Here is a 288,358-nt window from a genome sequence, read left to right as displayed (position 1 = left end):
ACTTCATCTCAGAATAATTGGAAAGTTTATGGAAACCATATGTAAAAGAGAAAAAATAAAGAGAGATGAGACCCTAAAATGTTGTTTGCCAAAATCCTTACAAGAATTTGGTTTCTCTTAAGATTTAGATACCACTTATTTCAGTGTCTCTACTATGAAATTCCCCAGCCTCTCTTCTCTCTCCTTGGTGTCACTTGGGAATCTATATGAAAACATCACCTCCAAAAGAACATGTTACACCCTGATTATTTCCTACCGATGCACTTCTAAACACTGCACAGCACCTGTTTTGTCTTGTATACTGTTCATTTCATCCTGAAACGGATTGATTATAGGGTGTTGCACAAAGAGCAAAAAGGATAAATGGATCTTGAATTTGCCAGTCTTTTGGGTATCCATCAGTTTGACTGGCTTCAGAATTAGACACTGAAGGTTCATTTCAGTCTGATTTACAGTCAAGAGTTTGTGGTGCCTCATAGTGTATTTTGATTATTTGTCATTATCTTAATTTTTGACATGAAAAGGGTTCTTTAGTCCCACCTGCTATTCTGAGATGTGAAAATTTGTTCTCTTTATGAAAGAAAACACTAAACTGTTCTTTTTTTGGTTTTGAGGGGGTGTGGGGAAGGGGGTGTTTGGATTTGGGCTTTTTTTCTGTCAAGAACATTAAGGCTACTCTGTGTATGTTCAGGCTACTCAGAATCTAAATCCATGCTTATTCTCTTTGAATAACTACTAATTCAGAAGAACATAAATAATTTTTATTACTCTGTCTGCCACAGCTCATCACCTTCAACAAAACTATTCTGAGGTATTTTCAATAAAGTAAAAATTTTATCGTAGGATCTAGTTTAGACTACGGAACTGCAGAAGGAACCCTAAAATTAAGTCTTCAAGACCTGTTAAGATGTATATAAAAAACAAAATCACATTTGCATGCATGGTATTTCTAAAGAAATTTGTTCTCCCACTACAAATTTTTGAGGGGATCCCCAAATCTCAAAACACTAGTACTCTAGCATCTGTGGCTTGTATTTTGAAATTATTCACTGCTAAATTAAATTCCTTTCTGCTAGAGAGAATCCCACTTTGGCTTTGTCATTGACTTTACCAGGAACAGAACCAGGCCCAAATGTCTTAACAATTATATTCTAATATACATAGGCGGCAGTCATCTTCCTACAAGTGTTTTAACTTTTTTATCCCAATGACTAAGAACTTGCTAATTTAACTGAAAGCATCTCATAGAATATTTTGGGTTTACCCTGAGAGAAACAAGGGCATTAAAAGAAAGATCACTCAACAAGACAGATTTGTTTGATGAGCAGTAAGTAGTTTCTCATTGACTGGCACAGGAGGCAAGAAAGATATTGGAAATGTTTGTACAGGCAGAGAGCTGCTCTATGGGACCTGGCAATCTAGAGTGTATTGCTTTGAACATTATAAGGACTTAAGATTCACTAGAAATTCAAAATGCGGCAGCATCCAAAAAAAAAAAAAAACAAAAAAACAAACAGAAAAACAGTGGAAAGAAAGTAAGGCTTTCTATCTGATTGGAATATGTCATTAGCATCAGTCTAAAAAAATCAGCAGACAAAATTGAAATTGTTGATTTTAGGGAACTATTGGCACTAAACTACTTAGGAAACAACAAAAGAAAAGGAATTATTTCACAAAAAAAACCTCTTACTGTGTAGCCATTGCCTTTATGCTGTTATATGACCTCAGGAATAGGTTATTCCTTTTTCATGTATTTTAATACTTATTTCATTTACCAGAAAAGGCAAAGTTACAAAAAGGAATTTTAATTCATTTCGCCTTAAAATAAAAATAGGATACCTGGCATCTAATTTATAGCTCTTCCTTTGTTTATATTTTATAATTTTTCTTTTGATTCATTTAAAATCCTGTTGAAATGTTGAATATTAGACAGGCAGCACAGATGCTGATTCTGTTTGCAGTGGCCTAAAAAAGTGCAAGCTTTAATCTGATGTCTAGGCTGCATTAAAAAAATTGGATTGAAAAGGATTAGATTAGATTAGACCTTCTGGATTTAAAAATGTTAAAACTCCATTTATGCTTTAACATAATCTCCTTCCACTCTTGGAAGCCATCAAGCTGAGCTCTGTCCCTTGCAAGTATTTTTTATTATTATTATTATTATTAAATTTGCTTCTTTTTCATTTTAACATCCTAGCTTCATATTTGTAATAGCAAGAAATCCTCTGAGACAGATCTAAAAGTTCTTCCTGACCTGGTGAATGGAAGGGCAGGCACTTAAACCCCTGGCTTTTATGATGATTTTATGTATTTGTGCACAGTCACAAATGTAAATATTAATAGCTAGTTTTTAAAAGCCAAATAAGAGTGAGTGCTTTTAAGAACTTTAGAGGCTTGTGAAAGAGTGGCAATGTTTTACAGTACAACAACTTATTTACAATGCATTATTATGAAGAAATGCACAGTTTAAAAAGCAATCATGCACTTAAGTAAATCTGAAGCACCTATTACCTACAGCATCTGTAAAAAAAAAAAAAAACAACCAAGCAATAATATTGCAAAGCTGCTTGTGGTACTTCAGAATTCAGATTGGCTTTTATTTTTCATATAAATAAAACCAAGACATTGTTTGGAGGTTAAGGGATAACATGTCTCAGAAGCAAAACAGAGGAATGAATAATAATCTTGGGATCCATGCAACCTTTACAGTGATCAAGATGATGATGATAATGCTGAATTTCTGAGCATTCCATACTAAGGGTGGGGCTATCAGATTTTCCAACATCACTTACTCCGTACAGAAAATACTTCAGGCAAACCAAAGACATTTAAAAATATTAGATAATATTATCTGATATGTGTGGAAGATTATAGAATACTAACTCATATGTGATTATATTAAATCACTGGCACCATTTCTGTTCAATTGTGGTGGAGCAGCCCTTTCTTTTTGCCCACAGAGCTCTGCTAAGTCATGTGATAGATCATACCACCACATATGCCTTAATTTCTGCCTCTAGACACAGGCTCTGGTCAACATACAGAAGATCCATTATCATGATTTGGTATGACCTAGCAAAACAAGTAGATGAGTGCTGCTATCAGAAGAGAGGTGCTTGCTGAGCTGGTCTGGAGATTCCTAGATTAATTCAGGATGTCTGGAGGAACTAGCAAGGAACTGTATTTGCTCTAACTGATGAGTCCCACTGACTGATGAATCTGGTTCAGGATATTAGAAGTGAATTGTCCAATCCAGATTGTTGTGACACCAGCATAAAATGAACAAATAATCTGATCAATAATGCCAATTCTCAATGTAGACACCTCTAATTTCATCCAATAACTAAAAAGATGCTTATCACATCCATATTAAAGAATAAGGGTAACTAGGTAAAATTTTTTGTTATCCAATCTTCTACAATCTTTCTGAGGCTCAAAGCTGTCAAGAAGGTATAACTAGCCAAACACCATTTTCCCATAGCACCATCACAGAAACAGAAATATTTTATTACTTTGGTAGGTGTTTTTTATCTTAATCTTTTTGTTTTCCTATACTTTTCTGACAGCCACATTTAAGAAGAGAGATAGTTTACGATAGCACACATTTGAGCCAGATTTCCTCTAATAAAGACTGGTTTGATTTCAAGTGCTCATTTTCATCATCCCTCAGACATGCCTCATTACACACTGCCCACATTTTCTCAGTTTCTTCAGCTAAGAAAGAGCATTGTTTGCTATGTTGGTTAGTACAGAAATCCTGTACTTCTGGCTAGACCATCAAAATATGAGCAAAACTACAGTGGCCCATGAGGTGTTATCTCCTATATAAAAACCAGCTATCAATTAAAAGTTGTTAGGATTAAGGGTCATAGTTCCCATTAAGAGAGTTGCACTTAGTCCCTCATAAAATGTACAAAAAATATGGCAAGAGCTACAGGAAAGCTGTATCACTGTTCATCCAAACATGAGACAAAAAAACTATATGAATTGAAGACTGTAAGTTATCATTAACTTATTAAACTCATTAACGTTAATTCAGCTCTGATAACTGGTAAATTGGTACAATCTGAGATGCATTAGTTATAGGAAATTTATTTCTTGGTAGTTATCATAAAATCTGAAAAACAGTCAATATCTGCTACCAAAAAGACCACAAAAAGCAGTTTAAAAGTCCTCTATTTAGGGGCTGAAGCTATTAAAATCTGGATTTTTTCACCTTCTCTTCAACCCTGCAGTCACGGTTACGACAGAAATGAACTGTCATTAAAGGGTGAACCAAAACACCTGTCTGTAATTAACCATTGGTCCTAACAGCAAAGACTGAGGCACTGGAGAGACCTGGACTTCAGGAAACCGAATCATAGTCCTTGTAGTCCTCGTAGTGAGAAAAGTGGATTATGGATGAAATGCAAGTACACTTTTGTAAAGATGGTCGAGAAGACTGCTGCTTTAAGGAAGAGTACCAAGCCTACGGTACTTTGCACGCTATAGAAGTAGATAACCACACTTTTTTTTTGATTAATTGTCTCTAGTTTCATGCTTATAGGGGTTGTGTTGGGTCCATTTTGATTGCTCTTGACTGTAGCAATTTCAGTACTGATTTTCATCAGTTTAAATTGTAATTGTTTAAAATTCTCACTTAAAAGATAATTTATCAACCATAACGATATTCTATGAGACAATTCCAATTTTATATTTCAATTAAATTCTGACTAGATATTAAATTCAATACACTGAAATTTCCATTGTAATATAAAGGTTAGAAAAACAAACAAACACCACAAGTTAATAGCACAATACTGGCTATTGATGGTTTTGATCATATTTTTTAAATTTTTACAATTGAAATTGCAATGTTCCAATTTTGTCCTTTTTTCTGAAAAAATTTCCCCTTTCATAGTAATTGAGCAGGGTCTCTTTCACTGACAGAAACACCAGAATAGTATACCATGTTCTCCCAAGAATCTGGGTACCAAAGCCTTTAGCATTAGCTGTTCCTGAAAAGATTTGCAAATGATACAGTACTACTGACATAGAGTACAAATCACTAGCCCAGACTTTTCTTATTAAATTTCTTCAATTCAATTTCCATGAGAAAAAATTGTCAAGGTTTTGTACCAGGCACATGCAGTGTGGAAGATGTGACAAGTTTTATAATTTTTCTACACTAGTAAATAGTTTTGAAAGTCCTTTAGATAATTGCACAAGTGTACCTCATGGGATTTTGTGAGTGAAAAATACTTTATATAATCTTTTTTTTTTCTCTCATATGCTGTTATTTCTGATTAATTGCACAATATTTACTATCAAATATTTAAAGTAAACTGATCTATACTGATTGTCTACATGCTGAGTAAGAAATAGGATACAAGGAGTATAAGTAATTTTGTGGAATTTCTGTAACATACTATTGCCAATACCAGCTCAGTATTAAGCCCTAAACTGGCATGGTTATTTGACTGGATAGCCTTAAATCTATTAAGTAGATAGAAAGGCAATATACCAATATACACTCATACCAGTATGAAGCACTGCTATTCTGATTTGCGAGAAAAAAACTATTTTCAAAAAATTTATGGAAAAATTCTAACTCCTTTACATGATTTCTGCAGGCCAAGTCAATCGGTTGTCATGAGTTAGCAAGCATAGCTCCAGATTTTCCTGCAGAGGTACTTACAGCCTCCTCTATGACCTCACAGAACCTATCAACTGGCTAGTTTGAATATTGACAATTTTTTAAGCCACTTAGAATTTTGACCACCTCTGTGGTCCACATTTAAGAATGGACAAACCCTGGGAAGTGCTGTCTCTTGCTTCCAGCTGGAGGACAGGTAACTGGATTGGGCCCGTACAGGGCCCAGCGGGCCCAGGCCGGGCCCTGACAGATCCGGGCCGGGACCTGCTCAGCCGCGCGCGGCCCGGCTCCCCCTCTGCAGTGCGGCCGAAGATCCAGCTGAAGCTGCCCCACTGCCCGGCACAGATCATGTGACCAACAGCGATAAGTGAAATTCCAGCTGCAAGGCCTGGGTGAGATTAACCCTTTTAGTGCTGTAAGTTTCCTCCAGAACAGATGGAGCCTGCAGACATAAAGAAAGAAGAGCTGAAACCCTGAGGGAGGAGAAAGAGGAGATGCTTAAAGCTGAAATTCTGTTGTAAAGCTATGGTGGTGATAGACTATGATATATCAGAGTACCCGTTGTAATTTCATGAAGGCATGGGGGGTGGAGCGTTCAAACTGCAATTGTGAGCAAAAGCACCTGTGCTGGAATAAGCAAATGCTGAAGCAGCTGTAATTTCATGAGAAGTTTGAACAGGGAGAGATGGAAGTGATGAGGACTCTTGCTCCAAATCAGAAAGGGAAGACCTCTGTTCCTAGAGATACTCCCAGAGATAGTCCTAGAGATGAAGATGATGAAGATCCTTTTCTCCCAGGAAAGGAGAATGGCCTCTGTTCCTGGAGCTGAAGATGCTCCCAGAGATAAGTGAAGAGAACCTTTGTTTTTGAACAGCTCAACCTTAAAATGGTACCCCAGTAGCTCAAGGTTGGACCCTCGAAAGCAGTTGTGGGGAAAGCTGTAAGCCAGGGGAAGGGACTCTCACATGCAAGCAGAGAACCAACCCAGGCAGCTGTCTCGTGATACTGAAGCCATGAGAGAACCTCTTGTGGAGATGTCTCCATAGTATGAGCAAGAGAGACTCCTCTCCCTAAATGAACTGAACAAGGTTATTATGGAAGTAGTAAACAGACTGAACATATCAAGAGTTCTCTTTTTACAGCAGGAGAAGGGGGAAAGGTAGGGGAAGGAGAAGTGTTCTGAAGGTGTGGTATGATTTTATTTTTTTCTTTTTTCCCTTCTTTTAGGTCTGTTAATAAACTTTATATTCTTTTAAGTTTTGTGCCTGCTTTGCTTTCTCCTAATTCTTATCTCACAGAAGGTAAATAGTAATGAGTATTTTGGACCAAACCACTACGTCGGTGTAGACCATAACCTTATATTTCAGTAGTTCCCTACAGACTGTATAGAGCAACACTTTTACTTGTATATAACCTTGAGGCTATGCCCTAAGGCAGACTGTCAGAGACTGTGAATAACTCTTCTTTTCACACATCCTTACAGCAGAACAGCTAGCTTGTTGAGGACTGCAAAGTTCAACAGGTTAAAAGGCTGAGTAGGTCTTTTCTGAGAAGGAAGACAAAGAGAAAGAAAGGCTTACAGAAGGAGTCTTAGGAAATGCCAGCACCTGAGAATGTTGTGCATCAAGTCTGAAAAAGCCACATAAACAACTTTCTCTCAGGAGTCTCTATTGACTCTTTCATGAAATCTCAACCTTTGTTGCAGAAGTGGGGAAAAAAACTGACTTCTCTTTGTAAGTGGGTCAGTCTAGCACAGAAGGCACCTAACCCCCAGGGAGATATTTTCCATCTCAGGGGACTCTAGGCTGTCATGGCAGGTTTAACATCATCTCTCTGCAGTAACAAGTCCAACTCCTTCCCTTGGGCTCCCACCAGTTACCCTGACAAGAAGCTGAGTCCAGTCAGCTCGCAGACAGACACCATTCAATGAGGAGCCTGGGAACCACAGCCGAGGAGCAGTGTATGGAGGCTGCAGGTGAGCAAGACTTCCACCTTTCAGCCATGGAGAGCCATAGGATCAGCAGACCCCACAGTGAAAACAAAGCGTTTGTACCACCACTCTGCTCAGTTAAAATGTTGGAATAACACAGAGAAAGGAACAAATTTTAGTGACAGCTTGGGTGTTCACAAAAAAATTTAGAAATGTCCATGAGCTACATAGTTTATTAGGGAAACAATGTCCCCAGCATGAGCAGCCCTAGGTATAATATAGCAGCCTATTAGTCAATTGCATGTCCAATGGAAATGGAGAAGACAAAGTTTTTTCTGCTTCTGTCTCACAAAAGTAGATAAAACAAAATATTTTTATAATTTTTCAGTGATGTTTCCTGGTTTTAATGTTATTTTTTTTTTTTCTTTTGTCTTAAATGAAACAAAAAGTTATTTGGAGAATTTAAAAACCAGAGGCCTGTGATCCTTCAGCAAACATCCAGACAATTCAATGTATGACAGACAAAAGTAGATAAAACAAAAGTAGATAAAACAAAATATTTTTATAATTTTCCAGTGATGTTTACTGGTTTTAATGTTATTTTTTTTTTTTCTTTTGTCTTAAATGAAACAAAAAGTTATTTGGAGAATTTAAAAACCAGAGGCCTGTGATCCTTCAGCAAACATCCAGACAATTCAATGTATGACAGACATATTAGAGGGTCTTCCCATTTCAGCTTTCTGAGGCTTATTGGAGAGCTATTATCGCAGAAATCAATAGAGGAAGAAGTACCTTCAGTCAATGCTGATCACCATGATGGATCTCTGGAATAAAGCAGATTTTGAGGAGAACTCTTGAGTGCTCAGGGTAGTTATTGACATACCACATTTTTTGCATTTACACTTTTACTAAGCTAACTTTTTTTTCTTCATTCACATTATTTCAATTAAATAGAAGTCCTAATCCCAGTTCAACATGGGATTTTTTCCATTATAAAATGGCAACAAAGTAAGCCTAGCAGTTTTCCCTAAATCTTTGGAAAGGGGAGTTCACAATGGCTTCACAGAGTCAGACTTATTTTAAGTGGGTTTAATAAGGAAGAACAACTAAATTGCAAAACATAAGCTCAGCGACATAAACAGCTGCTGTGTTTTTCTCATAGTGAAAATTTGTAGTCATATCTGCTACTTCCTTCTCTAGACAAGTCTTTCATTGTCTGTTTCCAAAAGAACCTTCTTTCTCTGTATTAGCTCTACTGTTAATTTATAATTACATTTTATTGTCTTCCTGTCTTTTATGCATATGTATATGTATTTATGGATGTAGTTATATGTGTCTATAAATATTCTGCTGAATTGTCTTTAACAAATACCACTATGATCTGTGGATATGTAATATTCTCTAAGACAGATCCCATGCTTTGGACCTAAGTGTGTTAAATTAACACACAATAAATCAAAAATACATTAATCAGTTTAAAAAATCTTGTAAATGAGGACAGTGAAAAATGCATCTTATATTTTGTCCTGTGACTCATTCTTTGACAATAATTCTTTGGTGAAAAGAACTAATGTACTGGAGAATCAATAAGCTTTCAGACATACTGCATGAGTGTGTTTCCTTTGTTGATCCATATTTTCATTATTAACAGTTTATGTCAAGAGTGGCCTCTGTGTGGCTGGGGTAGTTTTAATTTACTTCATCACTGTGGCATTCTTGACTGTTTGAGGGATCTCAGGTAGGACAACAGTGTCAGAAACCAAAATTAAGACTAACGTATCGCAATAAAGATTGCCCAACTAAATCACTTGGGTGCTGGATTTAATTGTTCTTTTTGTTTGCAAAGAATTTTTTGGGTTTTTTTCTTTTGTGTTAATAAACTTGATTGAATTTCTGATTCCCATTTCATTCTAGTTGAATGTTTTCATTCTAGTTGTAGGTTTTTTTATGTTTTGTCAAGTGAATGTTATTGATTTGTCATAAGTCATAAAGCCAGAGGGAGTTTTGTTTGCTAGAGAAACTCCTCAAAATCATTGTTCTTTAATAATTACATTGGAATGGAATCACAATTACCAAGAAATTATGTTGTTTGTAATTTAGCAATATTGCACTTACAGACCAAAGAAGCACACACTGTAGCAGAACTAATAAGCAAATTTTACAGATAAGTAGAACCCGATTTAGATGTGTGGATCAGCCTTTTCATTTCAGTATAGGCTGGGATTATAGTCTCTGAAAAATAGTCACAGTGTTCGTATCGTTTAGCATTTTGCCAAAGCAAACCACAGCACTAGACCCTTCTGTTTCATGTCAGTCCCTAGTTTGACTGTACTATGCACATCTTGCAGCTGAGGAATCTGTTATAGAATCACAGAATTGTAGAAAAATTTTATTTGGAACAGACTTTTAAATGGCTATTTAATCCAAATGCCTGCAATGACCAGGGAGTTCTTTGACTAGATGTTCGCGTGCTCTACACAACTACTGAGACAGGACTGCCTTTTACCCATAGCACAGAACTGCAGCCACCTCTTGCCGCTGATGATGTCTTGTCTTCTGCTGTGGTGCAGCTGAAATGCACACTGCTGGGATGGGCTATGCAGGCTGCACTTGCCTGTGTTTATGGTCACTTTATGTGTAGGATTTGGTAGGATAAAATACAGTTGGTAACTTCTCATTCAAGGGAAGAATTTAGTTTATTTATAGGGAAGAGAAGGCAGTGGGTGACTTACATTCTGCTGCAAAATGAGGTGTTTCCAACTCACTAGTATAAAAATAGCCTTTACTTGTCGGTGTCAGGCTCATATCTAGTGCAAGAAATTATCATCATCCTGTGTGATAACTTTTACTCAATACTCAATAAGGACTAAACCCTGCAGTTTACTCTTACACCAACTCTTTGGTGATTGCTCAACCTTGCCTACCATCATCAAGTGCAGAGAAAGCTCGGTTTCTCTCTTTCACTGGCCGAGCAAAGGTGCTCTGAGCTGTTCTCCCAAAAAGGCTCAGGGATAACTGTCACAACAGTAGAAGAAGGACTGGATTTTTGTCTAGGACCAAGTTACTCCCTGGTGGGTTGTTGCAATAGTTCAGATATTTACTGCTCCCTATCAAAATCATTTGCAAGATGCTAATCTCTTACTCTTCAAGAGATGGATCCTGAAATACTCCTGGTTGCAAGCTCTGAGATCAAATGACTACCCATACAAAAGTTCTGAAAGGTATTTTTTTGTGCGATTTTTAGATTGGTTATTCTGCTACATCAGAACTCTGATATTTGATGCTGTGCATTCCTTGTTTGGTGGGAATTTTATTTTTTTTGTGTCCTTGAGCTTACTCTTCCAAATTTCCCAGAAGTCAAAAATCAGTGAAACTTGCTAATGCATGCAGATATTCATGAAATAATAACCTATTTCACTTTGTGCCTGTCTGCACTTATGCTAGTTTTCATTCCACAAACTCTAGAAAGAGATCAGTGGATTGAAGCACCAGTACTGTAAGCCTGCCTATCATTTCGTATTTTGCAAAGATTTAGAAAGAAAGAAATAAAATCCTTTCTTAACTCAAGATGAGCTATTTAGCTGCTTCTGTTAATTCCAAACAGATTTGTGGGTTGTAAACAATTCACTTATCAGGTCTAGTCTGACTATGCATAAGGCCAGGACTTCCATGGTTCTAACTGCTAGAGTAATAATGTTATTTTCAGAACACCACACTCCCATAAGCAACACCCCTGGCCTTCATTTTCCAGTCTTGGAATTTAAATGAAACGTAAACAGGCTGGACGGAAAAAGGAAGGATTAAGATAGATGTGAAGGTAGAAGAAAGTGACAGACCAATTGGGGAAAGAGTGGGAAGAAAACATAGTGGTTCACATTCCAGTGGCATTTTTGAGAGAATAGAAATGAATTCTATTCTCACACAGTCCTTTGATGTAAGCACTTTATATAAGCACTTCTTCCTTAGTGATAGTCATATTGTGAAGGTTAGAAATACATTTAAGCTTCTATTTCACAAAGCTTGTAATCCATCATTTCTTCTCCCTGCATCCTTTCTCCTTTCATTAGCCCCTAGTAACTAAATCATCCTTAAATAACTAAATAGCACCCTAATTAGATGACATAAAATCTCTGAGTTGCCCCCTAATCCTGAAGGCAAATAAAGTTTGGAGGTGACAGGATTTTGAGCATAGAACTACAATTTCAGCACTTCTACTCTTTGGAACGTTTTAGCCTTGCTAGAATGAGATGCCTCTGTGACTAGCAGAATTAAATACCTCAAGCCACAGTAAGATTCTAATATGAACAATCCTCTGTGCTCTCACAGGCCTTCCTCTGAGTGCTGTGCTCAGAGTATAGAGTATATTTCAGCCAAAAATTTACTTCAGCCATGGCCGTAGCAGTGCCTAGCATGAGTCAGAGGTTTAATTGCTCACCTCAGGTAGAAGCAGGTTCAATTTCTTTTTCTGCATGAGGGTTCAAAATTCTAGAAGTAAATACTGACTAACAGGAAACTGGCTTTCATTTCAAACATTGACAGCTGTCTCAATAGCATGGCAAAAAATACAAATTAGGGAAGTAGAACTGACCACATGTTTTAGATGGCCTAGTTAAAAGGACTCTAATCCTTAAAGTAAATTTGATGTTATTTTACATGGACTATTATTTAGGCATATGAACACTGACTTGAGTAGAAAAATGATTTAAATTATGCAGGAAATAAGATTTAAATAAGATGAAATCAATAAGAAGTAGTTTATTAAATAATGCCAGAAAATAGTTCATAAAATTTGTGTCCCTTCTTTACCAGTTTTCTTACTAAATTTTTAATGTGTCTTCATCTTTTTTTTTCAAAGTATTTACTACTACTTTGACAGACATCTATATTGTTGTGTAAATGCAATATACAAGTTCATCATATTAAATTAGTAGAACATGGGGTTTTTTGTAACTCCCACAGGATTTAACTTTTTATACAGAGAGTGATATACTGCAATACAATTTGTGTAAATTTATGAAATTTCCCAACATTCTTCAATGAGTCTGTGAAAAGGACAGATTGTAGAGTCATCACTACCTGTCCTAATGAGCTTAGCTGAAACACATTGATATAATGGAACAGTTCCTTTCCTGCCAAAATTATCAGTTTTCTATTGACGTCAAAATGGTTGCAGAACTTGTTTTCTTGTCTCTGTACAAAAATATTTCCCATTCAGAATATTTTCCAGGTAACTCAGCTTCCCATTTGGTCCTTTTCATCTGCTATTCTGATGATACTTGATTGGAAGTTTTGCTAAAATGAAAAAACAGAAAACATTATGCTGAACCTTGCAAGGCAAACTGTGTTAGCAGGCATATGAGGAGGATATAACGCAGAAATCTTACCTTTTTCTAAACAAATCTAAATTCATGGAAAATCAGACACTTAGAAAATACCTTTAAGCAATAATCTCTCTCTAATGCAAGGTACTGGAAGACCTTAAAAGTAGGGTTTTTGTTCAGTCCTAGATTCTCCATATCAGTAAAATATCTATAGACTTTAGAAAAAGATATATCAAATAAAGGATTTTCTATTTTTTTCATAATCTTCTTTATATTTATACATATCATGAAAGAAATAAAATTTATTGAATCGCCTAAGATTTATCAAAATAATATACTTTATCCTCACTACAAAAGAAGAAAAACATGGTTTTTAAACTTAGGCTTAAACAAGAGGAGTTAGAGACATGCATGTGCCTGCAGAGCTATGATCTTCCTGGCATAGTGGAGATGTGGTGGAATGTTTTCTGTGGCTGGAATGCTGAAATGGGAGGATACAGGCTCTTTAGGAAGGACAGGCAGAGGAGATGAGGAGATGGTGTCACCTTCTATGTCAGTGCCCAGCTGGAGAGCACGGAGCTCTGCGTGGGGGTGGATGAGGAGCTGACAGACAGGTGATGGGTTAGGATTAAAGGGAGGGCAGGGACAGGGGATATTACAGTGGGGGTCTGCTACAGGCCACCTGACCAGGAAGACAAAGCAGATGTGACTCTCTACAGACAGATATGAGCAGCCTCATGTTCATAAGCCCTGGTGTTCATGGGGGTCTTCAACCTCCCCAGTAGCTGTTGTAGGTACAACACAGCAAGGCATAAACAATCCAGCAGGTTGCTGGAATACATTGATGATAACTTCCTTCTCCAATGAGGAGTATAGGAGAATAAATGCTCTGCTAGATCTTGTTCACACCAAAAAGAAGGGATTGATGGGGAATGTGAAGTGTAGGGCAGCCTAGTCTGCAATGATGATGAAATAGTGGAGGAAGCCAAATCCTTAGAGCAGCAAAGAGAGTACACAGCAAGCTCACTCTCCAGAACTTCAGGGGAGCAGCCTTTGGCCTCTTCAGGGATCTTCCTGGTAGAGTACCATGGGATAAAGCCCTGGAGGGAAGAGGGGCCCAGGAACACTGGTTGATATTCAAGGATCACTTCCTTCAAGCTCAGGAGAAATGCATGCCTACAAAGAGCAAGTCAGGCAAAAAAATCCAGGAGACCTGTGTGGATGAACAATTAAAACTAAAAAGGAAGCCTGCGGAGAATGGAAGCAAGGAAAAATAGCTTGTGAGAAATACAAAGAAATTGTCCAAGCAACCAAGGATCAGGTTAGGAAAGCTGAGACACTGATAGAATTAAATCTGGCCAGGGATGTCAAGGTCAACAAAGAAAGCTTCTTTAGGTAGGTCAGTGATAAAAGGAAGACAAGGGAAAGTGTGGGCATTCTCCAGAAGAACTCAGAAGATCTGCTTCCCCAGGACATGGAGAAGTCTATGCTACTTGACTTTTTCGCCTGTGTTCACTGACAAGTGCTTCAGCTGCACTACCCAAGTAACAGAAGGAAGAGGCAGGGTCTAGGAGAATGAAGAACCAGCTGCTGGAAGGGATGCCATCCAGAGGGACCTGGACAGGCTTGAGAGTTGGGCCCATGCAAACCTCAGGAAGTTCAACAACACCAAGTGAAAAGTCTTGTACCTGGACTGGGGCAATCCCAAGCACAAAAAAAGGATGGGCAGAAAATGGATCAAGAGCAGCTCTGAGAAGGACTTGGGGCTGTTGATGGATGGTAACAACCTCTTGCAGCCCAGAAAACCAATTTTATCTTGGGCCACATCCAAAGCAGTGTGTCTAGCAGGATGAGGAAGGGGATTCTGCTCCTGTACTCCATTCTGCTGAGATTCCACCTGGAGCACTGCAGCTCTGGGATCCTCAACATAAGCAGGACACACACCTATTAGAATGGGTCCAGAAGAGGGCCATGAAGATGATCAGAGGATTGGAGCACTTCCCAATGGAAATAGGCTGAGAGAGTTGGGGTGCTCAACCTGAAGAGCAGAAGTCTCCAGGTAGATCTAGAAGATGCCAACAGAAGATCTGAAGAAGGACTTTTCATTAAAGCATGTAGTGACTGGAAACAGGGGAATGGACTGGAAGAGAGCAGGTTTATATTAGATATTAGGAACAAATTCTTTACGGTGAGGGTGGTGAGGCACTGGAACAGATTCTCAAGAGAAATTGTGGATGCCTCATCCCTGGAAGACCTCAAGGCCAAGCTGAGTGGGCTTTGAGCCACCTGGTCTAGTGGAAGGTTCCCTGCCCATGGCAGAAGGTTTGGAACTAGATGATATTTAAAGTGCCTTCCAACCCAAATAATTCTATGATTTTATGGTTCTCTGATTCTAATATTGAAAATTGTTTGCCAAAATGATGAAATTTCTTTTTTTATTTTTTTTTTCTTTGAATATAATAAAAACAGGGATATCTATTTAAGAGTCCCTGTATGTCTTTCTGTCATGTGAAACAGGCATATGAACTGCATGTGTCATCTTGGATTTACATCATCTGTACACATTGCCTGCATACAAGGAATGACCACATTTTTGAGAGGTGTATATGCCAAATATTTGGAAATCTCAGGCGTTTGCCTGGAACTGGGCAGTATCAAGAGCAGTTGTCAAAGTCCTTCAAGCTTTAACTTCATCATGGAGTTATTAATGCGAGACAGTGTTCCTGAATCACAAGTAGCCAAATTAAAATGTTCATTCAGACAAAAAGTCACAGATGAAATTAGAATCACAGACTTATAAAATTTTTTGGTTTTCAAGAAACCTTAAAGATCACATAGTTCCATTGCCTGCCATGAGCAGGGATAAAGCTGGTTATCAATATTCTGATGATGTGAAAGTTCATGTGACACTGAGGGGGTGACATCAAACATGAGTAATGGAACTCTTACAGAGTTATCTCATACAGAGCCATCTGCCATCATCCTCTCATCCAGCACTTGGAAAAGAAAATGCTTGAAATGCTTTGCTAATATACATATCACAATTGGAATAACAATTTTTTCTTATTTGCTCAAGTCATGTTAATTTATTGCATTTGTTTATTTTAAGTCACTCTTGCTCTTGGTTGAATACAGTGTTTACCAGAATACATTGTCGTCAACGGCATCTTGCAACTGGACTGGTATAAACATAACATATTTAAGCAGTATTAGAAAATACATTTCTACTCAATTCCAATCTACTCATTAGGACTTAACAACCTTGATTGCAAGTACTACTTTTCACTTAATCAATGATACAGGAGTTTGTTTTTCTTTAAAAAGAAAAGAAGTGTACTCAGTTCTAGTGAAAACTTACAGGACTACAGGGATTAAATTGTATGAATCCATGTCTTAAAGAGAGATTTTTAAAATCTATGCAAAACACCACTAACAATAATTCAGATAGGAACATCAAGAAGGGATTTGTTTACACCTACCTTGTATATAAAAAAAAAAGTGTGGCAGTTGTCTCCTTAAAATTAACACTTGGGAACAGCAACAACTTTAATTCAGATTGCCATTTATAGTAGGAAACACAGCGCATCAGAATAAAATTGCTGATGTTGCATCTCTGAAAGGATTATTGAACAGGAAGGATTTTTTTCATAAAGTGTTTTAACTGCTTTTTTTCTATGTCCATAAAAGGAGAAAAAAATTATAGCCAGATATATTGCTTAAAAATAATTTTAAGTATTGATGGGAAATATAGAAATTCCATGTAGATTTCATTCCAGAATTATAGGAAATAAAAACTGAGAAAGAGTGTTGGGATTTCCTTTATTTATATTTATATAATAATTTATAAAGGAAAATTTATATTTTCCTTTCCATAAACCCTGGGAAAACCTGTATCTTCCACATCTTTTTGTGGTCACTTTTCTTTTTATGCGCCATGAATAACTCTGCAAAGATGGCCCTATGGGGAGGAGCACATTGAGGTGCAAGATGCTGCTGCATTTTTGTGCACACCTCTGAGGAATTCCAGGTAATCACTGAATCTCTGCTCCAGTTCCCTTTGTATGAAGCACTGACTGCTTCTACCTGTCTTTTTTCCCTCTAGTAATTTTTTATTCCTAAATGATCACCTACTGCATCTTTGTGCAAAATGTGATGAAACCTGGACTTTAACTGGACAGTTTGCCTTCACTGACCAAAGATCACACTGATGCCATGATGATTTTTTGCCTTTTCTTTTATACCCCTTTTTTATACCTTTTTACAGCTTCTGTATTCTTAGTGCTTTTTGCTTACATTCTTAGATTCGTTTGTTCAGCTAAGAGACTAAACATTTTAGAAGCTTCGTAGCTAGGGATCAGTGTGCCCCAGACCCCAAGGTCCTCTCCAGAACACATTCTGTAAACTAAGATAGAACCAGCCAGGGGAAGGTTCCTTGGGGAGGGGGGCTCATTCGAGCCTCTCATTGGGGAATTTTTTATGGATATGCTAATTAGTAAAACCTATAATGTTATACCAGATCTTTTGGGGGTGCATTGTGGTGTGCATTTCAGTGCATTCGACCTGGACGTGCTGCAGCTAAGGATCCTTAAAATAAATACCAAAGTAAAATCCCTTTTTCCCATCCAACCATGTTTGACTCTTGATTTTAAGACCAGGTGTAGGAACCCAGAGTGCCAAAAATATTTCTATGCCTGTTTTTAATGGTTCTTACTCCCCTGAACAGCACGGTTTTAACCTCCAACCTTGGAAAACATTACCAACGATCAGACAGGAACTAGAAAATACAGAGGTGTGACTTAGGTGATAGACTGCTATGTAAGATTGTCACAGGGTGAAAATTTTTAGAGGTTTTGGGCTTCTCATTGTAGTAAATAGATAAGAGTAAAAAATATCAAAATGGAGGATTGTCTTTGTTCTCTAAACCTTCTTCTCCTTCTTCTACTACTCCATGTTCTGCAGTAAAAGTAGTTTGGAATGACTGGATAGAGAATTCTGCAGTTCCTGCCCGTGTTACTGAATAATTGGTAGGAAAGTGAAAATAATATATGTTTTTAGTAACTATTGGTTAAATTACCTTTAAAAGGCTGTGTAAATCTTGATAATTAGACTTCACTCCTGCTTTCTGTGCTCTGTGCTGTACCTGGGTCATGCTAGTGGCTCTGTTCCTCTGATAAGACATAATAAACAACTATCCGGCAGCGTTGGAACTCAAGGAAAAGTCTCAGTTTATCTTTGAAACTCCTTGCAAGGACTTTTAGAAAATTCTCTCCAGTCAGGAGGGATTTGATTTATGGTACGGTTCAGTGTCAACCAGGAAAGGTGTCAGTTGCTGGTGACCACGAAGGGACCCTGAAGACCTTGAAACTCGCAGTCTTGGGTTGGAACACATCTTGCTTTGCCCCTTTCTCTGCCGGCAAATTACAGAGGGGCCAGAGCAATGATCCAGGACTGTGACCAGGACTTTAGGACCCAGCAGGAAAAGGCATCAGTTGCTGGCAACCACAAAGGGACACAAACCCTCAATCTTCTGATACTTACCTGGCAGGGGAGATACCATGATCAGGCAGGTGGTTTTCCCAGGGCAAGGCTTATCCCTTGCACTACAGGTGTGCTGACCCCTGCGATTTCCCCAAATATGGGAAACTTGACTGCATGATTTGTGATAGTGGGGGACTGCGTTCACACTCTCCCCTGATTTTAGCAACTGATGCCTTTTCCTGGTCTTAAAATCAAGAGTCAAACATGGTTGGATGGGAAAAAGGGATTTTACTTTGGTATTTATTTTAAGGATCCTTAGCTGCAGCACGTCCAGGTCGAATGCACTGAAATGCACACCACAATGCACCCCCAAAAGATCTGGTATAACATTATAGGTTTTACTAATTAGCATATCCATAAAAAATTCCCCAATGAGAGGCTCGAATGAGCCCCCCTCCCCAAGGAACCTTCCCCTGGCTGGTTCTATCTTAGTTTACAGAATGTGTTCTGGAGAGGACCTTGGGGTCTGGGGCACACTGATCCCTAGCTACGAAGCTTCTAAAATGTTTAGTCTCTTAGCTGAACAAACGAATCTAAGAATGTAAGCAAAAAGCACTAAGAATACAGAAGCTGTAAAAAGGTATAAAAAAGGGGTATAAAAGAAAAGGCAAAAAATCATCATGGCATCAACACAGCTGTCCAGATTTGCCAATTTTAATTCAGTAATTTAGAGTTTTGTCAATAATAAAGATTAAAAAAAAGAAACAGAATTTAAGCTCAGATTATTTGTCAATAATTTTACAATAAGTAATGTGGTTCTCTGATTGTTATACCTTAATCTAGTAAATTGCCAACAATTGAAAATACTGTTATGAAACAAATAGATTTATGTTTTCCACTATTTAAAGGTTATTAATCTTTCGTCAGTCCTCTCTCATTTATGAAGTGAAACCATCAATACTTTCAGCAGTGATAACAATATTTGAAATGTCCATGCTCTAATTTGTCACCTAGATCACAGGAAACTGAAATTTGGAAGACTCGGAACAAAAACGTCAATTTTCTCCCATCTTCCTTGGAGAACACTGTTTCGAAAAAAAAAAAAAAATTAAGATGGTTCCAAAAATCAAATAGTAAAGAGTCTATTTTTCATGCACTAATCATCTGTACAAGACCACTGTCAATCCTAGTTCTGTGAAAGAGGGAAAAAGGCAGAGGAAGAGAAGAAAAGATAGCCTAGTAAAAACTCCGTGCACATAGGTTGCCAGTTTTCCAGGACACTTACCTCTCAAGTGCATGCTACACTCTTTCACCATCCTTCTAGCTTTTAAACTCTCACTCTTTGTGATGATAATGAAGAAGGCAGGCAGCAGATGCTTCATCTTAACCATGAAAGAGAGGGTAAAGTGTGACTCTGGATATTCTTCAGAAAATGAAGATCACGATCAACAGACACTTGGGAGATTAGCTGTGTTCAAAGCACATTCGAAAACGTGGAGAAACTCATTAATGTTATATCATATGGCTACTCTCCAGTGTTAAAGAAACAAGGTAAAGTTTATGTTAGTGTAGATACAAGTGGACTACTAAATAAATAATTTCATTAGTTCAATATGTCTCTCTCTCTCGTACTGTAAAGAACTCCTCCTTTTTTCCTAATGCATGTCTCTCTTTTTTTTTTTCTTGCTGCAGCAAAACAAATATCTGAGTTTGCTGAGCAGGTTTATTTGTTGCCAGCACCTGTTATCTGCAAGCTAGGATACAGGCTCTGTGAAGCCGAAGAACATTAAAAGTGAGCAAGCTCTTCAACTCTCATGATAATTAGAAACAAGATAGAAGAAGTGCAAGGGGGAAATAGAGAATGGCAGGATATATTTTGAAAGATGAAAGGAACCTAGAAGAGCAGCAGTCTAATTAAACCAGAAGTGGATATGCTACAACCAGAGCACTCTTCTGTAAATGACACATCATTAAAAGGCATTAAAGCTTCGTTCCTGAAGAAAATTTGTTACTACTAAAATAAGAGGAGAAAAACATGAGAGAGAGACTAAATTGATGTTATAAACTCCAACCGTCTAAGAATAAAGAAAAAGGGTTGAAAGAAAAATACCACTTAAATAATCTAATTCTGGAAGACATCAGAGAAAACAAGATATAGATTATTAGAATAAAAAAAATAGCTAGCCATAAGAGCTAAAATGTTGATAATAATTATTTTCATATCTGGTATTATACTGTTCATATGATCAAAACATTCCTCATTAATTTTACCAAGGTGTCAGAGCACCCACAGTTTATTACTACTAAACACAATAATAATTTATTGATGTATAGGGGCAAGAGAGGTTTACTTTTCAAAAGCAATCATTGTGTTTGGTACTGTAACTTTTAGTCACCCAGCATTTGACTTATAACAGGCCTGCTTTCCAGAGGAGCTAAGTACTCCCTATTCCACCTGAATTCTGAAATATTTCCTGTGCCATTTTTTAAGCCTGTGTCATTACTCTCTGGTCAGAAAAAAATAGATGCATCCACCAGCAGTAACCAGTTCTTTAGCAGGGGCTCTAAGCTGTGATACACACACACCCATGGAAAGGTCTGAAGTAGAAAGATTTATACCTAACTACCTATTTTTGTTTTTCACATCTTGATCAAGCTACTAGGCTGTGTTATGGACAGCTGCATCAAAAAATTAGGAAATGGGTTCAGTGAAACTTTGCTATGAATATACTCCAGTAGTGACATGATGCTTTTGCTTTCTTTTAACAAGCATGTATTAAAATACAAATTCTCAAGTGTGACTGAACAATATGAGATACAAACATGTATTAGCAATGTGCAAAAGACTAGTAGTTTGCCTTAAAATCCACAATAGAAATAGTAGCTATTATCTAACAATATAATAGTAGCTAAGGTCATTAGTAATTTGGGCTGGTGCCTTGAACAACCCAGACTAAATAGTGATTCATCAAAAGTCCATTCCAGAAAGACAGAAATAAATTTTCTTCCAAATTTGGTTAGTTGGTTGGTTGGGGTTTTTTCATTAAAGTAGCTGTTTTTGCAATTGGATTCCATTTGCTTGGATGAGGGCTTGCATTGCAGAGCAATATACACAGTTAAATATGCTGAATGGTAAAACAATGGTGTAAAAAATTGTGAAAACATACTAGATTTTTAAAAATAAATTTCAGCATGCTTAATTGATATATGTTCAACATTCAAAGCAATCAAAATATTCTGGTCCTTAAGTTAGTACAGGAAAAAGTGTAAACAAAGGACAGAAGACCCTAGTCTTCCCCAATTTGATCTGTTGCAACCTTACACATCTCAAGTAGTCCTTTCACAGTTTCCGCTAGGAAAAAAAATTAAATTTTTAAGAAATGACTGCATTCTTCTTGTTTATGGCAGCCCAATTAATGAAAGGGTTTCTTGTGCTATGTTGGTGTAACTGATAAATAAAGAGTTGCATTTCATTATTTAAGTTAATGTAAAAATAAAGAATATTGACTAGTAGAAGAAGTAACTGTGAAGTTGACGTTAAAAGAGAAAACTTAAATCTCCACAGATTACTGCTATGGTAGATGGTGTTTGAAGACAGACTAAACCCAAACTGAGTTTAGACTTTTTGGAAGGGCAATATTCTTGCTGGGAGCCAAGTGTCAGGAGAGGTGGACATGAAACAGCTAGTTCAGAAATCCTTTGTAAGATCATAAGCATAAAGTTAATCCGTAAGCTGAAATAACATTATTTAGATAGTGTGATGATCTATTCCATGTTCAGATCTTCAGAGGGTTTGAAGGAAGCAAACCCCCTAATTTTGTCATATTACAGGATAAAGTGCAAAAAAAAGAAGGGATGTAGGAATAAGCAGAAAAAAAGAGATCATTACCCTCCAGAGGAACTGGAAGAAGTCATATACATACCTTTTCTGTGCAGTCATTATTGGAAATTTAATCTCTTTTGTTAATTACAATGTAAATTCACTGTTCTGACAATTTCCAAATAAACTTACTTTCAATTGTTATTTCATATTCAGTTTTAGCAATTCTTATGAAAGTACCAAAACTTTGCAAAATACAAGCTTGGTCAGCTCTCAAGTATTATTCATTATTTTAGGATTAGTTTCAAGACACTGATTTGGTAATTCACCCTGTGTTAAACAAAAAAAAAGCTCTAATACTTACCCAGGTATGAATGGATACATTTTTATGAGTTTGAGTACTGATATACTCCTTTGAGAAGTTTCCTTTTGCTTTTCCTAATAGTAGTTATCTGCATAACTGTCACAAGAGAGTTTATTGTTAAACTGTCAGATAAGACACAGGTAAAAATCTGGGTCACAGCTGATATACATTTGAAAAGCACAGAAGCATTGTCCAGCCCTTTTGAATTTTGGTGAAGTGGCAGCAGAACACATAACGCAATTTTTAGGCCTCTAAAATTTGACTCTACCAGCCCTCGAAGGAGGACTACTCACCACCTACCAGGAGGCCCAGCATAACAAAGGTAGGAGAATGGAAACTGTCAGGCAGAGCCTTGGAGAGGAAAGGGTGCAAAGGAGAGAGGAAAATTTTAGCAAAAACACAGGTGGGCAAGAAAGAATAGATTTTAGGCAGCACTTCCATCACTAAACAACACCAGGAGGAAAAAAACCCTTTCTTCAAGACCAAATGGACTTATGAGAAACCCTGACAAAAACAATGGAGACAGCAAATCCAATAGCAATGAAGAAATGTAGCTGGGGTCAGTTTATATTGTGCAACAAAGGTGAAACAGGCCATGGCACAGACTGAAATTGCAGTCAATTGTGGGAGGAATCAATTCCTTCAGTGCTGCACTTATTGATATTAGTTCATAAAAGTAAAAGGAATTTGTTCTCAGATAATCCATGCCTCTGTTTTTTTAATGTAAATACTGAGTGCAAATGTTACTATTTAATACTTTAAACTGGATGCAGAACCTTTGCCCAAAGTAAGCCTCTTCCTTGCACTATGGTGTAAGGAATCAAGCAGTTTTCAGTGAAGCAGTTCTGTGTACATACAGGTGGAAGTGAAAATAGCATTTGGCCCAAGAGTGTATTTTCCTGGGGATTCATAAGGATTTTCAACAATTATGATATTTTCCCCAGATCAGTAGTTTTAGTACAGCAGAACACTCTACTTTACTCTTGTGTAAAATGAATGCTTAGTGAAGATTAAAAAATATTATTAAAGGTCAAAAAAGGTTCCAAATATTTAGCTTTCAGAAATGCTTTCAGAGGACTTATATTGAATTAAAAATAGATGGCTTGATTAATTTTTTAACTATTTTTAAAACTATTTTTCTCCAAAGGAAAAAAATACTTTCCTGCAGGATTTATTTATAAGGTAGTGGAAGTTATGAAAAATGAAATAAAATTTAAAGAAAAACCCAAAATCAGACAGAAGGTTAAGTCAAATTTATGTGGCCTTCGGTCTCCTCAGAATGTGCATCTTCTGTAAATGAAGATCTTTCTTATAAGAGTGGCATTTTATTAGATAGAAGACTATATTATAAAATATCATTTTCAAAAATGTTATATTTCAAATTCTATCCCTTTTTCTTATTCTTGAATGCAGGGGGAGGTGTTGATAGGAAAGGTGAGCTGGAATACATTTCACGGAAGTGTATCATAATCTAAAGGGCATTACCAACTTGGGGAAATCTAAAGGATTTGCACCTTAAAATGACACCCTAGTAAGTTTTTCAGTCTAAAGTTCTTCATGAAGCTTACATTTCTGGTATTAAAATCTAAAGTTTTTCCTGGTGTCCTGTTACACTCCAATATAAAATAATACACAATTGGAGTGGCAAAGGTGGTTAGTGTTATAAGTGACTCGCGCTGTAGTTATAGGGCAATCACTACATAGTATATCTTATCACACACTCATCAATTGGCCTGGCTGGACTTTAAAGATCACCCCTCTGCCATGGGCAGGGACACCTTCCACTAGACCAGGTTGCTCAGAGCTCCATCCAAGCTGGCCTTGAACACTTCCAGGAATGGGACATCAACAACTTCTCTGGGTAATCTGTTCCAGTGCCTGCTGTCAGGCATTGTCACTACCTGTTCTTGTAATCAGTCTCTCTCCATCTTTATTGTAGGCTCCCTTTAGGTACGGGAAGGCTACAATTAGATCAACCCATAACCTTCTCCTTTTCAGGCTGAACACTCCCAACTCTCTCAGCCTTTCCTCATAGGAAAGGTGTTCCATCTCTCTGATCATCTTGGTGGCCTCCTCTGGACTGGCTCCAGCAGGTCCCTGTCCTTCTTGTGCTGGGACCCCAGAGCTGGATGCAGTGCTCCAGGTGGGTCTCACCAGAGCAGAGGGGGAGAATCCCCTCCCTCCTCTGCTGCCCACACTGCTCTGGATGCAGCCCAGGACACATTTGGCTCTCTGGGCTGTGAGTACCCATGGCTGAGTCATGTCCAGCCTCTCACCCACCAGCACCCCCAAGTCCTTCTCAGCAGGGCTGCTCTCAGTCTGTTCATCCCTGGCCTGTGTTGATACCGGGTACCAGGTGCAGCATGTTATACTTGGTCTTGTTAAATCACAAGAGATTTCCATGGGCCCCCTTCCTGAGCTTCTCCAGGTCCCTCTGGATGGTATTCTCTAAGCACTTTATGAAACTGTACTTTAGATTTGATTTTTATAATCAAGTAAAAAAGAAACATAACCATCAGCAAAATCTATTGTTCAACCTAATTAATGTTGCCATGAGGAATGCAATGCTACAGATCTGTGTACAGTGATTCTGATTTCTTATTTCTTTGTGGATTTGCATTTGGCCAGTGCTGGTATAAATTTGGGTCATGCTGACAATTAATATTCACTTTCAGCTGTTGGCTGCTTTTTCAGTCATCACAGTTAACTCCTGGTTTAATCTAATTTATGGAATGTTATAGTCTCATATATATGTATATGATAAGAGATAGATAGATAGATAGATAGATAGATAGATAGATAGATCAGCTGCTCTAATAACAGCACTTCTGATTAATACTATGTACATTATGTTTCTATGCCTGCTATGCCTGGTCAAAAATCAACTACTTTGGGGTATAGTGCTGGAGACTGTGGCTCCTGTCTTACTCTTCTTGGCATGTTCTGTAAAGGAATAAACATAATTGGCCCTTCAGTTGTGCTTGCGTTCTTACCCTTTGGGGATGCAGCCTCCAAGGAAGCAAAGAAAAGATCACACTCAGCTGGTGAGACTTTCCACTTTGCTGGATGAAAGCAGGATATTTGTCAGTCATCAAGCGAAAAAGGAGCTAAGATCATGAAATGGGCCCAGCTAAGTTCTTTCATTAACTCTGTTCCAAAAAAGGACACAGAGCATGAGCAACATACTGTTTTCCTGATGGATAGGTGAAAGCTTGGCATATGCATTAAGAGGGAAGAAATGAAATGGAGAGGAGAGGTACTTACAATGCCTTATTACCCTGCATTTTTTCAATAAATTGTATTGTTTCTTTGCGCAGCTAGTAAATGTTATCTCATCTACATTTCTTAATTATGAATCCAGTGCTGATGTTCATAGCATGTCTTCTGCAACCATAAGGCTGGACAATTTGTCATCACATTAAGCCCTTTGGACAGTTATGCCTCAGGGGGCTCAGTCAATCAACAGCAGCAGAAAAGAGTTGCATTTCAAATTTTCTTATTTATAGGACTTGAATAAGCAATGAAAGTGGGTACAAAACACTTTAGAACTAAATGTACTATTATCATCATAACTTGCAATCTGAACATATGACATTCAAAGTTGAGAAAATTGCTTATGTTTCAGGAGACTCAACAGAGTTAACCGGCAATCAGAGATCGCTCCGCTGATATGCAAAACAGGAATGGGGAAGAAGCGCAGCAAAATGCCTAGGAAAATGGTGGAGATGAACAACAGAAAGAGCTCGTTCAATCAGTAATATCAGCAGCAAAAGGTGCATTAATGCACTTATCATCAATTTTCTCGTGTACATCAGCAGGGGAATGCCCACAGAGACCATGGCTGGGCCATGGTTATACCCAGAGGTATCCAAGTACTGCATCTAATGTTCTGTGTTGCAAAAGGCAAGACAAAGCACACGGTGATTTAAATTACTAACATACATGTGTGATACTGGGATGACAACCAGAAGGCTAAAGAACATCTGTATATGGGATAATTGACCTGATAATTATGAAATTGTGATCTCAGCTTCTACTGACAGATTTAACTATGTCTGTGTGAGCTTCAAGGCCACAGCACTAAAAAGACATTGAGGCCCTGGGTTTCTGGCTCCTGCAAGACCATTTTACTCTGTATTTTCAGTGTGTGTTGTATGAGAACATGCTTAATATTATAAGATATAAAATTTGTCTTTTTGTACACATTGTCTCCCCTGTGCTTGGCAAAACATATATCTAGAGCAAATATATATATATGTATAGGTAAATATATATCCAGAGCATAACATGCTGTGAAAAGGACAGTGATCAATGTAAAGCCTTTGCTGCTGCTGACACTTCAGTGCTGCCAAGCACTTCCACCCCGTTTCATAGATCAGTTTTTTATTTTGTATTATTGTGACCACATAAAAATGGAATGGTTCATTTTTATTCATTCGCAGTTCTGCTGCACATGGTTTGCAGAGCTGAGGTGGTGAAGTCAGGAAGTGGGTCACATTTTCAAACAATATACATCAATATAGCTCTAGGGAAGTCATTAGGCAAAACTTTTTTTACCAGACAGAGAGCAGCAGTCCTTATCCGAAACCTGTAGCATGTAGATTGTGATTTCTGAATTGACAGCAATAACTTTTCTACTCAGCTTTTTTTCCTTTAAAACTTAGCCCATCTTAATAAAACTTAACACATCGTAAATCACATATGTATGTGTATTCTTATAATTTTAAATGCTGACATCTGCCATTTCTGCTATTGATTTGATCCTCCCTATATACTGCCTCAGTAAATTATTCTTGTGGAAATTATGTTTTATGACATATCTTAAGAGCACACAGGATAATCTGGGAATATTAGTGTAGCTTCTCCTAATTTGCAAAAAATCAGGCACACATCAAAGGGATTAAATGTTCAAAGCCCAAAGCAAGGGGTTTTTTTCTCTATTTCATTTGTTGTTTAGGTTTCAGTGTCAGAAATTATGTCTGAATTACATCTGTAAAAATTAATTCTTTCAGTAATATGCCTGCAGATCACCTCAATAGAAAATCTTAAAATTCCACAATTAATCAGACCTCCCATAAAAATCAAAATTTCGATCCTCAAAATGAGAAATGTAGGAAGAAGTGCTATTGTCAGCATTGTAATATATATTTCCAAATTAAATAATTTAAGATCAATTGTTTTGGTTTGTTTGGTTTTGGGAAAGAAAGAAAAGAAAGAAAAGGAAAGGAAAGAAAAGAAAAGAAAAAGAAAAAAAGAAGTTAAAGAAAAGAAAGAGAAGAGAGAGAAAGAAAGAGAAAGAGAAAGAGAGAAAGAGAAAAAGAGAGAGAAAGAGAAAGAGAAAGAGAAAGAGAAAGAGAAAGAGAAAGAGAAAGAGAAAGAGAAAGAGAAAGAGAAAGAAAGAGAAAGAGAAAGAGAAAGAGAAAGAGAAAGAGAAAGAGAAAGAGAAAGAGAAAGAGAAAGAGAAAGAGAAAGAGAAAGAGAGAGAGAGAGAAAGAAACAGAAAGAAACAGAAAGAGGAAAGAAGTGGAGTAACAGACACATAAGGTCTCACATTCTTTTGTCTTACAGGAACCAATATCAAGCCTAAGTTAATGTTTTAGAGGAGTCATGTAAGTATTAAACAGTTGTGATAAAACAATCAGCCCATTGGTTAAGTCAAAATAGTTGTATTAAAAAAGTTAAGACTACATACATTGAAATTGAAATTAATTAAATTACCCCGTTGTAAGATTGGAATTTAATCAGTTGTGAAAAAACCTGACTAAATATATTACAACTTCAGCATCTAATCACAGCTTTTTATGTACATTAAAATAATTTTCACAGTTATTTACAGAGGTACTACTGCTAGGATATATGCTGCTCTATGTCAGTATAGCTTCAGGTATTAGTAGATAAAAATTATTGTCTTTGGGAAGATGGCCTCTATATTACTGCAGGACAATTCTTAGTTTAGAAATAAGAAAATTGCATTGAATAATTTAGAAAATATTATGAAAAAATGCATTTGAGCAATAGTGAACATGTCTTATATATGCTTTTCTCCATAGAAATTACAAAGGACACGTCTGCTGATCTCACCTATAGTGCACAAACATTCAGCTCAAGACTTCTTCCCCAAATGTGTCTTTTGGTCATGCATTCAACACCTGTGTCAACTGCTATGATAACAATTATCTAAATTAACACTATTGTCCTCTTATTTCTGAGGGAAAAATTATTTTCCTTGGATAAAACACCGAAGCACAGGAAGCTGGGAGAGAAAGCACAGAACGTATAGACATAGATCATACCAAACCAAACACAAAAGACAATTTTCTGATGCCTAAACTCTTTCTAGAGGCTGACTTCTGTCTATCAATATTTTCCAGCTTACAAACTGTACTCAAACAGATCTGATAGCAATTGACAGGGATTTGCAGGTGTGTCTTTTTTTTTTCCTTTTATTATTTCAATTTGCATAAGGTAATACTCCCATATGGAAATCAGTTGTTACCACTTATTTTTTGCAGTTTTAAAAAGTAAGTTTCATAGATCCCACATGCAGATCACATAAAGAAAGTAATGAACACCTAACACCAGGCATGCTCTTTTTCCCCAACTCTTTCACCTGCACAAACATGCACAGAGCCCAGAATTGTGTTTCAGATATCAGACTTAAATTAATTCCCAACAGTACTTGTATGCCCATAAGTAATCTTAAGATTTTACTAAAACAGCAGCAATAGATTCAATGCTGCACTAAAAATTGTAGCCAAAGCCGTGTTGCGACATACCCCAATTAATGTAATACACCATATAATCTCTTGAAATAATATTTCAGTCCCAGACATGGAATAATATATTGTCTAATGGTCTCACTGTCAGAAAAGGAATCCAAGTTTCTTGTCAAGATATCTGAGGTAACACCATAGCATGAAAATATGGCCTTCCATTTATTTTTCTCCTCTGCGTGCAATGAACATCTTTCATTCTTATTTAGTAGGGAGGTATTCCCCAGGCATTCAAACCTCGTAGCCTAATTCCAGTTTGAGATTTGATTATCCACCTTAATCCCATTAGACACTGATCTTTTAAACAGCGGGAAAATTGCTGACAAAATGCCACGAAGAACATTAAAATTCCATTCACAGGGGGAATTTAATATTACAATTAGTTGCAGTAGCAACATAAGCATTGTAATTGTTTACATTTATTTAGTTACTGAGTGAGAATTAAAAAATGCTGAATGAAATGAGCAATTGTTCCATAAGTGAAAAAAAAATTAAGAAGGAAAACAAGAAAAAATTTCAAATTTCCATTCTTCAAATTCTAACCAAGCAGACTAATTTCCATTTGCTTAGGTGGTATAGATAATTTTGGTCTAGTTTTAAAAAATGGATTTTTTTTCTTCTCTGAAAAAATTAAATACATGCATTTCTTTTAGAGTTATATTTATAAGAAAGAAACATTTCCTTGTGGAAATGTGTGGTATAAGGAAATCTGAAGTTTTCCATCACTTGGGAAATCAAACTGATGGCTCACTTAAAAAAACAGCTGTTCTGGAGGGGATCTCATTTGTGTTTCCCTTTACTGAACCCCTGGTCTTCTAAGGGACCAGATTTGGTGTCTCACTCTCTTTAATACTTATCTATATAGCAACCTATGACTGTAGAGCAACCTGGGCCTCTCTTGCTACAATTTAGGCCATGACCTCTTTTTCTGTCCATCATAGTTATGGACAGTACATTTCTCCTTCTTCTGTGCATATTTGAAGGTCATTACGCTCAAATGATGGAAGGGGCAGACAATAACCTCATGAAGCTTAAGAAAGGGAAATGCAGTGTCCTGCCCCTGAGGGAGAGTACCTTCCTACATCTGCGCAGTCTGCTGCCCAGCTGGCTTGGTCGCAACTATACAGAGTGGTACCCAGTGGATAATGTCTTAAAAATAAGTTCATCTTCTGTTTTTCTGGTCAAGTCTTTCCATGGGTGTGTTTGTGTATGAAAGGGAGTTACTGAGAAGACACAGATCCCTCTTCTGGGGCATGCAGAGTGGAACACAAAGGTTCAACAGATACAAAGTCAAACATGGGAAATTCCAGCTGGATGTACAGCCAATTCTTCCCCATAAAAGTGAACAGGAACACCTGGAACAGGTTACTTACTCAGAGACCCTGTGAAATCTCCATTATTCCTGCGAAATCTCCATTATTCCTGCAAGTTTTGGAAGCTCAGCTGGACAAAGTCCTAGGGAAGCTGATTTAAGTCCAAATTTAGCCCTGCTCTGAGCATTTCTGAAAGGTAAATGAACTCTTAATCATAAACTTCAGCAACTAGTATCAAGTGAATTAAGAGACAGAAAATCCAAATGCTTTTAAAGGAGAGATAAATAATATTAATACACTGAAAAACAGCCTAAAAATGGACAGGGTGAAATCCTTCTTACATACTGAACAAATGCATAGAATTCAAATACTACAACACTACAGGAATTTATCAACGTATTTCAAGGTATTTTATTCTTAATGCACCATGTGTCTTTTCACATTAGCTTATAACTGCACCTTCTATCCTTGCTAGCCCTTCCTACACACTTTTCAATAAAATGTATTCCAAATCTGGAAAAGACAGCATATTGTATCATTATATTTAAGATTCTGTGTTTTTTTAAAGAGTCCATCTAGCTTCGGAAAAAAATCAGAGATATCCTAGAGCTGTTAAAAACTCCAATTTTATTCTCCTTATTAAAAAGAGAGATTTAATTATTTCTATAGTCTTATGTGGTAGTATATATTTTTTCCTTTTTTATTCTACTGTGTTTAAAGACTAGCTACTTTGGTAATGAGCATCAATGCAAACAAGTGGAAAATGTAGTAGTTGAAAGGAAATTCACAAAAGCATGCATAAGCATGTGCAATTGTGAATGTAACAATACACATTCACAATGATAAGAGTTAGTAAGCCATCTCTAGGTGGAGTAGCAATGTGAACAGTAAAATATTCAATAGGTTATATATGTCTCTGTTATTTTTCAGATTTTTCTCTGAGAAGAAACATTTTAGACTCAAAGTATTAAATTATAATAGGGAAGTTTTCATTTCCTCCCTGCTTTTTCTAGTCAGCCTTTCTGAAAATGCATACCAGTTCTACAAGCCCCTTACTGTACTGTAAATCCAATTCTATATTGCAAATTATATTTTTGTTTGTTTGATTTCTGCATGTATCTTTGTGTTGGAGAGGACTGGCTATTTATATTTATATAATGTTTTCACTATTAGAGGAGAGAGCAAAAGGGGAAATAGCATATTGTAAAAGAAATTATGAGAGTTTTTATTCTGAACTGCAAAGATTATTTTGTTGTGTCTGCTCTGAATTGTATTTCACCAGACCTGGATTAAGATAAAGAAAACATCTAACATGCAGTGACTTTCTCTTGTTAACATTTTGAAGGATTGTGCAGATGAGCCAATCAGGCTTTCATTCCTTCCCCGAAAAATCCTTCCTGTTCATAACAAGTGCTTTAAGACGTGAATATAGGAAAGGTTTGCATCAGCCTGCCATCAGTGACCACTGCTGACCAGAAGTGGAAAGCACCAGATAGGCAGACATTTGCTGCCCTCTTTTGGAATATATAAGTGAAGATTCAGTGGACGATTCAATGTGGTTTTGTTTTTATCAGATGTTTTTCTTTGCCACGTTCCTCATAATCAATGGATTTTTAGTCAGCTTCTTGTCTTACTGAATTAAAAATTCATTGCTTGGTTAGGTACTTAAAATTCCACCAAAACAAAAAAAGGATTATTGAGATGGATTTTTTAGGTATACGGGTCATTTGTACACTGAACACATTCTTTAATAACCGAGTAATTGAGCATTTATTCCAATGGATAACTCTCATATTTTTTCTTTTAATTTTAGTAAAATGGTTTTATGCAAATGTGTGACGTGTGTGAAGTGTCCTTGAAAAAATTGGTCTTTCTGTTGTAACAGAAAAAATAATTCATAAAGAGTGGAAATGTCTCCTTATGTGTAATAACTCTTTATTCATTATTTATTCTTTATTGATTCTGCCTTCCCTTTGACCTGACATTTCACTAAATATTAGAACTAATAAACTAAGAATCAAATGAGATGCCACATAAAATTTTAATCTGAAATACTACAGAAGTCTAAGTACCTTATCAAAATTGTCATCACCTACAAACACAGCAAGGAAATTATCAGCAACCCATCAGAGACCTTAAGTGGGGCATTAGGACAATAGAAACAGGATATAATACCCATCAAGGTCATCAGAACTGTACCAGAAAAAAAATGGCTGTTTGAAAAGAAAGCAATGAGGAGTGTTTTGAAGCAGTTATGATAGTAAATTAAGGAGCTTCTACTAAGCAACATAGGTTGCTAAAGACAACATCACTGTATGCACAAAGGAAAGTCCATTTACACTACAATCACTGTACACACAGGTTAATCTGTAGCAACACTTTTTCCTGGCCTTATTTTTTTTTTTCATCTTTGATCTTTTCTGTATATGACAGAAAATATTTTGTCTTTGAAATTTTTGGGCAGGAAAACCTCAATCAAATTAAATGAACCTTTCTTATTCTTAGAAAATACTATCCTATACCAATTTTATACATAATTGTTTCATTGTTGTGCTTTAATGAACAAGCTATATTGTAAAAACAGAATAGGATAATTCCTTTGTTATCAAAATCTCTATAAAAGCACTTTATAATAGACATCACTAAAATAAATTCCCTGTGTTTCATGACAATCAATCAATCTTAGAGCAAGATCCTGAGACCACTATTTCCTGTGTTTAGGTGGTAGCACTTGGACTACCATGCAATGTCTGTTTTACATCTAGACCCAAGCTGTATGAAGCTCCAAATTCTGATTCTACTTGGGGCTTAAAATATGTAAGACATTTGTGAACTCTCTGGTCCTGAGTCAGAGAATACAGTTACTAAGCTGTGTGAATCTAGAATTAATTACATTGCTTGGTGTGATTTCTAGCATTGAGACTACTAAAGTAACTTTAATTTTGACAGTGATTTATCATCATCAAATTTGAGGAATGGGATAGTAAGGAAATGTAAATCTTTTAGAAGTTAACTATATATTGACAAATTTGGCACATTCAGTGCAATGGCTCTACAGCCCCTATTCAGTGAAATATCATTAAGCAAAGCTCTTACATAGTACCTTTTCAAAACAGGGCTTACTTTCTAGAGAAGAATTTAAAAAGATACACAGAACTCTAAAGCTTTCTTGAATTATTTACAGTGCTGAAATATTTCTTTTCCATTACTTACCAGTTTGTTAAACTTTCAACTTTAGAAGTGTTTTGGCCTTAAAATAAAAAACTACAGCTATACGTTATATGGTTTTTTGCTGTATAAATATTTTTCTCATTGCTCAGAGGGGCCCAGGAGCCAAATCAACCCTTACAATTACCCTGTAGTTTTCCTTGTTGATTCTGAACATAATAGGAATAACAGTGTTCTTTTCTGTTCACCTTAAAATTTTTGGATCATTTAATCTCTTCCATATTTTGTTTTTGCCATAGTCTTTTTTGCAGTTCTCAGCTAACAGGCTTAATTAAACTAGAACAATCAAATCCACATTGAGGATATCCCTAAAATGTTGTTTTGGAAAACCTGAAATATATTTCTATTGCCCACTACATCCCCATAAACTGTACTTCTGTATTATTTACTTAATTCCTAGTATATCATGCATACTATGTGTGCATATATACCATAGTAGAAGCAATTCTGACCAAACTATTTAAGTCCATTAATAGTACAGGCATTTAAAAATCAGTGTGGTTTTTTACATCTTCAACAGAAACTCGGTGAATAATGTTAGTCTAAGCCTACCAAGCAAAAAAAAAAGGAGGATTTAATCTACCACAAACACAGTTCACTCTGATTCTGTTCTAGTTCTTGAAGTCAAGAGAAAATTTCCCTACAGTTAGAGAAATCTAACTGGTTTTAAGTGGAGTCTGCAATGATTTATTAGTTTTTCAGCCATCAATATCTACAGAATCTACTGAAGAAGATTTATCACCTGCTATCATAGAAAATTATTTTTATTTATTTTTTATTTCCATTTCACCATCAGTCAGGAATTTGAAAACTTTCTCAGCCATAACTAGGGCATAATTTCTGTCAGTGGCACTTCCAAATATACAATCAGTCATTCTCATCAATAAACTATGATGACTTTAGAAAGTAGTATATGGGGAAGAGAGTATAGAAGCCACAGCACCGACAATCTCAGACAATAGATCATTACAATGTCCTCCAAGGCCATCAGTGGAATGGCTCATCTACTGTCTTTACAATTCCCCATGTAGCTATTCAGCAGAACTGATTGTGATAAAGAATTTGTATAGGTGGCATTAGAGTTTCCATGAAAGATCTTAATAGCTTATGTTGTAGTAGGTGTTATAACCCTATTTTGGACATATCTTTCCAGCTGTAATGGCAAAAATCACAGTTACATTGGTAAAAAGCATACATTTGTGTTTGCACATAAAATCTGAGTGTCTATATATCTACAGCTAGAGATTTTGGCTTTTTCCTAAAGTGATGATGCATGTCATAATTAAAGCAACAGCATCTATAGCCAGAATAGCTTACTATTAACCTGACATGTTCAGATTTTATCTGTTTTCTTTCATTCAGTAACCATAACACAAAACTTTTAAAACATGTAATAACTATTGTATCACAAAATTATATTTTTTATTTATGTAGTGTGTAAGACTTCCCTGTTCCTATCAAAAGCTTTCTTTTTTTTCCATGAAGTAGTTAATTGGCTTCGCAGTTTAATTTACTAATACCATAAATTGCACGCTGCCTGAATACTATACTAAAGCAACAAGATGTCAATATTCATGAAGGGACAAGGATACTATATACACTATAAACTTGCACAACCTTAGTGCTTTCAGCAATGTGTTCATATCTTTAGGGTCATACCTTTTAGTAGTCTCAATAACCTGAGAGAAGTAAAAAAGACATATATAGTGCACTTCCAGGGGGCACATGATGAGTGCTGTTTCATCATATGTGCAGTATGAGCTGTGTCTCTCTCCAGAGATCTTAAAGGGTTTAGGATAATAGGAAGGCAAAGAGAGAGAGAGAGGTGAACCACAGCTGTCAGCTTTTTTATTCCTAGTTCTGGTTTGCTTAAGGGTTTTAAAACTGTCACTAAGATCAAAAGCCGAGCACTTAAGACAGCCCTCAGGCAGTCAAAGAACAATACTTTCATGTTTAGTGCCTCCCACCAGAATTCATAATATAGAGGCTGCCTATCCTTCCTACAATTGCAGCATTTCCTAATTGGGTATAAAGGATACTAGCAAATGTGTATGCCATCAGATTTCCTACAAATCTTCTGTCTCTGAACATTAAAAATATGTGAAAATATATGCCAATATACTGTGGAATATCATATACATGTACTTAACTTCCAAATGTCTAGTTCTGTCCAGCTACCCTCTGCAAAGGAAACTTCGCAGGGCTGCAGGTTCCTCTAATCCAGGAAAAAGTCATGCCCACAGTATGACTTTGCTATTTCTGTATTTGAATTTTTTCTGTATTTGCAACCTGTCTTAGAAATTAGCTGCTGGCCATCCCACTTTGAAACATAACTATCAATCTCCATAGGAAGATGAATCTGGATATAAACCATAGATACAATCCAGACAGATTACTTAATAAAATCTTTGAGACATTAGCAAATGCTATTTGTAAGAACTCTTCCTAACTCTCTTTGATTTTCTAGTTTTATATTGAGTGCTACTTACTCTGACAGGCTTCAAGACAAAACTCACATTTAAATAGTGGTAAATCATATATGTGTTCTCTTACTGTAACCAAACATAAAGTAAGATGGATAAATAGAGAAGGTTGATCATTCCTTGGAGGCTTTTTTTGGCTTGTATTTCTGACCCATTGTCAGAAAAAAAATGAATTTAGAACAATATTCCCAGAAGGAAAATATTTTAATTTGCTTCTGAAGTAAATGCAAATCACTAATGTCAGGAACTTCATCTGCACAAAATTATTCCAAACAAGATTATTCCAATACCTAAAATTCTTAGCAGTGCGTAATATTTTCATAATATCATAATTATTTTGGAGACCCTTACTTGAAAAAAAAAATTTAAAAGAAGAAAATTACAGGCAGCAAGCTTTAACATGTGACATTTGAGTACATGTTGACTATGTTCCCAGGAACATAATTCCTAGGAAAGTGTCTTCATCAGAAGCCATAGAAAGTGCACCCCACAGAGCAGACGAAGTAGTATTTATTCAGCCCTATGATGATATTACCATTGGTCTAGCCTTGGCTGTTCATCTCCTGGGTGATTCTGAACAAATTAATCCATTTTTGTCCTTTTCAATAAAACAGAGACAATGACATTACCTCCTTTGGGAAGCTCTCCAGCATCTTCTGATAGAAAAGGTTGTTAGGCTGTAACTTACAGACTCATCAGGATGAAAAAAATTTTTTATTGATTGTCAGTAAAAGCAGCTTTTTCAGGACTTCCAGCTTTCTTTTTAACACTTTCAAATTTCAAGTCATTTATGCTGATTCATATTATATGTCTTCCTGTATATCTGTACAGCACCCAGTACTGAGATATATGCAATCTGATGGGAGTGCAACAGAGAGCATAATAACAGTAAAGTGTAAGTTTAGAGAGGTTTTTGAAGTCCAGTACTAGGGAGAATATTTTTTTCAGGATTCTGACTTTCAGAGTAATCGTTTCTTAAACAGAGCAGGTTTCCCCATTTCAGAGAGATGCTTAACCTCTGTCTGGAACCACAGTTTGGATCACGACAGCCTTTTGTCAGTGCAAAATTCTAGTCATTGCATGAAAACTGTTGGTGAAAACGAATCTACTCTAATTGAGACACAACATCTATTTCAGTGTCATTTCATTTTGAGTTTTGTATGCATTTGCCAGCCCTAAGTGTTGTGGTAGCTTGCATCCTTATTGACTTATTTCTGTCATGAGATATTAGTTGCAATGCAGTATAACGAGCTGTGGCACAGTAACCCAGTACAATCCAGTGAAAAACGTTATGTAGGGAACTTCACTGAAGTGCTCTTTTTCCCTTCTACAAAGATCAGACCATCTGACACCTACAGTCATCTCAATTTGTGTGAGTAGATGACTCAGGGCAAATGGAACTATGATGTTATTACCGGATTTGAAATGTGAGAAGTACATTTTTCTAATTCTACACAGACAAACAGAAAGCAATAAACTATTCTAGTAATATGTGAAACAGCCAAACTGTAAAATTTTCACAGAAGTTATGTAAGAGAACTTTCTTTTAAATTGTGATCTTAGATTGATTTTATACAACCGTCAAACTAACCAAAATCATGAGAGAAAAGCTCTGAGACTGTCTTTTTTGTGCTCCATCATAGTAAACCACAAACCATTATTCCTGTAATAAAATATCTCTAAAATAATCAATCAAATTATATAGTTTCCAATTAAAAACACCCCACAAATATGTAGTTTTAAGATAACTGTGTGAGAAAATATTTGTAATAAGTGCCGTAACCTTTGAATCAAACTTATGAGAGTTTATCGTACTTCTGATAATATTAATAAAGTACCAAGAGGCTTATGCATTTTCACTTGATTAAAAATAAATCCATGGCTTTGTAGATCTGGGTGCAGTTTCCTGCCCTGCTCTAAATTCCAGACATGTAGTCTCTTAGTGCTTCTAATGTCTACTGCTAAAATGGAAGAAAAAGTCTATAGTGCTGCTGTCAGAAGAAGTGGGTTCTGAAGGACCAAAGTTTCTCACCCCTCCTGCTTGGTACGGCCTCAATTGCTCTGAACAGTGTGCCCTCTGAGTCAGATGACAAGAAATGGACTAGAGCATAGCAATGCTCAGCCTCACCCTCGCAGAATCTTTCTGCCATACTGCATGACTGAGAGAGTTACATAAAGCCAGAGCCTGGCCTAGTTAAAAATCAAAGGCACGGAGATGCCCTTATTAAGGTCTAGAATTTGCAAGCCAGCTGGCATGGGAGTCTTGCAAAGTATGCTGTCTCTCGCCCCTGAAAACGACATGAAGCTGTTCTCTACCTTTCCCAAGTCCTAAGTGACTGATCCTAGCAAAACAAGACTCTCTATCGCAAGTCCCTTTCCCGCTTATGCTGAGTCGTTTGGATATTGATTAATTTGAGTCTGATATTTGCATTTGGTAAGGAAAAACTCCTTTCTTAATGAAGGGTGTCAACCCTTTATACTTCAAACCTTCCTCATGGCATTTCCTAGTTTTTCAAGACATTTGGATCTCACTATTGAGTGCACTATCAACAGTCTGCAGTTATTTTATTTGTGCATGTACAATAACAAGGCATATAAAGAAGGAATCTGTTTTTAAGCTATTCAAAGTACTCATTAAAAACACCTACTGTAAATCTCTGAGAAAGTATTGCTTCTTTCAATTCTCAGAGCCAGAAAATTCTGGACATACATGAAGTGAGTGAAGAAGTGTCCATCTTAACATTCTAGACAAGAAGTCTATATGCATTATTTTACATGTAAGTTGAAAGCAATGTCAGGTGCATTAGCCTATAAACTCTAATAGAATTGTGAAGTTTAAAGCTATTATATCTGGAAAATACCCAGGCTATCTATTGATGCCTTTTATCCCTACTCATTAATATTACTGCAGCACTCTGTGTTCTAAAAGTTCTGCCTGATGGTTCAGAGCCTTGTCATGGAAGGCACTGTACATGCAGTGCTGTAAAAGCTTCCAGTGGAGACATGTGAGAGGCTACTGGCAGTGCTAAAGACTACAAAGAAAGACAAAATGGGAGAACTGGAGTGGGAGCTCTGAAGAAAGAACATTGTGTCATGTGGCCCAACTGTAAAATAGAAAAATTGCATGCAATTATTTTCCAAGCTGAGTGTGATGATGTGAAAGGGACGAACTAATGATGATGCACTCTGCTTGTTAGAGGTATTTCCTTCCTACAGCTCAAGGTTACAAGTGCTCTTCACTTGGCTTTTTTTTCTTCCTTCCACTAGAAATGTGATGGTTACAAATAAATTCTGTAAACAGGGAGTTAATAACACTCCAAAGATATTATGAAATAATTTTAGTTCCTAATACCAGACATACAGTCTTGACAATATTTTTTTCTTGACTTTGAGCATCCTGTATTGATTGATTAATTATTCTACCAATGAACTAACAAATATTGACCTTATAGAGTTGAGCATCATTTAGCCAAAAGTCAGTAATCCACATCGATCACTTAATGGAACATCAAAGCTCAGCATCTCTGACAGTTTTATGTCATTCAGCAAAAATCTCTCTATGTTTCGATGATACCTCGACCTTTCTTATTAGACATCCTTGGAAGAAAACTAAGAGCAATAATAAAATTAAACCTGTGGATAATACTTTGTTATCTAGAGTGAAACAGTCACTCAGAATGCTCCCTGCAGATTTACCCACAATCAGAGTCAGCCTGTCTTTTAAAAACTAAAAATACCCTTTTCTAGTTCTACAATCAGGCATCACGATATACAAATGTGATTTTATGACATCAAAGTATTAGAAAAAATAAGGGGACAGTGCTGGTGCATGTATTTTTTTAAAAAATAATAAAACTCAAACCTACAATTTTAGAGTAGGACTGTGAAACCCTCTTAATAGCTAGGGATCTGTCTGCACAGCTGTCACGGCAGCAATTCAGTTCACCCTGCCTATGCACAAGAGCTATTACTAACATCCCTGATCGGGTACACAGAACAGGGTTACTGCTACAAGCCCTGAGCAAATGCAGAGAACACCCTTGCTAAGCTTATTTACTCTGCTTCTGGGGTATGTTTTCAATCTCTAAACCTAGCTAATGTGCATTTTCACACACAGCAAACATTGCAGTCACATATGACTGAAAGCATAGATGTACCCTGAGGGGATTAGTGAGAGGCAGTAGCAGCTGATGGGGAAGGTTTCTCACACAGCTTCCCTCTGCAGAGAAGTAAAGTGTCCAGTGTTTGCATCAGCGGCTAGCACCTCAAGCCAGCTCACCTCACTTCTCCAAGCTAATGCCAATCATTAGGATAGTGAAATAACCCAATAAGTAGCTATGCCAGTATTACTATAGTCAGAAGTAAGCTTCAGTTTATACAAAGTAAATCCCAGATCCCTGGGTGACAGGACCAGTGGAACAATGACAAAACAAGCATCAAAATTAAACTGGGATAGAAGGAGAAGGTAGAGGATTATCACTTCAGTTTCTTAACCCCAGCAGCTGAAGTAGTTCCTCCCATTGCAAGAAACAAGTCTAGGAAATCTCCTCCTTCTAGTTTTAGGGAGGGCTTACTCTAATCTTCTTGTCTTTATTATTCAAGTATCACTTGCCTAGAACAAGGTGCTGTAGAAAGCACATTCTGCTGGTATGTACTTATCTAAATAGCTCATGGGACTCAGGCAAGAAGAGTTTCCATGCTCTGAACCCATTGCGTCATTAGACTGGTTTACAGACAAAGTTAGTCCAGCCATCCCTTTCCCTAACTTTCAAAATTGTTCTTTTTATCCCAGCCTAAAATGGAAAAATATACATCACTGTGATGTCTCCTACTCAATACTGCTACATAAAGAAGTATGTGAGTAGGGTCCATCTGAGAAATGGTAGAGTCCTACTGGAAGCCAAAAGAGACAATGAAAAGAATTTCAGTCCCAAACCTTCAGAAGGCTTTGATAACAACAATCTGGGTATAGAGAGCTCTGATTCAGCCCCCTGAAGGTGTTGCTACTGTAAGTGAAGACTGCTACCATAGAGGTGTCTTAACAATGGTTATTTCTTAATCACTGACTTAGTAATTTATCATTTCAATTCTCCAAGTCATTTCACTGGGATCTCATGAGAAAGTCCCTGGGTGTGTTGAAACCTTTCTTTTTCTGATAATGTTATGCCACATCCAGGTTGTTTTTTTCTTTGGGTGGCTGATTTTTACTGAAAACAAAATTTTTCAAGCTGTATTGGTGAGCATTTCAAATATTTTGCCAAGAGAACCTTTTTAACTGGTTGCCAGCTAAACTGCATGCATGAATTATGATGAGAAAATGGTGCAGCTCAATATTAAAATAGACTATGCTTGTGGTTCAACAGAACTCTGAGCATTTAACTGTTATATCTGCTAATGATATAGCCCAAGTAAGAAACCAGATTTTGAAAACTGTCCAGTAACCATCAAGGTTTAAAAAATTAACCTTAAGGGAGCTTGAGATTTTTGAAAATGATGGCATTCAGTGTCTAAAACCCATGACACATACTTAGAAAATCTACCTCAAATTCCTTAGTGAAAGTTATTTGATATAATATTTCTTTGCAGCCAGTAAGTGTTGCAAGGTAATTAACAGTTTATAAAAAACTACTGTAGAAATCCACCTTTTGCACTAATCAAGTGTTAAACAATCTCACCATTTCCTACATTCTGACTTAGGGTATAATTGTGTCTTACAAAACCTTTTCTAGCGGAAGGAAATTATAGATAAATGAGCTGTAAGTTCATAACACGTGTACCTCCTAACCTTAAAGCACAATCAACTCTAACTTGTATTATTATACATAAATTCTAGGGGCTAAGGATACTGGTTTCTTTACAGAAATTCAGAAGTATTCTCTGTTAGTTGTTCAAAACCATAAATCTATCTCTTATGATATTCGAATTCATTGTGTGTGGAGACATACAACTCCCCATTTGTTTGTTTCTATTATACTAAATAACACACCTTATTTAAGAGTTTCATCTGAAATTACGGCATGGAGCAGAACTCTGGAAACAGACAACCTGACTTCCTAAATTGTCTATAATCTAGAATAATAACTAAGCATTTTACCACACACAGTATAGATGAAATTGTATGCTATTATCAGTATCTGGAATAAAGGACACTATTTGTCTGCTGCCCTACAACAGATATTCACGTCTGCACATTCACGCAGACACACACACACATGCACTTCCATCTGCAGGACTGAAGAGATACATTATTTAAAACCACTTCCAAATGATGGAGGGGGTTTTTTTTATTGCCCTGCCACATATAATATATGCTTTGTGGACAAAACTGTATCAAGTAGGGAACTCAGTTGAAAATAAATTGCGCTGTTGTTCTTTACTTGAGTGTTAATTTGCTTCTAAATTTTCTATATGTACCCTCTTTAAAATGGTACATTCTGTTTCTATTTTACTGTATTCAGCAATCAGTGTCAATTACTCTTGGTAACCATGGCAACAAGGCAACTAACTGTTCTTAAATCTTCATTTGTCCACTATTTTTACAAAATACTATACAGTTAAGAATATTTTCTTAATAAATACAGAGGGAAAAGCTGGAAGGGAGAAACGCATAACCTCTTTTAACAAATAATATGTTGACAATATATTCTGCAATACAAATGTATTTTGTCTTCTAGATTTAAAAATTCTTTAGGAATGAACCCTATAGTAACAGTAATTTCACAGTTTTCAGGATCTTCAAGACTATACTCTACAATTTTTCATTTCTTGTCTGTATCTAGTATCTTCCCAGAGGACCTGTGGAATCTTTTCTGATATTAGGAGTTTACCTTCTGCAATAGTCTGCTTCTGGACTACTACTAATATCATAAGAAAATAGCTAAAGACCCTAGCACAAGCATAGCTCTCCAACTTATTTTGGCAGCCTCAAAGGTTAGTAAAGTATGTAATGATACAGAATGATTTCAGCTGCTTCTGTGATTCTCATGAGCTCCAGTCCAGACATAAAAAAGACTGTGATATTTGTGTAAAGAATCAGGGACTTGATATGGGCAGATCAAGGCAGATCAACATGCAGCAAAACTAAAAACTGTCATGCCACGAAGTGAGAAGACTAGAGAAAAGGTTCTGTTTTCCTGTAACCACGGAAATCTGTACTGAGCTATCAATGCAGCAAACTATGTGGAAGGAAAAAAGAAATGAATGATTGTGTGCATCTCTTCTGTTTGGAGACTAGAGAAACCCCCTTTCTTTTTCAATAAAAAACACTGAAAAATGTGACATATTAAAAGGATTTCATGACCAGTTTTTGGGGGGTGAACTCCTAGGAATACACTGGTTTTTATCACTAATGATACAATAAAGTAAGCAAACCTTGTTGCAATGCGTGAAAATATATTTCCTTATCACAACATTCTATAAAATTACAAGACTGTACGCATTTATCCTGTTTAATACAGGACAGTTTGCATTTAATGCTGAAAAGTGTGCAGCCCAGTTTTACTTTTCTGTTCTTCCGACAGCTGCTTCCAGATTGTCTCCTTCTCCTAGCCACACACTTCATACCACTGTGAAATTCTCTTAAAAATATTTGGTTTCTTCTCATATAGTGAGAACTATATGCACGCACACACACACACACACACGTCCTACCTGCATTACTTGGAGCAAAATTGTTGCTTTCTGCACATGAATCTAAAAATATCAGTTTGCCAGATAAAGGACTGACAAAAACTACAGGGAATCGAAGTTGGCCTTTCAGAACGGAACTTTTTTAGCTCTAAGCGGATATTTCTATACTCTGTCCCTAGTAAATCACACAGAAGTTTGGATTTTGTTAGCAAAAAATGCACTTGTTGTTGCAGTGTCTCATGATACCCTCAAGTACATCTCTATAGACAGTGTCATAACTGTGCAGCACTCTTATCTACAGTCTCATTTTACCCATACAATATAAGCAAATGGAGAGCTCTACACAGAAATGGGACGCTCTGCGTATGTTAGACATGAAGATTTAGTTCCAGTTATTCTCTCTGCTCCTTCAGATTTGTGTAAATCTTTTTTTGTGATTATTGAAAGCAGTGCTTAAGTCGATGAATAAATGCTTTCTACAACAAATTCCCATCTTATACATTCTTTTACATAAATTTGGGCATGAAATAAGATGTGTTAAGTTTCACAATTGCTTTTGATAAATATGCAGTCTAAGTACAATCCAACTCGTAATGAGCACCCAATTTTTGCAGAACAGACACTGCTTTCCTACTTCAACAGTCTTACCAATTGCATTGTACTAACCATTTCCCAAATCTAGATGTGACCATGTCTCTCATAAGACTTTCTTGAATTTACCCTCATCAAAATTTCTTTCTCTCTGACACAAGGGTTAAATAAAAATGTATTCTGACAATATATAACTTCTACTTTATGAAGATAAGTTTTGTTTTCCCTATTTTTTTTCTTTTTTTCCCCTTTTTTTTTCCTTTTCCCAAAGGGAAGTGAGCATCTATGATGTTGCGAGGCTGGTTACCAAGATTACTATTCTACATTTGGTGAAATGAAAGCATGTATTGGGTTGACCCTGAGTTGATGGACAGTCTCTAAGACCAATTACGCTTCTCAAAATTTACATATTTAAACCGCACAGAAAGGCGGGACTTCCCCTTTTTGTCGGAGCTCGCTTGCTGGGAGGTGGGGGGGGGCTCCGAGCCTCCCGGCCCCGCCGGGCCGGGCCGGGGCCACTGCCCCTTTCCCCCTTTCCCAACACTGTGGCACGGACCCTGGGTGGCTGGGGGGGACTGCCTCAGAGCCACAGGCAGCTAAACCCAGCCATGGACTGCTCACAGCTAAACCCATCCAGCGCGGCTTCTGGGGACCGGCGGGTCCCTCTCCTCTCCATGCGGAGCCGGCGGAGTCAACGGGAGCCGGCAGAGCCTCCTGTCTGCAGCCAGCACACTTCGTGCTGAACTGAAGAAGACACCACGCAGCCAGCAGCACAAAGGGAGCGAGGCTTTCCCCACCGTAAAGCCTGAACAAGAACACCCTTCAGCATGGCGGCTTCAGAGTCAGAGAGAAAGAGAAGTGAGTCCCGTGGGACGGAGCTGGAAATGGCGACGGGAGAAAAGAGGGCGGTGCCACGATTCTGGCGGGCAGCTTAAAAGAAACCTTCTTGCATGCCGTGGTAAGAAACTGTAATACCACAAACTGTTTGTCTCTTTAATCCATTTGAAGAACATGGGGGGATGGAGAATCCTCGTGTGCCTGTGAAGATTGTGAAGAATGCCTATGCCAGGCTATATAGTAGTAAGAGGCTGCTAGAGACTTGTGGCGAAGAAGAGCCTTTGTGTGCAGGCCAAAAGAACTTATCCTTAAAAAGATGAATAACCCCATGTGATGGCCCATGTTTTGCAGTGTGAAGGAACTGTGAGATTTTTCATGGGAGAGATGTTCTACACACAGCAGATTGTTTGTTTCCGGGCGGATCTGCTGTTAGTGGCAGTTTGGGAACCACGTGCAACTGAAGGAAAAACCCTTTTTTCCTTAAGCATAAGAGAGAGACTTTTCAAGAACTGGAACACTGACTAACATCCCATGTTCTGTTATCCCTTGTGTGAGCTGGGTAAAAGGAGAGAAGTGCTGGAGGGGGGGGATTTGCTTTAATTTTGTTTTGTTATTTTCTCTTTACTTTTAATTCTATTAGTAATAAAGCTTTTTCATTGTGATGCAACTGTTTAAGGTTTGTGCCTGCTTTGCTTTTCTCCTAATTCTTATCTCACAGAAGGAAAATAAGTAAGTAATGAATATTTTGAACCAAAACCACTACATTTAATTGGTGTTTCTGCCCGGTTTCGAACTCAACCCACTACAAAGCAATATCAGTATTTTCCATCTATCAAGTGTTCCCTTATGTAACGTTTCAAGGAAAATTTTACAGCTCCTGCTGGGGTATACCTGAATCTCTTTCTATCACTGCATCTGAGCCAAAGGAATGAAATTTAATGGTAAAATGTACATTGGAACCAAGAAAAAGACCACTATAATACTGTCATTGTCATACCATTACAAGCATTTTATAATGTACAGCTACTGCTTTTCTCAATTGACATCATATAGGGCTCAGCTAATGAAATGAGACATGGAACATAATGCACCAAGTAGATGCTGGACAGGAAACAGTAAATGGATCAGGAATCTAGCCCCCCTAGCTAAAGCAGTCAAAACTCTGAATAGCAAATAGACTAATGTTTTTAGCCATTTTGCCTTCCAGAAATAAGCCATAAAAAACCAGCCCTGAAGTGTTTGTGTTATCTGGCTGCCCACCCTATGGGAAAGCCATGCCCAAAAGCCAGGCATGCTCAAAAGCACTTTTTTTAAAATGAATCATGGCAATACAATAGAGATGCAATATGCATATTAAGTTCAAATCCCTTGCATAAGCTGTGGCTCACATCACTGTATTCCAAAGTACAAGAATTGCTCACAGTCAGGGAAAGTTCATCCTCTCAGAAGAGAAGAGACACAGGGAACTACAGGTCAGTGTCACCTCAGATCCAAGCAAGATCATGAAGCAGACACTTCTGGAAATGACGCTAAGGCCCAGGGAATACAAGGAGGTGATTGGTGACAGCCAGCATGGCTTCACTAAAAGGTAAATCATGCCTGATATACTGGTGGCCTTCTATGATGGGGTTACAGCATTGGTGGACAAGGGAAAAGACATCATCTACCTGCACTTGTGTATTTGTCACTGTCCCACACAACACCCTTGGCTCTAAACTGGAGGGAATTGATTTGATGCATGGACATCATGGAAATGGAACTGGATGGATGGCTGAGTACTGCATCCAATTCCGGGCCCCTCAATTTAGGAAGGACGTTGAGAGGCTTGAACACATCCAGAGGAGGGCAACAAGGCTGGTGGAGGGCTTGGAGCACAAGCCCTATGAAGAACAGCTGAGGGGAGCTGGGGCTGTTTAGCCTGAAAAAAAAGAGGCTCAGGGGAGACCTTATCACTCTCTACAACTGCCTGAAAGGTGGTTGTAGCCAGGTGGGGGTTGGTCTTTTCTCCCAGGCAACCACTGACAGAACAAGAGGACACAGTCTTAAGCTGCACCAAGGGAAGTTTAAGTTAGACATCTGGAAAAAATTCTTCACTGAAAGAGTGATTGGGCAATGGTATCATCTGCCCAGGGAGGTGATGGAGTCACTGTCCCTAGGTATGTTTAAAAAGAGACTGGACATGGCACGCAGTGCCATAGTTTAGTTGATAAGAAGGTATTAGGTCATAGGTTGGACTTGATGATCTCGAAGGTCTTTTCCAACCTAGTTCACTCTGTGATTCTGTCATGGTTTAGGCCCAGCTGGAGATGAAACACCACACAGTCCCTCACTCAACCCCTTTCCTCTCTTCTCCCCCACCCTGATGGAATGAGGAGGAGAATCAAAGAAAAACTTGTAAGTGAGATAAGAACAGTTTAATAATTGACTGATACTAAAGTAAAATGTGATAATAATGGTGAATAATAATCATGATGATAATAAAAAGGAAACAAACAGGTGATGCACAGTGCAGTTGCTCACCACTCACTGACCGATGCCAGACCCCCCTTCCCAAAGCCAGATCTGCTGTGCTTCCGGGTAACTGCCCCCAGTTTATATCCTGGGCGTGACTTCTGTGGTGCAGAATATTCCTTTGGTCAGTTCCAGTCACCTGTCTTGGCTATGCTACTTCAGAGTTAGTTTTGGGATTTTGGGGGTTTTATTTGCATACCTCCTCACTGGCAGAGCATGAGTCAAAGGATTAAAGTCCTTGACTTAGGATAAACACACCTTAGCAAAACCCCAAACATCAGTGTGTTATCAACACCATTCTTGTTCTGAATCTGAACCACAGCTTTTTAACACCTACTGAGAAGAAATTAGCTCTACCTTAGCTGAAACCTAGACAAGTTTAAACTCATTAAAATGCTTGATTTTTCAGTGGTGGTGAGAATATAAAAACTCTAAAAAATTATTTGGGCAATACCCAGTTCTAACCAAAATGCTTTCAAACTTTGAATCTAAACTAGAAAGAAGTAATGATTTATGTAGAAATAGTAATGGCACCACTGGATCATCCTGACTTACATATACACTGCACTTTACTGAAGGCTATAAACTTTAATTTGTCCCTAGAGCTAATTAGGGGAGAGAAAATACCATTCCTCTGTTAATAAATCTCTCTCTGAATAGTGTTTTAATACTAAGATAAATCAAAGACAAGCAACACCCTCATACTTCTTTAGAATAAATGTTTTATTTTGCAACAGAAAAATGTGTCTTTGTAAAACAAGGGAAGGTTTTTCTTTAGAGAACTACTATTTGTTCTGAGTTTACGCATCTACATTGGCTTTTACCCTTCCAAAACGTCAACAGAGTTAGCTGTGTATTTTCCATAGTATAGGTAGGATTTTTCATTGCTTGTGTTAGTAAATATTACTTCTGCTGAAAAGTAATTGACTTTTGCAATTTGCATTTACATTTTCTAAGTTATATTTATGACACATTTGCAGTCACTTCACTGCAGTCTAAACAGAAAAAATATTCCCAGGGTTTGCAGGGTTTTTACATTTACCTATATTAAAAAATTTCCACAATGCACAATTTCGTACTGCTTTGAAGAATGCAGGATAATCGAATTTCCCTAATAGTGTATTTTTCTTTTTCTTTCTACTCCTTTATATATTGTTATTAGGCTGAAATATAATGTCATTTTGTAGTTATCAATATAAAGAGCAAACCCAAATTGTGTTTCAAAGCACGGAGTTCCAATGGTTCTTTTAAAATTAAACTGTACCACATATACAAACATTATATAAAAAACACTGGATGAACACTGGCTGTGGGAAGGGTGAGTCACATGGGAAAAGTGATTCTCTTTTTCTTAGAATAGTGGTTCTCTTTTTCGTAGACAGGCTGCTAAAAGGCACCAGTGTCTGATCACAACTCTATGTAACATTAAAACCTGGTAAAAAATCTCACATTGACTCCAATGTCAATGCCTTTTGTGGTTTATGATTTCATAAATATAAAGCAAATATGAAATTATAAAATGCTTGGAATATTCATTCTTCAAATTTAGATTATAAGAAATAATGGATGACTTACAGTTTATGACATACTGCTTACAAATAAGGTCTGTGAGATTTGGAAACCTCTAATCTACAAATAAAAGTAGGGTTTTTTAAAAATGAGGGAAATCTGTATAAAATGTTTATAAACAGAGGAATGCAAGTAAGTGGCATGGAACAATAATTCTCTTTTTTTTCCAGATTGTATTTTAGAATATACCAATTTGTTTCTTAGTTGGTTATGCTCATGCATAAAAATAAACCTATTAAGATTTGTAAAAGGGATCAATTTGCAGAATTCTCTGTTTATGGCATGTTTTTTGTCTTCTCATGTTAGCAAGAGTACCTAATATCTTGATGTTAATTAGCTCTTAGAAAACTGTAACCGCTTCATGAAGATTTTCTTTATTTTCTCAAAATTGCCTGTATTGTGTAGATGTCCTTTTGGGATTTAATGATCATTATGAAGAGTCAGGACATATGGCACTTAATTTTTTTCTGTGAGTACTGACCTAATTTCCCCTTATTAAGAACTCCTTATCAGATTGAGATGGAGTCTAACCCCACCACTGAAAAACACCTGTAAGATGATTTGGAGTCATATTACTAATAAAACAGCAGACAAAGATTTCCTCCCTAGAAAATTAGCATTTCCATCCATCTCTGAATGAAATGACAGGAGGTAACTCCTCTGCATATCAGATATGCCAAACAGAAAAATCCTATTGCAGTAAAACTGGGGAGTCACCACTGAGCTAATTGAATCAGGGTTGATATGATCATAAGAGATAAAAACACATTAAACAAATTAGGATATTTTACAATACACTATATGATTTAAAATTCACGTTTTCCAACAGAAGGTGATCCATGATGCCTAAATATGGATAGCAAAGTTTTAGATTTCAAAGTGTAATTAAACTAAGAGGAAACTGCTTTTGAACAAATTATGAAAAAAAAAAAAACTTTAAAACCTTATGCATCTTTCATGTTCCTTTTCTTTCCACTTTTAAAAATTTTTATTATTAAATCAATCTAAAGGATTAAAAAAAAATTAGCCTACACTTCTGGAAAATTACAATTTTTCTGATGATTGAAGGCTGAAATTTCCATCCCATTTTCCCTTATTCTTGCACTAACCAATTTCAATTAATCCTATTTTTTTTTCTCACATTTGCCTCAGAATGTATTCATATTTTACAGATTATATCCCTCTTAGTTTTTTCTCCAGTACTATCACACCTTCTGTTGTTTGGCTTTTGGTGTTCTGGTCCAGACTGGCCTCTAATAATACTCATATCATGCAGTTTAAGGACCCCAGCCATCTGCTTCACTGAGTCTTCTGAGTAAACCCACAATACATGGAAAATGCAAGCACGCAGAAGATGGCTCTTTCTGGTGATAGAGAGGAACACCTGAAAAAAATTTAAAAAAAACAAGATTCCTTTCCCATCATTCAAGAAGCCCAGTACTCCTTTGGATCATCATAGTTTTGACTGTTTCATTTCAAAGTGAGAACCATCACTGGAAGACAGACAATGTGTTAGCAGGAGCCTAATTATAGGGAATTGTAGGAAATATCTTGAAACATCTACAATATTCACACAGGCTGTCCTCAGTTTCATTGTCTCAGCCCACTGAGTATTTCCTTTTGGTAGTTAGCCCTGCACAGATTATGAGGACAAAATGGGAAACTATTCGGCTCATAATTGTGTTTCTCTGAAAGCATCAGATTAGAGATCTCTGGTTCCTTTTCAGAGGTTAAGTTTTAGGTGCTCCTTCTCTTCTGCTTGGGGTTTGACTGTATGGTAGGATCGTTGGTTTTTTTCTTGTAAGCAAACGCATTTCATACTACATATACACTAATTGCTGAAGAATTAGGATGCAAAAACTAAAGGGAATTAGACTTATTTATAGTTCCAGATAGTTGATGCATCCTGTTTTAATATGCATCCATGTTAAATCCAGAAATAGACTACAGTTTCACAAATATCTTCATGTTTCATTCTGCACTTAAGAGTCAGCAAAAACTAAGGCAGAATTGTGACTTATTTCTTATGTTGCAGGTTGCTTATATGTTAGCAGGCTGAGGTAGCTACAGAACAAATAAACTTATATTCCTAAAAAGCAAACTCAAGGACAAAAAGTTATGATAAAATAACAATAAAATGTTGTGTTTCTTGGACATAAAAAGCATAATAGAGTTTATTTTCAGAGTTAAGAACACCAGTTGATGAAATAATAAAGAAATACAGCCACCAAAGTGAGCAATTACCTTCACTTTTGGCTACGTCTATCAGGAATAGTAAAATTAGAAAAATCAGGAAAGAAATAGAAATAATATCTTGATGATAAGGTACCATAATGTTAGGTGGCAAGAGTAATTGCAGTTAGCATTCGTTTTGTGCTTATCTTTATATGAATTAAGGATAATGAAAAAATTAAAAAACAATAACAGAACCATTCTGAAATGGGAAATTGCATGATAATGGGCATCAAGGGAACATAATCATCCTTCTGGTACTTTTTCCCAAGTTCTATTCTCATGATATTACAGTTTCCAGTTCTGTGCCTGCTGATGCAGTTTTAGTCTAGTTAATAGAAGAATTCAGTTCATTCTATGATGTATGGCACAATTCATATACATTTTATTTGCTCTGTGTTTGCTCAACTATGCAAAGGAGTAGAGTGATGATCCAAGAGAGAAAGCAATCAAAAGGCTGATATCACTAATATCTCCAGTATGGCCTAGATCAGAGCTGAAAACTTCTCAGGAAACAAATTTTTGGAAGTTAATGATACATCACATAAGTTCTTTTGGCAAGCTGCCTGAGGCACTCAGCTTGTAAGCTGAGAAGCCCTGTTTCAAAGAGCAGCCCATTTCCTAAAAAAAAAGTACATTCATAGAGCCTAAAGCTTTGCATCATCTCCAAACTTGATGACTCTCAGCTGTCATATCTGACGATCCACTTACGGCTTGGTCACACACAGTGGAGTTTATCCACGCTTACAAATTTTTGTGCTGAGAAGTATAGGTATCAGGACTGTGTCATGACTGTGTGTCAGTCTGCCATGTCTCTCTTTAATTTTGCTCATGTTTGAACGAAGTTCAGACTGTCCTGGAGCATGTGACAAATAGGTATGTAGCAGCAGAAGAAAAGGAAGATGTTCAGAACTAATTATGCAGGAGATTAAATCCTACTATTTCCCTCTAGTTAGATGGTGTAGTTTCTATAGTGATCATCCAAGAAGCAGAAAACTAAATAAAAATGTAATCCATATATAATTCTTTTTTCTCTTTTGCATTTTATTCTGGCATTAGCATCTCAGTTTATATAGTCAGAGTACTTTTGCAATCTCTTTATCTGAGTAGATTGGTCAAAAAGTACTTTAATGCAACTATGTATGCATTTTGAAGAAAATGGTACATTGAGAACACACTGTAATATTTTCTATGCACTTTAAATAAAAAGCAGTACAAGCAAAAAGAGGCATATATGTGTTTCCTTGATGCTACAAACTTCTGAAAACACACCCTCCCAGAGGACACAGGCACCTGAGAAATAGGAAGGAAACTGAGTGCCAAGGGAAAGGGAAAACATCAGTTGAGGTTTATTTCCAGGCAAAACAACACATAGAAGGATAAAACCCAACCAAACCAACAAACAAAAAACTCCAGCTAAGATAGACGACAAGAAAAACAGATTTCCCCACATCCTTACCTCCCCCAATTCTTTCTAAGGACCTTGAGTACAGGACAGAAGTGATTATGTGCAAATTGCTGAATATTGGTGATCTGACCCACCTGAACCCAAGCATATGGTCTTTTTACTCTTCATTCATATTTTAGCATTGCAATGAAGACTAAACTGTATTATAAATAAAAATGGACTAATATAGATTTAGAAACACAGAAAAGAAAATAATTTTGGAGCACACTGCCTCCTCTATCATGATATATACCAGCTAGCTGCCTTGATGGTCCTGAAGGTGATACAGAAAAATATTTCAGAAATGGTAATGAGTCATGTACAGTTAGTCTAAGCTATAATGTTATATAATTTTCTTCACAAATTTAAAGTCAACTACTATGTTTAAACTTTGGAATATACCTTCTATGGTATTCAAATTCAGGATATAAATATGGACCTGTGATTTAAAACCTTTACTGACGGTCCTTTCTTATGTACTCGGGTGAAATTATCATTCTTTCCAGCAGGATAGGGAAAGGACTAAAACATTTTTCTCTCTTATTGACTTCCACTTTCTGTTCTGTGCCAAAGGCTTCAGGACTGGTCTACTAATGTGCAGGAATGTGTTAGGAGCTCAGCACAAGAATTACTGTGTGAAATTATAAGGCTTATGTTATACAAGAGGTCAGACTAAATTATCATAATGGTCCCTTCTGGGTCTTAAAACCTGTGAATAATCGGTGTCTCCATCCTAGCGTAGACTGCTACTTCATCTAATCTAGTCACCATCATATTTCCTACAAAGGCTAGCACCTGAGATTTCAGTGGATATCAAACCCCCTTTCACCCTCTTAATGTAACTAGATAATTACATAAGGGAAGAAAAATTTCTTCCCAACTCTTGTAAGCTATCATACTATAAATGAAAGTAAGGTACTTTTTTCCTTTCTGCTGTAAGAATGTTTTATCCCATTAAAAATGTAACATTCTTGAACTTCATATGTAATTAACACATACAGCTGCACCCAGTACCATTTAGTTGATACTATAGGGCATTTATGAACCAAAACTTAATTGGGGGTTTTGTGATGAAGGAAATTTTCAGCAGCAAAGCAGCCAAGAGAAGTTCAGCCATAGTTCATGCAATCTTTTCAAAAATTCCTATTAGAGTATAGCTGCAGAGAAATGGCAGCCTGAATCTGGAGAAAGGTGTCTTCCCTGGTGTGTCACAGGGTTAAAAAATCCTGTACCAAATAAGAATGCAGAGCTTTGCTCTAAATATTTGTGGTTTTCCTTTTCATACAATCTTTTTACCCAGTGCTGGAATGCTGCCATATCACACCCTCAAGATGAAGTATATAAAAAGCCATGTGTTGAAGTAAATTTTAGCATTTAGAGAAATGCAAAGATAGGAGATACTGTGAGACCTATGACCATACAAGAGGCTAGGAAGAGGTATAAGAGGCTAGGAAGATTTATAAGGTGAGCTACCAAATCAGTCAATGAAACAGGGAGAGAATTAGTCAGCCAAATGAAGCAAGATCCCAAGACAAATTCAGGATGAGTGATTAGTTCTGTAAAGTCCTTAGTTCATTCCTTCCGTGTGTCTTAACCCCAGGGATTAAAAAGTGTAATGAACCTAGCAAGCTTGTTCAAGCTGCACAACCCCAAACATCAGAGCTGCAGTGGAGCAGTTATATTTTTTCCAGGAGCCTTCTTACAACAGCCTGATCTGATCAAACTGCTGCTGTTGCATGATGGAAGGTCCATTCTCTATGGTACAGAAAGACTGAACCCATGCCACATGTTCAGTATTAGAAACTCTGTTTTCATTATTCTTTGCTTTCCTGTTTCTCATAACACAGCACTATTCAGAGCAACGGTGTTTTCTTTACATCTAGAATGCAAACTTTTAATATAAAAGAAGTTGCTGCTTGCACTTCCCTACCATTTTCACTGTAACCACTGAAAAATCTGTGATCTGGAAACCACAGCTAAACACAGCTATCAGGTGTCAGGAGATGTAATTGGACTGACACCTGCACACAAAAGGGACTGGAAGGTAGGGATGAGATGGGGGCAGCCATCTGGACAGGGAGAACCATTTCAATCTTTGTATGAAAGCCTGTGACACTAAGTCATAATAACAATTCTTCAATTCATAGAGTGTAGTGACTTCTCCTTCCTAAAGCACATGTTTATAATTACCACCAAGAAAGCATTTCATTTCCATAGAATCTGCAGAACCACACCAGGAACCAGGTCTGAGAATTCAGAGGGTGACAGGTTCCTGTAACACATTTCTATTGCTCTCTGAGCACCTCCGAATGCGGGGTAACCTCTCCCATTTCCTTTGTAGGAACATGGTGATTATAAAAAAAATAAAGAGACTGTCAAGGGAAAACATAAATCTAAAATTGCTTTCATTAACCTTCAATAATATATACATTTTTTCTAACTCCAGTGTGGGCTTGTATTTTCCAACTAATTTTTTTTTTTCCAAAATGTTTCTGAAGCTAAACACTTATATTGGTAAAATGTCTCATTTTCTCCAAAAATCTACTAAGAGGTATGGAATCGCTGCAATGTGAATAGACAGATTTAACCTCTCTTTTTTCCCCTTTACAATACAAATAAAATTTGGATTACCCATCTTCAAAATACGCATTGTATGTGAGTGTGTGTGTACTATTTGTCTATCTGATACACATTAAAATAGCAATTTAAGGTCTTTCTTGGAATTTATACTGCAACAGTTGATTGTGAGTTATCATCTTTATGTATTTTGAAAAACTGTAATTTAAAGCATAAGTGTTTTCTCTGTATACACATGTATGGAAATATATAGATTCATACACATATACTGTCACAGAGATGAAATCCATATTTCCATAATCTCCTTAACAGATCCCTGAAGGAAGTGAACATATTTAAAGGTAGTTATTGGTCATTAATACAGTTTGGATATTGATGAATTTGTGTATTTTAGTGTGAAAAGCTGCCTACCAATATGCCAGGAGACATAAGATAAAAGCATCTATTCTGTCTAATGTCAAGACTAGTGATTCTGTGTTCCAAAACACCCAAACTGAACCAGACCACTTCCCTGCAAAGCACCTTCAAAATTATCCCCTTTAACAAGTGTGTACAATGAGTCATTGACCTGATCATCTTAGAAAACCATATGTGCTAATGGAGAAAAAAAGACTGGTATTTAACTGGGGAAGTGAGAGAGATGGCCAAGAAAGCACAGCTGCATGAAATATGTAATAAGGAGCCTTGGTCTCTTCTAGAAACCACAGAATCAGTGTGGTTTCTTTCTGCCTTCAGCCCAGAGTTCTGGGAGAGCTGCCAAAAGCAAAAAGAACTGTAGGATGCTAGTGAGGCTGACTGGAAAGGACGAAGATATTTTATTAAAATAAAATGTTTGGGTTTTTCTCTGACAGGGGAAGCTGCAGAACACATAACCTGCTGGTAGGGTCATCAGATGATGAAGGAAATTTCTTGGGCCTAAAGCACCTCTCCTCCCAGATGGAAACTGGGGAAAGATCCCGCTTCCTCCTAAGTAAACAATGGTCATAATTGTTGATTTTCTGTTCCCTGTCCTGGAACCAGGATTTGGCAAAAAATAACTTTGGAGAGGAAAAGCTTTGGATAAGGGTCTGGAATGAAGATAATTAGTGGAGGAAGTCCTTTTGGAAAATGAATTTGTGGTGAACTGCTTCATCACAACTGACCATGAGGACTCTGATGTGGTGTGTGACCTCTTGAGTGCTGAGTGAGGAGGCCACTGCTCAGAATATACCACCCATGCTGGAGGTAGCAAACTTCCGCATGCAAAAGGAATTATGAGCAATGGATTTGATGATTAAAAGCTCAGGGAGGCTGAGGCTCCAAAAACAAGCAGAAAAAAAATCTGCATAACTAAATTAATCACCAGAAGACAGGTGATTATTTCAAGTAGAGGAAAGCAAGCCATGGTTTCATTCAGCAGGAGGAAGGGCAGATTGCTTGAAACAAACTGAGCAAGATGAAGACTGTAAGACTACTGCAGCTTCTACTTCACTTGTATTCCCAAATAGCAAACTATGTGAATAAACCACACTTCCACTCCCAGTAGAGATATTTGTGCACTCCTGGAATGAGGATTTGGCAAAAAGTATGACACTAAAGCAACAATGGAAAATAAAAGCTATTAAGCAGTCATGCTGTTATGACTATTAAAGATGTTATTAGATTCTAGAAGATGATTTAGAGAACGGGGTAAATGTTAATTTACTTCATATCTTTTGAATATAGGAGGAGAGAAGGGTCTCCTTTTTTTGTATTTTTTATTTAATTCCTTACTCCCAAACTGGTGCCTGGATCACAGCTCTGTAAGAAATTGTGCAGCACTGTAAGACTGAATCTGCAAACTCTATTCCAGAAGCATTTAGTAGGTGCATAAATCATTTTTTTTCTCTTACAAACAACCTTCTATGCTTCACCTGCAGGAGTTACATTTAAAAAAATTCTTCAGAGAGGAATTTGAAGAAGAATTCAGCTGCTAATAAATACAAGTATTTTTAAATAAAAAGTAAGAAAAGTACATTCTTTGTATGTATGTACATTCTTTGTATGTATGTATGTACAAAGTATTGACTAATACTGTATAAACCACAGGTACTCTTCAAAGGAAAAAAAAATTTAAATAATAATTTTTAAATAAGCATACCCAAAATAAGCAGATTTTTTAAGTGTAGATACTGCATGTGTGTAGTAGGCAAAAAACATCTATTAAATGTAAAGAAATAACTCTGATTTAAAATAATAGAAAAGGAAAGTAGTAGCTGTCCAATTACATCTGATATCAAAAATGCCCATAAGAAGTTTTCTTCATTCATAATTTCTAGGAGTTGCACCACAATGCAAGCACCACTTTAAGCAGAAGTGCAGGCAGGGAGACTGAAGGGGAAAGGGAACTGCAGGTGACCTTGGAGATGGAGGCTTTTGTCAACCATTTACTGCCACAATCCTTTTTCAATATGGAACGCTTCTAAAAGCACAGAGGTTTTTTTGCTGTGTGTTTGACAGAGGAAATTCTGAACATATGTTTTTTGATAGTTATATTGGCTAAATTAATAGTTTTAAAGTATTCTTTAAAAAATTAAAAACTTTCTTAGTCTCAACCCAATACTCCAGCAATTTCTCCCACTAACCTCATTTGTTTCCCACTGTATAACAAGTGGCAGTGCTCTTATCTTTACTTAATTAGCTTCGGTTTCTAAAGTTAAACTCCTGCTTAAGATTAAAAAGGCCATGGTAAGCCACATGCTATCTGTAAATAAGATGAGTCTGTTGTGAAAGCTTCATATGTAAATGCATATTGTTGATGACTAAAACAACTATGAGTAACTATGTAAATATGTCATTGTGGCATACAAGAAATGGTTAGCTCCACACTTAGTACAAGGGTAAATATGAAAGTGGAAAATTTGTAGGTTAGTATTATGAAGAAAATAATCAAATATTTCCACACATTAGTTAGAGAGCTCTGTTTAGTTTAGGGAAGTTAAATCCTGCACCTAAAAATTACCAACACCCATTCATTGAAGATATTAAAAAATTCTGTGATAAATCATTTGTCTGTTGAGAATCACTGTCAAAATTGCTACTGCTAGACAACCAGCTCTTCAGAAAAAGCAAGCATTTCAGTTGCAGAGATTGGACAGACACTGAAAGTTATTTTGTATCTGAAAATCTCTGCAAATTAAAGGAGTGAATTTCATATGATGATGTTCCTAAAACCTTTTTCTTTATGATATATGTATGCCTTGGCTGGGAGAATTTTGCTGTGCACTCCACTTTTGTGCTTGAGGTAATGGCTGTCTACTTCTGTCAATCCTACTGGATTCATTTGACTTTTATTAGAGTTTCTGCAATATAGATAGAGCTAAGTAGGGGTAACAGGAAAGGCCAGCTCAGGCCTTGTACATGTCACAGAGCTGCATCTATACAATTATATAAAGTCATGTTCAGTGGCTGGGTGAACCGCACAGTGTATCCTCTGTTAAAGGAAGTAGAGAAAGTTGAGATTTCTGCAGAATGAAAATCTTGCTCTCCAGCAAGCTGCTGTATTTTACTGCACAGCTTCTAAAAAAAAAAGTTATCATTTTATTTATCATGATAGCAGTAAAAATCATAGCACTATTAGCCACTGAATCAAAGAGTTAAAGCTGAAGTTTTATGACACCAAAAGAATTACCTGTAGTAAGGTAAATCACCAAGAAAGGCAGGATTACTGGGATCAAATAAAATGTTTTAATGTGAACCTACCTCTGGTCCCCATGTCTTTTGAGGGTATTCTTCAGTCTTCTTTTTTTGCCCAGCATCTTTCAGTTTCTTCCCAAATTCACATGGGACTTTTTGCTGCCCATCCAGAGGCAATACAAGTATCAAACAGAGGTAATAAAAATATCTACAAAATAAAAAATGAGCAAAATTATTTATTAAAACAATCCATTCCCCTATTTGATGCACATGGTCTACACACATACAAGAAGAAACAACTACGGAGTAAATACTAAAATCTACATGACGAAGACTGTCTCACAGCTCAAATAATTTTACTGATCTCAGTGTGACCGAAGGTCCCAGTCTCAAACCAGTTTTTACTGCTGCTATCTCACATAGTCAGTTCTATCAAAAACTTTCATGATAGTGTGCTCATACTGTCCTTTGTTCTAAATTATTGGATCACTTCATAATTCTTCAGGCAAAATATATGAAGCAGCTATTAATCATTTTGCATTTGCAGTTTTGTTGAGGCGGGGGAGAAGCAAGCATTCACAAGCATTCCAGCTTTTGATTTATATGAGAAGAGAAACGGATATATCTGATCTTTCAATTAAAACTACAACCTGATTTGAATACCACAGGTCACTCATGTTGTTGTCTAAAATTTCAGGATTGGTATTCACATTGAGGAGTGTACACAGAAAAACTTGCCATTGACATATAATGAATAAGTACTTCTGCAGTGACCCAGTTTTGACTGTCTCTGATGATTCAGTACATTCATGTGTTTGTAGGGAAAAAGAAATAGGTCAAAGTCAGAGGAGGTTTGTTCCCAGGAAAGACTCCTGCATGGATAGGGGAGCATGAATTTCTTCAGATCAAGCAGGCATATGAGATTTTCACCATACTGACAATCTAACCTAATCAGATTATAATTTTTCTGCCTTTTTCTAAAAGCAGTGGCATTGTAGGCTGATCTCTTAGGAAAATCATACCAAATTATCTCAGATCTGACAGTTCAACAAATAGGTCTTCCTGCCTCTGCACATCTGTCTGAGAAAGATACTTCATTCTCACCAAATGTTATCTTAGCCTGTCCTGAGACTCTGAGTGTACTTAAGTGATACCAGTGTTTACAGTGCAGTTGCATCCCTAAGACAGCTGCAAAGTGATACGACAGATCAAAGCTCTGTGGAAGTTTTCAGGTAATCCTAATCAGAGCCTTTTATAAGAAACACTGTCCTGTCTGACACATGGAGCAAATGACCTGTAAATGAAGCTGCCTCACGAACTATACAGACATTTCTCTGTTTTCCACACAACTTTTGCTTCAGAAAATTTAGGTCAAATAGCATTTCAATTTTTTTTTTCTAGCAGATTAAATTGGGTCATGTTCCTAGAGAAATGGGTCATTTTTCCTTGTAAATAAACAGTTTCATGCCTGCATATCTTTAGTTCAAAGGCTCTATTGTTTGTACTCAAAACTGCACAATTCTTTTGCTTAGCCAAGAGGCAGTGATTTTTTTTTTTTTTTTCCAAAGGGCAGTCTTTAGCCTAACCCAGTAAGACACATGATTTTTCTCAGTGCATGACAGTGAAGAGTCTTTTTTCTGCCTTCCCATCAAAACACTGACTGGGGACAAAATTCTTAGCCAGTATTGATTGATTTGCTCCAGTGACTTCAACAGCGCTGTTCTGGTTTATATCAAGTGGGAATCCATGTTAAAAAAATCAGTGTCCGCTGCATAAATATAGAAAAGTTATTGCCAATTTTCTAACACATCTCAAAAGATTATTTTCACATCTGTTCAGGTGAGAATAAGGACCTTTATGAAGAGAACATGGTGCAATTCCCCAGCTTGAACCTGTAAAGTCCAAGACAGATGATCCAGCAGCTCAGTGAATTTACACAGGATGGTTCCGTCAAATGTTATAGAAAGAACAAAAAAAGCTCAACAATAATATAACCTTCTCTCCCTTTTTTTTTTAATTTAGCCTTATCAGTGTTGTTGTTATTTATGTCATCATGAATGAAAACATGGAGAACCCTCATACTGCTTAGATGAGTTTTCAAAGGATTGCATACTGATACAATTTCCATAAATACAGACATACATTTAAAGTTCACATATGTGAGTATGATGTAAGGTCATTCTTATGCCAGCCATTCCCCAATCCTTTGTGGGCTGTTTCACAATTTTTTTCCAATGTTTAATGTCTACAGCAATTTTTTCTCACTGTCCTTAACCTTTCATTGCATGTCTTACAGAAAACCCAAGGATTTAAACATTCTTCCTTTTTAAATTCACACCTCTCTTGTTCTCAAATTGACATTGCATACATATGCCTAACAAACCTAGAACACCTACTGTCTTTGCAAGTTTAATTCCTCTTCACTATTATTTCCATCTTCACTATCAAAAGAGGAATGAGTATACTGGTATGCCAATTTCAACAAACCTAGGTAAAATAAGAACTGTGAAATTATTGAACAAGGAGTAATGTTTACTAACTTTTCTGGAAAATCTAGTCCCTTTTTATTGATATTGTTTACTCCTTTATAGTGCTCTGTATTACTCTACATGCTTCAGGAAAGACTATATTTGAAGTCCAACAGCAACAGACATAAAAGTTATTCTTTAGTCACAAATTTAGTCTAATATATGATATAACTTCTGTATATGTAACACAGAGTTCCAGTCTGGTCTTCTACGGTATTTGGAATCAAACCTTTGAATAGAGGCATACCAACACTTGTTGATTTGAAAAATCTTTTCAATATGATCTAGAGATTCCCTACTTCAGAAGTACTCCAGAGATAATTCACCATTTTTTCAAGAGATTTGAAAGCTACATACAGATTTGACACCATTTCTTGACATGCTAAGATTTTGCCATAGGAATCTTGATATCCGTGGTTGTATGAATAACGAAGAAACTTTTTCTGGCAGCAATATTTTCTAAAATAATTTGAATAAAACTTCCAGCAGCTGTGTCTTTTCATCAATTTTACTCTTAAGACATCTGTTCAGTTATATAATGAAGACAATAACACCAGTGAAAGCTGTTTTGTTCATATCAGGAGTGAGCTTCTGAAATGCTTCTGAAAAAAAACCAAAACTAAAATTATTGTCAAAAGAAGATTGTAGAAGAATAGCAGAATACAAAGTCTAATATTAAAAGAGTAAGTGAATATGTTTCATATTGCTTTTATGATACTGATACTATTCTAGGGATTTTTACTTAATTTACTTATATATGAAAAGAAAAGATCACAACATAAACATAAATAGTTTGTGTAGATTAGATTGAAGGGGAATTGTTGTTCAAGAGGAACACAGCATATCCTGCAGAGATCTGTATCATGCCTCACAAATAGAGATTACCCACAAATAGATACCAGGGCAGCTGTGTTCTCAGGTGAGGTCCTTGAAAATTGTTTTTCATTACACACATTTGTTTACTTTGAAAAATGATTCTACAGTATAAAACAGATTTTGCAGGTTTTTCTTAGTAACACTGGACCTTCTCATATTATGGCTAGGTTGAGATGTGTAGATCAGATATGTGAGAAATAAAGCAGCCAAAAAGCAGAGATCTCATTCCAAAAGGATGCAAAACAATATTTTTATCTGAAAAACGTCGGCCAGCACCAATGCGAGAAAAATAAAGAAACAAAATTCTGCACATTAAAAAGACAGAGAGGGAAGCTGAGCAGCCCTAATGGAGAGCGCTGGATTGTTTTTTGAACTTTGGGGTTCTCTGCATATCTTAAATAACAACTAGTAAATTGAAAAGACATTGGTATGAACATACCAGCTCTTCAACAGGATGCAGTGAAAGAGAGTGTGAATAAATTAGAGGAAGGAGATGTAAAAAGTAAAACGTATGAAAATGAGAACAAACAAATTGGTCAAAATTTTTTGCTGGCTTGTTTGTTGGGGTTTTTTTGGGGGGGGGGTTGGTTTTTATTGTATTGGGTGAAGTTGTTTGTTTTTTTGGGGGGTTGGAGATTTTTCAGTAAGAGAATTGTAAATTCTGACAGTCTCTTCAGAATGCAAGTAGCTAGAAATGGAAATAAAAGCATTGTAATGGGAGAGAAAAAAGCTGAAAAGAGCAACTTAATTAGAGATACTGATAGAGATTTAAAAATAAGTTCTTGAAATTCTTTTTAAATTGTGGGCAATATGTAATAGGAATTAACAGGTATGGGGCTACATGTGCAAAAAGGAAAATTATGACTTTACTCTCCCTTGTACTTTCAAAACTGGAAAAAGCAAGACCACAATCAAAGTAATCTCAGAATATGAGAAAAGCAAAAGAAAGAAATATGAGAATTGTATTGAAAAAAAAACTTATTGACAAAGCAAGAGAAGTTACTGAAAGAGCAGACTGAAGTTACTGAAAGAGCAGGGATGAAGTCATGGGCATGGAACAAAAATTTCAAAAAGTTATTAGTGTAAGAGATGAATACTGCTGAGAACATAAGAAATTAAAGGGCTGGTGTAGGAGAGATTTGGTAACTATGTAACTACTTTTCCAATCCTGAAAACACAGTGACAGTATGGTAACAATTGTGAGGTTTATGTGCATATCAACACAATACAGCCCAGTGTTGACCATGACCACTATTAACCAAAATCAAGTTATTTAAATAATACTAGATCTCTATTTAACAGACTATCATGAAATTTATTATAATAGTACTTTTCGTCAACAGTCTTATCATGCTTTTACTAACAGTGTGATCAATATAAGCATTATATCTAGCCTACAATTTCACCCACCACTTCAAAAGCTTCATAAATCATCAACTTTTATAACTTCTTGATTACCTCCTAACGTTCATACAAAACAAGGATAAAAACAAAAATCACCCTCTGATGAAAGCATGCTGAGCACTTGAAAAACTTTTATTAAATGATATCCAGTTAGCAACACCCTGTTGGGCCATTGCTGTGTAGTGATGATTATGGAGTGCTCTTTCGCATAAACTGAATAAATCTCATAAATTGTTGATGGAGGTGCTTTAAAATATCATCTATTGACCAACTTTACCCCAGCAACAGAGCAGAATTGATTTACTTTGCCTCTCTTCTAAGAAATTTTATCCATAGCCTGGGGCTTGGGGACTGTACAGCAAACAGATCAATCCAATGTACTTTCAAGGGCTGGAGAAAGCTGTTCACTTCATGTCTGGGTTCCCTGAAAGGTCTGTGTCTTGCTACCCAATTTACTGAGGCTTGCTCACAATATGACAAGAAAAGCGGATGAGGGTAACCCATCCTTAACATCAAAGAGAGTTCACAGAGGTACGATTAAAGGTAAAATTGTCAGGCCAATTTTTACAATGAGGTTCAGTCTACAGGAGACATGTAATTGAATTTCAGTTCCACTGGAGCCCCAGTTCCACAACTCGCCTTTTCCCTTCCTTGTTCTGCCTTGGCTGTTACAGGGAGTGTGGAAAGGCAACAGGCCATGCTTCACATGGCCCATGTGATCTCTATCTATCAGACAGACTCCTTGGGCAGTACAGCTCCACACAGATTGCAACCTGATGACAGAACAAAAACAAAATAGAGGAGATACTAAGACCAGCAATGCCTTATGTTTCTGTTCCACCTCTGAAAGATTTGCAATATAGACCTCTTCCACAACACTTTCTTAACTTGTACAAGGTATGGGAAATATTTTTGTTTGTCTACAGCCTTCAGTGAACTAAAAATGCCCATTAGCATTTTAACCCACTTGCCTTTAGACCTTTAGAGAAAATTCTTTTTCGCTACTTTTTAGTCACACTGGTAATGAAGAAGTGAATTACTCTAGAGCTCTTCGCACTATTATGCCTCTCTCTTTCATACTTTTGTGATGCTGCTTTGCTAACATACTCCTCACCATACTGAAAAAAACCATGAACAAACACTACTTGAAGTTCATTATGGAAAGATAACTAAACAAAACCAAGTGAATCTAACTGCAGTAAAGAGTCATATATCTCATCAATATTGCCCTTGCAATAGCATGATATCTTACATTTGGGTGACATCTCAGGAAAACAGAATACCCTTTTGGACTCTATATTTAACAAGGACCATTGGCTCCTTTGGGACTGCCAGTGCATTTGAAATTAATGGATTCGTATATGAGATAAAAGATGGAAGTCATTTAATACCTTACCAAACTGTCTCATAAGCTCTGAGGCAGGCATGGAATTGTTTTCCTTATAATAAAATCCACAAAAGATCAGTAGAAAATCCCCTCTGTGAGGCAGTTAGAAACACCTTATTAAATCCCCCCAAAATGAGGTGCTCGTTGAAGCCTCTCACGCTTCCCAGACATGGCATTGCCTATCAACTTGTATCTCCTGTCTCACCTAGCTTGTAATTCTCCTTTGGGTCTGATCTTTCACAGAGTGTGGAACTAAGACTTGAATTCAGCCTTCCACACCTGGGGACACATATGAACATGATTTTCGTAATTACCTTCAATCTTACTGTATGTAGAAACCACTAATCCCACTTGAAGTCATTACAGAGGTAACACAGCCTGGTGCTATAACGTGGTTCCTTCACTCAGATAACATTTTTAAATAAAGTGGCATCTCCAATATTATATTTTCTGGTTAAGTGTTTTTACATTTACTTCCAAAGTGTTCTCATTTAAGGAAAACTATTCATATTTTTCTGGAGGTGTTCCCAAGATGCAGCCAAACTAACAATGAGTTTTAAATATTCTGTACTCCTTGTGCAATGTCTGCTTCTCACCTGGGAATTAGTCCCTCTCCTGCATAAATATGCACCAGATGGCTGAGGAGGGCCTTTGGAAGGCCTGAAAGGGCACTCTACTGAAGAGCTGTAGTGTCACACTCAGGAGGCACTGAACTAGTCTTTTGTGAAGCATACTGTCAGCCATTTATCATAGTACTATATATTCAAGGAAAAAACAGACAACTAGAGAAGGAGGGCAGAAAGTATACTCTTCCAAGGTCACTTCTGCCAAACAGACATCATGCTATTTGCCATGAAAATGCCACACTTCTTTTCCTCCTCTCTTAGTGAGACTTCCTTTTTATTTCCTTAAATGGGGGTCTAAGTCTGAGGTATATTTCCTCAGCTATTTGTGTATGTCTGTGAAAAGTTTATTTTATCCTTGTAGAGGCCAAAATATCAAGTTTCTAACATAATCACAGTGAGGGAAGACAAGGCTTCAGATTTAGCAGGAGGCCCAGGCATGTGGGGAGAGTATGAATATATCTGCTGCAGTTTTGTAATTGCTTGCCACAAGTCAGCTCAGTCTTTGTTTTTGTTATTGTATACACATAAGGAACATTAGCACAAAATATCTCAGTGTGTCTACAATATAGGAGCAAGAAGATTCAAGTTGTCATCTTGTTAAAATGCAGACCCAAGCTGGCTAATTATTTGTAGCTAGGTACAGATGTCAAACCCTAAAAAGGTGGCATTTACCGAGGCAAAGTGTAATGGCTAAACTGTTTTTTACTCGCATCATCTATACAAAGAAAAAACTTAACCAAATAAACAAGGTGTCTTCTTTCCTACTATTAATAAACTAGTTTAAAACCAGCATAATTTTTAAGAGTTTTAATGGAAAAGAACAAAGCAGAAAGAAACATTAACATGCTACTTAAAAAAATAAACAAACTAACAAAACACCAAGCACTACAGTCTGATTTAAAATTTCTCTGTGGCTTCTGAAAAAAACCCTACTTTTTCTTTTAATGATTTCAATAGGAGTCAAGTTCTTTGGAAAATATATTAGGATATTACTTGTTCATATCACACATCTAATTATCAAAACTGGAAATTATATTTTGTCTGATTACTTTTAATACCTGCACCCAGCATGCAATGGTGAAGTCATTTTCTCTTTTCTTTGTAGCAGGTGGATCACCATAAGGACAATTTTTAAAGCTTCACATTTTTTCAAGGCTGTTCACAGAGTTCTGAATACATATACAAACTCCTCTAACAGGTAACAAGGTATCCAAGTACCTCCTACACACTGCTTTTTAAAATACTTCCCTCTTTAACTGAAGGACAAGGGGAGGACTGGTGTGACAATGAAAAATTGAAAAAAAAATAAAAGGCATCTTAGATGATGATGTGTTTCAGAGGTAAGAGGGGTATGGGTCACACTCTGTGCAGATAAAGTTTTGAATGCTTTGAGCACAGAACAAGGATGTTCATATCTAAACTTCCTCAATGCTCAGAAAATTTTGAACTGGTCCATTTTCCTTTAGTGTCCTCATAGGCTCTGTAGGCCATATGACAAATAAGAGGACATCTCTGCATGCTCAAACCTTCCAGAAATAAGCCTAAAGGCAGAAAAAGTAGATGTCCAATTGCCCATATAATAACATTTAACTGGAATTTTCTTGTTCTTAATGTTTTCTTAACATAAGCTCTCATTCCCCAAATTACTCAGAGTTGGTCGTTTTATCACATAAGCTGTGTTCTTTCAGACTTGCAGACCTTGCACGTGTAAATGCAGCAAAAGTGTTTTGATCTGTTGCTCCACTTATCCTTACAGCCTTGTGAGAGTACTATAGGGAACCCATTATCTGAAAAGGTGGCAGATCAGTGCAGAAGTGAAAAAGAACCACTCTGAAACTTGAACCAGAGAAATGTGATGCTTAGTCTCAAGAAACTCTTTTAATGTACACACAACATTTGCCTCCTGGATTCATGTTGGGAATAAGGCTGACTAACACTCTCTAAACTTCCCAGAAATTCTCTCCAGTTTAGTTCATTTCAGCGATCTTGTTCAGGAAGGAACAAAACATTCTCTAAGTCTCTGCCTGGCAGAGCACAACAGTAAAAAAGAAAAACCAAAGAACAGAACAAGAGCTTGAAGGATCAATACTCCCATCTTGTGGCTGCTGAAGAAAATGCATATGTCTAAGTAAAGATGGAAAAACTGTTTCATGTAGATAGTTTATAAATATTAATTTACTTGAAAAGACATTTTCTTTTATGTTGTAATCAAATTTGGATCTTAAAATTACCAGTGTTATATTCAGAGAAGGAAGTATGTGGAAAAATTTTCATTCAGCCACAACAAATTAATAATTGTAGCAAATTTCTAATTGCAGGAAGCTGAAAGGATGAAATCCACTTTTGTGATACTCTGAATTCAAAGTATCCTGAATGAAGGCAGGGATGTTATGGAACTCCACAGGCTGGGGGCAGTAGGTCATGCTGAAATTTAAGGATACATGATGGAGGAGTAACAAGCACTTAATTCACAACATCTGGATGCAATAGATACAACTCTCCTTTCTGTAATTCTGTGAACCTCAGAAGAAGGAGCAAGTCTCACTTTTCCTGGGTCTTCCAACAGATTTTTCTTCTTGATTTATTAGTTACCTACATAAAGCTGAAATGAAGAGCATGTGGCTAATATGCCTCATTAGAGGCCCTATATGGCTCCTGTGTTAGGTACCTACTTGCTTACACAAATCAGTGCTGAATGAACTTGTTTCCTCTATCATTTCCCTGCATCTGCACAAATTCTAAGATAGTATGCATCCTGACCCTTGATTGGGATCTCAAAGTACACTTAACTTATGATGTGTGCTAATACCAACACCACCATGTGAGTACTCCTGTGCTGTTTGGAAGACACTGACTGTGAGAAATTTGCTCTAATATTTGGCCATAAAAAATTCCTGGAAAACACCAAACACGCAGTTTCAGAACATAAAGCTCTCAGTGGAAACTCATCTGGAAACGTGGTTGTAAAGTTGAAATGAATGACAGTTACAGAGATTATAAATCAGATATTATCACCTTAATAAGAATCAAATACGGAAGGAGAAAACTTTTCCCAGAAGCTTGAACACATTTTAAATATTCTGATTCACATAAAAACCCCTAAATATATAGACTGAGAAGATTTAAGGAATGTTGAGGCTCAGGCTCATAGAAACTATGTGTTTTTCTCACCTGGTAGATCCATGTGACTGAAATGAGACCAAGGCCCAGCCAACTGAACTGGAAGTGGGATTTCTAGGAAATACATGATCTGTGCATGTAGAAAGGGGCTGTGTCTTACCAAAGTAGAAAGGACAAAACATAGTGAACCCTCCTGCAGGTCAACAGCCTTTACACCAGGTAAAATTGGCCTTGAGAGCAAGCTGATTCATTATCAGACATTTCAAAGCAGAAGATACACAAAGTGCATTTCAAAGACAGAAACAACCAGTCAGGAGGACTCTGTTCGCTAACAAGCCTACTGGAAAAATGTGTCAACAGAAGTTCTCACCTGAGGTTCCTAACAGAGGACCTGCTACTCCACAGGTGAATGCAAGTTTGCTCATAAATCAGACCCCCAAAGCAGTGTTAAATTATGAGGGAGCACAAGACTGAAGTCAGAGCCTGTGAGCTTCAGGTTAATAAATGCAGTAATCATGGGATATAGACTGTCAAAAGGGAGACAAGACACAAGAAGAGCAGCAGCAATAGCATCTTCAAATCTACACTACCCTATAAGTACACAGGTCAAAACACCTAGCAGTGTTAGGTTAGTGCTTCAATTTGGTTTTTTTGCTGTAGTTTGAGGGGGAAAAAATAAAGAGGATTCTCCCTTTGAGAAAGAAGCTGTTCATTGCTTATTAAAAACTGCCTCATAATAATTAAACTGTGAATGAGGGATGTTCACCACAGTCAAACATGAGTGAGGAGTCTACCTCTGCAGTATGAAAATGAAATATATGTTGGGCTGTATTAATAACAGTGTGACCAACAAACTGATGCAAATGATGACACTACAGTACTAGAAACCTGTTATGCTGCCTGTGGAATATGGGGTTTAGTTTTAGACAGCTAACCTTTAGTGGCTTCAAACTGAAAGAATTTGGTTTAGATATTAGAAAAAAAAAAATTTACAGTGAAGGTGGTGATGCAGTGGAACAAGTTTCCCAGAGAAGTTGTGTATGCCCCATCCCTGGAAGGGTTTAAGGCCAATTGGATGGGGCTCTGAGCAACCAAGTCTATATCCCAAACACACAGCAGGGGAGTTGGAACTAGATGATCTTTAAGGTCCCTTCCAACCCAAATCATTCCATGATTCTATGATTTTTAAAAAGTGGTAGTGATAAACCTGAGAGAATCTAGAAGAGGACGAGCTGCTAAGATGATCAGGGGCTGGAGAACCTGCTGTTAAGAGTATCTGAAGTGACTCTGTGCATGTGTCCCTGAAGAAGAGAGGACCTGACTGCAGATTCCCCTACCGCAAGTTGCATTCTAGCCTTTTCATCTGAGAGATGCATGAGGGGAAAAGATAGGGGTCAGAAGGTGCAACAAAGGAAATTGTAACTGTATATTTAAAAAGTGGTTCTCCATGACAGCACTGAAGGACTGGAAGAGGTTGCTTGGAGAGGGTGTGGAATTTCCATTCTTAGGGATTGCAAAACTCAGTTGAACATTGAATCGTACACTGAGGCTTGATGTGAGATGTGCACTAAGAGGCCACAGCAGAAGACCCACAGAGGTCCCTTTCACCTGAATTTTTCTACAACTGTATATTTTAAGAGATGAGGCACAGTGTGGTAAGAAATGCTGGAAACAGAATAGAGCTTAAGTCATAGCAGGGAAATTTGGCTACAATATAAATACAGCATCCTCGAATGCAGTTTGCACAGCTACCAGCCTGGTCTAGTCACATTAAGATCAGCAGAAATTATATCAACTGCGTCACAATCCAACACTATAACATTTGTCCAATGTGACAGATGTAAAAGATAAACTGTAGCTAATTATTTACTTGCTGACTATAGGTTAAGAATGGAACCTTAATTAAAATGGTTTTGTGGTAAACAGAATCAGTGAAGCTTTGCTTCAGAAGAATCTGTATTTCTTTTCTCACTTGTATAATTCAACACACATCTTTCCTATCCTCACCAGGAAAACAATCAGCAGTACTGTGGCTCTCTTCAGGACTAGCCAGCAGCCATCTGCTGTCAGATAAAATGTGTAGAAAATGAGTTCTGCTTCCACTTTGTTCTGGGGATAAAATACCTGGGTTCCACCCCCTCACCCACCTGGTGTATGTGTAAATTCCAGAGAAACATTCTTCTTGGTAAGATTTCCTTCAGCTTCCAAACGTGGTTGAAATTCGGTAACAATTTAAAATCCTAAGGTGTATGAGCAAACATCTGGCCTTGTTTTCTAGGCTTAATGCAAATATTTATAATAAAATATATTTAATAATTTTGATCATGGCGTTCACACTGTGGAAGCAGGTAAGAGGGAGCTGACAAGATATTCTGACCATGATTTTTTCCCCATTAGAAATCAGAACAAAAACCAGTTCTTGCATGAAAGATAATTTTTTTAAAATTTACTGTCCATCAGACATGCTGTATTTATAGGCTGTAATTTATTTCAAGTGACAAATAATTTAAACTGAAGAAGACTGTGCTTATTTTTCATATAGCTGGGAAGTACAGAAAGAAATACAGAAAAAGTCACTGTTTTAACTCCCTTCAAGCAATTTTTTAAAAAGTTTTTGTCAGGATAAAATATCCCTACAGATTTTCAAGAACAGCTTTTCCTATAGAAAACTTACATGAGATAAATATTGTGCAACTGTAATATGCATCAGATAAATAGATATTTTAGGATGTAAATGTTGTTAGAGGTAGTAAGCATGCTGCTTCTCTAGTAGTGCAATAGATATAATGGTCTTCAGCTTGATGCAGCTCCTGAGATCATGTCACCAAAATTTATTACATGACTTTTTACTCCAGCTATTGTTGAATCATAGGTACCAAATGTGAATATATATAATCACCATATTAGAACACACGTGTTTCCTACAGAATTCCAAAAGGCTCCTACTTACTGAATTACATCACTAACTTCTCATGCTAAGAATAGAAATTGAATTTAATCATTAAGTAATACCATAAGATTTAAGATCTTTGAGTGCACCATGCATTCTACATTACTAGATACTAAACCATAGTATTGATACGGACACAGTGTTAAAATAAATGTATTACAGAAGGTTACATTGATCATACAGAGACAGATGGTGCTTGAATGGAAAACATGGAAGCAAGCCTGATCCAGTTACTAGATCACCTGCCATTTGCTTATCAGTTATGAAATCAGGGTCTTAATAATTCAAAGAAAAAATTGGAGTTTGATAAAATCTTAATGGATTTTGGTTCTGGTGAGAAGAGTGGGAAATTTTAGTAGCAGTTGTGCTTTTTACCTTGCTGAAGAAAGAGAACAAACTGGAGAAGTCAATGACTTATAGAGTAAGAATTTTGAAATGAATGTGCCCTTTGCATCAAAATATAATTACAATCAAAACACCTCCATTTGGAAAACTTCTGATCTAAGCTGACTTTAGCTTAAACTGATGAATATAACAAAAACCTAAGAGAATTTTCCAATCACCAGACAGTCACAAAGATGTTATAATAAATAGGCACAATTTTCATGGCAGACTACATGTGTAATTAAAATAATGGGGCATAAAAAGAAAATAGCTTTCACTTAGCCATGCAAAGATGATTCTATATATGAAGAAACAGCTGAATGTAATTTCTGTTCAGCTGCTTAAAAGATGACATATGGGAAAGTCTAGATGAGAGTATTCTCTAGTTCTCTCTTTCACGGTGGTAATATTTTAATCTATGATTTGAGATATGCATCCAAAAAAAAGCTGTTCAGTCTGCTTTTTTGGAATACATAGGTCTCATATCTAATTCACAAACTTAAGCTTTGTAGTATTTTCATCCAATACCATCCACACAAAAATAATAGTCTGTTTCCCTGCTAAGGAACTCTTGCTCTAGACTGGACAAAGAAAAGTTAAAATGCTGTCAAAAATCAATGAGATTCATAAGTTTCTGTACTAATATATCTCATCAATCAGAATGGGACTAATACACATAATTAGCAAACTTAAATCCAGTATACAGCAGTCATGCTTTAAGAAAGACATTTATTTTGAAAGTTTGGAAAAAGCAGTTGCAGATTATTTCTGTTACCCTGCTATTATGGATAAAGTTATCCTAAATAATGCACATGTCCCTCATCTCTAAGATTTCTTTTCTACATTACAGAACTATCTTGCCACCAAAAGTCAGCAGTGAGATATATTCTGAATGGGATTCCACAGAAAGGTAAAATATATACTGTGTGCTTCCTACCAGAAGATAAAACAATAATTTGTAGGCCAGACGAATATCTCCTATGTATAATGATATAAAACAATGTTTACAAATGTATATTCTTGTACAAATATGGTGCTCAGTGTCTCCCCATACAAATCTACAATTATTTGTCTTCTGTTTTACATGATAGTGTCATTCCATACCTAAATGCCTTATTTGTAACATGAATGGAAATTTCTCCCTTTTCTATCAGCAGCTTCCCCAGATAAAAACACTTTCTTAAACAACTTCTGGTGCAAAATGTTTCTTTAATTTCTTGCTGTATGACACTGATCTGTACTTACATCTGTAAGATGTTCTTTTGTTGGTAAAGAATGGGGCTTTGGCCTTCAGCTTCAAAACCAAAAATTTTTAAAATGTTTAAAGTACAAAATAGTACTAAAATTAGTATTTAGAACCTCTAATGAAATTTTGAATCAATAAATCAAAAATTGAGGCTTTTCTCTTCTCTTATGTTAAACAGCTCTGTCTCTAGTGGACTCTATCCAGCAGGATGCTGAATATCTCTAAATATAATTTAAAACCCTTGCAGGACAACAATGTTCTGTTGAGAAGTTTTGTTAAAGGATTTTTACATAAAGTACAAGATGAAAACAGTTCGTCCAGCAAATCTAATTCAATGCAACACAATTTGAAGATTATGATGGAATGACTGCTCTGCATATATGGAATATCATAAGCAATAATGATTCATTGCGCTAATTTATTATCATCACTGATATCACCACAAATAAATTATTGCTATAAAATGTGGCTTGAAATATAATGCAATTAGGATGCTACTCTGTCACTACTTTACACTGTTGTAAAAACTAATGATGTTACTCAAACAGTTCCTGCTACAAGTAGCTACAAATAGGACAGATCTAAAGTTGGTTTCAATGTGAGTAGATGTTTTGAGGTCATCTGAAGATAGAGTAACACATAGAGTTATATAAAGTATTTTTTCAAAATACCTAGAGCAGAATGGGACCCTGAATTATCTTACTGTTATTGTTATGGCTGTGAGGCTCATCTCACTCTTTCTACACTATTTAAATATTATGTCAGCAATACTTTAATGTTAGCACAACCACAGTTGGGCACCACAAGTGGGGCATTCTGAACACTTAGAAATTCAAATAACATTTGCATAGTCTGTTCAGAATTAGCTAATTAGAAAGGTCTAGAGACTCAAAGTCTCAACACAGCAATTTTTATGATAAGAAATTTAAAATAATTTTAATGAATTTTTTTTAATGAAAAATAATTTTAAGGAAAATTTTCAGTTAAAATTGGGTTATACAGTCTTGTTTTACTCCCAGAAAAATGTTTATCTGGGCATAGGATGGATATCACATTAAAAAGCCCTCAGGACAAGGGACAAGAAAGTAATGGACGAGTTCAGGTTTCCAAAATCACATCTCTCTCGCATCTAAAGTAGCACATAAAGAACTTTCCAGAAGTGTCTTGAAGAGCTCTATGGATCAATTATTCACTCAGACTGGACAAATGCTTTAAACTGTGTATTGTCCACTGTTAATAAAGAAATATAACAGACATGGTCACTGCAAGTGCCTAGCAGATGATTCCTCTGAACTAAATGGTTTTTTTTATTTCAAGAAGAGTAAAAAATATTCAAAAGAAGGATAGGCATATAGAGTTTTAAAAGGGTGTCTTAGGCAGGATCTCTGCAACACTATGGTGCATAAAGTTCTGATCCTGAAATAATGCTGTTCTTTCTTATTTAAATATTACAGCTGTCACAGATTGAAGTTCTCCAGGATTATGTATGACACTCTCGATTGACCTTGGACTGCTCTCATCAAGTTTGAGATATGTTCAGGCAAAAGAATTGCTGTAGTGTGCAAACTTTCCCTCCATGCTCTGTTTCTATGCTATGTGAGATTGAAGAAGGGTAAGGAAAAAGGAGAAGTTACCATCTCTGACACTCAGTCTTTAGTAGAAGAAAGTTGTCTCTTGTTCTTGGGAAGGGTCTAAATTCCAGTACAGTGTTCTGGATGCAGTTTAACAAATGGTATGAGTATCATTATAATGGATGATTTTACAAATTAAACCACTGAACACATGATATTTCAAGCTACAGCCACAAGGTAGCAGAATGACTTTAATTTGAGCCACTTTTATGATGTAATGGTTGTCCAAACAGATAAGAAAATCACATATTAAAAAAAAGAAACCACCACACATACCTCTGTCCTCCCACTCTTAAAAAACAGCCCCCAGACATTCCTTAATGACTTATATGGTAGCATTCAGCTGTGTCTTGAAGTTCAGTGAAAGGAAAATTGGGGTAATGTGTAACGCAACCTCATTAAAGATAAAGACTTAAAATTTATTTCACAACCCAGGAACTACAGTTCTTTTTCTCTCTTTAAACTCTTATGAGAGAAAGAAAGTTTTTGGAGCAGAATATCATTATCAAGCAATTTTGTCGCAGAGTTCTAAGGGATGATAGCTACCTTACTGTCTGTACTTGTGCAATATATTGCAGAGTGAAGAAATACTTTCATTTAAGTCATTTTTTCTCAGTTTTATTTTATGGTTTACTTTATGTTACCACTGAACTTCAAGAGTAGGCTTCCTCAAGGTTTTAAGCTCTGAGGCAATTAAGATCTTAAGTATTTAGAGACAGATTTTAGCCCCCATATAGAACATTTTTAAATCCTTCACTTATATGGACAGAAGACAGTTCTGTGACATATTAAAATTATAATATTTGATACAGGATTCTGAACTTTTAACTTGCAACCTTGTTAAACATTTTTTCCATATTCCACTAATTTCTTGGCATCTTCCCCAGCTCCCATGACTTGCACTGAACAGGCCATTAGTTTCATTGTGTTATCAATCTCCACAGGGTCTCATGAACCTCTCACCTACAGGAAAGAAAAATTGCTGAGATTTTTTTACTGATTATTTCTCAAGTGCAGTTTCAGGCATAGTCAAATGGGCCAATTCAACCTGATCCTTGTGGTAATGATGTTTTATATGTATTACACATAGGATAAAAATCCTTCTATAGTATTTGGGCATGATGGCAAGTAGAGACATGGGGAGCAGAAGGGAAACAAGATATAATTACAGAACTCATGTGAGACTAGTTCTAAAGAAAGTAATAGGGAATTAAATTTTAATTTATTATCATTGCCAAATGCTAATTATTCCCGCAAGAGATCATTTCAAAAGATATATTGCTGTTTCTTTGTGTGATTTCCCATGGATATATGTATTTAGTTTTGATCCACATCTTACATGGAGGATGAGATTAAGCGCTTTTGTCTCAGGTAGGGAGGAGGACATTCAAGGCTGAGAATCCCTTAAGGCAAATTCGTAAGTTTTGATACACAGTAATGTCATTGTTATGCCAAAATGCATGAAAACACCATTCTTTTGTAATTATAATTTCAGTAAACTTAAATTAATACCTGAACTTAGAATTAAATTTATATAATTATTAAACATTTTCAACCTACTCTGTGTTGCTGAGTCACTACTGCACCATGCTTCACAAAACTTCCAGAAAGAGTTGAAAAGTTTTGTTTAGTCATTTACCTTACTTATGTTATCACTTTTTTACAGAAAATCAGATACTTAAATTTTATCAAGGCTGGCCACAAAAATAGAGGAGAAAGCTAGAAAACCTCCTTTTATTGACTGGTTGGCAGAGAAGAGAGATAAAGTGGTGAAGGGTTATACTAACCAGTCTAGGAAATGGGGAAATAACTGCTGATTAAATACAGATGCTGAACAAAAAGTCACTGCTAATCACACCCGCTGGATACTGCTTTAGCAAAGGAAAGAGTAAAGACGTGATCTCCACTCACTCATCATTTACTTTACTGCCACATAATTCCTCATGCATAAATACTACAGTGAAACTACTTCGGTATTCCACAAATGTTTATACACATAAACAGGGTATTACAAGGAAAAAACAGAATTGACTATTTATAAGAAAGGTATAAATTGTAAATAGAGGCATTAAGGTCATGAAACATCAGAACCCTAGTAGGTATTAGAAATTAATAATTAAAAAGACAATAGAAGAAATCAATTTAAACACACAGAATGCAGAATAAGCATTAAAATAAAATTTATGTTAAAAGAGATCAACATAATACTAAAATACAGAGTTAAATATAAAGTCTTGAGGTAATGTGGCCTGATTATATTTATTTTATGATTACTAAAAGGCTGATCCAAGACCAACCAAGACCAAATCAAAGTTCTGATTGATTTCAAGATGTTTGGACCAGGTTTCAGAAAACAATTAAAGCTGACATATGTTTACTTGTAAGTTTCAAATATTAAAACTCAATTTTTCAATGTTTCTGGAAAAAAAAAGAAATGCAAAAGATGCATGAGCTTTTCTAGAATTTGTTCTTGCATATACCAAATGAACACATTGGTCCTCTGAAATGCTCATAAATCAATGAGTTGTCGCCATAATGCATGGTGCTGTTTTTCATACCAAGACAGAAAAGTTGCTAAAGGGTTCATGGGATGCCATCAGAAAGGTATCCAAAATGATATACCACAGACCACATTTTGTGTTTGGAAAACCTTCGGTGTGTTCGTGGAGGTGGCAGGGAATATTTGGAATATATTTGGAGATAGAGAGATAGAGAGATAGAGAGATAGAGAGATAGACAGACAAACAATATCTTACTGCCAAATATATTTGGAATGCAGCCCCGCAGTTTAATCTGTATGGGTAGATCCTTCTGTCTGCACTGATTTTCACTGTAAAGGAACTTATCCATATGTATTTCTCTTTAGGCTGGAAAAATGTTTTCCTTTAAAAAAAGCATTCATAACACCACCAAAATTCTCTAGTGCTTTATTTTAGATATGCCAGTGAAGACATCTTGTATTCAGAGAAGTTTAATTTTTCACTCTGGACAAATGAAGGCACTACAAAGCATACAGATTCATATATGAAAATCTAAGCACCTTCAGTTTAAGCTTTCCTAGTCATTTAATTATTGTTCATGTGGAGATACCCAGTGATACAATGAGATCAATATTTTTAAATGGAGTATTACATTAAAAAAAAAATGAGGGTCTATACATGTTTATGGTGTACATCTATTTTTCAGCTATGGGATACTTTATATATACATATATAACATATGGTACATGAAAATTATTTACTGTATTAGTAAATATTAAACTGCAATTCCTAAAACATAGGAACATTATCCACTGGATAACAGCAGAAGTCTGTTGAGCCCACAATCTAATCTCCAGTAGGGCTGACAGGCAAATATCTGAGTATGGGTAAGAGCACAGTAAGGATATACAATGTCTCTGCCTAAAACCTCAGAGTCTTTTCAGCTCTTCATGAGTTAGAAGTGGTTTCTACATTATTTAATCTTCAGTGAATTTCTATTTCATCAAGTTTTCCATTTGCCTCTTGAATCCATGTAAATTTTTATTGTTCACAATATCAGTTGGCAGGGAGTTGCTCTAATCAGCTGTCTTTTGGATGAAGAACTCTCTGTTTTACTTGTTTGAGTCAAATTTATTTTCTCTCTCTCCTTCCACTGCCTGCCCTAAATCCTGCAGTGTTACCTACATCATCATCTACATTCTACAGCATTATCAAAACTGAACTAACAATCCATAACATCGCTGTACCACAATATTTTATTATATATAATCTAAGGACTCATTGCTCTCATCCTTCAGAGGTAGAAAACAAGATAACATTACGCCAGCGTACATAGCTGAACATTCTAACTACCCCTAAAACTGGCTACATTTTAATCTATTAATATATACCATTTTGTAATATCTGTAAAAAAGGAATGGCACATCGCCTTTGTCAGGAAAACTTCTGACTCTTTTTCACTTATTTCAACAGAAATGTAAATTAAAATACTAGATGAGAATTCATTCTGCAAAAGCATAGCAATTCAGTGAATGATGACCTTATTCTTCTACCTTAATCATTTATAGGAACAGCACTGTATGGAACAGAAGCTTGAGAGAAATTAATTCATGTGATAAAGTAGGAAAATCTCCAAACCTGAAATTACAGAGCCTGATAGACCCTGAAAAAGTTGGATCCTGCCAACAGTAGGACACTAAGCCAAAGGCCTTATTCTTCAAGCTGATAACTTCAGCCAAAAATCTATGATCATTTGGTTTGTTTCCCCAGAACTTAATGTTTCTATTTGCATCAAGATTTTTGTGCTATTGTTGCATAAGAAATAAATGTTCTAAGGCCATTTCAGATCCAAAATGTGTTTAGCATACAATTTTCCTAATGTCTGGAAATATTGTCCATTGTTTTTCAGGCCAAAAAAAAGGGATATATTCTTCTATTCCAGAAAACAGCATTAACAATGTAAGTTGGGAAAGGATAGCATTATACACAAGGACTGAAGGAAGTGGGGGTGGGGGAAGCACAAAAAGAAATAGTTTGCTGTGCCGCAAGAGTAAAATGCTCTTCCCTGTTCGACCATATTGAAATTGCTTACCTATGCAAATAGAAATCTACTTTGACTAGTACCTGATGAAGCGATACTTTCAATAATAGCATTGGATTTGAGGGTAATTTTATTTTTTGCTTATTTTACTTTGTTTGTACAGTTTTGTTTCCATTTTACAAAATCCATAGATTTTGCCTTGGCTATCTAAACCAAGTTGCCTTGTGCTAGCACACCTGGCTTAGAAATCTTGTGGTCTGATAACTTGATAAGCAACTGAAATGGCTTGATCTGGCAGTGATGGAAAAATTAATTTAAAAAGCAGCAAAGATGAATTAGTCTGCTAGAGAGATCAGCAACTACCTTCTCCCACATAGCCTCTTCCAACTCCTGTTTGGAGCCAATGGGAAACACAAATTGCTTCAGCAGCAGAGAGATAAATTTTTCTGTCAAGTAAATCAACAGCTTTTGAATTTGTGCCTAAATATGGACTTCATGATGTGAAGAATGTCTCTGATGCTGAAATCTGACCAAATTCTCCCCACAGATAGAAGCAGAAAATTCTCAACAGTCTTTAAAAGACCTACATTCTAAGACAGGATTACTGTCATTAAAAACCTTTTGTATTTCTATCAATTGCTTATGCTATTTTTTCATTAGCTCATAGTTGCCTTCACATGAAGATTTTTGTCTTGATCAACCCCAAACCTACTAAAGCCAATGAAAAAAACAGCAGTTATCTCCAAAATTTCCATATCACTTTTTAGCATCTTTTGCATTACAAAATATTACTGTATTCTGAATTATTCAGATGTATAAATGGTACACTCTGTCATCTTGTGGAAGAATTTCAGTTTATCACATTATTTTACGGTTGTGCAACTTTTAAACCTGTACCTTTAAAAATTATTAAGGTGAAGCCCCTGAACCAGCGGTACACATTTTCACAATGCACCAATTTGTTTTATAAATAGAAGTAAACCCTCCATTTGTTGGCAGAAATTGTAACTTTTATCCGAAAACCCTGAATTCCAAAATGAATTCAAAGCACTTTTTAATAAATCATCTTATTATTCATATTCACCTTTTGTGTTTGTTTATTGCCAGCATGCTCTTTTTTATGTCATTATTTTTCTTTCCTACTGACAGTAGTAGTTCCGATTTGCTCTTCAGAAAACTAATCATAAGCTACTGTTACAGCGGGGATACTGCAACACGCATATATCAAACCAGGAGTCCCGTGGAAAGGAAATATATATGGACAGACAGATTCTTGGTAGCTGTTTCAGAGATGTTTATTTCCCCAGCCGCATGGCCGGGGCTCTGCCGAGGAACTGCTCAGTCATGGGACCCGAGGGTCCTTCTGCCCGCGCAGGGAACACAAACCAACCCATGGGAACGAGGCTGAGCAGGGGCAGGGAAACCCCGTGTCTGTGCCCTCAGGGCCCCTCTGCCAGGGCTACACGGCGGGGGAGGGCCCCAACAAGCTACCATGTGTCACCTCAGTAGTACTTACTAATTGTAATGTCTGTCTTTACTATCTGTCTTTTACTATTTCACCCAGGATTTTCTGTTTTCTTCGATCTTTCATCCCACTCAGAGTCCCCACTTTTATTAGCCTGAAATATTAGATTATTAACCTCTGCTTTAAGACTAGCTTACTGCTACTCCTCAAAATAATAGGTTATTCAAAAAAGAAGGGGTCAACTCAGACTAAGGCCTTGGGTAATGTTATTTCAGACAAGAATGTTGTGTCTTCACTCTAACGGAGAGCAGAACACATCCCTGTGCAAATGTACAAATTACTCTGAGATTTACATATGATGTTTACACATGCAATCCTCTGGAACTTCAATAATGTAAAGCGAAAGATCCTGCACCTGGGTCAGGGCAATCCCAAGCACAAATACAGGCTGGGTGGAGACCGGATTGTGAGAAGCCCTGAGGAGAAGGACTTGGGGGTATTGGTGGGCAAGGAGATCAACATGACCCAGTCATGGGCACTCACAGCCCAGAAAGACAAACACATCCTGGGCTGCATCCAGAGCAGCGTGGCCAGCAGGGCAAGGGAGGGGATCCTGCCCCTCTGCCCTGCTCTGGTGAGATCCCACCTGCAGTGCTGCATCCATCTCTGGGGCGCCCAATGCAAGAAAGAATTTGACCTATTAGCACGGGTCTGGAGGAGGCCATGAAAATGATCACAGTGCGAGAGCAAGCCCCCTGTGAAGGGAGGCTGAAGGGAGGAGGCTCTGGAGAGACCTCACACTGCCTTGCATTACCTAAAGGGGGCCTACAAGGGAGCTGAAGAGGGACATTTTACAAGGGTATGCAGTGATAGGACAGGAGGAATGGCTTCAAACTGAAAGATGGCAGGTTTAGGTGGTGTTTCAGTTGAATTTATAGTTGCAAAACTAAAATTAAGGGAGAAAACTTTTTGAAATTTCACCCCCAGTTTTTTCATCAAGAAAGCAAGGATAAGGTACTACATGGTAGACTACATGGATAGTTCACAAACTATATACTTCTTGTCGTGCTCTCAGCATGGTGACTATTAAGATCTGATTAGAGAGAGATGCCTCTGCCCAAATTAAGGTGTAAAGGAGATGATATGCCAAATTCAATAGTACAGATTTTGTTTAACAATAAAATAAGAGGTAGAGAAATAGAAAGAAATAGAAAAGAAAGGGGGAAGAGAGACTGTTGGTGGCCCATAAATTGGGTGTTCTTTGTGTTCATTATCACCGATATATACTTCTCCCCCTGTTTTGCTAACCTCCCCCTAGGCCTGAGATTACACTCAGACAATAATACCACCTTTACCTTATCTCAAGTTCCCACTGTGGGGGCTTATCTTACAGTCCAGGTTCCAGGTGCTCACAGAGGCATATTTGAGAGGTCTTCAGTGGTCGTTGGTGGTTGCACAAAGTGTCTGTCCCAAAATGTGGGGTGATCTTTGTTTGACCAGTGATATACATACCAGCAGTTGCTTCTTTACAATTTGCCAACTTTGAGTCCGCTCTTACTGGTGAGAAAAAAGAACCAACAGTTTAAATTCTCTGAAAAATGTCTAGTCAATGATTGGCTGACACATGAAGTACTTTTTTTTTTTTAAAGAAACAAAGAAACATAAACAACATAAACACACACAAATAAAAACAAAGTTAGAAAATAAATGGAAACTAGAGGTATCTTAGTGAATAAATTAATACTGTAACCATATAAAATGTTTCAATGTTTTCCTTTAGTTCTAATATCCCTGAAGTAAATGTCCTAGATGGACCATGGGCCTGATGCAGATTATCTCTCTGTTGTTTCCATCCTCTTACATACTAAGGTCCCCCACAGAAATTATGAAACAACAATTGAAAAAATTTATCCAAAGGGTATTAGAATAACTGCATCTTAACATGTGTGCCTTCAAATCAGGCAAAATCTGTCATCTGTGTAACAAAGTTAATACCCCTGTAGCGGGCTTCAGCTCTCATCAATAGTTTACCGTCTTTTTATCTTTCACATTTAGATGTGGAACATGGTTTTCTAGATTACAAGGATGTAAAACATGATCTGTTTGTTTCCTTTGTTTTTAGTATCAAACTACACTAATTATGATTTAAATTTTTGGTTCTTTCAATTTTTTTTTGCAAACTCCTTTGATTGTTTTGTTTAAAAAAAAAACCAACTCTATTATTAATTTTTTTATTCTGCTTTTGAATTGACTGCTGAAATAGTCCATACTCAATTTATTCAATTTCCCACATTTTCTTCAGAAAGACAGTCATCTTAAATGTTTTCAAATACTGATACTCTTAACTCTACAATACCCATTTCTACTTTGTGATCATTCTTCCCTCAAAACTCCTCTTTCTATTTTTTCTTGTTTCCTACATCTGTTTCACTACTTAATATAATTTTCTGTCAACCATTTTCTTACTTTAGACAATGCTTCCTTCCCGTTTTCTCTCACTGTATATATTACCCCTTTGTATCTTCACTTCCTTTCCCATTTATTAAAGACTACCTGCATAGATTCCAGCTACTGTTTAATTCACTAAAACCCCCATGATTTCATTTAGCTGTTTCTCTCAAAAAAAGTCAAACTTCTAAACCACATGTTGGCGATAAATCCCTTCAGTGCAGCACTTTCAGCTTATTCATGCTGGCAACACCTTCCACTTAATTACCAAAAAAAAAAAAAATTACAAAAAAAATTAGGAAAAATATTTACTATCTTCTCCTTTAAAGATAGAGTCATCTACAAAAGTATTTCTACTGCATGCATTATTTTGTTGTTGCTTGGTGCTGTTGGTGTTTACCAGCTCTTAAGAGCCCTGCTGGAATCCCAGCTCTATGTTGTTTACAAACACAGAAGAAAATTACGACCCTGGCTGAAAATGTCTTGCAGTCTACGGGAATCAACAGATGGAAAGAGCCAGATGAAGCAGTACAGGCAACAAAGATACTGTCTTCTCATCTTAATACTCTACATATCAGTAACATAACTCTTGCAGAAGATTTTGGAAGCATCACAGATGAAAAAAAATGCATTTGGCTGGAGAGAGAGGAATTCTTATCTTGGGAATCTGCTTCCAAATGCAGGATGGAAAAAGATCTAACAGTGTTTGAAAAGTCAGCAGTAGGATAATGGCAGCCCATGGAGCATACAAAGGTGGGGAGAAATACCTCAACTATAGAAGATATAAAATAAATTATAAACTGATGTAAGGTGGTGCAGGTGTACCAGTCTGCCTTTCTAGCAGCTGAAACTCAAATGCCTGATGAACAACTGTCATGGGTTAGCATAGCTACGGAAGTGATTCTCTTGCAAAGAGGTGCTTACAGCTTCCTCTATGACTTGACAGAACCTATCATCTGGCTAGTTTGAATGCTGGCAACTTTTTAAGCCACTTAAGGAGCTTGACACGCCTCTGTGATCCACATTTAAGAATGAACAAACCCCGGGAAAGCTCTCTTGCTTCCAGCCTTGGGACAGATAACTGGGGGTGGGGCCGGGTGGGTGGGGCCATGCTGGGCCGTGCTCAGCCCGGGCCGGGACACAGCCATCCTGAAGCCATGCGGCCCTGTTCCATCCATGACCTCTCCCACATCCTTGATTACTTGCAGACAGAGTGGCCTGGCTCGACACCGCCCACCCCCTGCCCCAGTGTGGCTGAAAATTCATCTGAAGCTGCCCCGCTGCCCAGCAAAGATCATGGGACCAACAGCCATAGGAGAACTCCAGCTGCGGGGCCTGGGTAGGATTAACCCTTTAGTGCTCTAAGTTTCCTCCAGAGCAGATGGAGCCTGCAGACATTAATCCTCTTCCGAGTCTGAGGAAGAGAGAAGGTGAAGAAAACACCATAGAGACACCAAAGTCAGTGAAGAAAGAAGAGCTGAAACCCTGAGGGAGGAGAAAGAGGAGATGCTTAGAAGCTGAAATTCTGTTGTTAAACTATGGTGGTGATGGACTATGATACATCAGAGTACCCGTTGTAATTTCATGAAAGATTGGGGGGGTGGAGTGTTCAAGCTGTACTTGTGAGCAAAAGTACCTGTGCTGAAAGAAGCTGTAATTTGATGAGAAGTTTGAACAAGGAGAGGTGGAAGTGATGAGGACTCTTGCTCCAAATCAGAAGAAGAAGACCTCTGTTCCTAGAGATGAAGATGCTCCCAGAGATAGTCCTAGAGATGAAGATGCTCCCAGAGATAGGTGAAGAGGACCTTTGCTTCTGAACAGCTCATCCTTAAAATGGTACCCCAGTAGCTCAAGATTGAACCCTTGAAAGCAGTTGTGGGGAAAGCTGAAAGTCAGGGGAAGGGACTCTCACATGTGAGCAGAGAACCAACCCAGGCAGCTGTCTCACTGTGACATTGAAGCCATGAGAGAACTGTTTCTTGTGGAGATGTCTCCATAGCATGAGCAAGAGACTCCTCTCCCTAAGTGAACTGAACAAGGTTGTTATAGAAGTGGTAAAATGGCTGAAAATCTCAAGGGTTTTCTTTTTATGTTGTTAGTGGGAGAAGGGAGAAAGGTGGGGGGAGGAGAAGTGTTCTGAAGGTTTAGTCTGACTTTTTTTTCTTTCTTTTAGGTCTGTTAATAAACTTCTTTATATTCTTTTAAGTTTTGTGCCTGCTTTGCTTTCTCCTAATTCTTATCTCACAGACGGTAAATAAGCAAGTAATAAGTATTTTGAACCAAAAGCACTACACTAATTTGGTGTTTCTGCCTGCTTCAAACTGATCCCACTACAACAACTTATATCATTCTGCTTTTCTTCTAGAGGTTGTAAGGTTGTTCTTCTAGTGCTAGTTTTATAAGCAAGGTAATAATTAGATATGCTATTGACACTTCACATGTTCCAGATGCAGTTGTGGCTTATCAGTTCTTGAAGAATTCAGTTGTACATAAATTTAATATATATACATTATAAAGGCAGAAACAACACTAGCAATTAACATTGGGCTCACTGCAGCCCAGTGCTGCATGTTATGAAAGAACAAGTCTTCACACTGCAGCCAGTGTTTTCTTTCAGAATGAATTTGCTCTCATGTGTTTCACACAATATTTACATATTTTTATTGTCCACCCTGTTCCAGTAAATATTTTTATGTTTCTTCTTTCTTTATGCATTGTTTGTCACACTGCAGCATTTTTTTATTTCAGTTTAAACAAAGACATACAATTTCACCCTGCTTGAGACACACAGTGGTGGGTTGACCTCTCCTGGACACCAGGTGCCCACTACAGCCATTATATCTTTTCACTCCTCAGCAAGACAGAGAAAATATAACTAAACTCCATGGGTTAAGATAAGGACAGGGAGAGATCACTCAACAACTACCAAAAGAGGGAAAACAGGTTCCATTTGAGGAAAATTAATTTAACTTATTACAAATAAACTCAGAGTAGCAGAATGAAAAAGTAAAAACTAAATCTTAAAACACCTTTCCTTCCCTCTTCCAGGGCTCAACTTTGCTCTGACTTTCTTAACTCCTCCCTCCACAGCAGCACAGGGCTATAGCGAGTGGGAACTGCAGCCAGTTCATCACTGGCTCTGCTGCTCCTTCCTCCTCAGAGGGAGAACTCCTCACCCCCTTACTCTGCTCCAACTTGGGATTCCTCCCACAGGAGACAGCTCTCTATGAGCTTCTCTAATGTGAGTCCTTCCCATGGGATGCAGTTCTTCATTAACTACCCCAGTATGGGTCCCTTCAACAGACTGCAGTCCTTCAGGAACAGGTTGCTCCAGCATCAGCCCCCTATGGAGTTATAAGTAATGCTAAAAAGCCTGCTCCACAAAATTCCTCTCTCCAAGGCTCCACAGGTTCTGCCAGGAGCCTGCCCCAGCATGGCCTTCCCACGGGATCTTCATGGGTTGCGATGGGATCTCTGCTCTATGAACCCCCCTGGGCTTCAGGGACACAGCTCCCTCACCATGGTCTTCCCTATGAGCTGAAGAGGAATCTCTGCACCTGGAGCACCTTCTCCCCCTCCCTCTGCACTGACCTTGTCTGCAGAGTTGTTCCACTTATTGTCATGCATTACTTCTGACTGCTACTGCTGGTATCGCAGCGTCACCCTTCCCCCTTCTTAAATACCCCAGAGGTGCTACCACCATCACTGATGGCTCAGCCTTGACTCGTGACCAAGTTTTGGAGCCAGTTAGAATTGGCTTTATCAGACACAGGGGAAGCTTCTAGCAGCTTCTCACAGAAGCCACACCTCTAGCCCTCCTGCTGTCGAATACAATATGCACATCAAACCATGACTGGGTAGGATTATAATGACAACTCTTCATGCTCAGTAAACTGTAAAGTATTCTCCATGCAGAGACTTCATATGTACCTGAAACTCTAAGAGGTTTTAGGAATACATACCTCTTCTACTCTGTGATTCAGAAAAGAAATTTTCTTTTTGTGAATCACATTTCCACAAGATTTAAGTTCATTTTCTGAACTTTCTGCTTGCAATGCTGTGGTCACTCTATTTATTCATAGAAACTTTTTTTTCCCCTCCTCATGACCCCAGTATTAAGAACTAGACAGGAGCTTGCTGTGTATGCAGGTCATTGTCCAATAAATTGTGTCATACGGTTTCTCAGATAAATGTCCTTTAGAGTGTTTGAACTGGTAACACTTTTCTGATATTCTAACAATCAGAAACACTTTCCCTGATGATCTGTTTTGGGGTTTTTTTGGGAGGGCCTTGATGTCATTTAACCTTAAAAACCTACAAGGAACTTTTTTCATAACAGGAACGTGTGTGATGACTCCTGAGGGTTCCCCCCAGGGATAATCTTTTCTGCAAATTTGTTAGATATTTCCATGTCTGAATGGTTTGTTCTGCAACTGATTGCCTGGGATCACTTTGACATCACTCTGCAGCTGGTATCCACATGAATTTGCTGTGACCCTGTACAGGAAAGTAAATCTTACCTCCTCCTCTCCCCATTTGGAGTCACTGAGAAGAGCCCTCTAACAGAGTTTTGCAGAGATTTCCTTACTCATTATGCTGCTCTGCAGGTTTTCCTGTAGGAGAGGTCTTCAGACTCTCTTCTTTCTGGTTTTAGTCAAGCCATCTGTAACAATAGCAGAAAGCCGATGAAATAGCTGAGAGTGGGGAATGACTGCTGTTTGTTTAGTTTTCTGCTCTGTTACGGTATTTCCTGCACAACATAAATCGTATGTTTCCAAGATATGTAACACAGAGCAGCATGGTCATGTAAGCACAGAGATTTTTCCCACAAGATGTTCAGCTGGTATCGGTGTCTTCAAAAGGTCCAGTCTGCATGCTTTCAACTTCTGCTGTGTTTGGTTGGAGACACTAAAATCAATACTGCGGTAGAAGAGGTCTTGAACAAAAATAATTTTGAACCTCACACTAGTGGCTGTCAGAACTTAGAAATGGATATGAGATGGCCATATAGCAGCTGCAAAATAGAACATATTCATCTGACCAGTAACTGTAAAAGGAAGATATTCCACACCCCAGCCTCAAGAGGCTCCAGTTCATTTAACTCCCAGCACTTTTATCTAAAGTCCACCCATACCATCCCAGGCAAATGTAAATAGATCTCACAAGCCTCTCTTCACTTTTCATGGACTGGGATCTAAAATATAGCCTACCACTACGCCAATCCTGGGAACGTGTTTGCCACCATTTTCCACACTTTGATATCCATCTACAAATTTAGGTGCTTTACATGGCCATAGAACATTGTTTTCTTGTTGCTACCTAAATATTAAGTCTTCAATATCATTCAAAGAGGAATTGCAAATAATATTTTTTTCCTCAATATTCACTCTCATTTTTCCTTGAGGTCTTTATATAGCCTAAAAAGTAACACATTTTGGAGTATGAAGTAATTTTATTTTGAAGCTGATTTAATTTTTGTCATGCTTTTTCCCTTCTTCTTTCTATGATACAGCCTTATTAAACTTTATCCCAGCCCCTAAAAAAGTGACTGATGCACTATTACAGAGAAGAGTGTTTTTAGATAGACATACTATCATGACAAAAATCAATCTTAGTTTTTAAGCCATATTCATTTTCATATTTCTGAAGTTGAAAGGAAATGGCTAGACCAGTTGCAGCTAAAATCTTGGTCATAAAATCTATAGCACAGGCCATGAGGAAGAGTCTCTCTGTACTTTCATATTTTGAAGTAATCATTTTGTAGTGTTTATAGAGTTATCTGAAGAGCCGTCTTAAGGCATCATCTCTTGATGAACTACAACAATAAAGGATATGTTTAGTTCATGAAGTAATGCTATTTGTTAGGTTTGGCAGTGTCACACAATTTAAACACAGTGAACTCACAATTCTTAATTTGCCAGGTGCAGTTTGGAGGGAATCTTCTCATGAAAATGAAAGCTGCTTCCTGATTACTAAGAAGTGCCTAAGGCTTTCTTCAGTAACGTGGAGTATGTGCAGCACACTGACATCTCTACTGAGAAAATATCTGAGCCAGTTGGAGGCCTGTCCTCACTCACAGAGGTCAGCCAATGTGAAGTGTAACAGCTATTATTTTGGGCTTTCAAAGACTGGGAAGTCTGTACTCTGTTTTTTCCCTTCTCTCCCTAGAGAAAGGATAAATACCAAATGGGCCCAGCTGAGATCTGTAAACTTAACAGCTAGAGATGGGGAATAAAGCATCTCAGATCAGTAGTCACCGCAGATTTTTTTGCTTTAAGATTAATATAGGGGCACCCTTCATGTCAGTCTGTTTTTCTTTCTCTTTTTCCCCTCAGAAATATTCAGCTATGGGATTGTATGCGGCCTCTTGCCCTGCATTTCATATCATCTTTCTGTCTTTTTTTAATTAACAGAAAAGCAACCTTAATTTCAGCCTTGTTTTTAGAAGCTTTCTAGCCACTACACTGAACTAACACATCTCATAACACAGTCAAAACCAGAGTCTACCCTCAGTCTTCATCTGTGGTAGCTGTGACTACTCTCAAGATTCTGTGTACATCAGAACACAAGATGTGTCTTCTTACATTCACGGCATTAGGCAAATCTTGAAGGGTGAGTGAGTTTCATTACCCTCTTACTACTCAAGAAAAATGCTGCAGTAGGTGGTCCTGAGTCTCCTTTTTGGCATGCCTTGGGGCTGATATTCTCATAATGCTTGCAGGAGTAATTTGTTATGGAGACACTATTTTAGCTGTACCTTTGCATGTAAACTCAGGTATATGTGTATAACACAAAACCAGGTTTGCAAGCAAGGTGGATAGTTTTTGTGCTTTTCCAAATGGGTACACAAGTCATGCACAGAACATTCACTTCTGTGTCATAATTTAGACACAGCTTCCAACAAAATTAATTAGAAATTAAGATTTAGTTGTAAACTACGCCTCCAAGACCCAGTAAAGTGCCGTAAAGCAGAAATCAAGCTATTATACTAGGTAAGCAAGGTATATTCAGTCTAAAGGAATAAGCACAACCATGATTTTAAGCTGTTGTTAATAATCCCATTTAGCTGTGTCTGCAATGCTCCAAATTTGACTTGCAGAACAGTTTTGTTTTATTCTATATCTTTGCAAGTATTGATGTAAAGGAACTTCTTAAGGTCTGACCTTCAAACTCATCCCTTCACCACCGCTGAGATGGAGCTGAAGAAAATGTGTTTCAAGGAAGGCATTTACTGAACAGAAAGAAAATTTATGATTCAGTCTACAATGGAAAAGTTTGTCCTGATTTAGTGACCTAAAACTATGTTTTTCATTCAATTTTCCCACATTCTGTCTGTATAGCACCATCTACTTGAGACTTTTAACTATAAAATTCTTGTATGATGTGAAGATTATTGTTGTCTGAGTAAAATAATGAATATACATCGTATTATACCTATTTATCAATGTTCTGTTGGGCAGGGACCTACCTAAGTACCCTAGCACTCAAAGATAAGTTTTCAACCAGAATTCCACAAGTAAGCAACTGCTATTTGCTTGTGACGTGGGATTCTACCCAATGTCACTGGCATTCTGTTCCATTTCTTTAGGCTTTGCCACATATACCACTCAGTGACTTTCATCTGGAAGACGTTGCATAAAAGACATTTCTTCTGGGGATGTCATCATGTGAAGAAGCAGAGGTTATTGCTGTTAGCAGAGATAGCTTCCAATGGAATAGGAAAGAAACAGAGCTATGGATTTCCAAATATCTCTTTCCAAAACCATCCCTGAAACTGTGTGACATGCTGAGGGAAAAGGCATACTCTTTTCAAAGGCACAAAGGCTCTCATCCTGCAACAGAGAAAAAATTTCTGTCTTCTTAGTGCACAGGTAGTCATTATGAAGCTAAATACCCATAATAGCTTCATAAAACAATTACAACTGTGTTATTGCTACCAAGTGACTTCAAGGATTGCAAAGAAGAAGAATGAAAAAACTTACTCAAATGCAAGCTCAATCACTTTTTATAACAAAAAGCACCATGCAATTTATATTCATATGTATTTTTTACCTGTCATTCCTTCAGCTTGATGGATGTCAGAATACTACATTTTTAGTAGACTTGCAATTGCTGTAGAACTTAAATACACCCTGTGATTATATGCAGCAGGGCCGACAGCTGAAATGTCAAATGGTCATTGCAAAGCTCCTGGCAACACTCTTCTCCCTTTGTGGCAGAAATTCAGGTGCTTTTCTTTAGCTGCAATTAGCATTTGATGTTTGGAATAGGCTTTGGATTCTCTTTCCCTCCCTCTCCTCTTTTTTCTTTCTCTTTTCAGGCCTACTGAGACAGTCAGAAGACTGCATAAAATATCTTTTCAGCCAGGTCAGAAAGGAGGTTTCCTACTACATTATTTAGTGTTATGAAATTGCTGATCCTTTTTCTATTGAGAAAGAGTATGGCAAACTTTTCAAAGTCACAACATTATAAAGATATCTAGGAAGTACAGGCAGTGTATAAATATGAAAGAGTGACATTAATATTTGATCAGTTGTCAGAGCACCATTAAAATTACCAATAATGGCATGACTAAAAATAAAATTTTGCAGAATCTTAATACCCAGATTAAACATACATTATATCTGTAGATTAGAAATACAATGAAAATAACTGTTTTCTACTTACAACTTCTGCGAGTTACTACATAGAATATCACAGGAAAAAAAAATTTTTTGTTCTTTATAAATAAAAAGAGGACCAGTAGTTGGCAAAATAAGCATCTGTGGTGTCTGTATCTTTGTATGTAAAGATAATACCTGGACCCTTTTATCTGAAGAAATAAACAATCTTCATTTGATTTTTAGCTTAATTCCTTGGAGATGCATGAATTGCCTTCTGGTGTAAGAGGAGTGGACATGGCACTTCAGGGTGATCAGAAATGTCAACGACAATTCCGGAGGAGCTATTTTGTACTGCAGTGATATACAGAACTAGGCGTACCACGCCCAGAGATGTTAGAGCAGTTCTGCTGCCATTTGGACAGACACTAATGAACTCTACAAGTCCCACTCAATCTTGTGCACATTCTTGGAATTTCTGTATCCCATATCAACTGACTAAAATCTGAACGATATCAATTACATATCTAATACTGTAAGAGTCACCTAATCAGATTAGACAAGCATGTCTAATCAGAACTCAGCAGTGTTTTACTGTTTGCTGGTCTGACAGCAGGTCTAGAATATTTTAGTGCTCTAAGAGCACCAGCATGTGGTAACTAATCATTTCTAAGTCTAGGAAAAACACAATAAACTTAATACTATTTTGATTTCTTTGCCACATGCATTCTCACTTTATTTTTAATGGAAAAGCTAAAATAAGGAAACAATGCTGTATAGAGAGTGAGTGTTTAAAATACAGCTGTCAGCTGTAAAGCAGAAACTACAAACATTAAAAATGAGTTTTAAGATGTGATCAGACACAAATAGTCAAGAAGATGTGGACATTAAACACAGTCTTCTGTAGTTTTATGTATCCCAGTTTGAACCAGTTGGTTTTAATTAGAGATTGGACAGTAACATGGATTCAGTGGAGCACTGGTCTGATTTAGCTTGATGGTTCCCACATTCATTTTTCTGGCTTACTGAAAGGCTGGGAATAAATATTGTAATAGTTCCTGGGGTTCTGTATAAAAACAAACACAACTATGAATGACATAAAAAATCAGGGCCTCTTCTAACATTTCAAAAATAATTGCTTTAAAGTAAGTTTTCTTACGAATTTTTCTTTTCTAGGATTCTTGTGCAGAATAAAAGAGATAGGCTTATTTAAAAAAAAAAGAACTTAGAAAGAAAAAAAAGAAATACAAAAATCAATAAAGTAATGGCAGTGGTATAGAATGGGCACTGGATTAGCAAGAGTAATTTTTGTTTAAAATCCCTGTTGAAGCTGATGTCAGTTTGAATAAGGACTACTGCAGAGTCAGTAATAATAGTGCCACTATATTAAGTCTTTTAGACATACCGTGTGCACCTGTATGAAGCCTAGATGTAATACAGTTGCCCAAAGCACTCCTATTCCAGGTACTTTTTATTCTAGTCCATATTCAAAGCTGCAAGTAACTAGTGAATCAAGTAAAGTTGAAGGACCAGTAAGGATTTGTGTCCTATCTGTCATCTCCTGCATTGACATTTTCATGGAATGATTAACAGAATTCCTGAATAAACTCTTTCTGTGAACAAAGCACAAATTAAGATCAAACAAAATCTTACCAGTGGTTAAAACTGTACCTGAATATCCTACAACAATTTGATTCCTGCACTTTTGCACAGAAAGGTCTGCTGCTGCCCATGGCTTGTATCAGCAGCTTGGTGTATAACAACAGGTTTGGGAGGGAAATATCTAAGTCATATTTTCTACAAAAGCCAAGGCTGTCAGTTCACGGCCACTGAGGAAATCCTTATCAATATCAAGACATTTAAAGGCAAAAGAAGAATCCACCATACTATTCCTTTATGTAGTTTCATGCCTGTATTTTCTTGGCAAACCCCAGAAATGAAACTCAAATTCATATCCAAGTACTTTCCTGTTTCCAGGCACAGGATGTGGCTGCACTTGTTGTACTGTGGGGTTTTAAAAATAAGGGCAGAATACTGAGTAAAAAACTGACACACATTCTGAAACACACTCATCTGCAGTTTTAGGGCACCTCAGTGCCCTCACTGCCATTCCAGGATAGTAACAGTGCTATTGAAGTGCCATTACACCTTTTTGTTTGATTTGGATTTTATGTCTACATCTCAGGAATTTTCTTGCAACAGGTAAAGAGGAAGGACAAACTATTGTAACTGCAGCTTCTCTGACGTAAAGTGTGGAAGAAAGCAGTTAAGAGTAAGCATACTTCTGAACTCTCTTTTCTGATATAATTTGCAGAGGAATTCAAATTTAAATTAATAACTGGGTCTTGCTTTATCTTTATGTTACACTTTAACTCATTTCTGAATGAGACAAATTTTCATGCAGCTGCTCTGAGAAAACATTCTAAAAATCCCACAAATTTCCAGTTATTTTAATACAGGTTTAAAACAGGTACTAAGAACATGAAAGTGTGAACAGGCCATTTTGTAAAAACAAATGCACAATACACCAGACAAATACTTTATATGTTGCTCTTGCTTAGCATTGTGATGTCTCAGCACAGTGAAAATAATTGGCCTTATCACAGAGCAAGACAGTTTGAAAAATAACTGGGTATTAACTTCTGTTCCTCAGAGTGATGCTGACTATGAACCTTTAAGTAAGGAGTCTCTTCTGATGCAGAGAAATATATATATGTTCCATTGAACAGTAAAAAAAATTTCCATTTTCTAGTTTTGTGGTATGGCAATAGCTATTGTAACTCCCAGTAGAATTACCTTGTCATATGCTTTCCAATTAATAAAAGCCAGGAAGCACTTGTAAAAAGTTGAGCACTTCCTGCAATCTGCAGACTGTTATTCAATCCAAGTTTATACATTCCATTATATTGCTGTTTAAACTTTGATACCTGAACAGATCTGCTCTCCTGCTCAGCAGCGCAGTATTTTTGTACAAGTAGCTGGGAGGTGTCCAGGAAGTTCTGGAGGTGGGCAGGAGTCTGGGAAATGTCGGTGAGAGTTTTAGCAGGTTGGAATAGTTCAGTGGAAGTCAGGGTAAAGAAAAGAGCTGGGAAAGCTTGAGGAAGACTCTGGGTAATAAGATAGGGATAAGGGACAGCACAATTTCAGAATGTCTCCAGGATGGGTAAGAACAGAAATTATTGCATTAGAATTTCAGAAAGAGGTGGGCTTTGTAAGGAGTCTCAGAGAATGCTACACACATTACTCAGTGTTCAGCATCACTCACCTGTGCCTAAGCCTGTCCCTAGGTAATACACGAGTAAATGTAACTGGGCAATACATTAGTATGAGCAATAATGCAGAAAACTAATGTTGGTGTAAATTTCCAAATTTGTTTTCCTAACATATTTGTTGTTCATACTGGAAGTGAACATCATCTGGCAAGTGAGCATAGAAACTCCTAGATTTTATAACTGAGGCTAAGGAAAATGAAGCTGTATGCGAAAATGCAGACAATGAAGTAATGAAAAATATCTTTGTTTATAAAAGCCAACTCTCCTGCTAGCAACCAAAACAAGAGTTAGTACAACTCAGCAGGCATTCACAGTTACATTAGGTCCCTCTCTTAAGTTACTGGCTTGATCCAAAAGACAGGTTTTAATAATAGGAAAGGAGTGGAACAGATTGCCTAGATATTAGCAATATTGGTTTCAGGCCTACTGTATTGTGTTATTTTTCTGGGAATTCACTGTCAACAGAGAGTGAAGAAAAAATAATAATAAATAATTTTTGTTACTCTCTTGGGTTACCTGGAGATGTATTTAGATTTTCATAGCAGAACTGGAAAGAAACAAACCAACAGAGTTCATCAATCAATATAGTCCCCACTAATGTCACTGATTATTAAAGTTGTCCAAGAAACTGGCTTGAGACCACCTAGAAGTGACAAAAAATTTGACTTGCTAAAAACACTGTTGATATTCTAATGATAATAGAGTCTTCCTCAATTTAGTGGATTTTTGTTCCCTCTCTGCTTCATTGGCATCTATATTTTAAATCCCATTATGTATTATTGTATCTCAAGTATTATACCTATGTTTTAAAACAGCTAAAAATAAATTATACTTTTATCTAAAAGAGAAAACCAAAGAACGACTGACTGACATTCACTACTAAGTCTTGCAATCCAGCCCGCATGAGCTGTTATTACTTTTACTAGCAGCAATGTTCCTGCTCAGGTTGAAAGCTGTTGTCCTCCAAACAGTTTAAAGCACCCCTGCTGCACAGTCCAGATCCTGGGCTTTTTTTGGTCGGTTGATCTCATTTGTTTGGTTGATTTTTTTTTCTGGTTTACAGGTTGTCTGGGCTCTGAAGCTTCCCTGGGCCCAGAAAGAAGGTATTACTGTTTCTCCCAGCAGACTTGCACGTGTGCCTTCACAGAGCAAGGACTCCACAGCCCTTAGTGAGTGCCTCCTCACTGGAACATGCCCTTTTTCATACAGTCCACATTGTCAGCAGTTTGCACTTAGAATTTATTAAACAAGGGCATTAGGCAGCTATATAGTATATTTTGTTTAAGCTTCTAAAACAAATTTAATTTCTTATCAATTTACATTTTAAAAAACCCTTGTGGTAACCCACGCTTTCTTTCCCTACCATGCTAAAAGGCAATTTGGGGGCAAAAAAAAGCATAAAAAACCCAGATGAGTGATTTGTGGTGGTCAGGATGGCACCACGCATATGGCATCTCCCCAAAATTCTGTGTCTCTCTTCTGTCTCCCCCTCTCTCTCTCTGCGCCTCCCTCCTGACTCCCCACACACCCCACACACACCCCAATGTGTTATTCCTTAAGTCTCCATCTGTCAGTGGAGGAACTTCTGCAGAGTTACATCACATAACATTCTCATCTTTTTCTGATTATAAGGCTTTATGATTGATATTTGTAGGAACAAATAACAGCCTTGTCAGTTCATAGTAGATTTAGATATTGAAGCACTTCGTAATATCTCTGTCATAATATCAATTAGAAACTCCTAACAGAGTTCCTGAACTGTAACAGGTTCCTTCAAGCTGAAGGATGGAACCACTATTCATCTCTGAGCTGAGGGAGAGACAAAGAGAGGGCACAGCCTTTCTAACACCCACAGCCAGAAATAAAGCAAAAATTTTGCAACAGACTAAATCTGAAGGAATGGACCTGGGCCCCATTGCTGTTGGCACAATGGCTGTCCTCAGGTTTGGTAACTGCACAGTTTCTTCTCATGGGACTCAAAACACTCTCTTCTTTATTCAAAACACTGTCCTTTATTCAGAATGGTATTTTCTTGACAAAGATATCTGGCAAAGGACAGAGTGTTTTGTATTCTTATTTTCTATTAAATCTAGCTAAACTAGAAACAGCCTGGCTGTCCTTTAGCTTCTGATCTGTTTTCTTAGGAGTTAAATCCTAGATTTATGATTTCTTCTCATTAAAATTGCCCTCTGGTTTTTATCAGCAATATCTAGAGCTATGTATCAAGGACTGAAAAGTTTTACAATTTTATGGGGGGTTGGGAAAACTGGGATTTCTTCTTTGTTTCAAGTTACTCCACAACCTAGGGAGGCAAATATAAATGGTACTTCGCATATTTCTTCATTTAATACTTGTATTCTTCTCCAAGATGATGCTGCCTGCCCTTACAGTTAATTTCAAAACCACATTTAATTACAGCTTCCATCATTCCAGCTGTGTTATTTCTGTCAGTGTCCTGCTAGAAATAAAATTGAGTGTTGAAGCAGCAACACAAAGAAACCTAGCAAGTATATTACTCTCAGAAAAACAAAGAGGAATCAGAATCCTGCATTACAAGGTTATTGGATATAGAGAACTCCAGTGAGCTTACTTTCTCTGTTCTTCTTCCAGCAGCAAATTTTTAAATGCAAATGAGAGATTTGTAGTACATTTCTCTCAGTTGGGTCATAGTGAATATCGGTTCAGGGAAAACCTCAGGGAATTGTTGTATCAGTTCTGTCCCTTACCAGATGACATACCAATACAAATTTGGTCAGAATTGAACAGATAACAAAATCAATCAGTCCTGTCTCTTGGAGGAGTTGCCTTCTCTCCTGGTACTCAGACTGCTTCTTACTGACAGTGCCTACAGCAAGAAGTGAAGCTGGAAGTTCAGGATTGAAGACAACCCCAAATAAAAATTCCTCTTCCATTACCTTTCTCCTCACTCTCTACCTTCTCAGTGCACCTGCATCAGAAGTAATATAGCCTTGTTTAAGTATTGTACCTGCAGGAAGCAGGGTCTTGGTGGAACTGGGGCAGTCTGTTACAGTGGAAGGCCCAGTATTCCTCTATGTCCACAAGTTCCATCCTGATCCCTTCGTGTCTGACAAAGGGTTCTCCACATGACTGGCTCTGGTATTTCTTGGTTCTTTCAGGTTCTAGGCTGATGGGATGAGAAACCACATTTTGGGAGCGTCTGCACATCAAGTCTCTGGAAAGAAGGTGATTGGTCTCGATAGTTCTCAAGGCCCTATATATGTTCATATGCTGTATTTTTGGCCATAGCTATCGACTCTAATCTTAAGACCAAAGCTGAGTGAAGCAATCAGAAAAGCAAAGGCTACAAAAGTGGTGAGACCACCAGAGTGGGAAAAACTGAGGGAGAGGAGATGTGTCAATTGAAGACTGTCCCTAAGCACTCTCTTTACCTGGAGGGGCATGAAAGCAACATGTCTATGGGTGTTAAAATGGTGATTTATCACTCAGGATCTGGCAACTCAAATTAATCTCACTTCATTACGAGCTCATTTGGGGTCAAATTGTTGACAGTGATCATCACAGTTAAAAAATAACCTCTGCTATTTGGATAGTTCTTAATTCAGGACAACTGTGGCTGATGGTGCTTTCCTCACAGAGAAATTCTGCTTTTTGTCATCCAAAAGCATTTCTGGTTCCACTTGCTCCTTTTAACTTGCTATTCTGTGACCTTGACATTATAGCAGAGGTGACTAGGGGGCTCCAGGAAGCATAAAGCAAACAATGACTGAAAAAGTTCAGCTTCCAAGATTTTCCGAGGCTAAAAGCACACTCCCAATTAAAAAAAAAAAAAAAAAAAAAAAAAAAAAACAAAAAAAAAAAACAGTACTACAAATCTAAGATGAAGATGAAAAAAGAAAAGAAGTAGCTAACACAAAATGGAGAGAGAGAAGAACGTGTTGTTAGATCATACATTCTAGACATCTGTTATCTGTTTTAAGATTCCTGGCTCCCAGAAGTCCTTTTCATGCCTCTTCCCTCAATTTCACTCCTTTTGACTCTTCTACTAGAGATACTTCTTATTCTAGTTTTCCTCAGTACTTCCAGCAGATGAATACTGGTCTCAGAGATCACTCAACAATCTTCCTCACACAAGCACCGGTGTACTCCACTCTCACAGATATGATTGTAGATGGGCTCCCTTTTGACTTCTGACTGTTCATTGTTGCCTTCAATTTTCCTATCAATATAGGGCCTGAAATGAATCAGATAACTAATAACTTCAAAAGACACTATTTTGCTTAGAACACAAAATTACACATGTTCCAAAAAATTACTTTGCATCCAGATATTCCTGCCCACATTGAAAAATATCTATAGTTCCCAGCTGGGATGAGAAAAATACTTGGAGGAATGCAACTTATGATTTTGATGTGTCAGACTTCAGCTCAAAATAAGCAGAAATATCTTTTTGCCAGCATCATGAATCCAAGTGTTCCAATGTGAGAGACTGGAAGGATTGTTGGCTCAAAACATTTCAGGTGTGAGGGCAGGGGCCGGTCAGGCCTTGCTCTGGTGAGGCGATGAACAGCCCCATACACTCTGCCCCAGCCCAGGAGTGCATCCCAGCCCCGCCAACCACTGGCACACTGGAGGCAATGCTCCATACCCCACCTCTGAAGCCTTTCATCCAGCTCCTAAGTGGTCACCAGACCAGAAATCCCACCCGGGCAAAGGACCCAAAAAGCCAAAGGGTATTTAACCTGAGACGTGAGGCAAGCATGTGTCTTGACCTTACTTCCTCTTGGAATTTCTATCAGCTGAACACTACTGGAACCAGAAGTGGTAGTTATGTTTGTTCTTTTCTATGTCTCTTGTGTCTTTCTCTCTTTCTCCTTCTAATTCCCTTGTCTCAGGATTTTGCATAATTTAAAATCAGACAGTCTTAGAGTTTGCTAAGCTGAATGGGATAAGTTAATGTTCTGAGAAGTGTCTTGTGTTGACTGAATGTTGCTCTAACCATTTGCCAAAGTTCTTTGATTTTCTAAAATTGCCAGTAATTTTTGTTGTTGTTGTTTTGACCTCTTTAGGATATCTTGCTGGTATTTCTCCCATGCATCTCACTCAGAGTACGTGAAAAAACATAAGCCCTTTTAAGAGTCTCATCAAGTGAGGGTTTTGGGGCCTTACATCCAGCTGTTTGTTAGTGGGACAGAGAACAGCCAGAATCAAACAAATGGAAGGCTATTCTATATGCATGCCCTAGTGAAGATGTAGGACAAAGTACTCAGAACAGAAGTGGTGCTTTGTAGTAACAGATCACAGAAATTGTCATGGAGCTAGGAAAAGTCATATATACTCAAACCATGAAACAGGAAATTAATCTAAGCCATCTATAAAAGCGTGACACCCTAAAAAGAGATTTATTAGAGTACTTGGGTAGAGCTTTGCTCTGTCATCCTTCATAAGCTCCAAGATGGAATTTATAGACAAAGAAATTAATTTTGTGCTAATACCTAACCACCACATAAATTTAGTTTTCACTGATCACAAGAGAATTTCATAGTCTTTAAAGCCACCTAAAGAAAAGGTTTAAGATGTATCCCATCACCTATAATTTTGGCTGTAAGTATGGATATAGCCTTGTTAATTATATATATATATAACTTCGGGTTGAAGTTAATAGGAACCAATTCACATTGTAAATTGTTTGGATTCTTTTGAATGAAAATAACAATACATAAAATCCATCATAGGAAACACAAAAATCAACGTGCAGATCTGAGAAAATCTGGCTTAAAATATGGAAATTTTAAAATGTTAGGTTGTTTCAATAGTCATAAAATAATCATTGATTTATGTCCTATATAGATCCAAACTAAGAAAAACATTTGCTGTTTGGAGTTCAGTCATGTAGTATTTGATTACTAAGATAATATTAATTTAAGTGAATAAATTCAACTGGTCTCAAAAAACTACTTCCATAAGCAAGAAGTAATTCTCCCAAGTCTAAATGCTGTGAGAACAAATATTTGTTAATTACACAACAGAAAAGACAAGGAAGTATATTGTTGTTGCAAGCTTGAAGGCCAAAGGGTCTTTTCCACAGTAACATTGCAAAATTAGGTTCATCTCTTATGAACTTTCTTGTAAAAGGAAACTAGAGGTCATTATTTGACTCAGCAAAGAGAAGTCCCATGCTGCAGTCAGCAGTCATCTAAAATGGTCTTGTTGCTTTTAAAGTTCATATGCTATTTCAAATTATTGTTTTTTAAGAATGTCAGTATTTTCAACTATGTAGAAAGATAATATTGAATTATTATTACAATTCTCTAGAATAAAAGTCTGTTTAGGACTGAAACAAATATTTTCTTATTAGCCTGCCCATATTTCTAATGATTTAAGAGAAAGACTGAAGGCTAGTGGTTCCATTATTTAATGCCTGAAGTTGTAGCAATTGGCAAAAATATCAGGACTAACTCTTGGTGGTTTTGGGGGGTTGTATGGGTTTGGGGTTTTTTTCAGTCACAAATAAAAAAATGTACCAAAAAAAGGGAGTCAAAACAACAATTAAAAAATTGCTATTATTTTGCATTGCAGAGGTCCTTAAAACCACTAGAATTTTCTATGAAGCACCAAAAGAAATTGTTAGGAAATCATCAGCCAAGCTGTAACAGATCCAGTTAATCTTTAAAGAAATCCACCTAAAGTTGTAGCAGCCAAAGCAAACTATGGCAATAAAACTTAAAGCACGAATTCGCAGCAGTATCACAACAGAAACTGACACAGCTTCTGAAGATGAGGCACAGACCACACTAGGTTTTCATAGTAGGAGCAAATAATGATTTGCTGAAAGAAACAGCCTCTGTGATGTCAGTTGTGAATGCCTACTTATATTAAGATGGAGACAGATGTTTCTCTGAAACTGGCCTTCAGGGACAATAGTTTTCTGCCTTATTGGGTGAGAACCCTCACAGATGGGTATTTCATCTCTGAAAAGTGCATTTTTTCTGAACATTCACAAAAGTAACTAGAGGTTTTTCAGATACTCTAAAGATACATGAGCTGGCAATGAATCACTGTGCTCCAGCCAGAGTGATGTAATGCACACATGAACAGGAAATTTTTACTATTAAGTTCTCTATGGAACTATTAACAGAGAGAGTAAGAAAGGATTTATCAATATAAAAATAATATTGTAGCAAAGTTATTGACAGTTTCCAAGGAAGAGAAAGGACATGGCTGTCTCTGGTAGGAGTCCAGCAGCTCTGAGTACAATTCCTCTGAAGTGGCTGGATTCGTCTGGGGACAATGTTTACATGTGAAACAGACTTGTTTTCTGAAGGCAGGAGGAAGATTCTCACTGTCAAGTTATAGTAGCACCTAGAACTTTGGGGTGCAAGTAATCTTACCATGTGCAGCCATCTATGTGTCAGATGACTTCTAAAATTCACTATTTTACCTCCTTCTGCATTCACTAGCAAGAGAGAACTACTTGACAACGCAGGTTCCCATAACCACTGCTGTAAGGTGGGTAGAATCGGTTCCTAAAGAAACCCTCTTTCTTTTTAACAACAGGGGAAGCCTAAAAAATAGCTTTCAGCACATTCCAGAAGTCAAAAATTGGATACATTCAAGCCCATTTTTGGCAAATATACATAGAATCATAGAATCACAGAATCATTTGAGTTGAAAAACACTTTCTGAGATCATTGAGTGTAACCATTAACCTAGTGCTGTCAAGTGTACCGCTTAAACCATGTCCCTAATATAACATAGAACACTGACCCAGTTTGAGGACAGAGAAACCTGGGGATTAAGGAATGTAGTATTTTACCATATCAATGTCAGAAAATATTCTTCACATCTCTGCAAGCATTGAAACAGAAAAGCCAACATTGCAAATTCTTCATCTTAAATGAGGAAATTCCTTTAATTTCAGTTCAGATTTCCTGCTTAGCTGCTTGAAAACCTCTCAAGCTCTCCTACAGCACATCCTTCCAGGGCAGTCCAGACTCTAACCACCCACAGATTAAATTATAGTTCCAGGCAAAACCTCAGTAGATATACTTTTTATCTCATTTCATCTTCCATATATTTTCCCAGCTAGAAACATAGCAAGTAAGACCTCTGTTTTTATTTAATAAATCATTGCACCTCTCCTACTGAAGGAAAAGCAATGAAATGTCTTTTTGTATCCCTGACAGATGAAGCACCTAGGTGCAAAACATTTTTAACCTGAATGTTCAAATGTGGAGTTATTCATACAGAGCTTTTTTAATGATTAACAGAATATGTTGTATCATTTCAAGAAATTACCACATTGTTTATTTTGGATGGGAGTTTTTTTCACACTGAGTTAAAATCATGTTGGTTTATTCAAGGTCTGGTATTGTTTAGCTACTTTCACTTCCAAGTTAATTAACTAGAACAAAAAGAAACACACCCAAACCATTGAAAAATTTCCAATAAGACATTGGTCAAATTTTTATACTGAAAAAAGGATTTGATGGGAAAAAAAAGGGGCTCAAAATCTATGAACTAGAGATGCAGGAAACAAGCAATAAATAAAAATGCCCATCCATATCAAATTATGATCTAGCTGATACTAAATGATATCTTCTCATTAATAACAATGGTAATACTTCCACATAATTCAAAAACATAGAAAGGTAACAGAAGGCAAATTTCACTGCCCCTACTTTTAACCATTTAAACGTTATACTCTTAGCTTAATTTGGCAGTTAGGTTCCCTCTAGGGTTGGTGGAAAAAAAGAAGGTACAAGAGAGCTACTGTAGCTGATCTAAGAAAAGTAGATAGGGTATGGCTATGGGGGAACTTCATTTTACTGACTGTACAATGAGCCTTGAGAAATGGCTTAGATTAGACAGATACATTTAAATGCAGAAGATGTATCTTAGCAAAAAAATGTTATTGAATGATTTATTAAGGAATCCTCTCCACTACTGAATTTGAGGGTCTGGACTGCTTAGAAATGTGAGAGAAATGAAGATTGAAAATTCTGTATCTAATATATAAATATTCATATCTAATATGAAATGCATTGGCACTAGATTTCATCCAAGGATGAATCTAATTTATTTGTGTCTGCCTTTCAGATTTTATATCCCTTTTCAGCCTTCAAAGGAATATATTTTTATTTCACTTGGTTGCATATGAGAAACCTGTTGTCAGATAATTTTATGATGCCAGATAAAAATTAATCTAAATGAGCTTTTATAACAATCAAATTATGCGCATTTTAGACATATTTTTTCTTAAAAGATAAAGAACTACCTAAACTCTTTACTACAACAAGGGCTTTAAAAAGCTAAACATCTTTTGTCGTACTGGGGAAATAAGAAAAAAAATTTATCTGTCTCAATAAAAAACAAAGCCAGGGAAATTTCATTGGACTGATTTTATCTCTTATGGGAGATATTCTATGAACTTAATTCAGGAAAAACACTTTTATATTCCAAGAAGTTCGAAAAACTTGCACAGTCCAGTACATAAGGAGCATGAGGTGCAAATATGAGTGCTCAGTGGTCTGTTTGAGAAAGCAAATTCCACCACACTTCAAGGCACACTCTGAGCCAACTCCTACACTTTGTGCTGACTTCTACACACAGTTTTAAATCCAACCGTCTTACATGTAATACTCCTCAGCGATTTTTATTTGAACAAAAAAGACTAAACCTTGGCCTTCCATTTGTCTAAGATAGCTATAATCCTTGTAAGTGTTAGAGCTGGGATAAAGAACTGTGGTTTCAGAGATATCATACAATGCATTGTCAGGAAAAGGCGTGGATAGCTTGCATACGAAATTTCCTGAAAACTATGTTTACAAGGAATTTGCTTTGTTATAAAGTGTTTAAAGCCTTTCCACCACTTACTAAACGCTATTATTTACGAATATACATCTCCCAATATTTTTACTTACTACAGAAAAATATAGTATTTGGTTTTCCCTCAAGTATTTCTGTTCTAGATAGAAGTTAAGCTGGTATGAAAATTTCCATGGCCTTTCATAGGTGGGAAAACACAATCTATTAATTATTATAGCATCTGCTTTAATACTGACCTCTGTAACAGGAAATAGAGCACAAATGACCCAATAAAGCTGGTGATAAAAAATATAAATAACATCTTGCCTTCTTGCTATTGTGTTGGCTTTTCTGCTTTCCTGAATGTCCTGTATCACAATATAACTCACTAAGTCATGCTGCAGAGAGACATGGGAGAAAATCTGTGTGATTTTGGGCAAGTTGCTGGAAAAAGAAGCTGCTAAGTTGCATATGAAAATTACTTTTAGAAAACTACTTCATTAGTTTATTCTTATAATAAGCAAATAGTACACAAATATTAAATATTATCTAGAAATAAAATCGGTACATATAACTATGTATTTGACTCATTAAAAATACCTATTAGATTTGTAAGCCTGATTATGTGTTGTATTCCAATAATAAAAGTACTTTGAATTCAAATTGTGTATCTATTTTAAAAAATCATATTATGATCATACTGTTAAAGTTACCATAGATACTCTCTTGTGTTACTTGACTTCACAGTGTTTTACTCCTTATCTCAAAAAAAAATCAACAGAAACAAAATCATGTATTATTCTTCAATTAATAACTGTCATTTAAAAATTGCATCATAGAAATCTTTTTAGATATAATCAAGTATTCAAAGTATCTGATTTTTTTCAATATGGCATGTCTAAGCAGGAGGTATATGTCTCTTGAAAACAGTAGAATTTATCCTTGTTTCCTACAACGGTGGCTAGAAAGTTACACCACCTTTTTTTCATAAGTCTACCAAAAAGTTTGGTAACCTTGAACTGCTGTGTTGTCAGTTGGCAAAGAATACCATTACATTTAGTTTCTGTCTTTTAACTGGGTTTCTTATAAAGGGAACAAATTTTTCCCCTTTCAATATCTAACTGGAAGTCAATTTTAGACCAAAAAAAATTTTAATTGTATTTTTAATTAGAAATTAAGTGAATGATTTGTAATCTGAAAAAAAAATACTGTGAATAAGAAAAAAATAAAGTAAAAGAAAAGAAAAATGGCTATTTTTCTGTGAGTTTGCCTTAGAAAGAAAGCTCATTACCTACTATGACTTCTTTTTCCCCTTCACCCACATCTCTTATCAAAAACCTTTCCCCATGCTGTTGCTATGCTGAACTTCTAAGCATGATAATTAGCTGTCTGGTATTATGTGTGCAGCCTGACTGAGGCTCTAACATCATCCCACATGGGAACTGGTGGAAAAGATGAATATCTAATTTAACACGATTTGACCACACTTCCCAGACATGAGAGACCATAGTCTGTGCCCTGCTTCTCCCTCAAATGGAATCATCTGAAACTGACTGCTAGGTTCAAAGATTACTTGGGACAATGGCACATATGCAATAGAACTGATAAGCTGACAGCATAATTGCACAATCTTCAACTCCAGAAGGGTGATTAAAATCAGCAAATTAAAAGCTGAATAGGGAATATGTTTGTTATCTTTTGAAAACACCATTTCCTTGACCAAACGGGGTCACCACAGTTACTCAAAATTATTCTCTAGCATTTTAGCAGGGCCCTTGCAAGGACAAAAGAATAGAATGGAAAAATATCTCCTTTAAGGGATATAACAAAAGATTAGGCACTGTGACTGTGAATTCTCCGTGTGTCATGTGTTCCAGTCTATCAATATAGAAAATAAACATGTGAGAGAAGTTGAAAGGAAAATCTATTTAGTGGATTTCCAGTGCCTTTTCCACATCATGACACCCTTTATTCCTCTTAATTATTCGTCCATTTTCTTTTTCTCTTTCTGAGACAGGAGAGCTCACTTAAAAACAACATTTGACCAATACCCATGCGATCCAAACAATGAACTGATACTATCAATCATCACAAAGATATGTGAAAAGAGTGTGGGGTTTGTAGTCTGTCTTAGAGAAAGCAGAGGTTTTTCTCCCTTCCTAATTATGCTGACAAATCTTCCTTTGTCATCAATAGATGCAGAAGAGATTGGTGACTACTACAGACACACATTGAGCACATTTATCTCTCTGAAAACGCCCACTGACATTCTTTGAATAAATCAGGTCAAAAGTGGTTTTCTTTTTTCATGATTCTTTGAACAAGGAAATCTCCACTTTTTATTTTCGTATGGGCCTTGATGCAATGTAAAGGTGTTCTCCCTACCAATGAATCCATAATTAGCAGTTACATCAATCATGTAGGTGGAAAATTGGAAAAACAGTCTTTGCAGTCCTAGCTACCTTCTGTATAATGTGCGTGTTCCCTTCAGAATATGTGTCAACATTCTGTACCTAATGAAGCTATCATTAAATTAGCACAGATTTTTCTAAATTAATGATTTAATTTCCAGGACGGATCCAACTCTTTAGTTCATACATCTATGGTGTAGACATCTACCTCTCAGTTATCCACCAGAATGCCTTATAGACAATAGAGAAGAAAAGGCTGTTTCAGGACAAGAGTTATCTAATCTTTTCCAGACCTCTTATCATATGATACCTTTCACACACTGGAAAAACTTGATTCTCTTCAGTGGTTATTAGAAAAGCGTAAACTAACCAGCTCAGGAAATATCACCAATTATTTCAATAAATTTTACCACCAAGACTTAGTACAGCTGGAGGTAAAGACAGCCAGCACTGAGTCCATTGTGAAATACAAGTAGCATCTTTCCATGTAAAGTGCATACTTTGCAGCTGGCATTCCCTTCTTCAGGAAAAATGGTCACAGTTTTCTGCTTGTAAAACCATTTTAACTATCATTCCCAAGAAAAATTTGTCATTCAAACAAACCAATAAAACAAAAAATAAATAGAATTCTAGTTCACAGGTACTAAGAAAAATCTTTTCTGTTGGTTGCTATGACTCTGTAAAGGCTCAGATTCCAATTTTTAGGAACTCATTTTATGAGGCCAAGACAGGAAAAAAAGTTATAGACTGTCTGTTCTATGCAGCTCTGCTACCCTATGTCCTCAGCTGCTTTAATAAGACTCATTTACATGTGGAATTCTGATAAACATTAACAAAGCTTAAGTTAATGTTTACAGATATAGTAGGTGTTTTTTGGTTTGGCTTGGGATTTTTTAATATACTGGAGAGTGGATAGAAAATAGTTTGTTAACAGGAAACTAGCTTGAGTTTATAATTGACAGATTCATGTTGTTACTATTTATAGTTCAACCCTTTACCTCCTGCTATGCAAGGTTGCACTACTTTCTCCTTTTCTTCACAATATCCCTCATATTCTGAAGATTTTGCAAAACTTATCCTTTAAGCTCCTCTCATTTTCCCTCTTGAAATTCCCAAGACCTACTCAAATCCAATCAACTTGCACTTGTAAGCCAAAACAGAGTGTCAGCATTTTATCTGTAAATAAATATATGTACATACATATTTATATATATATATATATATGTAAAATCTGGTTTTGCATCACACCTCCCGAACTTGGTCAAAATACATCCATGGCTGAACTCAGTTTTTAATAGCATGAAAAATGCTGAGCCAGCTTAAGGGCTGGTTGCAATATTTTCTTGTAAGGAGCCGCATTTCATTAATGACATACTATGCTTCGTTATACCTTTAAGCACATATTCACTCTCATAAACTGGCTGATGCTTGTCTAATGAAATCTATTAAAAAGTTGAAAAAATAGACCTAAGTTAAGCCTAACCACTGCCCACTTACACAAAAGTTATTGGCAATGTTCAAAGCAAGGGAAATCCTTGTTTTACTGTAAATGGGTATGAGTTCTAATGCCGTTCCTTTTCTTTGTTTTTCTAACTTCTCTCTCAACCTTACTGACTTGAAGACCCATATGAAGACTCTAAACACGTTAGAAAAAAGCAATAATTGATAGCTTAGGTAGATCTAAGACAACAGAATTAAAATTTATTTCTTAAACTGGTGAAATGGTATTTTGTCTAGTACTATATAAATGTATATTTTTATCTGACCTAAAGAGAATACTTTCCTTTCTACAGGTTGGACTACACAACCATAACAACCATAATAATTCCCTTGGCCTTAAGGCCTCTTCACTCTAAAGTAAATTTACGGCCATACCACTAGAAATTCCTTCACTCTGACAGGTCATCTTATATATTTTGCAGGCCTAAAGATTTGGAGAAAGTCAGTAAAACGTGCCCTGAAACACATGTAGTAACTGACCTTTTTTGTAATAGAAAATCTCGGAACTGAGGACAACATGATATGCAAAGTATTGAATCAAACTGATTGATTTAATGGCTTAGGTTATTTTAAAATTATTTTTTTTTTTATTTTGAATTGATTAAAGAAAGCACAAAACTGAGCAGTTATCTGAATTTTAAAGTTTCTTTTCCCCTCCAAAATAGTCCAAAGAATACTAAAATAATGTAAAACAATTATTTTAATATAATTTATCAAGAAGGGTTAAATAAAATTATAAGAAGCCAGTTTTATTTTTAAGACTTTCATCACAATGCTTTTATCATTATCTGCCTTACATCAGTAAACTGATTACTCTAATTTTATTTCTACAAAATGTATGAATTTGCTATCAATCTGATTCACAAAAAAATCCCTTGCAAATTTGTCAATCAAGTGCTCTGCACAGCCAAATTTAGAAAAGACAATAAAAATAATCAAGCTAAGAGTATTCTTGACAAACATTCATGGATTTATTGGTTTACAAAATACCACGTGCTGATATCATGTGCAAAATTCCAAATAGTAAATTGGGTTTCACTATCTTGGATGCTCACACTTTGTAGAAAACCTTACTATGTACCTACACTGCTACATAATTTCCTGCATAAATTCATTTTGCATTGTACATATGACTAAAAACAGTAAAAAGTTTGATCTCAAAGTTTATTTCTCTTGTAGCTTGAGTGGCTGTTTTGAACAGCAGAAATCCTGTGACTTTTCAAAGCCCACTTCTCCCCAGCCTTGCTATTTCCCATGTGAAATACTCAATTCTGATTCAGCATTGCAATCACTACTGGAAATCTTTTTGCCATTGTTGCAGCCGAGATGGCTTTCTTACCTTAAATTAGATATTATGACTACAGGACACTTATGAGTGCGGTCTAAACTTCCCTATTTCTATACTTCTTCCTTTATCTTGCTAGTTAGAAAGATCTTCATGCTGCTCTATATACTAGCTGGCTACATGACCCAAACACATTAATAGAGCTAGTTGAAATGTAAGTATAAAAACTAGCTAGAAAATAATTCCAAAATTTCTGCATGAGTTATTGGAATGGCTATTAATTGAACTCATATAATCTACATATGTTCCTTTTCCAGGTTAAGTACAGATGGCCCATCCACCCTGGTCAAAATCAGTAGAATTTTGTTCCAGACTGATGGTAAGTGACATATCATGATACAAGTCCGTTGTTGTTCCTGTGTACTATCCAGGCCTGATGTTAGCTGCCCTGTACTGAGCACATTCACTGAAAATTCATTTTTAATTAAGACGATACAACAGTAAATACTTTACTCGCAAACATATGTACAACATCTACAGAAGCAAGGATCTTCCTGAAGGCCTGGGCTGTCTTCTCTTGCTTTGATCTAGAGAGACCCAGGGCCCTCAAAGTTCATAATTTCTATGGTACCTCTTCCCCCACGTTCCAAGGGGAAAGCCCATAAATACAATGCCTACTATATTTGTTAGTTCCTGAATTAGTTTGTGAAGATGTTGGTACTTCTTCACTTTTTCCATCAAGGCCTCTTCTAAAGATGTGTCAGAATACTCGTGTCACACAGTCACAGCCACCACGAATGCTTGGTTCTCCTTCACAAAAATTTTGTCTGGTTGTTGTCAGCTCTTATACAGGGTTCCTGAAACACTGTCCAATCTGCCTTTTTAGTTTCCTTTGATAACATTTCACAGATGTAATCATGCCTTTTAATTCCTGCATCCCGTATGATTGAGCAGTTCCCAATGATATGGAAGCATGTTTCATTCTCAGCCTGGAAGCGCCTGAAGGATTTGATGTACATTTCTTATCTACCTCTTGCCAGGAACTCTCTTGTGGGGTAAATGTTGACAGTGGAATCTTCTCAGATGAATGTGAAGTACCGGTTCTTCGTGTTCCAGTTTGCTACCCAGTTCTTATTCTCTCCAAAGCAAAAGAAACACTTCAGGGAAACCAGCTCATATCATCACACCACTGCAGGCCTCTCTTTCCTAACTGGCACTGCATCTAGAAACCTGCATGCATCCATGTACACCAGCATTCATATCATTCAGGTAATTATAAACCTGGAAACTAGTATTGAAATCTTTAGCTCCTTGCCAGACCATGAATCCAGGGGCCTAGGAAACACATTTGATAAGGTGCTCTGAATCTACAAAATACTGTTCCTGGAGGTTTGCGATTACTGTCCCCAAATCAGCTTATAAAATGGGCTAGAAATGTCAGATAGACAAGCTGGTGAGATACCAACTTTGGACCATTCCTGAAAAAAAACATCATCTGAAGAATACTTCAAATTCTCAGCAAAGACCTTCCAAAATATTATTTGGGAAAAAAAAAATCTATTTTTTTCAAGCAGCTTTAAAGCAGTGATAATGACTTAGCTGAGTACTGAGGAAAGAAATTACTAGAATAAATATCTTTTTGATATCTGAGATATGTATTCCTCCCTGGCCGAGAAAAATACTTATAGAAAAGGCCGTAAGAAAAGACTGTTCAGAAAAAACTGAAAAGCAGATGAAATAGGACTGAGAACAAACATGGTCAGTGATACAACCATTCATTTTATTTGAACAAGAGCACTCAAAGAGCACTCTTGAAAGCAAACAAATATGGTTCTTCCAGCCAAACTCAACTCTCTTCTGGTGACACAAGACCTTCCATTAGAGCCTGGAAAACTTCTGAAGAGGTTCAAGATGTCAGGCAGATAAATGTATGTTAGGTGCACAGGTATTTGATAATGGTGCCACACTGAATTAATCAAGACGCTACAATCTATGAGTTCTGGACAAGGTCAAAAAGGCTAGTTTGGCTGCAGAGTTTGGGGAAAATATTGTCCTGAATTGCTCCAGAGGGAGTTATTTGGATTGCTGAGCTAACTTTAAAGCCTCTGCAAAATGTGCTGACCCGAACCAAGGTCTTGGCTCTGAGCCCAGCCCTATTGTAGAAATAAGATTTCCATAGACAGTAAACAAAAAATTAATCCAAGTATAACACTCACATCCAGTGCCTCATCAATAAGCACACTATTAATAAAATTAACTCTGTCTCTGGCATATATGTTGGTTATTTTAATAACCCCCAGCATGGTCACTGGATACTTGGACACTGATATACTGTAACAAACCAACTTTGATGAAGGTAACACAATTTCTTTAGAGAGAAAACATAACAGTTACATCAACTGCAGAAATACATTGAATTGTTTGTGCTTATTACACTGATTAATATCTTGAAGAAAAATTGTTTCCTTAGATGCTATGAAATAAGATTTTTTTTTTTTTTTTTTTTTTTTAACTTCTGTCTGTGTACAAATCCACCCCCAGGTCACTCTGAAACTGCCACTATTAAAGTTACATCATCTGAATAAATGCTACTCCACAGTAGAACCCACAGTAAAACACTGCATATCCATCTTTGGGATTCCTGGTTTGTACAGCGTTAGCCATGAATTCTGAAAATTTCTCTGTAACAAACAACTTGCCTCTTGAATTTTGAGTTCATTCTGGTCCCTAGAACCAGAATTTCCTATGAGCTGAGGAGGAAACATCTGCATCTTTATTTTTTCAAATTATACTTTTACAACATATAGAAAGTCTTTAGATATGTAAATATTTAGGCATATTTAGACATGCCAAATGGCATAGCAATGACACATGTATCACTTCTTTTGATTTCTAACTCAGTAGCTGAGCAGCTGAAAAGGAGAATAATACAGCATGAGCAACTTTTTTGTTTTTCACAGAGAATAAATTTTCAAACTAACAAAATCTACTAATCATTAACTCCTTATATCACAGCAGAACTTCCTCTTTTATTATGCCTGTATAATTCAAACAATTTCTGTGAATTGCTAAAGTTATATTTGTTACACTCAAGGATCATTTTGCAGAATCATTTTTACAGATTTTTACATTTTCTTGGTTGGGGTTTTTAATCTGCAAATATTGCCACCATTTGATTAAAATACTGTAAGAAATCTCTTTTTAAATTATAAAATAAACCCAAAGCTATGCTTGCCCCATGATCTAGAATCCACTGATGCTGTAAAGTAATTCCTAATTTTAACTGCACATTTAAATTCAGAATTTTGATCTAAAAATTCTGTTTTCACCTCTTCTCTGAACTTAGAGTCACTCTGTTTTGGTGTTGGTCTAGTCATGAGATTCTCCAGACATTTAGCATTTTGCTTTTTGCATGGCTAGAGCTGTGCTTCCAAAGCATTTTGGTGTCTGGATCAAACCTCCAGAACAGACACTCCTCAGTTTCACTAAAGAGCCTGATCCTGTAGATGCACTCAGAGTATGCTTAGCACTAATTGATCCACAGTGATTTACACTGCAAGGAAAATGTCCTTTTGAGTCCTTTGACAAGAAGGCTAAGCTATCATTCTGGTGATGAGTCCTGGTCTCTGGTTCCCTCTTCTAGGACAACACACATCCCATATGATGCCCAGGGCATTCCCATCTAAGTGAATTAACCTAGAACAGCTGGGTGTATCCAGGTCACCAGAACAATTCAGTCACATTAAAGACTCTCCTCCTGGCTACCTGAAGGCTTACTGCGTATGGTGATGAAGCAGGCAGAGTAGTCCTGGTATGGATCATCTTGGGAGCCTTACCTTTTGTCACTCCTTATCATGCGTTCCTGGAAGCACCTTTTTCATACACAATCATATTCATGCCTATCATATCTAAAAGGGCTGATGTGCAAAAGTACAATGTCATGGAATATCCACATAGTACTCATCTGACAAGGCTTCTACACAAGTGTTCAGTCGTGTGACAGACGTGTTAATATATTGGTCACTCGAGGAGAGCATATCTCATGATATCAAGAGCTGCATTACTCTCCCTGCATGGGGAAAAAAGGTGCATTGCAGCAGTATCCAGAGTCACAGTTCTGCAGATTGCTTTTGGCCTGAAGAAATCTTAGTTCTCCAGTACACACTATTAGTTTCAACAGAACATTACAGTTAGGCAAAAGTCTTCTAGTTTTGACATGACTCTGGAAAATTGGAGATGCTTTTTAAAAAGGCTTTCAATGTGAAAAAGAATAGCTATTTATAATTCTGTCTTTGAAGCTGAGTGCATTATTAATCTTCTAACAAAATTATGGATATTACCTTCTCTGTCAGCTGTCCCCTATCAATACGATCCACATTCAGAAAGATCCAGACTTCCAGACCACAAAAACCATTTATATAGACAGGTAGATGGAGCAGTGGGATCTGAATTACAGGTCTCTGTAGGTAAAACTTATTGTAGCATCCCTGAAACAGTTACCACAATCTACAGGAGTTCAAATCCCAGCAGGAGCCTGGTTTACAACTCCCACTAAAAAAGTAGGAATGTGTTCCTCATTGTACAAAGACCATTGCAAACTTTCAATTTGGCTGAAAATCACATAGTTAAAAAATATGAGGTAATTACTGCAAAAGCTGAAGTTTTTCCACTATCAGGATTTTTTCTTTCTTGTGTGTGTGCTGTTTTGCTGGGGGGGAATTTTTTGTTCGGTTTTAGCGTGGGTTTTGTGTGTTTCTTTGTGCTGGGCTTTCTTCTGAGTTTTTAGTGGGTTTGTTTTGTTGGTTTTTCAGGGGTTTTGTTTGGTTGGTTGAATTTTGCTGTTTGGTTTTGTTTTGTTTTGTTTAATGTAGGCCATAAAACATAGGCTGTCATCATGACCAGGTTTGTGTTGCTTCAAAAAAAGCAAGTTTTTTTTCTCCTTGATTAGGAAGATTAAAGGAAAGCTTCAACAGTGATCTATATTTAAACATTGCTTTTGCATTCACAGCAATACAATCAACATGGAGGAAGAATGTGTGCATCAAGGAAAAAGGAGAGAGACAATGTTTTTATCTATTAGGAAAGGAAAAAAAAACAGAATAAAAAGAGTTTTCACAGGGTTATTACAATCAAAGCTACCTTTTTTCTGTAACCAAACAGTAATAAGTAATTATATTATGCAGACCAGCTGTGAAGGTAATGAATGCAGTGCAATGCAATACAATGTAAGATTCTGCAGACTATGTAATTATTTTGAGAAATTAGTGTCATCAATTAGCCTCCCTTCACAGCATGTTCTCAGTAACTTATTCTTTTATACAGCTTCATAATTGAAATCTATACTGGACAATAAATAATATTGGTTACACAACACACCACAAGCAGCATGTTAAAAAACAAAAGAAAAGAAAAATAAAAAAAAAAAAAAAGACAGAAGAAGCAGTAATAAAAAGAAATGTGTGTGGACTGAAGAAAGCCCAAGGTATTAACGAGAATAATTAACCTTCTACACATAAATTCTGGCCTCATTGCAAATCTTCTTTGTATAATGCAGTGGAGCTAATGCACTGGTGGACCAACATTACCTGAGTTGCAATTTCTAGGTCCTTGATTTTGTATAATACAATATTAATTTATTTTTTTCATCTCCCCACACTTGAAGTCACCAGTTTCATTTCCGTCAGACTCAATGCCATAGCTACAGTGACTTCAGTGCCACAGAAACAATGTCCCAGCACATAAAAAGTTGTTACACTCAGGCCAGAGAAATCAGTACTTCTTTCATGTTCAATAGATTGTCTTCTGTAGTGTATAGTTTGAAGAAGTATATATATATACATGTTAAAGTTTGGTATATACTACAGAGCTCAAAGATAATTTACAAATAGGTACATAGAGAAGTTAATAAGCAAGCAAAAAATCTCCCTCTTGCAGGAAAAAAACCACTTAATCAGGACTAAATTTGTAAGAAACTGACTCAAAGGAAATAGAAATAGTATAAGGAATTATGAAAAGCATAAGCATATAATCTGCAAGAATCTTAAAATCTGTTTTAATATAAAAGTCTTTCTACATGAGTATAAAGAAACAATCAAAAATTAAAGAGATTGGTGGAAGATGTTTAGCAGTAAATGATTCTGTACAAACTCATCTCTTTCTGGTCTTCCGGTACTTTTGTGGTACACCTAATTTTGGTCTCTAAAAATTTGGAATGAATATTTAAAAACTTGCACCTAGAGGAAATGCATAAAGAAAAGCAGCATGGCTGAGGAAGTGAGACACTTGATATCTGTTAAGGATGAAAATCAGAAATCTTATTTCAGTAAAAACATGGGCTGTATGTTCATTCGGTTCACAATTACACTATGATATTTGATACATAATCCAAAAAAAAAAAAAAAACCCAAGAAGAAATAAACGATATTGTGGAGAATAGATTTAACACAGAAAACAAAGGGCATTTTCCATAACATTTCTTACCAACATTAATTAAACTAACAAAATCTGCAAAACAAAACTTTTATGAAGATGCTATTGTATAGCAAAAAGGATTTTTGGCACATTTGTACCACTGGTTAATACAGATGGAGCAGAAACATGGGCATTCTCCAAGAATATCAAGTATCAGTTAAAAGCTGAGCTGTAAAACATGAAAAAGATTTATGCATAGAGTACTTCTGGAACCATACCAAATCCTGCAAGGTCTTAGTTCTGGTACTTGAAGAAGAAGCCCTCGAGTATTTCAGACATAATAAAAATAAGACTACAGACCCACAAGTTGTGCCAAGTGAATTCTAGTATGGTCTAGAATCAGATAGGAAAAAATGAAGACTATGAAAATGGACAACAAAATCATCAAGGTGAAAGACATGTAGGAGACTGTGAATAAGCAAGTGTAAGAAAGAAACATAAATGTAAATTACTACTAATCTACAGTGCAATGTAAACTATCCAAGATTATAATAAGCGCTGTCAATGATAAATATTCACTTAGAAGCTATATGAACACATTCTGTAGTATTTTCCATGCAGGGTATAATGCAGTGTAATAACAACAGTGAACACTGCAGAAACATGTTATATCTCTCTTACAATATTGATGCTGTCATACTATTCCTTTAATGGAAGAAAGTTAGATGTGCTTCTGGCTATTTGAAGTCAGTCTTGCATTATGCATTGCTCTCTTGTATTACAGATCAGAGATCCAGAGATCCTTTTTACATAACAAACAAAATAAATTGAAATTCCTCATATCCTCCTTAGGAGTGGGAGAAAAACATCCATGAAAAATGAGTTCTATGTAAATTATAGTCACACTTCTTAGAAGACTGCCTCCTTTTGAAACTATTTGAAAAACTTTGGTTCCTGTTTCTTCAACCCTGACCTTTGGGACAGAATGTGTTTCCACCAGTTGGGGGTTTTTTGCAGGAATAACACCCCCTAGAAGGGAGAATTGTGTCTCTCTGATAATTTTAATTGTTGTCTTTTCAAAGTCTAGTTTTTCAAAGTCTTTAAACTAATCTTTAATCACAAATACTTCTGTCATATTCCATGGAACTGCTAGTGTACTTATTCTATATCATGCATTCTAAAACAAGTTGCTGAAACTGAGTTGGGAGGCACAGTTCAAAATGACAAATCATGTTTAATTTATAGCACTAGGAAAAAATCCTTCCTCTGCATTCTGTGACACCTTAGAAAGACATAAAATATGCAAGCCAACTATATTCTTTAAACTAATTTGACCTTTTTCTTTTATTTGTCACTATGGATAATGGTTTCAATATACTATTACAATCCACTGAAACTAACAATATTTGTTTTTCTCACATTAAAATAACCTAGTATCTTAACTACTTCTGGGCCTGAGTGAGCATCATCTAGAGATTCCTGCTTAAAATAGATATACTCCTTACTACTAATGTATGAAACTTTAAACTCCAAGAATAGAATTTAGCAACATCAATCACTTGAATTAATGCAAATGAAGTGACATGAACTGTGAAAAAGAGGGTTTGTGGTTTTTTCCAGTTTGACATCTCAAAACAGATAGTTGTCTGTAAGTCTATAGTGTATTTTTTACTTTCTTTGTGTTCAAATAAATAAGAAATGCTAGCTCAGTCCAGCAATTCATCTTTTCTAAGATTTTCCTTTTGACATTGCCTGATGCAAGACACGTAGGACACCATCACAAAAAGAAATTAATAAATCATAAATAAAGAAAAATTTGGTAAAAATTAGGAATAACTCTTCATCAGAAATGTTTCTTTTTATTCTCAAGAAGTGCTACTCTCCAACATGATGTTCAACCCCCACATGTATACCAAGTGCTACCTAAATTTCAAATAGGTTTGAATTTATTTTACTCCAAGAGTCCTTCATTCCCCTGCTTCTTCCTCTGATGCAATACATTTAATCCCAAAAAAAATCCTTCACTATGATTTGAAAGCAAGTTCAACTCCTTCATGCGCCTTTAGTTGAAGTATAGTGACACAGGGAATACAAAGATTAGGTTGTTTGGTCTGGTTGTTTGGTTTTTTTGGTTTTTTTGAAGAAAATACAGCAGTCCATCTGTATTAGGTAGGTGGAATACATTACTAAAAAGGGTAAAAAAAAAAACCCCAGCTTTGTGACCCAGAGGGTGCTGACTTTTGTGAATTACCACCCAGCACCCAGACTTTTAAGTCTGTAATAAACTACGACATCAACTCTGTGTGCAATTGGCCCTAGCACACTGGGTTACGAACCCTGTTTCGGAATAACAGTAGCAGTAACACAACTGACTTGCAAAAATGAAATGACAGCTTTTTCCATAATCTCAGTCTTCTTTTAGTTTGGATGCCATTTTCATTTCCTTTAATTTTATGCATAAAACCTTTGAGTGGAAAAAATGTGTCTTGTCTTTTAAATTGGCACCAATGAAGCTAAAATTTTCATTCAGCAAAAGTTACACATGTGCTTAATTTCATCAGCTTTGAGTAGTCCTACTGAGGACCTTTGCCCTTAAAACCAGCTTTAAAATTGTGCAGTTTTCTAAAATTTCCACAGATCTACAAGTAAAGGTGCACCCTAAATGGTCTCATGAAATTAAGACAGAAGTTTGAAGATGCAATAAGCTATTATAGCACTTATTAAAAGCTGCAGTTTATTAGTCTCAAAGGAACTTGCCAAAATTCCACTAACTTCCACTTACTCACCAAATCCATTGCTCCAAGTCAAGGAAACTATAGAGGATCTTTCTAGAAGCACCAAAATTTCCAAATCCTTATGGATTTGGTTTTCCTTTTTCTTGCTTGAGGGACTATGGGTTCCCTTTTAAAATAAATAATAAAATGATTTTTCACCAGGTCCAGTGTGGGAACTCATACACTGCTGAAGGGGTGCCACTCCACTTGACATCACTAAGTCCTGCAAAACTGCTCTTTTCCTGAGTGTGCAACAAACCCTAAAAATCCCCGCTCACAGGCTTGAATCTGGCTGATTATTACCCGTGCTATTTATTTAGTTATTTACTAGTGAAGTCTCTTTGGGGGCAGGGAGAGTGGGAAGGGATGCCACAGTTCGATAGATGAGGGCAAAGGCAGCTGTCTGGTATTTCCTCTACGCAGCAAAGCACTGGAAGACTCAAAGACTCGAGAAAATCGCCCACTGTCTGAAGAGTTACTGCGTCTTCAGAGCCGAGAATGGGGAGGGGGTGGCTGGCTTCCTCTTGCGGGCAAGCGACCGGCCGTAGAGTGCGTTTTTAAGGGGTGATGTCAGAGAAATTAAAACTGAACAGTCAAACACTCCCCCCTACTTCAAGGACGCGTTTCTCCTGTTGGTAAGGCGAGAGAGGTGGCTGTTTAGCACACCCAGCTCACTCTTGCCCTACTGGGACAGGGGCTGGCCGGCGGGAGACACTTATTAATTATGAACGGGGAGATGTCCCTTTAAGGTCTGCTGTGCTCTCTGAGAACTGCAGCCGGAGTGTTTAGTGGGGGAGATTTGGCTTTATTTGTACATCCTAACGCTGGGCTAATTCAACGGGGAGGTTTCCAAGGCTCTGAGATCTTTAGGGGGGTGAGTCGGGGGAAAACTGTGTGCGGTGGGAGGAAGCTAAATTCTCCTTAATGCGAAGAAGCAACGTAAAGACTGGATAACAAACAGGAAATGCCTAACTCGGCTGAGAGGCGGACGGGCGGTGCAGAGCGCTGAGCTCCACCGGCAGCGCAGCTCTGCCGGGCGCGCCGGCGGCAGGACCGCTCCCGCCACCCCTGCCCTCCGCCCGGGCTCCTCGCCCCCGGCTCGCAGGAGCCCAGGCATGGCTGCCTCCTACTGGATGCTGACAGGTGAGGAAAGTCCTGTTTCTGCCTTGCTTTGAAGACTCAGGTCCCTAAAGCAGCCCTGCTCCTGGCGGGAAGCGGGTGAAGCCGCTAGGGTCTGGCACCCAAGGCACGGCGTCCTCCCGCCCCGATCCCTGCCTCGGGAGTGCCCTTCCCGGAGCTGCCCTCCAGCCGCAGCCCGTGAGGGACCTCCTCGGTTTGCCTCTCTCTGGGAACTTTAATCCCTAAACCAATCTTAGAATCTGGGGGGCAAGGGGTGGTTGCTAGATGAGGATGAATGGCTGAGTAGGCATACCGTAATTGAATCTGGCTTGGAAGAAACAAGTTTGTTTGGTTTTGTGGGTTTGGTTTTTGGTTGGTTTTGATCGTTTTTTAAATTAGGATAGCTTTTTTGCTTTCCTCTGTTTGGCTTTCAGACTTCTGACTGGTAAAAGGGAAGTGAGGAAGCACTCACTCCACAGAAAGATGAGTTTATCCGGAGATGGAATATGTAATACTCTCTTTTAGGGGTTCATTGATTGTAAGTGACTTACTTGTTTTTCTAGAAAAAAAGAATACTGCAAGTAACAATCTCCCTAGCTAGTCAGTCTGTAGTAACATTTTGGATCTGAAATCAGGGAAATCCAAGAAGTGGGAAAGAAGCTCAGGCAACACTGGGATTCATGTGCTTGGAAACTTGGACATTGAACTCCCCAGCAGCTCTTGCGCAGGCAAGTAGCACATAGTGAACCTGAAGCAGTTCCCCCTGAAAGAGGCAAAGAAATCAATTTCTAAGAATTGTCCAAATGCAGACAGCAGCAAGTGGGGAAAAGGCAAAACTAGAGTTTTCCCCTCTTCCCTCTGTGCTTATTGTGCAAGACAGAGCAAATTCAGGAAAATGTGAAAATCTGAATATAGCATTTTGGCATGCCATATATAGTTGTTGTTCTTAACTGTCTTTACTACTATTACACAGGGACATACTCCAAAACATGCTTTTGTTTGTGTTGCTTCAAAGAAGGATGCTTTGTAAAGCAGCAACAATTTAGTGTGTCACAACTTCCCTTCACAGTTGCAAAGTTGCCACAGTACTGCTGAAAGATAATTCACCAGTAATGGCAAAAAGGTTTACTGTCAGATAGGAAAACATTCCAAGAGCAAGTCTCATCCAGATTTGCCAGGTGATTACTTTTTTGGTGGTGGTGGCAGGGGGGTTTCTCTTTTAAAAGGTTGGTGGGAAAGAGAATAGACTTAGAAATAAGAGGAGGCATTAGAGATACCAAGAAAAGGATTCAAATTGTCCCTGATAAATAAGAGAAGTAGTCCTACATAAGCAAGTCAAAATGTCATAAAGATATGGACAAGGGGTTTTCTTCGCAAGGAGAACTATAGTGGCATTAAAAATTAATTGAAAAATAAATTACATGCTGCTCTTCCTGAAAAAGAAGAAAAAAGGCAAATAATCTGGCAGATCCTAGGAGACAGAAAGAAACTAGAAGGAAGGAGGTACATAGAGATGTTATGTACTTTTGTGTATTTACATAGATCTTTGTTCTTTTTCAATTCAGCTTGGTTTGATGAGATCTCTGAGAATCTTGACCACAGAAAGTCTGACATGCAAACAGACAGAAGTGCACAGAGAATTGAGAAACTCGATAAGGGCTGAGGAAGATGATCTATGACAAAAGACTGAATGAGTTAGGCTTGTTTATCTAGTAGAAAGAAAACTAAGGTCAAAATGTTGAACATTTCAAATACAACTATTTAATCGAAGTATTATTACTGAGGATATTATTCCAGATGTCAATATTTCTTTGTTTTGTGAGAGCGCTCAGTCATGATTTTCCATATCGCATATGTTGGTTTCCAAAGATATTGATGAATACTTAGTTCTCCATGTCCAACAAAGGACAAAAGAAAATCAGTGTAACTGACTATGCAAAAATTTTAGGGAATATTCAGAAGAATTTTCTCACTCTCAGGTAAAAAATTGCTAGGCTATCAAAAAAACCCCATCCCTGTATAATTTCCTTCACCAGGACTTTTGATGAAGTTGGATGAACAGCTATAAGGGATGGCTGAGTTTACCTCAGCTGTCCTCTGTGTAAGTGGTTTGACTAAGGATCTGCTGAAGTTTTCTCCAGCCCATTTCAACAGATGAGGAAGGAAGAAGTCAGTCTAAAGGGTTCCATTACCTCTAAATGCTTCTTCACTTAACAGTGTTATGCAAAGCCTGTTCCATCCTGGACTTCTCTCCTTATTGGTGATGGTTTTGTTGTACTTATCTTTATTATAGAAAAGATAAAGATAAACAGATAAAGACAGAACTGTATGCAGAAAACGAAGTGGTCTTTGTACAGAGCCTTACAGGCAGGACAGCCACAGACCAAAGTCAAAGCATGCAAAGAGATGTTTTCCCAAGTTTCCCTCTTCATCTTTCTCTTTCATCTTCCTTTGCTCTTGCACAATAATGTCCAACATTTCTCAGCAGACTTCGCCCTATATTAGAGATTCTTTCCCATTAGTTTTTCTTTTCCAGGATGTGAGTATGTTTGCATGAATTCTAGCTGAAGTGGCTATAATATGGAGGAGAGAGGATTTCCTAAAAACATGACCTCTCCTCTCTAAAATCTGTAGATAACCCATCTCCATAAAATAGATGACCAAGAATTGAAGATGTATGGCAGTGTGTCTCAAACATTTTCAGAATAATAAACTTAGATAACCAGCATGGCTCCAAAATCCCTGTGAATATACACTATCACCATTTTCATCTTATCTTGAATTGTACTTAAAAAGATCAAAAAACGGATGACAAATTACTGCAATTATTAGTACCTAGTGATTTATTGCAAGAGCGGTTAGGTCCTACACATAGTCTCTCAATCTTTTACCAAGACAGGAGCAGGCTATGCAATTTTGTACTTTTATGTTAACACTGTATGTAGAGTTAAAACTACCCACTTGTTTTGGCTCTACTATGGTCAAATTCATCTCTCTCCCTGCCATGAGCAAAATTAGAATGAACTTAGAAACTTATATGGTTCTTATTTTTTTTGAGATGTTTTTCTTCTACTGCTCATACTTTTGACATACTCAAATAATAATACCCACTATTTACATTTTACCAGAGAAGGCAAAGCATCATCACTAGTAAATATTTTCCTTCGTAAGCTGACAACAGTCTTGCTGATAGTGGATACATCATTGAAGTTTACAGTTGCCAATAAATATTTGTGGATCAGTGTTCATAACTCTATAAATCTTACAACTTGCTGTTTGAGAAGAGGCCCATATCAAAATGTCTCTACCACGTAAAATTTTGAGTGGAAATTTTGTTACAAAGTTTTTTTTCTTTGGTTGTGGTTTTGTTTGTTGTGAGATTTTTACTTTTGGGGTGGGTGTGGGTGGATGGGTGTGCATGTGTGTTATTGTGGGGGTTTTTTAATGCAGCGAGCCACCTATTTTTCTGAATTGAACATTTATTTTCTACTGGATAGTACTGGATGGCAACTTGCAACCTTTATCTAAAATATATTGCATCTCCAGGGATGTGAGGCTGCTTGTAAAAATTCGATTGGAGCGAATAAGCACAGAAAAGTTTGTAAATACACAGCAGTAAAAGAATAAAAAGTAAAATACATTTTAATGTGGAAAGTAAACATGCACAACTATTTTTTCTTGAAAGAACAGCATGAGGTCAACCCTTGCAATTTTATAGTTGCAAAGAACATAAAGAACATGTGCCATAAATTCACCATTAAGCATTTATAAAGATAAGTGAAAGGAACTCCTAAAGTAAAGTTGAATGCACGCTCTCTCCTGAAGGAAAGCTGAATGCAGAAGCTCTCTGCCTCTGTTTTTGCACTAAAATATTAATGCAAAATTATTAGTATGTACAAGTTCCAGTTAAACAAACAGTTACTTACACATGTGGTTATGTTATATTCCCTTGGGTGGTCCTGCTTGGACTATTCATGCTAACAGAGTTATGCATGTGTACTCACAGGAAGAGAGTCTGAGGTCTGATAAATAAATCCTATTATGTAATATCTGATAAAGTTGTTTTTACACAAGTATCAAGCTTAGGGAAAAGGAACGCACATTACTGGGCCAGATCTGAGTTCACTGTCCTGTCACAACTGTCTAGAGCTAGATACTTCAGAGAAATTTATAGGTACACCATAATGGGAGAAATGGATTATTTTTGCTCACAGTAGCCTTGTATCTCAAAAAATTCTTGACTCCAAAGCCTTTCCAAGTCAGCAAATTCCATAATCCACAGTGGGTTGTTTTTTCATTTAAAAAAATAGCTAATAGAAACCAGAAACTTCCTTACAGCCACCTTCTCATCTGTAAGAAGATACCCTCATGCTTTTCTGTTACCAGACTGTGTAGTCGTTCCAAACTTAACGTATCTGTTGCAACTGCCCTGACACACTTAGCATGGCACATTAGTGTGCCTACTTTGTCAACCCTTTTTTATTTAATCATTTCTCATGCAAGCATTTTTTTTATATTCTCCATTCATTTCCTTGTTCTACATTCATTCTGCAATGGAGTTTTAGTGACATATTCTGTTTCAAAAATAAGCCACAGAACTTTGAATCACAGAATTATAGATTTTTAAGGGGTTGGAATGGACATTAAAGATCATCTAGTCCCAACACACTAGATCAGCTTGCTCAAGGTCTTATCCAGCCAGTGCTAGGGTTGGGGCAACGAGAACCTCTCTGGGCAACCAGGGTTTAGACATTATTCTAGTGTCTAACCACCCTCAAAGAAAAATTTCCTATTACATAACTTAAATTTCCCTTCTTCTAGTTTGTACCCATTACTCATTGTCCTGTCACTACAGTTCCTGATGAAGAATCCCTCTCCATCTTCCCTCTTCCCCTTCAGAGACTGGAAGGTTGCTATGAGGTCTCACATAACCTTCCCTTCTTCTCCAATATTCCTCTCTTCTTGTATAGTAATACAACTTTTTATTATTTCTGGTTTGTTACACTTGTCTAGAGTGCAAATTGAGCTGGGTAGTGATGGTTCAGGTCTGTTTTCTTTGCAAATATCACTTATGTGTGTTTTAGCAAGGCATGTTACTTCTCTACGCGAATATCAAGCTTCATCTGAAATGTGCTTATCTGCCTCTCTAGGGTGTCAGAACTCGAAGGAAGCCAGTCAAGGTTCAGTACTGGCTGCAGCGTAGCTTGCAAATTTAACAAAAACATTTTAAACCGGAATTCGGTTTAAGAGCAGGGTCCAAGTTCAGGTTCTGGTGTTGTTTGCGTCTGGTTTTCATTTCCACGGGTGACGGCTGCCTCGGTCCGCCTCAGCCAGGCGGCGGCGGCTGCTGCCGGGTGGAACTGCAGTCTCCTGGCTCCTTGGCACTCGCTGAACCACGGAACTGTAACTCTCGCCTCTTTCGCCATCTGCACCTGTAACTTTCCACAGCTGCTTGGCTTTGGCAGTTTGGTTTTCGTTTGCTTTTTTTTTTCTCTCCTGTTTTCAAACACGGTGCGGCACGGTGTTAGGAGCCTTTAGGAGTTTGGACCGCCGCTGTAAAGCGCTGGAGAGGAAGGACAAACGCGGGGGAGATCCCCTCCCGGCGAGGCAGTAGCCGACTTCCATTGCTCGCAGCACTCGGCAGCAGCGCGGCTGCTTCCCAGTCCCCCGCCCTCACACCGCCCCGGCACTTTTCCTTCCGCAGGATGAAGCCTCGCGACGCGCCGGCAGCTTACCGCACACAGCGCGCGCCCCCGGCGCCACTCCCGCGCGGCGCCCCGCGCATGCGCCGGGCCTGCGGTGACGGGGCGGGGCCTCCCGGCGGCGCCTTAGAGGCGAGCGGGCTCTGTGCTCATGCGCCGGCTGTGGACGCCGCGCGTGCGCGTAGGGGCCGGCGGCGGGCGCCGGAGGGCCGTGGGTGCTGAGGGAGGGCCGCTTGGGTGTCCGTCCGTCCGAGAGTCTGTTCGTCCGGGAGTGTGCGGCCCGCCGGCTCTAGCCCTCAGCGTGTCCTCCCGGGGCAGGCCTGCTGCCCGCTGCTGCTGTGACACAGGAGAAGCCGGAGAGCGAAGCGGGGAACCGCCAGGATGAAGCTGGTGAGGAAGGACCTGGAGAAGGATAATGCGGGGCAGGTGACGCTGATCCCCGAGGAGCCCGAGGACATGTGGCACACTTACAACCTGCTGCAGGTGGGTGACAGCCTCCGCGCCTCCACCATCCGCAAGGTGCAGACCGAGTCGTCCACGGGCAGCGTGGGCAGCAACCGCATCCGCACCACCCTCACCCTCTGCGTGGAGACCATCGACTTCGACTCGCAGGCCTGCCAGCTGCGGGTTAAGGGCACGAATATCCAAGAGAATGAGTATGTGAAGATGGGCGCCTACCACACCATCGAACTGGAGCCCAACCGGCAGTTCACCCTGGCAAAGAAGCAGTGGGACAGCGTGGTGCTGGAGCGCATCGAGCAGGCCTGCGACCCGGCCTGGAGCGCCGATGTGGCAGCCGTGGTCATGCAGGAAGGGTTGGCTCACGTCTGCCTGGTCACCCCGAGCATGACGCTTACTCGTGCCAAGGTGGAGGTGAACATCCCCCGCAAGCGGAAGGGGAACTGCAGTCAGCACGACCGGGCTCTGGAGAGGTTTTACGAGCAGGTGGTGCAAGCCATCCAGAGGCATATCAACTTTGAGGTGGTGAAGTGTGTACTGGTGGCTAGCCCAGGCTTCGTGCGGGAGCAGTTTTGTGACTACATGTTCCAGCAGGCAGTCAAGACTGACAACAAACTTCTGCTGGAGAACAGGTCCAAGTTCCTACAGGTAAGGAGCTAAGCAGTCACCAGAGTGGGTAAAAAGAGGTTTGAGAGTTGTGTGTGATAGTAAAAGGTAGTTACATGGGAAATAAGTCAGTAAAGAAAATAAATTTCTGAGTGAGCATCATGAGGAAATTATTCTCGTGCCTCCCAAACTATAAGGGAGTTGTGTGTGGTACCAGGGATGGTTTCTGTCTAGGATACCTTAATGTGGTGTAGAGAAAGTAATAGATATTTCAAACTCCCTGTAAAGATATATATACTCCTCAACTAAGTGTGAAGTGCAAGTTGGAAAATACTTTGCACTGTTACTCTGTCACACTGTATAGCATGCTTGTTTAATAACAGTTTTCTTGAGATTTTTTTTAAAGTACCTGGATGTGGTATAGGTTAGTGAATTTTGTTGTTAGTTTTGTACTACATAGTTAAAGGCTGTGCATTTTGCCTTGTTTCTTAGTCATCTCACTGATTGAGTGGGTGGGGGTGTTAGCCTTATACTGAAATAGGCATAGTCAGAGCCTAAAATAAGTTTTCATAAGGATACTTGTATAATTTTTAGGTTGGAGTACCCCTGTAATCTGGGGGCAGGGGGAGTGAAGTTGGTCCCAGTGCTTAATGGTCCCAGTATTTAGGAGACCCAGTGCACCATGTTTAGCAAAGTGATAACAGTGAGAAGTTTTAATGTACTTCACAGCTTTGCAAGCCTAGTAATTATGCAGCTAGAGCTGATGCTTTTACGTTATATACCTGCAGTCTTAAGGGGCCTTCCTTTTCTTGAATGCTTTAAAAAAGAGACAGCCCTAGATCTTAGTTTCTTAGTAATTTCAAGTAGCCTTACCTTGGGAACTGTTGAGAGCAGCTTGCATATTTAACCCAGCCTTTGAATAAGAGAGACAGTTGTCTTGTGCTTCTTAAAAGACAGTTCATGGGATTTCGTATAGGCTTCAGGTTGCAGGAGAGATTCTTTAAGTTTTGTGTTTCAAGAAGGAGCTAAGTTCCCCAAATAACTATCAAGATTATTATTACATATCATAGAGGATGTTTGTGATTGGTTAATCAAGAAAATGGTCCTTTTACTTTAAAAACACCAAACTTTTGACTTTGTTTTCACTCTAGGTCCACTCTTCCTCAGGACATAAATACGCACTGAAGGAAGCACTCTGCGACCCAGCTGTAACTAGCCGTCTTTCTGACACTAAGGCAGCTGGTGAGGTCAAAGCCTTAGATGACTTCTATAAAATGCTGCAGCACGAGCCTGACCGGGCTTTTTATGGGCTGAAACATGTGGAGAAGGCCAATGAAGCCATGGCCATTGATACCCTGCTGATCAGTGATGAGCTTTTTCGGCACCAGGATGTGGCTACACGTGCCCGATACGTTAAATTGGTAGATAGCGTACGGGAGAACATGGGCACAGTACGCATTTTCTCCAGCCTCCATGTGTCTGGAGAGCAGCTGGGCCAGCTGACAGGGGTGGCAGCCATCCTGCGCTTTCCTGTTGCTGAACTCTCTGACCAGGAAGATGAATCTAGCTCTGAAGAGGATTGATAACATTGCTTTCGTCCCACAGTTTCTTTTCCATGTCATGTTGCAGTGACGTTAAAGGCCCTCCCAACCTGAGTACTGTGTGCAGATGTACTGTGATGTGTAATTAGAAGGTTTTAATAGTAAACATATGCATACATTTATATAGCTTTACTCGGCACACTACTTGATACTGATCTATGGTAATAATTACTGGTATGCCATGCAAAGCTGACTGTTCTTGCAGATCTGGATCACCAGCAGTACAAGAAACTAATTTGACTCCCCCAATGCTGCTTAGTCTGCATGTTAAGGCAGACTGCTAACTTAGTGAAATGTGTAGGAAAAAATAGTAAACTAACAAGGACAGATTCATGTTATTTCTGTTCAAATGCTTGAAAAGAGTATTGCAAAACAAATGTAAACTTCTTCATGGAAGACCTGTCAAAAATGTGCTTGATCTTCATAGGAACTCCCTCTTCTTCGTAAGATGTGTCAAAGGAATGGGGTCAACATTATCTCTTAGAGCTTTGTGTGGTGGTGTTGTAAGTCTAACCACTTAAATACTTCTGTGAAACACTTGACACAATCTTTTAGGAACTAGACCCTTTAAGTTAACCATTTCTTCGCTAACATGATAGTAGCATCTGCAGGACAAATAGTAGATCTCAGTGCACCAGTTAAATTATCTTTTTGAATGTTGTTACCTGGGGAAATTGTCCTGAAGACTAACAAGGTGTCTTGACTGTATTCTGCTGAATTGGCATTATTTAGCACCCAGTTCTGAGAAAGTATGGGAAAAAGCTTAGAAAATCAGGACTTTAATTTCCACTAGGAATCTTTTGATAGCAAGTAGTTTAGGTAGGTTTCTAACCTGGTATTCTATTTGCCTATCTCTTTCAAAACATACATAAGCTGGGATACAGAAATAAAGATGACACAATTATAAATCAAACTTCAGCTTAAGATTGTGGTAGCTGTAAAAGTGCAAATTGCCTTTTCAATTATTTGATCTGCTCAAAGTACTGAGAGCCACAAAGAGTTTTGTGTCTTCACCAGGCAGTAAATCTTAGGCTGAGGAAGCAAACTGTTTTCAAATTCAGACATAACCTGTGGTTGTATTTTTCAAGCCAATATTTGATGATGTGGCTTGTGTGTGTAAATAGGCATTCCTTTTTTAAAACGTGGTGGAAGACGAGAACAGGAACCACAGAAGAATTCTGTAATATGGAAAGTGTCAAAGGAGTGGAGCATTAAAAAATAAAACCACCAAAACTCCTACTCTAGGCACAATATTTTAGGAAAATCATTTTTAAGGGTAGTCCCCTATGTTCATGGTGCCAATCCTTTGAATTTAATATCATCTATTGGTAGCTGAAACATTAGTCTAAACTTCTTGAATAGAGAAGTATTTTTGAATTAAAGCCATCTCCCCTTTTCTACATTATCCACACAGTCTAAGGAATTCTTGAACAGAACTTACATTAGAGCTGTAACACTTTGATTCTTCTTCCACTGAAGACAAGGAAGCCCATTGAGACACTTGTTTACAGTCAGCTTGCACACATAAATTTTATTATTTGAGCTTTGCATTTTTGTCTTGAATGATGTTGGGTGCCGCAAATCAAAGAAGGCTCAGGTAGGCTTTCTTTACCAGTTAAGACTGCTTAAATTAATTAATTTTTTTTTTAACTTGCCTAAGTTGATCATACACTTTTCCAGCTAGAAAGCACCTTGATTCCGGCTGTATCTAATTTAATGTAAAAAATATAGGAAACAGGAGAAAGTGACCAGGAAATAGTAATTATATGCAGCAAATTATGGCCTTAAACTCATGTCTGAACAAGTCATTAATTCCTCCAGGCTGTTATAGGATGGTATAGTAGTATATTCCCTTTTTCTAAGTAATGTCAGTTTGTTGCGGTTGTACACAAATGACACATTCAAATTTGTAGTACACCAGAAATTCTTAATTTATTTCTCAGCAAACTCTCTGAAAGACAAATCAAACTGTTCTTTGGTTGTGGGATGGATGACTATTTTGTCAAGACCAAGTTGGTTCCAATTATTCCATTTTAAACCAGAAATTATGAAGAGTTTTTGCTGTGTACTGCGTGATTACAGTGGCGATTTTGTGTTTTGTTCCTGTAGTTACTACCAAGGAAAGAAGTGGCCTTTTTTTGTGTGTGTTTGGTTTTTCTTTCATCTGTTAAGAAAATGTGAAAATAGTGATTCTTTGAATTATTTACACTTAGAATTAAAAATCTGCCATGACTTTATATTGGTGTATTTTTATTTTCGTTTGGCTATTGCTATCATGTTGTTAAGTCTCTGAAGGAAATACACATGGAATTGCCCGAACTATGGAAGGATGGGATTTTTTTTTTTTTTTTTGGTAAGCATTTTTGTAGTAAAATAAATATACAATCACTATATATACAAATGCATCCTGTTTCAGGAAACAGCTTAAGGGCTTGGTATTGAAAGTGGGCTGTGTTCAGTAGTTGCAGATGCTTGACCTGGCCAGGTTCCAGGGTTGCTAGTGTCTTCCACATGTCAAGGAATTTTGATTAGTTGAAAAGTCCATATTGACAAAGTTGCTTGTGTGTGTTGGTGTGTGTAGATAACACTTGCACAGAAGATGCATGCTGTCGGTAGATCAAAGGAGTGAGTGCTGTAGCCATGGGAAAACATCTGTTGTGTCTGTTGTTTGGAACTAAACATACATGAACTAAAAAATATATTTTGAAGTGTTTCCATTTAGTTTAGGATTAAATTCGGCCATAATTCTGTGAATTAATAGTGTGATTTAGCTTCCAGTTTTTCAGTTCCCGAAATGAATAAAGACACATTGTCGGACTTCTTAAAGCTTGTTACATTTGGTAGGAAGAAAGCTTTAAAAAGTATCATGAAATCATATTGATCTTGAACCCTGCTGTGCTGTACAAGTCAAATAAATTTATTCATTTATTCATTTGCCTCTGGCAAACTTATATTTTGGAACAGGCCCCAGTTTCTTGGTTCTGTCACCTTTAGCATTTAAATCCACTTATCATACACATTTTTGTGGTTATTTATCAGCTAGTTTGGTACAAAATGCAAGGTCACCACCAGCTAGAAACCAAAACAATCCTACTAATTACAAGGCAAAACAAAAGATAACTCTTTCAGTAAAATTGTACAGCATTTAACTGTGCTTGACTAGAGAATTCCTCATCTCCCTCCTCCTGTCTTCACCCCTCTATAAGTACAAGGCCAGTAATAAATGGTCTTGGGACCATCAGTGTAACAAGAGTCCATAGCTCTGCAGTTTAATTTGTGATGGGACTAGGCATAATGTTTATAAAGCCATGTAAATGTCTAAAGTAATTTCCATTTGCTACTGTTCTCTCATAGGTTAAATAGCCCTGAACTTTAAAACTAACTTACCCTTTGAAAATTTCTTATAACTTCTGAGCTGCTGACCTTGGTTTGCTTTCTTTGGTGAAGGTACATTATAGCTCGCTTCTCGTTGGACTAATATATCTCTTAAGCCTCTCAAATTTCTTTCTGGAAGCTAGATTATACATCCAGAAAACTGTACTCATATGCATTTGTCTCTTAGATCACCGAGTCCATTCACTTCTCTTTTTCAAGAAAAGAAGCCTGTTTTATAAAGGAATAGACACTGAGTTTTGCAGGAAAAACCCCCATATTCTCAGAATGTGTTTTTATTTTAAGCCATATTTCTACAGTGTGTGGTCTTTTGCTTCTACAAAAGGTCTAAGAAAGCAATTTTTAAAGTGTGAAGCAGTAATTAAAAGGTTTGCATTTAGGAATCTTTGTAACTAAAATGGGAATCACTACAGGAGACATAGTAACAAAAAAAGGAAGGAATTACTTCAGAAAAGTACTTAATTATGCCTTTTTTAGATATGGCAAAACTTCAGACTTGATTTTTTTCTTGCATCAGTTGCTTTAATCTGAAGATTTATCAGTTCTGATTTGATTTAGCAGATAGTGAGGAGAGGGTGGTGACAGGGCATTGCAGTAGATAATTTTCCAGTATCTGTGTTGCTCCTGTAATGGCCACAACTTGCTTTTAGGGACTGCTTCATTCAGATTTTGCATGGAAAAGAAGTATTTTGAAATGTCATTATTCTGCAAATATAGGATTAAGAAAATGCCTAACCATTTGGGTCTTGTGATAATTATGATTCTTAATTCAGGCTCCGACAGGCATTGAGCCTGGGCTGTTTCAGCAGTGGAAAGAGTAAACACAGGCTGTGAAGCTTCTTGTGTGACAGTTGCCCAAAGACTTGCTGAATAAGTGTAATGTTTAGTCCTGCCACATTTTTTATGCTTGACTCAAGTAGGGCATTGACTTGGATTTGAGGATAACTGCTCTTATGATACAGAATATAAAGGAAAGAAATATCTTCAGTCTAGCAACCAAACTGTGCAGTTGACTGTTTTAGAAATGCTCTATAGCTTTTCTGTGAAAAAATTGACTCCTTAGGTGTCTTACCCTAAAATAAAGTGTGAGGAAAAGGTTCCTGAAATCATAGTTGGTTTTTTGTTGTCTGAAAATAATTCTTCCTTTTGTCCCACTTGAGGGCTATATAAGAAACAGAGAAGGGAGTGGTATCAGAGCAGCCCTTTCTTCCAAATCAGTGTCTTCTGGGACACGCAACATGAAGCAGCAACTTTCAAGCCCTGCCAGCTCTTGTCAGTTTTTGCTATATCAATCTTTAATTTATTGCCGTCTTTTTGGGAAATGCTACATTCACAGCTAATGTAATTGCTGTCATGCTGCTCTAATAATTACTTAGAAGTCAAATTAGAGCTGATCATGAATCCTCTGGCAAAGTAGCTGTTCCATTAGAGAATGTTAATTAGTTGAAACCAGTCCTCTTTTTTAGGAATGTTCATACCAGACATGATGGGAAGTGTTTTCTCTGGTCCAAAATGGAATTCCTAGTCAAAGCCAAGCCTGGAATAGCAAAGAAAGAGTGTGGGTAGGGGTTTAAGAAGTCATATGGAGCAGAAGATACAAACCTTAAGACCATTTTCTCCTTCATAGTTAACACTAGGCTAAAGGTGCTCCCTTTTCTGTTAGTGTCATTGGTAAGTACAACTTCCACATTGAGCAAATAAATGTTTTTATATCTTGTCTGAGATATCTAAATCACAATTGGCTCAGACATGATATCTATCTCATGGGATGAAGGAGGCAATTTTCAGAGTTCTGGTTTGAATGTGAAAGGAAAATAATTGAAAGCTAGGACTGTTCCTGCCAAACACATGTCAGCTGTAGTCTTTTCAGAAAAAAGCCCTGAATAGTGTTCCCTGGTTCAAAAAGATTTTGGACCTGATGGCAAATCTGCTTTTAAAGATGGGCAGATTCTTTCCCATTCAGTACTTTTTGTTTGATTAGAACAAATACTTTAGCACACTTTTTGCTGAAAGGGTTTGTATGCAAAGGGGTGTGTGTGTAGTAAGAAAAAAGCTAACTTGACTCTTGGGTTGTAGTTGCTTTGGTAGCTGAAGGATTGGCTCAGGATGCAGGATTGATAATTATCTTCAGGACTCAAAGATTTGTTTACTGTAGGAGGAACTTGGTAGCAAATGATATATTTGGGAAGTCTGACAGTTGTATGCTCATGGATGTTTGCTTCAATGGTTTCTGAAGCTCTGAAACCTACAGCAGGTTTTGCTGAAGAAAATTGACTTTTCTTTGACCTGCAGTGTTCAGTCTGGTGACTTCAAGCATTTTAGGTAAATAGTTTAGTTTAAGTGTGAGAGAAATTAATTAATTGCATTTGTTTATCTTGCCCAAACAGATACCATAAGACCACTTCCATTTGGTAAAGAGAGCTGGTGTATCCCATATGATTTATTCCTCTTCTGGGTGGAAATTGCCATTCTGAGATAGGCTGTCTTAAGAGAAGCTGAAATGGATTTTGCAGAAACAGTGCTGGGTGAACATTGGCTGTCTGCCAGGACAGTCAAGTCTCCTGGGGCAGTGGCTGCAAGGCTGTGTGTAGGAGCTACTGGGACAGCAGTGGTGAGAGGCAGAAAAAGAGCAGCTGTCTCCTGAGGGACCTTTTCCAAGTTCCAGAGCTGTGAGGAAAGATAAAAAGCTATGGTTTAATGGAAAACATGAGATGCTGTTTTGGGTATGCGACTTCTTCCCCAAAGGGAGACACAGTGGATGTTTGAAATATCTGTACTTAGTTCTAACAACTCATGCTCAGTTGAGGGTAAGATGCCAGCTGATGTGATTAAGCTCTGTGTGTGTGTCTGTGGGAGAGGAGCTTTGAGCCTGAGATGGAGACTAGAGATATTGAGACCTTGCTAATCCTCTTACTATGGAGCAATTTCTGGCCACCCGGCTATTGCTGTATCTGAGGCTTATGAAAGACTGTCTTTGTTCTCCTTTCATACCTGTCTGAAAGCCACCTTCTTTTTCAAAAATACTGCTTTGTGAAACAAACACCTCAGCTGTGTTGTGTTGTCAGTCTGTGTGATAGGCAAAGGGAAAATTTCTAGACAGACATTTAAAAAAAACCCAAACCAATTGAAGCTGATTGAAATAAACCTTACAGACTTTTTGAGGGGGTACCTAGTAAGAAGAAAAAGAGAAAGACAGATGAAACAGTATGTAAAAAGGTTTGTTGGTGGCTTTTTAAGAGTTTTTCAGGTCACTTCAACTAAGATATAAAGACTAGTAAGTCAAATGACAAGTTTTTAGACCTTTTCTCTAGAAATCCCCAGAAATCAGTTATTAAAACTCCATTAATACATAGTCAAGCATTGTGATCTTGATAAATGATCATGGCCTAAACTGTTTCAAGCTGTCTGCATTTATCCAAGTGTAGATTTGCATGGTCCTGTGTATTGTTCTTACAAGACAAAGTGTTTTGTTATGAACAAAGATAAGTGTACAGAAAAAACAAAATCTTGATAGTGCTGACAACTGTGCGTCCAGCCTTTCCTAATTTTGAATACTTGTCTAAATAGATTATACAAATTTATAATTGACTATTTTTTTTTTTTTTGAAAGAGTATGGAAATTGTCACTGAAAAAATGCTTAGGGCTTTAGGCAATAGTAATTTGAATTTGAGCTTTTTGCTTATTTCTAGAACATTTTCAAAACTGCTTTGTTCCCTACTTAAAGCACTTTTATTTTGACATAAGAACTGGCAAGAAATGTATGTTAGAGAGCAGAAAGTTCCTACTACTGAAAAAATTAGAAATTGGAACAGCCTTCCAGTCAGAAAAAATCAGAGCAAAAGGTCACTTTTATATGGAATTTGTTTACCCTGAAAAATGTGATGTAGTTGCCAGCAACAGATAGCAATCAGTTTAGCAGTCGTGTACCCATGCTTGGAACAGAAGCAGAGCACTTGCTCTTTCTATTTCAGCGGAGCATTGTGTTGCCCTGTTTATATCTGTTCAATTCTTAGCACATATGTTCACACCACATCTCGACAATCACACCAGATTGCACCACAGCATTGACCTCCTGTCAGACAGGGGTTAGCTGTCTGAGCTAATGATGCAAAAATGCTTAGATTAGGTATCTGATAAGGGTTTAATGAGTATTTTCCATCTCTGCTAGATAGATGTCCTCCAGCAGCTCTAAAGGTTATTAAAAAATAATTTTTGAGTGTTTTATTTGTAAACAGGCATTACACTGAAGTCACTGATCATTAAATGTGTTTCCTTTAGAAAGCATATTTTCTCCAGTAATTCTGAAGTGAGCAGCTGTGAGTTGGTCCTCTGTATCTATCAGCACAGCTTGGAAAAGTCTGTTCCATACAAAGACAACTGTGATATCCAAAGAGCTGTAGACCAAAGATGAGTAAAAAGAGCTCAGCATCAGTACTGTTGTGCTGCCTCATAGCTGGGCAGGAAGGAAAAGCTGGAAGTTATCTGCCAATCTTTGCTGCTATAACTGTAGTTGAGGTGCTACTTGCAATTGACTGATGTTAAATCTGTGGTAAGGTAGCACATATTTGCAAGAGGAGTGTTGTGGGATATAAGCTGGTGGCACAAGGTTCGTTTGTACCTTTTTAAGAGGTCCTTTTTTTAACACTTGCAGCTCCTCTTCACTTTAGAAGACTGAGTCACTCTTAAATGACCCCAAAACTGCCCTTAGTTTTGCAAACTTCAGTTTAGATTGGACAATTTCCTCACTTTTAAACTTCTATGGTACTTGTGTGAGGGTGATGCAGATGTTTGAAAGAAAGAGTAACAGATTCTTTATGGAACTCCTGGTGTCATAAGGAGACTTTCAGAATAGGCCTGGTCCAGATAGATATCTTTAAAATCATGGGTGTACTTCAGTGCTGTGGGTGGGAAATGAAAGTTATTAGTGCCAGTAATTCATGTTGAAAACTCTATCTTAAACTGCATCTAAAAAACAGGATGTTTTTCTACCTCTAGAATCCAGTTCTAATTTTTGGGGGGGAAACAAACCTTCCTTTTATAATGCCTTCATGGCTGGTTCCAAATTTCCCTGAATTGTTTATTGACCAATAAAAAAGAACATTTGCAGTAAAAAGACCTAGGATTAATTTTGCAGTACTTTCAACTAGTTTACCAGAAAAGTCCCTGCAGCAACGTTACAACAAAAGAGATGTTAATGCTCTTACTGATACTTGAGTGCCAGAGTCTTTAAAAATTAGTAGATATGATTGGTGATGCATAATATGCTAAAGTTTTCAGTAAGTTGCCAATCAGAATTGGTAATTCATGATAAAGTGGCTTTTGGAGAATTTTATTAACTTTTTGCTTAAAAAAAAGTATCTTGACTAAAAAAATATACCACATAAAAGAAGAAGATTTAAAGTCCGTAAATTTTTACTGCAATTTTTAAAATTGCTTTATATTCCAACTGCACTGTGAAATGACAATGAAATAGTCACCAATCTCAACCATATCCTATTTCAAACATGTCACAAACATATCACATAATTATTTCAAGGAATAAGTTTCTTGCTAGAGGTGCGTCTTTTATTTCAGCTGAGTGATACTGATGGAAAGCTGGCATTTTGATTTTGTCTTTTTTTCTCGTGATCTCAGATGAACACTGTATGCCAATTCTTGGTTTACTGCTACCGGAATCCATTTACGGAAAGTTCAGTTTTATCTGTTTCCTCTAAATTATGCTCACCTCACAGGTAGACTGGAGATGAGCTACTATCATATGACATATCAAGCTTGTGAAAGTCCTTGTGATTGTCTTAGACCATAAAATGAGCTAAGCTGCAAACTACCTTTTGCAGCAGTCTTATGAATTGACTAGTGCAATAGCAGGTGTTTCTTTGGCCAAATTAATAAACCTTTTTTTCTTAGGGTGCAGTGTCTTTCATGATGTGTGTGTGGTTTTTTGTAGCCCTTGCTAGATTAGGCAGTTATTTTTATGGTTAAATCCACAGAAGATTGGATTTAATGATCACTGTGGTAATTTGAAGTCCCACGTTCTTATCTGCTTGGATTTCTCAGAAGTGTAAACTTTATGTTATCACAGAGCCATGCTCTTTAAATTGTCCAGTGCAAGAAAAGATTTCTTATCATAGTTAATTCATAGGTAGAGAAGAGTAAGGAAACAGACTGGCTGAGGATTATCTTCTCTTTTAGCAGTGTACAGTCATAAATTTCAAACCAGGACAGCTCTGTATGTCTTAATAGAGAGTCGCTACTGTGATTACCCGTGCTGGCGCATGCTTGAGACAGGCTCAGGATTTTGCTGTGAGCAGGTAAGACCTGATCTGTGCAAACAGGCAATGCCTGCTCCCTCATGCTCTTGCAGGACAGGCTGGTTTTCCCGGCAGGCATTTCAGTTCTATGCAGTTGGAGATGAAGAGGCATTTCCATCTGACCTTGTGTGAGAGTGCTAACATCTGGGGACCATTCATGGTGAAATTCCAGCATTTCAACAAATACGTGACTTCTTTTCCATTATTGCCTGTAGCAATCTCTTATCAACTATATTCTCACTGTAGTAATTTTCTGGTTACCAATAGGAGAAAAAATTTTAAAAAAAATTGAATATTATTGACAATACATTTGATGCATTGCAAAGAATTAACATATGCAATAGCAAAAGGGAATTATTTGGATGGTGGTTCCTATTTTCAGTCCAAGCTCCATGTCTAGCATTTTGCCTTTGGCAGCAGTCTGTTTTATCCCTTACTCTCCAGTTCTGCTCTCAGAAAGCTGCACATACAATTACTGAAATTTTTTTTAAATGGTTTAAACTTTACTAGTATGCTTAACATTAGTAAAAGTGTTTTCTGTGTTAGACTGTTGTAGTATTTCTCTGTGTTGTTTAAATGGAGTTCAGTTTTGTGAATATTCTTCTGATTTACATTTTTTTCTGGAACCTGTTAGCTTTATATAACAAGTTTGTCTGAAGAGTAAACTAAGTCTTAGTGCAAAGAAGCACTTCAAAGTTTGAGTTTTCAGTTCTCTGCCATATTATGGGAATACATATTGTAAACAGGGAAACAGAACTCAATGTAGCCATGACATGAGAAGCTGCAGAAACATAGTGGTTTCCTCTTACTGTACTAGAACATGTTCAGGTAAAAATGAATTTTATGTTGTGTTACAGTGAAAGATATCATAGGTGCTTTATTATGAGAAATAATAGGTAAGTTGTCCCTAAACATCTGGACTATAGTTTGCAAGTTGATTTTTTCTTTTAATACATGTTTCTGGGATTTTATTCTGAAGTGTGTCTATGCCCCACTTGTCTCTGTCATTTTTGTTTGGTCAAGCTTTCTGCTTGCTTTTGGGTTTTTTTCACCCCCAAATTTCTGCATAGCAAAATTGTATAAGACCAAAGGAAAAACTAGATATTTGTAAACTTCCATCTTTTCCCTTCCATTGCACTCTAAAAGAAGTTGGATCACAGCTGAATTGATATTGATGCATTTTATAGAGACAATCTATGTTTTTGTCATACTATGTAAATACTGGCTTAGATTTAAGTTCTGTGGTGCTCTAGCTAGCTGGGTGTGAGTGGGTCATATCAGGATATTTTCACTCCCTTTTGAAGGATTTCTTCAGTTACTGGAGCCTTGAGTGATTTGGTTGAGAGCAAGCCAATGATTATGCTCAGCCCAAGGGGATGAAAGACAGGAGTTTGTAGTCATTGTGAAGTAAAGAAATTGAAAAAGTTGTATTAGCCTTAAGACTTTGAGAAAAATTACCTGTCTCTGAAAAAAACTGCAGGAGGAAATGAAAGAGTAAAGGAACCAAGCCAGCTAGGCAAAAAAAAAATAATTGTCCTTCATCCATGTCACAAATGGAGTGATGTACTTCACTCGTATATGTGATACACCTATAGATATTATTGACATAAAACAGTAAGTTGACAAAATTCAGTGGTAAATGTGATGGTAGTTTAACAAGATTTGATGACAAAGTGCATGACTATTGACAGCGTAGAGGGCAGAGCTGTCAGGGAGACCCTTCTGTTGTGTCATCAGGTTCAGAAAGGACTCCCTTGCTTTCTAAACTCCTCTCAGAGAGTAATCAATCTAGGTGCAGCTAGGTCCTCTTCTGGTTCTAGACTTAGTCAATGTTTATGTCTAGAGGATTGTATGTGCACAGTCAATCCTTTGTATCACTTAGGTAAGATGTCAGAGTTTAGCATGCTATTAATCACTTACTGAGAATGTGCTGCTGCAGGGAGTCATTCAATTCCTCAAGGAGTAACCACGAGAGGTCCCTTCTCCAGGAGAGAAAGGAGCACTCTTGCCATCCTGGCAGGGAGATGGTAGCATGAGTTTTCAGTTAGGCTTTATTTTTTACGTCAGTTCTCAGATTATCACATTTCCCACAATGTTTGAAAGGAATTTCTGTCCTGGGGCATTTTATAGACAGCTGGTTTTAAATTTGATGGAGTAGACTGGTGAAGTGTAGGCTTATCAGAGTGATTTGTTTGGGGGCCTTTTCTGGTGCAAAGGTTCATATTGTCTGAAAATCTATTTAGATTTTTTTACATGTAAATAACAGCACAGTGGCAATATATCTACCCTCAAAAGTGCATTAATTTGCCTGCAGTGTTTAGCAATTTTTTCTGAGTTTTGACAGATTTTTTTGTCAAAGATAGCTTGCAAGTTGCTAAGGAAAGAAATAAGTACAAAGCATGGATTCAAAAGAAACTGAAAAATACGCAGACAGTGTCATTTGCAATTCACATTTGAGCCCTGACAAGCAGTAATTTCCTCAAATCAAAGAATTCACCAGTGTCGTGAGTATTCAGGACTTTCTTTTTCCTTAGTCCCTGTATTAGCATACTAAAATTGTGAAAGATGTAGGCCATGTTGCATAATGACAAAAGTCATCAGTTTGTATCTTCTCAAAATAAACCTCAGTTGAACCGCAAATTACACTTACTGTTGAACACATATTACATTTAACATCTCTGTTATTTCTGACAAAATTCTACAGCCTTGCATGTGTTTTTACCATGAGGTTCCACTCTGAAGTAAACTCTGCATTTTAGACTCTATATTTAAAATACATCTCTGATTGAAACATACATTTACGATAACCAATTGCTTTCCATAATAAACTGTCATTATGTAAGGATGGTCATATCATTTTTTTAACCAGATAGAAGTGGGTTGACCTTCTCAATCATTTGTGCTACCTGTTGCACACACCAGCTATATCTTTGGATTGAATCATAGGCAGTACATTAGAGGAACGATTGTTCAAAGTGACATACGTGATTTGATAAGATAGGAAAGGTATGGCAGATATTTGCCTAAGAATAGAAAAAAAGATTAGGTTTGCTTCCTCCCATTAAGCAAGTGTTACAAGATTTAATTTTGTAGGAAACATGAAACAAATACTTAGAAATATTCAGTAATTATTTCACATGATAAGAAAAATAATTCACTCTTGAAAATCAATTACCATCATACTTGTTTAAAAGACTGAGTAAGGTTCATATTGGATCAACTTAGATGGGGTTTTTTTAGGCTAAGAGCAACAAAATTAACCTGTAATACATAAAGTATACTTGTGTGGAAAAATGTTCTAGTTAACAGTGTGAAGTCAAATGAAAAATTGCCATGGAAGAAGTGACTTTGGCACTTTGTATCTTGTGTTTCCTGAAGCATAAGGTGTACTTGACCTACCGTGCTGGTTTCACTACACAATGGAAAGCTTGCAGGACAGCAAGAACTGGGATTCATCATAACTGAACAAGTGGAAAGCTTGTCAAAAACCAAATGAAATGTCCTACTTGACTCTTACTGATGGGTTTTATTTAAGAAAGTAAAAATCTGCTCATTTTAACTATGGTTTCTGCCTGAAATACGGGGCTTACATATAAAGCTGTATGGTAGAAAATGAAAGTTCACTGGAGTGTTCATAAGGAAGTGGTCTTGATAGCAAAGGAGGATGGACACTGAGGGCAACACAAAGATTGTAGGGACTTGTGTGAAGGGTTGATGGAAGAACTACATCTAAAACATGGTCTGGAAATCACTGGACATAAGATGAAATATTTTATAGTTGTTTCACTTTCATCAAGCTGCTAAATTTGCTAAGACTTTGTACATCTGCACAAATCAAGTAGCAGACCTCGTGAAGTTTTTTGTATGTGACTGCATATTTCTAGGGCTTTTTTCTTTCTTACATGAGAAACTGCAGAGTGCTAAGGATTGTGATGATGAGAGGACCACTTTCCAAATTTTGAACAAAATAGTTTCATTCTGATGACTGCTAATTGAGTGGGGGACCTATTCTTGGTCTCTGCCATTATATTTCCGAAAGTTTTGCCTGCTGCATCGTGTTATTCATTTGGGACCACATTACAAAGCGTTGATTCAGTATATTTTCAGGCTTGACACTGCATTATAAAGCTATTTTCCAGCACAAAATATTTAGTACAAAACCAGTAAAGAGAGCTTTATTTAATGGGTTGTACAAAGCATTTAATTGGTTTTGAAAAGCATGTGGCTACTGAATCTGGAATTACTTTCAAATATATATTTCTTGGTCTTTTGGGGTATTTATCTACTTTTAATAAGAAGTGGTTAAATAATTATTCAGTCTCTTTCCAGAAAGTCAGTCTTTGCTCTTCAAAGGTTAAGGATTAAAGAAAAAACGCTGGAGGCAAAACGATACAAAAGTTCTTTTGTAGCCCAGAAAAACAAAAGGCTTGATTTAAGCACTACTGAAAAAGTTTCTGAAGTTGGTTTTTTTTATATATATAGCTTTATTTGAAATATGTTGGTATTTAGCCAGGCAGAACTGAATGCAACAAGAACTTCTGCTCAGCCTCCTTGGCCTTCCGCAGTAAGGCCAGAGCATTGTGGCCCCTGAACTCACAGACAGCAATTGTACAATGCTGTCGTATTTTCTTCCACTTGGCATGTCAGTGGCTAAATCTCTTTTTCATAGGAAGAGGCTGTGTAATCCTGCAGTGACATTATCACAAATGAAGCAAAAATAAAATGTGTAGATTTGCTGGTCCAGCAAATAATCCACTTTCACATGTATGAGCCATTATTTCAAAAATAGCATTTCCCTAGGTATGTCTTTGCAAGTAGATGCTCGTTTAGTCTTCCATGCTACCAGCCAGATGCAGTCCAGCTCTGACCCAAGTCCATGGTGTTGTGTTGGTGCAGCTAAAAGATCCAGCTTTGAGGAGGTTTTATTTCCTGAGGCTCAGTGCTGCATGTACTGAACGACACAGTTTGTTCTCTGCAGCTGGCTTGATTCCAGCTAGCTGAGAGCTGCAGCTCAGGCTTGCAGGTGCCAGCACACAGTGCTATTTATTTCCTCAAGTGAAAGAGTTTTCAAACTGCAGAGCATGATACTATTTGCCACCATTTTGAAAATAAGCTTTTGTGATAGGCCACAGCAATGCTCTCCTCGCTGAGTCACATTTACCAGCACCCTGCTTGCATCCTTTTATGCTGATTAGTTTCATAGGTTTTCTAAGATGACAAGACAGGTAGTTTTTGCTGTGTCGATGTAAAATACTTTTGAAGGCAGTCAGTTACTGTCTTAAAATTAGCACATCTTTCCTAATATCACTTAGCTTTCAGTACATATGATCCCGTGCAGAGTTCCCTGTTTCTGTATTGCACACCTGTGTTGTTTGCAGATTTTTAAAATACCTTTACAACACCATAGACTGCAATATATACTGTACAATATATTCTGGACATTGAGGCAATTTTTCTTTTAATTTCCAAGATGTCTAAATATATGAGAACTCCATAAAGCATTTGAATCTTATTTTAATCTTCATCTTTGATTTCCGCATTCCCTCTATATTCCAGGATGGAGGCAGTCTGATTTTTTCAGCTTTTTTTTTTTCTTTTAATTTCCCAGTGTTTTTAGGTTGTGCATACTTATGCAAAATATTTCTACTTGTTTTGGTGTGCTCCTTGATGTACCTAGACCTGCTTTATTTCAGTCTCCTGCAAAATGCAGATGAATTGATAAAAACATCTGAAGTGCTGTAGCAGTAATGAAACAAAAATAACTTTTTGACCACATACTGGCAGGGAGAAGTAGTGCACAGCCGATGTGTTAGCCTTGTCCAATGCTAAGTGTAAATTTGTCCTTTCCTGTTTATGAAAGAAAACATTTGTATTTCTCAGGATAACCTCTATTTATAGAGGATGGAATTGTTATTTGCCACAGACCATACCCAGTTAAAATATCCTCACTCAATTTATTCTCTTCTCTTGTCTAAGTTGGTCTTTGTGATGTCATTTATTGTGGGTGTTTTGTGGTGATCTATTTTTCATCAGTAAAGAACCAGGTGTTAAGCTTTGTTCTACAGTTTGGGTTATGTTTATATCTGCCTTTAGGAAAATAAGGGTGCTGATTCTGCATTTGTAAGGTTAGAGTGGCCAGGCAGGCAATATGCTTGTGGACAAGTCCCAGAAAAATCTAGTTTTGCATTGTTTGGAGGCAGAATAACCATCCAGACACACAAATGTCTAGTTAAAAGAACTCATTAAATAAAACAGAAAAAAATTTATTAGTGGCTACTGGACAAGTATGAGCTACTACTCTAGGTTTGTAATAGAAATAATATTTGTGTTGTCGTCTTGGCGACTGAGTGTTAACCTTTCATGTATAGGTACAGGCTGTTCTAAGCAAAGAATGGCACATGCATCAGCTCATGTTCTGCTCGGTGTAAATCAGTAGTGAGAGGGACATTGTCCCAGGTTTTCTGCAGCGTCTCATTTCTTGTAGAACATGAAGTTAAAACTACAACTTCAGTTTTAACCTTTGAGAAACATTTATATTCTGCATTTCTGAACTGTGTCAGTCAATTTTGATTTGTCTGCAGTCATTCTGTTAACAGAACATGTTCACAAACTTAATTTACCTACATTATGTGTGACTAAGTCAAATACTATGTACCTTATGAAAAAATGTTTTTTCTCCTTAATACCCATAACTCTGAAGAGAATCCTCTCCGACTTCCCTGTAGCTCTCCTTTTTCCACTGCTTCTGCCAATACTCTTCTTAATTCATACACAAGTTAGCTAGAAACAGTAGAGAATGCATGCTGTCTTAAACAGAAACTGGAAGTTTGAAAGAGTTCAGGCTAGATATTATTATTATCAATACCATTTTCACAGTCACAACCAGTAATATTTTTAAATATTCTGAATCATTAGCTCCTGTGTACAGTGTTCTCTGTACTAAAAAATGAAATAAAGCATTAAAGCCAAGTTGCCATAAATCAGTAGATAATTGTTAGCTAAATGTGTAATGTAGGTCACCATAAACTCCATGTTTCCATTTACCATCTGAAGATTTGAACATCTTTTTGGCTTGTCAGATTTCTTTTTACGGGATCTGTGGAAAAAGCAGCAAGCTACCTTTAAATACATTAATTATTTGTAAGTTAATTTTACACTGCTTATCACGACCCTTACTTTAATGCAAAAACATTATGCTCATGATGTTTCAAAGCACATGGAAGACAGAGAAGGGCATGCAGTACATTTACATATTAAAATATGCCACACAGTTTGTGTATGAAGTCAAACTTCAAAGTATCTGAATTCTGGCTAAGATAGAAGGGGAAGAGAAGAGAGCAAAAGGACAGCCATACTGGATCAAATCAAGATGGTGTTTTTTCCAGAATCACATCTGAAGAAGTACACGTAAGCTGATAGCTACAGACAAAAAGTAACCAAGCAAGCATAAGTAGTGTTCCCTCTTCCAGTTTCCAAGTATCTCGAGCTAAGGGGATTTCCTGAGCCAGATGTGCATTCTGTGTGGGTTGTAAACTGCGGTGGTTTTGTTTTCCATTGAGTTATTCAGATGCCCATTGAGCATGTCACATTTAGCCTCCAAAACATTCTTTACCAACAAGGTCTGCAGGTCTGTTCTGCTGTGTGAAGTCTCCGCCTCATTTTTATTTCTGATCAGTCTGGCCTATCTAGCTTGTTTTGGTTCCTTGAGCTTTATTTTTTTAGAAGAAAGCACTGTTATTGTTGATTCTTATTTGACCTCACTCAGGAGCATGAGGATTTGGGTGGTTGATAGCAAATAGCTGGCATTTTTTATTCCTCTTCTAGTTTGCTTGTTTTAGCATTTCGTATTTTCAGCCGTTGTAACTATGAGGATTGGAAACGCATGCATTAAAATTATGAGATTTGAGAATGTTACATAACCAATTCAGGAAGCTTCAAGACCATTTCCTGTAATGACTACGGAGTAAAAATCAATAGTTTTCAATACTACGTCACTGTGATGGAACTCCTATCAGCAGATGATAAAATGATCTGTGGAGTGGAGGATATCATGATGAGGTGAACAGAGCACAGAGTGCACGTGTAACGTTCAGCTGCTTTAGGAGAAAGCAAATGGGCAGGAATTTGTGGCCTTTAGTATTTCATATCATGATATGTGTTGAGCATCATCATAAGGTGAGAAAGGGGAAGAGCATGCCTCTAAAGACCTCTAGAAGGATGTTCTGTTCAGAGGCTAAAGTGAACAGACTGCTGGAGATCATTAAGAGAGAAGTTGACATGGGTAGATTTTGCTTCTACCTTTCTTCTTGAGGTAATTAATGAACTTAGTAACTTTAGCAGGTGACTCATTAGTACTGTTTCATTGTCTAGCAGATCGACTGTTGAGTCTAAATGACACAGTTGCAATCCCTTATGTGGTTTGAAAAGTAATAATAGCTGTTGTTTTTACTCTGAATGTAACAAAAGAAGATTTGAACTGGTGATAACTTGACTGAATTCCCAAAAATTGGGCTTGTTCATTTTAATTATACTAGAATGACTGAGAGTAGGGGAGGAAAACACCTATTGCACATGAACAGGCATAGCAGAATTTCTTTAAATATAAATGTTTAAGGAAGACAAAATTATTTTCCAACAGATTATTTCCCATCAGGCTGTCAACAATTAGTTTTCTCTTATCACTTGCAATGAATATTTTCTGAAGAACTAATCTCTGTTTTGGTTTTTTTCACTTCTTTATATTTCCTGACTCTGACTGAAGGAAGAAAAACTAAAATAACACAAATTAAACTTTTCCTTTTTTTTGCTGTCCAGTGAAACTGGAAATACCTACTGAATGACAAATGGTCTTCTGTGATAATTTTACTGCTTTAAGCAGGAAATAAGATGCTGAGAGAGACAGATTAGCATTGACCACTTGGGAGCCTAATTATAGTAACAAGCTTTCCATGAGAATTTTGTCAACTCAATGGTGAATAACACAGATGTGGTTTAGTAACTGAACATTATTTAGATGTTTTGACTTGCAGCAAGTATTGAATATTTGGGTATTTTTGTGTGACTAATAAATGTCAGCAAATGATCATTAAATGCTTCTTTAAAATTAAATGAAACTTGTGTATATTTGTTTTTTTAAGCAGTCTCAATGTTCTACAAATTCACCTAATTTTTGACTCTTGCGAATTAAATATACACCTCTGCAGCAGCAGACTCAGTGGTTACTTTTGAAACTGACTTACAGGACAAAGATGGAAGAGATCACTATAAGAAATAGTAAATTAAGAAAAAATAAATAGCCTTATTTTTATATAGAAATAGTGGTTTTTACTTCTTAATGAGCCTTGCAGTTGGTTATAGGTATCATTTCAAGCTGAATTTTTACCCCATGTATCAAATTTTTCTGAAACTTGCTGTACAGCCAAACTTCTGCAGTGTCTTCCTTGACGATGATCACTGAACTTTAGGGTGTGGGAAATCATTAATAACAAGCATTTGCTCTCCCGATTCATCTCTTCATAATCCAAAATCACCATTGTATAGCAACTTTTCCTAAATGCACAAGTATCAGAGTTCTGCAAATAATCACATGTAGGTACTATGGAGATCAGCATGTGGTTGTGTAGAATATTTATTTTATTATTTTCCCAAAATAAATGGTTTACAGGAATTAAGAGAAAACTATATACTTTTTTTTCTCTAATATAAGTTAAAATTAAATACATCTGAAAGCTTTTCCTCCTTCTTTTCCTATGTGTTTTTTCTGCAAAGTGTTAAAAATTAGTTAATTCTCAATTTAAGTAACCTTAAGAACTACTTCCTTGAATGAGTGAAAGAACATTTTGTTTTGAATTCTTGCATTAGAAATGAATGGAGCTAAAAAGCATAACTAAAAGAAACTAAATTAATAGCTAAAAAGTTAATGTTTTACTTACTGTCATTTGAATTGTGATTTTCAAATGAGTGATGTAGTTTGAAAAATATGTTTTGGATACAGAAGTCCAGTTGCTAACAACTCTGAATTTAGTTCTGTACCTATGTGTGAGGAAGTATGTTTTAAATCTCTTGCAAGTTGTGGTATGTAAGCCCCAAATGCCACTTTCAACATGTCTTGTACCTTCCATTAAGTCATAATTGAGCTTTGATTTCTTAGAGGTGTTTGAGTTTATTTCTACTGCTACATACTAATTTTTTTTTAAATACTATATTTTTTTAAAGTTCTCTTTCACCTTGTTCGCACTTCCAACGTTGATGTGAAAAATGCACTGACCTTCAATGGGCCTCTGGAAGACATGTTCGGGTACACAGTACAACAGTATGAAAATGAGGAAGGGAAATGGTAAGCTCTTTTTCTTTTTTTAAATGAACACTCTAAATTACCAGGTATTCAGTGACTCAAGTGCTGTACTTTTATTTTCAAGTTAGGGTCAGATTCTGTCAGGCATATTTCTTAAAATTATGCACAGTCCTGAGGAAATCTGGAAAGACTGGGAGAGAGAAAGGTCCACATATGTACCTACAATTATCTCCTCATATACACAAATGACTCCACAAAATGGGTAAATTCCCTCATTTATGGAGCTGAGAAAGGACTGTGTTTTGCCTGAGTTCTGTTTTTTCCATTGACCAAATGAAATCTTTATCTTTTCCTTCTGTTAATGTATTCACAAAGAAATTATCCCTGTTTTACCTAAATAATCTGTATTATGTGGTTTTTTTCTAAAGTTTTCTGTCAGATGTTTTCTGAACTGAATTTTTTCATTCAGTTGTTTGGAAGATTTACCTGTCAAAATATTAATTAGTACAGTACTCCCTCTGCCTTCCCTTTTGGAGGACTAAATATGTCTTGCAACTGGTAATATATTTACATTTGGGACTTGGAGCCTTTATCTTAACCTCTCTTTTCTTTCCTGTTGTTCTAAGTAGAGGTTGTATTTTGGCATGCTTGCTCATGTCATTGCTTGTTGGTCATTTGATAAACACCTGCCTCTGCTTTTCCCTTGTTAAAACAAACCCCAGAGGCTAATGGCTGGTCTGGAGGACTGAAATAACAATTGCATGGTAAAAGGTTTGAGAATGAGATCTCCACCTTTCTTTGCAGATAGCTCTGGTTTTCCCAGAGCTTTTTTGATGATTCTTGGTAACCCCAGGGACTCCTGCAGCCATGCAGGAGTGACAGGCAGGAGGAGGCTGTGTGGCAGCCAGGCCAAACTGTTCTGCAGTGCCTGAGCAATCCCCACTGCAAGCGCTGGGTCTGCCAAATTCTGAGAGTGACCACTACTGCAACACCATGCACAGAGAAGTGGAATTACAGAGCCTGCTTTTGAAAGTGCTAGTTCTTGATTGCTGCAATTGCAGGATGTTTAAATACACATTTGTATGAGGGTCATGAGAGAATAAGAATAATGACCTTCTTTGAGCTTATTTAGACCTTCAGGAAATGGAATCCATTCTAAAAGCTGGGATTTTGCAAAGTAAGCTGTATTTTTGTAAACTGTCCTGAAACCTTTCAAAAGCAAACAATAATATGAGCTGGAAATGGTGGCTCTACCAGTGGCCAGACAGCAATATATAAACTAGTATGCTAGATCTGAACGTCTCTGAAATTGAACTCCAGAGATCCTATAAATTTCAAGCTTTCAGCATATCAGTATTTAAAGCAGAAAATCTGTAAGCTGATAATTAAAAATATACAAAACAGCCTTGAGAGGATTTTTCTGCTGCTAAAATGCTACCTGTATGGCACAGATATAGCTTTCCAGCAACAGATGGTCTCTGATCCTGACTGCAGCTGTTTCTCAATAAAACTGGGATGCCCTAAAATTCTGGGATTCCCTTGTGCAAAAAGACAAAATAGCCTTTCAGACCATGTACCACGCTTCATGGAGCTCTTTCTTTCTGAGAAAGTAACAGCACAGGGGCACGAACCTGATGACCATTGATCTCCTCCTGGCAGATATCAGGCACACTCAGCTTCTCTCCATTTCAAAAGTCGGAAATTTCTTTTATATTTCTTTTATATTTATATTTTTTATATTCTTTTATATTAATTAGAGGGAAGAACATGTCTTTTACAGTGCTGCTCCACATTATTTAAAACTAAATTCTTCCTCTGAGTGCTTGTGAGCCTCTCATTTGGCATTTGGTCTCTGAGCATTGAAAATAGGTTTTCATCTAAGATCTTGTAAAGATCAAGGACATACTAAATAAAGCATATCTTTCCTTCTGTATTACTTCTAATACTTGTCATCTACCCACCTATATTGCTTTTATTTCCCACTGGAATTTTTTAAAATGTTATTCTATTCCATAACTGGGTATATAGGCACATTTCCTTTCCGTGTCGTTATTATTTATCTTGCATCTGAACTGGAATAGTAGATACTTTTCTTTTTGCCCATCCTGTACTGCTCGTGTGGAGCTTGCTGCACCTGTGCTCTCTCTATAAGTTTTATTTGCTGACTTTTGTGCCTTGTTAGAAAGAAGACATATCAGGTAACTTATTTCATTTGCAGGGTACTTATTGGTTCACCACTAGTTGGCCAACCTGAGAAAAGAACAGGCGATGTCTACAAATGCCCTGTAGGAAGGGACAGCCCGTCACCCTGCACAAAACTGAACTTACCAGGTATGCAAGGCAATAAAGCTGTGTCACATGGAGGAATAATAGAGGTCACATCTTAGGAGATTTTTAGCTAGTAAGTATGCATTAGAAATGTTTTTCTAGTGAAAATTTACTTGGGCATCCAGAGCTAAATGTAAAAGAAGTTGTATTTGTAACGTTAAAAATAATTTTATTTTAAGGCTTCTCACTGTCCTGTGGAAAACATGCTCATAATTTTAGAATGTGTTATCAAAACTTTATTATGACTGACATTAATTGACTGTGGTTGGCAGTCCTGGCCATCGAGCCAGAAAGGTCTTGGAGCATAATTTCGATTACTCTTTCCAAAGCTGTCTGAAGCCAAGAGCCTTCATGTAAAGGCTCTTGCCATCAGTAAGCTTTTGATGAAAATGTAAGTAGGCTGATGCATCTTAATATGACATAGGTAAATATTAATGGTTTTCTTGCTCAAAAGATACCTGATGTAGACTGGAAAGAAGTTCCTGTTAATATGAACTTCACTAAATATACCTGTTGTGATATTTTTTATCTGCCTGTGTTCCTTGAAAACCTAAATGTCAGTAATGTAACATAACAATAAGAAGTAAAAAAGCTATTCAGTCAGTAGCAAGACAAGGTAAAAAATGAGGGTTTTTTTCCTAATTAAAAAAACTCTGTGCATAGTAGTATCTTGTTTCCATTGTGCTGTTATTTTTACTTTTTTTTCTTTTCTCGCGGTTCAAGCAAACTATTTGAGACAGCAACCCAGACAAATTTTCTGGGATAAAAGCCAGTCTCAGAAATTTTTCTTGATTGTTGCAATTGAAGAAGGAGGGGGAAGGGTGCTAAAATATTTGATGAAGCCAGTGTCAGTCTGGGTTTTATTTTAGAAGCTGGAAGCTCTATACTAGGGGATATATAATTTAACATTTTGTTTTCGAAGTTTTCCCAAATACTTAACATTTTAATCTATTTATAGCTTCTACTTCAGTTCCTAATGTCGTGGAAGTAAAAGAAAACATGACTCTTGGAACAACCTTAGTGACTAACCCAAAAGGAGGGTTTCTGGTAAGAAAGGACTTTTTGCTAATTTTAAAAGTCTGGTTTTTTTCTTGGGTATTGTAACAAAAACATTTCACCCTTTTTCATTTTTTAAAGGCATGTGGACCACTTTATGCTTATAAATGTGGACGTTTGCATTACACAACTGGAGTTTGTTCTAATGTCAGCTCCACTTTTGAAACCGTTGAGGCCATTGCTCCGTCAGTGCAAGGTATGCATGCCACAGGAATTTTCCTGTGTGTCCGAAAATAAAAAGTGCCAAACAAGACAAATGTATACGCATAGGCATACCAAAAAAAAGAACTGCTTAACTTAGCTACCAGCATTACCAAGTTAAGTAAATGTTTTCATTGTCCGTATATAACCTAAATTCTTCCTGCTTTTGGAATTTATCTCAGTCTAAACAATCATTACAGTGCTATGTAACATCCAAACACAATTGCTAAAAATAGTTGCTTATGTTTTTAACTTATGGCCAAAAGACTCCTTTTAAATAATGACAGCATATTGAGACCTAATACAAACCCAGCTTAGTAATATACATACAAATCTTAAAGACCTGGTCCTTTGAAAAAATTGTGGGAGAATAGATTGATATTGAAGAAGGTACAGGGTCACTGGTAAATACTCCAGTTATGTGATCTCCTCCCATTCTTAAAATTCTGCTCCCAAGAAAGCCCCTTCCTGATAAAAGGAACACAAGCCATGGGAAACACAATGCAAAAGTTGAAGAATGGTAGTTGGCATCAAACATGTCAGTTCAGCCCCACTGAAGAAGGATATACATTTGTTACAAATTACAAAAGTAGCTGGAGCTGTGAGATAAGTCTGATCCTTGTTAGTGTCAATTCTTATGTGGCAATTTGTGTTGCAGAGTGTAAAACCCAGCTGGACATCGTCATAGTCCTTGATGGGTCCAACAGCATTTATCCATGGGAGAGTGTCACAGACTTTCTGAACAGCCTCCTGAGAAACATGGATATAGGTCCTCAGCAAACACAGGTAACATGGTAGATGTTTTATGTTTTTTTAATTTGAGAGGAAAAAACAATTTACAGGAAATTATATGATAGTGTCGTCTATGGACCTCTTCAATTCCAAGAACTTACAGCAGCAGTTACTAAAGCAAAATAGCTGAAACCACAACTAAGTCAGTACTCAGTCATCAAGCAGCAATGTCAGGAAGACTATCCCTCCCCCCACTAGTCAGGCAGTCTGGAGAAACCAACTTTCTAACCTAGAGACAAAAGTTAAGTGCATTAAGTGAGACTGCTTGAACGCTGTCTTGTCCCACTTCCTTCCTCGCCACAGCCCCTTCTTGTCTTCCTTTGTACTTCATTGCACAAAGGTCATTTCTGCTCTTCGGAAGCACGCATGCGTGGTTTGGACAGCCTTTGATTATAAGCTTTTTGGAGCAGTGTTCTTAGTACTGTGGAACATTGGGCACACAGCTTTTAAACCCTGAAATCATAATTAACAAGTGGCTGTTTAGCTGCATGTTATTAATGGCAGAAGCTGCATTTATATAATGAGTGGAGAGGGCCAAATTCCCAGCTGCTATAAATCAGAGTGGTTCCATCAGAATTAATGGAGCTACAACCAATTACCCCCCTGAGGATCTGGCATATGTCCCACAGGCTGCTGAACAGATTATGTAAATATCAGTTCTAAGAGAACTCTGGGAAGGGGGAAACACTGACTCTGGGATACATATTAACACAGAAAGCCTTATTAACATCAAGAGAAGAAACTGTTTCTTCCTTTCCTTTCTCTATTTTCCACCTCCCCAGATCAAGGATTTTCCAGGACCTCCTGTAATAAGTTATATGCTACAGGCAGTTTTGCTGCTTCAGGTTAACTCCTAACATTCAGCTCCTACCTTTACAAAGGAGACTGTGAGAAGATGTGAAGGATACCTCTGCCTGCAGAGAGTACTACCCCCATCATTTTCCATATTAATTGGGGTTTTCAAGTTACCAGCCAGGTCGTCTGTTGGCTACACTGAACACTGGCTGATAAAATAACTTATAAACTGTCAGCTTCACAATCATATCCTGTTATTTTAAACACACTGTTCTTTAGATATTGTGAGGAAGAAGGAAAAGCACTTTGTGAAATTTAGCAGAAAGGAAAAAATTCCTTCTGTTCCCTTAAACAGATGATTACTCAAACATGTACCATCTTAAAATACTTAAATCTGAACTTCCCAGTATGGGGCAATGGCTGCATGGAAATCATCACTGCCTTCTGTCCAAAGGTCTTCATGGGAGTGGTATGCAGGGCAACCAAAGCTACTGCACCCTCACTCCTCTTCCTCACCCAGCAACTCCTAAATTTTTACAATGCCACACCTCTGTTATGTTCAGTTTTGGAATACTGCCTCATCTGTGTGGCTCAGCTCATGCGCAAAAGATCCCTGGCTGGCCTGCACTCCAGCAGCCTCCCATCTCCACCTACAAAATCCCTTGTGCCCACAGTTTGGCATGGCTACCCCTCTTCTCACACGTACACATATTCACTTGAGAACGTCAGCTTTGGCATCTGGTTGCTACAGAGCAGAAACATTTGAGAGGGAGATAAGAATGTGATAAGGAGTAGAGAGGCTGAAAAACTGGAAATGGATGACAAAAGCTTGGTGGAATTTTCTCAGTCCCTCTTACCTTCCTCCTTCCCCAGAACATATCTCATCTCCTCCTCTCCTCTGAGCCCCCTGCTTGGGAACCCCGGCACATCTGAAGTTCATAATGAGTTTATACTCTATCCCCGACCCACACTGTCTCCTTTCTCAGAAAAAATGTTTAAATGACTATACAATGGGGAAGACGAGAAACAACAGAGCAGACTAATTTATCCCCTCTCTTCTGGGAGCACAGAAGAGAAGCATAGGAACAATAACTTACTTTCTGTCTGTTTAAATTGATTTTTCCATTTTAATTTTTTATTACTGAGCATGTAGAAATCAGTGGACTTTCACGGACTTAAGACTGTTTTGCACAGGAATGAAGTGATTACAGAATAACTCCTTAGCAGATTGGGTGTGACTTGTTCAAAACTGTGTTTTGATTAGAGGCTTTTGAGATTTTTTTTTTTTCCCCACTTACCCCTTCCATGAACAATGGTCATTATATTTGCAACAAGTCAGGAGAGAAATTTCTCAGTGTCCCATGTTTGGCAGATTTGAAAATGATAACCTGAAGTTTCAGATGCAGAAAGTCAAAGTTTATGGGGTTTTTTTTCCAGTATTTCCTTCCCTCCCTCTTTCCCTTCTCCAGATAATCTACAACACCATACTGATGATTAAGCTGCATATCTTGAGTTTTAGGATAAAAGAAGTAGATGGAAGTGATGATATAAAAGTGGAAAAAGTAGGAGGAATTATGAAGAAATAGTAGAAGTAGAAACAAAAAATCAAAATATTTCTCTTGGTCTTTTTTTGCCTCTTTTTTAACTGTTGTGGAGATAATTGTCTTTTTAATATGTAGGGGTAGGTTTTTTAATCATTTACATATGAGTAACATTCTGTGGATTTCTCTCAAAAGAGAAAGCAGAATACTTGAATAAGTTCAATTCTGGCTTTAAAGTTATGCTGGAAAGGCCTTCAAAATCTTCAAACAGTTTCTATTTTTACATTAATATATGACATAGGCAGTTATAGATGTTTGGCCTGTACCTTATTATGTCTCCAAAGGGACTGTATCACACACTAATAAGTCATGCCATGTCATATCTTATGATTAGTTTTGTCTTCAGAAGAACAGAAGTGTAATTAAAAAGTATTACAAAGATTAAGGATGTAGAAAGATCTTTGCAAGAGTTTACAAGTAACTTGTATCTTGAAGTGGGAGAATTAATTTTTTTTTGGTTCACATACCTTTAAAAAGATCTCCTTATGAAAAAATGCATTATCCATTAATTCTTCTTCCCAAGGCATCTCTGCTTTTCTTTTACATTAAGTATCAGTACATCCAAAAATATTTCTGATTTCTCCTCACATCCCAATGCTGAAAACCCTAACATATAATTTCATGTACCAAATGGTTTTCCTTTCATTTTGTTATTTTAGTTGTTGGTAGTTTTTGCCAAATTGATTGGCTTAATAATTTGTTGGGAAAGCCAGAATGCACTTTCCAAATAGGGGTCTGTATTCATTTATGGGACAACAATAAATCGTAGCCCTGAGAACTGCTTTGTTCCAAAGTAGAACAGTCCATCATTTGCCTGTTCTCTTGTACAACACTTTTCACAGGAACTGGGGACAATTAAAGAATTATTCCCTTGTGTAATGTAAAAGCCATGGAATGCTAGGGAAGGGAACATAAGCTTAAGAATTACAAGAATGTTCAATAGATTATGGTCAGTAATGCTGGGAAAAATAAAAGTTTCTCTGGAGTAGAGCAGAATTACTACTGTGTAGTACTATTGCATTTTCCAGATATAAATTAAACAAGCAAATCAAAACATACGATGCCTGTAAGCATCATTCTTAGGGGCTTGCTGAAGTGCCATAAAGGCACATTTTTATCAGGTAGATGTGCACTTGCAATTTTGCATAAGATGAAAAGGCTATAAAAGCTCAAACCTTCACTGCTCTCTAATAGAATATAACTCTAATTTTACAAGGTGGACTTCATTCTGTGATCCTGTAGGAGACTGGAGCATGAAGCCTAGTAGCATTTTCTCAGAGGCTTTTTCTTACCTTTTATTGAGGAATGGTTCATCTTTGGTGCCATGGAATATATAGAAAATGATGATCAATGTTTTCAAAGCTAGTGCTAAGGAAGGTTCCCACGTGACAATTGTATCCCATAAGATAACCACATGCCCCCCTTCCTTCCTGATTTACAAGCTATGCAGCACAGTGCAGTTTCAGACTCAGATGTTCTTCCCATTCACTTCCTGAGAAGGAAATGCCCAAAATGTGTACTTGCTGTGATCGTGGACGTTTCCTTTCAAACAGGAAATGATATAACTCAATGTCAGCCTATAATCTTTTTTTAGGAAGATGACAACACCAACATGGGTCTGTAGAATCATGAAAGAATGGCAGATGCTTTTCACACTGGCAGCAGTCAGGAGATCATTTCATTCTTGGTACCTTAAAAGCTGGAGAGAAGGAGCCATGAATCCACACCAACAAGCTTCCCCGTATACTATAGTGTCTGGCTACACTTGGTGCATGGCCCTGGAATTCTTAAGCCATTACTCCTCCAAAAAATCAAGCATGATGCAAATCTCTTGTTCATCTTGTTTTTAAGACTAACAGCATCCAATTCAGATAATGCTGTACATCACTTTAGATGCATGCCACAAAATAGTTGCCTTGGAGGGAACAGGTTAAAAATTTTGTCTTCAGCTTGTGATTTATTCAGTGCCCTGAGTGCTCTGAGTGATGACACAGAGAGTGTGCTCTGGTTGGTCCTGTAAACAGTGCACAGGGTTAATAGGCTGCTGCTCGCAGGAACATTGCAGCCTCTGCATTCTCTCTGCTGCAGATGGAAGAGGGCATACCTCCAAGAGACAAATAGCTGAATGGCAGGAACTTGTCCTAACTTTGAATGTACATCAGTTCTTCCAGATTTGATTGTGTTTTCAAAAGGATATGGAAATTCAGTGGGATAGATTTTGCTATCATATTCCATTGTAATTATAGTGCCATAATCATATGTAACTAGCATTTCATAATGATCATGTTATTGATGCTTACTGTGAAATATTTATCCAGTTCTAACCCTTCTGCTACAAGCAAACAAATATGGTGCAGAATCTGAGAGGCTATGTAAGTACCTGAAAAAAAACCCTGTACAGCATTTTTAAAGTACATACTAAGCCACTTCCAAAATAATAAGATGGTAAAAACATCCCAGAGGTCTTATTGATCTTCAGTACCTTAATGCTAGAGTGCTTTTAATAATAGATGAGTGAGACGTAAATGCCACGTAATACTGCATTATCCTAAATAACACCTATAAATTGCCATGTGTAACGTAAAATTGAAATATGCTAATGGAACATTGTGTGGCTTCTTCCCAGTAAAAGCTGTCTGGAACCTGCCAAAATATTAAAACTGACAGGGATGAATGGGAGAAATTAATTAATATTTAAGAATATTGCTCGTCTTTTTATTCTGCTCTTGGTTTTGCAGCAGGTTCCCTCAGGCATTTTGTGGTTATTGCACAATCTCATGTGTTGATCTTCCTCACAAAGACTTGTCCTGCTAAGGTTATCTATAGACTTTACGTTACCCTCCCCCAGTCCCAAAGCCACCATTTCCTTCATGCTTTACCCTCTCATACTTGTCAGGTGGTACTTTGACATACCTCCTGCTGGGAGAACATCCATGTCACAGATGTCCCTGCTGTCTTCATCAAGATAAGAGTAATTGGGTCTTCCTGTTTCTAGGCTCAATTTAGGGTAAATAAACTATTGGATGTAGGAATATTTTATTTGAGTGGAATGAAGAGAGCTGTGAGTGAGCCATGACTTTGTATGCTTATAAGGAAAACAGCTTTGAGGAGTTGGGACTGGTGGTTGGGACACTGGTCTGCCTCGGCCTAGAGGAGCGCAGAGCTCCCATCCAGATTGCCTCAAGCCAGGAAGACCAAGGACTTGAGACAGCTTTTGGCTTTATTCCAGTTCTTAATAAAAGCAATTTAGAAACTTCAAAACGTTTCATGAGACTGTCATCTAGCTAGTCTTGCTCAAACACATATAGGTTACTGCAGGAGACACAGGAATATTTTCTATAAGTGTAGTTGATTTTTAGCATGAACTGTGTGTTTCAGGTTGGAATTGTACAGTATGGACAGACTGTAGTCCATGAATTTTTCCTGAATACATACTCAACAACGGAAGATGTGATGGCTGCAGCCTCAAGAATACGTCAGCGGGGTGGCACGCAAACCATGACAGCCCTGGGAATAGACACGGCCAGGTACGTACACAGGATGACGTCCCCCTGTTTCCTGGGGGAAACAAGCACACGCAGGGTGGTTATTCTGATTTTATGTGTTAAAAACATGGAGTGGCTAACACCTGACTTCATTTCAGCTAAGCAAACATCATATAGGAGGAAGGTGGATAAGCAGACTCTATCCAGCACCTACAGCAATTGTGTGTGAGACTCTTGAAATGCAGCCATCTCATGAATAGAGGAATTAGGAAAAGATAATATGGAGCAAGGTTGTAGGTGTAAGCAAAGGGCTGACAATATCTGATGTCCACATAGAGCAGGTAGGAACTGTGTATGTAGAGGGATGAAGAAAATCTAGTTTTACAGAGGAAAAATGAAAAAAATAGATTTTTTAATGTTGTTGTAATTCTGAAGTTGATTATTACAATGTTAAGCCCACACTTGTCAGAAAGCCTAAGTCTTTGAAGCTTCTCGATCACTGGGAGATTAACAATCTGTTGTAGCAAGAGCAGTATTAAGAAATGCTTCTTTTATGAGAAAAATGAAATCTGACTTTCATAGAACAGACAGTAAATGCAAAATCTCTCCAAAAATTGCAAACTGTACAATGTTGTCCTGGTATCTTTTTTCTTTTCTGGTTTTTATTTTCCCCATCACAAAAGCAAGATTTTTTTCCACAAAAGACTGCCTTCACTCTTTCCAAACAACTGTTTAGTGAAATATGCAACATCCTTCTGATGAACAATTTGATTATCTGACCAAAGTTTTGTTGATGTGGTGTACAATTGAATTCTGATCTATTAACGTTTTCCTGAGATACGAGTAGAAGCTTGAGAAGTCCAAACAAGTTCATGAAAGCAGAGCCAGTTGAGAATTGCCAAGTACTCAGAAACCACATCTAGTTCAGAAAGCCCCCGTGTACCACAAAATGCTGGAGGCTTGTATATACAGAAACTGTCAGCAAAAGCTTCCTGTGTTCTCACATTCATCCCCCGTTGGCCATTTTCAGTGGTAAATTCCAACTTTCACTCATGTGGCCAGTTCTAGAATTCTGTGATACTTTTCTGAAAAGAGGAAGCCCTGCTTCCTTCCTTCTCCTCCAGAGCCCTAATCAGTCTTGCCTTGTCAGGTCCAGAGTCTGGGTAAACATCTGCCCAAAACCTCAGAGCCTGTTTGCCCATCTGCAACTGTAGAATTCAACCGGGTGCCCCAGCCTGCCTCCACTCACCTGCAATCTATCTGCCTCATCCCCAATACCCAGTGTTAATTCACATAGGTGTGCAGAGCTGTGCTGGTAGCTGAGTAAATACTTTGACCAGTTGAAGTGCTGCAGTAGGCTGGAAATAGGTGAGGGTTTTCTACATGGGTTTTTGGAAACAGAGGGTGTTGGCTTGGTCTTTTTTTAAGACGCCAAAAGCTGTTTTAAGGTGCCAGCAGTTTATTTATAGAGAGGAAAAGTTTTTCACTGTCCAGCTTTATTTTTTCTGCTATTGCTCTCAAGTGAGTGAATAATGAATGAATGCTTGTAAAACTTTGGCTGTGAACTGTCATGTAAGTTCCAGTTGGAGATGTTTGTATTTATTCATGGTTAACACTAATCTCCATTTCCTGCTTCCTAGTTAATATAAAATCTTTTCGTTTATGTTTAGCTATGCAAATATGATGCCTGTGCTAAATGCTGACATTGCCTTTCTCCAAAATGCTTTATGGTCCCTTTAGGGAAGAAGCTTTTACTGAGGCTCATGGTGCACGAAGAGGAGTACAAAAAGTAATGGTTATTGTGACTGATGGGGAATCACATGACAACTACAGATTACAAGAAGTGATTGATGATTGTGAAGATGAAAACATTCAGAGATTTGCTATTGCTGTAAGTAAAATTTAATGGGAAAATTCAGAATCTTAAAAGCATGTTTTGTCTTCTAAATGTAATTTCAGTTTTAGAAGTTCATTTCACAGAATCTTTATGGAAATACAATTATTTCAGAGAGGAAAATGGAAAAAGCTGAAAAAAACATTAAAAATTTGCTTTCTGATGTTATAGCATATAAGAAAAGCGATCTACCTGTCTTCTGGATGATGACAGATGTGCATCTCTGTGAAGAAAAAGGAGGAAGAGTTTGAGGGACAGTTTTATATCAAATCCATTTTTTTAAAAGCAATATTGAGCAGAATGGACTAATACAATATTCTAAGCAACTTCAATAGAAATATTACCTATTAAAAAAAAAAAGCAAATGTAAACCATCAAGAAGATGCATGTTCATTATGTTTGTTTTGTATGCTTGCGTTCTAAAGCTGTCATTTTCATGTAAAGCAAACTTAATAGCTGAATGAGAATAGAGGTTCACCCATGTCAAGAAATTTTAAAGCATTAATTATAGATCTGGTGTTAATACTCCCCTACATTTGTGTATTTTATACACAGGTCTCTATTTTTTTGTTGTTAATTTTGAAGGGACACTGGTTTGTTGCCTCTCCATTGCTATTTTTCTTTGTTTTGCTATCTTATTTTTGGTAAAATAAGGCGTTATGAAACCATTAAACTTAAAGAAAGATGCTATACTTAATTTAAAGAAAGACATAAAATGAAAGTTGAGTCCAGCAGCACACAAATTTTCAGTGGTTTTCCTCATAAAATTAGAGATAACTAAAGAAAAAGTTGTCCTTGACACTGCAACAATTTTTAGCAATAAAATCCCTGTTTAGAACTAAATTTGAATTGCTTCAGTTGGCTGAGATGCTAGAACATGGGAATTTGTTTTTTGTCTCCCTCTCAAATCAAGTTTAGTGTATAGAGCCCTTTTTGATGTGAAAAATATCTGTTTGTCTGGGAATTAGAGAAGTGAGGTGTTTTTTTCTGAGGTATCCTGAATTGTTACAGCAGTGGTGGTAAAACTGCAAACCATATCTGAAGTCTTGTATTGTGTTGAAATTGTTAACACTGAATGCAAGTATTGTTGTTATAGGTATTTAAAGGGCAAATTTTCACAGAATAAAGAACTACTCTATGCCTAATCAACTTGTAATTAATTGCACGTATAGCATGTTATGATAAGAACTAGTGATTATGCAGAAGCCAGTGTAATTGTGTACTCTGGTTTGGGAAGTGTTTCATTGGTTTTTTTCCTAAATTATGGCCCACTTCAACAAATCATAGAATAAATTGTTAGAATTTTGTGGAGAAGGGGTAAAAGTACAGTCGAGGATATCAGACATCACACCACACAGTTACTTTGTTTGCTGTCAAATGCTATTTTCAAAAAAACAACTGAGCCCTCATACAGTTCTTTTCTTATTGGGAAAGACTCAAATCAATTTGAGTGAGGTTTTAACAGAATAAATTAAGGTCAGAGATGATTTTCCACCATGCTCTGACAACCTATATCATGGTAACCTTTTTAAACAGGTTATGAAATATATGCTTGACTTTTGTTTTGCTTTTTTTCTCTTTAGATTCTTGGCAGCTACAGCAGAGGAAATTTAAGTACTGAGAAATTTGTAGAGGAAATAAAATCAATTGCCAGTAAGCCTACTGAAAAGCATTTTTTCAATGTCTCAGATGAATTAGCTCTTTTAACCATTGTTGAAGCACTTGGAGAGAGAATATTTGCCCTGGAAGGTATGCCATTATTTAAAATTTTACTTTATGCCTGCATTACAACTGAAACAACTAGAAGAGCACCTGTTTTTATCCTCCTTTGAAATGCATTGTGCTGCATAAAATTCATTCTGCAGGTATTTCTTCCATGGTGATTATAAAAATATTTTATAATAGACATCAAAATAGTAGTTAAAGATTTGACTGTGTTCAGAGGAGTTAGAGCCTGTGGAGACAGTAGCCTAAAAGGGTAACCAGAACTGTTTTAACTGGGGTAAATAGGAAGCTGCCGTCTTTTAGGTAAAAAATATTGCCAGATCATACCCCAGTTACCCCACGATCGTCTGGTTTTCTGCCTAAATATTTAGGGTCTCTTTTTTGTTAGTTATTGATTACAGTGTATTACTTTGCTATACAAGTTAGCATGGACTTGCTGTATAGAGTTAACAAGATATAATTTTCCTTTGGGAAGGTTAACAGTACTCAGATTTTAGCACAGAAAAGTCATTCTCTCGTGATGTCTGCTTACATTCTCCATCCAAATGAGGCAACACTGTCCAAACCACTGTTTGTTTCAAGTAACAGGAGACAGAGTTTATTAGTTATAAATTATACTGGCCAGCTCTGAAGGGATTTATGTCATACAAAGAAAACATCCATTTGGACTATTGTTTTCAACACTTCAACTTTCCAAGTAGCTAGAATGGTGTCGTTTACAGCTGAAACAAAAGAAAGTATTGACTTGAATGTACAAAATTGAGAAAATATTTTCATTTTTTCATATTGGAGTTGTATTTCTCAGATGCATTTAGGTTGGGGTTTCTTTTAGTGTATTGTTTAGTTTTATCAAATATTACCATTTTCAGCTATTACTAAATATTTGCAGCAATAAACAGTTTATTAAAATATCATTTATATATTCTTCTCTTTTTACTTTCGGGACAATTTGGTTTCCTCAGCTTCGCAGCAAATTAATTCGAGGAGAATCTAATCTCTCTCAAGCTCAAACTTTAGCCTATTTAGGCTCATTGCGTAGTTTGAAGTTCACTGAATAGCGAGCTCTTTTCTTAAGTCACTGTTTACTAGGAAGAATACACTTTCAGTAGAAAAGTAGTTGTTCAAACAGGAATTGAAAACTTGGTCTTCAATTTGTCGTTTATACTTCTAAAAAAGTGAGAAAAATATTTCTGTTTCATTGTCAGAATAAAATGTTAGTTACATCTATTAGCTATAATGAATATAGAATAAGAAGTTAATTAACATGATAACAGGTGAAGGACCTAAGCCCAAACATGACTGAGTTTCTGGAAATCTTTGTGCTCAAAGTCAACGTGTTGTGCCTTGCTCAACCCTTTGAACAACCAGATACCACTGGAGGAGACGGTCTCAGTTTGTCACACTCCACCTTGTCCTTTTTATCAGTCAGCAGCCATCAGGCATTAGGTAGTACCTGTCTGTCACATGAAACCCCAGCCTCCAAGCAGTGCAGTAACTTGTGCTGGCTTGAACTCCGTGCTGGTGAGGAATGCTTTATGTAGTGAGCTCTAATCCTTCCAGTGACTGTACTAAATCGTTCCTCTAATAATAAGAAAAAAATACAAAGCATTTGAACATTAAACAAGTTCTGTAGCTTAGTAAAATACCCAAACAAATCTAGTTATGTTGATGGTGGTGAAACTAAGTGTTTGATTAAATAGTGTAAATTTTATGTGTTTATATGATAGTTGGCTCTTGAGACAACAAATTGTCTTCTTCATGTCCTTCAGTATCTTGGTTTATAAAGCATATTGTAGCTGTTTAGTATCAGCAAGTTCTGCAGTACTCCTTGAACTCAGTTGTAATTTTCTGCAAATGATGCAGTAACATATATGTGTCTCTTGGATATTGTTACTTTATATTTAACAAAAACTTATTATAAAATGTTAGGATATTTATGCCTTGATTTTTTTTGCCTTATTTACAATTTTTATTTTATATTGACTTGACTTTATTACAAAAAATACGTATTTGAAATGAAAAATGTGGAACATAACCTTCATCCAGACCATAACAGACAAGCTAATTAATTTCATTACTGCAAAACTTCTTGATTTGCAGATTTTCTGTAGGAACTCGTGGGTGCACTGAGATTTCTATATAAGGCATCTGCAATATGAAACAAGAAATGTCTCCTCCTCCACCTAAGTCCCAGAAGTCGTGTAATCTGTCTGCAAGAGAATCAGAATAGAAACTGAAAATGGGATTTTAGCTTTTTGTCAAAACAAACCAAGGTCAAGCTGCTCCAATGGGTTGCAGCTAGATGATGCTGACTAAATCAAATATGCTGATTATTCAGGCCTTTCCTGTCCTATCCCAAAGCCTTTCAGTTGTATCCTGAAATTGCAACTGTGTCCATGCATCTATTTTTTTGGTGGTGGTAGCAGGCAGATTAATTCTGCCATACCGTGCAGCTCTTGGGTGACAAGCCAGTTTATTGGATGTGTTTAATTGGAGATTAATTAGGTCTGTACATAGTAGCTTCTATGCATCACAAGAACCTTGATTGTTGAAATTTGATATCTGAATCTGTTTAAATTCTCAATCTAAATTGCTCCTTGCTGTAGTAGTATACTTGATTCTTTTTCTTGGATTTCTTGTTTTCATTTTAGTTCTTTAAAAAATTCAAAGGAAAATTGAGAGAGATTTGAAAAATCAAATCCAACAAAAACTCCTACTTTACAGCCAGTGGATTTTTACACATAATCTTTTTCATATGTCTCTGTGTCTCATGGCATGGACATTGCTTTTGACAGCAATTTTATATTTTATCCAACGCGTAGGCAGGCACAAGTGTTTTTTCACAAAATATCCTTTGTAAGATGCTTGGCAGCTTGAAACTGAATGGAAAGTTGGGCTAAGAGCCATTATCTAAGCAGTATTTTGAGCTACACACACCAACAGTACCAGCTTTGTCCTCTGCCTCAGGCTGTGAGAATCCTGTCTTTCTCAGTTCATTAAGGAGCATCCTTTACTGCATGAAAGTACTGTTTATCAGCAGATGTGCAGCTTAAGAGTTTTATGCCTAAAAATTATTTTATCAGACTTAGAAAAGCAGCTACATCTTGTGAAACATGATAGTCTTCATCTGTAAGTCAAACACTTTGTGTTTGAGATCATGTCTCCTTCCTATGACTGGCTGTAAATTGCAACAATTAGGACCGACATCGTGTCCTAGGGAGCAACTGCTGTGGTTTAGTTGCTGAGTATCAAAAGTTCAGTATCATTTAATAGTCCAAATGCCTGAAATTCGTGGAACCATGGCTTGCTATGGCTCAGTTTCACACAGCTGAAGGTTTGCTTCAGCACTCAGCTGGTAGCAAACTGTGAACTCTTCCTGGACCAGTATCAGAGCATATTTCATAGCACACCTCTACTGCCTGTTAGCATATCTTGCTCTCAAGGAAGAATCAACATGCAGAATATGGTTCCCTTACTTGGCCACTTAAAATGGCAAAACAGTCCTTGACTATTAAGGGCTGTTTATCTTTCTTTTAAGTAGAAAAGGCAGAACTTTTTCTTCCCTGATGATATTTCAAGTTTACCTAGGAGCAAAACAGCCCATCATATTTTAATAACTAGCATATGATGACTTAACTTTAGATACTGAAGCTAGTACAAAATCACCTGATACCTTTTTTGTACAAAGTCATTTAAGAGAATCAGATCTTCATGTAATTTTCTGGGCAGGATTATCATTCCCGAGCACTTCACTGAGGCTTATGAATCTTGGACAGCAGAGATTTTCCTATGTTGTTTTTGCAAAGGTTCATACAAACATCAAGTGTTTTTCATTTAAAGTTCCTCCAGCTGCCTACAAAACTTTAGTTGCTTGAATACAAGGCCAAGGTTACATGGCTGGTGTTTTATTGTTCACTTAGCTCAAGTGGAAAATGGCTTAACCATATTAATCAAACATTCCAAACATACTTACCATCAGCCTGAGTTCAAATCTGGTCAGTTTTAGCCCAGAAACTTTGTTGGACAAGTTCTGAGACATGATCTTAAAATGGAAATTCCCATACTTAATAGTAGCATTCAACACAGGTCTTTGTTTCTGTGTTTATTATAAAAATCTATGGCAAACTATATTCACTGAATAGATTAGTTAATTATGCTATCCTTGACTATCATATGATCATTTTCATAACACTCTTCAGTTACTTTTTCAGATTGAAACAAATTTATTTTTGAAACTTAATGTTTTCTGTTCAATAGCAACAACAGACCAGCAGGCCTCCTCTTTTGAAATGGAAATGTCTCAAGCTGGCTTCAGTGCTCATTACTCTCAGGTAAACAAACTGTTTGAAAATAGAAGTTATTTTACAAGGTAGGTTTTTGCTGGTTATTCTATGAATTTGGAATAAGTTTTTCAGAATTCTTTGGATAGTCCTTTTTGCTGCTGGATGTTTTGGAGCATCCTGTAATCCAGTTACCTTTTATGTAAAATGTATGTAAAGAACATTTATGAACAATGAAAGCATGAGAGAGTACTCACATACTTCACATGAACTCTAAACTTAATGGTCCCATAGCACTTTCTATCAGGAAAATAGCCTAAAAATATGTTAAGAAAGATGGAGAAAGACTTATTACTAGAGCCTTTAGTGATAGAACAAGGGGCAATGTTTTAACTTGAAAGACAGTTTCAGAGCAGGGCCACAAATATGACCAGAGTGCTGGAGCACCTATCCTATGAAGACAGGCTGAGAGAGATGGGATTATTTAGCTTGGAGAAGAGAAGGCTCCAGGAAGACCTTACAGCAGCATTCTAGTACTTAAAGGGGGCTTATAAAAAGGAAGGACAGTGACTTTTCACATGGGCAGATAGCAATAGGACAAGGGAGAAAGGTTTTACTAAAGGATCAGAGGTTTAGATTAGATGACAGGAAGAAATTCTTACATGGAGCAAAGTGAGGAACTGGAACAGATTATCCAGAGAAGCTGTGGATGCCCCACCCCTGGAGGTGTTCAAAGCTGGGTTGAATGGGGCTCTAAACAAGCTGGTCTAGTTAGTGGCATCCCTGCCCATGGCAAGAGGGGTTGGAACTGGATGATCTTTCAGGACATTTCAACCCAAGCTTTTTTATGACCCTATGATTGTAGGGTCCATACCATAATAGGAAAAGCAAGGCTAAAAGTGTAAGCATACAGGAAGCATTATCCAAATGTGAACATCCTGAACCATGGATGACTAAAGATGACTCACATAGAGAACAGGCTTTTTGCTTTACTCTCCTTAAGGATTGGGTCATGCTTGGAGCAGTTGGAGCATATGACTGGAATGGCACGGTGCTCATGGTGAAAGACAGTGTTATTTCAATGCCAACCAATGACACCTTTCGTGACAGGCGTTCAGAAAGAAATGAACCTCTTGCAGCCTATCTAGGTAAGAGAAATAGCCCACCTTACAACACTTTTCAACAAATGCTACAAGACGTCTCTCAAAGCTCATTCAAAATGAGTATCTTACAGAATATCTTTTATTCCAGAAGCCTGGGAAAGAGTCTACTCTATGATTTTCTTGTTCTTGAAAAAAAATAAATAACAACTTCTACAATCAGAAAGCAAATCCAAACATAGACCTAAGTATATCTAGACTTTTCCAACAGAGATGTTAAATCTGTTCAAAGAAGATTTCATGGATTCCTCTAGTATTCTTACCAAGTTTTTCTATGCCTTCATAGTTAAAAAGTCTTACACAATATTCAGTCCAAGTATTTGCTTAAAATTAAGCTTTCTTCTGTCGCTCAATGGACAAAACCAACAAGACCAACATCTTTTTTCTATAATAATGTTTTGCATATTGGCAGGTTATTTTTCTACCAAAAAGCTTCAGTAGGCTTGCTCTCTCCTCTGGGTCTTGCTTTCTACACTTCATGGCTCTGTTTGCTCTGTTATCTCATTTAAGTCGTAATTCCAATGATGAAGAATCAGTGCTAGAATATTTTAATGTTTTTCCCTAAGTACACTTTCTTCATTGCTAAATGTCTTTACCTGCTGCCTTTTATTATAACTCCAATTTGGTAATTTTCAAAATAAGATCCTATCCTCCCATAATACTTGCAACTCTTCCACAGTTCTGATTTCACTGCATATTTTTTAACTCTTCCTTCACCAAAGTTGTTGAATTGTTGTTAATATTAAGCAGAACAGAGGTAGGTTCAAAATGCCCCCCAGAATCACTTTTTGAAGACTCCGTCAGTTTGAGAGTGAGCCAGTGACAACTGTTCTTTGAAAGTGACTTTTCAACCAGATATTCATGAGTTATTTCTTACACTGTGTGAGAACAGCAAAGTGAACATGGCTCACCAGCCTGTGAACAGGTTTAATAGCACAGTGGTGCTCCTCACTCTGAGACTGTAGACAAAAAAAAAAAGTCCTTTTAATTAACTACTATTGCTGTCCACCATGAATAGGGCTAAACATCTAGTTATGGAATAAACCTTACAAATGCTCTGAATCACAGCAAGTATTTCTGATGCATTCTCTTTGTGTTGTATCTTGACTTCTTTCTGCTTCTTAGGATATACTGTGAATTCAGCACTGACACCTGGAGGTGTGCTGTACATAGCAGGACAGCCACGATACAATCACACTGGGCAAGTTATCATTTATAAGATGGAAGGAAAAGAGGTGCAAGTAATTCAGAGATTAAATGGACAACAAGTAAGTATGCATTCACAGTTAACATACAAAAGGAATATAGCAGAAGAAATAAAAATAATTATTCAAATGAGAACTCATTCGAAGAGCACATGAAACTGGGAGTTGTAAGCAAGTTAGGCAGATCCTCTGATACTATTAGCAACAGTGAACTGTACAGTAGATCCCTGGAAATTTTGTCTTTGAGGGCTAAGTCTTCACCAGTTTCAAAGTGGTTGTTGCCTTCTCTGTACATGCAATTTTCTTTGTCTGCTGAGTGGAAGAGCATGTCACTGTCAGGAAAGAGTTTTGACAAGCAGGGTTCCATGCAAGAGCATCTTCTGGGATAGATTGAAATATTGAATAGTTGCTTGTTACACTGAGTAGCAGCTCACTGAGAGCTATTGCTGCAGGAAGAAAAATCCCCATGTAATTGCATAATTAAGGATGGTATTATTAAGATAATATTATGCTTATGAGAATTGAAAGACCTGCCTACTCTCATCTCCCCAGGCTGCAGTACCAGCTTCTTTCAGGAGCATTCAAGTTACCTAATTTTCACCTCTAGCTGATGTCTGCAACTCAGCTAATCAGTCAGTCAATCAATCAATCAATCAAACATTTTAGAGTCAATGAGCTAAAGTAGCTATCAGGGGTCTGGGCTTGTTCAGCCTTGAGAAGAGGTGGCTGACACGACACCTCCTCTGTGTCTGTCAAGTGTCTGCAGGGAGGGGCCAGAGGATGGGCCAGGCTCTGCTTGGAGGTTCTGATCCTCCGTGTCCTTGTCCTCCAGTAGGACAAGAGACAATGGGCAGAAACTGATGCACAGGAAGTTCCACCTAAACATGGGAAAGAAATTCTTTACTGTGTGAGTGACCAAGCACTGGAACAGATTGTCCAGAGAGGTTTTGAGTATCCCTCACTGAAGATATTCAAGAACCATCTGGACACCATCCTGTGCCCTGTGCTCTGGGATGACCCTGCTTCAGCAGGGAGGTTGGGCCAGATGACCCACTGTGGGCCCTTCCAGCCTGATCCATCCTGTGATTTTGTGCTCTTTAAGGTTTGAGACATCTGGACTACTTGAAGCATCTCTGTGAGAGTAGATGTATCTTTGACTAGAAGAGGCTGCTTCTCGTGTTAAGTGTAAAGGAAATGCAGGGTATCTTGCTTATCTGTGAAGTGAATGTAAGCAGATAAATCCTATAGCTTGTACCCGGTCTGTGAATGTATCCATCTCTTCATGTAGCTTTTGTTCCTCTGAAAATAATAACAACTTGAGAATTTTGGCGACTGTCTGCACTGACACAAAAGCTTTTGTCTAAGCTTTTTTACTTGTGATTTGAAAACTAGCTTCCCCAAGACAGTCTTGCTCAAATGCTGTCTTAGAAGGTCCTACTTCCCATAGGAGGTAGAAATTACCCATTTATACTTTCAAACTCAGAGGAGTTGAAAGTTGAACGGCCCACTTCTTAATAAAAAAAATCAGACAACAAATGCTAAAACTGAAAACAAGCTTCAAAGACAAACAGACCAAAAGAATCTAGCTAGTAAAGAAAATTTCTGCCTGATGGTTAATATTTGTCATTGCAAGCAAGAAGTAAGTCTCTGAAAAGAAAATGTAGCATGATGTTGCTGACTCTGTCTCTGATGTACACTTTATGTTTTCCTACAGATTGGATCATACTTTGGGGGTGTTATTACCACAGTCGACATTGATAGGGACTCATTTACAGACCTTCTTCTTGTTGGAGCTCCTATGTATATGGGAACTGAGAAAGAGGAGCAAGGGAAGGTATATGTTTATAGTCTGAACAAGGTAAGGCCGATGATGTTTACTGACCAGGAATAGAGCATGCTCTTTGCTGTCTTCTTGTCCTTATTTTAAAGAAATACAGTAATTTGAACTGGGGAAGATGACCTGTTGAAAACAGAGAAACATGGTTTTGACAACTGAGATTATAAAGCAACTGAATTTTAAATTTCATTCTCAAACTCTTGTTTGAGAATGGAGTGTATTATGTAGATAAGTACTAGATCCTATAAGCTGCAGTATGGCATACATACAAATCTATCCTTGTGACTTGCTTAGTAACCTAGAATGAAACCCCGTACATCCAACAGCTTTTAAATGTCTGACTAGATTGAGGATTATACCAGCTACACCTCACTTTATTAATTTGCTAAGTCTTTTCTTCCAATATCTGTGCATTCTCTCCCCTCCCCTCCCCTCCCCTCCCCTCCCCTCCCCTCCCCTCCCCTCCCCTCCCCTCCCCTCCCCTCCCCTCCCCTCCCCTCCCCTCCCCTCCCCTCCCCTCCCCTCCCCTCCCCTCCCCTGCCTTCCCCTCTTTCATTTTCTTCTCTTTTTTCTTTTCATTTTTCTTTTCCTTTTTGTTTTTCTCATCCATTACCCTTGTGTACTGTTATAACAATTATCAAAATATATCTTAGCAATGATGATCTCCTAAAATACTATTTCAAGAAAAATTGAAATTTTTGCTTGCTACTGCTACTGTGGCATGGAATTCCTGGGAAAGATGGGTTCTATGCCCTAGGGTCCATGTGTTTTCGGTCCAGGATACACGCTGGATCAGAATATGTATGTATGTTAGGCCACAGTGTATGTGTCTACTGGGGGCAGAATTCAACTACATAAAAGAAATGCTATCTTTTGTTCTGGAATAACAGTATTGCCATCTGTGTTTCATAAGTAACTTGGCTAACTTTTCAGATTAAGAGAATGCCTTTAGAAAAACTCTACACTGCCTAAAGAATGAAGTGGTTTACTTACAATACCATCCAAATATTGTTATGATACTGTGCTTTTCTGTGAACCTCTAACTTAGAGAAATATGCAGAAGCATCTAGAGGCAGAAAGAGAGGGAGCAAGGATGTTTTTGCCACATGATGCTCAGAAGGAGCACTTGAATTATAGTTGTAGAATCACAGTTTCTACAGTGCACTTAATCACTAAGAATAGTTTGTAATTGTTTTGTTTAATTCATCCATTTGTCTTCTGGACAGGACCTCTTAAAAGTCTGCATTGCTGAAACATTGGTGGAAATTCACAAACTCTAAATCTGTCCTTCCACAGACAAAGTTTGAGTATCAGATGAGTCTTGAACCCATAAAGCAAACGTGCTGCTCACCGTTAAAACAGGACACCTGCAAAGTTCTAAAGAATGAGCCCTGCGGTGCGCGCTTTGGGACTGCGATTGCTGCAGTGAAGGACCTCAACCTGGATGGGTACAATGACATTGTAATAGGCTCTCCCTTAGAGGATGACCATCGGGGAGCTGTTTATATTTATCATGGCCATGGCAAAGCAATCAGTAAAAAGTATTCACAGGTATGAAGTAAAACTCTGCAGATTGCCAGCTGTTGTAATGTATATAATGTTTATAATCCTGTCTTCCCAACATAAGATGAGACTGTGACTTGACCAGTTGTAACAGCTTATTTTTTAAATTGCTCTATACTTTTAAACTCATAGTTATTTAACTGAATCTGAGTCTCAATGTTGTTAAAAATTATATTCGCATGCTTCTATTAGAAACCTTCTGATATGTTCTGTACAGCCACAAAAGCAGATATTTTGCAATCTGAAAATTTATAGTGTGTTCATCACCATGGTAACTGTTTTAGGAGTATTGTAATGAAAATTTAATGTAGTTAAAGAGCCTAAACCCCATCTCACTGCAGTCAAATGCATCTTGACTGTTACAAAACCCTTCAAAGTGCACCACATTAACCTCTTCATGCATTTCACAGCGTATTGCATCAGGTGGAGACGGGGAAAAAGTGAAATTTTTTGGCCAGTCTGTGCATGGAGAAATGGATTTAAACGACGACGGGCTGATTGATGTTACTATCGGAGGCCTTGGTGGGGCTGCCCTCTTCTGGTACGGAGACTCACAGCAGCTGTCAGGACACAAAAAAACCTTTTACTTGGGCTACCAGTGTAACTCACATGCATGACTGTTTGGACTTTGTAAGGTTACTGGTTTCATCTTATGTTTTGACACCGACTGCAAATATTCTTCTTTTTACATCTCTCTAGAGGAATGAGCATAGAACTTAAAGTATACCGTTATAAATACAGGAATATTATAGAACTCTTGCTGGCCTAGAATGAAGAACTTGTCCTCGTAGACCATCTTCAAAATAGGAGCTGATTCCATTTGTGGCACTAAGTAAAGCAGGAAAAAAACCAGAATTTCTCTCTTTTTCATGGTCTGTTGCATATTATTTTATTAACAGTATCAAGAACAGATTCAAATCTAAAGGCCTCACGAAGAAAACTGATTTTATTTCTTAATAGCAAAACTGCAGTTTGACTCCCTACAGAAAATTTGCAAAATTAAACTAAGCTTTCTGCTTAATATTGACTTCTTTATCTTTATAAAAGAATACTATTCAGATGTAATAGTGAGCAATATAATTTCTAAGGGAAAAGAGAAATAAACAATGTGACATTAATTTCCTCATTTCTAAAGCACAACTAAAATTATGTCTGTCTCTGGTAAGGAAATTGCTAACCCAGATCCTTGCTTTCCCTGTCCTCCTGTTTCACCTAACTCACCTAGTAGGTGATCAAGTTTGTCAAGGCTTGCTACCATCCTCAAGCTCCCAGCTTCTTCTGAACTTCACCTAGTAGTTTCTATCTAAAGGTTCCATGCTTGAACACAGTGTGGTGCTCTTCACTGCATTGCTGAGACCACAATTCTGACGAAAGTTGCTTTACCAGCTAAATTTTTTGCTGGTTTAATACACTGACATGCTTGCATATCATGGCCAAAATGGAACTGGATCAGGGAGAGGGATGAGACAGGAATGCATTTCAGTGGCAAAGGAGATTTAAAGTGAAACAAACTGGGGACAAATATTAGCCTGTTTCTCTACCCAGAACCTGAGAGATGGCATGCTACCCTCCAGCTTATGTATAATATTATATTCATCTGTGATACTCTCAATGATGGGCCAGGGCCTTCAGTCTCTTTTAAAATGGATCTGGCTCTGTAGAGTTGCCTAAATGCTTTTGGAAATATTTCACCTGGTGTCTTTTCTGAAACCAGTACAGCACTGTGGAGAAATCCTTTGACTGTTTCCTCTGTAATTTCTCTTTTACTGGTCCTATGTATAGGATATGTAGTTAATTACTCTGCTAAACTATCATGTTGCTCTTGTGCCCGGTTCTTCAGGGGCTTTCCCTCCTGAATGATAGTTGAGCTTTAAAAAATGCTCTAGTGCTTTATAGGTTTTTGCTGCTGAGGACATTGTTTCCCTCCTTTTTTGTTGCTCACTTTTATGTTTTCAGTAGGATGAGTTCTCTCTGTGATGGCACTTAACAGGCATGCAGTAATCTGCCTAAATGGAGAAAGGCAAATGCAGACTGAAAATGTGCTAGAGAAGTGCATTGCAACTGCCAGTTGTTTTCATAGTATCACACAGCCAAGCCAGAAGACATGAAATAACAGACGGCCTCTTAATTGGCATAACATGGCCAACGCTGTGTCTGCTACTGTACTGCAGCATGGTACCATCAACATGTGCCACAGGAATCTCATTTCAGTTGTGGATTTCATGCTTCTGTTATTTCCCAAAGGACATTAAGGGATTTTTGCTTTTTAGCTATAAGCCTTTTGACAGTTGTACTCAATGATCTTAAAAGTCTTTTCCAACCTGTGTCTGTATCCAAATGTTGAGTGCTGCATATTTTGTAAGTTCATTCTTAAGTTTAAAAAAATTGCTGCTCTTATTTCCAAGGACTTTCTCTGTGGTTTCTTTAAGGTCTCGCGATGTGGCTGAAGTAAACGTTTCCATGCAATTTACACCTAAAAGCATCAATATTCAACAACAAAATTGTCAAATAAATATAAGAAAAACAATATGCATAGATGCCACAATTTGTTTTAAGACCAGACTAAAGTCAAAAGAAGATATATTTGAATCCAGTAAGTAGATAAGCACTAAGTTATGGAAGCTTTAAGCCATAAAATTCCTATGCTCTCATGCATTTATTAAATAAAAAATGGAATTCAGCTTTTCTAAATTCAGTATTCCAAGTGCGTCTAAGATATTTTGGGAAAAAAGAATGTGTAGAGGCAAAGTGCTTCATAATATTGATCTCAACCTCCTTTGCAGGTCTGCAGTATTGGATTACTCTTGATGCACAAAGACAGATATCTCGGAGCTTGTTCACAGAAAGCCATGAGAGGAAAATGCAAAAAAATATAACTATCAAAGGGTCAGAATGTACAAAACATAACTTCTACATGTTGGCAAGTAAATCATTTAAAGTATTTTTCTCATGTTGATGCTAGTGTAACCCAAATATGTATTTCATTAATTGCACATTGGACAACAAAATCTGTGTTCAGAATTAATCTTAAGAAGTGTACATGAAATTTGTTTAAAACTTAGATTTATTTATTTATACACATACAAACTATTTACTTATATGTACAGTCTCTTTAGCTATGTCCCTGTGTCTGTCTTAAGAAAAGCATGCCTCACTTGTTGGAACCAAGAAGCTGTCATGGTTAGCAGTTTAGGTGCACTCAAAACTCAGCAGGAGCATGTGAGGTAGAACTTTAGTTTGCATATTGGTGCTATTCCTCCTAATAAAATACAGTAAAAAAACCTTTCAGGTTTGGAGCAGAGAATATTTATTCACTGCAAAACAGAAGCATAATTAGCAACTGTGAGTATGCATTTGCTCAGATTGCACCTAATGTGTGGAGTGAATGGACTTGCATCCTGTAAGCCACCCACACTTGAAATGCTTAGTGACTTCACAGTTGTATCATAATGCAAAACTAATGGTAAATGATACCCAGAATTTTCTTCACCGAACAGCAGGCCTAAGTTTGACTTCACAAAAGGTGGTGCTGCTGATGCTTATCTTACTCATCCTCTGAGCACAACTAGAAGAGAAAAGTCTGTGAGTTGTCAGTTGAGATATTCTTAAATGAAACTATGTGAGACATGCTCAGACTATGTGAAGTTTTGTGATAAGATGCACAAAAACCTTGGTAGATGTTTATAAGGAATGAGTAGCACATTAAATGTTTCATCAACTGCAAGCATTCAGATACTTCTCTGGCAAGAATGGCAACAGTGTGACTGAAAGGTATTTTACCTCAGCATTTTTTGGGTCTTTTTAACCTCCTTAGATATGAAAGTGAATTTGTGTAACCACAGTTTTGTTTTCCTTGTGTTCTAGGATAAGCCTGATTTTCAGGACTCTGTAAAGGTTTTGCTGGAATTCAATTTTTCTGATCCAGAGAGTGGACCTGTTCTTGATAGCAACTTGCCAAATTCAATAGCAGAATATGTAAGTCAGAAAGATTCTGTATCACTAACCAAAGCATTCCAGGTAAAAATCATAGCTCACACAAGAGCTGAAACGATTACCCACAAATTGGCTAGAGGCGAGGGGTCTTGAGCCTTTCCTGGAGATGTTCCCTCCAAATGAGTGTTCAGGAGTAAAAAGCTTGATTCAATGTGCTTGTGAATCATGCTGGGGTTTCAAAGCTCTCTGTAGCTGACTGAAGATAGAAGAGAGTTACCAACAATTTTATTGTCAGGCTTTACATAGATGGAGCAGAGGAGTGTTATCCATTTACTTTGGTGGTGCTTGCCGTCATTCATACTTCTAGTAATGCCTCTTTTCAGAATGCAGGTGAATCATTTAGAATGGAATTATGAGAAAGTTTATGTTTCAACCATACATCTTACAGGATATTGGCGTGTTTAACTGTTTAATATTAGGGAAGATTTCTTTGATTTTTAAACAGAAGACCTTACATGAAGTTACGTAGTGTATTAAAATGCAAGTGTTTGACAATAAATGTAACAAAATTAAGAATAAATATACTATTTTTGCAGATTCCTTTCACAAAAGATTGTGGAGCCAAAAATAAATGCATTTCAGATCTTGTTCTGATTGTAAAAGCAAGCATAGCTGGAGACAGGTAACTACACTGGATTTAATGTATTGCTTGATATCTGTACAAAGTTTCTATGTGAATTATAGATTCTGTAGTCTAATAGGATAACACTGGGGCTTCCTTTCCAATTCAGAAACCAGATAGTCTGGAGACTGAAAGACGTTTCTCTTCGTGCTAAAGACAAATTCAACAGTTAAGATGTCCAACATTCTTACTCTATTTTACAGCTTGTCTCCATTCATTGTAAAGTCACGCAATGATAAGTTCACCATCCAGCTCTCTGTGAAGAACAAAAAAGACAGTGCCTATAATACCAGAGTTTTGGTTCAATATTCTCCAAATATTATATTTGCTGGCATTGAGGTAGGATTTTTTTCACCTTATCAATTTTATCATAACCTATATTGCTAGAGAGATCAAGGAAGCCTTTTTACTAAACCTGAATTTGACTCCTGGGGCATCATCTCAGTTGATTGAAAGAGATTCCCCAGGGCTGCTCTCTTTGCTTATGCCTCTAAAGGAGTGTATTAATTTTGACATGAGTGGACTCTTGCCTAGCCCCGTTCATAAAATACAGATGCAAATTTCACAATGGCACTCAGAAAAAGTGACTGCCTCTTAGACAAGTGTCAGCACTATGAATCACCTGTACACCTGTAGAGCAAGAAATGCCTTGTTATTTAACAGTGGAACTCCTGAGCCCCTAGAATTCTCCTTTTGCACATGTATAGAAAAAGCACTGTTGTGGTAGGACAGGATATATCAATGCATGCATCTTTCTTACCTCAGACATCATTTCCAAAAGTGGCTCTTTTCCTTCCTGCCTCAGCAGATATGCTACAAATACACCTCAGTTCAGATGAGAAGCACTTAGAGCAGTTTGTTTTCTGTCAACAGTCCTGATACTGCACATTAGGAGAAGTCAGGGATCCATCGCACCGTTGCTGATCCTATGGCAATAATTGATGGAGTATGAATGTCACTTTTATTGCTACGTTAGCAACACATTTACAAAATTTGAAAAGTGTGTAATTATAGATATGTTGATTGCTAGATCCCATGACTAATTTGCATGATGCCAAGTAGGCATATAATTGTGAATGTTCCAAACACTGTCATTGGAAAGGCACAATGGCAAGTAATTGCTATAAATGTCCATAAGTGAAAATCGTCTTGCAGAATTTGTGGCTTCCTATTTTTGTTCTAGTTCAGTTAAGGCTTTGACTCTTACAATGTATTGACAGTGAAAAGTGGCAATGATATATGTGTTCAACAGGTCTATGATGCCCAGTCAAAATTTAAAAAGAGTTTGCACAAGGCCATGCTTTCATTTTCTTTTTCCCTTTAGGATATACAGAAAGATAGCTGTGAATCTAATCACAACATCACCTGTAAAGTGGGATATCCATTTCTAAAACCTGCAGAAGAGGTAAAAAGTCCCCCTGCATGCAAGTTCTCCTTGCCCCTTGTTGTTCTAAAGGCAGGGCAGTCCCTATCATCTCTGAAATTCTTTTCTCTAGTGTTCATCCCAAAAACTGTCCATGCATGTTTCCCAAGCTATCCTTGATGTCAGCTGCACAGAGCCAGATGGGAAACCATCAGATATTTAGTACTTGGGCAGTCAGTCGCGGTATGTGAGGAAATAATAGATGTATATTGCCGTCCTTGACACTGAAAGACAGCAAGTGACACACAAGTGGGACACCTGGCCAGAGGTGTCTGTCTCTAAGCTTTCCCCAGCCTGGAGCCTATAAATTAAGTTATTTTGTATATAAAACGTAGTCCATTGGTTGAAGACAGAATAAGATGGTATGTGGAAGTGCTAACTCAGATCTGCCAAAGTCAGGTATCAAGATTTCACCTCTGCTCAGTGGGGAATGAGAAGCCTTTCCAGCAAGTAGTCCACTTAAACTCCATCTTGAATAGTTCCAGTGATGTCTGTATCTCCTGTTGGAATGGAGAGAGAGCTTTAACTAAACTAGGCCTTTGAAAAAACATACTTAGATCTTGATCTTGAATTGGGAAATATCAATTTGCATGAAAATAAGGCAGTCTTTCCTGGCAGTTTCTTGTTTGCCCCTCTATCTTGCACCAGGAGGATCATGAGAGATGTCTTCTTACATTGCCTCCCACACAAACTTTCCAGCTTGTGTCTTGGACTTGTAGGGATTAATTCAGCTGTTACTTTCTTGAAGCCAAATAAGTGTATTGTCCAATGCCTCTGCCCACCATGTTCCATTTCCAGCTTTACTGAATTTTTCACATTTTCCTTTCATGCTTTGCTTGTTAGTTTGTCTGTAGCTATAAAGCCCTAAATTTAGAAATTTCAAGCTTTTCTTTGCATTCAGAAATCAATCTCTGATTCACTGATAAGCATCCCTAATAAATTCCTTTTAAAATATGATTATTTTTAAAAATATATAATATTTAAATAGGAATATCTAGGACAACTTTCTGTGGACCACTTTGTAGTAAAGATTTGTACACATAAAAGGAAAGATAAAAATCTGAGCTGAAAATTCCATACAGTAATGAATAGGAAAACTTTTGCTTCATATAAAATTACCCTTAAGTGTCAGGATATGAAGAAGAACATTGGGGACAGTGTTCCTAAATTTTGAGTAATTCCAAGTGATGTTAGATTTGCCCTGGTTATAATACCTATGAAATTTTTTTGAGACCTAGCAGTCTCTTCTTTATTTACATTGTAAACATTTCTTTTTGGTAGTCTAGGTGTTCTACTATATATTAAGCGATATTCCAGCAGCCTTCTACAGGCAGCTCATCTCCCCTGTAATAGCTAGGCTTTGAAGCTTTGTTTCCTCCTCATTGGAGGGAAAAAAGAGGTTTTGATAAATTGCTTGTAAGACCAATTGCTTTCAATTAAGAACTATTTAGCCATGTGTTTCTAATATACTATATAAATTTTTGCTTGAGGTTTGTGAAAATTTGAGACTTCTGTTTAATAAGTGATAACTATTCAATTTGGGAATAGTTGGGACAAATTCAAGATAGTGGATTCATTCAGATTTGTGGAAAATTGGTAAAATATGAATAAGGATTCCCTAGATAAAAGCAAAAATTTGTACCTTTTTCATTATATCAATCCCTATTAGTGTGTGCTTTTTGGTTTTCCTTTTAAAATGTGTAATGTATTTTTCTACACAGATTTCCTTCAAAATATCATTCCAATTCAATGCGTCGTATCTCCTGGAAAATGCTACTATTCATGTGTATGCAACAAGGTTAGTTGCAGTCTTTGCCTTCTGATTTTTTTTCTTTGAAAGCTCTACAGTTTTGTTTCATAGTAAAACACAAGTGGCTTCTGAACTCACAAGCCCTTAAATCTTCTGTAGAGCTGGCACCCTTACAGATGTATTCAGTCCAGCAGTGGATTGAGTGGACTAAATGAATAGCTGTTACTCTCTACAGCCTGAGAGTTATAAGTGAGTCATAATTTCTGGTTGTTTTACCTTCAGCAAAGGTTTATTCTCCTAGAGAATTACTGTATACTTTAGCATGAATCACAGTTAACAAAAAGCTCTGGCCTTCAAAGAGTAAGAGCATTGCCAAAGTTGTCCCTGATAGGGTAAAAGAATGCACTTGCCCTCAGTGTTTCTGTCCCGGCAAAATCCAGGGATGGTGTGGCTTTTAACTGATCCGTTTTCATTCAGTCACCTGCAATCTGTAATTTTAACAAAGATGCATTTATGAGCTGTGACTGATGCAGGACTTAAATCATTAGTTACTGGAAGAAGTATTTTGAATTTATTTTTAGAAGACAGTACTTAACTGGAAATGAGTAGTGTCCTTTTATACCCAGAGCTATAGGTAGTTCAGTTTCTAAGGTCCCTTTCCACCCAGTAGTTGTGTTGCATCTGCATCAATCTGATCTGAGTGACATATGTTGTTTTGTTTTAGTGACAGTGAAGAACCACCTGAGACCTTGAGTGACAACAGAGGACATGTTACAATTCCAGTAAAATATGAAGTAGGATTAATATTTGTAAGGTACTGACACTTCTCTGTACTTTATTTGCTAGCACAGTAAATTTCAGGTGTTCAAGGAGAATATAGTATTGTTTTGTTGTTGAAACGTGCTCAGTATCTACAGAAAACAGCTTCGAAGCTCATAAAGCAGAAGCACAGGCTTCAGTGAAAAGGAAAATCATGAAATAATGGAGCAGTTACTGTCCCTAACTTGCTGAAATTTCATTTTATCTATATAAATTTGATCTGCAGTTTGCAAATACAACAGTAGCTTTTGTTGGTTCCTGTACTTTGCTATATTAATTCAAAGGCATTTCAGATACATAAGAAAACAAATACTTCCAGCTTCCTGATGGCCATGGGTTTGTATCACTATAATATTGCATGGTGTGGTGTTTGATTTCCATCTTCAAAAATTAGCCTTAATTTTAAGTTCTTGGGCATTTGGGTTTTTTAAGTTCGGACTTACACTTCAATGCTGGTCTTGTAGTACACTTTATTTTCAGAAATAGCCAGAATTCAGTTAGATTCCATCCCTGAAAAGCATTTTGTATAATATTGATAAACAACATTTCATGGTGTACAGATGTAAATAATTAAGCCAAATTTATTTTGGATGCATTTCATGTTTCAAATCCAGCCTTGTTTGTCCCATAAGGGAGTAAGGCTGAATTTGCAACATGCTGGCTTTGTTCTGTTTTTCCTGATTCTGTGTTTTACAGTATCCTGCCTGTTTCACATGGCAATGCCCAGGATAAGGGACTGCACAATTAGAATAAGGACCGCAAAATCAGACCCTAATATGTTAATTTTGGGAATAATATTTGCCTTTTTTTGTAGTTCTATCTGAACAAAACATTCTAAATGTACGTAATAAAAAGTGGAGCCTATTCAGAGAACAGAACAGTTCAACTTCAGTGGATGCAGCAATGCACTCTTAATGGCAAAACTAGTCATGAATTTCATGAAATAATGAAGATAACTATATTATTAACTCCTAGGGGGTTTTATGAATTTTGTGTGCTTATTTTTTGGTGGTTTTCTTTAACCCACAGTGTTTTCAAAGAGCACCATGTTATAATTGCTGCAAATGATACTGTCCCTACTGCTATTAACACAACAGAGCAGATCGGGGATGAAGTGACTCTACATTATAGGGTAAGAAACAACTAAAAATGTATTACATAGGTACTGTCTTTTTTTTTTTTCTTTAGGTTTGCATTACTTAAATAGCAGCTATACAACATGTTAAACCCTCTGCATGCATTTTGTGCTTAAAATCTTTTTCTTCCTTCTTTTTTCTGGAATGCAGGGAGTCAGAGGGTCTCAGATGGCCCCTCTCCTGCAGAGTAGTTCTGGTGGGTTTTAGACCTTCTGTCCTCAGCTGGGGAAAGAGACCATGCCCTGTTAAGTAAGAACTTGGACTATCCCTGCTGCAGGTTAGAACAGCCATTTCCAAAATCCAGACCAATTTATGATAGGCAAATGCCATGTTCCAAGAATTTGGTCTTCCTAGTTGAATGAATACTGCAAAGTAAAATCACATTGGAAAGATATTTAATGGACTCTGCTCTTGTGAGATCCTTGCTGCACTACTACATCCAGCTCTAGAACTCCCAAAATAAGGACCTGGGACTGCTCAAGTGGGTCCAGAGGAGGGCCTTAAAGATGATCACAGGGCTGGAACACCACTCCTGTGAGGACAGTCTGGGACAGTGAGGGCTATTCAACCTGGAGAAGAGAAGAGTCTGTGAAAACCTCGTCAGGGCCTTCCAGTACCTAATGGGAGGCTACAGGAGAGCAGGAGGGGCACTTCTGACAAGTTATCTTGAGAGCATCCTGTCTCCCAGTGTCAATTCCAAAACTGAACAAGGGTCCCGTATAAAAAGCATAAAAGTCTCTGAATCAACTTCTATCTGTAAAAAATGGGATATTGTAAAATTCTTGCTCTCACTAAATAGCAATGACAAAGGGGTTTTTTTCCGATTTTTTTAGGCCATACAGTGTTTTACTCAGCTACTTTTTTTTTGTCTACTGTGAGTGTTTAAGGCATTACCCATCTAATTTGCAAATCTTTGCTTTCTGAGTCAAAAAGCTGCTGGATTGCAGAGCATACCATTTATGATCTTGTAAAGTAAAGCTCATCTCTGCAAGCAGCTAATCACAAATAAGTAGCCAGGAGGAAAAAGTTTAAAAGGTTCTTGAGCATTTATTAAGTTTGTCCACTTCAGAGACAATATCACCAATTCCCCTGCCGGCAATTCCAGCTAGGTGTTTACCCAATACTCAGCCACAGCAGGCCTTTCCGGGAAGAGCTGCTGATTACAGATATGTCCTGTTGTCTTCTCAGGGAAAACAGGAGAGAGGAACAGGTGAGCAGGAGAGCAGTTACCTAAGCACTCCTGAGGAGGAACCAGCAGGAGCCACTGATAAGAGTGGCTTCTCTCCCATATAAAGCACTTTTTGCATAACTAAGTGTGGAGATGTAAAAAGGAAAGGAAAGGAAAGGAAAGGAAAGGAAAGGAAAGGAAAGGAAAGGAAAGGAAAGGAAAGGAAAGGAAAGGAAAGGAAAGGAAAGGAAAGGAAAGGAAAGGAAAGGAAAGGAAAGGAAAGGAAAGGAAAGGAAAGGAAAGGAAAGGAAAGGAAAGGAAAGGAAAGGAAAGGAAAGGAAAGGAAAGGAAAGGAAAGGAAAGGAAAGGAAAGGAAAGGAAAGGAAAGGAAAGGAAAGGAAAGGAAAAAGGGGAAAGGCTCACAATCAAATATTTACAAAATGAGGAAAGTACTAGTCAAAACATTTTTCTTTTTTTATAGATTGAAAAAGGTGAACAGTTTCCAATGCCAAACCTCACACTGCAGATCTTATTTCCCAATGTAACAGCTGCCAAGAACACTCTTCTCTACCTTACTGCATTGTCACATTCCCAGGTAAAATAGAAAATTGTATTTTTATGATAAATTTAAATTTGAAATTTATGTTGTAAGGAGCATTTGGGATTATGCATTGCTTTTAGTCTAAATAACAAGGTGTTATTGTTTTAAGAGCATGTACAGATGTGCAAAAGAAGACAGAGGGAAAAATTTTCATGAAAGGAAACAAGCAGATTTAAAATGGTGTTGAACAATAATTGCACTATAACAAGGCTGGTTTGTTATGTTGCAAGTGCTGGGATGGCCAGACTCAGATATGAGCCTCATATTCTCTTCATTGTCAGCAGTGCTTATTGCAAATGCTGGAATCCTGCTGTGTGCATCTAGAGCCCAGCCTCCTGTCAGTTCTCTTCTTTCGGGTACTGAAATTAACTTTCCTGCATGTCTGCTCTCCAGCACTAGCAGTCCTCTGGCTTCTTCCTTCTCTGGGGCACTGAGACATCTTGAAGGGGATGGTAGGTCATATGTTTCAAATGCTCTTCACTGCAGCCCTCATTTGAGTTTTCCATTTCACGCTTCCAGTGCAACTGGCAGAGATCACAATTCCAACAAATTCCATTGTCCTCTATCTGTAGATACTACAGCTACAGCTGTATCAATAACTACATGGCTGAAAAACCCAGCTAGCACTAAATGGTGACCTAAACCTATTTTTTTTTTTCTTCCACTCAGAGACATGTATGTGCACCTCCCTGCAAATAATTTCACCTAGTTTTTTGGTGTTATCCAACTGAAAAAGAAACCAAAATATGTGAATGAAAGTTCAAGGTTTACTTTGAAACAAAACAAATATCAAATGAACAAAAAAAATCCTATTTAGAATGCAAAAAAAGTTATGTCTGTTCTTGATTTCCTTTCCCCATTATTTTCATTCCTAGTCAATCACCCTATTTGACAGAAGTTTGCACATAAACTCAATAAATCTTGTTTTTTCTAAGGCAGGTTTCATGTCCTGCTAGCTACACCCTAGTGATAGTAGTGTGCCAAAGTGCACTATGGGGATTTGTAATTCTTTTCATGCTACCAATGTGAAAGTCAACGACCTGACTGAAAAGAATCAATTCCCCCACACTGAAGACACCAAAGGATTTCCTAGCTGCCGGTGGAGGAGTCACAGAGTTCCAGCAGTGCTCCAGCATCTGCTCCCCCTCCCTGGACATTGCAACTGAGGATTCTGCATCCTGCACTTAACCTGCCTGTCTGCTTGCTAGGGCAGAACCTCTGTGGATTTCCCTGCAGAAGCTGTTTAGTTCATTTAATAGCCAACTCTTGCTGGTTCACATATTGGTCATCTTGCAGGAAGCTTTTGTTTGCTTCTGCGGATGATTAAGTGGCTGCATACATTTTAGGTTAAATTATCTCATAAATATTTCATTTGCTGTTCGAATAGTTATACTTCAATACATAGACCATCTGAATTTCCTATTCTGCACTCTTGCAATATGCTATTTTATTGCATTTAGTGGTTAGTAAACACTATAATTGTTATTAAATATTAAATATTATTAATGTTGGCTTGTTTCCAGATCATTTATGTAATAGATTGCATATCTAGACAATATTATTTGTATTTCTGCTTACAGAATGCCATCTGCCAAACTAGTTACCCTGTAGATCCCTTAAAGATTGGCACTGGGAAACCATTTGTGTTGTCAAAAATAAAAGAACCTACAAGGGATACAATTATGGTAAGCCTACTCATAGTATGTATATTCACCCCAGATATTAATCCAGATCTTGGAGCTGAGTACTTCTGAAAAAGATATATAAAAGCTGCTCTCAAACTGTATTATTTAGAAACTCGTTTTAATAGCTTAGAAAACCTTTTTTATGTAGACTAGACTATTGCTTTTATTTGGCTGCAAAACTCTATATGGAACTGAATTTAGATAGTTTGAGGTTTCTTTAATTTAAAAAATATGTAAATAGCAGCAACACATCTGACAGCTGAATAAATCATTACCATCTATGTTCCCATTGTGATTAATAAATAGTCATATTTTAAATGTTTCTTATCTCCTTTTCAACTTTTTTAGATATCCAATAGAAAATACATTCAAATACATTCAAACCTGACAGATTTTCCATGCGACTATAATTGATGATCCCATTTGAAAAGGACTAGCCCTTCACATTTAGATGAAAGAGTTACAAAGTAATTCCACTGCTGTAGTTAAGGTAGCATGTCAGGGGGAAAGTGTACAAGTGCAAGTGGAGCTTCTGGTGCAAATGAAACCATGTCATGGGAAGAGCATTTTGCCATGCTTATCATTGTCTTTCACAGATGTGACAAAGGTCTAGGCTAAGTGACTATTTCTGGCTTTTTACAACATAATCCTGCTGTACTCCCAGCTAGGAAGTGATACTAGGAGGTAAAGATACTTGAATTTTCACACACACACACATTGCCCTGCTTGAGAGGTTCAGGTGTCCCAAGATTTGAAAAACACTGCAGAAAAGCCATAGCTGTGTTGGTAGAAAAGCACTTGCTTTTACAAGCTGTGCCTCCTTTAGGAGATCTGTGTTGACTTTTGCTCCATAGCTGCAGCAACAGGTTTTTCTCAGGGCTTGCCAGCCTGCAAAAACTGAGTTCTACCACAGCATGACTATCTCAAGCTGTTTTATATACTGCAGTGTCATTTCTACATAAAAAACTGCAGTAATTAATACCAGTTTATTATTGGTGTCATATCAAGTGATCTGTAATGTTTTTACATGTTTTTACATGTTTTTATTTTAATGATATGAAAAGTCTCTTCCTATTACCTCATGCTGGTCCCTTTTAAACAGGACTGTGATACATACAACTGTGCCTCTATTAACTGTGCCCTGATCCCATCTGACATATATCAAGTGAATGTTTCATTAAGAGTATGGAAACCTACCATCATAAAAGTAAGTAAATTCTATTTTTGTTCAGAATATTTCAGAGTTGAGAAACTTAATCCAGTGTTTCTAATGTCTATTAAAATTGTGTCTTTCATTTTCTTAAGTGGCCCCTCTAATATTTGAATTTTTTTCTTTCGCTATTTTAAAAATTTCCTTGAAACTGTTTCACACGCACTTTCTTATCCTTAAAGTAAGTACTTAAAACTTAGCAGGAATTTAAAACCATGGTAAGAAGACAACCCTTACTTATTCTGTATTGATGGTCCTTTTTTAATAGCTACTTATCCATCCACAAAGTCTAGTCCAGCAGATATAAGGAAGAGTACAAGGTTGCATATGTTTTTTAACTAAGTCTTAATCTGGAAAGATTTCTCATCTCTAGAAAGGATTTTTTGGATCACAAAGAGCAGAAGAGAGACAGTAGCATTCAAGGATTAATTAATATTTCTTTGATATCTCTGCAATCTACCCTTTTAAGGCAGTATTGCTGTCTTGAAAACAATAATGTGTGTGATGTGTGTGCTGAAGGTGACATACATAAGAGTTTCACTGACTTGCACATTTTTCAGCATCTCCCAAAGCATTTTTTCTTTCACTCTCCTCATTGCTACAAAGTTTTCTACTTCAAAATACCTAACTGTAAACCATAGTACCTACTCTCTTCTTTTAGGCCAGTATTCACAGCTTAACCCTTGTTGTGAAAGCATTACTTAGGAGTGAGAACTCATCACTGATTTTGAGAAATGACCATCAAAAACTAGAGGTAAGGACATGATAATTGACGTATTTGTTCTTCGTAGAATTTATTGTGCTATGGAATCATTCATTTTCATTCATTACTAATGAACTGATTGTTACCTTTAGTGATGCATTATCCTACTCTAAAAAGAAGTGATTTCATATTATAGTAGAAGTCTCAGAATTAGTCAGAAAATAACACCAAAAGCCCAATACCCAACAATGTACCTGGGTAAGGATACTGTCTGAATTTTTTCTGCTTGCTGCAATATAAATAATTCCTGCAGCTGTGTAAATTAAAAATATAATTAAAATTCCTTTAAAGAATCAATAGGATTTGAAAATTGTGCTGGGTCAATTAAAATTGATCTTACTTTGTATTTCTTTATTATTGCCTTATTTATTCTTTCTTTCCACTTCGTTACTCAGGATACATATTTGAAACAGGATCTTTTATTTTTCAGAAGTTCACTATCATTTTCTTAGATAAGGAAGTATATAACATGATACTAGTGGTGTCAGATATAAGGAGAAATGTCTTAAATTTTGTTAGAGGTATTATTTATCCTTTTAGTACTCTTAATTCCAAGCATTTATAGTGTTTGAACATTGGTGTTTTATGATAACTTGTACATGCACGAGCTTATTTACTACAATGTCAATTTTTTAAGGAAAAATCTTATTATGAGTTCTTATTGATAATACCACAAAATTTAGAAAAGTAATATTCAGTATGAATTACATCTTGCACAAAATATTTTTGAAAATTCGAAAATCAGAGGTCCACTGCTATTTAGAAATTTCTAAGTGATAGATTAAAATTCAGTCCAGGAGTCAAAACACAGCTGAGAGGCTTGCAGATAATGAGACAAGGACTTCCAGATTTACCTTTTTCAGGCACAAAATTTCATGGTTAATGCTCAGCTCTTCAATGCTCTTTTGAACTATAAAGTTAGTCTCTAACAAATTCTTCAGTTAATTCAAACTCCTACATGGTCACATTTATTTAAATGTGAATATTACTTATTCCTGTATAGTTTACACCACATATGCCGCGTTTAAAATCAAATTAGTATCTACACAGCCTTTTACACTTTTGCTTACCTCCATCTTTCAGGGAGGCAGGCACTGAGTGAGGAAGAGTGTACTGAAGAAACTCCTTAGCTTATTCTTCCACTACTCATGATTTTGGTCCTGTGTCCTTTATAACAATGACTACTGACTTGTAGCAGGGACACCCTCATGAATGAATGCACTTAGAAAGTGCAAAGTATTGTGTAAACACAGGCTTTCCTGCTGGAGATTATTTTCTTAATTCCTTCCTACAAATTCCTGTAGTTAAAATGAAGTGATACCCTGGAAAATCACTGCATAGTGATCAATCACTGCTGCTGTTTTGATATTTTAGAATGACAAATTATTTATTGCTTACATTCCTAACACTTTGCAGACCATGATTAAGATTTCCAAAGAACATCCACCAGGTACAGTGCCCTTATGGGTTATCCTCCTGAGCATCTTCGCCGGACTCTTGATTCTTGCTCTGCTTATATTTGCTCTGTGGAAGGTAAGCTGCACATTCTTGTCTTCATAAATATAAAAAAACATGCTTAAATTCTCTGTTATTTCTTTCTCATAGAACCTCAGAGACAGTAATATTATCTAATAAGTAGTGTGAAATCTTGTAGAAATTACAAAATAATTAATTACACTGCATTTTTCTGATGTGTAACAAGCGGTGCTATCCGATTGAAACCTGTAATGCCATTATGTTAGGGAAAGAAAAATAAGATATTTTAGTATGAGTAAGGGTTTATTAAGGGATTTTTCTATCAGCTTTGGCTGTGACCTTTGCCAGCTACGTTTTCTCTGTGCAAGAGATGCTAGGCCTGTGGTGTAAGTTTTGCCACAAGTGGGCACTCTTCTCCAGGCTAAATATTTTGTTCCTGATTGCATTAGACAGTTACAGCTTATAAATTTAAACATGCATGATCTCTTGAAAATGTTGACATTATAAAATTAAATATCATTTATTCAATTGAGCAAAAATATTACTATTAAGCGCTTTAACCTTTGACAATATGCGAGCAAAACAGTGGTTCACCAATCACTCTGCTATATATTAATCATACTTAGTTTTTCCATTCCAGGAAAAACGCTGTCATAGTTCAGTGATAGAATATTAACTAACTTTGTACAGTAGTGTAAGTATTAAAATAGTAGTAAGAACCAGCTCATGAATGTAGCCAGTATGGTTTGTATGCTTTGAGCAGTTCTTAGTCACTTTTTTTTCTTTTCTTCAGGCTGGATTTTTCAAAAGACCACTAAAGAAGAAAATGGAGAAATGAAAAAAAAAAAAAAAAAAGCAGAAATTTTTGCTCAGGTCTGCCTCCAAAATGTTACTGTAAAATTATAAACTTAGATGCAGTGGCTACAATGCTTTCTAAATGCAGGTGCATTTAAAAACCCCAAGAAACAGAAAAACAAGAAGAAAATCAAGTACACATGAAAAAGAATGATGCAAAAAAAGAATGAACAACCTTGTGGCATTTTGTGATCTTCGAGTATTTACCTTTAAGCGTTACTCATTTTTGGAGAGTAACTGAGTTCAAAGATTCTAATGGTTTTTAATACGGAAAATTTGTAGTTATATTTTTATATACCTGTGTCTGTGGAATAATTTTTCATTCCAAATTACACAACAAGTCAGCTTGTATGTAGCAATCCCAGGCTTTTTTATCAGTTTATGATTTTCAAAAGGAAAATGCATCATTTTCAATATTCCCTCCTAATGTCAGTTCCCTGGAAGCAGATTCTCAATTCACAAGGCAGAACATGTAAACTTTGAGAATGCACCAAATACCATGTGATAGCTGATGCAATGGCAACTCAGAAGACAGAAGCACGTCCAGAATACTGGGTGAAAATTACTGAAATACCATGGATTTCTCTTTCAACTCATTTTAGCATGTCCAGCTGAACCAAGGATACTCCAAGAAAGAGATTTTTATGGTCAAGTGGACCATAAAGGGTTGATCCATGAAATCACATAACTGTTTGAACTTAAAATATATTTTTGGCAGGCCTAAAAATGCGCAAATCATTCAAGCCCATCTGATTGCACACTGTACTCAAATAAGCAGGGGCATAATTTTTACCTGCAAATTGAAATGTCCATATTTATGCAGAAAATGTTTAGAGTCACCCTGAAAGTTTGACTCTTGCTGTATATCTTGGAGTAGCCAGCAGGGTGCTTCATAAACTGTCACTGTAAATTTCTTGTGTAGCTATTTAATCCAATGAGTATAACGTGTACAAAATAATAATTATCAGAAGAGCACACATAGGAAATTCAGCACTGGCAAGCTTCTTCTAGTATCATAAATCACAGCTCATCTTTATTACTTATGAGTTTAAGAAGTGATGAAGAATTTGCATACTAAATAAGCACTTAACAAACGATGTTTATTTTGTGTCAAAGATTAAAAGTTTATATGAGAATACACTGAAATGTAGATAGCAAAAAGTTTCTTTAAGAAATTTTTTCCTTTCTATTTAGTTCATTTAGTTTCTTCCTTTCTTTCATGCACTTGTCTTCCTCCCATGAAGATCTCTCCCCAGGGCTCATGGCTGTGCTGTGACCTTGAGAGCTTCCTGTGTTACTTGGAGCCACACGAAATTAACAGGAGAAAAAAGGATCCATGCTCGCAAAGTGTGGTGCTGCCTCAGCATGAGTCACTATTGATTGCCAGTAGATCAGGAAATGCTGAGGAGGTGGTCTAAGTTCTGCAAGACATACTTGTTGGCAGAAAAGCTTTACCTTTCCAAGGAAGCCAGGAAAACTTGTTCCTCCTCTTGGAACAAACGTCACTGAAATACTAAAAAAAACAAATATCAAAGCAATTTTCCAAAATGTTTTTGCTTATCATTGTCTTTATAGTAATAGCTTAAAAAAAGAGTAATAAATTTTATAAAGACTTACTTTTCAAGAAGAGACTATAGATTGGGTTGAGCATGCTGACAGGTAAAACTCTGAAAGTGTGCCAGAAGGTACTTCATTGCTTGAAAGATGCTGTCACTCTTCAGTCCCATCTATTTAGTTCCTAAATTGGAGAAAGGAGTTACTGGAAAAGGCTGACTTTTGTGAATGCACCAAGTAGGATTGAGTTTGAAAGTGTTTGCAATTTCTTCTTGTGTCTGTCGGAAAGGTGGTTATTTCACAGCAGCGGTCTGCTGAAGGTAACAGTATGACTCAGAGGAGAGGGCAGAGCCCTCCATGGGAACACTGTGGGTGGCTGTGCTCCACAGAGCCTGGGAGAGACGCTGAGAAAGTAGACATGGTTGCTGTGCTTGTCTGGACAGCTGGAAGTGCACCCCGCCTGAAGGGGATCTGGGCACAGAATACATGAATGGAAGCAAAAAAGTGTCGTAGAGGAATTGTGGATAGAATCCCTGCATCATTCACTGTGAAGGAAGCCAAAAATGTATTTGTTGAGCTGTGAAGATAAATTAATATAGTGGTGTTTTCACTCCCAAGCCAGACACAGGTTTTACTTGAAGAAAATTTATTATTTTGCTTGAATATATTTGATTGAAAGGTTTAAATGGCACTTGTGACCATAGCATTTGAACATGTTGGAACTGTAATTTTTTTCTCACAGTATCTCTGAAAAGGCATAGCAATGTTGTTAAGCTCTTATGGTTTTGTCAAGGAACAGAATTATGAAGGAATTTTGACTCACCTGTGGGCACGTAGAAAGTCTATGGTGGCAGAGGAAGTACTTGTATTTGTTATTATTCATTCAGTTTGTTAACAATGAGGTCATTTTTCCTGGCTTCATAAAATTACTCACAAGTTGTGTAAGACACACATAATTCTTATGCAGCATACTTCTAAGTGTTTCACTATTTAGTTATGATAAGCTGTTAACCAGAGCTTTTCATTTTTCTCGTGACATTTCATATCTTATTTTAAAGCATCAGCCTAACTGCAAAATATCTAGGTCAAAAGAGCAGTCTATTTCCCTAGATAAACTATGGAAAAATAAATCAGTAGTATTTATCAAAGTAGAGTATGTTTAAGATCAGTGTTTCATTTTAGACCTTTGCACTGTAAAAACAGTAATAAGCTTAGTATAACTACACTGCTTTCCTCATTCATGATGCTTTCTCTCTTTTCACATTTTTCCTATTATCACATTTTCAATTATAGTATCTATTTAAAAGATAAGTATACATACATACTTACAAGTATGTCAAGGGGATAGCACTATAGCACATTATTCTTACACGATTCTTAGTGATTAGTAAACTCTCTGTTTTTATCCTTACTAGCCTTTCCACACAGCACTGGAAGAGCTGTACTTTACTGCTTTTCATGATATACAACAGAAAAATCTACTGAAAGCAACATTGCAAATATCAGGAACATCTCACTTAAATTTGGCAGGCGCTAAAGGTACCAGAATCTAATTTTACAACATGTAATCAATTTTATTCCTAAAAATAGACACATTAGCGTTGTAATGTGGTTCTAATAACTAATAAGATAAATAATTTTTATTTCAACAAAAGCATGTAAAAATTCATAAATTGGGTGTGTAGCCTGAGATTAAGTAACAAAAGGATTCTGGCCCTCACAGCTCAGTTCCTAACTTCAGCACTGAAGTAGGTAGCTTAGTGGGAATGGACAAGCTACTTTTCTATAGGGCAGGAATTCTCTGCACACTCCTGCTTCAATATCAGGTTGTTCTAGAGTTTGCTGATCCCATACATGATTTTAGAAGACTTAGGAAACAGCATCTGAATTAGACCAGAGCAGCTGCTTGGGCTCCCTGGGCAGTTCCTTGCTTGTCTGGTTTCCCTCTAAGTCATTATTATGAGCCATTACTACGGACACAACCCACCTACCCTGACCCCTTACCTGAACCCTCTAGTACATATCCTGTCCTGAGTCATTTTGAGCATGGTGTTCCTCTTCCTCAGAGCTTGAGTCAGGGGAATCCACCTTAAACTGAAGCCAAGGATTTTCATCTCACCTGGTGCCAAGAGGCTGGAGTTAGGGTCATACTCATCTAATGAGTTCCACATAATCTAATTGGTTAATTTCTTTAATTGCCTATTGTATAGATGGTCACCCATTCAAAAATAAAAGCAAATAAGATAATCAGAATGTACTGCTCTTAACTATACCACTTAACAGGAATAAAAGGGGATTTACGTACTTTTAAATAGAACCACAACATTCTGCACAGCATTTTCTTTTTCCTGTTAAAGTATTCTATGTGCTTTATTGATTAAAAAGGAAATTGAGTCTAACAAATCTCCTGTGTAGTTTGTTTGCTTGTTATTGATATAAGAATATATAAAATCATCTCAGTACCTGAAAACAAATTCATCTAGCTGTCAATAGAAGGGCATTGTAGAAACAAGTATTCTTGCACAGCATAACATCCAGGAGAGCTTGATGTGGTCAAGGTGTCATAAATGCATTGTCATTAGATTTATGGACTTTGTGCTTACACCCATGTTTGAAAGCTTTTTAGAAGATCATATGACTTCCTGGCACAGAGTTGTTTCCATAACACTAAATAAAGTTGGAAGACATACTCATTCATTCATCTAACCATTCTTCCTGTCCAGAGATTCTTCTGTACAACTTATTCCTGTAACCCAAATAGTCCACAGTCTTGCATAATTGTGAATGATTCACATTAACTTCCTTAAACCTAGTAAATGTTTGTATCAAAACTTCCTAGTAGATAAAGATTATACCTTTTGTATCAGAGTTAACTTTTAGAAAACTTTACAAAATATGTAATAACTGTTCTCTCATCAGAGACTACTTTGATGATGAATCACAATTCTCTAATAGCAACATCCTGTCTAGTCATGGGGGAGTGCTTACCATAGTAACTGCTCTGAAAGTATCTGATCATTAAGAGTTTGCTGGACATTGTCCATGGGAGCATTTCAATGAAAATCAGGGAGAAAAAATCCATTTCTATTTTTGTTTGTTTGTTTTAAATTGCTTTTCAATTGAATTAATGAATAACTAGAATCACTTTCTCACAGCGAGAAGTGTAATATGATGTGTGATTTGCACAGAACTGGATTAGAATTCATTGCATTTATCAGAAACAGCCCTCAGCACTTCACAGTTCAGAGATAATATCACTTCATGCAGTGGGTGTGGTTTGAGGTTTGAGCCCTGTAACAATAAAGAGTCATAAAGATTAAATTGCTGATGAAGTTTTAGTAACAACTGGCTGATACCACAGTTTAGAAAGCACAGCAGGATTATGTTTAAAAAAGTGGATGATAAAATGAACTATCATCAATGAAATCATGTTTTAGTTACAAAGACTGAGGGCTGACACCTCAGAGATAATGGATTTTGTTCATTCAGTTTAAAAATTTGAGTGAAAGACTCAAGGTAGATTTTGATTCTGACTCTAGCACAGTGGGGCATAGAGCTACTTTACTGTTTTTCCCTGCTCATGCACTCACCCTTCTGCCCTTCTTTTCCCACTTTCTGAGCATTCTCGGAAAGGACAGAGATTCCTCAAGGGCTCGCTGAATGTTGTGTCTCCTGGGGATTTTCAAAGAAACGGGAGAGGGAGCAGAAGTATTCAAAGTAGATTGGAGTAGATCTAGTGAGCCAGTTGTCTTGATGGACTTCATCCACCCCCTTTGCCCACTTGTTCACTTTCAGTGCTGGTGAAATCACTCTTCTTGGTTATAGTTCAGCTTGATTTGGTACTGGAAGTTACTACTTATCACAAAGCTTCACATATCTGTTTCATATACATATGGTCCTTAAGGTTTATTCATGTTCAGGGTACTGTTATTCTTCCCGGGGTAAAGAAATAGGATTTCTTTCTCTAGTGAAACTTTTTTCATATTGTTTTTCGTTACAACACATTTTCACTCTATCAGAGTGGGTAAGATGAAAAACAGAGGATGTCCTCAGTTTTCCCTGAAAAGCGGTTGAAGTTTAGCAATTCTGTGACAGTAATCTGAGAAAAGTAGATTACTTTGTATCATTTTGGAGAACACACAGAGAAATTTTGCTCAGTATTTTCTCATGGTCCAAATTAATAGCCATTCATAGCTCACTTTCTTGTGTGCCAGCTCATAAAATCTCACTGACAAAAGCCTTACTCTAGCCTCAGCCATTTTACACTGTGCCAGAATAGATGCTATTACATCTCAAAAATTTTAGGGCTCAGCTAAAATTTCCAGTTACCCTGATAGCCAGGAAACAAAACCTGTTCTGGTGGCACCAGTGATGAGGGTTTTGAAACTCTCAGGAGCTCCACAAACTACTAAATTGCTTTTTGGTTTTTTTTTTTTAATTTGAGGTTCAGTTTGAGGATCTGCCAAAATTAACTCAGAGTCCTGGCTCCTGTATGTCATGAATTCCCAGTATTTGGAAAATTGCCTACAGTTCTCATTGAACAGATAATTATTAGAGAGTAATATTTGCCTTATAACATGCTGCTATGACATAGTTCATAGAATCATTAAGGTTGGAAAAGACCTCCAAAATCATAAAGTTCGGCCTTTGACTGATCATCATATCAAACAAACCAAAGCATAAGGTGCCACATCCAAGTCATTTCTTGAACACCTCTGTTCATCCTCTGGAGATGCTGATTCTACCATCTCCCTGGGTTACCCACTTCAGTGCTTGACCATACATTCACTGAAGAAATTCTCCCTAATTTCCAACCTAAATCTCCCCTGGCAGAGCTTGAAGCTATTTCCTCTTCTGTTGCTTGTAACCTGGGAGAAGAAGCCAACCCCCACCTGGCTACAGCCTCCTGCCAGGCAGTTGTAGGGAATGATAAGGTCACCCCTGAGCCTCCTTTTCTCCAGGCTAAACACCCCCAGCTCCCTCAGCTGCTCCTCACAGGACTTGTGCTCCAGACCCTTCCCCAGCTCTGTTGCCCTTCTCTGGACTCCCTCCAGCACCTCAATGTCTTTCTTGCAGTGAGGGGCCCAGAACTGGACACAGCACTCGAGGTGTGGCCTCACCAGTGCCCAGTACAGGGGGGCAATCCCTGCCCTGGTCCTGCTGGCCACACTACTGCTGATCCAGGCCAGGATGCCATTGGCCTTCTTGGCCACCTGGGCACACCCTGGCTCATGTTCAGCTGCTGTCACCAGCACCCCCAGGTCCTTTCCAGCCCCTCTGTCCCAGCCTGTGGCGCTGCCTGGAGTTGTTTTTACCCACGGGTAGGACCCAGCACTTGGCCTTGTTGAACCTCACACCACTGGCCTCAGCCCATGGATCCAGCCTGTCCAGATCCTTCTGCAGGGCCTTCCTGCCCTCCAGAAGATCAGCATTCACACCCAACTTGGTGTCTCCTGTGAGTTTAGTAAGGGTACATTTAATCCAGATCTTGATATTGAACAGGATAATCAAGATATTGAACAGGACTGGGCCCAATATTGAGCCTTGTGGAAGCCTATCAGTGACCGGACGTGAACTCGATGTGGCCACCACTTTTTGAGCCTGGCCATCCAGACAGTTTTTAACCCAGCAAAGAGTGCACCTGTCCAAGCCCTGGGCTTCCAGCTGTTCCAGAATGCTGGGGGAGTGTCTTACTGAAGTGACTTACTAAAGTCTGGGTAGACAACACCCACAGCCTTTCCCTCATCCACCAGGCAGGTCACCTGGTCATAGAAGATCAGGTTGGTCAGGCAGGACCTGCCTTTCCTAAACCTGTAGTGGCTGGGTCTGATGCCTCTGATCCCCATAGGCTCAAAATGATCTGTTCCATAACCTTCCCTGGCACCGCGGTCAGGCTGACAGGCCTGTAGTCTCACGTATCTTCCTCCCAGACCTTCCTGTGCACGGGAGCCACACCAACCAACCTCCAGTCATCTGGGACCTCCCCAGTTAGCCAGGACTGATGATTAATGATGGAGTGCGGCTTAGCAAACTCTTCTGCCAGTTCCCTCAGTACCCTGGGGTGAATCCCATCTGGTCCCACAGGCTTGTGGGTGTCGGAGTGGCACATCAGGTCACTGACTACTTCCTCCTGGATTGCAGGGGGTCTACTCTGCTCCCTATCCCTGTCAGACAGCTCAGGGGGCTGGTTGCCCTGATGATCACTGGTCTTACAGTTGAAGACTGAGGCAAAGAAGGTGTCAGGAACCTCAGCCTTTTTCTCATTTTGGTAACTGTATTTCCCCTACTGTGTTCAATAAAGAACGGAGGTTTTCCTTCATCTTCCTGTTGTTATTAATGTATTTATAACACATTCCTTACCAGATTGCAAAAATCTTATTCACCTTCTAAGAAAATATATCTGGGGAGAACCAACATGCCAGCCCACAAAAACTGGAATAAAATCTGAAAGTTCTTTGCATGAAGGGCTGGCAGGATGGCCATGGAGGAGGAGGTGATGCCATGTGATGAGAGAGGTCATGCCCCCTCTCTGGGTTTGTGACATGTGACTGAAACTGTGCCATTAGGCCATGTGCAAAGGTGTGCATGTTGTACCTTTCAAAGATTTTGTTTGGTCTCTAGTGCTGTTTCCCCAGCTCTCAGTACTGGGGCCAGTTCTGCTTGGTATCTCATCAATGACTTCGACAAGGGGTTGAGTGCACCCTCAGTCCCTTCACAGATGACACAAGTTGGGCAGGAGTGTTGATCTGCTGGAGGGCAGGAAGGCTCTGCAGAGGGATCTGGACAGGCTGGATCCATGGGCTGAGGCCAGTGGTGTGAGGTTCAACAAGGCCAAGTGCTGGGTCCTGCCCTTGGGTCACAACAACCCCAGGCAGCACCACAGGCTGGGACAGAGGGGCTGGAAAGGACCTGGGGATGCTGGTGACAGCAGCTGAACATGAGCCAGGGTGTGCCCAGGTGGTCAAGAAGGCCAAGGGTATCCTGGCCTGGATCAGCAATAGTGTGGCCAGCAGGATCAGGGCAGGGATTGTCCCCCTGTACTGGGCACTGGTGAGGCCACACCTCGAGTGCTGTGTCCAGTTCTGGGCCCCTCACTGCAAGAAAGACATTGAGGTGCTGGAGGGAGTCCAGAGAAGGGCAATGGAGCTGGGGAAGGGTCTGGAGCACAAGTCCTGTGAGGAGCAGCTGAGGGAGCTGGGGGTGTTTAGCCTGGAGAAAAGGAGGCTCAGGAGTGACCTTATCACTCTCCACAACAGCCTGGCAGGAGGCTGTAGCCAGGTGAGGGTTGGCCTCTTCTCCCAGGTAATCAGTGACAGGATGAGTGGACATAAGTTTAAGCTGCACCAGAGGAAGTTTAGATTTGACATTGGGAGGAATTTCTTCACAGAAAGGGTGATTAGACATTGGAATGGGCTTGATGATCTCAAAAGTCTTTTCCAACCCAATTGATTCTGTGATTCTGTGAACACTTTTTTACAATCAACTAGACAACACCTGATCACGTTACCACATTTTATCTGCCACCTTTTGATACTTCATCTTTTACTCAAGGTTTGTAGTTAATTCTAGATAAGGTAGCAAATGACCAGGAGAGAATAGGTCCAGTTAAGCAGTTATAGGTATACCAAAAGTGGGGTTTATTTTATATTCAGTGTTATTTTTTATTAGAGTCACACACTTAAGTTGCAAACAATCTAAGAAGGAAAAAATAAGAAAATAAATCCCTCACAAAGTAATGCATTAAGACTAAAATACTTCTCACATAATTAGTTAAAAATTCATTGGGATTCAGTAGAATTTGTTAAGGGAGTCAGGTTTGCTAAAAATGCCTACCAAATTCTTGAGCAACTTTTAATGGCAGGAAAATAAAAATGAAGAATTTATAGATCTTAATTCCAAAAAACGGAAAACAATTATGATGTTTTCAAAATAGAAATGGTTAAAAATGTAAACAAGGGCATATTCTGAGGAAATAGAGGTTCCTGTGTTCTCATCGGGTACTTTTAAATCCTCTCTGATAAATATTTTAAAGATACCCACTATTTTAAAGAGTTTGTGTGATTATTGGAGCTGTATCAAGGTTAATACTTTGGTGATTGGGCTGAACTTCCTGAAGGAGTATATCAGCTGCTCTAGAGACCCTGAAATTACATATGTTGGGTTAGGCTCCCCTATAGGACCTCACTTTTGGGATCACAGGTGAACGGAACACTTCTTCACTGGCTTCATTAAGTCCCATTTATATAATTTCCCCATGACAGGTATAAGGTTTCCTAACCTGAAAAAATAATTGGTGAAAATATGTGTACATATTCTGTGCTGGGTAGAACAGTTCAGTCAAAACAGCAAGAAACAGGTAAATGTGTGTCGGTACATCCAGAGTAGGAAATGGTGCTGTGCATCTAGAGCAAGACTGGAGAATTCCTGTATAGCACTTTGAGATGATCGAACCAAAGTTGCAAAAGAGTGTTAAAAAGGTGGGGTTTGGATAGTAGCATAGCAAAGTTCTGTTTTGTCCTCTACTCGTTGCCTATGGATACCTAAAATGCCTTTTGCATATTTTTGACCTTTTCCAGTTTTATTTCAAAACTGAACTATTACTGTCTAAACTACATCCTCACAGCTAATTTTAACATTTCCTTTATAGATTAGAGTCTTTTCAGTAGCTTGTTCTTTTTCCTTTCCGAGTAGCCCTTAATATAACATTTTTGTTACAGACACCATGTTTCTGTTAAAAACAATTACTGATATTTGGAGGCTTTCCCTCTAGCATCTTCAGACAAATCAGAGTGACCTGGAGCGATGCATCTTGGCCTCCTGTGGGTAAATTAGTCACTTTTCCAAGATTTCCTCCCAGAAATACATAAACAGAGAACTCCTAAGTTTTGCATACCACAGAAGCTCTGATTCTGTGGTCAGCCCTTGCAAATGACAAAAATGGAAATACCTGCATATTTCTCTGAGCAGGTTGGCATTAATTTGTACATTTTTTCATCACATTAAAAAGCTAGAATAACATGCATAAACTGTAAAATTGATTGTTAAATATGTCTTCACCAGAATAACTTTTAAAAGCAAATATTTGTTCATTGTCTTCACTTCGCAATGCTTATTTTTTTCTTGAAAATGCAAAAACTATATTGAACTTTTCATGGTGATAAAGCGACCTACTTCACACAGTCCTTACTGTGAAAAGGGAAGTTTGTTTGGGCCTTGATAACAAAATAGATTATTCTAATGTGCAAGTAAACCATATTTGCACAGAACCAAGTCTGAAACCTTGCAAATCAGCTCAGGCAGACATGGTGGTTTTGGCAAGAGTCCCTGTAATCAATGACAAGCAGACATGACAAGGTGCTATAAAACATCATTAAACAACAAACACGTGTACAGCAAAGGGTGTATCCAACCCCATTTTATAGCGCAGAGATAAGGAACACTAACCAAACTGTTCTCTGAGTAATTTGATTATCAGTGTAGGTGAACAGCAACAAAAAATAATTTCTCTGAATATGTGCAATATATGTATAAAATTTCTGAAGTGAGTCAGAAAAGGTGAAATATTGCACAACCTAAAAACTTTTGTTTCCCATGGTATGCAAAGTACAGCTCAGGATAATATGAGAACATTGTTATCAAATGGCTTATAATAATTTAAAACAAAAGCATTCATCTAAGGGAGTATTGTTAAAGAATACAGTAATTGTCACAGTGTTTATTCTCCTACAACCTATTCTTTGTAAACACAGAAGAATGTTGCTCTAAGAAGCAACACCCTGGGAGACACCCTTAGTGTGTGAGAAATTATTCTTCAACATTGTGTCTGGATGAGAAAGAAAGTTTCATATCCTAAGGGTAAATTTATAATGAGAATGATATAACTGAATCAAAGACTTTGTTTCTTAGGAAACTGAGACATTAGTCTGCAGAGGTTATTTTAGGGCGGGGAAGAGGGTGATTCTAGGTTTATTCCATTATTAAGAAACCATTTTTCTCTATGCTGTGGATTTTTGTTTGTTGTTTTTTATTGTCCTTTCATTAGTATTTATTAATTTGTGTTCTTCTTCATCCTTGTGGAAGTATAGTTTTTCCTTCTTGTCCCGGAGTGGCACACACATGTATACACTCAGTGCAGATGGAAAGAAAAGCTGCCATGGCTGCTCTTCCCCTCACGATTTGCCTGCTGGTCGCTGGATCAGTCTGCGCGCTGGTGTTACTACTTCAATAGCTGCACCTTGAAGTGTCTGCAGGGCTTCTGGGACACCGTGCAAAGGAAACACAGTGCTACAGTGCTCCCAGAGGCTTGCAAGTCATCGCTGGTGATGACTGACCAAGGGTTTTGGAGAAGGCTTTGGACTGGGCTTTGGAGAGGGATTTGGAGTTCAGCAGCAACAGTATCTTGGGAAGTGCTCACAGTTCATGTACAAGATCTTGCACTGGAATGGGTAACATGCCTGTGTGTCCTGTAAAGTAAATACATGGAAGAATTCAATGTAAGTTAAGCAAAGGCAGGTCTCTGCTGCACTTCCATCAAGTGGATTTTAACATCCTGATGGAAATTTCTTTAACCACATGATGTCTATATAAAACACCTGCTGAATAATTCCACCTGTTGACAAATTTCTTCATTTTAACTTACAACTCATTTTCCGAATGTTAAAAACAACTAAGAAGCTGTGAGAATACATGTACGCCTTAAATAATAGCTACAATGTGTCACACCTAAAGGGCCGTGACCTAGAGGCTGAGACGGGTGAAGGAAGGAAGAATTTCTATTTCAATTTGCCAGGCAAACTGTCTTTTTCATTACACGATGTTATGCCAAGAAGTTCAAATTATTCAGCAGAATTCATTGTACAAAATGAAATACATTCCATATGAAAAGGTAGTCCCATAAATTTTGATATTTACTGGAACTGTGGGATGGAGAAAATGCATGTTTCTCAAATACTCTGCACATGCAGTACTCAAACAGTGCTGACAAGGCTAGGTAGGATGAAAGCTACACAGCACTTTGCATAAGAATTCTTTCTGATTTCTTAGGAAGTCAAACTTCTCACCTCCCTATTTTTACTGGCTTCGATTCTCTTTGTCTTCCTGGATATTGGCCTGGGACTTAAGACAATGTAGGCAGTTATTTTGCCTAGGCAATATATCCTCACCATCATTGCCAACTTCGAGACAGTTTTGTGGCAAAGTTTCTGGATCCTGTTGCACTACTGCATAGCTGGGAGCATATTCTGCAGGAATTTCATTTGAAGAAGAAGATATAGGTTCAGCGTCATTAAACATGCAATTTAATACTCGAGCAAGTATTAAACAGCCGCTCTACATTGTTTAATAAATACAGGTTTAAAGACTATTCTGCAAGTTTCTGCCACCAGAGAAAAAGAGGCATTCCCACCCCTCCACAGCGCTGTTGTCCAGGGTACCCCGGGCGGGGGTGGTGGGTGTCCCGATCCCGGAGCCCTCCTTCCACTGCAGCGATGAGCAAAGGGCACGCAGCCTTGGGCAGCACCAGGGGGGGCGAGCGCGGGGAGTTCTCCTCCAGGGAATGAAACTAAGGGAGAGCCGCTGGGAGCAGCCCGGCTGCAGAGCCTGCAGGGGACAGCACCGCCAGCAGCACCGCGGGTGTGGGGCGAGGGGCAGGGGACGGGAGGAGCTGCCTCCGGCCCCTCCACGGCCGTGGACCGCAGGGGGCGTGGAGGAGGAGGAGGAGGAGGAGGAGGAGGGAAAGAAGGAGGAGGAGAAGGAGTATTTGGGGGCGGCTCGGAGCAGGTGGCGCTCAGTGTCGCGCTGGGAGGCGGCCAGCTCGGGAGCGGCACCGGCCCGACCTCGCACCGCGCCGGACATGGGCTCCGCGGGCGCGGCGCTGCCCGCCCTGCTCCTCGCCATGGGTACGTCTGTCTGTCCCTCCGCTCCGGGAGGGAGGAAGGAAGGGAGGAAGGAGGGAGGGAAGGTCCACCCGCGGGTGCGAGGTGCGCAGCGGGAGCGCGGCCGCGGCCCCTCCCGCGCTGCCGAGGCCGGGCAAAGACGCGTGGTGAGTGCGCGGCTGCGAGCCGGGGGGCTGTGGCTGCTGCGAGTGCGATGCATCGGCGGCGATTTTAAAGCAGGTTAAACTCCTGGAGTGGCACGGATTTCACTGTCCCGTAAATGGAGTCTGTGTGCGCTGGCGGTGTGGCGGGAACGGGAGCAGTCCGATGTGTGAATTTAGGGTTACACGATGATTATATCTTTTTAAACACGAAAATGTTATTCTCTTTGTGAATGGTGTTCCTAATTTCCAAGAGTCCTCTAGGTCTGTAACCACACTGTTGGGCAGATGTCGCTCCTTGGAAAAGGATAGGGAAACTTGAAATCTCCTTCTTCTCTTGGCTAACTTAATTACCATTACATATATTTTCCTGGGAACTATAAGCAATCATAGTCACTTGCCATGAGCAAATTCCCAGGCAGTTTCAGAGTTTTAATATTACTGTATACTCTCACAAACCCTTAATTAGCAAGTCACCGAAGAGGCAGCATGAAAATGAGTTTTCACTGATGAGCTGTTCCAACTTGTTCTTTCAGTAACTATAGTGAACACTGCAGTGGAATGTGTGGCTGCAGGGTATGAAATAAAATACAAAAATATTAACCTGTGATGTGATATACAGTACACAAACAACCTGGCATTTTTTAAAAAAAAAGAAAAATTCTGAGAAGTACCAGTGGGCAAAACATTCCACCCTCTACTTTTGCTTAATCTATCCTTTATTCTCCTGGTTACAGCTACTGCAAACCGGGACCATCAACATTCCCTGTAATTCATGGGGTCTTAAGACTTGCAAAGGTTTGTAGAGCAGTGCTGAAAGCAGAAGATAAGGACTGATTGTGAGAGGAGGATTCCCCTGGCATTGCACATGACAGAAGTGGGATAGGTCTACTTTGTTCAGGCATTATCCATGATTTATCTAAATTCATACACCTGAAAGCTGTCATAATTTTGATTTCAGATGTGTCACGACATTTGATGTCAGCAGATGCAATTACCAAGTTAATACTTGCTCAGGCCTTTTTGATCTTTTAGAATTGGCAAGGAAAATAAAGTTTCAGCACAGGAGAGTTTTCCCTAAGTGTTTTTGGAGTTCTGCTATGGTGGTACTCTTGTACCTCCTCCACAATAATTTTCAAATTGCTTGAATTTTAGTGAACTGGTTTACATTCAAAGGTGATATTCTTGAATTTAATTGGGATATCTTAGCTGAGTTAGTCATTACTTCAAGAAAATATTCCAAGTTATTCCAGACTTGATTTTATGTCACTATATTAACTTCCCAAATATCGTCTGTATTAAATGGATCACATGGGGGAGCTTTGTTGTGTCTCCAAATTCAACTAAAATTAGTGCAACAGTGAAGTAGTGGGTTACTCTTGGTTGATGTGTACTTTTGTGTCTGGAAAGTCACTAAGACTTCGTAGATGCTACAAGAAGAAAAGATTTGAAACAGAACTACCATTTTGATACCATGACTTTGCTACCAACCTTGTTAATTGTTGACCAAAAAGTATACAGCATAGAGAAGTAGATTATATTAAAAGGAATAAATGGTGCATTAACAGGGAAACCCATGCAACAAAGCATGAACATTTCTGTTGTTAAATGCTGCTGATAGGTTTGCCATGTCCAGTTCTTTAAATTTACATTTTAAGTATCCATTTTTTTTTTCCTTATCCTGTTCTTAAAAGTCAAAGCCAAAACCGCCCAGCTCTCTCTGAGAGTGAGGCCAGTGGAAAATACAGTAGCTTTCCTGGGCTCAATTCTGTTAACATTTTCTTTGGAAAGCTCTAGTGCCCTCATACTTCAGAGGAGATATTTGAAATTTGGCAGGAAGGTGCTATTTGCATTGTCTACCTAAATTTGGCCAAGTAACAAGTCTTTGCAAAACTGTATTCCTCTGGAAAGAAATGCATTTTTATCAGCTAGATTCCAACTTAATTTATCTCCACCTTGTTGTGCACCTTAGTCAGATGTTTCTGTGTGAGGTCTTAGGTCTACACCTGCAAACACAAAAACATTCTCTCTTGACTTCTCATGTTATTTTTACAGTAATATTCATTGTTGTTTAAGTCACTCTGCTTTCCAGTTTGCTTCTGGATGGTAGTCTGCTGACTGTACTGCACGCTCTTAACTGCTTCCTGGGCTTCGGATGAATCAGCTTGTTCTCCTTTTTATGAGAGTCATTCACTTCAGAGTGAATTATCAACTGATAGTGTTGGAGGGCCATACCTAGGGGAGGAAGTAAAATTTGGGGTGGCCTCATCTATACTATCTCAGCAGGCCTTCGTGTTGAAGCCTACTGTGCACCTTCCTCCAGCAACCCAGGCTGTGAATGATACAACTCTTAGCACATCTGTAAAATCTCCACTCTGTGAAGTACCCATCCCTTGAACTCTTTAACTCTGGAATTAAAAATTGCAGCGACATAAGGGTTTTTCCTTTTGAACTACAGGTGTACCACAAGTGCCACGGATTCTCAAATCTCCCTGTGGGACCCAGGCAGACTGAAGGAGAAAACAGGTCTATCTGAAATTGGGTGGTGTGAGTGTATTTCTCTAAAAAGTTCAGTAGAGTAGAGGATTTCCAATGATGGGGACCTTGTAAATAATGAGCAGTAAGGCTCTATAGAGGAAGAGGAAACCCTACTTACAAACTCTTTTTCTTCAGTACACTTTTGTTTAAAGTGGGATGGAAGCTGTGGTAATGGCATTTAACATGCAGAAGTTGGAAAGTGCCCAAAGTTAGCCACCTGGATTTGTCTCTTTTGCACATCAGTGCATCTTGCTGTCACCGCCTAAAAACAGAGAAAGATAGTGTGACCAGAGAACGAGCTGGAACCTCTGCCTTGCTTAGTTTTGAAATTAGAAAGTGGTCTAATGAATGAAGATGAAACATAGGATTGAGAGAAATAATTTTTTTTCTTACAAAAGTGGACTCTTTCTCTCTCTCTCTTTCTTTTATTTTTTTTTCCACCAAAGCTGAGTACAATTTCAGATGAGTCATTTAATTCAAATCTTTGACATGTGGTTGGAGCTTTTGTGTTCTTCTCTTTCTCTTTGTTCAGCCAGGGGTTCTCAAAACTGAAGCTGCGTTTTCATGATCTGGTTAAGCTGACCTGAATGTGGAGCTGACTCTATAAGGACATTTTGTCCACTCCTGGTTGCATGTTTCCACCAGTTACTCTGTGCTATCGTTATGGCTTAGGCTGGGGAACAGGTCAGGGACCCATTTGCTTGATTAGTTTTTTCCCCCTTTTGAGCCAGGTTAGTTTTGGAGATGAGCTAAACTGATCCTGCTCACTTGAGCAATTTATTTGTTAGTGCTGGCATAGGGAACAGTCAGAACTCATGGCCAGAGGAGGGAGGAAAGCTGGAAAAGTCCCTTTCACTGGTAGCTGTCACTTCCACTGGCTTGAGCTTTTTGTGCAAGTACATCTTGACACGCAAACTGCTCTGTATTCACAGCTGTTTCTGAAGTCAATGGAAATGTGAATTTCAATTTGAATGGGGAAAAAAAGGGGGTTCTAGCTGTACCACTAGATATCCAAAAGTGGTAAGTACATTTAGTTTGTTGTTTTTTATTGTTGTTGTTGTTGGTTTTTTAATGGAGCTAAGGATGATCTCTCATTTCACTTGAGGGTTGAAAAATAAATCCTCTGTCACTTGCAAATACTTAAATGTTTGTGGTCAAGATAGGTAGGCAGTAATCCACAAGGAAGATGATAAGGTTAAAATCATACATAAAAAGTACCTGGCAATGTACAGAGCAGGAAGTACTAAACTGAAAACTGAAAAGCAAATGAAAATTGAACATTTGGTGCAATAAATGAAGCTAAAAGCGGGGGTGAAAATGCAAGACATGATTTTAACACACGCAAACGCACACTAACTTAAGTCTGTACAGACTATTTTGATTTCTGCCTTTCTCCTTCTTTGTGATCACCTTTTGATACCTTGCTGTCTTATTATCATATTTGTGAGTAATGTTAATGTTAAAAATCACTCTATAATCTGGAGATGGATTGAAAGCAGGACTCAAACATGAATTCTTAAAGTAAAGCTGTCTCTAGCTTTTCCTTTTTTCTGAGGTAGCAAGTACTGGGAGCACTACTGCGTATTATTTTTGGAGTTTTGCCTTTCACAGCATTGCAGACTGAAGTAAGGCTTCATTCATACTGCATTACAGGACTTGTATTTTGTATTATGTTTATTTTAGAAAGCATACAGGGTATTACCATCAGACACCTAAACACATTAACGGTTAATATTTATTTGTGCATAATTTGGTCAAAGTCAACACGAGATCCTACCAAAAAGTTTTAACTGTATGCTGCCTCTCTCTGGAACAACCTGTGAATTGTTCCTTGTTTTTTTGATTCAGTGTCACGGAACTTTAATTTAAGAAGTTAAGTAAAAGTACAGCTACTCCTTGTTTTCATTGTGCTTCCTAGCCACTATACAAATATTATTCATTGTGGTCTTTCTTCACTATTGTAATTTTGAATGAATGAAAGTGGGGTTTGCGTGTACTTCATGTAATGTATTTTCTTGAGGGCTAATAACTGGAGTTAGTAAGTGTAATGGCTCAATGTCTATAAAGCTAAGTGTGAAGAAAGTACTTTCCTTTAGGATTAATGCAGGTAAGAGGGAGTTTCTGCATCTTCAGATGAGTAAAGCAAGTAGTTTTCCCCAGCAGAAATCTTGTGTAGCCTCTATCTAGTGTTGTTATTTCCATTTAAAGGTTTCCTTTGTTAGACTCTGTGCAGGCTGGTTCCCATTTCCATGGTGACCGTGCTGAAATGCAGACAGGACACAGGCTGGATTCTCATCGGCATAGCCATGCACTTGCATACCAACACATGTTATCTGCTTGGCTTAGGACATTTCCATTAGCAGTTTTAATGTTTAGAGCTTCTTTTTCTCATAGAGATCTTTGGCCTTGCAATACTACACAGTGTAGGGATTTCAGACCCTGTGCAGCAAGACAGAACAAGTTGATAAGCTTATTTTTTGTGTAAATAATTTGGCTCTACTGTTCCAATTTAAATTAGTCAAGGACATCAGAGAACTTTCTGAGCCTTAGGTGCTTTTTTTTTCTATTAAAAATGATAACACAGAAGGATTTTTATTTATAAACCCTTAGGTGAAAGACTGACATATATCTGTGCTAAATAGTTATAGGGACATACCCCTTCTGAAGGCACTTATAAAAGGATAATAAAAATAGGTGAGTGTGAATTAAGATAAGTGATACCTTCTGTCTATATTGGTTGAGTGTGAGCATGTATCTTTGTGAAGCAACATGCAATAATCTTCTTGCTGCTCATACTGCCCTAATTTTCTGGAGGTGGAGAATACTAAAGGCGTCTAGTGGACTCAACATAGGCATTTCCCTCACTTCCAAATCAGGCTGTGATTTCTGACTTGACAAATAATCTCAATATTCTGAGTGCTGGTAATTGTTATTTTGAATTATTCCCCGAGTAGCATTTTGGGATCTTTAGAGGAGAAAATTTTATTTTCTCCTGGAGATGCATATGCTGTAAAAATAGAGTAAGGCTTGCATACCATTCAGAACTTAAAAGAGCAGGCAAAGAAGTAGGATCAACACAGCCTCTTTGAATGGAGGATGAGCAAAGACATTTTGTGTGCAACTGAATGGCATCTGCATGGTTGAATGTCACACATGATGAATGTCACGGATTCTTTTGTCCCTTTCAAATTGCTGTTAGACAGGGTGGAGGGCTTGGAAGTTATGCACAGCCCTGGTAGAAATCTTGCTTTATTCCTGATTTATTTTGCCCTTTACAACCTGCTTCCAAGTTTATAATTCTTCCCTTACTTCATACAGTTTTATGCCTTTTTTTTCTTAATCACACAGATCTCCTTGGATAATGTAGTTGGTTATTTCTAGAGAATAACAGACAATGAAGAAATATTGAGAAAAATTACTATCAGCAGTACACTTCAGGGAGGGAGCATATTGCACAGCAGAAATACCTAAGGAAATACTGGAGTTTGAGGATGGGGAGGTGAGTGGGGGGTGGATGGCTGTGAAGGATTGAATTAGATTCTTACCTTTTATGTATACGACAGCTAACCCATCTTCCTGTCTAGCTATATGTCTCAAACATGAGTGACCTTAAGCAAGAAAGCTGGCAGTGGTTGATGCTGTGTTAAGACTGCAATACAAAGCTGTGTGTAATGATAAAACTGCAGACAACCAGGCTGCTTCACCCATTGGATTACCTGGTAAATTACTACCTCAGCCAGCTGCAAGATAAATCTTCTTACCTGACAGAGGAGCAGCTGACTTGTGCTAGGCCTGCATGTTTAGTGGAGCTAAGGATACTGTCACTAGAAGTTGTTAACCCAGGACTTTCTGGGTGTTATTGCTGTGCCATACTCTGTGCTGCCTGAAGTAAGGCAGCTGCATGCTGGTAAACCAGCGGAATGAGCTATCAGTGTGTCTAAATTTCCACATGCACGGCAGTCACTTCTCATAATTCCTCAGTTTCTGAGACTGTTGTATTCGTGTTTCCCTTCAGCTGTGAAAACACACTGGGTAAGAAATTCTACTTCACTGCATATTTTGATAAACCTACAAAACCGTAAATTACTACATTTCAGGCCTGCATTTATTCTTGTCTGGTCCCGTTCTCTTAGTTGAGTAAATGTCTGTGTAGGTGCCAAATCAGGGCAACCTATGTCAAGAGTTTGTGTCCTGGTATCTTAATACCAACATGCTACAATAAGAGTAAAATACAAAATAATCCCCTTGAGGCACCTGTCCAAAGCAGCAGCAAGTGGAATATTATGTCCTGAGGCAACTAGCACATCCTAGATACCAAATATCACTGCAGAGGAGGATGTGTGACTCAAATGTCTCTGTGCCTGTATTCTTATTTGAATTTTCTATTTGAAGAGAACGTTAATTGTTAACTAAAAAACTAAAATTTTAATAAATAGTTTTTCAGTGATTCTGTTTTCTTAACAGTAAACTCTAATAAGACAATGATAGCAGTCTAATAATAATGAATTTGAAAACTAATCCAATATTCCTACTGTGTTGTATAAAATCTAGTATTCTTTATATCCAGTACTATAGATGCACATAGAACTGATTGAATTTATAGACATTAAACTCAGAGTTAGCTGAAATTCCTCTAATGATAATTTAACCTTTCCTGAGTAGAAAAAATTTAAGTGAGATGACATTTCCTTTAACTATGCTCACCAAATAAAATTCCCATTTAAACATGCCTGAAATACATATAGGTCAAATATAAAATAGGAGAAATGACTGAGAATGAGCTCTTACTAGGATGGGCAAAACTATAAACAGAGAAAAATCCAGCAGCACTACTCACATAGTAGTCCTTCAGTAGCTCTGCTAATAATAGTTATCCATTTAACTCTAGCCAAATATTCTTTCATTTCACTGTCTCTACTCTTTTTTTTTCTTATTTTCTTTCTTTTGGAGGGGTTGGTTGGGGTTTTTTATTATTTTTTGTTTTCCCTTCCAAGCTGCCAAAAGCCAGTTCATCATATTGAACAGTAAAAGACATACTTGAGTCTCTGGATTTGTACTTCTGAGAAGCTGAGAGCTACAATAGACCTTGGTTCTGTGAAGACAAAAGAGCGGCTGTTCTGCTTTTGTGGAAGCAAGTATTATCTCCAGAAAACTCTTCTTAAATGTACATGGACCCTTCTTTCTGACCCCGAAATGTACAATGGCTGCATTTTACAAATAAAGAAGATAACTTCCTTCTGAGCTCTGACTACAGATAGCATGTCACCAACCTGACCACTGGCATCTGGGTAGACGCAGTGTGGTGTGTGGGCTGAGGGCTGGGAGAGTGCCTGCTGCAGCCCCACTTCACCTAAAACAGGGTCCCCCTGCCCCAGAGTGCAGGTCAGGTGCCTTGGACTAAGCACTTTAAAACGCACAAAAACCCAACTTCTTACAAAGCAGGAAGACTCCTGCAGCTAAGAGGTGGATCAAGGGTGTTTGAACTCCATCCTTCTCAGGCACCTGCATGAGGTGCCTCCTTCTGCTGAGGTCAAGGAGGGGGAGGAATTTTGGGAGACAGGCATCCAGTTCAGCTTTTTTTCAAGAGGTTGCTGCTTCATAAGTAATGGTAATAGTCACCTGGCAAACATGGTTTAGCTCTCCCTTGAGTCTCGCAGTGATGTAGATTCACCTCTCAGTGTTTTCCAGGAGCCTCTTTGCTACCAGGCAATAAAGCAGTCAGACAAGCAGCCTCTACTCTGTATATTGAGACAAGGTCTCAGTTCATCCCAGGACGTATACTCATGTTTCCAGACGGACAGGCAAAGGTACATCTTGTCTGTGGCCTAATGTCTGGGCACTCAGGTGGGAGGAGTTCTGAGTTGGATCTTTTGGACCAACTACCCATGCGATTACATTCAGTAATTTTGTTGTGCATAAAAAGAAGTTACTTAGCTATTTAGTTAAATAATTTAATTATTTCAAGTAGAAATAATTAAGTTGAAAATCCTTCATTGCCTCTTACTATTGTATCAGAGTGGGTTAACAGCAGGATAGGTTAACAGTAGAATACTTTGCTCTTTGGGCTGTTTCTACACCGGATTCATATTCTAAACTTTTGTGCAACTTCGTGTAATGAAACCTAAGTGACAGGTAATTTTAGGTTCATTTTGGGTTAGGCAGCTGCTGAATTCTGGGCTTCCTGGATTGTTTTCCTGATTTTAATGTGCCCAAATTCTGCCTAGGCACTATCTGGTGCCAGAATTGATCATTTCAAGGTGCATTAAAGTGCAATTTCAGGTGAGTGATTGGGACCACCTGCCTACCATTCAGGATGGCCAGCCATGAGCTCCCATTAAAATCAAAGGAGAGAAGGAGTCATTACTTCTGGCATAGGAGAACAAATGTTCTGATAATTATAGCTCTTCCAAGTATTGTATTATATATCCTGTGGTGCCTTGGAGGTTTTCTTGTTGCAGGAAACTGATGTAGCAAACTTTTTACAGCTGAGGCTACTATTATTTCTGCGGCTGTCCATGAGCAGTGCAGAGAGCTAAACTCCCAGCTAGCTTCAAAAGCTGTGAGGGAGGAACAGGGTCTTAAACATGGTGTCCTAAAAATGGCATGATGACATGGTCGCTGTAGCCACTGCAGTCCTCATGCTTCAGGCTGTGACACTGCAGTGGCAGATGGATGGATGATCCCTCAGCTTTTTTCTAGTTTAGCCTTTCAGGTCACATTTAACAGTGATATTATATGATATAACACATAATACAATATGTTATAATACCCTGTAATATCCTAGAGTGTGATATGGATAGGGAAGTACAGACACATGTGGTTACTTCCCCTTCTTCTTGATATTTGTGTGAAAATATGCATTTTTTTCTTTGTACAATCATGTTTTCATAGCAGTTGAGAGGAGCAAATGTGGCAAATGGGGTATACAGATAGCAGTAACATTGCTTTCAGTGGGATGACATGTATTTCCTCTCTTACAGTTGTAATGTGGCTCAGGCTTCTCTGGCTATATTTGGAAATATTGCTGGTTTAAAAAAGACAAAACTCAACCACTGATAGCATGGACACAAGGAAAGAGAAACTACTGGAGTGAAATGCCACTTGGAAAGTCAGTTTTTATCATAGGGAGGCATGCTTTTTTTTTTTTTTTTGTGTATTTACCATCATTACTTGTGAAGGCCAGTGACAACTGCATAAACAACATATATGTGTGTACAGCCTGTTAGTCTCACATACTTTTAATCTCTTTGTGATCTTGAGAAAAAATTGTGATACTCTAAGGACAAAGTTGAACAATCCTGTTTCTACCAAGATTAAAAAAAAAATGCATGGCATAATAAAAAGATGGAACTTAGGTGAATTTTCTGTAAAATAAAGCTTTTCCCCACTGAAAACATGGATGGAAACATGCCAGGATAATACATTTGAGATGGCTTGAATACTTGCTGTCTTTATTAAAACCTCATAGGAAGTTCTCAGTCCTGCAGGAACTGCTCCTATGCATTTTTTTGGAATCAGTCCTTGCATGTACTGTAGGTTGTCTGGATTTCTTAACTGCAGATGAAGAGCAGTTATTTGTCTGCTCTGGCAGCCAAGGAGGGCAGTATCTGGGCCACAAGTAGGGAGTTACCAGGAGAAAGACAAGTCTTGTAGAGTAAGTAATGAAGTAGTGGGTAAGTTTAATTAGATCTCTTACTCTGCAGCGGTGTTAGAACAATAAAGTAGACAGCTCCTAGTTGTGTTACCACAGTCTGTCCAACATTTCAGTCACAATTCATGTCCTATCACGTTTGTGCTGCCTTTATAGCAGGTTATTGATAACTTCTCAGTGCAGCTCCTTGCATTCCTAACCGTTGCAAGTGAAAGGCAGTGACTCAGGCTTTCACACACGCAGAGGCTCTCAGGCTGGAAGCTGACCTATTTCCAAGAAGAAGCAGTCAGCCAAATAAGCCAAGAAAACTTGCTGGAAAGGAGGGGAGGAAGAAGGGTGGGAGGATTGTTACTAAATGAGGCATTGTTTCTCTTTTGTTCTGAGTGGTGGATTTGGTGGAGGCTTTTTTGCCTATAATTTATTTCTACTCTAAATGTTATAATTTCTGTTAATTATTAAGTAGTTTGAGATACTGTAGCTGTTGTCAAGAAAAACTTGGTCTCAAGATAACAGAAAGTTAAACAAGTAGATGAAGTAGTAAAATGAAGATGCCTTTTTCAAGCTTCTGTAAACATAATGAAACAGCAACAAAGAAACTGATGTGAGGATTATACGATGTTTCTACTTCCAGTACAAAAGGCAGTGTCGTGCCAATGACTTTCTTTGCTCCTTTCAATTCCTGTCAGAGGTTCACACTGTGTCTATTTAGGAGGTTGTTCTCAATAAGAATCTGTTCAGTTTTAAATTTCAGATTAAACGTGATTATAAAACAGCTGGTTTAGTATACAAGCTATCTAGATGCCATTGTGAGTATCTATCCACGTGGGTGTGCATATTGAAGAAAAAATTATTACAGAAAATAGAAAAGCAAATATTAAGGAGAAAACTAATGAGACTTTTTTTTTCAGTTATGGTGACTGTACTGGGTAAATGTTAATATACCTTTCCAGATGGAGTTATAAGTTGTCCTTTGTTTTCCTTGCTTGTTGGGTTGGATTCCCTGTGCCATTTGTGAGTATTCTAAAGATGGATAAAAAAGATATTTTATATTTATGTTCCTTTGAAGGAAAGTCCCAAACAGTGAAACCAATGTAGAATTGCTCTTCTAACATGAGAACTTGATTTGATGCCCTTACCTGTGCATGCACGCAATTCACATCCCAATACAGTAAAATGGATAACAGTGGAGACTAGTACATTACAAAAGGGAAAAAATCTTCACTTTTTTGTGAAGATTTAGCTCATTGCAGTGAGAATTGCTCAGTGGCTTCTGAAAGCCATGATGAAGAACATCCCTATTGCAGTTCAATAGACTAAATTAACTGCATGCTGGTTGTTTGTTTCTTCATGTTTTCACAGTCTTGTCAATAAAGCATTCAAAACATAATGTATTATGAAACTTGGGTAGTTTTTCTGTAAGAATACTTGATTAATTCAAGTTGGATTATTGTTCTGATAATATACATTCTGAATAATAAGGGAGTAACATTACTCTTACACCAAAACGTTGTTCCATTTAATAAAAAACAGTAAAGTAAGACTAAATATATTTAATATAAAGCAAATACTATTTTACTGTCCTTTTTCATAACTTTATTGCTTCCCCTTCCTGCCTTCATTCCACCTTCTGACTAATATTTCAAGGACAGTAGGTGATTATAGTGTGAGGGGTATCTGTAGGTGCCTGTACTCCCTCTCTAACTCTGGAATCTGTGAGCCAACTTCAGCAAACTTGTACAGGGATGAAAAAATAACCAGCTGGGTATGAGACTGAGACAAAAGTGCTTTTACAAGTTCCCTGACAACTAAGGAGATCCAGTGAGACCTTGCACAACAGAAAATAGCTGAAAATCTACCCCGAAGAGTGCACTTAGAAATCTTTCAGTCATGGAGAAAGCTTGAACGAGAGTGTGCATCCACTGTGAGATGAAGTCAGTGGAAAACAACAGCTACAAGTTCTCTCATCCCTCCCACCCCTTTCTTTTCTCTGTCCCCAGCAGGGTCTGACAGGCTTTAGGGCACTGCTGATGGGTGTTCTTTGGAGGTAGAAGTCTTTGAGACCAAGGGAAAAACTTTCCTCATGGAATTTGTAGTGGCTCTCTTGGAGCAGTATAACATAAAGGGCAGAGCAAAGCCCTCTTCTGGAATGAATAGATATTTTTAAAAATGCTAGACTGAGCAATTAAGGCAATGCCAGCAGTACATGTCTTAGTGACTGCCAATCTAAGAAACTGCTTCAGGAAGCAGACAATAATCCAGTGGGGTTTTCTTGATTCATTTTTTCCCCCAATAACAATTTGTAGACGAAAAACCATAGTGCATGGTTTTAGCATAATGCAGGTCATGGCCTTGCTTTTCTTTGGTGACTACATGCTTATCCCTTCCACCCTTAAATCCCTCAGCATGCTGCTGATTTTGAGTTTAGGTTTCTCAGGGTCGGCTGCCCTTCTGGAGCTGGTACAAGGGGCAGTGGTTTTAGCTGTGGCTGTGCTACCAAGTGGAGGGGAGCTGCCAAGGATGCGCTCCGGGCATTGTGACTGACACAAATGCTCACTCACAAAGACAAAGGGTTACTCAGCTGGGTTATGTAACAAACTTTCTCTGGTTTGTAGTTAGTAGTTGTTCAATGAAGTGAACACCATAACAGTAAGGAAAAAAGGTGACATTCCCTACTGGCAAAGTTAATATTAGATATATTTAAAACTAGTACTCAGTGTGTGGTGGATCCTTACAGACTCAGTGGTCAAACTCCATTGTCGCTTCTTTTTTCTTGATACTGTCTTTGCTAGACCTGTTTGATGGAAAGCTATAAACAACAACAGCAGAAAATGCCTCTTTTTGACTGGATATTTCAATGAGAGGTGACATTTGGCATAACCGAGTCTGTGTAATTATGGTATTTTTTAATATATTGCCATTTTAAATTGGAACATCACCTTTGCAATGTAGTAAAATGTGGTTGAAAATTCAATCTTTACTATTTAGAGTTTTAAAAATGACACATTTATTATGATACTTATGATACAAAATACAGACTAATAATATGTTCAGTATATTCAATTAGAATTTTATAACTCTATTTCAGCAAACAAAATAATCAAATACATAAAAATCTGACTTCATTCTTTTTCATCCGGTTGAATTTTTTTCAATGCTGGTTAATCTGAGTAAGGGGTTTCAATCAAACAACTATGATAATCATAACATTAAATGATTGATTACCAAACAGATATTTTCTGCTTGATCCCTTTAAGCTGTGAGCTTTGCTTACAAAATCAAAACAATTATGAATTGGGTGTACCTAATATGAGTTTTTCTTCATTAAAACTTGCTTCAGCTTGTACTGCAAGCAGAATGAAGCAAACAGAAGGCATTAGAGCTATCATTAGACATGACATTTATAGTTACAGAAGAATTCCCACATGTTGAGGCTTAAAGGTGCCCAGTCATAACATGTATTATTTTTTGTCCTGCTAGGAGAAAAAAAAAATGTTGTTGTTAAAGCATAAAACCAGCTATACACCTACACTGCAGCTCCCATGGCTCACACTGCAATAATGCAGTTGCTGAAATATGGGAATTCCCAGGAAAAAAAATACCATGTGAAGAGATACTGGAATTTATCAGAAAGATTATAGTTTCTTTTATCCCATTATGATTTTTTTTCTTGCATTTCCTGCCTGAATCTTGATGTTGGGAGTACTCTGCTTAGTGAAGGTGTTGCGTTGTCTTTAAACCGAACTGCCCAAATGCCCTTCCCAGCAGAGAGGAACTGCTGCTTTTGAAGTCTGCAGAGGGGCTTTCAGAAGCTTTAGGCTTGTATCTGGCTTCCTTTGTTCCACACAGTCTGTTTACTTGACTGTAAATAAAGTGCCATTTACAGACAGAAGTTAGGAAGTGGATTTTTACTTGCCTGACTAATCTTTCATCATGATCATTAGGTCACAAAGTAGAAGTCTGTCACCAAAGCTATTAAAATCCAGATAGTGAATTAGTTTTCTTTATTTCAAGATTCTTAAATTATCAAAGTTCATTGCCTGAAGGCAGCAACAGATACTGAATCGTTCCAGCCTAGAATATACAGTACTTTGAACCTAGATATTTCAATGATTGGCACCCTTTTAATGCATGAGAGACCCTCTTATTTTGCACAGGCTTAAAATAGGTTTAAAAGAAACTTAGAATTTTCTCTTTTTTGGCTGCAAATGCTCGAGTTTCTTTTTCTGGATACTATATTAAGACAGATGTACAAAATGGATAAAAGATGTTCTTACAGTGTAAGCACCATCTAAGATGGAGGAAAATGGCAGGAAAAATGCCCAGTACATTATTGCCAGTATAAACTTGCTAAGCCCAAACCAACTAAGATTTGTGTGGAGTAGACGTAAAAAAACCTGCTAATTATTATAAAAATGTGGAATTTAAAATGTGACTGAAATATGCTGAAACTAGGCTCATTTGATAATGATTGTTCTGAGTCAGATTGTGTTTGCCAGCCTTTCTACTTTGATTTTTGCAAAACAGTTGTGAGTAAGAGGCAAAGCTGATCTGTAAGAATATTGCAGACAACAGTATATCTTCAGAGGCTGGGTTTTATGATTGCTTTTTTTGCTTTTCTCTTGTCACTGTCCTCAACTGTCTGCCTGTCCAGAAAGCAAACATGATAGAGGCAGCTTTGAAGAGACCTGTGATCTGGCAGACACTTCTCCATTATTCCAGCTGGACATTTTTGCTCTCAAAGAGCAGTGCTCTGATGCTGCAGTAGTGCAATTGTTTAAAAAGAATAAAATCATGCCCCAGTGGTAAATGGGAAGGATGGGTAAAATGGTTCAATGAGTAGAAGGGGTGGGTTACTGGGAAGAGTAAAAGGGCATCGCTTCTGTAAGCTGTGGTGAAGCCCAGAAGAATTACAAGGAGTTGAAGTTTCCCAGTGCAGGGGCAGGCAATGCCCTTGCTCCTTGGGATGAGCTCCCATCTTGGAGAAAGCAGGACCACAAGGAGTGGCCCTGAGAGGTCCAGGGATGGATGCTGCACAGCGGAGGGAGGTCAAGCAAGGAGATGAACAGGCAACACATAACCCAGCACACACTGTGCTGACCCCATCTGACTTGTCACAGCACCCCAGGAGAATTTGAACCAGCATGGGGACTTCACTTCAGGCTGTTGGCTGTCATACCTGCTTACCTGTAGTTTTACCCAGTTCTGGAGGAATTTTTTTTTGCCCTGCCTTTAGAATTTAACAAAACTCTCATCTTGGACATAGATTAGAAACATCTTCCATGTATTTGCACCAAAATTGTCCAGTGCACTCAGATGTTCAACAGTGTTACCATTTGGCTTGTGGTGTGATTTGCTAATAAGTGTGTAACAGTCCAGAGAGTCAAGAGTTTTTCTCTAAATGTCATTATATTTTGGGTCAGACTGGAACTGTTTATCATTCTAGATTGCTTCAGTCTCTTTGTTCGAAAGCCAGGGTTTAGTTTCCTGTACAACATATAATGTGGAGGGTTCTTCTGTATTTACATGCAGGAGAGCACTGTGTTATAGTTTCCTGTGGCCTCTTGAGAATGGGACATTGCTAAATTGTGCTTGATTTCTGACTGAGGAAAATGCAATTTAACAACAGACAGAAAACAACACAGGATATGACATGGAAAAAATGTTTTTATAGAATGAAAGTGTATTAAATCATAAAAGAATTACCAGCAATTTTCAATTTCTATCTCAATACACCTCTTGTCTCTCCTCAAAACCCAGACATAAACTGTGATTATATGAGGTTGTGTTTAGTGTCAAAAGGATTGCAAAACACAGAGTAATGAGTCTGTACATATTCTCTTCTCCAGTCTTAAATGGCATGACTCAGGAAATATATTTGTCTCTACGGATGTTTCTCAAGGAACTATACTTTTAGCAGTGGGTGACTTCTTGCTTTCCAGAGGCTGACTGTAGATAATGGTTGTTTGAGATAACTACTATATGATTTCCTGTTTTGAATTTGTGGTAAAAAAGTAGTAACTCTTTTAGAGTTGTATTTAGTCATCTGCTAGTGATCTTTGTGTTTTGAATTCTGTGGGCGATGGTACAAAATGCATTGACAATTTTTACAGGTCATGAACTTTGCCTGCAAACCTGTGGTTGTGATTTTAATATTTTCTCTATGATGTTACTGTCATTATTACTATTACAGTTCAGCTACTGTGAAGGGCTGTTTTATGCTGACATAAACCCTGCTAACCTCTCTTCCAAAACTGCTCCTGGGACCTGGGAGAAAGTGATACCAACAGTAAGCTCTCTGCCCATTAGAACTAGAGAAGTGTTTAGAATTTGAGCTTATATTTTTAAGATGCCATCTCTCCTTAAAAGGTCCTTGTTATGAGGGAGTATGGAAGAGGCTGCTTCTTTACAACACAATGACTCATACTAAATAACTGTGGTGAGGCCTATTTGTGTGTAAAGCAGATAAAACTCATTCTGTCTGGGCACACAGGAAGGGAGGGGGAAACATGAGTGATGTTGTTTAACCCATGAGCAACTCGGTGAACCTGCCTCACCTGGGAACCTAAGGGACCAGCTTCGCAGTGCAACCACAGGCCACGATTTCTTCCATCATTGTCATTTTTGGAGGGTTTTCAGGAGCTTTAAGGTGTTTCTCAGCTGGGCTGTAGCTTGTTCCTGGGATCCCACCGTTGTCTCAATCCTTCCACCTCCATGCTGGGGAAGGAGTTGCCTACTTACAACAGAGTCCCTCAGGGGAGTCTGGCCTTTTTCCTACAGCTGCCCCAGTGGGTATTCTCCTAGATATCCACCTATTTCTTGATCAGAAAGAAATCAAGCCCTTTGTGAATGAGGAGTGGGCCCCCATGTCCTACAAAATCAACTTTGTCCCCAGTCCACATTGCTGGTTCACCCCAGAATGGCATGGGATGGCACATCATTATTCCTAGTGCCCAGGGAAAAGCAATTAATAACAAAACCACATCTAAGTAGAGTTGCAGTATTAAGTGTCACGATTTATTAATGCTGTTCTACCTTGCATGTTTGTATTTCTAAGTTTTTCTGTTTGGACAACTGTTCAGACTGTTTGGACTGAAAACAAAGACTTCTGGTGTGATAATGAAATGACTCAAAAACTTAGGTTTTCTGATGCAGCAGATAATCTCATTTTTATTCCGGTGCCACAAATTAAAATATAAACAGTATTAGCAGATACAGTCAGGGCATTTTGTCTGAGCATGGAAAGTTGAGGTGAATGGAATTGCACCCAGCTGGTGGACAGTTACAAGCAGTGTTCTCCAGGGCAGAGTTTTGCTTGATATCTCCATTGACCTGGATGAGGGGATTGAGTGCACGCTCAGTCAGTTTTCAGGTGGCACCAAGTTGGGTGGTGGGAGTGTTGATCTGCTGCAGATCATATGCAGAGGGATCTGGACAGGCTGGATCCATGGGCTGAGGCCAATGGTGTGAGGTTCAACAAGGCCAAGTGCTGGGCCCTGCCCTTGGGTCACAACAACCCCAAGCAGTGGCACAGGCTGGGACAGAGGGGCTGGAAAGGACCTGGGGGTGCTGGTGACAGCAGCTCAACATGAGCCAGGGTGTGCCCAGGTGGCCAAGAAGGCCAATGGCATCCTGGCCTGGATCAGCAATAGTGTGGCCAGCAGGACCAGGGCAGGGATTGTCCCCCCGTACTGGGCACTGGTGAGGCCGCACCTCGAGTGCTGTGTCCAGTTCTGGGCCCCTCACTGCAAGAAAGACATTGAGGTGCTGGAGGGAGTCCAGAGAAGGGCAATGGAGCAGGGAAGGGTCTGGAGCACAAATCCTGTGAGGAGCAGCTGAGGGAGCTGGGGGTGTTTGACCTGGAGAAAAGGAGGCTCAGGGGAGATGTTATCATTCTCTACACCTGCCTGAAAGGAGGTCATGGCCAGGTGGGAGTCAGTATCTGCTCCCAGGTAACAAGCAACAGCACAAGCAGAAATGACTTCAAGTTGCACCAAGGAAGGTTTAAACTGGACATTAGGAAAAAATTCTTCCTGGAAAAGGTTGTCAAGTTTTGGAACACTCTGCCCAGGGAAGTGATGGAATCACCACCCCTGCAAGTATTTAAAAGATGTGTAGATGTGGCACTTGAGGACATGGTTTATTTGTGGATTTGGCAGTGGTTGGGCAAGGCTTTTTCAGCCTAAAAGATTCTGTGATTCTAATGTACCTCAGCAGGCTGTTGATGTGTTTGCTCTGCCATAAGATTAATTTATGTCTAAAGGTAAAGGAGGATAACAGACCTCTGAATCATACATTTTGCCTCCATTCAGCTAAAACATTAGTAACGCTGTGACTTTTGTTAAGGCCAACAGTGAATGAGTCATTGATCTCTGCCCACAGTATCACAACACATGTAAAGAGTGCTAGAGAGGCATTTCACAGAGGCAGGGTACTGTAGCAAAAACACTGTTTTTTCAAGCATGTGTCAAAGGCTGTATTTATTTTCTTCTGTTGTGGGAGCTGTCTCAGATGAAGAGCCTTTTTCATTGGGATCAAAATTCTTCTTTAATTGCTTCTGTGGTAATCATAATCTTTGTCTTAACAGGGATTCTTCATAACTGCTGTGAAGCCTACAATATTGGGCTTCTGGAAGCAAAAATATTTTCTGGTCCACCAAGAGAGCAGTTTGGATATGCAGTTCAACAGTTTGTAAATGAACAAGGCAAATGGTAAGCAATTTGAATGGCTTGGTTTATGTCCAGCCAAAAGCTTAAGTTAAAAATGTTGCAACTCTTAATATTTCTTTTATAATTCCACATTTCTTTTAAATGCGTTCTGGCTAACTCCTTTTTATATTAGACCTATATTTTTACAAATAAATGCTTGGGGTTATCAGACCAAAAGTTGAGATATTCTAAAGACATATGCATGTGATAGTTCAGACTCTTTTCCTTAACACCATGTGACCTGAGGTCTTTCTTTCAGTAATCTTTTACTTTCATCTCCAGTACACTAATTTCCTTAGGCTTACAACTTCTCTAGAATTTTAACTCACATTTCATTCCTTCATGTACCCACAGCATCTTTGTTACACTTTACATATATGTGGGATATTTTTCCATTTTAACATTGTTAAGGTCAAAACCAAATTATTAGAGCCAGGGAGTTCTAATTATTAATATTAAATTAAATTAAATTACATCTATATAATTTTGTGTCTGATACAGTATTAACTGTTAGCTTTTCAAGGGATGGTGTATTTGGCTGTCTTTAGTAACACAATCATAACAAAGTCTTGTGTCTGCTACATCTCTTCAGCCATAAAATTTGACCTGAAATCCAATGTTGTTACCACAACATCAGGCTTGATGAGCAATTAGTAAAATTTTTTTTCTAGAAATGTTGTTGTAACGAATTACAGGGACTAAGCACATTTAGTGGAAGACACATTGTTTCCTCTTCTGCAGCCTCCGCAGCCACAAAGCTTAAGGTGTCCTTATGTGTAAGGACTACAAGTCTGTGAAAGTAATTGAGAACTACTGAACTCTTAAATGTCTGTTTGCATGTACATGGCTTTAAGTCTACAGCAGGAAGCCACACCAGATAATATAAATTATGGTATGCTGAGGCACTTCAGATGTGACATCCTCCATAGACTGAAATGTGTCAGAACCCAAATAGCCACAAACTGGTGGTTTTGCTTAAGTGACAACAGACTGATACTCAGTAACTGCACTTCTCTCAGTAAAAAGAAAGTGAGAGGTCAAAATCTGAAATTCATGGAAATGCATGTGAAAATGCATTTTGCAGTTAAAATTTGGAAAAACAGGTACAAAATTACTGAGACAGCAGAGACGTTTGTGACCGCACTGCTCAGAGGCACCGCGCGGCTGCAGTTGGCTACACATGCAAATGCACGACCCCTGAGATCTCAGCAGTGTTTACCTCCAGGGACCAGGAGACAGAGGAAAGCAGAGCTGTATCCTTGGAATTAAAACTTTGGCATTTCCTCTCCCTCAGCTCAGTAGGCTTCCAGCCTACCCCCACCCCTCATCTGATGCTGTGGTGGCTTCTCACTGCATTTTTGCCTGCTTTAATTGTGTTTAGTCACCCATAGATCAGAGATCTCTTTTTTTAAAAAAAAACCAACTTCTGTGTAAAGCCACTGAAGGAGAACAAGAATGTGCGCCATGTGCCTGTAGTGAATTGAATGCTTTTGCCTCATATATGGAGAAATTGCCTTGTGTTTTATACTTCTGAGTTTTTCTGTAAGCTTGCAGCAGAAGCAATAGGTGCCTAACTCACCCAAGCTATTTATGTTTTATATTTCCCTCTTTTATTTTTGCTTTTGATATAAAAACTCCTCCACTATCACTTTCATGCATAATGTGTGCTGGATTGCAGGGAAAAAAAAGTAACTTTTTAACTTTTCCTGTCTTACAGAATCATAGAATCATTTAGGTTGGAAAAGATCTTTATGGCTGTGGAATTCAATCAATTTTCTCCTAAGTATATGAATATTTTTAATCTGGTAAACTTTTCTGTATATAGGCACTTCACCATTAGTTCTTTAACTGCATGATGTCTGACCTAGCTCCAAAAGTCAGGGAAATTTTATCAGCTCATTTTCAAGTAACTAGGACTTGTTAGAGGCTCTTCAGTGAAGAAAAGCTGTTTTTAGTCTCCCACTCAAAAAATCATTAGGCAAGCTTAAGAAAAAGGTGAGTTATGTTCTACTGTCTTGTTCTCTTGATTTCTAGGCTGTTTTCTTTTTCTTGGGACAACAGAGCTTTTTCCTGCATGCATTATTAAAAAAAAAACAAAAAAAAAAACTAAAACCCAAAACAAAAAAGCCCGACCAAGCAGACAAAAAAACCCAAACAGAACAGTCAATCTGATTCAAGTTGTTCAGTAGGAGTTGTTTTCTCCTATGAGCAACGCAGAGGCTGCAGTCCATGCAGAGAGTTCTTGTTGACATGGCTGAACTGGGAACAAGATAAACAGTCTGAGATAAGATCAGGGTGATTATTTCTGTCCAAGGCGAGCATTCATCATCATACGCTTTTGTGAAGAGATCCTCACTGTGCAGCAAGAATCTGTTGTATTAGAAAACTGCCAGGCACAGAGTGGGGCTGCTCACCACACAATGTGCTGCTGGGGTGCCCTCTCTCCCCAAGAGAGGTTATCCAGAATCTGAGGTCCACCAGAAATTTTATCATTTCCTAGATTTTCCTTAATAAATTAACAGGGTGCTATATAAAACACAGCTTTAAAAATCCTCCTGTACACTCTCGAAGAGTAGAAAGGAGAGATAGAGAAACACAGCAGATGCAGTTATATTATTCAGCTGTATTTCTGGGAGGTGCATCTCCTGAGGCAGTAAGAACTATAGAAATGATAGAGAGAGAAAAATTTTTGCAGAATTGGTACTGGTTTTCACTTTTCTTGGAGATGAGTTCAGAGAGAAGAGGGAAGGCAGTCCAAATGGGAATGCAGGACTATTGAAGAATTTAGTACAAGTTAGGATGCTGTAACACAAACCACTGAGGAAGACTTTTTGTGTAGAGACAAATGATCCAGGATAATTGGGCACTGGTCTGCTGTGCATTGATGAGCCTTGATGGCATGTGATGCTCATAAATAAGGACAAACTTGCAAGTCAAGCACAACTCAAGCCTTTCGCAGTGTCTGGTGGGAATTTAAAAACAGGAGCTCTTTAATGAACTCAAGGAAAATTGTGAATACCAATAAAACCCATCAATTAGAAAGGTTTAAGCAGGTTACCACACAAGTAATTAGACACCACAGAAACATCATTCAGTTTATGTTGTGATTCTCCCTGTCAAGAGGCCATCTGCATTTGAATCCTAAATTGAGATTAAAATTTCTGTTATTTTATAAACATAGTCTTTTATAAAGCCAGATTGAACCCTGCCAAGTTCATCTTGAACGTGCATTCCCTGAACAGCAGTTGATAGTACATTCTTCAGAGATGAAGAATGCTGAGCGTTGGTTTTAGATCTGTCACAGGTGAGGAAGATTGAAATAGTTGTAGATAACTCTTAAAATGCTTCCTCCTACACATATGTGTCTTCTGACACATGCTGAGCTGTGCCTGTGTGCTTATGATTTTCAATTTTTAAAATTAATTTGGTTTTGAATTTATATTGTGGGATTTTTCTGTCTTAAAGTATTTTGTTTCACTTCACATCTCGATAATGACACCTTAATATACAGTGCACTTACTGATATATCACATAGTTATTGCACTACCAAAAATAGTTTAAAAAATCATTGCCTACTGCTCAGTGGTCACCACATACAGTGGCCTTTCTCCTGAGGGTCTGTTCTGCCCCTTCAGACCAATAAGATGTTTTTTCCAAAAAGACACATTTCTGTATGAATTTCTATTGAAATAAGTACATTTTCAAAGCTTTCTGATTTTAATGAGGATGGCCATTTCTTTTGAGGAGGGCAATTTTTTAAATTTTTTTTCCTAACAGAAGCTGCCATTGTTACAGCTCTGTTGTTTCAGTGCCAGCACCATTGCTAATGCGGAGTTCTTTACCCAGCTTTTGTTTTCCCTGACTGCATGCACCACAGTTTGCCCTTTTCCTGCTTGGAGAAGCTCTAGCTGCTTTTTTGTAGGACTTCTGAGTTTGTCACTCAAACTCTCTTGCCACAGCTCACTGTAGTTTCTGAACTTTTGATTCTTGTTGAACGGATCAAAATTTTAGATAGTGAGAAGTGTTTTAGTGTGCACAGAGAGGCATCTATGAGAGTGAAGAGTTTTCTGGTCTTCATATCTACTCATCACTTCCTGTAATTTCCTGTAGGAAAAAAGGCCAGATGATCTAAGAGGTCCTTTCTACTTTTATTTTCCTATTAGCCATCTTCATGTTTAGAAAACAAAACAAAACACAACACAATGAAGAGCAAATACATGAAAAGAGAAAAAAAAAAAAAAACAGAAAATATAAAACATGCTCTGACAACAGCTGGGAATTCAGCCCTTCACTATGAATTCTGATTTTGCTTTCTGCTACATTGCAGTTTGCTGGTTACTAGCTTTGTCATGGTGTAATTTCCCAGAAATAATTCCTGTTGCACTTTGATCTGCCACTCCTCAGCTTGTGTGGTAAGGCATTTCTGCTGAACTTCATTTGGCTTCCTAGTGCTTCGTGTACAGCGTTGGAGAATGATTAGGGAGATGAATAATAAAATCAGTAGAAATATTATGTTATAGTCACTATCATATTGTGTAAAGACAGTCTGCAAGGACACATAAGGAAATTTTGTAAAAATAAATATTTAACTCATGGCCGAAAATTACCCTTAATTAATACATTATACATGATACAGTTTATTTGGAAACAAGCATTCTCAAGTATTTTAGTACTACTTTCTTGCATTCTTTCCTGATATATTCTGTTTCACTTTGCCTCATGCATCCTGTCTAATCACAGTAAAAAAAAAATTTGTAGTTAGCAGGATGCTAGCCAGATACTCCCTTGCTGTCTTCACTTCTGATGTTTCAGAAAGATACACATGCATTTTCTCAAAGCAGCATTGTGTAACTCCCTACTGTAATGGTTTATGTTAACTTTGAAAGGCAAGTAGGACTTCCTGATTTTTAATGTAGATTAAGGTTAGTATTAAATATAAATAAGGCAAAGAATACAAGAGAAATAGAAATTATGTTATTTCCTAAAGCATTTAAGGTTGGCAATTAAAAGTAGAGGGCTAAGCTTGGCTTATGCCAGTTAATAATTTTTTCTCAGGCATGTATTGATGACAGGTTAGTTAAATCAAATAATGGAATGGGTTTAATAGCTATGTTCATTTCTGAAAATCACAGTCAGTAACAGTCAGTTCTAAGTGTTAATTTCTGTGTATGGAGTGGCATTTTTTGGCCTTCATCATAGGTATGACATTGAGATTCACAGACTCTGCAAATCTACAGGGGATATAGAAAAATAAGTTAATAAAATAACTCCCAGTAAGCTATGAGGGGTGCAAGATAAATGAAAGACAAAATAAAGTAGCTTTGTGCACACTTGGCATAGATTAAAAATTGTATCTAAACCAATAAAAGTTAATCTTGTTTTGTCTTACACTTTCCTCTTTGTACCATGCAACAGCTTCAAGGTTAGTTTCAGGGGTAGCAAAAGTAAAATTATCTTGTGAGTATCAAGTTTAAGAAGTGATGGTTCCTTGGTATAAGCAGATATTTGGCTTGCAGTTAATGTTGAAGGCAGGGAAAATGGGAGCCAAATAATGTCCATGGAATAAGCAAAACTATGCGTGCTGAAAGGGAGAGAGCAGCTTTTAGCAAACACTGGGGATGATATTTGTCTCTAGTTTATGCCATTAGCAGGGGTGAAACTTGGAGATAGTTTGGAGTTAGGCTTGGATTTGAGTAAGCTAGTGCTGGACTATGCTTCTGTTTCTCTTCTTCCCTGGTTCTCACTCTGCTTGTGAGTGAAACTGTGTGCACTGGGCTCTCAGGAAAACCTGTGGCCACACAGCAGTGCCAGCACAACACAGAGATTCACAGATTTCATGGCCAAATGGGAGTGGTTGCAGGGGTTATTTCCAAGATACAAGGTCATTCCCTGAACTCTAGCTGTCATCCTGCAAGGACTCTGAAATGTTTGCCTTCTGGGAAACTTAGAAAAAACATACAAGCGTTTATAAATGTACACAGTGCAATGTTCAGCTTGACAGTTAATGCTGGAAAGCTGTTCCAGTTTCAGATATTGCACATGCAGTGTTGCCATCCATTTTAAAACTATTTCCTGTTTCCACGAAAACTCTTATCCCTTCTCTCTCTCCCATGAGCCCAGTTAGCATTTTAAAGCCGTACCAAAACTGGTAGTACCTAGCAAGGTGTAACACCACGTCTTCTTCCTGTTCCTTCTCCTTCTTCCTCCGACTATTGACCAGCTCCAGCCCTCTGTGTCAGTGCAAGTATTTGCAGATTATGTTATCTCTTGGCACATGACCAGTGCAGTAGTTGCTTATGAGCTCTGTTTTTTTGATACTGAGCTGCAGCAGTTCTGGTTTCCACTGTGCCTAAAAGACTCAGAAACACACATAAAATAAGAAAATCAGAGGCCTCCTCATGGCTTCTGTAATGTACAATGTTATGATAGAGAGAGGTGTTTATATGAACCTAAGCTGCATATTTAGAGATGCTGGAAGTACACAAAGTCCTGTTCCTGCTGCCTGCATAATCAGTGTTTTCCAACAAGGTAATTGAGAAGGAGTTAGGCATTCTTAAAATATCCAGACACACGAGAAAGATAATCTGAAACCAAACCCCCAGCTGAATTGGTAAAATAATGTTACTTGTGTTTAATTGAGGTGAAATAAACTAAAAAATGAGTACGCAGATAGCAGTATTTTTTCTGAGCAAACTAGAAAGGTCTAAAACTCTTTCTTGTGCATCTAAAACTCTTTTACAACCATTTTATTCAAAGTAGTAATAACGTTGCAGCAGGAAAATCAGATGATCCATAGGAAGTTAATACTATATATAGCAATTGCTTTGAAATATAATAATTTCACAATTTTTTTAGTAGTGTAAGGTATAGTTGTGTTAGCTACCTATAAAATTTTAGAGAATAAAAATTTTGCTTCAAACAACCTATTGACACACTAAAAACAATGGTTTCTAATGGAACTCAATATTCTATATTGGGCCCCTATTACTTGTCCTCTTACTGTCCCCAAAATGCATTAATTGCTACCATGGATTGTTCTGTTTGAAAATAAAGTCATAGTACTGCTGGAGCAAGTACCCATGATCCCTGCTTTTCAATAATCTGTTTTATTTTTAATAACCCTTGAGATCATCTTTTAGAGAGTTGTGATGAAATATAGGTGTTCTTAAGCAGTATTCCCAGAAGGTGAACTAAACAATTTTGTGAAGGCTTTCAAATAAAGATTAAAGGAGTCTTGAAGAGCAGATACTACTGGAGGGAAAACCTTATGGCAAATGAAGAAATGAGTCAGAGAATATTAATCACTTTGTATTGCAGGCAAAATGATCACAAGTATTAACTTTCGTGTTCAAGATTAGAGACTTTATGCAGCAGATTGTTACCACCAGCAGTACTTTCTTTCTGACTCAGTGTTATCAAGGTGTGGTAGTGTTCAAGCTCAGACGTAAGTGTTTGACTGCTGCTGAGCAGATCCTGTAGAAAACGTTTCTTATCAGTTAAAAGAATAACCTAAAAGGAACCAGTTAACCATTAACAGACAGAACAATAAATAATATGTCTCTCGATCCTCAACATATATATTTCTAAGTTTTTGTGTACCTGTATATATTAGTATCTTCACTGTGTTTCGTCTGACCTGCGACACAATATCACATTAAAAACAGTACATGTGTTTGAGGCAGCTGAACCCCAAAGGCTCTCCCATTCTTCTTCTCCACCAAAGCTGCCCCTGGTGAATCCGGTGTAAGGTATTGACATGCAAATAAAGCTTCTGAACAGTTCTGGAGAAGACTCCTACACCTGAATGCCTTGGGTGCTATATCTCTGGAAAGCCTCTTTTACCTGTTACCCATAGTGAGCCATGCATGCTGAACTTCTCCAGTATCATTGAGGATCTAATGACATTCCTTTTCCTCTAGGTTGTTGGTTGGATCACCCTGGAGTGGCTATCCTGCTAACAGAACTGGAGATATATATGCATGTCCTGTTGGTGTGTCCAAAAACACATGTAAAAAACTGAATTTACAAGGTACGTTCTAACTGGCAATGTCTTGCTGCAATTGTCCAGTTTTTCTTTGTGTATGTATGAGGCCAATCTATTTTATTAAAACTTTTTCTAACTAGCTGTCTTCATAATCTCAGATTCTATGGGGTGTGTGTGCTGCAAGGCCTCAGTGCCAGCTGCTGATGAAACCTGTGTCTCTCTGATCAAAAATTGGTGCCTGGCACTGGAGTCAGGCCAGGTGGTGCCAGCTGCTGGAGGCACTGGGGTCTCAGTGTCACCCACCGGAGCAACTGGGGTCTTTACCCTGCAGCCATGGGGCAGGAACAGTGTGGATCCCAAAGCCAATGTCTGGCAGACACAGGGCTCTGTGTCATTGAAGGGCTCCATGCTGGCATCCAGGGGTGGGTGGCTGGCAGGGCAAGTGTCTCTACTTTCCCTAAACCAAGTAGGGGTGGGCATCTGTGTTTGCCAACTAAGTATAAAATGGAGTTCAAATCTGGATACAGTGAAAATACAGGGCAGCAGAGTGTCCTGAGTTGCCTCCTTTATGTTTGCTTGTGGTGCAGGCCATATCTGCCCTCCATTGCCCCTTCCAGTTTTCTGTCTAAAGCCTGATACTGGATCAGAGGAGTCTGGTGTCCTGAGGAATGTAACAGTAGCTACTCAGCTGCAGCTACTCAGCCAGCCAAAAATATGCCATAGGTAGATCCTTTTTTCCTCTCTTTCGCCTTCAGGTGTCTTGAGAGCAGATACTCTAAATGGCCATACTTAATTCATGTCTACAGTTAATGGTTAGCAATTTTTTCCCCAAAGATTGGCTTTTGTTTCTTTTGTCTCAGAATTCTACGCTGCGATTTGGAAAATGTGCCTTAGATTCTGAAAAGTCAAGTTTTTGAAAAGAATTCTAACTTAGTAAATTGCTTCTACATCTTATTTATTTATCTGTCATTACTTAATCTAATTTTATTTCAGCTTTAATAAATATTCCAAATGTGACTGAAATTAAAGAGAACATGAACCTTGGCTTGACTCTGATACAGAACTCAAAAACAGGAGGATTTTTGGTATGTATCAAGATCATATTCAGTACAGACAGACACTCCTGAGGAGACTGTAGAAACTAGAATTCTCCACATTTTTTCATAAGTCCAAGCTAAATGTAATTTATTATGCAGCGTGTATTAGTGTATCTTTTCCATATTTTAAAATATTGCATCCCACTGCAATTACCTAGGGTCCAAAAGCAATTGTGAAATGTATCCTTAATGCAGGAATATTGAGAAGGCTCTCCCTCATCATTTACCTAAGTGTCCTATCCGAAGTAATGACTCAGTAATTTAAGTCAGACAATATACACAAGAATATTATACAAGTCTTGTATAGTTCTGATTGTGCTTTCAAAAGACTTTATATAATCTCTCCTCCATCATTTGCACTAGCACAGGCACCTGTTCTCCTGAGATAGTAGGATTTCTAGTCCCATGGATTTGTGATGTGTTTTATTTGGTTAGCAAGCTGAAGGAGGATGCATTTTCTCTATGTATATTCCACAAACCACTGTCCTTGGAGCCTGCAAAACAGAATCTTACTCAAAAGGAAGCGAATGCCTGTTTCATATGCTTTTTTATGATCCTAGTCATACGCATGAAAACTGTTGCTGTGTAGGTGTACTCCACTTTGATGTAGCCATGCGCAGTAAATAAGCGAAACAATAAATTACAGACAGAAGACCTCTAGGGTGCCCTTAAGCTTTGTAATTTTTGTTGCATCTTCCTAGTAATCACAAAAGTATTCAAATATTTATTGTATTCATTCATACATAGCTCAGTTTACTGAAGTACTTAGAAGTATGCCTAATTCCCATTTCTTCAGCAGCTCTCTTGAAACTAGTAAAGTTACTCATAACTTCAAAATGCAGCAACAGGGCTTTTCTTGACTTGTGGCTTGAAAAGGTACTGATTAAAAAAATCTTACTCTGTCTCTTAAGTAATACTTTCAATTACAGGTAATGTCCTATGCATACCCACTTTTAATCAGCGTGAGTAACTGCAGTGTTTTAAAATATCTCATGCAAGAAAATTTGCGTTTTCTAATAATATTTAAACTTCTCTCAATTAAAAAGAATTTCCCGCTCCATATGTTATTGATTGACTCTCCTTAAATTGCATGAATTAGAAAAGGTTGAATTCTAAGACATAAACAGACACGTCTTTGTCAAAAAGGGCTTCTTTTTAACATGAGGAGAATGGAGTACTGGAGACAGGTGCTTATCTGTGACTCAGCCTCAACAAATACCAAAAGCCCCATGACTTAGTTGTGGCAGGTATTGGACCACATGCATGGACTCTCCGCTCATAATTGCAAGCTGCTGCCATCCAGGACTTTGCTCTGAGACTCTGCCTGTGGCAGCTGGCCTCTGTGATGGGTTCTTTGGGTTCTTTCAGGGCTTCCCCCTCCCAGCTCACTGTTCTCCTTCCTCCTGTGGCCCCTCCACCTGCCTGTCCTAGTCTGTGCTGCGTGCTCAGTCCCTGGGCTGCTTGGCTTGGAATGCGACCCAGGCTGGCGTGCCTGTGCTGCAGCTCCCAAGCCCTGCTGGTTCAGCTGCTGATGCCATGGGATTGGTTCCCACAGGTATTCTAAGTACAGGGCAGTCTATTCCCACACGCTTATTACATTTTTCTGAGGCATGCTTAGTCCTGTTGGAGAGGTGCTGAAGAACTTCACTGATGGTTAACAAGATTTTTCTGGATTTCCTGACTAAATTTTTATCAGTTCATTTTCTGGGCAGTGCTGTGCCTTTAGTTGAAAGAAGTAGCTCTCATCTCCCTGCATGTAAAATCTTCTTTTTGTATTTGACACCCCACAACCACTCACCTTTCTCCTTTGCCTTGCTAAACAAATACAGAGTTTTTGGCTGAAACGTGCTTTTTGAAATACACCTCTCTCAAATATCAGTGACCACATCTGTGCTGTATTCCATGTGAGTCTTTCCCAGGCACTATACAGCGTATTTGGTATTTCCCCAACTCAACAGCTTCTCGTCACATATCTTTAAGCCATATTTGCTTTGCATGCTGGCTGCGTGCTTGCTGTCGCCCTGCAGTCATCCAGGGCCCGATCCTTCTGCTTCTCTCCCTTCCATCCAGTGACCTTCCAGTTTAGGTCCACATTTCTTAATGTTAGTCCTGAAGGGCAAGCCTACACCCCTTTATAATATTCTGCCTTTCAAGTTCATCAGTTTTTGATATGTGATCTCCCCTTCATTAATGATGCATCTTGAATTTCTGACTTAAACATTAGAGTTTTTCCCTTTTTCTTTCTGAAGATCAACAAAGATTATTAGAAAATCTTTGCTTTTTGCTCCAAGATTAACATCACAATTTTGAACTCCCACCAATTCAGGAAAAAAAAAAAAAAAGAAAATGGCCAAATAAGACTGATCTAAAAGGAACTTTAAATTAACTTTAAAGGCCAGTAACTCTCCTCCAGCTTCATAGTTACCATTATAGATGATTTATTTTGCACCTTTCACCTCTCTAAAAAGCTGTCTTTTCCATTAAGAACTAACCATGCCCCATGTAGCAGTTAAAAAAGCACTTATCTCAAGATCAGATAATGTGGATATACTTCCTTTCTCATCTAGAAAATCCGCCATCTGGTCAAATATCTTAGGATAGTTTGATGTTGTCTCACTGGTAAACCAGTGAGTGATTTAGCTCATTTTCTATTTACTTTTGAATTTAATTACCCTTTTTTGCCCCCCGGTATGCTTGAGAAAAGTGTAATAGTCCCTCTTTTCCTAAATAGAGGTGATGCAACCAGAGTGTATATATAAGGAAGCTATAATTTCTCACAGAACAGTTGGAGAGAGGTTATGTAGAGGTTATATTTATTTCCTTGAGTTTCTAATATTTTCTTTTAAGAAGGAAATACACCCACCGATTCTCCACCTCAGCCTTCCCCCCCCCCACGCACACAACTCCCCCAATATTCTCACGGCAAAATGCTCTCTCTCTATGTGGTTGATAAAAGCACACATAAAGATGCATAAAGACGTAAATAACAGCTGGTCGATCCAGATGAAAACACTTTTTTTTTTTTTTTTTTTTTTTTTTTTTTTTTTTTTTTTTTTTTTTTACAGAGATTGTTTTCAGCATTTCAGCACCGAAGCAGGGTTGTTTTCCCCCAAAGTCAATGAACATGTAGACGGTGGGGGGGGTCGGTGGGGGGGCGGTGCGCGGCCAGGGGCAGACGTCTCCCGTTGGTGAGAATGGGACCGTGCTCACCGTGAGGAGGGAGATGAGGCAGTTTAACCTGCAAACGCGGGGTGAATTCCCGTTGGGACGAGGCTTTCGGAGGGGTCCGAGGGGTCCCCGCGCTCCGGTCACGGACCCCGCGCTCGGCGTGCCCGGGGCGCTGCCGCCACCTGCCGGCCACGAGCGGCGCTGCAGCGCGGGGTGCGCGCCCGCGGGATGGGCGCTGCGATAGCACCGGGATCCGCACCGGGATCCGCACCGGGATCCGCACCGGGATCCGCACCGGGATCCGCACCGGGATCCGCACCGGGATCCGCACCGGGATCCGCACCGGCGGCAAATCCTCCCCGTGAGAGTCTGTGAGAGGGGTTACGCTCACTGAAGGGATTTGGCCTGGTAACCCAAGAGAGCTTCGCTGATCCTATATCCCTGTCGTCCTGCTTGTGGTGGTTTTTTATATAGATATGGTGAGACAAGTATTGGTTATTTTTATAGTTTCTTTTTGTTGTTATTTTTTAAGACTTGTGGTCCCTTGTGGGCACAGCAGTGTGGAAGACAATACTATGCAACAGGAGTTTGTTCTGAAATCAGTCCAAGTTTCAAGATCCTAAGAAGCTTTTCTCCTGCTGTTCAAAGTAAGGTGACACGTGCAAATTTTAAAATTAAATTTTAAGTTAAATAAAAAAAAAACAGAAGCAAACATATCAAACAATAGCAACATATATTGTGTTGGGGACTGTTAATTTTGATTTCTTAAAAAAGTGTATGTGCCAAAAGCAAAGCCCTGTGATTGATATGTAAAGGCTGACAAATTGTGATCCAATGCTGATGTGAATATGGTCTCAGTCCTCTGTATTCAGGGGCATCGCACCAGTGCAGGCTCAAAACCCACATATGCTCCTATTGAGTCCTCATTCTGGCAAAGCCTTCTGATCTGAAGCGTTGCCTGTGTGAGACCTAAATATGCACCTCTGGATTTAGCTGAAGAGTATACTGAGACTGCAAGTGCATTTAATGTCCACTTCTTATTTTTGTTTTAGAGTGTTCCTCTGTTATAGATGTTGTGGTGGTTTGTGATGAGTCAAACAGCATTTATCCCTGGGATGCAGTGAGAGCATTTTTGAAAAAATTTGTACAAGGCTTAGACATAGGCGTTAACAAGACTCAGGTAAGTCAAAGACATATTCAAGAAAGACCAAAAAAACCCCAAACAGAACAAAACCTAAAATAACCAATTTTAAAGGCAACCAAGTGTGATTTTGTGTAACTACAGTACCTCCCTCAAAGCCACAGATCACACAGTTATCCTATTCAGTGCTGGGGATTTTATCTTACAGTTATCCTATTTTGAAAGGGATTAGTAATTTGATCCAAAATACAACTGAAATAGAAGTCTAGGTTGTATCTAGGGGAGTCAGATCTCTTTCATGCATTAGGTGTAAAAGTAGTTGAAAATACAGCCTTTGGGGATATGATAAAAGTAGAACAGATTTTTAATGGGCTTTTCATACAGCTCTCACTTTCCAACTGCTGCATCTTTAAAACAGGAGCTTTTCCTGCTGGTTTACTCACTGATCTTTGAGGTTTTTTCCTTTTGATTTGATGATGATAAGGAAAATTTTATTGCCTTTTTTTTGTTTTAAACATCTTCTGTCTTTACAGTTGTCCATTTTCCCTAAACAGTTCTGAGAACAAAGACTGGGGCACTGGAAATCTCTCTCCCAAAGGCTGCCTTCTTCCTTGGGCTACTTTGGAAGTGAGGTGCTTAAAAACTAGGCTTCCTGCTCAGCTCTTTCTAAACCTCACCTTCAGCATCTTCTCTTTTTTTCTTTCTTTTTAAATTTAAAAAAATTTACATCTTATCATACAGCTTTAGCTTCACCTATATTAAAAATAAGTAGGGTTTGCAGTGCTGTAAAGTAACTAACCTTTAGGACTTCCTTAGAAGAGATCAGACTGAGGTGCTCTGAGCTTGTAGAACTATTGCTATTTTCTTATTTTACCCAGAGCTCCTTGTATTATTGCTATCCATCAGCTCTTCCAGAAGTAATCAAGCAAACATTTAATGTCTGCTGTTTCAAATTGTTTGCAGTAACGTATTGTAGTCTGTAACAAATGATATGAAGTGCAACAGCATTTTAGCCTTCTTTGCTTTTCAAATGTGTTATTATTAACTGGTTTTACATGTGTTGAAAGAAAACCATGCATCTGCAGACCTTTTACACCAACCTGACACATAAGTAAGCATCATGATTCTATGTAATTAATTGCAAAGCATCATAATCTAATGTAATTTTTTATTGCATAGGTGGGTTTAATTCAGTATGCTAATGATCCCCGTGTAGTCTTCAACTTGAATACGTATCAAACAAAGGATGAGGTTGTTAAAGCAATGGAGAAAACATCTCAGAAGGGAGGAGATCTCACTAATACCTTCAAAGCCATTGACAATGCAAGGTGAGATGCATTGATGATTTACAGTGCAACTGTTTGACTTACTGTACATGGCAATGAGAACATTGTGAATTTCATTCCCTTTGGAAGACCATGTGCCCAGGATCTCTGGAGTGGATTCCCAGCACTAGGCAGAATCTATCAGGTGCATTTGCAGTGTCCCATGCAGATTGGTACAGGAATATATAAACTAGAATTGCTGAAAAGCATGTTGTTAACCATTGGGTTGAGCTCCACTCTGAAGTAATTCTGGTACCCAACAGAATTGCTTGTTCTCACAGATCTCTAAACATGACAGAGCATCAGAGTGGACAAGGTTTTAGGAAACATACAAAACCATTGAAAGAAGTAAAGTTTATCCAGGGATTCAGTGGGTGCAGTAACATTTGCGATTGTGGATCAGGCTTTGGTTGATAGCAGAGAAAGTAAAACCTCTTGTCTGTTGTCTGTTTGTCACTGCAGCACCGTAAGTGTGAAAAAACAAGTTAAACTTAAAGGGTTTTATGACTGAACACATATACAAACCAGGTCTGTTTCTCAACAGGAAGGTGCTGTTTTGAAGTTTTTTGAAGAACTCTAGGCCAAAATACATGCTGAATCAAATGAATTTGAGAATTTGGTTTAGGAACAGACTCAGCCTTCAATGGAGTCCATATATGCAGTAGAATTGAGAAGTTTTTTATTAATTCTCTTCCACTTTTGTCTGAGCTTGGTGATGCCAGCTCCTGGTGTCATAAAACTTCAAGAGTTCTGATAAAACCCCCTTTTCATTTAGAAATATTAGCACAAAAAATATACTGTTTTTCCTGAAATTTACATTTTTATCAGAAACACCATCCAATCCTTCCAGTCTTTTTTTCTGCTTCTTTGGTTACATTACTTATGCACTACAGAAGCACCTTGCTCTAATTCAGTGATGAAGGTATTCATTACAGTGTATGTGCTGGATTCCATCCATTATGGATTGAGGTGTGATAAATCAATGTTTTATAACAGACAGTATGCCTTCTCACCTGAATCGGGAGGACGCCCGACAGCCACAAAAGTAATGGTTGTTGTGACAGATGGTGAATCACATGATGGATCCAACTTGAAAACAGTGATAGGTAAATGCAATGAAGACAATATAACCAGATTTGGCATTGCTGTAAGTAATACTGAAATTATACATTACTGCATTTTCAAAAGATTGTTTTGTTGTGTATGTATGAAAGTGCATGTTCTATACATAAGTGGTATATAATGCATACATTGTTACACTGGTGAGACTGAAACTAAGTCAAATTAATCCTATGAACTGGTGAAAATATTTGTCTTTTCACTGGCTGAAAAAGCAAGACTAGAATTGCCTGAGCAACTTCAGTGGTTTTCCCTTTTGCCATACCTTATGTATTTTTCCTGTATGAATGGTCCCTTGCCTAGGAATGAACCTAATAAGCAATTCAGTAATACAAATAAAGGTAACTTTTTTTTAATACACAGAATATTTGTTAAAATAGTATGGAAGGAAATGGAGTAGCACCATGATCTCTTTCACTTTTCTTATTTTGCTGTTTGTTTGTTTCTTTAAACAAGGTTTTGGGATACTTAATAAGGAATGAACTTGATACTAAAAACTTAATTAAAGAAATCAAGGGAATTGCTAGTCATCCAACAGAAAAGTATTTCTTCAATGTGTCATCTGAGGCTGCACTACTGGAAGAAGCAGGAACGCTTGGAGAGCGCATTTTTAGTATAGAAGGTAAAATACTCAACGTCCCTGAAAAATTAGATCAGTTTCTCCCAGCTGACAAGCTTAGAATTTTATTTTGCTTCAGCCTAGTGCAGTATTGTGAAAATAAGTGGCAGCTGGAGCTGCAGGTTGCTCCCTGCTCACCGGGAGAGCTCTTGTTTTCACAGGTGTTCCCCCAGCTACTCCACCCCTAATTAGCCTGAGCTTCAAGTTAACTTTTGCAGTTTGAGGAAAACATTCCCCAGTTGATGTAAATTTCTATCATATCTTGGGCTTCAGGCATGGGAGCTTTTCCATATGCAACCAAATATACTTGGAGCTATTATCACCAGCAGAATAAAGGCATCTTCATGCTTGTGAGCTTCACTTGTGTGAATCCTAAACCATATTAAATTTATTAAAAAACAAACAAAAAAAAAAAAACAACAAAAAAAACCCCAAACAAACAAACAACAACAACAAAAAAAACCAAAGCAAACCAGAAGACTAGGTAACTAATTACAGAACTGAAAATGCAATTTGTGCGGTGCCTACCAGGCCCCCTCCCTAGCACCACCCCTACTCCTGTGTATTGTACAGCGGAAGGTGTTGCAGAGGTGACACAGAGATGCTTTGTCTCCCTAAAGCCAGCTTTTAACTTTTAAGTTAAATTCAGACCTTGCTTCAGAGATGTGTAACCTGCCCTCAACACTCTCTAAGGAGCTTATGGCTGCCACTTTCCTGCACTCAGCATGAAATCTTCTCTTTCACTTTCACTTATTCTTTACTAGGCCCATGCTGCTACTCAAAGCAAGGGAACAGGTCTTTTTCCTGAGTACTCCCACTGAATTCCTATCCAGCTTAGGAAATGGATATCACAGTATTTTTCAGGAGAATTCCAACAGTTTTTAGAAGTCCTATTGGAAAATTAAAATTTCTGTTCTATTTGAAAGTTGTGAATATACAGTTACTAAAGCTGTTAATTTCAGGATATTAATGCTTCCTAGAAAACACAAAAAGAGATCAGCCACAGTGACAAGGCTGTGCAAACTGATTCAAACCAACTTCATCATTATCTTCTGCCCTTTTTTTGGAAGAGACTTATAGCATGGCTCATGGTTTCATCTTACCAATTTGCCATTAAATCCTCCAAATTTTCTACAGTTTATCAGCTCTGATTTCCATTGCTTGTAAATGCTTTAGCCAAATTGGTGTATATATACAACCCCCCTATACAGCTAAACTCAGAGGCAGCAAGGCAGGATTTTGTGTGACTACATAGAGATAACCATATATGCATATCTGTTTTACCAGGTACAGATCAAGGTGATACTTTCCAAATGGAAATGTCACAGGTGGGCTTCAGTGCATATTATTCACAAAAAAAGGTATGTGAGTTTAATTATTTAATGATACAAATAGAAGTAAGTATGTACACTTGAGTGCAAGAAAAGAGAAATAAAAGCACAATGTCCAATTTTAAGATCTTTTTACAAGCAAGGAGAATGTCAAATAATCCTTTTAATTTTTTTAACTTGAATACATATTAATAAGTAAAGTTGCATAATAGTTTGTTTCATGTAACCATCTTGAGATGTATTAATATAATTATTTCAGTGATTTCTGAGTTCATGTAGCAGGAAAAAATTAATTCCTCTATGTTTGTGACTAACTATATTGTAAAGCTGGTAGGCAGTCACCAAAATATAAATAAAACAAGTCTGAAAATTATTATATAATTTCTTTATAAATTATAAAGTTAATAATATTTGTTTAAAGCATATTTCACTTAAAACTTAGAACCAATATATCAGATATATTTTAATGCTAATCAATTTTAAGATTATCTTTGTAAAATCCAAGTGTGGTTCAATAACCTTTCAACTGAAAATACAAGAAGGTTTTTTCCTTCTCATAGCCCTTAAAGATGAATGAAATAATTTTTTGAAAGTCCTCTGTATTTGCACAAATTAAAGTTTTAAATTATGAAGCACTTGATGCTAAGAAATGGCAAAAAAATGTGAAACATATGGTTGTTTATTCAGGAAAATTACACATTCAATTTTATTGCAGTTTTCTATAACAGTATCTCAGTTTAGTGAAGAATTTTAATAACTTGAATAAACTAAACTATGTTTGCTTTCTGTGTACAAGATTAAGGATTTCTGTATGAAGTATTCTGTATAATAAGCCATGCTAATTTGGATTTTAGATCTCTCAAGAACATCTCCTTACGTAAAGAATTAAACTGTATCTATTTGTACCAGCTCTTGTGTGCTGTCATTGGCACTTTTGCTGGCCAAAACAGGGGCTTTAGCTTTTTCATGCAGCTGGGTCTGTGCGATCCTCAGTCTTCTGAGGATCATGGGCACGTAAAAGCATGGACTTAGCAAACCCAACCCCATGGTGGACAGACTTAGGAACTTTTCACAGTGTTTAAATAAACCCATTTTATCATGAATTGCAGTGCCATGGGAACTAAAGCAGTCACTTATCCTCTTCCAGTAGACGGGTGATAATCCCTCTTAATAGGGCAGTAAAGTCTTACACATAAGTGGTAACTCTGAACAGCTCCAGTCAGCTGCTTGCAGTCTTTAGTCTGCATCACAGGCTTAAACACAGTGATGTAGGAAATTATGCACGGTAGCTTCAGCTTTGCTCATACTTTTTCTAAATCAGGTAGTTCTAAAATGTTGACTTTTATTTTTTAAAGGATGTTCTGCTGCTAGGTGCTGTTGGGGCCTACGACTGGAGTGGAACTGTAGTTCAGGAGTCTTCAGACAGAGTCACCACCTTTCCGAGCCAGGTGTTTGAGAAGATTCTTCAGGACAGAAATCATAGCTCATACCTAGGTAAGGGGCTGAAATGCAAATCTGGAAATGTATGAAACCTTGATTAAGATATTAAAGAAGTTGGAAAATTCTGCTCTAGCCAGATTTGTGTTAAGAAATTATTTGAGAATATGAAAAGAATTTTCGGTCAAAAAAAGGTTATTTTTTACTGGTCAACAGTTCATTGAATAAAAACTTTATTGTGTTTTTAAATTCTACTAATATCAAAGTGGTAAGCTACAAAAAAAATCAGTCTTTGTCACTGCTGTGGTTTAATCCCAGCTGGCAACTAAGCAGACACTCAGTCACTCCTCTTGAGGGGAGTGAGAGTGGGGGATAGTCAGAAGAGCAGAAGTGGGTGAACTCATGGGTTGAGATACAGACAGGGAAAGTAAAAGTCATGCATGCAAGCAAAGCAAAACGAGATTAATTCACCACTTTCCATGGGCAGGCAGGTGTTCAGCCATCTCCAGGACAGCAAGGCTTCAACACACACAGCTGTGACTTGGGAAGACAAATGCCATCACTCTAAACATCCCTCCTTCCTCCTTTTTCCCCTGGCTTTATATGCTAAGCATGCCACTATATGGAATGGGATACCCACGTAGTCATTTGTGGGCAGCTGTCCTGGCTGTGTCCCCTCCCAACTCCTTGTGCCCCCCCAGCCTCCTTGCTGGTGGGGTGGGGTGAGGAGCAGAAAAGGCCTTGACACTGCATGAGCACTGCTCAGGGAGAGCTAAAACATCCTGGTGTTATCAACAGTGTTTCAAGCATAAATCCAAATCACAGCTCCATAACAGCTGCTGTGAAGAAAATTAACTGTATTCCAGCCAAAACCAGCACCGTCACAGAGACATAATAAATCATGGGATTTGAAAAGGCTGCTTAGTGAATCACACTGATCATTATGTGTTTTTTCTGTTACAATATTTGTGTGTTCTTCCCCAGTTTGATGTGGATGAGAAGCTGATTGGCTTTCTATTGTTTCATATGTGCTTGCTGTTTTCTTAGCCTTTACCACTTCAGTTTGTAGTTTTCGAATATTGCTACCATTTAATAGAGATTTTACTTATAATCTCCTTATGTATTTTTGACATGTTTTTTTACCCAATAAAGCCAGTCACTCTCTATTCTCAGTTCATTTAAATGTTTTCTGTAAACTTTCAACATGTCTGCTCTGCTGTTTCATCCCTGAATAATGCTACTACATTAAGCACCTATGAATTTCTTATTCTTAAAGTTATTTAATAATATGTTGTCTTTGCAACCAATATACTCTTTTTTCCCCTATGGCTCAGCATTACTTGCATCCAACAAAATGAATAAATTAAACCAAACCTAATGAGCCATAGCTCTTTTGCATGTATGACCTCTTCAGACTTTCTGTTACTTCATTTTCTTAATAATTTTTAAAAGCTCAGGTGATTTCCTTTCTCTACAAGGCAGTTTTAGTGCATTTACTTAAATCTTTCTGGACAAAACAATGTCCCTTTTCTGTCCGTTCATTTCCCCTCCACTTTCTGTCCTCCAGTAGGAGCTCTCCATACCAGCTCTCTCTCACCAGCCTGGGTGAACATAAGTTAAAGAGCTGCTAGAACATCACAACTTGCTTGATTGGCCCCTGTTCTGCACTGCACCCCCTCACATCAAATGACTGTATTCTGTATTAATTAGGAAGGTGTGTACTTAATTTGCAGAATAAAATCTTGTTTTGTTGCTCATTGAACTTCCAGTCACAAAAGTTGTCCTCACCCTAGAAAAACTGTGTCTGAACAAAACTCTGAATTAGACTGGTATAATATAAAGATCAAGGCATAATCCTTTTAGACTGTGCTCCCTGTATTGTCCTGCAGGTTGCTAAAGATCTGCATATTCTGTCCCATCACTGGCATTTTGTAATTGTCTTTAACTATAGACTTTATAAAGGATGACTTTGTTTTCTTCACTTAAAATAAATCTGCTGGAACTAAACCACCGAAATGTAAAGTGTGTACTAATGCTAGATTTATACTGCTAAAATATGGTTACATTTTTGCAGGTATTAAACAATGTTTCCTGAAAGCAAATAAATGCTAGAATAATGGTAAGAGGATTAAAATGTTCAAAGAAGTTCAATCAACCCTCCCAGCTGACAAGCTGTTAATGTAGCCTGTTCTATTCAGACAAACCACTGGTCTGTGGTTTGGTGAGCTGTGGGAAAATGTGCTGCAAACTTTACAGAAGCTAGGTGTTCCTCCTCCCTAGTTTGAAGACTGGTCCAAATGTAAATCTCATATTTCTCTTTATTTCTTCTTTCCCCTTTTTTCTTCGCACTTTTTTTTCCTATCTCCTTCACAAGCATGACGTTTTCGTGGTCTGTATTTTACTGAATAGGCTAAACTATTGTCCATGTGATTCTGTAAACCTGCTTTGACTTGATGCGTGTGTCATTGTTCTCCCCAGGAGAGTATTGCAAATTTTATGCTTATGTGACAGCATAACTTCCCATCTGGAACCATCATTCTCTGTGATTAACATACCAGATTGACTCATCCTCCATGCCTTTATGGATAACCAACTGATGAATTGTAATTAATGGTCTTCCACACATGTTAAATATTGGCTTCTATCCCCAGGTTATTCTGTTGCTGTTCTCTCAACTATGAGCTCTGTCTATTTTGTTGCTGGTGCACCAAGATCCAACTACACTGGCAGAGTGGTGGTTTTTGATGTTGACAGTGATGGTAATATTGCAATTGTGCAGTCACAGAGAGGCGAGCAGGCAAGTATATTTTGGTCATGAATACAGACTTTCGGGAATCTGTTTTTATTGACCCAGCAGTAAATTGCAATTAGTTTTGAAAATTCCTCTTTCTCTCCAAGCATTTAGAATCCACTTGAAATTTTCTCTGTCACTAGACTCTTTCAATGAAGTTGGCTGTAACTCTTAAACAGTATTTTAGGAAGTCATCCAATTAGTGGTGAAATATAATATACAAACCTAACTAATGTATCCTTCTGTCAACAATTCAAATTGGGAGAGACTCAGTGAACTCTGTTCTGCCTGAGAAGTTGTGAAGTAGATGACATCAGAAGACAGATCTGGGAGCTCAATCTCTTTTTCTTATTTGGAAAAGAAGAATGATTTTAGGTGGTTTTGGTATCATGTGTAAGACAAATCTGAGAGTAGATCAGAGGTTGGGTAGTTTCATGCGCAGTTCTAAAAAAAATGTACTTCCCATATCTTACTTTCCATTGGCATTTGTATTGCTGACTGGTAAAGCCATGGTAGCTGCTACAGGACAGAAACAGTGAAACATGGTAAGGATATGATTCTTCCAACACTGAAGTATGCTACGAAGTAATTTTATTCAGCAACATTTAGTAGTACTGGCATCTTACTGGATGTAAGTTTTCTGAATCAGGTCCTAAAACATAATTCAGAAAAAGCATATGCAGTGACAACCCATTTACTACTGATTTCAGATTGGCTCCTACTTTGGCAGTGTGGTGTGTTCAGTGGATGTCAACAGGGATTCTGTGACAGATGTGCTTCTTGTGGGTGCACCAATGTTTATGAATGACCTGAAGAAAGAAGAAGGGAGAGTATACATGTTTTCCATCACAAAGGTAAAAATGGCTCAAGCCAGCATTCCTTAAAGCTAGTTTCTTTCAAATCAGACTGGCCACATGCAGGCTAAAAGGCCTTTGGCCTCTCCAGATCTTCTAAGTCACTGTTGAGTGAACATTTTCAAAGTGTTGGAAATATTTCAAGTGACATTTTTTTTAACAAGAAACAGAGCATGTGCATTTCCTGGGATGTGGCATAAGAGCAGGGATGAATGGTGCCAAGTCTACCTGGTTAGAGGGCTGTGTGTGGAGACCTTTCTAGTGCTGCCTCACGTGTTCTGCTTTTCAGCAGCAGCTGCAAACTTTCCCCAGAATTGCTTGTGCATGTAATCTGGGAATTAGCCAGCTGGAACAGACCAAAATGGAGCAAATGAGCAAGACAGTAGCTAAGCACTCTTAGTGGTCAGGGGCCTGGTGTTCTTGGTGTCTCCCTGGTCCTGGTACCAGGGAATGTACTTCATGGTAATATAGCATGGGTTGGCCATATCGCTGAAAAACTTAGCGCAAGGCTTTTGCTAATTAATCTGCCATTTGTTCTTGGTGAATGTATTCAATGCCTGACAGTATTCCCAAAGCAGTTCGAAGAAATGCTCTTCTACCAGTTTCCTGTATTGTTTTGTAGACTCTGACACTGGATGGTTACTATAACTCTTGTTGTCCCCGCTATCCAGTAAAGCTGTGTTACTTGTCTGATGCTTGACTGATGGTGCTTTTTTATTCAGACCTGTAGTAGGTGTTTCCAGAATATCTGTATTAACCATATGGAGCCCTCTGGCAGTTTTGAACAGTCTTTCATTCACTGGGTGTCTTCAAAGTAAATTAATATCTGCCATCCATCTGAGAAAACAGAAAATGGTCTCTTTACTAGGTAAATTGCAATCAAATAAATAGAGAGAAAGGATCACCCTCCTCAGCAGGACCTCAGTCAGACCATCCTGAAGCAACAGGAAACTACCCTAAAGAAATTTCAAGGTAGATGAAGGAGCTGAAAGTTGGCAGCTGACACTGGTCTTTGTGCCTGTGGCATCAGATATGAAATATGAAAGAAAAGAAAAATGAAAGGATTTTATTATTTACTTTTGAAAACCAAATAAATTGGAAGACCATATTACAACTTGTAGTTGTTGTCAAATATTAGGTTTAAAATTATTTTGGTCATGAATACAGACTTTTAAATTTACAAATTTTAAATACCAAAGAATAATGAAAGATATTTTTTAATATTTTTTAAAATAATCTGGATTTGTGCAAGTTGTCCCTGTTGCACAAGTAATACTTTTCTAGTCATTTTTAATAAATTACTTGGCTGTTATTTCTAAAATTTTAAGCACAGCATGATAACTGAGGTTAAAGGTGAGAAAGCTATTTGCCAGAATTGCATTTTATCTAGTGTAAATGGGATTACTTAACTATGAAGATTTCCAGTCTTTCTTTCTTCATTGGCATTGGAGAGGTCAGGAGTTTACAATTTGGACACATGCTTTTTGCATTAGTTTAGTAAGGAAATTCCATTTCTGTTTCAAAGAATTATGTCCAGTTACATAATTTCCATTCCCTCTGCATAAAAACTGGTAATCCAAAACTGGAAACTGTACTTTTCAATGTATTGTGAAACTTTCAGAACAGTCAGATGAGGACAGTGAGGGCATTTAAGCTTCATACATATGGTTATATTTGCTTTTAGTACTTTGCATAGCATGCTTTGATTTTGCTGTGTAATTCTTGCCAAGACTTTGAGACATAATGCAAACTGAATGGGCAATACAATGGGGAAGGAATTCAATGTTGAGCTGTCCGAGGGGAATGTACTGGAAGACAGAAACCAAAAACAATGCACATAGATACTGCTCCTATGAATAATCTGATGCAATGATAGCTGTGTTTCGTTTTTTTCTTATTTTTCAATTTTTAAAGAGAATCTTGGATCAACGAGAACTCTTGAAAGGTCCACAGGGGTCAGAAAATGCACGATTTGGATCAGCAATTGCAGCACTTGCAGACATTGATTTGGATGGCTTTAATGATGTTGTAATAGGTGCACCACTGGAAAACCAAAACTCTGGAGCAATTTACATTTATAATGGATTTCAAAAGACTATACGTACCAAATATTCTCAGGTAAATAACTTTGTTGCATAATGCTGTACTCAGTGCCCTAAGATCAGCTAGGGGGAAACTGAAGGTTTCCTGTGTTTTAATTGGCTACTGTTTCATCCTCTTAAAGGAGTACTGTTATTCTCATGGTTTATTTCACATTTTGTGACTCTCCTTCCTTCAGCTGTCAGCATACCCAAGTTGATGTTGTGGTGCTTATAACTGAACCATATGGAGGAAAAGGATGTGCAAGATGCTCATTCTGAGCCATTTTTGATGCCTGAGTGTGAAGTCAGCTAATATCCTAAATGTTTTTGACAGCCATTATTTCCAGGTTTTTAGTGTTGATGTACAATGCAGATTAGATAAATCCCAGCTCTGCAAATTACCAATACATAGTATTAAAGGGAAAGTCTTTCAATGGGTTTCATATATACTATATTGGTAATCTAATATCACTTTCCATGCAGATTTTCTGGTTGCAGAAAAAGTAATTTGTTAGAACTCCTATTAAGCTTCATATTCTTTGAGTTGCTCAGTGTGAATGGGAAAAGTTTCCATCTGTATCTGGCATACAGCAGTCAGTTAGCTGATCTACTCCCAAGATAGAAAAGTCTACTCCTTTGTCTGCTCCAACAGAGGAGAAAGAAGTGCTAAAAAAGCATCTGAGAAAACATCCACAAATGCATTTTGTTTAGACAATAGATTGGATATACAGGGAGTATCAGTGAAAATCTATTAATTAGGCTATCTACAGACTTAAGCATGCTTTGGCAAACTCAGTAACCAAACTCTCTTTCCCAGAAAATCTTAGGATCGGATTCTGCTTTTGGACAAAAACTCCAGTTCTTTGGAAGATCAGTAGATGGCCATAGAGACTTAGATGACAATGACATTACTGATGTATCAGTTGGTGCTGACGGAAATGTGGTTGTGCTATGGTTGGTATACTCTTTCTTAGAAAGGAAGCAATTAGTGATTCAGATGCAGCAGTTGAATATTTAGTTAATTAAAGAGGAAAATAAGCAAATTAAAAAGCTCTTTTGTTCCACATATTCAGTGCTAGCACACTTAGTGCCTCATCACTGCTATCAAAACTAGCTAAAGAAAGAGCATTAGACTAAATCTCTTTTAAGCATTTGCCATTAAACCATTGAAAGCCCAGGCAGCACAGAGGGAGAGCCAGGGCATGTGGGAGGAAGCCAGGTGGCAGTGCCTGCTGGGGTGGCCCAGGACACATCTGCCTGCTACTGCTGTGCAGACACATGGTCCAGAGGGAAGGGACAGCAGCAGGGAATGGGGCTTGATGGAGAGTATTTGTAACAGCAGGTTGTGTACTTCAGTAGCCACAGTATAAATTTGACAGCTGAGCCTGAGACAGATGAAACCACCTCTCACACAACCTGCATGACTTTTTCTGGCTGGTAGGCTGGTATGGGGGAATGTTGTCCTGCAGGGCAAGGCCAGAGAGCAGTAATAAAGAGCTGACACCTATTTCTGGCAATAAATATCTTTTTAATGGTCCATGGCCTTTGCCACAGAAGTCTGAATACTTTCACAAAATATAAAAAGGTTTCCCAGAACCCAAATCTTCGGCCTGCCTAAGTAGGGTGTGACTTCCACGCCTTGCTTGAAGAGCTAAATTCAAATGCTGTTTCCTTTTTCTATCTGCTGCCTGTCTTCTTGCCTGAGGCTCCCCATTGTAAGAAAAATATCACTGAATTGCTGCTTCTTTCATAATGAAACAAGATAATTAAAAATGAATGGTCAGTTTGGACCTTTGACTGCTGCTGCTGCTGGGAATTTCATTCGAGATGAATTATGCTCCTTGAAGTACCAGCATTTATTTAGATTTGATTAATGAAGATGCTCATTCTTCTTTCGCTCTGACATTTGGGCTGATTAATGTGTTTCATTTTGATTAAAGTGTTTGCTTTAACATGTAGGGCTCCTTTGAAACTGTTCTTCAAAATCTTCATTAATTACATGAAAGATGTTTTTTCTAAAAATTAGATTATTAAATAAAATGAAGAATTGCTCATTATCACCTTTCTAGAAGAGCTCAGTAACTTCCCTAAAGGAGCAGAAGAAGGTTACTTATTTGGAAAACAGGCCAAGGGCCTCATTCTCTGATACCTTGAGGGATTGATTAGAGCATTAGGACTAATACATTAATTATCTATTAATTTGACATGAAAATATTATTGTCATTACTGAAAGCTACTATATCAACAAATTCATTCATATGTAAGGAAAACTAATTTTACCAGTGCCACTAAAAGAAGTTTACATTGGGAACCATAAAAATCAATGCTAACATTTACAGATGTTCTTCAAAACCCATGTAACCTTTAAAACATATTTTTCAGGTCAAGAGGCATTGCAAATGTCTCCATAACTGCCTCCTTTAAACCTGAGAAAATCAGTCTGCTGAACAAGAATACGGACATAACTGTCAAAATATGTTTTCAGGCTACATTTAGACCTGCTAAGAAAAATAATCAAGTGGGTAAGAGTATTTCAACGACTTGTCTTAATTTCTTCAAAAGTCCATTATTCAAATGAGTAATGGAAAGTGTAAAGACAGATTGAATGTCAAGAATCACAAAATCAATATAAACCTTAAGTTCTTGAGAAAGTGGTTTTCAGACCTAATTCATCACTGGCTACATAATCTTTAAAAAGTGGGGAACTAACATTATAAAGCGGAGCTGTATCCTTGTTCAACAATCCCAAAAAAAAAAGTTGTTAGTGAGAAGCTGGGTTTTTCCAACCTTCTGGTTTCAACAGCAGACTGCATACTTTTCTTCTCTCTTCAGAAAAAGAAAATTAAATATTTTCCAGATACTGGTTGCAGTGCAGTTGTCAGTGGGAGGAAGCTCTTCTTTTCAGAGGACAGTGAATATTTCTGTGACCAGCAGTGGGTTCCCATTAAGTTTTTAAATTCAATCTCACAGATAACACCAGTTGGACTGCTTCAGTGCTACATGAAGTGCCTTTAGGAACTCATGATTTTAAGCTATAAAATAACAGTGAACTTTCACAGCATATTAGTCATAACACAAAGAGAAGGCAGCAGAAATTATTATGTGATTGAACAGAAGATGCAGATTCCTTAAAGTCACCTCTAAGTTCAGTGATACTGCTGCAAGGCCCCTTTACCTAGAGTAATCCTGGCCCTGCTGACTGGCTTCTTGCCTGAGCTGCAGGCTCAGACATCTGCAGTGGAGCCTGGATTGATTGCTATTTAATGTGCTCCCAGTGGACCAGAACTTATATCAATACCTAAACCTGTTTGACTGCTTTGCAAAACACAAGAGAAAGTATTTTCATTTTGAAACTGCTCTGTGTTTAGCAAGCTATGAAAAACATGAAATATTTAGTGTGGTTTGGAAAGCCTGGTCACTGCAATATTGAGCATAGTAATGAGATCACAGGCAACCATGATCAGTGAAAAATGTACTGTTATTCTTCTTGTAGCTATAAAGTACAACGCAACATTGGATGCAGATCTCCAGTCCTCCAGAGTGACTTCTAGAGGATTTTTCAAAGAAAATAATGAAAGGTACATGCAGAGGGATCTTGTGGTGCATCATGAAGAGAATTGTGCTCATGAGGTCTTCAGTGTACAAGTAAGTGCAATTGCAAGTAGTCTTGCATAACAAAAGTGATCAGAGGAAGACATGGATCAATTTTTTGTTTGTAATGTGAGTTTCATGCATGGTGTACTGAATTATTTATGTTTCCCAAATCCCCCCAGCTGAAAAATACTTAATAGGATTATGATATCATAGAAACTAATAACTCTCATATTCAGTACAGATTTTTAGGACAGGAAAGGGAGTTCTTAACTATGTTATTCACCTTTGGTGTAACACAGAGCCCATGGTCTATACTTTAAATTATAGACTTTAATTTCCCTCTGAGTAGATTCTTCTGTAGGAACTAAGACATACATACAAATGTTTTCTCTCACACTAACATTCAGGCAGACTTTAGGTGCATTCTAACTCCTGGTATACACCAAGGAATTACATAAAAATAACCAGGTCTCCACTTTCTCCAGAACCAAAGACTGAACACAGCCCTGAGAGTTGCCTTAAGCCCTGTTGCATGACACTAGGTTAGGTAGAGGACTTCAGTCCCTGCTTTGATTTGCAATGACTTATTGATCACATTTAATGCCCTGTGGAGCGGTGTACCATAGGGTTAGAGGGTGATTCATCCAGTACTGAGAAAAAGGGGAAACAAGGAGTTTATTGTGTTTTAGTGTCACTCAGGCCCAGCTGCTCTTTGTGATGGTAAGGCAGAGTGGAATAGGAATTTGACTTCTGCAGCTAGATGAGAGTGAAAGCTACCTGGTGATGGCTTTGAGGACCAGCTCCTACAGCTGCAGATAATCTGCAGGTTCCTTAGCGCTAGTAGTTACTGTGATGTGTACAGTCTCCAGGAATCCTAGAAAAATCAGTTTTATCATGGAAATGGCAGTTTTAATTGAAAACTATTAAGCTAGAGGAGCACATAGTGGTCAATCTCATAAAATTATTTTCATTAAAAAATGAAGCTTTGAACTGTTGTTTCTCCTTGTTAGGGCAAGTATGATTTTACTATGCATTCTCAATTCACAATAGAAATTACCAATTTTACCCTGTTTTCTCTGCTGACAGCCATTATCTGATCCACATGTTTTACAGGAGCCTTCAGACGCAGTGAATTCACTTAGTTTGCGCATTGACATTGGCCTTGCAAATCCTGTCTCCAGCCCTGTCCTTGACATATCTTCTCCAGCATCTGTGGCCTACAGTGTAAGTATACAGATTTACTATTCAGAAATGCGTGGTTATGCACATCCATAATGTGTGGCCCCCACAAACACCAAAGAGGTACAGGCAAGTGAAAACTGGTGTTCCGTGTTAGTCATATGGAGCGGTCCCCTGGTTCCTTTTATACCTTTGCCTGTACTGCATGAGCTTGCTCATACATACACACATCAGCAACTGTAGCATAACAGGCATGTTAGTTCAGCCATGTCACTGTTGATGTGAATTTCCAGTTGATGGCAAAGATGAGTTCTTTCAGGTCAGTTTATTCTACAATAAAAAGGTACATAAAAGAGAGATTGAGCTACTTTGACTACATCACCTTTGTTGTCAGTGAAAAGTAACCTGTCTGTACCATTCTTGGATCAGTTGACATGTAGCAACACATTACTCATTTCACTCGTTCACATGTCAAGAATTTTTAATGTCCATCAGAGGGATTTTCTTATCTGCAAACCAAGAATGTGCTTCAGCTCGAAGGTGTTTGCACTCTAGTGTCTGCAGATAATGTTAAAGGTTGAGCCCTGTCATTCAGGAAATGTTTTTGTTTTCCCCAGATTCCTTTTATTAAAGACTGTGGTGAAGATGAACTTTGTATCTGTGATCTTGTTCTGAATGTTCAGCAGAAGGCAGATGAGAGGTAAGAGCTGAATCAGTGGAACTGTTGGGGTCCAGTGTTTTCACCAGTCAGTTTGTCTGTGGGCTTTGGATGAATTTCTAGAGGAAAGTGCCTTTCTAGTTCAACATCTACTTCAAAACAGCATGGATAAAAAAAGCAATGGCATTTTAATCTAAATTTAGTCAAGGAAAAAGAGGTAAGATAGGAACACAAACAAAGAAGTAGGACTCTTGTCAGCTTAGACCAATCCAAGTTTTTGTACCTTAGAGATGAGGGCATAGGGCGTATTTGGACAAATTGTGTCTGACTGGCTGCTGTTGGGAAGAGGAGCACACTGGGAGAGTAGCAGCAGCTGCAGCAGCTGTCTCCATCCCTCCTGCAGGGAGCAGCGAGGATCCTGCAGTAGCTGTGCCAGTGGGGAGCTGTGGTCAGCTATTTGGGCAGCACATAATCCAAATCCATGTCAGATACACACTTACATGTACAGCACAAACAGACAGGGCTGTCTATGTCTGCTGTCCACTCTGCCCACCTTCCCACCAGGGTAGACCCCTTGAAAATTCAGCAAAGTCACTTTGACAACACATAAGCAAATTCCTGCACTTTCAGAAGAAAATAATTCTATCTGGTTTTAGGGAACACCATCACAGAATTTCTTATGCCAATGGGTTTAGAAAGCAGAGCGTTTAAGTGTGTAGAGTGTAGGAAATGTCTTGCTGTGCTTGTTATTTGTTGTTGGCTACAGGCAATGCATTTTCCTGATTCACAGCTGTTCTGGTACCTCTAGTTACAACAATGGACTTTATTTTCCAACAGCAAACAACAGTTTATTGTCAGCAGCAAAAAGAGAAGACTAACATTCAATGTGAAATTGAGAAATAAAAAGGAAAATGCATATAACACCAGAATCCAGGCTACATTTTCAGACAACTTGTTTTTTGCTTCATCATCTTTACCGGTGCGTGATACCCAGCCTCACTGTTTCTGTTATTGCCCCCGATTTTTGAGGTTCTTAGAGAATTTTTTTCTTCTTTCTAGCAGTGCCTATTCCAGAAAAGAATGTGTGTACAAAAATCTCTCCCAATTTGTTTTCTTGGATACCAGAATTATTCCCCCGGCATATCAGTTTATTTAGGTCAAGGCAAGATACTTCCAACTCAGCATAAAAGTTGGCAACTTGTCGAGTTTGACCTCACCTCAGACATCTTTTCCTCACTTTAGGCCTTGGCACCCACATCTTCTCCTTAACTCTCAGCAACGTGCCTGAAGCAGTTGCTGTGCCACAGGGAATTTGTATTTGATAAATCAGACCACGCAGCATTGATGATGAATCCTTAAAGCACAGACTTTGGATCTAGAAATAGTGTTACTGCCAAGGTCATGTGTTCCAGCTAGACAGTCATATTGACATGATTGCTATACCAGAAACTCTTCTTCCAACAAATTTTGTCTTAGAGAAGGGGAAAGAGAGGAGTTATGCATACTATTTTGGGGAATGCAGTATACCTATAATTTAAATTGTTGCTCCCAAGTCATGAAGGATGAAATGCAGACTTCAGTGCTTGGCTTATAAGGTCAGGCTGCTACTGGAGAGGTGCGTGATAATTCTCGGGGTGAAATCCAGAGAAATCCCTATACTGAAGGGAGAGAAGGGATAGCATTCATTCCTGCCTGAGACCAGTATTATTCTGAACAATGAATTGGCAAAAGTATTGCACACAGTGCTGGGGGTGCCCCTCTACCTCCCCATCCTGTTGTGCAGAAAAATTGCTCATTGCACTCCTGCCAAAAGACCACACTGGAGCTAGAACTTCCTTTTGCTCTAAAAGCCCTTTTGCTTAGAAGCACTTCAGCCTGCAAGTGAAGTTTGGACCAAAAATGTGCCTGCTTCAAAGCAGGAAGAAAAACATAAGCTGAGTATATATGGGTCTTTTGGGGAGTTTTGTTTTGAGGGGTTTTTTGTAGCACAGTTCATGAATGGTAAATGTCTACTAGAAATTTTTTTTACAAAAGACAGTACTTTTTAAGAAATTTTTCTCCAAGGGTTGGTAACTGGTTCTGGTCTGTGAATTTGTCTTTGAATCAAGGATGATGACAAGCCAAATATTCTGCAGAATAGTAAATATTTACTACTAAAACAAACTATTATGTATTGCAGATTTTCCTACAGAAAGTTTGATTTCTGTAGGAATTCCCCTTTGCACACTAAATTCTATACTGAAAGTACTTCACCAGCTCCAAGATTCTGTAAATACGTCTGCAAAAGTTCTGCAAAAATTCTGTAAAAAAGGACTGTACAAGTTAGTGCTGGAGCTGACCTGTACTCTCTGGCCTGTATTCCTTCTTCCAAGCCCAGCACAAAGCTCTAATAAGAGGATTACAGCTCGCAAGAAATCGCGTGGGAATGGTCTTTGTCCCACCTTTCTCATGACTTCCTCCTGGCCCTGCCTATGCCCCACCCACCTGCTGCATCTCTAGAAATTACTGCCATAGCACCTATTTTCACCACTTCCTAGTATAATACAGATGCTGTTAAAGGTATACATCTCTCTACCTTATCAAAACCTGATTATTAAGATGGTGTTTCTGTCTGTTTTCTCTGCAGAGTGACGGGACTGAAGTCTCATGTCAAACAGGAACAGCACAAAGTACAGTCATTTGCCAAATAAGCTATCCTGTTTTCAGAACAGGACAACAGGTACAGCTAGCATGTTTAAATAACCTTGAATGACATCCAAAACCTTTTCTGCTGTTGTTTTTCCCTAAGTCTGCATTTATTGCTGATAAGGGCTTCTTAGATTTGACAACAGAGGCATTAAAAGAAGTAAACTAGGGGTTAAATTTTTTTACTCCCTTCCAGATTAAAGGAAAAAAGACTCTTAAAGCTCATTTGTCACAACTCACAGCTTCCAAATGCTGCTGCAGTTACGTAACTTTTGGAGAGTGAAGCCTGGGGCCAGAGAAGCATAGAGCATCATGTGCAGGCTCCTACAAACTGAGCACAATTCCCATCAAATCCCTCCTGCAGTGTGAACCTGGGGTAACTCCCTCACCTGCTCTGTGAATCTCATCTCTCCAAGAAAGCAGTATTGTTTTGAGAAGAGATGGGAAGTCCACACAGGCCTAGGATGAATTACATACCTTTTTTTTTTCATATATACCATAAGCCTCAGGATATCCACAGTTTTATGGAATCTTTTATTCCTCAAGAAAGAATAGAAAGATATATTAATAGAATATAAAATAGAAAGAATACAAATATGATGTTCTGTGGTGGGACATGCAGAATAATAATAAAAAATTGTATATAAAAAAGTCAGTTTGTTCTGAATTTTAATGGAATTGCTCAAAGTGCAGTTGGAACAAATGGAAGTGAAGAGTGAATACAAAGCTTGTGTTTAGCTGGAGTTTAAAAGCAAAAAATTGTGAACACCTTTTGTTGCAGCTTGTAGCTACTTATACACAATTTTAAAATGCATATAACTCATGTTTATGTAAGAATGCCAACTTGTAGGGGAACGCACGAATAAATCAGTTCTGAGTATTAAGAAATTACTGAAGTATTACACAGAAATCTGTAGAAAATTCAGACACAGAAGGCAGTTCTAGATTGTTGCACACATGAATAATTATGTCTGTTGGGAAGTCCTTTGGATGTTGTACCAACTCATTTACTATGTGTTCCTTGTCTTTTCCATAGGTATCCTTTGATATTAGTTTCGATTTTAATCTTAAAAACCTTCAGAACGTGGCAGTTCTAAGTTTTCATGCATGGAGGTAAAGTACACACTGATATGAAAGCAAGTTAGGTATTAATAGCTTTCTTGTATAAAACAATATTATAACATCTGACTCAAATGTGTTTTGATGAACAGTGAGAGTAAGGAACAGCAAGACTCAGACAACCAGGTCACCTTATCAATTCCTTTGCGATATGATGCAGAAATTCACTTCACAAGGTATGCTGAATAATGTAAACAGACACTGTCATTTTGCCAAGGTGCTTGAAGTAATTGTCCTGAAAGGCCACTAAAAATATAGTGAAGTTTTGCTTTTGGTTTGGAAGTCATAAGAAATTCCTTCTTCACCAGTAGTTACAGATTTGTCTGTCCTTCAAACAACCTTACATGTAAAGAATCATGAAAGTTGTGGACCTGTGTTTACCTCTGAGCAGTTGTTACAGATGCTCCTGTGAACAGAAGCGATATAAAGGCCAACAGTGCATGTGGTTTTGATAACATAAATATTATATACTGTATAATAACATTAGGCTTCTTGGCTCAAGTGTAATGATACGGGATCAAATCTGGAGTTATAGTGATCAAAACTAAACAAAAGAACATCAAAAGGAAAAATATGCCCCACTCAAACTCTCAGCAAAGGAGGAAAAGAAAAAAAGAAAAAAAACTATGGATATATGAACCTGGAGCAAGAATATAAACTTTTTAGCAGTTTGAGATAATGATTTATACTAAAACCTGCTGTGCACATGGCAGATTCCCCATTGCTGCAGCTGAACGGGCACTGGGAGCAGACACCCAGCTTTCCCATGCACCCATCCAGATTCTGGCTCAAACGTACCCCTCCCTGCCTGGTGCCAGCCCTTTCTTCTCCATGTAGAAGGCAAGTCAGGGCTATTGCAAGAAGGATCCTTTACCCTGGGAAGGGTGGTTTGCAAGGAGAGGCAGCTGAGCAGACAAGGGAAGAGAGACCAACAAAAAGCCTTTCAAGAACAATCTTTATATAGTGCTCTTGAAACTTCTTACCTTGAGCCCTGGAAACCCTTGGTGATTTGGGATGCACTCAAACAGTAATTAGTCTGTAGCTGTTCCACACACACATGATTTCAGTTACAGTTTAACTTAGATTACAACTAAAACAAAAATACACTGGTTTCACTCTCGGATCAAGATAGGATATTTTAATTTTCATCAAAGAAAAGATTTATTTATCTTTCCCAAGTACTGAATGTCAATGATAAACATGTAATTACATTTAATGCACTTGGTCACAAATTCTTGGTGAAAAAATGCTTTTGCATCCCAAAGTGATCAAAAATTAGTAAATATAAACTGATAAAAAATAAACAGTAGTTATTCAGAGAATAACTTCAAAATGCACATCAACAATGGATCCAGGAAATTAAAATTCAGAGATGACCATAGCTACAAGAACTATTGGCTGCTGTGTAGGATGAGCTGGAATAAAGACCACAGTACAGAAGATTTAGTGTTAAAACCTTCTTTGCAGAAGTAGTTTCAGAACATTGGAGGCCCTGCATCATGACTAGGTGCACCAGTCCTGGACCCATGCAGAATTTCTGAGATTATTTTAAGTGCAGAGGAGCATTTGAGTCAGTGGTGCAAGTTCTTTCAGCTCCCTGAGAAAGTTACATGAGACTTTGTCAGAAGCAGCAGAGACTGCAAGAGCATCTGTATAGAGGGATAGCTTCTTAGGATATTCAGATGGTGCAAACTTGAATCAGCAGGTTTAATTAGCTGAGAAATATGAGCTGAAATGAAATGCTTCAGAAGAAGCAAGGAATGGAGTCTATAAAAGTTATTCAAGGAAAAACAGGGATTTCAGTTCATCTACATCTCCTGAATATGAGAAAATGAAATTTCATATGCAAGTCAAGGAATGAAGGAATACCTCCTGCCAGAAAATGATTAGTTATTCTTGGAGATAATAAATTTTAAAGAACTAAATGAAAATACATATTAAGCTGTGTCATAACTTGGCTTGGGAAGTATTTACCTGGAACTAGTTCCTTCTTGAGGCAGGTAATACAGCCAAGAAGTAATCCCTTAAAATACAAGGGTTGAGAAAAAAGTATTGTTTTGATGAAGTGAAGTCTTTCTAGGGATGATTTCCTGAGTTTCTAGGAGAAGGTGTAGCAATATGTCTTACCAGAGACTTCTGAAAGGACACGGAAGCTGATACTGTGCATCTTGGAAGAACTGGAGTCTTCAGCAGTAAGGAAGCAGAAAATATGTGTGTTTTCCTTGGAGTCTTTGCGAGGAAGCCCATCAAGGAAAGGGCCCATGGGAGAAAGTATGGAGGGTCAAAAAGGATCCACAGTGCAGTATGGAGGACCACAACTGATCAGGAAGTACATCTGTGAGACTGCACACATGTTAATTTGGTATTGAATGCACAGGTGTTACCCAGATTAAACAGGGAGAGTGGTAAAGAAGATAGATTCCCTGTGTAACAGGAAGAGCTGATGTAGGAGTTGTAATAGCCCCTATTTCTTGTTCACTCAGTCACCAGCTTGCTTTTTGACTGCTCAAATTATCCTTCTGAAGAAAGCTAATGATGAAGAGCAGACACCGTTCTGGGATGGTTTAGCAGAGGGGCTGTTCACAGGTAGCAGGCGGTGGGTGTGATGCATGGGGATATTTTCCTTGCCTTTGAGCATGGTTCTGTCTGACTGACTCAGCTCCTTGAGCACCCACAGGTCCTTGCACCATGTCCTTTCATCACACACCTGCCATTCCATGCTGCAGTGGGCTGAAACCACCCTTACCTTACTTTGCAAATTCATATTTTAAACCCCATAATGACTCAAGAAAATGACCCAGAGAGGACTGAGGGCTATGTGATATGTACCATGTAAATAAGCAGGGTGATGCCTGTGTTTCCCCACCCAGCCAGTTACAGATGTACCAAGGGAGACAGCCAAGGAGACCCTTTCTGAAGACAACTGCAAGGCTGGATGTTGTAGTTTGTGCCCAGGAAAGGAGTTTGCAGTATGGCCCTGAAACAATGCAGGGTCTAGAAGCCTGAGAGAGCCTGTACCCTGTACAACTCTCTTGTCTTAATTTCACATGTTTGTTCCAGCTCTGGGCTTCAGTACACCATTTTCTTAACCAACTTTGTAAAATTAAAACAGCAATCTAAGTGACAGACTTTTTCTCTGTCTGTACTTCTGACCTGTTTCACAAAGTCATATCCAGTAACATATGTTTTCAAAGCGGCTGCCAAATTGAAATGTATTGTTTTATGGTTGTTAACTAGGCTTGCCAACATCAACTTTTATGAAGTATACTCTGGTCATAACATTCCTTCCACTGTGAATAATTTTGAAGATATTGGCCCCACGTTCAACTTCTCAGTTAAGGTTAGTAAGTGTGTTTTGTTCTGGTTCAAGAAGTTGCCTTAGCTCCCTCTGTAGCCTGCTCCCAAAAACTAGTTTAAAAAAAAACACTCCTGCTTTCATTGTCTGATTTTGAGGCTTTTGAATAGGTCAAGTAAGAAAAAAATTTGCAAATAGTGTAAGTGCTTAGAGTCTTCATAAGGTTAAGGATGACATTTGCACAAGCAGAATGGGGGAGGGATTGGTCCTGCACCATTTACATATTTAGAAGATGGTTGATGGTTAACCTTAGGCCAACTTAGACTGTTTTTTCACAGAGTCTCCTAACAACTCAATAAAGAAAAACAAGTCTTTGCAGGCTTGGACTTTAAAACTTGAAGTTTGGCAAGGGTTAAGGGATCAAACCTGATGCAAGAAGCAGCCAAATCACAGTGCTTATTATATAACACAGAAAAAACTTAGATCCAAATATGCCACGTGGAAGAAACTTAAATTACGTTCCATTTCCATTCCTGTAACTGCTACTCCAAAGGACTAAACAGGCATACTGGCCATGGCAGAATATTTGCTTTTCAAAACATATTTCATGCAGTTAATATGAGCTTTGCTAAGAAAACAGACAGGAACCTGGAGCTATACAGTATGCTTTCTGCTTTACTATTCACAAAATTACTACCCCAGTGTCTTAGTAAAAAAATATTGATGTAAAAGGATTCCAGTTTTTCCATACTCATCCATTATTTCTAATTTTCTTGCTATATCAAATAATTTATGCATAGCTACCTGAATTAACTCTTGAATTATTTGCTTTGCAGGTAACAACAGGAAGTATTCCAGTAAAGATGGCATCTGTAACTATCAACCTTCCAGAACTGACCAGCAAAGACAACCCATTGATGTACCTAACTGCAGTCACCACAGATGAGGTATAGAACTAAACTGTGTTTCGGGGGTTTAGCAGTACTATAAACATCAATTATCTCCCCAGTATTATGGCTTAGTTAAAGAGAATCCATGCCCTTTCTCTTTGTCCTTTCCTCATAAAGGGGGGGACCACAATGCCCATAGTACACTAGCTTATTACTTGGCAAAGTAATATGCCAATCTGAATGTCCTCAGTTAGGTCTTTCTCCAAGTTCCTAGGAAAGTTATCTTAAAAATGAAATTTTTAGGTGAGGAAAAACCCTTCAGGTCAATCTCGGGAGAAAAAAAGAGTGTCTTAAGAATTATTTACTTCTGACCAAAACCCTATACTGTTAGTTTCCTAATGAATTCAGTGTTCACAATGTAGCCTTTAACAGCTACCATCTAATCCCAGACATATAAATTATTATGATGACTATAAACTCCCAAGTATCATGCCATCCAGTCTCATTTCCCCCATCTTTCCTAGGCCAGAGGTGTTACTTGTGATGCTCAGATAAATCCACTGCAAATAGGGAAAAGACCTTACTCTCCATCTTTCACAAAAGAGAACTTCAGAGCTTCCAAAGAACTGGTGAGTAAAACTCAGGGCTACAGTAAGCAGGACCTTCTGAGCTGAGGTAAGCAAAGCTGACCTTCTGAGCCCATTGCTGTACTTGTGAGGAAAGGTGTGATGGGGTGGCATTCCCCATTTACAGAGCCGGAGCTCAGTCTATGGATGTTGTCACAGATATTGCATCTGCTTTAGCACTGCAAGCACTTAATTTGTATGCACAGAACAGCATATGCAAGGGCAGAAAGTCTAGATGTTGAAAGAACATTTTAAAAGTGTATTTTTAATTCATGCTGTTGCCTCTTCTTGCTGTTTCCCCTGGAAGAACTGTAAGAATGTGAAGTGCAGTACCATCACATGCCAACTGGAAGACATTATGCTGAAGGGAGAATACTTTGTGAACGTGTCCACCCAAATCTGGAACGGCACTTTCGCTGCTGTGAGTATCAGCTGCATCTTTGTGGAGGATCCAATACTCAAGTTTTTTCAAAGTCCAGTAAAGAGACCTTACAATCTAGAAAGACCTTCATTTACTTTACATTAGTTTGTGTGTTTTATGTTTGTTTTTCCAGAACACTTGAGACCTAAAAGTAGTGAGGTTGCATGATAAAACTTCAGTCCAGCAAAGGATCTAAGAAAATACTGTGATAATGCAACCTTCACAGCCGAATAAAACATTTCCTACATCTGTTATACTCATTCTAGGGAAACTACAGTTTCCACAAACTCATCATAGGACAGCAGAGCACAGTATCATCATAGCCTGTAAAATAATCATGCTTTTAGCTTTTGAACATCATGGCCTACATAGTGATCATTTTAAATCACATCAAAATATCAAAACCCTGTTAGTGCTGCCAGTTTTATTTGATATAGAATGTGGAAAACAGCTTTAATTGATTTTTTGTCTTTATTAGAGTAGGTGTTAAAGAAACAGCCCTTGCTTAGAGACCTACAGGATGTTTAAAATATCCATCAGTAATATCTCAGCCTTTTTTAAATCACCATGTGTCCTCCAGGATATAACTTATCATGAGTTACCAGACTTTTGAAGTTAGACCATGTTTGCTTCTTAGCTAGGCAACCAACCAAATGGTTTTGGAGTCCTGGATTTGCCTAACGTGTCGGGAACATGACGCAGTCTCCTTAGTGTGTCTGGCGAGTCTTGTGGCAGGTATTGACATTTAACAGCAGGGCTGTTGTCAGCTTTAGCATTCATCTCTTAAAAGGAAAAAGTCAGGTTGATATTGTAAAATGTGTTATGGAAATGTGTGACAAAAAGCATCTGTCTGTCTTTAGAGTTTGTATTTTTCTAATCAGCTGGGTCAAGACCATTTGTTAGTGCTGTTAGGTGCGCAGAAGGTGGAGACCTGAAAAAAAGGTTACTACCCTCACAAAAAAGTGAGTGGGAATGGTTTGTTTACCCCTGGCCAATGGGAAGGAAAGATCATGTCACAATTCTCACATCTCCCATTTTGTAATTTTCTATTTGATTCATTGCAAATAATTTTGCAAGCACTCACTCAATCTGCACATCATCAGCCTTTTTATTTAGTGGCAATCAGCCGTTGTCCCAGAAGGGGATAGCAGGCTTGCCAGTACCGGCTAAGCAAAGAAAAGATGCGTTTAGGAATTGAGGTGCTTTGAATAGTGCTCAGGTGTGTTTCTAAACTTTTAGAAACTTTTTTTGGGCAGATGGCCACAGTGCAGGGATGCAGTAACTTACACTGCAGAGACAGTTTGGTATGTGTTGGCTGCTACAGACCCATGGCTGCTCATGTGTCCCATGTCAGGTCCATAGTACCTGGCCCTGCCACAGAGAAATGGCTGAGGCAAAATGACAGAGCAGGCTTTGCCTTTGGTTCATCTGGAGAGTGGTACTGTGTTCCCATGAACCTGAGGCCATTCCTCGTAGTGCTGTAGGAGAAGAGCAGTAGTGAGCTATCAGTTTCTACACAGCCATGCACCTCTCCTCCAGTACATCTACAGAGGGAAGTGGGATCTGGCACAAGGACCCTTTTCAAACAGGAATTGGCTTAAGATTTTTGTTATCTTCTCTGTTTAAACTGAGAGAGCCATGTCAGAATTTGAGACGTGGAGAGGAACATAGTGAAAGGAAAAAATAAATGGGGAAAAACAGAAGCATTGGATAGAGGTGAGGGCGGGGGGAAGTAAAAGAACATCCAGTTTCCATTTCTTGCAAAGGCCAGAGATATATTCCCATCTGTCTTTTGTTGCCGTGTCTCCTTTTCTCACTGTTATTTTGCCCCATCTCTTCCCTGCTAGCAGCAGTGACAGCTTTGAAATAACTATGAAAAGGGTTACATAAATAATTCCTTCTGTTTTGCTTGAATTATACATTAAAGAAAAAGAAAAACCAGTTTCCCAGTGTCATTGCTAAGTGGATTACTGATATATTGTTACTTTGATTAACATGTTAGCTGGGGAAAAATAAAAAAAATAATTTAAATTTTCTTAATACTATGATTTTCTTTTCTGGTTGCAAAGTCTTCATTTCAAGGCAAGAGAATCATTTTAGGACATTCTACTTTTAATTGAGTTGCCCTATAACAGAGCTTTACAGTTGTGTTAATCTTCTCTTTCAGGTAACTTTCCAGACATTACAACTCTCTGCAGAAGCAAAAATTGATACACATAACACTGAGTTATTTATAATTGGAGAGAATACCCTAACTGTAAGTGATAGATAAGTATATTTTTTCAACTTCTCTATCTTTGACTGTATCAAAGTGATAATATTTAATTTTCTGTGTCCTTTAGGAGTACATAGCAATTTGATTATGTTGAACTAATATATCCTTCTGATTATACAGCTCCCTTAAGTTATTAAATTTTTTTTCATTTCAGCCCACTGCTATATAAACCAAACATAGTTAAAACCTGTAGGTCTCAAATGAACTGTAGAACTATGAGAAAAAGTCAGCTAGAAAATTCTGAAATTCAGATAGCTTCTTGTTCATGAAAAGACCAAAATTTGGACTTCTTTCTGGAAGGGAATTAATTCTTATAGATAAATGAGCTCTGAGAAGCATGCTCACAAATCTGATTTATAGTCTTACTTACTTCTGTAAGTATATACAGTTTGATATTTCTACACAAATGTTTGGCAAAGTCTCCAGAAAATAATTTTATTTGTAAAGGAATGTGGAATATTTTTAGCATTTGGAATAGCCATTTTAACATATGGACAATGTGGACACAGCTAATCTAAAGAGAAGTCTCCAAACTACTGCTTTATTAGTACATAATTCTTCTCCCAAGCCTTCCATCTGCTATACACAAACATAAAAAGCACTGGAAGAATACAGTAGCACTGTGGTACTGTTATAATAAAAGAGGATACCTTACTCTCTTAGTCAGTCTTGAGAGGAACGCCCTTCCATTTGCAGGACTAACTTCAGATTTATTTTTACAGGACTTAATAGCCTGTTTTATCCATAAAATAACCAAGGCCACTGAAGACCGAAATGCAAATTAGTAAATGAGAAAAATATATGTAAGAATGTGCAGCATAGCCCATTCACAGGCAATGGAGACTTCAACTAAATATATACAAAAGCAGTTATAGATTGATCTATCTCTCTGTGTGATAAGACCATACCATTTTTAATCATTGGTTTCTCATGGATCACTCTATTTCTTGTGAAGAACCTCTAAATAAACCATTTTGGAATCAGGAAAACCTCCAGTGCCTGAAGAACAAAGGAAGAATGTTTTTGCAGAAAAATTACATGCCAGTGTTTGAAGTGTTCTGTGTGCTTCAGTTTGGCATGGTATCATTTCTAGTAGGAGCTGAAACTCATTACTATACAATGCAAATATTCCAGGTAATTGCACAGGCTTTTTAGGTAGCTCATAAACCATGTATTAATAGGTATTTTTCCACCTTCCATTTTGAAGCATGGTACTGTCAATCTGCATTACCAGAAGTTCTGATGGTAATTTCAGGAGAACTAGAAAAATGGTAGTTGACAAGTAAAAGTTGATTCCTCCCCCAGCCATTGACACATGTGGAGCTGGGACTTTTACACCTTTGAGGCAGTAGCTGAACAGACCCTGAAAGTTTTCCACAGGGTTCCTAAGAAACACGCTGGCTTTTGGTGACTTCCAGCCTGATCTTCACTCAATGGCCTACTGCCCCGTGAGAAGTCTTGGTAAATGTGCCAGGTTGTGGAGGTGCATTCTCCCTACAGCAGGCAGTTTGACACTTGGGGCCCGTACTCAGAACTGCGCTTACTTCTTGTCAGGCCAACAGGGATACCCAGTCTGCCCTTCCCACTTCCTTGGGAACAGAACAGTGCAGAGGCAAATGGAGCTTATTTCCCTACTTACCCTGTTAATTTAGATGGATGTGATAGAATTCATCCAATTTAATATCTGCATTAGTCATCCACATTCTATAAACCCTAGTCCCTGAAAAGAACAGGTATTTCTGAAATGCAGTTCGTCTCATCCTAAAGATGATCCTGAAAATAACTAGGGTGAATTAGGCTCTTAAAAACCCTATTCTCCTTTGGAAGTCAAGGAAACATGTTGTAGATATAACACTAGATGAGGTGCATCCCAGTCTCATGGTGTCTTATTGACCACAGTTTAACTTCAGGAAAGATAATTTGTTCTTAGGCATCAATTGTCCTTTCCAACAGTGCCACTTCATTGTTAATCTAATGGAGAAAGCACTACTAGGCAAACTGCATATATGAAATTGGCTTTTTACATTGGATGAACTGGGTTGTTGTTTAGCCAAATGAATGAATATTGCCTTGTGATGCTATGTGGGGAAGCTGCTTAGGTATTTTTACGTAAAAGCTGTCAGATTTTTTCCAAGTTGGAAAGGACTGCCAGCTGGAGGACAGAATGTTAACCTGCTAGAATCATCATTATGGCCATTCAGTTAGAAAATACACAAAGCCATCCTGCCTTGGTGAAATGAATACACATAACCACACCTAGCACAACACTGGAGACTTCCAACAGAAATTACTTAAATCACTGAAATGTCAGTCCAGTGCAAGTTTCCCAGAAAGTTTAAGATTAAATTACTCCAGACAAATGCACCGAACAAGCAACCCTGAGAAAGTAAAACAGTGTGATTTGTTTTATCATGTTTCAGGAAGGGAAAAAACTTTCAGCTAACTGCATGTCATTCCAAGATTAAATCCAAAAATTTGACAGTTCATAAATATTATAGCAACATCTCCCTGAGAAACCCTGTTATATGTAATTATATATTTCGTTATACCTAAGCCAGCTAGATAGGGTATCACTTGAAAACTAACTTCCAGACACTGTATACTCTTCTGGGAGCTCTCTGGTATTGCTTGTGGTTCAGGAAATGTAGGTGTGCTAGAAGTTCTCTTGTTTGACCCACACATCTTGCAGCAAATTCATGCAGTTGACCCCAGAAAATACAGATCACCATGAGAAGATTTGTCAAGTCGTTAGTGGTTTTACAGAAGGTAGGAACAGCAGGCAAAGGAGACAGAGGTACCTGCCCAGCAGGAGGGTTGGAATTTCAGCAGATGCAATGGTGTCTGGTCTCAGTGACTAGTACTGCCTCCTACAGCTGCCCACCACAAGATAATGGGCTCTGACAACACTTGGTGGAAAGTAGTTCTTCTCCAGCATTCTGATTTTGGGGTTGTACACCAGGCTGTTCCCCACCTTCATGAAACATGTCTACACAATGATAGTGTGTGAAGCCTCTGAAAGGCCTCCTGTTAATGGAGAGGCAGCTGGCATGAGAGATTGGTTCTCTGCCTGGTATGCATGGTCAAGAGCGATGAGGGCCTCTAGTCCTTAGCTGGCACTGCTGTGTGCCACAGTGGTGCAACCAGGCACCCACGGACACCAGTGAAAGGGCTGTAATTGCTTGGTGTGTTCCAGTCATTGATCCTAGAATGTATGCAGTCCACACACTCTTGATCCTTGGTTTATAAATCCTACCTTATTTGCAGTTAACATTAACCCCTAAGACACAATCTCTCCGCTTTCAGATCCCAGTTACAATAATGAAGCCAGATGAGGAAGCTGAGGTACCAGTAGGTGTTGTGATTGGCAGTATATTGGCTGGACTTCTGTTACTGTTGGTACTGGTTGCTGTTTTGTGGAAAGTAAGTAGGTATTTATATGCTTAAAACCAGAAAGAGATAAATACATTTGGGCTATTTTCTCTGGAATCTCTCTTCTCTAGTATGAAACAAAACCACATCTGCAGTTTGGTGGTAATAATACTGCTTTGGCATTACACCCTTGATGTATTTCAGAAGGGTTTATAAAATGGGTCCTCATAGAAACTGGCAACATGAAGATGATAAATGAGTTGTCAGTCATTCAAAACAGGGGCTGTGGTATTTACTCTTCTCCTTCTGACACTGTCTATCTCCTTCCATAATACCCTAGCTGGGCTCTGAACACCCATGATATTCCCAGTGGACAAAGGTGGGGATTACAAAGAAGGTGGGAGAGGATATATATTGAACAAACCACAAAAGAACAGAGAAAGGGCAAGGGGAAAAAGCAAATTACAAAGGTTACATAGAAAAAGTGGAAGGTTTTTCTGTGTGCCAGGGCATTGGTGGCACACCAAGGCATCATGGAAATGTCCTATCTTGGCAGGGAGAAAACTGGCTAATCAGGACTGCTGCTCTAGCATTTAGTTGCACCAGGCAAGACTTTAGGGCCCACCTCCTCTCATTTTAGAGGCAGGAATTGTCTACAAATCAAACTCTATACTGTGGGCATGCACATATGTGCATTTCTACCATCACAGTATTTAGCTTTGCTGAGAAATGAATTATCCGTGACTGACTGCAATGTGGTGTTATTTTAATACTTCTCACAGCTTGGCTTCTTCAAGAGACAGTATGAGAAAATGACACAGGATATAGAAGATGTCGATGAAATTGCAGAACTCACAAAGGACAAAGACTGAAGATGAGTTATGTGGATAAAAAGGAGATCTGAGCCACCAACAGTAGCTGTGATCAGTCAGTTCTTCAGCTGGAGTGCCTTAAAGCTTAGTAACGTTAAACATTTTTAATGGAAGTGTCTTTATAGATGAAACTATTTTACAGATTCTACTCTATTGTAAGAGTAACTGCAGGACAGTTTGGTTTTTTCAAAAATGATTTATAGTGCCTTTTCTTGTAAATTTTTGCCTTTCAAACAAACTTAACCCGTAGAACTGGCAGGTCCGGAGTATACAGTAACATACTGTACCAGCAGCCCTTCTCTTGATCCACTGCAGAGTGAAACAGAAGAATTTATTTCAGATTATTGTGGAACAGCATCAGTTGGTAATTCAGTTGACAAGTACCATATGTGTTAAAGGACATTTTCTATTAAGTTGATGATGAATGTGTGGTGAATACTGCTTCCAGACTGGGAGAAGAAGTCATTTTTTCATTGACTAGCTCCATCCTTATTGTTTCAGAAAAGTAATTTCCACCATCAAACCTTTGCTTTAACTAATCTATAAACTAGGAACTGTGTATGAAGATGTCTGTCTGGGTGCTACAGGACAACTGGTTGGGCAGTCTTCCAAAAGTTCACCGTATTTCTTGCACTAAGGTCACAGCTAAATTACTGAAGGATATTGTTTTGGGGAAATACTGCCAAATGGTATGTAAAACTGTCTTCTGAATATTTCCTCCCTGAGAAGAAAATATGAATTTCATAATCACTTACAGCATGTACTCTGCAATGTTATTACTGATTTTCATCTTGAGAAGCACTACCACTACTGTTACACTGGCCTTTACACTCTCGGTCCTTCTGATATCAGTTTGGCTTTTGACATAAATAGGAAAGACAGTCAAGGTCTTGTCTTTAATTCTGTACTGAAAGATTTTGCAAGACTAAGAGCATAGAGAGAACTAAAGGGGATAGCTGACTGAGGAATTATGCACGTTACAAAAGGGGATAGTGAAGATCTAAGCTCTGTAAAATGTTTACTGCACTTACTTCTTTAGCATCTCAGTGCCCTCCAGAAGACCAAAGTTCAGTACAACCTCCTTACCTGTCACATTTTTTTTTGGTTCCACCTGTTCATGTCTTGATGAAGTGAACTTATGTTTTATACAGTGAAGTACTGTAGTACTCTGGAAGGAGCTCTAAGCACAACACTTGAGTGACTTTGTGTTGGTTATGCACCTCAAGTTTTTCACTTGCTGTTACGCTGCCTGGTTATAATGAAAGCTCAGTCTTGCAAAGGCCCACGCAGTAAGACTGGTAACAGTCAGGGGAATTGGCCTTTTGGCTGCCTTTCTCTCTCACGGCTGGCAGTTACACTTACAATTGATTGTGAGAGAAGATGTGTGTCTTTCTTATGTATGCTGCCATGCAAATGAGATTGTTTCCAACTTGAGGTGATTTACTTGAAGAGTAAAACATGCAAATGTGCCTGACTGAGAACACAAAGTCATGTCTTCTTTCCCCCAAAGCTGGATTGTAATTATGCTTAGGCACTTTCCCATTATTTTCTGAGGGACTAGGCTTGAGCACGTTTGAAAGTTTTACTTTTTTAATAGGTAATCAGTCAAAAGCCAACCATCTCTTTGGCAAATAACAGCTTCATTTGCAGCAACAGCTGCTCAGTGTAGTTTTATATGTGTTTTGAATTTATTTTGTATCTATGAAATGTTATGTTTTGGGATGTTTGGGGTTTTTTTTTAAATTCTGAAAAAAGACTCTTGCCATCAACTAAGTCTGTGACCAAAACAACTATTTAAAAAGGGGGGGGGGGGGGGGGGGGGGGGGGGGGGGAAGAATAGCAATTTCCTAAACCTAAAGAATAAGCTCCTGACTTGTAATTATAAACTTTGAGGGCAAATGCTCTGAAAGTAAAGATAAAAAATTTGTCTGCCTCAATTCTTATATAAACTTGTGCAGAAAAAAATAACCCCTACAGCCATGTATGTGGGAAGCTCCTACATAATCACGGTCATGCGCTCCAGAGCAGAGGGGGAATTTCACAATACACCAGATGGTAGAATCTTTGATTTTTGGTGCTGCCAGCAAGGGCAATTCAGGCATTCACCCAGATTTCCTTCTTCCACCTTTGGTGGAAGGTACAGGTCAATCAATATCTAATATGCAACTTCTTTGGGGATTTAACAGTTTATCAATCAGGTAGCAATGATTCAATTCACTAGACTTCACTGGGTTGTATTTTGACATGGGCAGCAGGATTCTCCTTCCTAGCCTGGACACAATACTGCTTTTCCAAAAAAAAGGGGAGACATAGCAATGGGTAAGGTTTTTGTATCCTAACCACTTCAAGTTACTAGTTTCTTTTTCTTTTACAATTAATACTTAAAAGGTTAATTCAGTTTTTGTAATGGGTGAGTCTATTGCACTTTTAAGTTGGCACAGCCGCAAATAATACTGGAAATATTATGTATATTTTGTATTGTGTGCAAGGGTTTTGTTGTTTTGGTTTTTTTTAATTTACTTTTTTAAAGCAGCATGTTTTAAATATCCTGAAATTTTGAGCTTCAGCATGTACTTCTGTTTGTGCTGGCAGCAAGAAAAGCCAGCAATACCTTCAGCAAACTCATTACATCTGATTCTGGTCTTGAAATCTAGCTGCTGATTTCCTGAAGTACTAGAATCAAGTCCAAAATCAGAGTTGGTTTCATATGAGCCTATGTATAAATTTGGGATGTACAAGAGAATTTATAATAAAGTTGACTTCTAAAAGCTAGCATGTAAGCTCTATGGGAGCAGGGACTGTATCACTGTGGTGGCCTGTCAGAGGGCCTAACAGCATTACTGCAATAAAACCCAAGACTACTGCTGAACGCAGACTCATTTGTTTTTAAACAGCACCCTAAAGAGAAGCAGTGCGACTGAAAAAGCACTGCATAAAAGGGGGCAAATATGGCTTTGTTCCAGTAGCACACAGTAAGAACCCTACAGGAATGACTCTGCTAGGTATACAAAGAAACTGCACTTGAAGACTTGTAGATCACAGTCAGGAGTGTAACACTACCAGTAAGCTGTACTGTAGTATAACCCAATTCACATTAGAGTAAAATATTTGGAAAGCTCTAGCTGAATAGATGGTGTTACCACATTACCATGGCCAGGCCATCCTATAAATATGGGGTTATCATCACTGGTATCTAAAATTACACACACATATCTGTTCTGTAAATAGATAAAGTCTCTGCACTTTATCTATTTACAGAACTGGTCAGCAGTAGTGTGTTGTGATTCTGGCTCTGGCTACACCCCACCATATGTCAGAAAAGCTGAATTCAACTTTTCAATGGGAAAAATGTGGCAAGGGAAGAGAGGAGGAACTTGGCTATGAGTAGAAAGACAAGAAGACAATATTGTCAAAAATTACCACCTGAAAACTACACGCTTTCACAGAGCTTTTTATTTCCACTTTCAACTCATCCATACTTTTTTTAGCAGTGGTACATAAACATTTAGGTAGGCTACCAGTTTTAACACTTACATAATACTAGATGAACCTAATCTTAAGGCACAAAACTCTGTCTTTCACCAAGTCTCAGTGTTTTGCAGAATTAAAAGCCAGATTCCTTACACACTGACGTATGCATGTGCTGGTTTTGACTGGAGTAGAGGTACATTTCTTGACAGTACCTAGCATGGGGCTGTGTTTTGAATTTGTGCTGGAAACTGTTGATAACACAGGGATCTTTTACCTGTCACTAAGCAATGCTCACAGGTTCAAGGCCTTTTCTGCTCTTCACCCCACCTCACCAGAGAGGAGGCTGGGGGGCACAGGAAGGTGGGAAGCGACAGAGCTGCGACAGCTGCCCACAACAGGTATTCGAAGTGTTTGGTGTTTGTCTTCCCAAGACACTGTTACATGCAATGGAGTTCTGCTTTCCTGGGGATGACTCAACCTGCCTGCTGATGGGAAGTGGTGAATGCATTCCTTGTTTTGCTTTGCTTGCATGAGCAGTTTTTACTTTTCCTATTAACCTGTCTTCATCTCAACCCATGAGACTTCTCAATTTTACTCTTCCTATTCTCTCCCCCATTCCATGAGTGGCAGAGTAAGTGAGTGGCTGGGTGGGGCTGAGTTGCTGACTGGGGTTAAATCACATCCAAAATTGAATTACAACAAAAGCTTGCAAATTAAAGACCAAAAAAAACGAAGGTATGAAAATGCATCTCAAAATCTATAGCTAACTGCCTCAATTTTTTATTGTCTTTGAAAGTAAATAAGTGTACATTTTCACAGCTTCAGAAAAGTTGAGTCCTATATTTTAAGTCAACCTTTCTGTTCCGAGTTAATTGGTCAATTACTTGTATGCAATCACAGGCTTTGGTATGCTCGCAGTTTTAAAAATGTACTTGCCTCTTAAAATAGTCAAAATGGAACTTTTATAAAAAGAACTGCTATAAAGATACATCAGGATGCTAATTTTTGTAACACTTGATAAAATCAAATTTTATGGTGTGTTTGTTTTTCAAAAAACAGGCCTAAGGTACTCAAAGGAACTGGTAATTTATAGTCATCAGCCTATTCTGAACCCTCTTCAGTCACCTCTACTTCAGTACACTTAATGGTACTGAATGGCATTTAATGCTCAAGACTATTTTTCACATCATTTTAACAGGGAAAGGGCAGCACTGCCTGCTTTTACATAAAATTTGTTAATAATTAGATTTAGCAGTTCTTTCTTTTAAATGCTTCTGAAGCAATAAATGAATGTGCTACTCTATAAAACTACAACTTTCTTGGAACAGCTGTGCATAAAGTGAGCTGAGAGAAAGGTCAAAAATCTAGTTCAAAGTCTAACAATCTAAAGGTTTCATTCTTGACTGCAACAGTGGCACTTTTCATGAGCGACAGCCGACGCAAGGGCCTGTATTTCCCAGCACGGCCAGCACCTGAGTGGGCCAGGAGCCGCTCGTCCCGCTCAGCCATCTCTCGGCTGCCATCTCCTGGGTAGGCGCCTTATAACACAACCCTCTTCCTCCCCCGCCCCGTTTTTCCACGACAATCCATCAGTTACTGTTTTCATCATGCACATCAGGCTGAGCTTCTCTTGAGAACAGAGCACAATGCTCAAAATCAGGAAAGCAAACTCTTAAAATCAATCAGTGCTGGTATACGGATGTTCAGCCAGACAACAGGGGTAGATCAGTGTATTCAAATTTTGCCAGCCAAGACTAAGACATCTTTTCAGAAGGACAAATTATCACCCTGAAGACATGCACTCCCCTTCCGCAGACAGCCCTCATCTGGCAGATCTCTACAGGAATCACATGGTGACCCTCTGGGTCTGCAGCATTTGTTTCTAGGAACATCCCTCTATACCAGAGCCACCAACTCGACACAGTTGATCTCATGGAGAGGTGGGATTACCCTTCCCTATCGACAAGGCAGAGAAACAGCTGGACTCATTCCAGAAAGCTGGGACTTCCTTGTAGATAGGCAGATCTGCAGCTGTCTATCATCCCACTCAATGGACCTCACCATAACACAGAGTAGCCCTCATCCAGCACTGTAGCTCTCCATGTGAGGGACAGCAGGACATACACAGCCACATCTTTTCCTAACACACAGTGAGCCACAGCTGGGATTCATCCCCTGGCCTGGCAATTTGGAAACACTTCTAAGTCACTCCAGACACAGCCTTTGGCATTTATCTTAGAACACAGTAATCTGCCCTCTTATGATAACACTGCCCTAGCAGAGAGGGGTAGTCCTACAGAGGGAGACAGAACACTGAGTTCAGAGCATGGACTTTTTTCAGTGAGATACATTTTACCTCTAATTAGCACACCATCCCTCCCAGAGACATTTGCATTTCGCTTTTACATGCCAGCTGAAGAACCCAAAGTTACACAAGACTGATATATCATTGTTCCAGAACAAAGCAGAACTTGCCTCATGCACAGCTAGGGACACAAAATGACATTTCATTGTTTTTACCATGGCAGCATACACACATTGTAACACTCAGCTGTGACTCAGTACAACATCTCTTCCATTCATTGTTCCTGGTCACTGTGGGGAAGTACACAATTATTCTCTCTTCTTTTCTGCACCATCCTTCCCAGCTGCATTACTGATGGGGAAGGTGCACTTAAGGTCACCCTGGAGAAATCTTCCACGAGACTGCAGTGCTAGAAAGGCCCTAAAGAGACACTACTGCAACTCAGGAATTGCCCCTGATTGTGGGGTCCCAAGTAGAATTTAACTGTTCTAAACACCATGTTTTTCTGTATCAGAGCACAGCACTAGTATCCAAGCAGTGCATAACTTTTACTTCATTCATAAACCATCCACTGAAAGACAAGCTAAACATTTGTTTTTGTGAAATTAATACACTGATTAGTTGCATGGTAACAGCAAATATGAACATGGAAAAATGAACACCAAATACAAAGAAGTTAATGTATTTCTTTCTCTTCTAAAGAGAAAAATAATTATTTCACAGAGGAAGTGATTGTGCTGAGGATTCTGTACAATTCTCATTAAAAATGACATTCAAACAGCAGAGGGCTTCTTTCCAACCTCCGAAACAAAGGAAAACTCAGTCTTCAACTTGACCAGCTCGGCCTAGCTAACAGGGCCCACGTGGTTTGTAGGGTGCGTATCTGTAAGCACACAATGAGCAGCTGCTGTTCTGCAGAGGAAAGACTGACTTCCACTGAGGAAGTGCATCAGTAAGTTAAGAAGCCCAGATTAACTATGTTTCTGCCTGAAGCTGTATGTTTCATTACAATTTACTTAATTCAGTACAGTATCTAAGACACAGTAACTAAGTATTAAAAGTGATTAAAATCCTGGGGGGAAAAAGGTCACCACCTACTTTCCTCATTTTACTTTGTGCAGTTAGCAGTTGTTAGTAGATTTTTGCTGCAGACACAATAAAATGGAATATACAGCTGAGGCTTCACTAGTGCGTGATACAATGATTACAGAATAAAAGTCTGGTTTGGATTGGAAGGGACATTACAGATCATCTAGTTGCAACCATCCTTCTACAGGCTGGGACACCTGCCACCAGACCAGGTTACTCAGAGCTCCGTCCAGCCTGGCCTTGAACATTTCCAGGGATGGGGCATCCACAGTTTCTCCGGGCAATCTGTTCCAGTATCTCATCACCCTCACAGTAAAGAGTTTCTTCTTAATATCTGATGTAAACCTACCCTCACTTAGTGTAAGGCCATCCCCCCACATCCTATCACTACATGCTGTTGTGAAAATTCCCCCTCCAAACTTCTTGTAAGCCCCCTTTAGGTACTGAAAGGTGATGCAAGGTGTCCCTGGAGCCTTCTGCAAGCTGAACAACCCCAGCTTTCAGCCTGTCTTCATAGGAGAGGTGTTCTAGTCCTCTGATCAACTTAGTGGCTCTCCTCTGGACTCACTCCCAACAAATCTACATCCTTCTTGTGTTGGGCGCTCCAGAGCCAGATGCAGTGCTCCAGGTGGGGTCTCCTGAAGGCACAGTAGAGGGGCAGAATCAAACCCTTTGTCCTGCTTTTGATACAGCCCAGGACACAGCCAGCTTTCTGGGCTGCAAGTGCGCACTGCCAGCTCATATTGAGATTTTTGTTCACGAACACCCTCAAATGTTTCTCCCCAGGGCTAGTCTTGATCCATTCTCCCTCCAGCCTGTACTTGTGCTTGGGATTGCCCTGACTCAGGAGCATGACCTTGCACCTGGATTATAAATAACTATATACGATACAGGAACATATATATGAGCAACTGAGCAAATCATTTTGCTTTATCTTACTTCCCTTCCCTTGTACCTTCCTTGTCTACACTGATAATGATGACTAGATAAAACTGCCTCTCAGAATTAGTAGAAATGCCATACACAATGGGGCCTTGAACTCTTACTATCTAAATACTATCATGGCACAGTGGAATAACAAATAAAATGACCTTACTCAGATAGGTAACCCATTATCTCCAGTGAAGCCCAGGCATATTATGTCAGTTCATTTAACGAGTTTTTAAAACAGCAACAAGAGAAAAACTGTATTAAAATTAAATCTTAAACATGAATATAAATGCATATATGAATTGCAGTAAGTTCAATAAACTCCCTTTTCTTCGAAAAATTATTCCATTTGATGAATTTTAATCCTAACATATATGAAGTCCAATTACTAAACCTAATTACATTATAGTTGTGTATTTGTAATAATAGCTGATTTGGGTTTTTTTCCTGCAGCACCATACAATTACACAACCAAAAAGTCACCTTCAAAATTTTGTCTAGACATCATTAAGTAGTTACAGGTTGGCATGTTATTCCTAATGCAAGTCTTTTGCTGGTAGAGTACTAGATTTAACTTTGAATCAACCTCTATCCATATTTTTTTAATGCAATTATTTTGTAATACCAGCTGCACAGTAAAAATGTTTCTGTGAAACAGAGGTACTGGAACATAACCACTACTAAAAAGTTAATAACTCTGGGGTATAATTTGTATTTTCTTCTCTGTCTGTACTAAAATAGTTCATCTACTTCAAGTAGCTTTCATGTTACAAGAATGTCAAAATAGCATAAAGCCTGCAAACTAAGTCTGCAGTCATATAAAATTAAACCTCTCTGAAACCTTCTTTAAGATTAAAAAAAAATGCAATTGTCCTGGGGTAACCTCCCATGCAGACAGAGAACACCAACTACCAAGGTAAAAGCATTAAAACAGTATTTATCAAAGAGTAGTCTAAACACCTTGCAACCAAGAATTTTAGGGAAGATGCTTTTAAAAACTCACTCCATGTTAAAATGCACAAAAAAAGCAATTCCAAAGCAGAGTTAAGAACACCTAAAACCCCTAATTAATCCTCATCCTTTTCACTCAGTCCAAACTACATGATTGAGATTGAAACAGCTACAAGAACTGTTTAGAAACATAGAGATACTCTGTAAGAATTCATAAGTAAATATGCTCATCAGGAAGAGTAACACTTTATTTTTGAAAGAGTACAATTATTTTTCTGAATTTGCCCAAAAGCATTCCTTGTTTTCTTTCCAAGAATATTCATCCTCATAAATCTCCTGTAACATAAACAAAGAATGAGAAATATTGTGAGTCTGCTACATACAGCCACAAACCAGGCCAAATAACTCAACAGCCATTCCACTATTATTTACTGATCACAATGGCACTGCACAGCACTTGCCTGGCAAGCAGAAGAGAGGGCAGCACCCTCAGAACATATGAACTTGGCTGAACCTTGGGCTGATCCCCACTTAATTTAAAAGGGCCCACCTATACTGAAGTCAATTGAACAAAGAGATCTAGAAGAAATTACATAAAAACTGTAGAATACACAGCATTCATACTGCCACATTAGCCTACTGTACCATCATTTTGAGAAGAGTATTTAGATGTAACAAAATGTCAATATTAAAAAAATTACATTAATACACTAAATACATTACTATCAGATCCTAAGGACAGACTGGATGACCCAGCTGCAGTCCAGTCCTAAGCAGCAAATTCAGAGTCCCTGACTATTCATTCTGAGAGAATTTCAGTCTCCTCAAGTAGGCATCAGAAAAGTGTAGAGCGAAGAATATCAATGTTAACCCCATGCCAAGTTCTGCCAGGGAGAGAAGGCAGAGATAATGCTCATTACTTGCATGCATCACTGTGGTTATACAATGAGGCTCTTTCTAGACCTGGGCTGGTTTCTCTACACACTGTTGTGTGCCTATATTAGCTTTGGGACTTCTGCTCATCCCTTCATTGTGTGCTGTTGCTTAATGCTTTGTGCCTTCTCATGACCACAGCAATGAGCAGAAAAGAGAAAGGCAAGAAATGCTCCTTTTACTTGCAAACTGCAATGCTGTCCAAAGCAAAGCTGACTCAAAAGTTCTTGCACAGGCCAGTGCAGAACGGAGTTTTGCTACTCAAAAGAGGAGAACGCAGGCCTTCTTCACTTTGACCCCAGGATGACTTCAAAATAAAGTGGAGCTGGATGGTACAGGTACAGGAGAATCCTCCAGATACTATACCTGTCACATACGGGCCTGGCTGCATTAGAGGGAACTCACTGGTGCTAGACACTGACAGCCCATCTGGAGCAGCTGCCTGTAATGCTTCTAAGGCAGCCCAGACATCTAAGACTAGCACATGCCTAAATTTGAATTTGTCCACAGACATACCTTTTTCCATATTGGGACAGATGCTTTTAAGGTATTGATGCAGTACATTACAGCTTCAAGGGATTCTGCTCTGTGTGGAGAGGAGACTGCAATAATTACACTTGCTTCAGTTATTGGAACCACACTAGGGAGAGAAGAGGAACAACAGCAGCTTTAGCTAACACTTAACATCAAGAGTATCCAAAAGTTGTAGCCATGTCACTTCAGTATTGTGGTCACATGCTCTCCTGACTCATTCATATGAAGCAAGTGTCAAACCACATCCAAAAGATTATACACTTTTTAAAAGAAAAAAAACCACAACTAAAAGCAGTACCAGATGTTAGAATTCCACACTTTAGAATAAATAAACCCACCAGACGTAGGCTTTTTTCTTCCATTCTTCCTTTTTTTTAAATTAAGCCTATGGAATTAAGAGGGGGAAGTTGTTAACTTGTAACAATACATAGGAAACTCAGTGGAAACTGGCTTAATACTGAACAATAACAAGCTAGAACAGCCAGTTCTTATCTGAAAACCTAAGAAATCATCTCAGTTTGCATAAGAATTTGTGAAAGAAGAAATTAAGCGCCTCACACTATGCAGATTTTGCAATGAAACCCAATTTTTGATGAATCCTGATTTTACATTCTGAAGTTTCCTACTTGGTGTGTTGTGTTACAAACTTAACAGAAGCACAAGGTTTTGTGTTCCTTCTCACAATTGAAGTATTCCCAAAATCTTCCTCCCAGTCCTCCCTGAATAGTAAGACTTCTCCAGCACAGTCCATAGGAAGAAATCTCAGCTTAAATGCTTTGAGCTGCCCTCAAGACAGCCACCCTCTCTGTTGACTGTAGAGGAAATCTAGGGAAACTACCCCTCAGACCTAGTATCTTACTTACCCTTTGCAATTACATCCTAAGTTCCTTCAGGATTTCTGCAAATCCTGCTAGTTTCAGCAAGAAATCTTCCCCGAACAGGGAAGACCCAAGAATACGTCAGACACTAGTATTCCATGTTTTGAATCTAAAGGAAAATGCTTATCCAAGACACAAGGAACAACAGGAGGTTCTCCCACAAGCATGGCTGGCAATTACTATGCCCCATATCCCAAGTTTTCAGACTTTTTATAGCATAAATAGACTTAAATCTGACAATAAGCACATTCTGCAGCCTCTCAACAGGAGAAAGAAGGAAAAAAGAAAGTGCTGCCAGCTTCAGACCTTTTAAAAATAAAGAACAAAACAAACCAACAGCCTCCACTTCCCTGGAGTGAAATATCTTCCCACTTTCAAAACATCATACCAGCATCAAAGATCCTGCCAGGCTAAGCGTGGACTCCAGCAAACCCTACCAATAAACACAGTTTTGAAAATAAAATTTTTGAAACTTAGCTTCAGAGCAAGAGCTTGATCCTGCAGCCAGCTTTGCTGCACTATGGTTTCTAAACACTCCTGCAGGTTCTGCAACTACGTAAGCATAGCCATGCATCAGACAAGGATTAATACTCCAGTTGCAGAAGAATGGGGTCTGGACATACATACCCAAGTCTATGGTGCACTGCAATATGTTTGACTGAAGGCCATTTCTGTCTAACATCTCTGCAGATTTTCTTTATTTCAGTCTCTGCCATTGAAGTATATGCGTCATATTCTAAGTGGATCACTTTTTTTCCTTCAAAATTATTTCTTGTAGTACCTAAACAAAAGTGATTTATCAACTAAAAGCACTGAGTAAATAATACATATTGTATCCTTATAATACCTATTATGCATTTACTGCATAACAATATATACTATATTAATATGGAGTAAGATCCAGGATCTCCTGCTATGGTCAAGGTCAGCACTGTGAAAATATAAACAACCTCCCCTAATCATGGCTGCATAATGACATTATTTGAACAAGATAAATCTTTACTAAAAAAGGAAGAGTTTAGTTCACACATTATATAGGTCTGCAGCCCGTAACGCCCAAGGCTGGGACATCTTCTGCAGTAACTGCTAAGTTACGTGGCATTTGCCCATGCAATGTTTAAATGTCCAGCACTTAGGAGCCTAGTAGCACTAAGGTTTAAGCACAAAGGGGTTTCATATGTGTGCCACGTGCATTAAGCACAGGACAGAGTTACCAGCCTTACCTTCACCAGCCCATTAGTAGAAGAGTGCTTCACTTTCAACTAAGACCTGAGTTGCAGGACCTCACATACAGGTGTGGACATGAGGCTGGCATAGCCACAATATTCCATTTCCCACCTTGAACAAGTTCTATCCCAGGGGACAGGAGAACAACTCCCAAGCAGTTCTCTACTCCAGAGCTGAGGTTCTGTTCAGTCCTAGGATAGCTATACCAGCCAGAAAGCTTCTCACCACTTCAGCCCACTGCAGCTATTTATGCCATGGTCTTGCTCTAACAATTCAGAACCTGTTTTCTAGAAAACTTCCTGGGTTCAGACCAGGAATTGATTTATTTGAGAACTACACGTCTGGGATGTGGACAGCCTAGGTTCCATTTGTTAGACTATTAACATACCCACAGACTTAGCTCACAAATATGAAACTCACCAATGAACAGAGACACTGCCCCACAGTATGGTGAAACGACCAGCTCTGACACTTCATCTACAGAGAGCTTTTCAGACTTGAGCTTGATAAAATCTTTTGGCACATCTTCACTTTCTTCCATATCGCCCTAGAAAAACTGAAACCAAACAGACTGTTGTTCGTGGAGATACTAGCATCAGGCAACTGCTTTTAATCCAGTGCTGATGCTTCAATTTATGCAGAACACAGGCACTATCTATTTGCCCAAGAGACTAGCCTACATGTGAAATTCACTTCTCAGCAGTCTCACTGAGAGAATATTAGCTGCAAATAACAAGCAATGACCTGGTTTTAATGCATACCATATTTCTTTCTGATAGGGAAGTCTCATACAGTGGGATGAAACTATTACTAGCCTGATGCCCTGGTTTAACACTACGTTCAACCAGCACAGACCACCGTGTGCTGCTGGTAAAGCTGTGGTGATATTGTCAGTCCCTCCTACTTACCAAATCAAGTAATTTATAACAGAGATTTCTGATAAACAGTGATTGGAGTTCTAATCCTAAAGCTGAGTATGCTCTCCAGGACATTCAGGACCTGATACTATCAGTCTGTTTCAGACACACAGGAGACACTTCTCACTTTTTTGAGTAGAAACCAGTCATCAGATTACCTAAGAATGAGAAGTATTTTAATCAGCAGCAATGGAACAAGCTCCAGTGAATAGACAGACAGGCACTTGAAAGCGGGTAAAGAAATGAAGCTATTCTAAGGACACCGCTTTAACAGCAACAAACTAACAAAATTTCTAAGCAGCAGAAAATTATTTTTTCTTATTATCTTTCTGTTAAAAAGTGGCAGGAAATATTTCATTATTATCTTACTTAGGCAAGCCAAGTATCTATTGGTAGGAAGAAACAACCAGGAAAGAGTAACAAGACCTAAAACCCAGATTCAAAGCAATGCCTGACCTCTCTGCCAAATGTCTTACATTTACTGAATACATGTTAATCATTTACAGCGGCACTGGCTTATAGTTTCTGCTCAGCACAACTGCACTCTCCAGACTGAAATACAAGCTGGGTTCTCTCAAAAGAGTACTGGGGTGGAGGGAGAGAACTGCAGCCACATCTCCGGACCTAAACAAGAAAAGGTTCTTGTAACATCATACAGAATTCCTGAGGTATTTTAGCACAGGATTACAAACCACAGGAAACTAGGCAATGAGTGACACCTACCTAACAGAACCTGCACAGGTTCAGCCTCCACTAATTGGTGGGATGATGGCCACCTCGTCTCCAGGCTGCAGGACCAGGAGCTGATCTCCAAGAAGCACGTACTCCTGCCGAACAGCAAAAACCACTTGATCCCGGATGACAGCAAGCCTGAGGGGGATTGGCAAGAGCATAAATAGGTTTCCAAACAATGTTTGCATTTAACCATGAGATGTCATTAAATCACCAGCAAACTGGTACACAGTCTAGGGCAGCTGAGGTAAACCACTGAGACTTACACAACTTTGCTTCCAAGACATTGTCAAAAATACAACAAAGACCCACCTCCTAATCTTGGATTTTCTTGTAATGGCCAGGAAGAAACAAGATCAGTGTGATTTTCAGAAATCAGGAATTGAAATTTGTAATAGGCCTATGTCAGAACAAACCAATGCATACTAGACCCACTTCAGAAGCTTACAATGAAGAAGTTGGTAACTCAAGAGGCAGCAACCATCCAATTTGGAATTAGAAGGAAATATTGTCCTGACGCAGTCTGGCTGGACTGGAGTAATTTTCTTACACACCAAGCATTGTGGTATGCTGTTCATGAGATCTCATGAAGATTCAGTGGTCAAAGAGTTGCTCTTGTGTGTGCTCAGACTTTATGAGGCTTTCGGTCTTTTGTACTTACTTACGGGTCTGAAATCTGCTATTCATAAGGAGTGGCCACAGAACTAAGAGAGTAAATGTGATGTGTCTTCTGGCAGATCTTCTACATATTTTTTTATGTGAGATATTGCTGAGAGAGTCCATAGCTCTGGATATTATGAGACAGGGAGTCATTTCCAGGAGTGCAATTACACAGCAAGCATGAGGGCCACAGCAGTTAGACATCAGAAAAAAGAATTGCATTTTACTTCAGATGGTGCAGGCATAATAACAATTCTTGTTTGAGACTACAAAATCCGGCACAGCCAGCTCAGCTGTATTGCCTAGTAACAAATAAGCATACCAAAAGAGTAGAAGTAAAAATAATCTTATTTCCTACCAGCCAGATAGACAAAAGTAGTCAATGCACAGGCTGAGCACTGTTCAGTCTGTCTTCTGAATCAGTAGCACTGATTCAGAGGACAGACTGAAGGGAGGAATTGTATGAAAGCAAAGCAAGCCACTAAAGAACTGCACATAACCATGAAACTGAAGTGCCCATTAGAAGGACGGGCTCTAATTGAAGTCCCTTGCAAGCTAATTAGTTGGGGAACAGAAGAGCACTGTCAAGTATGCTCAAGATGCAATTTGAATATCCATTAGCAATATGAATAGAAGTCTGTGGTCAATGCCCTACAATTATATTGAGCTTTTCCAGCAAAGCTAGGAACAGAAGCATTTTTCAAGGAGGCCGCTGTGAAGTAACTGCAAATGCAAATTGTGCTGCCCCAAGTCATCATTCATAAAAGGACAAAGTTGACAAATTATGGCAAAACGACCAACGATGATGCTGCTGCATTTGACACAGAGGAATAGGCTGCAAAGTAAAATACACACATTCCCTACTGCCTCTCCCACCCAAACACACTTTATTTCAACTCTCTGTGAGAAAAAGGCCCCTGGTCCAGCATTTTGTAAAGAGTTTCTCCCTTGTAAACAGATACCACTGTTAAATAGCTCATTTCTTTCATAGTGTTGAGAGTATTTTACTAAAGCAAGGTTGTGCCTAAAGGAAGACTTTGACATGTAAGTCCAAAGTTATGGAAATTCTAGAGCACTGAGCACTAAATCCTGAGGACCACAACCTCTCTTATACCTTACTTTTTTTTACCCCCTTCTATCCCTACAAAATGGTGTTGCACCTTTGTCTATTAGACTAGTTCTTGACAAGACTGAGCATCTTCCCTCAGCCATAAACAGAGGGGACATTTCTGTTGACACCCCCAAAGAGCACCAGTACTGTAGAGGCCCTTACAGCAAACACAATGCTTTCTCAGGACCAGACTCCTCATGAAATGCAACCAGCAGTGGTGTGGGTCTTTTTCAAAGCTTTGAAGTGGCTGAACTTATTTTCTGTGTCAGGGCTGAGTGGATGGAAGCCTGTGGGGGCTTCAATTCCCTTCCTGACCTGCCTTCCAGGGTGTGCCATAAACTCGTACCCATGGCTTACAGTAGTTAATCATAGAATCAATTAAATTTGAAAAGCACTCTGAGATCATCAAGTTCAACCTAAGACTGAACACCACTGTGTCAACTAGATCATGGCACTAAGCCCAGTCCTTCGTTAAAAACCTACAAGGACAGTGACTCCACCACCTCCCTGGGCAATCCATTCCAATGTCTACGAACCCTTTCAGTGAAGAACTTCTTCCGAATGTCTAACCTAAGAGACTGAAAACACCTGCATATTACAATTTATTTCTCATTTATTGTCCTGGCTGTGCTTGATCCCTCCTTGAGACATCTCACCTTCTCCACAGGCTAATAACAGTACAGCTTTCAGGTTACCACACCACAGCCCTCCTGGACAATGGGCCACCTGTATCTCTGAGGCCCAGTTTTGCGTACATGTACTGGATCTGGGCTTTCCTTGTGTATACATAAAGCTACTACATTTCCAGCTGTGCAAAATAAAAAAAACACTTGGTGCAGGTTACGAAAAGAAGGCGGTAGCGTCACTGGTTTTGTGCTGTCGAAGTATTGCTATGTGTTCCAGCTCAATGCTAAACGCCGAATTTGTATTAAAAAAAAAAAAAAAAAGGCAACCACACTTCTTTGCGCACCCTAAGGGTAAGTTCCTGGATACCTGGGGTGAGCCTTGACGATCTCCTCCCAGAGCTGCAGAGAGGTGATCTCCCGTGGCACCGAGAGGGTCTCGCAGCGCAGCCCCGCCAGCTCCGCACTCCTGGCGAAATACAGCACCGAGACCTGCCCGGGGAACAAACAGCGCTCAGGGGCGCGGGGCCTGCCCAAAACACTGCTCCCAAAATACCAGCACACCACCGGAACGCGAGTGCCAGGAAAAGCTTTCCCTGGCTTTTCTCGAAGCCGATCGGTTCTGCCGCGTATCTGCTGCCCCGGCTGTCAGGAGAGCGGGGAAAAGACGGAGAAGGCGGGGGGCGGTGAGTGACCGCGGATCCGCGCCCCGCTCCCGCCGCCCAGGCCGTTCCCGCTGCCCGCCGAGGCCAGGGACAGCGGGAGCCCTGCCTCCCTGCACTGCCCGGCACCAGCGGAGCCTCCGGCAGGGCCGGCCGCAGGGTCGCCGACAGGTTGCACCTACCTGGCAGCGCATGGAGCCGCCGTCCCGGGGCAAGCTGCCTTCAGCCGCGGGCCCACGGCGGCGCCTGCGCCCGGGCGAGCGGCGCCGGGCCCGGACCGCCCCCTGCGGCCTGGCCGGGAGCGCGGTGGCCCCGCTTGCGCTGTCGGGCCGGGCAGCCCGGGCTCCTCTTCCGGACGGGTGGGTGGCGAAGGTGGGAGAGGCCGCGGCTTTGCCCCAAAACTCAGGTTGAGGTTTTGGGAACGGCACTTTTACAAGCCGGAAGTTCAGGGGGACTCGGAGCCCCGCGCGCATCGGGATTGCAGATGTTCGCAAACATTACGCGTCCACAGCCTTGCACGTGTTAAACATCTACTAAATGCACAGGTATAGTTGGCGTGTAAAAGCCACGGATCCGTCGCAAGACACAGTACTTCAGGGTTAGGGCCTGTTTTAGCGCGGGATGGACAACTACACCTTTGCTTTCAGTAGCTAAGCATGGAAGGACAGAGGGTGGGAAAACGCTGGCTCTCACCCGGAGGGAAGGGTGGCATGGTGTGTGTAGAAAGTGCTGCCGAGAGACCTACAGCAGTTGTTCCACAGCTCACAACTGTGCAGCGATTCCTTGTGGGTGGCGAGGGTTGTTTCTGTAGTGCTTGTCTGGTGACACTCAACCTCACAGCAGTAATGGAGGAGCTCCTCCAGGCAGACAAACCAGGGCAAATCCACAGTTATTACCAGTGTGCAGAAAATCATATTGCCAAAGGCCAGTGTCCACAAACAAGTCAGAGGAGTCCTGCAAAAATCAACTTTACTCAAAACTAGGGAGATTCTGCTGGGGCATACCCATCTGGGGTGTCTCGAGAGTTTTTAGGGGACACAGCCTCTATTTATTCTAAACGTCCTCCTACTTTCCCCATTGGGTGAGGTACTAGGAAGATACAGCCTTCCAGATCTGCATACTGCATATCTCCCCTCCAACATGCACCCCCACACCCATTCTTCCAGAACCTGATTGGTTCTTTCAGGTTATCTAGTCGTTTGTAAAGACATGCACACCCATTTCTCCTGTCATCAGTGACACAGAATTTGTGGTCAGTTATTGTGATTTGGGATGGTGGTCATTGAGTTGTTAAGGTTGGAAAAGACCGTTGAGATCATTGAGTCCAATCGTTACCCCAGTACCACTAGACCATATCCCTAGGTGTCACATCCACAGGTTTTTTGAACCCTTCCAGGGCCAGTGATTCCACCACTTTCTTGAGCAGCCTGTTCCAAGGCCTGATCACCCTTTCAGTGAAGTAATGGTTCCTCATATACAAACTAAACCTTCCCTGGTGCAACTTGAGGCCATTTCCTCTTGTCCTGCTGCTTGTTACTTGGGAGAAGAGACCCCCACCTGGCTACAGCCTCCTTTCAGGGAGTTGTAGAGAGTGGTAATGTCACCCCCGAGCCTCCTTTTCTCCAGGCTAAACAATTCCAGCTCCCTCAGCTGCTCCTCACAGGACTTGTGCTCCACACCCTTCACCAGCTCTGTTGCCCTTCTCTGGATATGAACATCAATCCTTACTGGATGCAACACTGTCGGTTAAAAAAAAATCCCTCAAATAATTAAAAAGATGGCTGAGAAAGGAAGCAGACCTTTCTGCGTAATAATTCTTGCCTCTGAGTTACAAACACAATGAAATTTAAAGTGATTACGTTTTCCAAAAAGTGTGTGATAGAAATATAATCATTTCTGCAGAGCAATTGTATTGCACCAGTTATTCAGTACATTGTGTCTTAATCCTGTGCTGTGAGGAACAAATAAGTTACTTTTTAAAACTCTGTTCTTTTGTG

General features: G+C 38.2%; 4 protein-coding genes across 7 annotated transcripts; 3 read left to right on the top strand and 1 right to left on the bottom strand.

Moving 5' to 3' along the window:
* The first annotated feature begins 120,775 nt into the window (after window positions 1–120,775).
* Window positions 120,776–194,859, top strand: ITGA1 (integrin subunit alpha 1). The gene is made up of 30 exons (XM_082301255.1): window positions 120,776–121,160; window positions 149,425–149,545; window positions 151,722–151,834; window positions 152,790–152,878; window positions 152,969–153,083; window positions 153,747–153,874; window positions 159,655–159,803; window positions 161,502–161,652; window positions 163,239–163,404; window positions 167,638–167,711; window positions 168,664–168,808; window positions 169,946–170,088; window positions 171,740–171,883; window positions 173,159–173,413; window positions 173,836–173,966; window positions 175,855–176,018; window positions 176,209–176,345; window positions 177,290–177,400; window positions 177,955–178,040; window positions 178,244–178,379; window positions 179,365–179,445; window positions 181,185–181,261; window positions 181,938–182,027; window positions 183,062–183,164; window positions 184,818–184,931; window positions 186,518–186,622; window positions 187,725–187,829; window positions 188,494–188,586; window positions 190,012–190,128; window positions 190,865–194,859. The coding sequence occupies exons 1-30, from the start codon at window positions 121,133–121,135 to the stop codon at window positions 190,907–190,909; spliced, it is 3,516 nt and encodes a 1,171-aa protein (XP_082157381.1). The 5' UTR covers window positions 120,776–121,132; the 3' UTR covers window positions 190,910–194,859.
* Window positions 126,970–131,741, top strand: PELO (pelota mRNA surveillance and ribosome rescue factor). The gene is made up of 2 exons (XM_082302023.1): window positions 126,970–127,945; window positions 129,055–131,741. Exons 1-2 carry the CDS (start codon window positions 127,220–127,222, stop codon window positions 129,484–129,486), a joined length of 1,158 nt encoding a protein of 385 aa, XP_082158149.1. The 5' UTR covers window positions 126,970–127,219; the 3' UTR covers window positions 129,487–131,741.
* Window positions 194,860–204,331: 9,472 nt separating the features above from the next.
* Window positions 204,332–269,338, top strand: ITGA2 (integrin subunit alpha 2; the record flags this gene model as incomplete). Its single annotated transcript, XM_082301284.1, has 30 exons — window positions 204,332–204,377; window positions 223,288–223,411; window positions 231,328–231,437; window positions 232,386–232,477; window positions 236,190–236,304; window positions 236,710–236,837; window positions 237,978–238,126; window positions 239,120–239,270; window positions 239,699–239,864; window positions 241,149–241,222; window positions 242,548–242,686; window positions 245,281–245,426; window positions 246,131–246,274; window positions 248,189–248,392; window positions 249,173–249,309; window positions 250,738–250,877; window positions 251,849–252,000; window positions 253,063–253,173; window positions 253,746–253,828; window positions 254,624–254,765; window positions 256,413–256,505; window positions 257,508–257,584; window positions 257,683–257,766; window positions 260,828–260,930; window positions 261,722–261,832; window positions 262,300–262,404; window positions 262,709–262,822; window positions 264,990–265,079; window positions 268,401–268,517; window positions 269,249–269,338. The coding sequence occupies 30 exons, from the start codon at window positions 204,332–204,334 to the stop codon at window positions 269,336–269,338; spliced, it is 3,537 nt and encodes a 1,178-aa protein (XP_082157410.1).
* Window positions 269,339–278,308: 8,970 nt separating this feature from the next.
* Window positions 278,309–286,632, bottom strand: MOCS2 (molybdenum cofactor synthesis 2). Of its 4 annotated transcripts, XM_082301494.1 has the most exons (6): window positions 286,544–286,600; window positions 283,297–283,443; window positions 282,077–282,212; window positions 281,057–281,210; window positions 279,534–279,657; window positions 278,309–278,420 (listed from the first exon to the last, which is right to left on the bottom strand). In XM_082301494.1, the coding sequence occupies exons 3-6, from the start codon at window positions 282,195–282,197 to the stop codon at window positions 278,352–278,354; spliced, it is 468 nt and encodes a 155-aa protein (XP_082157620.1). In that variant the 5' UTR covers window positions 282,198–282,212; window positions 283,297–283,443; window positions 286,544–286,600; the 3' UTR covers window positions 278,309–278,351. The 4 variants fall into 4 exon arrangements, with proteins under 4 accessions (XP_082157620.1, XP_082157619.1, XP_082157622.1 ...); XM_082301493.1 differs by lacking the exons at window positions 283,297–283,443; window positions 286,544–286,600 and adding an exon at window positions 282,565–282,704; XM_082301496.1 differs by lacking the exons at window positions 278,309–278,420; window positions 279,534–279,657; window positions 281,057–281,210 and adding an exon at window positions 286,070–286,191 and having other exon boundaries at window positions 282,081–282,212; window positions 286,544–286,632.
* Window positions 286,633–288,358: the final 1,726 nt, after the last annotated feature.

This window comes from Coloeus monedula, assembly GCF_965178545.1.
Source record: "Coloeus monedula genome assembly, chromosome: Z".
Classification (NCBI taxonomy): domain Eukaryota; kingdom Metazoa; phylum Chordata; class Aves; order Passeriformes; family Corvidae; genus Coloeus; species Coloeus monedula.
The sequence above is the reverse complement of the archived record's forward strand: the minus strand, read 5'-3'. Positions and strand labels throughout refer to the sequence as shown.

Excerpts from the sequence above, each read along its gene's own strand:
- ITGA1 (XM_082301255.1), top strand. The coding sequence starts at position 121,133 with ATGGCTGCCTCCTACTGGATGCTGACAG. Across the intron at positions 159,804-161,501 it reads CTGGGAATAGACACGGCCAG|GGAAGAAGCTTTTACTGAGG; the intron begins GTACGTACACAG and ends TGGTCCCTTTAG. Across the intron at positions 183,165-184,817 it reads AAGTGACTCTACATTATAGG|ATTGAAAAAGGTGAACAGTT; the intron begins GTAAGAAACAAC and ends CTTTTTTTATAG.
- PELO (XM_082302023.1), top strand. The coding sequence starts at position 127,220 with ATGAAGCTGGTGAGGAAGGACCTGGAGAAGGATAATGCGGGGCAGGTG. Across the intron at positions 127,946-129,054 it reads ACAGGTCCAAGTTCCTACAG|GTCCACTCTTCCTCAGGACA; the intron begins GTAAGGAGCTAA and ends TTTTCACTCTAG.
- MOCS2 (XM_082301494.1), bottom strand. The coding sequence starts at position 282,197 with ATGGAAGAAAGTGAAGATGTGCCAAAAGATTTTATCAAGCTCAAGTCT. Across the intron at positions 279,658-281,056 it reads GCAGTGCACCATAGACTTGG|TGTGGTTCCAATAACTGAAG; the intron begins GTATGTATGTCC and ends TTCTCTCCCTAG. Across the intron at positions 278,421-279,533 it reads CTGTCCCAATATGGAAAAAG|GAGATTTATGAGGATGAATA; the intron begins GTATGTCTGTGG and ends TTTATGTTACAG.